The sequence below is a fragment of the Heloderma suspectum genome, chromosome 4 (genome assembly GCF_057233095.1).
Source record: "Heloderma suspectum isolate Gila_16-S chromosome 4, 16-S_ref, whole genome shotgun sequence".
Taxonomy (NCBI): Eukaryota; Metazoa; Chordata; class Lepidosauria; order Squamata; family Helodermatidae; genus Heloderma; species Heloderma suspectum.
The window spans coordinates 238,042,117-238,245,665 of NC_139461.1; the positions used below are offsets into that span (position 1 = coordinate 238,042,117).

Below are 203,549 nucleotides of genomic sequence, written 5' to 3' on the forward strand. Positions count from 1 at the left end.
TCACTTCTTAATTATGAGAGGTTTAAAAACTCAGATGTTAGCTGAACTATTTCAGTACTAATGAAGGTACAGCAGGTTCGTGTGCCATTGAATGGGGGGCTAGTAAAGCTTTTATAAAGGGCCAAATTATCTCCTATGCCTCCTATCAAAAAAAGCTTTGAAAAGACAACAGACACAGTTAAATAAGAAGCTGAAATCTCTCCTTACTCAGTTTGCCATTTCCCCCACAGCACAACTTTATCAAGAGCTACAGAATACTAAGTGTGAGTTGAATAATATCCTTTTACAACAGGTGGAATTTGCTCTGACATGCCTACGACAGAAATATTGGGAAAATGGTGAACATCCTGGTAAGATTCTTGCACATTGTCGTAAACAGCACCAACATCAAAATGTTATTTCAGCTATTAAAGATGAGAGTGCCAAAGTATATACTTCTCCTACAGACATAAACTCACAATTTTTAAAGTTTTATGCTGATCTGTACCAGTAATGAAATATCAGTGCAAGCTATGGATGCTTTTTTTCCCTCAGATTCATCTTCCACGTTTAGATTCTTCACAACAACAGTCCTTTTAGCTCCCCTGTGTTTAGTGGAAATCATGAATGCAATAATGAAAATGAATACTGGGAAATCACCTGGACCGGATGGATGCCCAATTGAATGTTATAAAACATTTTCTAGCTTTTTAGCCCCAAAGTTGTATTGTCTCTATAACCACATTTTCTTCATCGTTATGCTTACATTACTGTGATTCCCAAGCCAGGCAAGGACCATACCTATTGCGCAAACTATTGACCTATATCATTAATTAATGTAGATATCAAAGTATTAACAGCAATCTTGGCCGATTGATTACAACAGGCCATGGCTGTATTGGTTAGACCAGACCAGGTAGGATTTATTAAAAATAGGGGGCTGATAATCTTAGATCAGTTGTTGATCTGGTTGTTTTAAACTCTGAAAGAATTGATCAGGCAGCCATCGTTTCCTTGGATGCAGAAAGGCCTTCGACAAAATTCATTGGAAATTTATTTTCACTACATTGATTAATTTAGGTTTTCCTATAGAATTTCTGAAATGGGTTAAAATTTTATACTTGGCTCCTAGAGCAAGAGTAATGACCAATGGTTTATTCTCAGCTTGTTTTTTTTTACTAGGGCAGGGCACCAGACAAGGTTGCCCACTTTCCCCTTTGATATTCAATTTATGTTTGGAACCCCTGGTATGTGCTATTAGACAAAATAATACTACTCATGGATTTGTCCATTTTGGATTAAAATTTAAAATTAGGCTTTATGCTGATGATCTTTTGTTGTTTATCTCGAGACTTCAGTCATCAGTTCCAGCTTTGATGAAATTGATTAATACCTTTGGTGAATTGTCTGGCTTTGACCAGTTAATTGGTCAAAGTCGGAAATAATGCTGATTGGACATAGGATATAGTGTATTAGCCAATTGGCAATTTCGACGGTGACCAGAGTTTATTACTTATATCTCTAGGAACAGTTATTCCCAAATATGTCAAATGATTAGTTTAAATTTAAACAAGTTGATTAATGGTATTTTGAAATATAGACAGATGGGCATCTTTAAAGTTGAGTTTATGGGGTAAGGTGAATACACTTAAGATGAATTCCATACCCCAAATTATTTATGCTATACAAGGGATCCCTGTACTTACACCTGGCAAATATTTCCAAAAACTCAATGCTTTGTTTTGTAAATTGTTTTGGGGTTCCTCTCCACCAAGAATATCTTTAAAGAGGATGCAACTTCCAAATAATGAAGGCGGTTTCAGTTTTCCGGATCTAGCTATGGACCTGTTTGCTGACCCCTACTAAATTTTGGTCTTTTCCACTCAAATTAGGTTTTTCTTCATGGTCAGTATTGGAATCTTCTTGTCTGGAGCCTCTCCTTAAATGGATGGCATTAGGTTCTCAGCATATTAAGGTAGACAGAGCTCCTCCCACAATTTTGGCAGTTAGGGAAGTCTGGCGTATAATGTCATGTCAATTACAGTTTGATCCATTTTCCCATGCTAAATTTACTTTCTGCGGAAATCCGGATTTAAGAATTGGCAAGAAAATCTTTCTATGGCAGACCTGGACAGATAAGATGATCTTTACTTTAGTTCAGTTAGTGAGGGTTGATGTTGACTTTTTGGTATTTTCAATTTTGCAAGATCAGTTTGATCTGCCGGCTTCAGCAGAATGGCAGTATTTGCAATTGAAACGTTTGTTGGTATCTAGATTTGGTTCTGCTGCTTTTACTGCCTTGGAGTCTCCTTCGCTACTGGAAATACTTGTTGAAGCTGATCAGATATATTGACCTACGATTCATCTTTATAAACATTATTAATGAATAAATATAACACAAGTGGTTTACAGCAGGAAATTGGAACATCCTATTTTGCTTAATCAATGGACTGCCATTTTGCTGTCTGTATCGGACATTTCAATGGATCTTCAGTTACGCCGTATTCAGCAAAAGCTCTTGTTTCAGGTCTATTGGACGCCGCAACATCTTTTTAGTAAAGGCTTGTCAAATTCGGCTAATTGTTGGAGGTGTAATGCACTCAATGCTTCTTTTACTCATATGTTTTGGAAATGCCCAATGGCCACCTGCTTTTGGGAGGAAGTTGTTGTATGGATAAATTTTGTATTGGAAAGCTCTTTAATATTTACTGATGTAAATGTTCTTTTAAATTACTTACTTGTTTCTTGGAACGTAACACACGGTCAGCATAAATGGATTTTTTGCGCCCTTTTGGTTGCTAAAAGACTGATACTATGATATTGGAAGGATAAAAGCTCACTGCCTGCCTATAACGCAATGGACTGAAGACTTAACAACACTAGCAACATTTGAAAGAGTGGCATATAGGCGTAACTTGCAAATGGACTTGTATGTGGATATTAGGTCTGCTTTCACTGAAGTTTATGTGTAACCTCCCCCCCTTTTTTTACTCGAATATTGTAATGTTAGAAACTGAGGATTTTGAACATGTTGTTGTATTTTTATTTTTATTTCATTTTTATTTTTAGGTTTTGTAACGTTTTCTGTTTGTTTTGTTTTGTAAAAATTCACAATAAAAGATTAATTTAAAAAAAGGAAGGCTTACCAGGGAAAGTGAGTAAAATGACAGGGAGGAGGCTAAAGAGATTTGGTACAGCAGCATGAAACTGCATGGGATAATAAGATGAATGCCATGACAAACAGAATGACTGGATAAAAAAGGTGATTGGGAGGAGGGGTAGAAGATCATGGGGAATACTCTCATCATTCAACTCAGTTGCCCTGGATGTCTCTGGTTCAACTTTGTGTTGCCTTCCTATTTTTTATTCCTGCTTCTCTTCTGTGTTTGTTTGTTCATTCTAGCACTGAAGCCAAGGACAGCAGACTTTTCCCCTGCCATATTTTATGAATTTGACATCTACATAAGAGAGCGAAACACTTTTCTTTGTCTGGCTGTAAGCATGCCAAAGCTTGTTCTTGACTTCTTTCCTTTTAGGTACTAGTATTGTGTGCAAGCAGTCAATTGGAGGGCCACTCAGGATGAATAAAGGCTTAGACTTTTGCAAGTCTGAAATGTTGTTTTTAAGTGTCATAGATGTTAAATATTATAAAATAACCCAGTATTTGAAAGGGTTGCTGAATCAGATGGAGGTAATTAGGCACAAAAATTGTGATATTGTTCCTGCATTTGAATTGGAAGATACTGCATTAAATAATGAAATATAATAAGCAGGTGTTTGTAAATTTGAGCTGTATGAATGCCAGTACTTGAGTAACTGAATGAACTCAGGAAAGACCAATTTTCTGCCAGGCATTTGGTGATTGTTAAACAAGTGATAATTTTATACTGGGTGGATATTTTGGCCACTGTTTTTAGAATTATGGCTTACTGCTGGTTTTATTTCTCTGTTTTTCTATTTACTGTTCTACGTTTTATGGGAATTGTGCTTTTTATTTTGAAGGTTGCCTTAAGGTCCCTTTTCTTGGGCCTAGCCCCACTGCCACTAGCCCCTGTGCCACTGTGGGGCCTATAAGTCCAGAGCCCAATTCTGATTCAGACTTAGAACAGGATATTCGGGGACCCAGTCCAATCATGGGAAGCTCAAAGCCTGGGAGCCAGGCTCGGCCTGGCCTCTTATCTAATTACAGGCTGAAGGAGAGCAAGACTCCTTTTCAGCCACAGCTGCAAGATAAGGCTTTGAGTTAAACCTCTGATTTATAGCCTTAGAATGTGGGATCTGAGCAGGAGGAGGAGGACTCTGCAGGGGAGATGGGTTTGGGGGTGTCACTCAGATTATGATGTCAACTGAAATGGGCAGAACAGAGAGGGCCTGTTCGGTGTAGCCCTCAGTTATGGGCTACATTCCTCTGTCAAGATAGAACATCAAAATATAGGCTCTAGCAACCCCTTCGCTATATTTCATAGAATCATAGACTAGTAGCATTGGAAGGGACCTATAACACCATCAAGTACAACCCCCTCATAGAATAGTATTTAAGCTGGTGCACAGGTTGGAAGCCTTTGATAAGAATAATGTTATCTTAATGGCCCCAAAAACTTTCTTACTTGGACTTATTGTGAACTTTGGACTCTTGTCTGTTTTGAATCTTGTACCCTGAGCCAGTGCACAGGTTGGCGAGCCTTTGCTGGGAACGTTGTCCTCCTTTGCCAAAAATGCTTTCTTGTTTGGGCTTCTTGTGAGCCTTGGGCCCTTGTCTGCCTTGAATCCTGTAAACCATGATCTGGACTATCTCGTGGGACTTTGGATTCTAACTTGAAACTGTGGAAACTAGTCTTGGAAGTATTTCTTGAACTAAGTAACATACTGATATGTTTGCTATCTGATTTATGGAGGGTTGTAACTTGTAACCATTACGTTTTTACAGTGGGGGTCTAAGAAGTCATTCTGTGTAACTTGATCTACTACAGTATAAGACCTCACTGTTACTTGTGTTTCTCTATAAGCTTGTCAGCGCATGAGCTGAATGGCAAGGTAGGCATTTCAGATTAAACAAATGCCCTACAATTTTACTTGAGAGTGGAATTAAGACAATACCTTCTCTGATGACATGGCACAATACTCTATGTTGTTTTGTTGATTGCATGGGCATAGGGATAAAGCCAAGATTGGGAACTACCCAGAGTGCCATCCAGCCCAGTTTTCTGTCCTCAACATAGTAAGGACTGATTTTTTAAAAACGTAAACAAGACATAAGCATGATTGTGTCTGCCTGGCATCTTCTCACATCCAGTTGTCAGAGTTTCCAGAGAAAGATGCGTTCCCTGACTACTATGGCTAATAGTCATAGAGGGAAAGTTCCTTTCCTTTAAACATGGCTGCTGCTCACTTTGTTCCCATGTTGAGTTCCTTTCTGGCATTAAATGGCATGGAAATAAGCCAATAGCAATAGTCCAGTCTACATGTTTAGTAACACTCTCAAAGACTTCTAAAAGGTAATGCATGTTTATTATTTTTCAGAAAGATTTGTTATTATATATTTTGGTGGCAATTTACCAGAAAAAACTACTTTGGGAGAAAGTGTTGATGATCAGTGATCATCAGTAGTATTGCCATATGGGGACAGAGTTTACAGTAGGGTCTAATCAACATGAGAAGGAATGGGAATGGAGCAAGGGAAGTGACTTGGAAAGCTGCCTGCTAAGAATAGGAAAACAGAAGGTGGTCTTGGCTGCTGTGTCCTACATTCAGGTTCGTAGTTTGGGGGTGCTCTTGGACCCAGAACTGTCACTTGAGGCACAGGTGGACTTGGTGGCATGGAGCACCTTATATCAGCTTAGGCCAATATACCAACTGCGCCCTTATCTGAACAGAGACGGCCTAGCTACAGTTCTCCATACTCTGATAACATCTCATCTGGATTACTGCAATGCATTAAATGTGGGGCTGCCTTTGAAAACGGTCCGGAAACTTCAGCTGATCCAAAACAGGGCAGCGAGATTGTTAACAGGGACTGGCCAACATGATCATATTAGGCCAGTACTTTTCCAGTGGCACTGGCTGCCAGTCCATGTCTGGGCCCAATTCAAAGTGCTGGTATTAACATTCAAAGTGCTAAACAGCTTGGGGGCAGGTTATCTGAAGGATTGTCTCCTCCTGAGATATATTTGGATATTGGGTGGTATAGAAACGTAATAAATAAACTGATTTGTATTTATTTATTTTCTACCCTTCTTCTCTTCAAAGCTCTTTATGAAAAAGTATCCAGCCCTGTGATTCTATGACTCAAACAGAGAACATATTAAATCCATGAAAATTTACAAAAACAAACAGCATCAAATACAAATAGCAGCATCTGAATAACAACAAAATAGTAGCATTAGGAGATGAATGTATATATGATAGTCATAGAACAAAATCCTGGAGGAATAAATGAGCCTTCGGTGCACTTCAAAAGGCAAGCAAAAACAGCCAGATCTCTCCCAGGAGGCTGTTCCATTATCTAGACTCTGCTCAGAAAAGGATCTGTCTCTTGTGTCCACTGTACATCTTAACAGTGATGGAACACAGCGCAGGGTCTGTGCTGCTGATCTTAAGGCTTGGGCAGGTCCATATGGGAGAAGATATTTTGAGGTATTCTGGGCCTAGAGCATTCATGGCTTTAAAGATCAGAACCATCACTTTTAATTGAGCCCAGAATCAAATTGGCAACTATTTAAGATTGCATAATGTTGGAGCTCTAAGATCCAATCTACACGCCCCACTTCAAGTCTTGGTAGTCACATTTTGCACCAATTGAAGTCTACAAATTTTCTTCAGAGGCAGCTCCATAAATAGTGCATTATAGTAATCTAATGAGACCATTGGTATATTCAGCCCTCTGCTAGCTACACTGGTCACCATTCTGCCATGGGTTGGAGGAGGGCCTTCCCAGCCCTGTTCCTCAGAACATGCTATCAGAGGTTGAATTCTGGACCTCCTGCAACCAGCCTATACATTACTACTGAACCATATCCCTGTATTCAGGTGTAACCATAGTGTGCCTCATAGCCAATAGAACAAGAACTTTTCTATGTGGATGAAGGGGTATATCATAAGCCAGTACCCTTGGTGAATACAAAGATCCTTCTATGAACACGCTAGCTGCCATTCCAGCAGGCTGAGAAGAGGGAGATGAGAGGGAGAACAGGGCCATTCCACCACCCCTGCTGAAGATCTCCCTCAAGAAGGCTCCTCCTCCTCCTCCCTCAATTGTTACCACCACCAGCCATTCCAGCAGGTCAAGAGGAGGGAGATGAGGGGGAGAGCAGGGCTTTTCCATGAGCCATGATAAAAGAATAATTTTTTTAACCTCTTTCTTCCCCATTCCTTTTTCCTTGTGCATCTACCTTGTAAGCCTGCTGGTGGGGACTGTCTAATTTTTTTTATTGTATGTAAGCTGCTCTGAGAGGTTTTTTGGCGGAGGAATGGCATAAAAATACTTCAAATAAATAATACATAAATAGAAGCATAGAAACATAGAATAGTAGGGTTGGAAGGGGCCTATAAGACTATCAAGTCCAACCCCCTGCTCAAAGCAGGAATCCACATCAAAGCATCCCTGACAGATGGCTGTCCGGCCTCACCTAAAGGCCCTTGTCTGTCAAGGGATCCAGAGGAGGTATCTTACAGTCAAGCCTTCCCTTTTAAGCTGATGCAAAGGTGAAGAGCCTTTGCTAGGAACAGCTCCTCTTCATCGCCCAAAGTCTCCTCTATTTGGATCCATTATTGTCTAGGCTTTTGGAGGCACTCTGCACGTGGACTCTCCCTTAGTTGGACCTTGGATTGGTAAAAGCTTGCCATGAAAAGTACTGTGAGGCTTTTCATAGACCTGAACTCTCATTTGTTGTGTACTGTGTGTCTTTGTTTGTCGTCAGCTTGGCATACCAGCAGGCTGGGTTTGATCTACGATTTTTGGACTTTCCTCTGCCTGGACTCATGCAGCATGGAGTTACCATTGCAAAAGTGGTGGCATGGAGCTCCTTTCATGTGTGGGTTTACCTTTCCCTTTTCTTGGTAGGCATGTAGCCTGGAGTTATCAACAAAAGGTTCAAAGTTGTACTAACTCTCTATGGATGTGGTTTTGTTTAGGCCTTTCAAGAATTTACCCCTTGATTGCCTGAGGGATCATTCCAGAAATCATTCCCATTCCTTGTCTGGGGTTTGGAACCCCATGTAGGGATTGCCTGGATTAGATACACCAAGAATTCCAAGTCCTTTCCCTTGTGTTCAGAGCCATGGAGACAGCAATGGGGAAACCACATTGATGAGGATCTCGGTCACGGTGGTAGAGTTTAGCTTTGGACTGTCCTGGAATTACCTAGAGCCTACAGCTACTGACAATCAGCTATATAATTTCAGAAGAGTTTAACTATTAAGCTTTTGCCATGGGATTTCTTGCAATAAAGAAATCTCACTGATTCAGGTGTCCAGCGTCACACACACAGCATGTGTGTGCTGGGGGGATCTGGAAACCTGACAACTGTTGTTATAGGTGTACGGTTAGGGGGCTGTTCTTGGAGTGGAAGATCTAGGTACTGGTCCAGCAGCCTGCTGATTTGGTTGAGTTCTCCTTTTACATTCCAAAACATTCCTTCTGGCACCAAAAGAGATGTTTTGGCTTGCATGGCCTGCATCAACTGGGCATTACTTGGAAATGAGGCACTGGAGAATCAGTATCTCCCAGGAGGCCAGATTCTCACCCACATCTCATGCTTATTGTAGTTCTCTTTCCCACAAAACTCTTGAGCATGATTGACTCCAGTAGTAGCTGTGGCTTTTTCTCTGTTCACATTGCAAAATAGTCCTTTTCATGCTGTGGTTGCCCATCCCTTTTACTTGCGCAAAACAGTAGCAGTGTTGAAATTATTGGTAAGTTTAAAGGCTTTTCAGTCACCCAGTTCTACATGCGTAACCACTGAGATACTGCATCAGGTGAGGGCCAAATTAAATGTTCTGTTGAGCGCACATGCTGGAACCATGTGTGCTAGTTTTCTTTATCTGTGTGTAAGCATGCATGATTCGGATCTGATAGAGCATTTTTTCCTCTTTTTTTAACCCCCTCATGGGAGGGGGTGAATTTTCACACACAAAAAACAGGTGGGGTGGAAAGGGTTTAACCCCCTCCTCCGGTGCCCCACAGTCCTGATCCAAATTGGGACCACGTCTGCTTATTTGGAGGTAAACAAAACTAGCAAGCGTGGCTCCATGATGCATGCTAGATGGAACTGTTAGTTTAGCCCTAAGTGAATGCTTACACTAACCTTGTTATTATAAGTATAAAGCCAAGCGCACGTAAGATTAAGCTGTAATTTCCTAATGGCCTTAATCCTTGGGATAGGATTGTGCTGCTACTCTTCCAAGGTACTTACTGCTGTGTCATAACTTTAGGTGCCCCTTAGCCATTACTTCTCACTATAATAATTTAGTACAACGTAATCACAGGATAATTGTATGATAGTTTCATACCACTGTTAGCCTTTGTAATAGCATCTTCAGTAGCTTTGTAATGATACCTATCACTTTTGCCTTTTTGCGTAGAGCGAGACTTCATATAGGTTTCTGCATTTCACAATGGAGGCTCAATGGGCTATTGATATGAACGAGAGTGACCTCTCTTGTACTACGATGCATGCTAGATGGAACTTTTAGTTTAGCCCTAAGTGAATGCTTACACTAACCTTGTTATTATAAGTATAAAGCCAAGCGCACGTAAGATTGAGCTGTAATTCCCTAATGGCCTTAATCCTTGGGATAGGATTGTGCTGCTACTCTTCCAAGGTACTGACTGCTGTGTCATAACTTTAGGTGCCCCTTAGCCATTACTTCTCACTATAATAATTTAGTACAACGTAATCACAGGATAATTGTATGATAGTTTCATACCACTGTTAGCCTTTGTAATAGCATCTTCGGTAGCTTTGTAATGATACCTATCACTTTTGCCTTTTTGCATAGAGCGAGACTTCATATAGGTTTCTGCATTTCACAATGGAGGCTCAATGGGCTATTGATATGAACGAGAGTGACCTCTCTTGTACTACGGAGCCCGGACTGCTCTCTGATTTGCTAGGGGACTCTGGGCAATGAAACAGGCCAAAAGCTGTCTAGGGCACAAGTGCCATAGGACTCATCATAACGCCACCTGAACATGCATAATAAGAGTGCATAATTGCGCCTACTGCATGGCAATGAAGAAGGTTTACTTTACCACCTCCGTTGAAACTTTAAAAACCTGTCCAACAGAGCTTTTCTGGATGGTCTGGAGTCTGTTGTCATCTAAACTGGTAAATCTTGTGTGAGAACCCTCAGAGATGTGCTATAATAATTTTGCAAGGATAAAAATCACCCAGCTTTATGCTGAGTTCAACATTGCTTTTAATGCAGCAACTGGTAAGGTATGCAATGCACTCAGGTTTTTGAGGCATGAGGATGTGTACAAGATGCTTGTAGCTGTTCAGCTTACAACATGCATACTCGACCTTTGCCATCCTGGCTTCTTCGAACTAGTTGGGGATGGGTTAGCTAGGTGGATCCAGGCAGTGGTGAATGCATCTCTGTGAGATAGAATGGTGTTCTCCACCTTAAAGGAGGTGGTGGTGTGTCTACTCCTGAAAAAGCCCTCCTTCATCTGGAAGTTTATACCAACTACCACCCCATTTGGGGGCAAGGTGCTTGGGAGGGTGGTGGCTGTGTAGCTGCAGATATTCCTGGAAGATACAGATTACCTTGACCCATTTCAGTCTGGGTTCCAGCCTGGTTTTGGGACAGAATTGGCTTTGGTTACACTGATGGATGACTCTATGTGGGAAAGAGACAGGGAGTGCAGTTCTGTTGATCCTGCTTAATCTCTCAGCAATTTAATACTATTGACCATGGTATTCTTCTGGATTGGTGCTGTGAGTTGGGGAACCGCACCAGATTCCTTTCATTCTGAAAGATCAGGCATACCCTACTGTGACTGCTATGAGAGGAATGTTGGCTACAGATCCCGTTCACCAATACGCAACTGGGACAGATATGGTGAATGGTTGTTTCTGCCCAGGATGCACTATCAATACGATGATTGGCGTTATCATTGTGATGCTTTCCATGATCAGACAAGGTATTTAGGAGCAACATCCCCTTGGTACCGTCCAACACCTTCAGCAACAGTTTCAAGGCCACCTCGAGAGGATCCCTTTTTGTCTCTTCCACCAGTCCCAGCATGCTTGACCTCCTTGAGGGGACACACACAGCCTACAGTAAGACCGTTGTCTCCACTAGTTTCCAAGATCTTGGGATCAATTCCATCTCGTCGTTTCCCACCTCCACCTAGTTCGACACCTAAGGAGAAGGAGAAAGATCAGGACCAAGGGGCAGCTTCATCCCTGCAGTCCATTGAGGACTGCCTTTCAGACTTGATGTCAGTATCCTCGGTACTGCCCTCAGTCTCTTCCCCAGACGATGTGGTAGGGGTACATGAAGGAGCCTCGCCTTCCGAAGATCTTTACCATTGCACCAAACAAATACTAAGGATGGCACAGTCATTAGGAATTGAGACCCAACCACTGGCTGAGAAGTTACAAGACCCAGTCTTTGATGTAGGGTACACGGAGGCTTCAGCTCCAGTTTCTATTCCGTTTCTTCCTACACTGGTTCAGACCATTAAGGAAACCTGGAAGGCCCCCTCTTCAATGGCTCCCATGTTGAAACATTTAGAATCTCTCTACAAGGTGGGAGAGAAGGATGCAGGGTTTTTGTTCACACATCCACGCCCAAATTCTATTATAGTAGAATCATCACAAGGCATATCCCAGAAGATACACACCTCACCGGCTGATAAGGAGGGTCGCAGGTTGGATTTGCTGGCAGGATAATTTATTCCTCATCTGCACTTGGCCTCCATGTGGCTAACTACCAGGCCATGATGTCAAGATATCAACTTTTCTTGTGGGAAAAGATTGGATCTTTGTGTGATTATCTCCCAGAGGACCAGAGAGAACTTGCCTGTCTTTTCCAAACAGAAGCAGTAAAGTTATCTCAGTAATAGATTAATAGTACTCATCACCAGGCTGACTGCGATGCAAAGGTGGGTGGGAGCAGTGGCCCGAAGCAGACACACCTGGCTTAGGTCTGCCGGCTTGATATCAGAGGTTCGGTCACATATACAGGATCTTCCATTTGACGGGGAAAGCCTCTTTAATTCCAGAACTGATGAGGTGATGGATGCCATTCAGAAAGCGAAGAACACCGCTAAGAAGATGGGAATTTCGCAGCAGTACCACCAACAATCATATAAACAGAGGAGGTGGTTTAAACAACAGCCATTCCAGCAACTGTGCTTCCAGGATAGGACCACTAAATTCTATCAACAGCCTCAGAGAAAACAACACCCTGCCAATTGTTTTTGTCAATCTCGCTCCAAGGGGGACAATTCCTCTAAATGACAACTTTGACTTAGCCCAGATTTGCGTCAATGCTACACTTCCCATTTTCGGTTCCTTCCTATGCCATTTTCTACCACATTGGATGGCCATAACATCAGGTCCTTGACATCATTCAATCTGGATACTGCTTGGAGTTTGAAGTCCTTCCTCCGCTCAGTACTGTCCGCATTAGACCACCTTCGGATACTCTAACATTGGAGACAGCTACGCTTTTAGCGAAGGGAGCTATCAAGAGAATTAAACCTTACCAGATGAAGGGCAGATCCCCCCCCCCATTATTTTATAGTACCAAAAAGAGATGGAGGACTTGGTCCCATTCTGGATCTCAGGTGCCTCAACGTCTTCATTAGGACAAGAAAATTTCAAATGACTACTTTAGCCACTGTTATCCCTCTTCTTCATCAGGGTGTATGGTTTGCCTCGGTGGACCTCAAAGATGCCTACTTCCACATTGCCATCAGGGAAGATTATCAGAAGTACCTTCGTTTTGTGATCAGAGATCAAATGTTCCAGTTCACAGTTCTCCCTTTCAGTTTGGCGACCACATCACTTCTTCTTATTCAAGCAGTTCTAGTCATCACGAACCTATTGAATTTGTTGGGACTAATAATGAACGAAGAAAAATCCAGATTGGAACCCACTCAAGTGATCCCCTTCATTGGTGCAGCGACTGCGAGGGCTTCCCTCAGGACAGACATCAGGCTTTTATAGAGTTGGCTCGCAAGATTTCTCATTGCCACAGAACAATGGCTTTTGAAATCCAGAGGCTTCTGGGTCTGTAGCTTGGGCAAGATTCTGCATGAGGTGCCTGCAAAACTGGTTTCTCTCTCTCTCTCTCTCTCTCTCTATATATATATATATATATATATATATATATGAAATAAACCATACCAAAATTACCAACAACCTAATCAATACTTCAATTTCCCAACAGTACAATATTCTGATGAGGACACCACAATGACAGAGAAGAAAAAAGAGAGGAAAAAAAGAGAAAAGGGGGGAAAGGGAGGAGGAAAGGAAGTGAAGAAAAAAAAATTCTCTCCCCTTCCCTCCCCCTCTCCCTCCCCCTTAAACAATTAAGTTTAAACTCCAACAGCCACCGGCCTCTGATGCCATTCTATTTTAAAAAGTATGTCTATAACCTTAACAATCTTACAGTTTAATAAACAACCTTACATTTCTATATCATATCATCAATCTTATATCAAGGAAACAGGTCTACAATTAATTCCTAAAAGCCTATATTATTAGTAATAATAATAAAGAAATATATATATATAGTATTATATAATAAAACTTAATATAAACCTTCAACCATCAGTAATACATTTTATACTAGATATATTATCTATTTTAAAATAAAAAATATAAAGAAAAGCAAAAAAAAAAGATAAAAGAGAATAAACCAATATAAATATAATCATTTATCTTCTGAATTAGCCTGAGTCATATAGACTAAACACAAACAGTTAACCAAGCTTGTTTAAAGATTCCAGTTCATGGGGTTGAAACAGAATTCTCATGCATTTTTACATTAAGCCAGGCCTCCGCCATTGCATGATTTAGGAACTTCTTCATCTGACCTTCAGACACAATACAAAGTGTAGCAGGATATTTTAAGTAATATTGTAGTTCATTTGTTTTGCCATATTCTTTGCACTGCTAAATTGCCTTCTTTTATTCACCACCTCTTTGATGTAGTCTGGAAACACCATAACTTTATCTTGTTTCCAGGAAAGGCTTCCAGCCTCCCTTGCCAAGCACAGGATATAAGTCTTTGTGGAGACTTTTGCAAATTGAACTATGATGGTGTAATCAGTCCCTTTAGCATTTAGCATTTGGCACACGAAATGCCTGCTCAATATCAAGTAAATAATCAGGTGAAATAGGGAATATCTCATACAAAAGTTTATCCACAAAAATAGGCAATTTTACATCATTAGGCAGATTTTTAATCCCAATAATCCGTATATTGGATCTTTTCATGAAGGCCTCCAGTTGAGAGATTCTATCAGAGATATTTTTAAAACAAATTTGTGACCTAGTTTCATTTCCTGCCACTCGGGTTGTAAGCTCATTAATTTTCGTCTCCATTTTTTGCCATGACGCATTAATTAAATCTACAGCTCCTTGCAGGGCGGTGATGGAATTTTGGATTAAATCCAGCCTTTTGACTTGCTCCGTAAATTGCAAAGATAAAGTCTTTATCAGCATAAATAATTCCCCTGTATCTTCTGTCTTCAACACTTTTGACACAGAGGGTGCGGGGGGAGTAGATGCCAGCTCCTTTCTTCTCCTCGGTGCAGACATGTTTCTCTCAGACAGATTTTATAGGTCCTCAGATGTTCTCAAATATTGTAAATGTTTCTTAGATCATCCCTCAGAGGTTGTTGATATTTCTGAAAGCATATATTATTATGGGACACGTCAGCCCTGTTTTCTCCTATAAAATAGGAGTCTCAGTACAGCTTTTTGTGTTGGTAAAGCTCTGGGGAGATAATCCAGGAATACAGCCACCCCACTATCACGTGGGAGTTACCTTTCTTCAAGATGTTGTCCAGAGCTGTTGCCTTGCCCCCCCCTTCCATTCCAGGGGGGAGATGAAAAGGTTTTTCAACCTTTTAAAAAGTGTTTGAGAAAGCTCCCATGGAGACCCATGGGAAGCTACCAGAGCAACATCGGTCCCAACCGGAAGTCCCCCCAAAACTGGTTTCTGAACTCTTTTGATCCCGAGACCAATGCCCACAGAGTGCAGTTAGTAGTACCAGACGATGTAGCAAACTGCTTGATTTGGTGGATGCAACCAAGCAATCTTACAGCAAGTATGCCATTCACACCGATGCCACCATCTCGAATTTAGTGACTGATGCATCTCGACTAGGATGGGGAGCTCACTGTGGGCCTCTTCAGGTTCAAGGTCTTTGGCAGAAGCACAACAGGGTGCTGCATAGCAATGCACTGGAACTTCTGACAGTGAGGAAACTGCTCCAAGCTTTCAAAACTCACCTTTCTCACAAGCATGTCCAGGTACTAACAGACAACACCATGGTGTTGTGGTATCTGAACAAGCAGGGAGGAACTCATTCCCCAACGCTAGTGGACATGACTGTCGAACTTCTTGACTGGGCAATCAAAAGGGGAATTACACTCACAGCCCTTCACATATGAGGTAAGGACAACGATCTGGCAGATTCTCTAAGCAGGACCTATCGGATGTCTCACAAGTGGCAGCTGTCTTGTCCCATCCTCAGTTCTCTCTTCCAAAAATGGGGCAAGCCACAGACGGATCTCTTTGCCACCAGTCAGAACACAGTATGTGACAATTTTTGCTCCAGAGGAGGTCTGAGCGAGGGATCGCTAGGCGATGCTTTTCAGGTTCTTTGATCAGAAGGCCTCTTCTACATTTCCCCCCTATTTCCTCTAATTTCCAAGGTGCTGCAAAAGATTTGGATGGACAACACAGACTGTATCCTAATAACGCTGTAGTGGCCAAGGCAACCGTGGTTTGCTCCTCTGCTCAGTCTGGCGAACATGGAATATCTACGGCTGCTGTTGATACCGACATTGCTGACCAAGGATCACAGTCATGTTTGTCACCCAGATCTCAGCATCCTACATCTCATGGCATGGAGACTTCGGTCGAGTTAGCCAGCCTGCCTGTGGAGGTCCAAACGGTGTTGAATGTGGCCCTCAAAGCATCTACACGATGGGCGTATAATAGTAAGTGGAAGAGTTCCTCCGCCTTTGCATCTTCTCACGGCTTCAATCCCTACTTGGAGCCGCTACCGGCTGTACTTCCTTTGCTCCACACTCTCTTCCAAAGAGGACTGAAACTCGCTTCAGTTAGAGTCTACTTGGCTGCTATTTCAGCATTCCATATTCCGACTGATGAGTTTACAATATTTACATATCCAACAACATGGCAGTTTCTGCGAGGTCTGAAGAATTTAGCTCCTCCAACTTGGGTTTTCATTCCGGAATGGAGTTTATCATTGTTTTGAAGATCCTGACTTTGAAACTGCTTGAATCGTTGACTAAGATTCGACTTCTATCTTGGAAGGTGGCATTCCTAAAATCCATAACTACTGCATGAAGGGTGAGTGAGCTATGTGCCCTTCAGATAGACAAGCCATACCTCATTTTTCATAAAAACAAAGTGGTGTTAAGACCTGACCCATCCTTACCTAAGGTTGTGTCTGATTTTCATGTGAATCAGGATATTGTCCTTTCCACTCTTTTCCTGATACTGACCTCTCAGTTGAAAACAGCGCTCCGTACTTTAAATGTACGTCGAGTGCTGGCATTATACAAGTCTAGGACAGAACCGTTTCGTAAATCTCAAAGACTTTTTGTCTTTTATGGAGGCCCTAAGAGGGGATTGCAAGTTTCTGCTCAGAGATTTGCTTCTTGGATCGTGCATACTATAAAGTTAGCCTATGAACTTGCGGGTTTGAGGCTCAAGGGTCCCATAAAGGCTCATTCCGCTAGAAGCATGTCCATCTCCACTGCGTTCAGTAGGGGAGTATCGATACCGGACTTGTGTAGAGCTGCAACATGGTCAAAGCCATGAACGTTCATCTTGCACTATAGGCTGGATGTTCAGGCAAGGGAGGATTACAGTTTTGGCTGTGTAGTCCTGTCACTGATCTTCCAATAGCACACAACAATGTTCCTACTCACCTCCAGCAAGTCAGCTTGTTAATGACCCATGTGTGTGATGCACAGAGACCATGAAGAAGAAATGCAGGTTGGTTCCCTGTAACTGTAGTTCTTCAAGTGGTCATCTCTGCATTCACACAACCCACCCACCATCCCCGCTTTGGTGTCAATGTCACTATTGTGGTTAATGTCGTAGTGAGATAGTTCCCTCCGTAATGAGGCTATTAGTCGGTCTCAAGGAACTGAGGGAATGGGCGGGAACCTGCTGGGCTATGCGCAGTGGATGGTGGGGGAGGGTTCCCGCCAAATATGTTTTCTTTGGCTAGAGAATGTTCCCGAACAAGGCTCCACGCAGGCACAGAGCCCATGTGTGTGAATGCACAGATGACCACTCAAGGAACTACAGTTAAAGGTAAGCAACCTGCATTTACGTGGTGGATAGCCTTCCCCCATATAGATTCATTCAATTGCTAAGATCATTGGAGGAAGTCTTGTTGGTTGTACTACAACCTCCATGTTGCCATGTGGTGGCAACCTGGAAATGGGCCATGGTGGCACCCATTTTGTGGAATATCCTCTCCCTTAGAAACTGTGCCATGTTTTAGGCACCAGTTAAAGACCTATCTTTTCACTGAAGCCTTCCCTGACTGATTGTGCTGCCCAGTTCGTTAATTGTTAGTTCTCTGATTTTAAATGTTTTAACTGAGTAGTTTTTGGTTTGTATTTGTTTTATTTTAAGTGTTTTAACTGAGGTGTGTTTTTAAATATTTTAACTGTGAACATCTGTATTTTATACTTCTGTGCTGGAACCTTTTCAAGATGTCTTTTAAAATGCAGTTGTAGTCTATAAATTGATTAAGGATGTAATCCTATGCATGTTTAGACAGAAGAAGTCCGACAACTCCCAGCATTCCCCAGCCAGCACAGCTTGTAGGACATTTTTCTTATCTAAAAATGCATAGGATCGCACCCTAAATAAACAAATCAGTCAACAAATGTTGACAATCCTTTTGTATCTGATTTAATTACCTTCAAAGCAAGTGTTTTGCTTGGGGTGGGTACTTCTTCCCTTGCCCCCTTATTGTTTTTACACTAAAAATGGGCAGAGCTAGAGGGGAGGCAAGGGACTAGGCCCCCCCCCCCCACATTGCTGGACTCTGCTCATTACTTGAAGGAACGGCACTTTTCACATATACGAGTGCATTCATATATTATCACCTCTGTAGCTCTTCTACAGTTCAGCTGCAGCTCTCGAGCCAACAAAGGCTGCGCATTTTGCTGCTACTGACATACTCTTCAAGATGCCAACAGACCACTGGCCTGACATACTCTTCAAGATGCCAACATACCACGAAGGAGATATATCTGACATGCAGGAGAGAGAAGTAATTGAGGTGTGGACAGCTGCATTACTGTGGGGTGGGGGCAGTAGAGCCCCAGTTGTTTTTTCTTGAGTCCCCTTTGGTGTCAGTCAGGGTGGAAATTGCTTTGTTATGCAATCACAGCCCCTTCTCCAATCACCTGAGAATGGGATAACTCCTTTAATCGCAATTTCTCAATCTCTGTTGCCCTTACAGTGTAATCTTCCTATGTATGTTTATTAGAGTTAGGAAAGTGTGCATGGAATTGCAGCCTTAGATATTACGCTGAATGTTATCTGGAGTGAGACAGCCTAATCATATTCTATCATATATATATATATATATATATATATATATATGCAAGAAACATTGAAGTTGATGTGGGGTTGTACTTGTCTTAGTGGAGTGTGGCTTGGCTTGGGAGATATGAATGTGAGTATGGGAGGGGGGCATAATGAGCTCCTCCTGTGCTTGAAAACTTTCCACTACATCACAAGACTAGGCCCCCATGCATCATAAAGAAAGGAGTATGGAATTCAATGCCTTTTAAAGTTGTGAGACCCTGGAAACCCAATATTGTGTAAGCAGGCATGCCTGCATGACTCTTTTGTCACGTATGTTTGAAACAATCACCAAAATCCCCCTGGCTATCTTGCTTACCTGGGGTCTGTCTTCATGGATTGGGACCATTTGGAGGTCCTTTGTGGCACATGACGTCATGGCCAGCCTGCAGCCACCTCGGAGTTTACCTGTGGAGAAGCCGCATTTTTGCACAGTACTTTTACTCCGTTGTTTTTCTTTAATTTGGCTCCCCTGCTGTTCAGCTGCTGTGTGCCCATCCCTCTGCTTTAAATTTGTTATGATTAGGCATTCCTAGGGGTGTGTCTTTCACCTGTCTGTGACCTCGGTAACCTAGGTAACTAGAGTAACTAGCCTGCCTTTCCAACTCATCAAGGCGCTAGAGCGCTCTTCCATGCCTTCAGAATCGCACTGTAGTCCCTTTTCATGAGTGGGAGTAACTAACCTCCATTTCCCAGCCCGTCCTGCTTGAGAGCCTTCTCTGATGCTTGTGTTACTCCGCTGCATCTCTGCATGGAGGGAAAGGGCTGGCTGGAGTTATCTCCCTCTGCTAGTGCTGTTGCTGCTGCCTCCTCTCCTCCCTCTCCTGCATTCTCTAGTCTTCACTGTACCACCATATCGATACAGCGAAATACTGGGGCTGCAGGCTCTCATTCCTGGCCGCCTCCTCTCACTAGATAGCTAATACTTGAAACAGCACAGCTCCAGTTTTCTCAATGGGAAAAAGACACTACCAATTCTCAACGGGGGGAAAGCAGACAACAGAGGCTGCAGACTGAGAATGAATGAAGCAGCTAGATCACCGTGTTTACTCCTTGGAAGTGCGCAACTGGGGTTTTATGCCTGGGCAACACAGGCTGCAGACTGTCAATGGGTGAAGCGGCTAGATCCCTGTATTTACTTCCTGGAAAAGGGGAAAGGGGGTGGGAGCTCTGACTGTTGGCTGGAATGGGGCAAAATTGCACTGGTGGGGTGCTCTCATGGGGAGCCTTCAGATGCTATTGGGGATAATAACGTGGTAGCTGGGAGAGCCTGGACAGGGGTGGGAAACAAGCTTCTCTCATTGAGCAGCACCTGCCAGCTTGGTGACGTTCAGTTCTATTCCCCCCACCCAACCTGGAAGTACATTGCTTTCAAGCACTATGTGTTTTAATAGTGCTTTCTTAGCCCATGAAAGACAGAGGCCTACATGCTGTGACTAAAGCTTTACCAAGAATGAAACAAGATTTGTAGTGCTTGCTTAGGCTCCTCCCTCTTGACCTCTATACTGGAGTTCAGCTTCTAGTCCCCTTGCAGTCCTTTTGCTGGCTACAACTGCTACCTATTATAACACTCTGTGACCCATGAAAAGCAGATTTTTAAGGTACTGTACACTTTTTCTTGCTTTGTGTGTCCCTGATGGACCAAAGCTGATTCCATGAAAATCCAGATAATACAACGCACTTCTCATTCCGTTGTCATGAAATTGGGGGTCCCCACTGGACCTATGATAGTCAGAGATAAGCATTCATCAACTCCCATAAGCACTCATCAACTCCTATCCTTTCCTCACATCAGGAAAGAAAGAGGAGGCCATTGTCATCTTTCTTCCCTTAATGTCTGCCATCTAAAAATCCATTTTCCAACATCCATGAGCAATCTTAGAAGAAAGAATTATTTTGTTTTATTTTGATTACTAAATCCTGAGAGAAGAGTGATAAAAACAGCAACCCAAATTCATAGCACACAGAGAGGGAGAGAAGGAAAGAGGACTCTTTCCATCCTTTTTGCTCAGAAGAGCAACCCCCCTCCCCTTTCTCCTGTCTCCTTTTCCACAGAAGGAGATCAACAGAGCTTCCCATAACTTCACAAGTCAGTAGATATGAAGAGGTAAATCTTTGCATTATCTTCTATTTTCCTTCGAAGTAGTCCAATTATTCTCTTTTCCTCCCTTCTTCCTAATATTCCCTTGGCTTTGGGAGCTCCCTGTTGCTCTTTTATGTGTCTCCATCTACTTTCTTCCCAAATCCCTGCATTTGCCCCAACCTCCTCCTCCTAACTTTCTCACAGTTCCCCAAAAGAGTCTGTTTCTCCGCCATTCAAATTATCACAAGCTGAAATTATTGTCTTTTCCCTTACTTTCTCCCCTTTCCTCCATGATCAGCTACACAAACATGCACACACTCACACCTTAAAAGAAGTTAAAAACTGTTCTCTTTTGAACACACAGTTTTCTTACATCTCAACGTACCTAGCTTCGCTATTGACATAAAATGCTTGATTATCTTTAACCTTCTTAGTGTTAATGTATGATTCAAATTCCCTTGATGTGTGATTTTAATTCATTTTAAATTCTTCTTCAATAAAACAAAGAATTGCTTTCAAAGACCTTTTTGTGGTCTCTGACTCTCTCAGCGTTTTGGTGTATCAGGTTTTCCGAAGCACTCAGAGTTCAGTGCCAAAAGATTCCTCATGTATGTGTTTGGTTTACATGCATGTGATATGCACGATATGTAAATTAGAGTATAATTTGTAACACTCTCTGGGCACTGAATAGCCACATCCTGAAGGGAGTGCCTAATTTTTAATTTTTCTTGGTGACATTGGGCCTGTTCAGATCTCATGCTAAACCATTATGGTTGTGGAATTTCTGCTAACCATGGTGGCTTAGTGTGTCATGTGGGTGGAGAAAACCACGTTTCCTGTGGTTAGTAAGCCACCCCCGATAGCCACCCCCCCCCCCGCAAAATGGTTAAGGGGCCCCTAGGGTGGCTTACCGTGTTGTCTGGTGGGCTCCGAAGGGCTTCTAGGCTGTGACAATAGAGTCCTCCAGCTAGACCCTCTGCCATTGCAGGCAAAGCTCTAGCTGCTATAGGCTTCTCTATGGTTGCGCAGCCATTCGAAACGCTGGAGCAGTCACCGGGAGCCTGTTAGCGCCACAGAGGATGTCGGGATGCACACGAACCTCTCCAGTAAGATCACCAGGTAACTACGGGGGGTGGGTAGCAGAACCACACAGGCTGCATGGTTCCCAGTGGTGTGATGGGGCCACAAGTCATGGTTCTGCTAACCTCCCCCCTTCGTAGTTACCCTAAGCACCCTACCCCTGTGTGCATGTGAATAGGCCCAGAGTGTTTTGAGGTAGGGTTTAATGTGTATGTTGGATGTAGCTGTAGGTGTTGGGATTCTGCTTCTGGAAGGCTCAGTCAGGGCTGCTGCAGCTTGGAACTTGGTCTCTAAGGTGGTGTTATAATAGGTAGCAGTTATATCCAGCAAAAGGACTGCAAGGAGACTAGAAGATGAACTCTACTATAGAGGTTAAGAGGGAGGAGCCAGTGGGATGTAGGGAACAAAAGGAATGTGTCTGAGAATGTGCAAATCGTTTCTGCCTCATCACTGAGCCACTGTAACCACCGTAAAGGGATGCTCTGCTTTCCTCTGGGAGGATTTATTGAGGTGGTGGTGGTGGTAAAGGACCACATGGCCCAGTCTTGGTGGGAGGGCTGAAGGTGGCTATAGCAGTGTGTGTCTTCAGAATGACACAGGGATGCCACTTGTTTGAAATTGGATAATTAGGCCTGTAACAAAAGAGCTGGGGGTTGATGCGCTTTGACTGAAGCTATTTTTACTGATTCATTGGAGTACGCACCCAAGTCCTAACTGGTTTTTAAGTTTTAGGGGAAATCTTTTTCTCTACTACCTTATGGACTAGAAAGTGTGTTTTCAGTCAAGAATGCCCAAATTGTGATCAAATGTGCTTGGTTCTATTTCTGAAATTATATACACACACACGTGCACGTGCACACACACACACACACACACACTACATGCTCTGTGATCCAACTTTGCTGACCTCTCGACTGTCCGTGCCTTCTCCCTTTGAAACTGAATTTTGCATTCAAAAGAATATGTGAATGATTAAAGCTCAGCACCCTGTATATGTTTAAAGAAACTGTGTCACCAAAAGTAATCCACTTGTGCTTGCTAATGTTGCCGCCTGCCTGCCTGCCTGAACTTAATTTATTATTTATGTATGGCGTGACTCATAGTAAAAAAAAAACAAAACCCTCTATAAATTAATATTTTTCCAAAATTAAAATTAATTTTGCCTTCTGTGGTGTAGGCCTAAAGTAACCTTTTCCCCATTAAAAAAAAATTTATATCCCCTTTGGGAATCTATGGCCACCTTCTAAGACGTAATAGGACCAGCCTATAGGGTATTTTCCTGCTATAGGGTAAGTGACTGCAGGCCTTTCCCCTCTATCCCATGGCAGTTGTAAAGATGTTTGCAGAAGAAAATTCAATCAAAATTAGAAATAAAAGAGAATATGCTATATCCCAAAACAATTTCAAACCTATGTTACTGAATTAAACACAGCAGAAAGTACCCAAAAAGTGACCATGGTTTTAGAATTATGGTGTTCCTTCCTGTTGTTGACCACACCACTTGACTTAAGAGAAGATTTACAGATCGTTGCAGTGTTTTGAATGGGGTTAGTGCTTTCAGTCCCAAGTGTTGTTACTTTCTTGATCCAGAAAAACTCAAGACAATTTGCAAGACATTGTAGCATGGATGGATTTGAAGCAGAACTCAGACTTTTTCCAGATATTCTAGGGAGGTATGAATGAGAAAGACAAATAAGAATTGACACAATGACCCAAATGCTTACTTCAGAAGAACTGGAACTGTCAGTGAACTCCACAGACTGTGAGCCACTGCCATCCTCCATCAAGCGCTGGATGTGAACAAACATTTTCATGTCTGCGCCGGCAGATTAAGACCAACTTGAGGAGCAGTATGGGTGATGAATATCCAAGTAACAGTGCTTTACTGGCAATTCAAAAGGAACTATCGCAAGCCCTCAACCTTGAAACTGTTGTCGGTCATTTTGAGAAGTGCATGAGAATCGATATATTCAACTTCTTTAGGTCTACATACTCCTCCATTCCCTCTCAGCAAATGACAGTCTAATCAGCCAGAGGGGGTTATTTAGATACACAAAAACATGCATTGGGTTGCTTAGGTGTACAGGGCTCAGGTTCTCAGTTTGCTCTTACTTTCCTTACACTGAGAGTCTACATTCCTGGTTCTGCCTACACTGGCTCAAAGTGACTGTTTTCTAAAGGAAATGTTCTGTCTGTCTAATTTACATGACAAGGAAATGTTTGTGTAGCGACTCTACCTTGTTTGAAAGCCCTTTTCCTTACTGTAATTTGAAAAAGACCCTGATGCTGGGAAAGACTGAAGGCAAAAGGAGAAGGGGACGACAGAGGATGAAATGGTTAGATAGCATCACCGATGCTATGAATATGAACTTGAGTACACTCCGGGAGAGAGCGCAGGACAGGAAGGCCTGGTGTGCTATGGTCCATGGGGTCACGAAGAGTCGGACACGACTGAACAACAACAATACTCGCTACGTAAAATAGTTATTACCGAAATTAATCGATATATAACTCATTTCAGAATAAAGATGTTTAGGATGGCAGTTTTAGTGTGAAATATACCATTATTTTTCTTTCAGAGATCTTAATATATGGGACAGAGCTCACCAACCTAGAAATATATGTTGCCCCTTCTGTGGCCCCCCAATTTTTTTTCTGGTGCTGCCACTGATGCTTGCTTCTACCACAAGAGTAGGCAACCAGGCATCTGGAGGTATGGGTGTGCCTGTGGACACTTTTATTTGCATCCACCCAGGTGTCTTACCCCTTCCAATTAAAAAGAAAAAGTTAATAACTTTTCTTACTAGCAGCTGGGATCACTTCAAAGCAAAGTGAGCCTTCAGCGGCTGCCATCTTCATTTCCTGTGAATGCCTCTAGGCCGCACATGGGACTCAGAGACTTCCTTAGGAAATGAATATGGTAGGTGACTGCAGGCCAGTGCTTTCCTCTGCAGTACGCCCAAGAATTTGGATGAGAAAAAGAGAGGGAGAAACAAAGGGTTTAGAGGGTATTTTGGAGGATCCTAAAAATAGTGAGTCTGTTTTTTATGTGTTTGTAGGGAGGAAGAGAATGGAGGGATGTGTATGCATGGATGATAGACACATGGTGTGTGTGTGTCTGTGTGTGTGAGGGAGAGAGAGAGAGAGAGAGAGAGAGAGAGAGATTATGGGTGGTGAATTGGGGTAAGAGAGAGTGTATGGGTGGTGATCCAAAGTGAGAGAGAAAAAGAGATGGGGTGGGGCCAGATGGGGGGAATGAATTGACTAGCAGGGGGTGGAGTGAGAAAAAGAGCTTGCCTTCTGTGAAATAGGTTTGTGTTGGTGCTAAAAACTGTGGGTTCAACGGCATTGTTTCTTGTGTTGGGGCTCAGACTCCACCAGGCTGGTTACTTGTCCTTTGTCAAGCCTCTCATGGCAGCCATTTTGTAGTGGCACCCAAGACATTTTCTTAAATTGCCAAATGTGCCCACAGGCCCCAAAAGGTTGCCTATCCCTGTTCTAGAGGTGTATGAAATAAGTGGGATAAGGTAGGGGCTGAATGTGAGCTGTAAGCTGGGAAGTTTCCAGTTCTTCTCATTTAGAGCAGGATCCAAAAGTGGCCTACAAAAACAAAATTAAAATCAATACCAGTCGACAAGCAGTTCACAAATTAAATGTTCTAAAATCAATGCACATCAAAAGGCAATGAGAGGGATAAATCATGTGCTCCCATAAAACATGTCTAAACATCCATAGTAAAAGTCAGTCTAAATACTACAAGCCTATGTAAAAAGAAATGGCTTAACTTGCTTCTAAAAATGGAAAGTGAGCTAGCTGGATAGGCTTCTCTTAGAAGGGAGTTTCACAGGGAGACTGGCACAGTGGCCTGGTAGCCAGCCACCTGCCAAAGTTCAGAAGGTTGGGCCACCTCCAAGAGCAGGGCCTCTTTAGATGATCTTGAGACCCACATTGGAGGAGGTGTGCCCTTAGGTACCTGGGATCCAGAGTATTTAGGAATTTAAAGGTTAAAATGAGCACTTTGAACTGAGCCTGACAACTAACTAGTAACCAGAGCATTTCCTGGAGAGCCAGTGATATACTCTCTCTCTCTTAGGCCGGTGCCAGTTAGCAGCTTCACCACCACATTCTGGACCAATTGGACTTTCTGATTTCTCTTCAAAGGCAGCCTTATGTAGGGTCCATTGCAGGAGCCGAACTGTGGCTTGCATCACAGTGATCAGGTCCTTGTTTCCAGAACAGAGAACAGCTTGCATACCACCAGGTCAAGTTTGAGAAAGGTATCCCCGGCAAAGATGCCACCTGTGCATCAAGTAGCAAAGCCAGGTTCAGGAGAATGCCCTCTCCCCAACCAACATAGACCTGATTCTTTGAGACAAAGAAGTTGTGACCTTCCATATGTTTTGGATTACAGCTCCCAGCATCCCTCACCATTGGCTATTCTGGCTAAGACTGATGGGAGTTGTAGTCCAAAACATCTGGAGTGCCACAAGTTGTCTACTGCTGCTTTAAGACAGCCTTGTAAATAACCCCACAAAAGTTACAAGCCTGCAAAATAAAAAATACTACCCTGTGAAGAGGATAGTAGCCTGCATTTCCATTCCAGCTGTAGAGGAGACAAAGTTAATCGTCTCAGCAGGGTAGCATAAATAAAATGTTTTCTACCAAGCAGACTGGTAGAAGAGGGATGGAACAATCTGTCTCCCTTCCACCAGCTCGCTGCATTTCCATACTAGTTGTGAAAGAAGAGCATGGCTAGCATGGAAACCAAGCAGGCTAGCAGAGGATAGATAGAGTGATAGGTCCCACCTCCACCAGCCCACTCACTTCCCTATATGGAATTCCTGGCTACCTATGGAAACCAGGTGAGTTGTTACATTCAAGCATTAGTAGTAGTAGTAGTTGTATTAGTATTTCATTCCTATACTGCCCAATAGCCAAAGCTCTCTGGGCAGTTCACAACTATTCACAAAAAATACAAACCACAGCATTATATAATACAACATTATAATAAAATATAGTCTAAATTTTTTTAACATACAAAATTTAAAACAATTTAAGCATCTAAAAACAATTTCAGTAGAGTTGGTTCAGGACAGCGGACGTAAGGAGGAGTGTGAATGCTTTAGGAGGAGTGTGACTGCTAACTCTAAACTCAGCCATTACTTCACTAGGTAAATCACTTCCTCTCAAAGTGAGGGCCAAGAGGCTGTGATATTTCACCTGGGCTCCTGCTGGCTCCCTGAACTGTCCTTCAGCCTTACCTCCATCTGCTGCTCCTCCCCTTGGCAAGTATTTAAGGCGTGGCTGCCAGATTTTTTGTTCTCCCTCGTGAGAGATGAGAGGGGTGTTCCCACTTCACCACCGGTGCACTCCTATTCAGGAATAACTCCTCCTCTGGGCATTTGCTCTACCCCTCAATCCCCCCCAGCCTCTTTAAACTGTTGACTAAGTGGCAGACAGGTTGAAAAAACATACTTAGATTTAAAGATTCTGTCTTGGAATATTTCCGGATGTCATGGCCAAATAGTGGATAAAGAGGTAATTACATACCTACAACAGTTTCAGATCATTTTCTTACAAGAAACTTGGATGGAGGATGTTTCCTGTCTACAATTGCAGGGTTACAGGGCATTCTCTAAAGCTGCTGTCAGATGTCATAAAAGGGGCCGCTGCTGTGGTGGGTTGGCAGTGTTTGTTTCGGTAGAACTAGATGGTAGCTGCCAAATGACAGAATCCCAGTTGCATAATATCCTGATGTTACAGGTTATAACTAATGGTACCTCCCTTTTCTGTATTAATGCTAATGTTCCACTAGAGAACTCATCACCGTCACCCAAAGATGTGTGGTTATCTTTGGAATCTGCTCTGGGAAATTACGAGTGCCATTCTTTTTTATTCTTTTTTTCTACTTTTATCTTTATAAATGAACCAAAGAACACCAACAGCATAATCATCTACAGTTTCCAACATTACAGTATTCTTAAGAGGACCCATCAGTAATGAAATAGAGAAAAAAAGAGAGGAGATAATATAAAAAGGAGAGAGAAGGGCAAAGGAGAAGGAAACAGGAAAAAAAGAAGAAAAACGCAAAAACAGAGGAAAACAAAGCAAAATATAAACAGACGTTTACGTAACAAACTTAAATTTAAACTACATTACACATAAATTCCAAATATCACTCTACTTAAAGATTATACCAATCTTACAGGTCAATACAGCATAAGTAATCAATTTCAGTATTGTATGTTCAGGCTTATAACAAAGAAGCAAGCTTAGAATTCATTTCCATTGGCCATATCATGCCTTTTAGCTACTATACCATGATAAAGCTTAAAAACAACCAGCCAAAAATATTTACTAATCCTAGTATCATAATATTGATAATATTGCTAATATAATTAAAAAGAAAAGAACGATTATAAAGGATAAAAAAAATAGAACAATCACTAATATATTTTATACTATATATATTTTAGATAGTATCATTTCTAAATATATAAATGAATGTGCACATTTCTGTACACCCTCACACAGAAGATTTAAATACAGTCTATCATATCCATTTTAAAAAGAAGAAGAAAAAAAAGGGAAAAGGATGAAAGAATGGATATACATAATCAGCTATCTCTGGCCTAGCCTGAATCTTACCGACTAAACATAGCCAATTGACAAAACATATTTGTAAATTCCAGTTCATGGAGCTGGAGCAGAAGTCTCGCGTGTTTTTCCAATTAGCTATGCCTCCGCCATTTCGTGATTTAAAAACTTCTTCATCTGACCTTTAGAGAAAATGCAAAATGTATTGTAGATTCATTTGTTTTGCCAGATTTCTCGCCTTGGTAAATAGCCTTCTTTTATCAACAACTTCTTTGGTGTAATCCGGAAATAACATAACTCTATCTCATTTTGATCCCCAAAAAAGATTTCCCCCCATCTTGCCAAGCACAGAATATGATTTTTTGTGGAGATTCTTGCAAATTGAACTATAATCGTATAATCAGTCCCTTTAGCATTTGGCACATGGAATGTATGCTCAATGTCAAGTACATAATCAGATGACAAAGGAAGTATCTCATGCAGGAGCTTATCTACAAAAGTAAACAAATTTATATCAGTAGATAGATCTTTGATACCAATAATACACACGTTTGCTCTACGTGTGAAAGCCTCCAATTGTGAGATTGCAGAAAAATTATTATGAAAAGCTTTCGAGATGGTCTCCTGCGCTGCCACTCGATCTTGCAGCTCATTAACCTTCGCCTCCATTTTTTGCCAAGATAATTAAATCCACAGCCCCTTGCAGGGTGGTGATGGAATTTTGGATTGCATCCAGTCTCTTAGCCTGTTCAGCAAACTGCAAAGACAAAGTTTTTATCAAAGCAAGTAACTCCTCTGTATTTTCATCGCTTCTCGAAGCCTTTGCCAAGGGAGGTGTGGGAGGGGTCAACAGCACTTTTATCCTCCTTGGTGTTGTCGTCCTTTTTAAATGAGTCTTGTAGGTCCTCGAATATTGCTGGTATTCCTTAGTCCATAAACACTAAAAACTACATTGGAACACGTCAGCCCTGATTCCTCCTGATTAGATAGGAGTTTTCAAAACAACTTTGAGCGGTGATTAAGCTCTGGCAAATTTGCCTCGGAGGCCAGCCCCTCTGCTGCATCACAGAAAGAGCTACCCTTCCAAGGCTTCATCCAGATGCTGCTCTTGCTTCCCTCTTTCATTCCAGGGGAAGATGAAAAGGTTTTTCAACCTTTTAAAAGCTATTTGAGATAGCATCCTGCAGAAACTCCACAGAACGTCGCCAGGGTGACATTGGCTCCGACTGGAAGTCAGCACGCGTGCCATTCTGACAACTCCCACATTATTTTGGGAGGTGACATAAATGCTCAGATAGGACGAACTAATTCAGAGCTGTTCAAATATTTTGGTCTTTGCCTGGACAACCTATTCTGTCTGGACAGGCTTCTCAAGACAAGAAGTTTAACAGGAATGGTCATAGCCTTATTATGCTGTGTTACAAGTGTTTCCTATTAATTTTGAATGGTAGTTTGAAAGATACATCTTCTGGGCATTACACATTCCTTTCTTCTAGGGGAGCCAGTGTAGTAGATTATTTTTTGATTTCTCCAAATCTAATCCCGGATGTAAAAAAATTCTCAGTTGAAGATTGGCCAGAGAGCGACCATCTTCCTATTAAGCTTGTCATTCAATTGTCAGTTAAACCAACTCAGGAAAAAAGCACATATTCTTTTGAAATGGTCACTGCCAGCCATAGACGGCTCAAATGGTCTGAGTCCATGAGTTCAGTGATAACTGACTTGTTATATAGCCCAACTTTACTGGGACTGAGAAATCAGATTCTAGTGGGTCATTTGGAGGTCTTGGAGGGTTATCAGCAAATTGCCAATTACCTAAAACCTTTTCTGGTACAATCATGCCTGCCCCCTGTCCAGGTAGAACCAGCTGGTATGATAGGAAATGCAGGAACATGAAAAAAGAATTAGCAAGAATTACCCGTAGCTTTAAGCGCTTCAGATCAGAGGAGTGTTTAAAAGACTTTAATTACAACCCATTCATCTTATAAGTTTCTAATGAAAAAGAAGAAGGTGGAGTCTATTAGACAAAGATGGATGGAGCTGGGATCAGTGGCGAGAGAAAAAGATAATGTCAAATTTTGGAATTTGATCAATTCAGAGCTACACTTTTCCATGCTCAAATTAGAATCTCAAATCCCTGGTTCATTATGGCAACAACATTTTGAAAATATTTTCCAGAGACCCACCCCTATAGAGGGTAATCCTGCTTGTATGGATCTCCCTGACTGGCCAGTGGTCTCGGTCTCGGAGATCAAACATTTACTCCATAACCTGGATCTGGCAAAGCACCTGGGGAAAATGTGCTCCCCCCAGAATTATTTAAATACAAACTTGCCTGGTTGACTCCAGTGCTGGCCAAGTTGTTTTCACATATTAATCTAAGTGGAATCTTCCCTGCCGGGTGGGGGTCCAACATTATAGTTCCGCTGTACAAAAAGGGCGAAAGACCAGACCCTAAGAATTACAGGCCAATTAGCCTTTTGGACATACAGTCAGGGCCAGAAATATTGGAACAAGGATAACTGTTTTGGCAGTTGGCCTCTGTACACCACCACATTGAAGTTGAAAGCAAACACACCCAGATGGGAGCAAAGTCAGGACTTTCAGCTGTAATTCAAGGGGCTTGACAAAAGTGGGGCACTAACCATTCAGGAAGTACAGCCAGTGGCATACACACACCCCATCGTTGGTGGCTCATAACCAACATCATTTCAAACTTAAGGATCGCCTTGAGTACCTCGATGAAAATCCTTTGCAATCAATGACTGCCTGAAGTCTGAAACCCATGGACATGACCAAATGCTGAGTTTCCTCCCTCAAGATGCTTTGCCAGGGTCTTTCTGCCTTCAGTCTTGTCTTCTGTAAGTGAAAAGCATGCTCTATTGGGTTGAGATCAGGTGACTGACTTGGCCATTGAAGAACATCCCACTTTGCCTGGAGAAACTCTTGGGTAGCTTTTGCTGTCTGTTTTGGGTCCTTATCCATCTGCAATATGAAGTGGCATCCTATCAGTTTGGCAGCATTCGGCTGAATCTGAGCAGAAAGTATAGCCCTATACACTCGTCAGGTCATCAATAAACACTAGTGACCTGGTTCCATTGGCAGCCATACATGCCCATGCCATAACACTGCCTCCACCATGTTTGACAGATGATGTGGGTGGTATGCTTTGGATCCTTTCCTTCTCCAGACTTTTCTCTTCCCATCATTCTGGTACAAGTTAATCTTGGTCTCATCAGTCCAAAGACTCTTATTCCAGAACTGGGCAGGCTTTTTTAGGTGTATAAACAAGGTTGTATTTGGGGGGGAAAGGAAGTGGGAATCTTTAAGCAGTGCCTTCTTGGGCACATCAGGAAGAGAAAGGGATTTGGTGTTGTTGTTTTTACTGCAGTCAGACCCAGACCTGAAAGGGCTCCTGGTTTTGAGGTTTAAAAGGACAGAGAGAGTATTGTCCCAACAGTGATTTCTCAGGGCCACACAATACAGGAGTACTGTATTATATTTAGCTTTAACCTCATTGCAGGGCTGTTGCAAAGAGTAATACAAGATAATATGGGAAGCAATTAATGTCTCTCTTTTATGTTCCCATATATCATATGGGAACATCACAAGGCTAAAAGATATGACGCCGGAAGATGAGCCCCTCAGGTCGGAAGGTGTCCAATATGCTACTGGGGAAGAGCAAAGGATATTTCCAAGTAGTGCCAGAAAGAGTGAAGCGGCTGGGCCAAACCCGAAAGGACACTCAGCTGTGGATGTGTCTGGTGGTGAAAAGAAAATCCGATGCTGTAAAGAACAATATTGTTTAGGAACCTGGAATGTCAGATCAATGAATCAAGGTAAGCTGGAGGTGGTCAAACATGAGATGGCAAGACTGAACATCGACATCTTGGGAATCAGCGAACTAAAATGGACAGGCATGGGCGAATTTAATTCAGGTGACTATCATATCTACTATTGTGGGCAAGAATCCCTTAGAAGAAATGGAGTAGCACTCATAGTCAACAAAAGGGTGGGAAAAGCAGTACTGGGGTACAATCTTAAAAACGATAGAATGATCTCAGTACGAATCCAAGGCAAACCATTCAACATCACAGTAATTCAAGTCTATGCCCCAACCACTGAGGCCGAAGAAGCTAAGGTTGATCGGTTCTATGGAAACCTACAACACCTTCTAGAACTAACACCAAAAAAAGATGTCCTCTTCATCATAGGGGATTGGAATGCTAAAGTAGGAAGTCAAGAAATCACCGGGATAACAGGCAGGCATGGCCTTGGTGTACAAAATGAAGCAGGACAAAAGCTAACAGAGTTTTGCCAAGAAAACATGCTGATCATAGCAAACACTCTTTTCCAACAGCACAAGAGGCGACTCTACACATGGACGTCACCAGATGGTCAATATCGAAATCAGATTGATTATGTCCTTTGCAGCCAAAGATGGAGAAGCTCCATACAGTCAGTAAAAACAAGACCTGGAGCTGACTGTGGCTCAGATCATGAGCTGCTTCTTGCAAAATTTCGGCTTAAATTGAAGAACGTCGGGAAAACCACTAAACCGTTCAGGTATGACCTAAATCATATCCCTGATGAATATACAGTGGAGGTGAGGAATAGATTTAAGGGATTAGACCTGATAGACAGAGTGCCTGAGGATCTATGGATGGAGGTCCATAACATTGTTCAGGAGGCAGCAACGAAATCCATCCCAAAGAAAAAGAAATGCAAGAAAGCAAAGTGGCTGTCTGATGAGGCTTTACAAGTAGCTCACGAAAGAAGGGAAGCGAAAAGCAAGGGAGAAAGGGGAAGATATACCCAACTGAATGCAGAGTTCCAGAGAATAGCAAGGAGAGACAAGAAGGCCTTCTTAAATGAACAATGCAAAGAAATCGAGGAAAACAACAGAATGGGAAAGACTAGAGATCTCTTCAAGAAAATTGGAGATCTCAGGGGAACGTTTTGTGCAAAGACGGGCATGATCAAGGACAAAGAAGGCAGGGACCTAACAGAAGCAGATGAGATTAAGAAGAGGTGGAAAGAATACACAGAAGAACTATACAGGAAAGATCTGAATGTCCCTGATAGCCATGATAGTGCGGTCACTGAACTTGAGCCGGACATCCTAGAGAGTGAAGTCAAGTGGGCCTTAGGAAGCATTAGTAACAACAAAGCTAGCGGAGATGACAGTATTCCAGCCGAGCTATTTAAAATCCAAAAAGATGATGCTGTTAAAGTGCTGCATTCAATATGCCAACAAATCTGGAACACTCAACAGTGGCCACAAGACTGGAAAAGGTCAGTTTACATTCCAATTCCAAAGAAAGGCAACGCCAAAGAGTGTTCAAACTACCGCACAATTGCACTCATTTCACATGCCAGCAAGGTGATGCTCAAAATCCTACAAGCTAGGCTTCAGCAGTATGCGAACCGAGAACTACCGGAAGTACAAGCTGGGTTTCGAAGAGGCAGAGGAACTAGAGATCAAATCGCCAACATTCGCTGCATCATGGAGAAAGCAAGAGAATTCCAGAAAAACGTCTATTTCTGCTTCATTGACTACGCTAAAGCCTTTGATTGTGTGGATCACAACAAACTGTGGCAAATTCTGAAAGTGATGGGAGTACCAGACCACCTTACCTGTCTCCTGAGAAACCTGTACGAGGGTCAAGAAGCAACAGTCAGAACCAGACATGGAACAACCGATTGGTTCAAAATTGGGAAAGGAGTACGACAAGGCTGCATATTGTCACCCTGCTTATTTAACTTATATGCAGAGTACATCATGAGAAATGCCGGGTTGGATGAATCAGAGGTCGGAATTAAGATTGCTGGGAGAATTATCAACAACCTCCGATATGCAGACGATACCACCCTAATGGCAGAAAGCGAAGAAGATCTCAAGAGCCTCTTGTTGAGGGTGAAAGAGGAGAGTGCAAAAGCTGGTTTGAAACTCAACATTAAAAAAACGAAGATCATGGCATCTGGCCCCATCACTTCCTGGCATATAGAAGGGGAAGAAATGGAAGCAGTGACAGATTTTACTTTCTTGGGCTCCAAGATCACCGCAGACGGTGACTGTAGCCATGAAATTAAAAGACGCTTGCTCCCTGGGAGGAAAGCTATGGCAAACCTAGACAGCATAGTAAGAAGCAGAGACATCAGCTTGCCGACAAAGGTCCGTCTAATCAAAGCTATGGTTTTCCCAGTAGTAATGTATGGCTGTGAGAGCTGGACTATAAGGAAGGCTGAGCGCCGAAGAATTGATGCTTTCGAACTGTGGTGCTGGAGAAGACTCTTACGAGTCCCCTGGACTGCAAGGAGGTCAAATCAGTCCATCCTACAGGAAATCAACCCTGAGTGCTCATTGGAAGGACAGATAATGAAGCTGAAGCTCCAATATTCTGGTCACCTAATGCGAAGAGAAAACTCCCTGGAAAAGACCCTGATGCTGGGAAAGACTGAAGGCAAAAGGAGAAGGGGACGGCAGAGGATGAGATGGCTAGATAGCATCACGGATGCAATGAATATGAACTTGAGCACGCTCCGGGAGAGAGCGCAGGACAGGAAGGCCTGGCGTGCTATGGTCCATGGGGTCACGAAGAGTCGGACACGACTGAACGACTGAACAACATATCATATGGGGCAAGTGGCTTTGCCTTTGCCCGACCCAGTTCCAACAAACGAAGCACTATCCTGTTGTCTTATGCTTTTTAGACTTCGAAGGTCTGTGTACCAGTCACAGTAGTAACAATGTCCTTTACAATGATACCACAGCAATAAACAATAGCAGTCACTTCCCAAACACTTCTGGCCACAGTCAGAGCTACAGGCAGCTCTGTGTGTGCTGGTAAAATGAGGGCGAAGCTTGAACAGGGTGGAGGGTGCTAGAGCTTGATTTCACAGAGAAACAACCAATGTATTGTGTGGCCCTGAGAAATCACTGTTGGGACAATACTCTTTCTGTCCTTTTAAACCTCAAAACCAGGAGCCCTTTCAGGTCTGGGTCTGACTGCAGTAAAAACAACAACACCAAATCCCTTTCTCTTCCTGATGTGCCCAAGAAGGCACTGCTTAAAGATTCCCACTTCCTCTCCCCCCCAGATACAACCTTGTTTATTGCTGTTTCATTGCTGAAGTTGCTACAACTTCATCTGGTATGCCATGATTTATAATATTCAGTACTTCAGGACTCTTACTGCATCGAGACGCTGCAGAATACTGCCTCCATGGGCGGTATTTGAAGAGGGCTCACCTGGGCACAGGCTCCAGATGTTCTGAGCTGTGCCCTATTTAGAGCTGCCTCAGTTGGCATCATCTGCCTTAATACAAGCCTGTTTCTTCCATCTGATCTCATTAGCCTTGCAGTTATTAGGATAAGGGACTCACTCCCTTAGTAGACTGATAAGGAGTGTAGCATGTAGGCACCAACCTTTAAAACTAGAGGGGAGACTGCCATGTTTTCTTCCACAGTCTGCTCATTATTTTCATTAAGTCCAGAGTCCGAAATTGCCCAACAGCACCACTGTCACCCAGCTTTCTCGTAGCGTGCCTGACTCTGCAAAGCCGAGCCAATTGCTGCAAGGCAATTGCACTTTCTACATGAGGCTTTTATTGTGTACTCGCGATTGCTCACTCATGGTAGTTTGTGAGTCCTTTATATGACATTGTCATTCTCCAGAGCCTCTCCCACTCCTTGCAACCATTATCGTGGTTTTTTTTCCTAATGAGGAAAGTCTGCTATTATTTAGAAAATGCATTATAAAGCATTGTGCAATTGTGCTATACCACAGTGCCATCTAGGGGTTGTACAATGAAACATATAGAAAAATAGAGAAAGAAAACCCTCAGAAAAACACATATAAATGAGTGGATCTTAATCCTGCAAAGAATCTGGAGGCAGAAGCCCCAGTAAAGATGCAAGATAAAAGCCTAATATAGAAATGCTGTGGGTGAATAATGGGGAACAAAATGGCAAAAGAGGTTCAAAAGAAGTGAGGGTAAAGTGATTCACACCAGGCAAAAATTCTAACATATATGCACTGACTAAGAGGGTTTAAAGTGATGGCAACTGACTAAAAAAGAGATCTTGAGATTGTGGTAGATAAGTCAATGAAAATATTGTGCATTGGTGGTGAAAAAAGGCAAACTCTGTGTTAGGGATTATTAGAGAAAGGACTGAAAATAAAAACTACCAGTATTGTAATGCCTTTATGTATATCTATGGTCCAGCAGTACAGTTGGTCCAGCTGGAAGACTGTACATTTTTTATTACTCCATCTCAAAATATTCAGAAGTTTAGTTTAAAAAGAAAACAATGGGTTGGGTGATGATAGAGGTTTATATCATTTACATGATGTGGAGGAAGTGGATAGGTATTTTTTTTCTCCCTCTCTCAAAATACTAGAACCCAGTGAAATTGATGGGCAATAAATAGATTAAGGATAGACAAAAGAAAATATGTCTTCATGCAACGGACAATTAATTTATGGAATTCAGAATCACAAGATGTTGTGATCTCCATAAGCCTAATGGCTTTAAGATGATTAGACGAATTAATGGAGGCCAAATCTACCAACTGTTATAAATCATAGCTAAATGGAACTCACATGTTCGGAGGCAGCAATGCTGTTGAATACTAGTTGCTGGCAGGGGCTCAAATAGCAGGGGCATCCTGTTGGAAACAGGATGCTGGCCTAAGTGAAGTTTTGGTCTGATGCAGGAAAGCTCTTATGTTCTCAACAAAACATGTGGTGGCGTGAAGAAATCCCCCGTTGTGTATGGTGAGCTACTCTGCATGGATGGCTTGCTGAATAAAGGCAGTGTCCACTGGGAAGAATTTAAGGCAATCTCAGTATAGTGACCATGAAGTGTCCACTAACCATTACAACAGAAAAATAATCATAATAGAAGTACAAGGAGTCAGACATAAGATGAGAAAATAAGACCTCGAGGCTTCTGTGACTGCAACCGAACATAGAAGCAATGGAATAAAGTGGAATTACAGAAATGGATATGCATACAGAGGCAAGGAGGCTGGAATGTAAGGTTCAACGAAATCAAAGACCAAAGGCAGAAGCAAATGAGGAATAAGAATGCAGAGCAACCAAGACTGCAGCCAACAAGAGAGATGTTTTTGAGATGGCCTGTAGAAGGGGAAGCTCATTCTGTTAAAGGTGGTCAACAGAGTTGATTTCACATTAAAAAGAAGGGTCCAATATATATAATTCTCTTGACAGCTTTTGGACATGTTTTTCACATTAGAATTTAATGCATCTATAAAATATGTGGAAAAAAGCTGATATAGTTGCAAGTAGAGTGCATGTCAAGTTTGAGGAGGTGTGAAGGCCTGGGGGAAAAGGATGGAAAATAAGGTCATACTAAAAATAATTCATGTTTATGATATTATTATGCAAAAAGCTTCTTAACCAAAGGGTTGATAAATTGTTACTTGTAAGTGAAAAACAGAAGACAAGAAAATGCTTTGTGTGAAATTGAAACATAAAACTAGATGACCATGAGGTTCCATGACCTGAGGCAGAGGAGAAAGACACTGGGCTGGTTCAGACAATTGCAGCTGGTGGCTTATTTCCCCTGCCATGCATGTCAGGGGGATTAGCATAATTACTCTTGGCAGTGTGGCTTGACGTGTAGTGCGAACCCAGCCAGGGCGGCTTGTTGCTTTGGTTAACAAGCCACCCCCAAACCCTACAATAGCCCATGGGTTCTGGGTGGCTTGTTAACCATGGCAACAAATCACCCTGGCCGAGTTCACACGACATGAAAAGCCACATTGCTAAGGATTTTTATACTAATCCCCCTGGCATGTGACTGGTGCACTTATTAACCACGCTACGATTGTGCAAACCAGGTCAATGTTTCTCATACTTTAACTTGACTAGAACCCTTGGGGTGCTTCCAGACAGATGACCCCCAGCACTACTCAGTTGTTGTTTTTCTGCTTTAAGTTACAACCAGAATTGTAACTGACTTTCTACACTATAGGGGGGATATTGTGCATTTTCAGTACATGCATCCCACTGTGTTTTGTCCACACTAGTGCCCTCAGCACTACTCTTCCAGCTTTTTAAAAAAGATGTGGGTAGTGACTTCTCAGGCATCTGAACCTATCACAGCTCAGCACACATTCACTATGCCCTTTTTCAGAGGGGGAGCCGTGTTTGTCTGTAGTAGCAAAACAACCAGTCCTGTGGCACCTTAAAGGCTAACACATTTATTCTGGTATAAGCTTTTGTGTACTGTCCACTTCATCAGATGCATGAAATGTCAACCTCAAATTGGCTGATCTACATACACGTGCAAAGGGCAGGGGAGATGTAAACTGTTGTCAGAGGGAATTGAAATACAAAAAGTACAAACAATAATTACCTTAATAGTTGCCATTCACAAGATGTTGTTGGGCAATAACACAATCAATGCAATAGTGAACTTGTATTTGTAGTGGACACAATTTATATTACTCTTTAAAAATTAATCTTAAGTACAGCTGAAACATTTTTCAGACACTATTATATATAATAAAATATATTAAAATAGCAAAAGGCCACATAAACAAAAGTGTTTTAGTGCTCTGCATAATATGATTGGGTGGGTGACCCTTTCGAATCACCACCATTTTAGCAAGGTGGTTAATAGTGAGGTCTGGGAAGAGTTTTTTAAATGATGATTAAAAAAAAAAAAGCATTATCTAGGTATTGTTGGACTTGTTAGGAATCTCCTGATAGTGACAAATTATTTAAAATATGATAAAATAGAAAGGCAACATCAAGGTCAGTCGTACATGGAACAAGGAGGTGTTATTTCGATCCCAGCCTGATACCCTGGGAAAGTACAATATAATTCAACAATTGTTTGAATCCTGACGGATAAGACAGACTTGGGAAAACAACTCTGGGTGTACAAACATATGTACACCTGTTTGGAAGCAAGTGACGCCAAGGGACTCTTCCCTGCTGGGGCGAACAGAAGTTAGGGATGGGAAAGGGCAATTTTCTCCACGACCGCGGCCTGAGAGGGAAGATTAGCCCCCTCCGCGTGGTTCGGTCTTGATAAGCAACCGCAGCTGCTATTTAAATGTTGAATAGCGCGATTAGGCACAAGTCGTGCATACGTCACGTCTAGTTTGGTTCTTGTCCCAATGAAATTAGTAAACTGAGTAAGACACGCGGACGATCGCGCAGCAAAAGTGGCGAGCTCTAGGGCCCGGATTCCAGGAATCTTAGGCGCAGGAGCGGCGGCCGTGTCGCCCATTCGACCACAAGCCTAATCATTGCCCAAAGTCCTCGGGAAGAAGAATAGCGGAGGCGCTCGCAGGCTTGCCCCACGTAAGAGAGAGGGGGCGGCCTCTCCGCTCCCTCCCCCTTCTCTCAGGCTTTCGGCCTCTCGACCCAACGAGCGCGCTTTTCTACGGCCCAAGTAAGACGACTGGCTCCTCCTCAGTGAGGTAACTTGTAGGCAGCGCGGCTCTGCCAATCACCGGCCGGGGAGCGCTTGGGGCGGCCCCCTTTAACTCTGGGGTGACTCCGAAGCGGGTCTACAGAGGAGGAAGTAGCGCTCGAGCAGCTCTCAGGGACGCGCCGATTTCTCCCCTCGTTCGTCCGGCGGGTGAGTCCTGCCGCTTCGAGGAAGGCTGGGGAGGGCTTCTCGGTGGCCTCAGGAAGTGGCGGCGGCGACGGCGGCTCTGGGCCCGCGGAGTGCGATCCGGCCTCACGCCGCCCTGCCTTGCCTGCCTGCCTGCCACGCCCTGTTTGCTTGGGTCCCGTTTAGTTCTACTCGCAGTTGGGACGGGAGCCGCATCCGGCGGCCCGGCTTTCTGTGATTTCGCTAAGCTGGCTGGGACGTGGATCCCCCGTCCGCGGCGCTTGGCACAGGCCTCGCAGGGTGGTTGGTCAACTTGATAGGAGCAGCTCACGGGCCTCGCAGGCGCGACTCCCGCTTGTTTCAGAGCCGGGAGTCGGCCAGGGAGGTGCTGCCTTTGCCCACATATCGCGTCTGCATCGGGGTGTGTAGCAAGGGCTGCCTGGCCGCGTGGGATGGGAGAAGGAGGGGAAATTATATTCCTGTTAGCGCCCGGCACTAGACCGCGGTAGGGGGAGCTGAGAACTTCACTGGGAGATTGTCTAGCGCTACAGGCTAGTCCTTAGGAGGGCCTGCCCTCTATACCGGTTTTTGTGGGGGACAAAACTGGGTAGTGCTGTGGAGGAGGCCAAAAGGGAACTGTTGTGTCGCCTAAAGGGGTAGGTGAGGGCACTTGTCAGTCAAAGTTATCCCTTCTCTCCCTCCCCCAGCCGGCTTCTCTACTATAAATGTAACAGGCAGATATTTAGAAGGTGAGGCTTTGGGCTTCTTTTGAGTTGTCTGGCTTATGCCTTGGTAGGTGCTGGAGTTGACTTCAGTTAATATCTAACATACCACTATTTCCCTCTCTCTCCTCCACCCCCCCTTTTTTTGGTTGCTCTAGCCTTATGTGTATGCCTTTCCTCCTAAGCTAATTTTTACAGATGACAGGATTAGGTGTACCTGCAGGGTGGGTTGAAGGCTTCTTCCACCAGTCAGTCCACAAATCTTTGCCCACTAATGGTAACTGTTGTACAAATCTTTTAATATCTGGCTATGTATGATGGGGATAGGAATGACAGTAAGGTGTAGGTCTAGCAGTTCATAGCCCCCGCTCACTTGGGAGAGGAAGGGAAGAGATGAGTCTTCTGCTCTGCTCCATTCTTTCCTCTTAGTTTCTTTTTTCTAATTACCCTAGAAAACCTTAACCCAAATCTTTCTTCCCAAGGACTAGGTGCAATATGATTAGGAAGACCTTACTTGTGTTTGAGGAGAATTGGACAGTTCTGATACCCTGGAGGTTAACAACTGTTAATAGTAGAACAGATGAGTTGTTCGACCCAATGTGTAATGGCAAAAACCTCAACGTATCATGTGGCACTTTAAAGACTAATACACTTATTATGGCATAAGCTTTTGTGGACCAGAGTCCACATTATCAGTCAATAAAGCTTATACCAAAATAAATTTGTTGGTCTTTAAGGTGCTACTACATGCTCTGTTGTTTTTGCTGCAACACAGGCTAATACAAGTGCACCTTTGGACACAGTTAAAAAGTGTGATGTCATTCAGCAACTTGATGCTTTGGGGCACCATTTTGGGAAGCTGGTCTACAAACGAGATTGGGACTTGCAAACTAATTGAAATCACAGATGCTGTAATACATTTGTTAGTACGTGAAGCCAGAGATGAACAAAGGCAGAATCTGCTCCGAAAGCTCAGATAGATCTTGTATTTTCTGAATAGTGTAAGGTGAGAGCCACAAGACAGAAAAGTCACAAGTGGTTCCACTCCCAACTGTCAGTTCCAACATAAAGTCAAGAACATTCTAAGGATGATGCCATAATATTTTCAGTCTAACTGCACCAGTGCAATTAGGACAATATATTTAAATCCAAAGTCATGGTAATAGAAGCGCTACCATTGACTCTATAAAGGTTTACTGTGTAAATTCAGATGCCATACTACACAAAATAGGTATGTAATCCCTGTTGAATTACTAGACTTCCACCCTTCCTGGGCCCTAATTGAGCACTCTAACAGCCAGCTAGTGTTATACATAGGTAGTTTGGTTTGGTCCTGTATTTGGAGTTGGTCTTAAGACTTCCAGGAAGATACTGGATCATGTTTAAATGTAGCTCTTCTCCTTGCGTGTTCCTAGTAGCTTCCTTCCAAATGTAGAGATTCGCTCCTGATTGGATCGGTTTGGAAACTTTCTGCATGCAGTTACCATTCATGTATGCAGTGTTCTGGACTAGAGCTGAGTGTGTGGAATGTACTTGTGGAGGAGGCTGCTGTTCCTGGCATATTGCCTTGCTGAACCAACACCTCACTCAGGTCAGATAAGCAGATCTGGAATTCTGTGGTGAGAGCAAAGCTTAAATGTCAGGGTGGTTAAAATCATATCTACATTTTAAATCTTAACTATCACTCATGCATCTCTCATTGTTTCAGTTAATTTGCATGACCACCATTCACAAGTTATGCAAGAGGAAAAAAGGCGGGATATAAATGCAATAAATAAATAAATAAATAAATTATGCTTTTTGCACTTCAGACACTACCATCTTTTACAACTTGTGTGGAAGAAGTCACTGTTCATCTGCTTAACCAGGACTCTGGCCCATACTACCCTGTTCTAGCCTTGGATGCAATCCGATATGTATCCTTCTAATCTCCTCCACTGACACTTACTCTTTATCTTCCTCCCCCACTCTTATAATGGGCATGCAGGATGGTGGATTTACATTGATACAGGAGCATTTAAAATAGCATTTCTGTTCTTCACACAAACAGGAAAGAAGTTCAGAAGTGTTTTAATTAGTATATATGAAATCTGTAGAAGATACCTGTTTTAATTGGATAGTGTGCATCAGAGGCCATGCCCTGATGCACACTCTAGGACGGGTGCAAAAAGTGCAGGCTGCCAGTAGCCCCCCAAAGCCCCACCTGGCAGCCCTCCACCTTCTGCTGCAACTGGGGGCAGGGGGGCAGGGAAGAGAAGAAAAATGTTCCAGGAATGGGCTCTATGGTTTCTGCCTAGGAAGCAGTGCCTATTTCCTAGGACACTCCAGGGATGTTCTAAGAATGAGGTTTCTGTGGCTGGAACCATAGAGTCTGTTTCTAGAGCATTTTTTCTTTTTGTTGTTTTTGGCAAAGGGAATGGTTAAACTGAGTGAGCAGGTGTGTGTGTATGTGTCGCTGTGAAGTGACTGTGATTGAGTGAGAGAGGAAAAGTGAGTGGTTGTGAGTGGGGGTAGTTGTATTGGGAGAGATGAGGTTCCCTGGCCCTTGACAAACTAGCCCCAGAGGAATGCAGCACAGGTTGCCCATCTTGTGCATGTGTGCACATATCTGCATGTATGTGCATGTGCATCCCCTGCCACTCCAGCAGACACCCAATTTGGGCCTCAGGGCCAAAAATGTTGTGCACCCCTGTTCTGGAATTTGTAACCTACTAGACTGGGAGGTGAGAAAGGCTGCTGGCCAGGATCAGATTTAGGAATAGGGTGACCCTCTGGGTAGCTGGACTCAGGGAATGCCAGACTTCGAAGATGCCTGTCATGAGCTATTCACTCAACAGCTGAAACAGATAGTATAAGCAGATCATATGGAATGAATAAATATGAATGTACACATCCTAGCACACGTATTTCATCTTGTATGACAAGGATATCGGTTGTGTATCAAAGTCGTGAAATGGGCTACAAATGCAATAAAAAGATACTCAGAAGTTGAACAAATGGAGAAGGGGTGTCAAACATGCTGCTTGCATGGGATGCCAATTGGTCTGGGGCCAGCCCTGCTGCTGTCTCTGTGTTTATTTCTATGTAGAAGAAACATGACATGATTGGACACACCAGCAAGCTGGGCTAGAAAAATATTTCAGATTTCTAGGTGTTAGAATGAAATTTTTAGGTGACTGGAAACTCCCCTTTCTTCTAACAAGAGGATTGTGGGTGTGGTTACCAGGAGCTTGCATTCTTATCAGGCCCACTCATGGATGACTCATGCCATGCCATCCCATCAGAGGCTGCCCTCCTTGAGTCATGGCTCTACTTTATTTGTCCTGGAGCTATGTCATGAGTATGAAACTCTCCCTATGCTGTATATTCATCTGCATATACTATTCTAGCTGGCTGCCTGCATACTTCAGCCTTGGCTCAGTTCTTTAGGAATATGTATGCCTATTTGATACAGCTGTCCAGCTTGTTAAATAGCAATCACTGCCTTTCTACTCCATAACAGAACGTATGTGGGGGTGGTTGGGGGTAGTTTGCCTATTCTGTCCCCAGCATTATCTGGCAAAGAGGCCTACGTGCAGCTTGGTTCCCAGGGCTTCAAGAATTTTGATTGCAGGCTCAGCAGCAATTCAGCAGCAAGTCTTTTACCTTGAGGCAGGCAGGATTCTCATCTAGCCCAAGCCTGGATTATCACTCAGGAAACACATGTGACTTTCCTTATTGACACAGTGTCCATGAGTTAGGTTGGGAGGGCGGGGGGAGGGTGTAGCCACAAGCGACTGCCATACTAGAGTGGAGAGGTATGAGAATCAGCCGCCTAGGACTCTTGAGGTGAAAGCAATCTTGCTTGGCTTCTGCCGGTAAAGCCAATACCACTTATTCCTGTTTGTGCTTGAGAACTTGCCCTGAAAATTACTGCAAAGAATAGCTTGCCTTTAAGTGTGAGCCTGCAATCTTTTATTGACTTAATAAAGAGTAAGTATAGCCTGACCATAAAGGCTATGAATACTACCCAAAACTCTAATGACCAGATTGCAGAGGGAGGGTAAGACCTCATGCCTGAAAGTGGTGAAGAGGATAGGATTTATTTTTATATGACTTGGCTTAGAGGGTGCTGAATGATGGCTGTGTTGGACGTTATAGCTGAGTTGCAGGGTTTGGGGAGGAATTGTATTTGTTTAATAAATGTTTCAGTGCAAAATTCCCATGGGGGTGTCACATATGTTCTGAGGTCAGGTTGACTGTCTGAGCCTTAGAGTGTACAGTTGAATGTTTTTCTTCAGACAGATACAAGGGTAGGGGAAGGTTGAGACAATGGTGCCTCAGAAGGCTTTCTTCAGCTATGTGCAAGGAAAGGCATTTCTGCCTCCTTTGCAAGAAAGTTTGTAGATCTAGTTCCTGAGCCGGTCTATCCAGATGCCACAAATATGAGCCAAACAAGCCCTTTAGGAGATATACTCTTCCAAATCCATAAGGCTTAACTATCCCCTCGATGTGCATAGTGGGGAGCTAAGGCTTGCTAAGAAACAGTGACATCTTAGGTCCCAGAGGACGATGTGACTGGAACAGGGAACTGGACCCCATTTGCTCCTGCCTTGCAAGCTTCAGGGCCTTCCAAGTGGCCTTTCTACATTCATCTCTTTTAACTTGGCACACCAGCAGAATCAGCCCTGTTCCCTACTGCAAGCCTCAGGGATTCGGCAGTCTTCTGTGGTTACCTGGACCATTGTGGGCCCTTTCTGTAACTTCTGTGGATACAGTTCTGTGTTTCCACAGCCTGCAACACATCTATACATTCAAGGAAGTCCTGGGACTTGTTCCTTTGAACTTCCTTGTTCTGGAAGAGATGTTAACAGCCTACTGGGTATATGTTTGGACTAGTTCAGTGAAAGTCTGTATGTATGTATGTGTTGTCACCAGGAAGATGCTTGGGTTTAGCACCTTCCTGCCTGAGTGATGCTTTCCATTTCAAGGCAGCCTGTTCCGAGTTGTTCTGGATGCTTTGTGCATTCCCTCCCTCCCCTGTCTCCAGTAGAACAGCCATAGGAGCATTCCAATCCCCTCCTCCATCTCTATGCATCAATATGCTATTGAGAGATTCCTCCCTTCTCCCATGTGGGTGGCAGTACCAGGCACAACACTTTTATGCAAGCTACTCATGTGGGTGCAGGGCTTTGTGTTGTTGGCTTTGGAACGTCTGTGGGTTGGAGATGCAACAGAGCTAGGTGCCTGATCTGTCCTGTTACAGTGTTTGCAGAAGTGGGTGGACTTGGAATTCAGGGATAAAAAGTCGCAGCAGTAGAAGACACACAACTGGGCTTAATGCCAATATGTATGTCTAGCTAATCTCTCCGTGGGTGCCCACTGGGAAGCACACAGTGGGTGGGTTGCTGTTTACTTTGACCACTTGCACATGTTGGGGGCGGGATGGTTTCTTGATTCCTGGATGCTGTCTTGAGCCTCACTCTTGAATTGCTACAATACCAAGATGCTGGTGTCAGCATCATTTCATCTGCTTTGAGGTTATTGGGACCCTCAGTTTTAGTGAGCAGGAGAGAGAGTGCTCACTTGAAGCACTTCTCTCCCTTGGGCCAAGGTTGGGGTTCAGTTTTCACAGCCTTTCTAGCAACCTGTCAGAATATGGCTGGTGAAGATTCCTACCTAGGCTGCCCTGCCAGTCTGACGTGTCTGATAACTTTGTTATGTATTGCTGTCAGGAAAGGGTGTTATCTGGGTAATACGATGCAGTCCTGTTGTATATGGGAGTGGGCTTCTCAGATAATTGCAAGCCTCCCTTGTGCTTTCCAGTTTATTCAAGGGGTTGAGGAAGATTATATTGTGTTCTTGGTGTGGGTGCTTGTAAGGCATGGTTGTGGCATAGGTTAGAGTGTGGATTGTGTAGCAGAGTGCTGAGATGACTTCCCTCCTGCTCCCAAACAGGCTGAGCAGGTTGGACCCATATAGAATGGGTGCAGGAACAGCCCTGTTTCTCTGAGGAATACTAATTTGGCAAGAAGTGTGTATGTGTATGCTGTGCAAAGGTGCAGTGCTTAGATCCTGGCAGGTTTCAGGTTTATCCTTTCATAAGGCAGGCATAAATGATAATCAAGGACTAGGAAAATCTAGATCCATATGTGGGTCAAAATAGCCGTGCTGGCTGGGGATAATGAGAGTTGTCCACCACATCTGGAAGGCACCACATTGGGCAAGTCCGAATGACACCATATTTTGCCTGTTCCTTTCAGCACTTCACTGTTGGAGCATCTTCTCAACTATCACGTTGAAGGCAGGAGAGAACTACCCACATCAGGCATAGTCTGCTTACCATAATTTTTCTGCCCGTGCTGTAGTTGTAGGCTGTTCCCTTCTCACAGTCTTTCCTGATTGATTTTCTTATCTCAAGAGGAGCCAAGAAAATCGGCAGCTTGTTGCCATCTGACCCTTGACATGCTGTGGTTGTCGCTTCTTTTTTCTTGCTTCTGGACTATCTCTGCTCACTCCCTTGCAGTTTCTGAAAAGAACAAATGAGTCAGCTCCCTCATGCTGTCCTTAATTGACTTGGTATGTCTGTATGGTAGGTTTTGGTGCATGTCAGTGCCATCTCCCCACTTCTTAATAAGCCCTGCCAGCTTTTTTTTCATTAGCCATATTCAACTTAGGATGTGTTAGACCCACTTGACACCTTTCAAACTTGGAGCATTGTGCAAAAAAGAGGGGCAGCCTTTAGGCAATCCTTAGTGACTTCTCTTATCCTGTTAATCTTGTTTCTTAGGTAGGGCACCTCAATACCTTTCTAGGCTTCCTGCAGCACTTGCTGTAATTAATTATTTCTTTCGTGGATGGAGTACTTGTTCAGCACTGGAAAAACGAGATATATAACCATAGCTGCTTGGTTCCTGTGGACGTGGAACTGGGTAAATGGAAAAACATACCCATCAGATGTAGTTTTCTGGAAGTTTAGTCAAGCCGTCCATGCTAAATTATTGTCCTTTCATTTTTGATTAAACAAACACTTCTTCTGTTGTTATCTCCTCTGTTAAATATGCCTGTTATTGGTCTGCCAACTGTTGTGTTTTTGGGGATCACTTTTTCTTTTATTCTGCTTGTAAACCTGACTTCTTTGTAAGTGATATTCCACTGTTGTATATTCACATTTTTATTCCTTTTTAATTTTGGTGTTCAAGTTTTATCTATCTTAGGTTTTAGATAGGACTCTTAAATACCTTTCTAGTCTTCCTGAAGCATTTGCTGCTATTTTTTATAAATAATGTAAGTTTTGAAAGAGCAGGACTGAGCAGGACCCTTCTTTTATGTGTTCTCCTTAATTGTGTGAAGAAAAAAGTAATATTTAAGTAAAATATACAAGTGATTCTGATGGGACAAAGTGAGAGTACAAGAGAGGATGTGAACTTTCTATTGGAAGTCTTTAAATACTGTGTTTGCTTTTTCATAATCCTGGATTGGATTATTTAATAGAAGTGAATGAATTGTTTTGAAGACTTTTATGCTCTCTAGTTTGTAGTCCGTTGTACAGTGTAGGCAATTGATTGTGCCTACTAAAGATGAGCAACCTGTATGAAAAAAATAAGATCTTTGCGAAGCACAAAAACTGGCTATGCTGCTTTCAGCTGTTGAGAGTTTTGGTATTTGGTTTGGCAATCTTTCTTGATGTCTTTGAATCCGCTACAGGCTTTAGGGAAGGCAGGCTTTGCATGCATGTACTTGTGCTGACATAAAATGCTGAAACAGCTGTGGTGTTCTCCAGCTTGACATGTGGGTTTTGCAGGAACTTCCACTTACGAAGGCCACACTGTTAGTGTCTATGACCATGGGATGCAGGGACCAATCATCTCTTATGAGGGGCCAAAAGCAAGAGGCTTGGAAGTTGTTAAAACTTAGGGAGTGTGGCTTCCTTGTCAGAATTGGCCTTTACCTTACCCTGTTCCCCTTCTGAGTATAACTGGCATGCTGTGTTGTCTCCCTCATCTAGAATTTAAGGGAGGGATTGCCCTGCACGCTGGTGAATGAACAGTTTGAGGAGAATGTTTCCCTCCCCTTGGGTTGGTGGTGAGTCATCCAGGGTTGGGCCAGGTGCTAGTTGCTGCTGCCTGACAGTGTCCACAAAGCAGAGGCAAATCCTTTGCAATTCACACAGCACATGCAGATTGTGTCTGCCCGTTCCTCTGTGAGAAAAGTATGTATGTGGCTTATGTAGCCTATGCTGGCAGTGATCCTCTTTTCTTCCCTGTCTTGGATGACAAAGTGCTGACAAAGCTGTTTAGACTGATACATTGATGCCTATGCTTAATTTAAAAAAAAAAATTCCTATTGTGGTCACACATGTCTTGCTATGAGTGTCTTTTACAAGTGGTTCTGATGGGGCAAAGTGGCACAGCATCCCAGGATAGGAGATGTTTTAGGATCACACGATTATTTATTTTTCCACCTCCCTAGCTGGTTATAGCAGGAGCCGTAAGTTTGCAGTTGGGAGATTTCCTGGAACCTTTTGCTATCCTGGTGAAGGGCAAAAAGGTGCCAGCTGAGGGGAAGTGAGGGAATTGCTTACTTCATCAGTATAGTTCACGGTATCATGCAGGGGGATGGGCAGCGCTGCGGAGCATTCTCTGACTGGACCTGTGCTAAACTTCACATGCAGATTGCCCTTGTGGCCTGATTAACTCTGTTGCTTCTTGTACAGAACAGCTGCCCAGTGCTATTGCCATGGACTCACTGGTGAATATGTATCAAGACTTCATGAAGGGAGCAGGTGAGCTTGGCTTACTAAGACTAAAGGACAGAAGCCTTTCCTACTTTTCCTCTTGGCCCCCCAATGGAAGGTCAGTATTGCTACCTTCCCTGTCCCGGGTGTCACAAGGACCAGGCACTTAGTCACTGTCCGGGTTTGGACAATTAGCGGGGGAAACAGCACAGCGTTGATTGTTTCCCCCCTGTGTGCTGGTCGCATGATTGGGATTACACGATCAGGATTACTCTAATTACCCATGCTGCAGGTTCAGACGACCGTGTTGACATGTTGTCTGAACCTGGCACAGCCATGGTGATTTTTCACCCACCCTACAACCCATGACTTGCAGTATGGGTTGTAGGGTGGGTGAAAAAACACCACAACCACACCACGTGCCAAGTTCGAACGACACAGCAACCCACGTCATGTCACGGGTAATTAGGGCAATCCCAGTTGTGTGACTGGTATGTACAGGGGGTGGGAGAAAGAACCAGTGCTGTGTTGTTTCCCCCTCTGATTGTCTGAACACCCTCATAGTCTAATTATTTGTATACCACATTTTCCGCAATACATTGTGCTCAAAGCGGTTCACAAAAAACCCAAATATGTCATAATTATAATACAATATTAAGTCAATTGCATTTAAAACATATCAAAAATTTAAATAAGCATAAGACATACCAATAGGTCAGTTAACAATATCCAGTACCAAGAATACCAACATTATCCTCACATTTTTATTGTTATAATCTGATTTAAAATATTTTAATTCTGTTTTTTAATTCTGTTTTCTTTATTGTTCACTGCTTGGGAATCATGTTGGATGTAGATCGGTATATAAATCTCGTATACAAAGTAAATAAACAATCCACTAAACAGTTCATGTTAAGAGCCCACCCCAGGTGCATTGGGCTGCTCATAACAGAATGGGAGGTGGGTGGGGGAGATATTGGTGGATTTCCTGCATGCCTCTGAATGATCTACTTTTTTCTGCAGATCCCCGGATTGCGTCTTATCCACTTATGGGCTCACCTTGGCTCATGACTGGTATCTTGCTGAGCTATGCCTACTTTGTACTGTCACTGGGGCCACAGCTTATGGCCAACCGGAAGCCTCTGAACCTCAAGACATTCATGGTTATTTATAACCTCGCAATGGTAGCACTGTCAATCTACATAGTCTATGAGGTAAGCATCTCTGTTCTGTGTTAGATATTGCTTGTGGTACCTCCCCACGGTCCATTTCAAGGTCCCGCCTATTCTGACATACGTAAAATTGTGAATGCAGAAAGAACTGTTGGGTTTTTATTTGTCAAGAGGCATTAGACTGCTCAAAAGCCACCTTATCTATAATCTGGCTGCAACAATTTCCAAAAATGAGAGCTTTTATTATGCCCAGTGAAAAAGATAGAAGACCAGTACAGAGAACTGGGATTTGATGCAATTTCTTGCAGTTTTAAAGGGGATTCTTATTTCCATGAATAAACACTTTGAATTTTCTGACCAAGAATTTTACAAATGACATTCTGGAAATATAGTAAGGCAATCTGTAATAGACAACCTACCCTGAAAGTTTTTACAATATTGTAGAAACTTTATTGTACGTCATTATGCCAGTCAATATTGTATGTCGATGCACCAGTTGGTCATAATCATACTAGATCAGATTATGTCTCTATTATGCTGAATGATCTATGCTCTGTCTCTTAATGCTGAATGATCTATGCATGCAATTTATTAATTCTTGTATGGGTGTAAATGCACAACCTTTTCCCAGTACAATAATAAATTTGGTCTATTGTTGAGGCAAGAGTGTGCAACATTTTCACTGGCATTCTATTTTTTAAAGGTTGACATCGAGTAGTGTTTTCCATTGAGGTAAATAGAGTAAGTCAAGAGTGCTGTTTACTAAGAGCTGTCTCTGCTGTAATGTCATGGTGCAAATAAGTCTTTTGGTCCTGCATTGTAGCATCTGGATATATAAGAGCACAACTTGGACAAAAATACATGAACTTGAATCTTAAAGGAGAGAAGACATGTGTGTATATTGGCCAGTGTGCAAATGGTATCACAACTACTTAGCTGAAAATTCCACAGAGTTTTAAGTTTTGTTCTGATCTTGCTTATAGTAGGCATACCTAGAAGAGAGATTTGCATGTTAGAGAGGCTATATGAAACACAACTGGTGAATGTAGTGTCGTTGGGAAGGCATATTTTAATGGGGAAGAAGTGCATGGATGCTATGCTTCAACTGGTTCCTTCTTGCAGTTTCTTATGTCAGGCTGGTTGAATGGTTACACCTGGAGTTGTGACCCTGTGGACAGATCCCAGAATCCCACGGCCCTTCGGGTATGTTCTCTCTTCGCCCTCCCCCAGTATCTTATCTCCCTCATACTTCCCCTCCCCCCACCTTGGTGTGTTGCATTCCTTTGTTTTGTTTTTTAATAGAAGCACTAGCTTAGTATTTATCACTACCCTATGTTGGGGTTGCTCCAAGATAAGAGATGGGCTGTGGGGTACAGGCAGGAGAGAAGTAGAGCAGAAGAGTGGGGTTTGCTGCTTCAGTGGCCACAGTGTCTGACTTCTGGTCTGTCTCTTGATAGATGGTCCATGTGGCCTGGATCTTCATCTTCTCTAAGTTCATTGAACTGATGGACACAGTAAGTGACTCTGCCTTCCTTGCTCCTATCAGGCTTCTAACACTTTAATTGAGGCACATATAGGTATATGTTTGTCCTACGCCTCAGGCAATACTGCTGGTATTAAGAAAAGTGCTAGCTAGGCAGGCAGCCATTCCCATCTTTCTGGCGTAGACCACTCTTATAAATTCATGGTGACTATCCTTTGCACTCTGCACTTGGAGTCCCTTAACACAGCAAGATGTTCTGGAAGAGTAGGATGTGGTTTAGTGTCTGTGCCCCTTGTTGCTGCGTGTCTTTGTTCACATGCAGCTAGTGTGTGTATATGTGCAAACAGTGTGGATCTGGGAAACTTTAATCAAAGGTGTGATGCAGATTTATACACTATGCTGTAAGTCAAATGGAGCATAGCTACTTAGGTTGGGGAAATTAGCTCAAACACACCATAAAATGTAATTCCAATTTAGAGAAATTAGCGTTTATATTAGATTCAAAACAAGATAAGATTTATTTTTATGAGGATTGTTCTCAAACACACATGTGCAAATACTAAAGCAGTGAAAGATGGCTTGGTTAGTATGCAAACACAAAGGAAATATGTATGCCATCTGCTCAAAACACAACAAACAATGAATTGGGATGCACCACAAATTAGTGCAGTTAGATACTTTAAAGAAAAAAAATTGTTGGAATCTTTATACTAAAATTGTTTACTAGAAAAACACAGATTAAAATGATCAATACAACCACAATATGAAATAATATAAAATGACCAAACGCGTTTCGACACAGGTCTTCCTCAGTGGTCAAACTACAAAAACATTTTATGCACACATTAAAGCAAAGAGGTAAGATAAATAAATAAACCTGTGAATATAAATAAAATTGTTGGTTAGGTAGGTAAGGTTACCAAATGGAATGAGTATTTTTATTCAGCAAGAACTTAGCCATTGGTTTATAACTGAAATTCCTATCAGAACCAAAATACTAAAGCAATAATAAAGCTAAAAAACGCCCTCCTACAATGGACCTCTCAAATCTTCAAGGCTAGAAGGGTTCCTAAACAAAAAATATGAGCATATAATTAAAAGATTGCAAGTCCCCAAATCATAGTTTTAAGGAAAACATAAGATAAAAATACTTACATGAATTTTCAGCAGTAAAAATAATATAAATAATATTTATAATTCCTGCTTCCAACGTCAGTGTTTACTGACCGTGGAATTTGGGAAACCTCATTCCCTTTGTTTTGTATATATCTCTAGAATAGCACCAGATGTTTGAAATAAGTTATTTCTCTTAAGTGTTTGCTTGAATGTGTGTGTAAAGTTTGACCACTGTTTTTGTAGTTTGACCACTGAGGAAGCCTGTGTCGAAACGTGTTTGGTCATTTTATATTATTTCCTTATTGTGATTATATTGATCAATTTAATTTGTGTTTTTCTAGTAAACAATTTTAGTAGAAAGATTCCAACAGCAAATTTTATTTAAAGTTTCTAATTGCACTAATTTGTGGTGCATCCCAATTCATTGTTTGTTGGGCTTGGTTAGTATATCCACTTGTAGCACATGGGACAGAATACTGATCTTAACAGACCTAATAGAAAGAAAAGACAGAGATTGGGGAAATTAGCACTACCAAATAAGGAGGTGAAGGTGATGCTAATGAAATGGCATAGAAGGGAATTGGGAGGCTCTACAATGAGAACAGCTCAAGTGCTGATGAGGGTTGGACTGGGGGCAGAAATGAACAGGATTGGGGCAGGAAAAGAAAAGAAATAGAGCAAGGGATGGCTATATGTACTTGATTCAGGGGAACAGACTTCATTTCTGTATTGGTTGTGAAAAGTTATAAAAATGCTGGGGGGTACAGATTATCCTCAGGTTTCTCAGCTCATTCCCAAATTAGAAAAATGGGGCAACAAGCCACTCTGCTTTTGTTGACAGTGGGCTGTACCATGTCCACAGGCATCTAAAAGAAGGTGTCTGGTGACTGGGGATAGGGAGACTGAACAGAAGCTAAGCTGCCATTAGGGACTCTGGAGCCACCACAGTTTTAGTTACAACTAGGTTTAGATGGGAAACTTTGCTGATGGAGCTTCCCTTAGGGTTCCCAATAGAATTCAAAAGACTGCACATCTCCTCAAGTTTTTTAGTAGCTGCTTCCTGATACCTTCCTCCTTGACCACCTCCCATGGATCCAGAGCTGACAACTCACCTGGAAAAGAGGTCACAGCACATGCCGAACTGTGTTCCAGACTGTATGGAACCCAGCTCTGGGACTCAATGAGCATTTTATCAGGGTTGGTAAATGTGTACCATGTCTCTCCAGGCCAAGGCAACAAAATAAGATGATTTGGTAGGAGAACATAAGGAAACCCTGGACCAGGAAGATATGGGCTTGGTGCGAGTCTAGAATAGAGAATCATGCTAGTAAAGAGTCACAAGGAATGATGATAAGTGTCAGACACTGGGTTTATTTTAAGAGCCGAATACACCAGCTCTTACAACAATGATTGCTGAAACTTCAATGCTGTTATCTGGTTTGACACAGAAACTGGGTTTGCATGACATGATAAGCCACAGTGGGTTGTAAGCCGTCTTAGTGTCAGGGTGGCTTGTTATGACGTCTGAACCTGGCAGCATGGCTTGGGCAGAGTGGCTACAGAGCCGCTTGGCAAGAGTGGCCAGAAACCTGTGCTGCTCTTTGCAGTCCAACCAGTGCCACCTCCAGCCTCCTTCACTAGTTTCTGCCCCTCCACTGATGCCAAAACAACACTTTGGAAGGACTGTCACTCATTTGCCACCTTAAAAAGAAAAATTGCAGTGCTTGAGGAGTATGCAGATGTGTTCGTATTATTTTTCCTATTGTTTCTCCCTAGTCATTCGCAAGAGCCCACATTTGGCTGTTCACTATGTGTAGTCTTGCCTTGTCAATTTCCTTGTGTGTTTCAGCTGTCAAAGGACATGCTGAAACAGAGTAGGTAAGGTACTAAGACATTTACAAAGTGAGAGTGCACAGAGGCTAATCTGTGCACATTTGCAAAGGACCATGGAAAAGAATATTAAGAGAAAGTACAATCCCATTTGCGCAATTCAGAAGCACCAAAAATGGCGGGTGGGGGGGAATGCTGGAGAAGTGCTCCAAAAAGGAGCATCATGGCAGGGGTGGGGGGAGACAGTACCTCCCATTTGGCAATGTCATCTTCTTGTTCTTAAGCCCTGAACAGACACTTGCCAGTGTCCTCTCCCCTTTCAACATTTCCCCAAGTCCGGGTGAAGTCGACAGATGGGAGTTATTGGTTCCTCCCCCTTTTCGGAGCAGTTGGATTCTTGAGCTAAGGTGTCAGGGTAATGTCTAATAAATCCATAGCCCATAATACATGTAAACAGAGAGCCAGCAGGTCTGGGACGTCTGTGTAATACCTTCTAATAAATACCACTGAGATTTAAGAGGCTTCCTAGGGATAATTCCACTGTTGCATTTGGGGGCCTCTGCCATGGTGCTTCTTCTCTTCTACTCAACATCTGGGAATGGAGTTTGTCAGGTGAAAGTGGCATTGTAGCCACATCACTAGCCAAAGCCAGAAGCCCATCTCTCACAATGCACTGTTGCTTCCAGGTGATCTTTATCCTAAGAAAGAAGAATGAACAGGTGACCTTCCTGCATGTGTTCCACCATTCAGTGCTACCCTGGAGCTGGTGGTGGGGTGTCAAGTTTGGCCCAGGTGAGAGTTAGGGAAGCGATGCACCCTGGGCTTGGCTCTGAGTTCTGAGAAACCATGATCTGTAACACTATGCCCAAATGTGTGGCTCTCTTATGCAGCCTCTATCATGGACACATGAAGTGTGTGCCTCCACTTATAAGTACATAGACTATAAATATCATAACATGCTGTGTCTGCACACTCCTCGTCTGATGAGCATGCACTCTTTGCTTCTCTTGGCTGTCACATTCTAGTGCTTACTATGGAGGGATATCCTATTCCTAGAATCCCATTTGGTAGAACCCAAACAAACCAGATACCATGCTCTTCATTCATAAACCAGCCTCCGAAAAGCAAGTATATGATTTACAATTCAGTGTGCCACAAGCAGTTAATAGGTACACAGTTGGTACCTATAGAGCAGTAGTTCCAAATGAAGCAAGTGACTAAAGCCATATGTAGACCTTCCCATGGCTTCTGGCTGACTTGATCAGGGTGAGGGGCGTGGGAGTGCTGGGGAAACCTCTACCCTGTGTCCAGTATGGCAGTTGGTCACATCCTAGTTGTGAGTTAATGTCCTTTATGTAGAGATGTGAAGGCCTGGGGGAAAAAACAAGAAAAAAAGCAGGGGGGGGACACCAAAAAAATCAGGGACTTTTGGAACATTTTTTGGGGGGGGGGATTTCTGAAACTTTCTGGTTCTCTTCCCACAGCCGCCACATTTTCCCTGGTTGTTTTTTTTTTCAAGGCCTCACATCTCTACCTGTATGTTATTTCTCTAAAGAAAGTTGGAGACTTCCAGTCCCCAGTATATCCCTGATGGCATTGTGACATATCACAGCCTACGGTCCTCCAAATGCCCCTCCTGACATGAATTGGGCCATCTATGCTGCCCACCCCCTTTGGATAACTCTGTGGGAGAAGTGGGGAGTCCCCAGTACAAACTAGGAAGATTGTGGCAAGCTCAGAGGCCTTGAGCTACCAGCACCCAACTGCTGACATCACTGAGGGAATGCCAGGCTGCTAGGAAGGCCTGAGCACCTTCAGACCTTTGTGACTGTGACTTTGGCTTCAGCGATGCTCTGAAATGGAGCCAACAAAAATGGGCACTCTCTTCCCTTATCTCCCCACCACCACTATCACCACCAAAATCCTGGCAACCAAACTTGCTGTTCAGTGTATTGTTGACTCTGAACTCCACAAACATTTGTCTAGTTATGATGGCCCCTGATGTAAACAAAAGGATATTCCTTTTTTTCTGAATAGCAACTGATGAACAAATTGATTATAAAAAGTCAAGATAACTGTGAAATGCTTTTGATATTAAAGATACAAAAATGTCTTCAGTCCATGGTAATATTACATAATTTTAGAATTTGTGTGCAATTGTCAATAAGAAGTTTGGGAATATATATATGGTGCCTATAGTAAAGCCAACAGAGTGCCCTAAACCATCAAAAGACTTTAATAGTATTTAATTTAGGAAACCTTTATGCCACTTTTCAAAACTAAATGTCCCCACAAAGTTGTTGTTGTTGTTGTTGTTGTTCAGTCGTGTCCGACTCTTCGTGACCCCATGGACCATAGCACGCCAGGCCTTCCTGTCCTGCGCTCTCTCCCGGAGTGTGCTCAAGTTCATATTCATTGCATCGGTGATGCTATCTAGCCATCTCATCCTCTGTCATCCCCTTCTCCTTTTGCCTTCAGTCTTTCCCAGCATCAGGGTCTTTTCCTGAGAGTTTTCTCTTTGCATTAGGTGGCCAAAATATTTGAGCTTCAGCTTCAGTATCTGTCCTTCCAAGGAGCACTCAGGGTTGATTTCCTTTAGGATTGACTGATTTGACCTCCTTGCAGTCCAGGGGACTCGTAAGAGTCTTCTCCAGCACCACAGTTCGAAAGCATCAATTTTTCGGCGCTCAGCCTTCCTTATAGTCCAGCTCTCACAGCCATACATTACTACTGGGAAAACCATAGCTTTGATTAGACGGACCTTTGTCGGCAAGCTGATGTCTCTGCTTCTTACTATGCTGTCTAGGTTTGCCATAGCTTTCCTCCCAGGGAGCAAGCGTCTTTTAATTTCATGGCTACAGTCACCGTCTGCGGTGATCTTGGAGCCCAAGAAAATAAAATCTGTCACTGCTTCCATTTCTTCCCCTTCTATATGCCAGGAAGTGATGGGGCCAGATGCCATGATCTTAGTTTTTTTAATGTTGAGTTTCAAACCAGCTTTTGCACTCTCCTCTTTCACCCTCAGCAAGAGGCTCTTTAAATCCTCTTCGCTTTCTGCCATGAGGGTGGTATCGTCTGCGTATCTGAGGTTGTTGATAATTCTCTCGGCAATTTTAATTCCGACCTGTGATTCATCCAGCCTGGCGTTTCTCATGATGTACTCTGCATATAAGTTAAATAAGCAGGGTGACAATATGCAGCCTTGTCATACTCCTTTCCCAATTTTGAACCACTCAGTTGTTCCATGTCTGGTTCTTACTGTTGCTTCTTGACCCTCGTACAGGTTTCTCAGGAGACAGGTAAGGTGGTCTGGTACTCCCATCTCTTTAAGTATTTGCCGCAGTTTGTTGTGATCCACACAATCAAAGGCTTTAGCATAGTCAGTGAAGCAGAAATAGACATTTTCCTGGAATTCTCTTGCTTTCTCCATGATCCAGCGAACGTTGGCGATTTGATCTCTAGTTCGTCTGCCTCTTCAAAACCCAGCTTGTACTTCTGGTAGTTCTCGGTTCACATACTGCTGAAGCCTAGCTTGTAGGATTTTGAGCATAACCTTGCTGGCATGTGAAATGAGCGCAATTGTGCGGTAGTTTGAACACTCTTTGGCGTTGCCCTTCTTTGGAATTGGAATGTAAACTGACCTTTTCCAGTCTTGTGGCCAATGTTGAGTGTTCCAAATTTGTTAGCATATTGAGTGCAGCACTTTAACAGCATCATCTTTTAGGATTTTAAATAGCTCAGCTGGAATACTGTCATCTCCACCAGCTTTGTTGTTACTAATGCTTCCTAAGGCCCACTTGACTTCACTCTCTAGGATGTCCGGCTCAAGTTCAGTGGCCACACTATCATGGCTATCAGGGGCATTAAGATCTTTCCTGTAGAGTTCTTCTGTGTATTCTTTCCACCTCTTCTTAATCTCATCTGCTTCTGTTAGGTCCCTGCCTTCTTTGTCCTTTATCATACCCGTCTTTGCACAAAATGTTCCCTTGAGATCTCCGATTTTCTTGAAGAGATCTCTAGTCTTTCCCATTCTGTTGTTTTCCTCTATTTCTTTGCATTGTTCATTTAAGAAGGCCTTCTTGTCTCTCCTTGCTATTCTCTGGAACTCTGCATTCAGTTGGATATATCTTCCCCTTTCTCCCTTGCTTTTCACTTCCCTTCTTTCCTCAGCTACTTGTAAAGCCTCCTCAGACAGCCACTTGGCTTTCTTGCATTTCTTTTTCTTTGGGATGGATTTCGTTGCTGCCTCCTGAACAATGTTACGGACCTCCGTCCATAGTTTCTCAGGCACTCTGTCTATCAGGTGTAATCCCTTAAATCTATTCCTCACCTCCACTGTATATTCATAAGGGATATGATTGAGGTCATACCTGAATGGTTTAGTGGTTTTCCCTACATTCTTCAATTTAAGCCGAAATTTTGCAAGAAGCAGCTCATGATCTGAGCCACAGTCAGCTCCAGGTCTTGTTTTTACTGACTGTATAGAGCTTCTCCATCTTTGGCTGCAAAGGACATAATCAATCTGATTTCGATATTGACCATCTGGTAATGTCCATGTGTAGAGTCGCCTCTTGTGCTGTTGGAAAAGAGTGTTTGCTATGATCAGCATGTTCTCTTGGCAAAACTCTATTAACCTTTGTCCTGCTTCATTTTGTACACCAAGGCCATGCTTGCCTATTTTCCCAGTTATTTCTTGACTTCCTACTTTAGCATTCCAATCCCCTATGATGAAGAGGACATCTTTTTTTGGTGTTAGTTCTCGAAGGTGTTGTAGGTCTTCATAGAACCGATCAACCTCAGCTTCTTCGGCCTCAGTGGTTGGGGCATAGACTTGAATTACTGTGATGTTGAATGGTTTGCCTTGGATTCGTACTGAAATCATTCTGTCGTTTTTGAGATTGTACCCCAGTACTGCTTTTCCCACCCTTTTGTTGACTATGAGTGCTACTCCATTTCTTCTAAGGGATTCTTGCCCACAGTAGTAGATATGATGGTCACCTGAATTAAATTTGCCCATGCTTGTCCGTTTTAGTTCACTGATTCCCAAGATGTCGATGTTCAATCTTGCCATCTCATATTTGACTACCTCCAGCTTACCTTGATTCATTGATCTGACATTCCAGGTTCCTAAACAATATTGTTCTTTACAGCATCGGATTTTCTTTTCACCACCAGACACATCCACAGCTGAGTGTCCTTTCGGCTTTGTCCCAGCTGCTTCACTCTTTCTGGCGCTACTTGGAAATTCCCTCTGCTTTTCCCCAGTAGTATATTGGACACCTTCCGACCTGAGGGGCTCATCTTCCAGCGTCATATCTTTTAGCCTTGTGATAACTTTCCATGGGGTTTTCTTGGCAAGAATACTGTAGTGGGTTGCCATTTCCTTCTCCAGTGGACCACATTTTGTCAGAACTCTCTGCCATGACCTGTCGGTCTTGGGTGGCCCTGCACGGCATAGCTTATGGCTTCACTGAGTTACGCAAGCCCCTTCACCACAACAAGGCAGTGATCCATGAAGGGGCCTCACAAAGTGACGTACAATAAAAAATGATAAAGGATACAATAAAACAAAACTTAATCAAAATTCAATAACTAAAACTACAAAGTATGTTAAAAATTAAGATCTTGCAGATTAGAAGAGCACCATATAATATATCATAACCAGTATAACATCACAGAATTCTCTAAAACATAACCAATCCAACTTTCCAAATCAAAGGCAGACTGAAAAATGTGTTTAGGGCCCACATAAAAGAAAAAAAAGAGGGAGCCAAATGTATGTCTCAGGAGAGGGATTCCACAAATGAAGGGAAAAAATACTTTTTTTAATGGAGGAACAGGAGCCGTAAAAGCCTTTGTCCTCCTCCTGCCCAGCCTCGCTCTTCTTGCTAGCAGAGCTTTGGATGGATAGAGGGCTATCAAGCATCATTCCCTTAGGATTGTGCCCTCATGCATAGACCAGTAGTAAGACAGTTCCTGCCCTCAGGTTTACAGTCTAAAGCAGAGGTAGGCAATGTTGGCGTTGTTGTAAATGCTACACATGCATGTCTTAAGATGCTGAGGGGTATATCTGTACACTAATTATAAAAATGACAGCTTTAGATTACTATGGATTGAATTAAACTCTGTAAGTTTCTTACAAACACCTTAATACCACCATGTTCATGGTCCCTGATGTCCCAGAGAAATTCCTTTAAGTTCTCGCTGTATGTGTACAGACCTTAGGGCTTAGATGTGTCCTAGATTGACTTGTTTGTGTTTAATCTTCCTTTCTCTGCATTATCCTGCAGGAGGAATGGGCTCCTTCCATGCTATGGTGAACTCTGTGGTACATGTGGTCATGTACTTTTACTATGCGCTCTCAGCTGCAGGGCCTGCCTTCCAAAAGTATCTGTGGTGGAAGAAGCACATCACCGCCATTCAGCTGGTGAGTAATGAAGGGAAAGGACCAGGCCTTTCATGCCAACATCTCCAACTTTGAATGAATGGCACAAACCAGCTGGGCCACTGGTCTGCCACACTGTCTAACTCCTTCTCTCTTGGCTTGTGAATGACCAAGAACTACGGGTCCTAATTTGATATTTGTTGCCTGTATTAGACTCCTATGTGTTTTCCTAGTCCCCCACACCTTGAATGTGCTCTCCCTAGGCTTGTCTGTGCTTTTCTGTGGGTGGAGAAGGGGATATGGGTCTAGTCTTTATTTCTATAACCTTTCCCTTGTTTCTGCTCCCAGCTGCAGTTCGTGCTCGTCTCCATCCACATCTCACAATACTACTTCATGCCCACCTGCGATTACCAGTTCCCAATCTTCATCCACCTCATCTGGATTTATGGCGTTATCTTCTTTATCCTCTTCTCCAACTTCTGGTACCACTCATACACCAGAGGCAAGCGTCTGCCCAAGGTCATGACACAACCCCAGCAGAACGGCTTCCAGGAGAACGGTGCTATTGCTAATGGCAAAGCCAAGGCCAACTAGGGGGGTGGGATCAAGGTGACTCGGACCATCTGGCCCCACATCTGGGCCTGTTAGCCAGACCAAGTGCCTACAGACTGTTGTCTTGCAATTCCAAGCCACCTTCCCAGCCACCCTGTATCCTTCGTTGCCTGGCCTTCAGCTGTCCCAGGGGAGAGAGGCTGCCTGGGCTGTCGGTGCTGGATCCAGCCCAAGGTCTCCAAAGTGCCTGTGTCTGCCCTGGGCTGGGCTCCCTCCAGAGCTGGACCAAAGCAGAACCCTGCCAGATGGGCACATCTATCCATTTAGTTCTATGTACTCCATGTGATTCAGGTGGGAAGCTTTGTTCCTCTATTCCCCCTGAGTTTGTGTTGCCCTTTGTTCACTCCATCCTCTTTACCCCATTGGTGCCCTGCCATTCATACTTGAATGTGGGTGGTCCCTTGTTGCTCTGGAGTCTGACTCCCCCAGAGATACATTTTCCTGCTCTGTATGCAAGTGGGGTGCTATACAGGCCAAGGGTTTCATTCCTGCTGCCTTGACTGGCCTCAGTGTTCATCCCTCCACATAACTCCAACTTTTCATTGCTCTGATCCCAGGACCTTAGCAATAACTTTGGACTTTGCTCCCCATGGGTTGATGACAACAGGCTCTTGTTCCACTGAGGCCCAGGGAGAAGAAATAGGACCCAGTTGTCCAGCTTGCATGATGTTGCTCTGTGTGCCTTTTTTGTTTTTATTATTATTATTAGTGGATCTGCTCCAAGGAGCAGAGTCTCCCTGTATTCTAAACCTTAGGGAGGACACCTCAGGGGAAGGTGCCTCCCTCCTGAGTTTCCAAATTGTATTCACAGAAATAAATGGACGGAAAGAGAATAGTGGTTCTTGTTCTTGATTTCAAGGCTTTGGACCTATGAAGCAGAGCAAACATTCCCATGGGTCACAAACAGCACTGTTAACTCTCGAACAGATGTTGACTTTCAGTTCCAGTTGTATTGCCCCTGCAGTGACCCAGGGCCTTAGTTGAGGTTGGTTTAAAGAATAGGTATGAAGAGCTCAAAAATTCAGATCAAAACCCTGAAAAATTCAGATCAAATCAACATTGCAATAGTGTGGTGGCCACATCCTGGCTTGCCTACAATGTGTGGTGGAAGGCTTTGGATGACTTCTGCTAGAGAACCCAGGATTTGTGCATTAAATCTTTGCTGATGTCAGTATCTGTGGGGTAGCTTTGCTCAAACGTTCTGTGCAGCATTTGTTTCCTAGTCTCCTGCCTTTCCTCCCTGCTTGTCCAGGCAGCAGAGTGTTTATTCCCCTCTCTGTTTATATGGACGTTCTTTCAGGCCAGCTGCTTTCCTGCCTTGCACTGGCTCCTGTTCTTACCCAAACTCCAACTGCTGAGCAGTATCTTGTTGAGCCTGAAGAGACCCTATTCCTTGGTGCTATCTGTCCATAGCCTGGCTAGGTGCAACTAATGGGACTGCTGCAACTACTGTGCATGATACACAAAATAAGCTTGCAATAGAATGAACTGAGCAAGTCGTTTTAATGGCAGATCCTAGATCTGCCCAGTGTCCTATGCCTAGAGTGCAAAAAGTGGCTATAAGTATACCTTGTTGGGTGTGATAATCCAGGTACTGTAAAATGCCTATGGAACACATGTATTGTTGTAGAGGCTCTCTACCTCAGTGCTAGAAGATGCAACCTGGATTATGTGCCATAAACACTGCTAGGCACACTACTGAAGAGGTTTATCACCCACGATATTTTGATGACACATACATTAGCCTTTTTTTCCCCCAAATATGATAATCCTGTTTTAAAGCCTTTAAGGAAAGTTCATTGTTAGGTTGAAATAGAAGCTTCTGTAACACTACTTAGTATCTTTCTACTGCTGATATCCTGCTGTGTGCTGTCTCCTTCTTCCCAGTCCCCTCAACCCGTTTGAAATACCCTAAACTAATTCTTACGGTAGCCTTCCAAATTTATACAAGTGTTTTGACTTGAGATTTTTTTATGATGCAAGGGATACTTAGGGGTACCATTTGGAAATAATAAAAGATGCTTGTTTGTTCTCCTGTGTATGTCTGTTTTCAGCATCCTTTGCTGTGCATAAATAGATTAACATCTGATCACCAGTCATGCAGGGGTGATGAAAAATTAATGTGACATATTCCAAATGAGATTTTGCCAGTATGGCCTCCTGCTAGAATTGTTTTGCCTTGTCCATTCTAAAATGGTCTCTCAGTTGCGAACCTGGAGTAGTGGTCTTGTGATCAAGAACCATTTGTTCTCATGTATCTCCTGTTGAACAGGCCCCAACAGACAGTGTTTATATTCAACATATAGCCTACCTTACAACAAATGTTTACACAGGGTTAAACTAGGCACAAAATGTAAACAGCTTTGGCTCTATGTCCTTTTGTGGTATTATGTAGAGTAGCTCTGTGTCTCATTAATAGGATATATAGTAGAGTAGCACTGTATATTTTAAATTTGGTTGCTTGCAGCTTTGTGAATGGCTAGGCAACTTCTGGAAGAGCTTTCTGTTTGGACTAGCTGATGGACTATATTGAAGACTTAACTAAGATGCTGTAGGGCTGAGCTATATGTTTGAAACATGAAGAAATCCACAGGAGAAACCTGTTGGACAAGGGGTACAAGCTGCTGTACTCATTACAACTACTATTTCAGGTAACTTCCTCATGACATGTATAACAAGGCTGCATTTGAAAATGACCTAAAACTACTAGCCTGAAGATGTCTGGGCATGGCTTACCCATCCATAGCCATTAATACTAGTTGCTTTATTGACAGCCTGAAGAACAATTCTCCCAGTTTTACAAAAGCTACACTGCTGGTGATTCTTACTACAGGTGACCTGCTATATTTACAGTCTGTTGTAGCCTAAACTACATAAGCTTATCAATATAGTTACACTGAAGTATTTACTTGCTGAGGGGTGGAAAGAAGTGTGTGTACTAAACACTGTGATTTTTCCAGTAGCTTCTGTTGATAAAATTTTTATTTCTTAAAGTTTAGCTTTTATTTTTTTAATACCAGTTTCACGCAGAGGGATGCAACGGCATCAACTTTTTGGGCACTTGTTTTACTAATGTCATTCCTCACTTGACTATTTTACAGGCTTCTTGACTATTAAAAAACACACACACCTAAAGTTTCTCTGAAACTCATGATCAGAACAAAGTGAGCATTATTTAGCCTATTTCCTGTGTTCTGTTATCCTCAGTATTTATTGTTAGACATTACATTGTATTAAAGTAAATGGCTCTAGCTGTATTTGCTTTCTATGCTCTGGTTTGAAATTTGTGTGGTTTTTTTTCCTGAAGAGAACTTAACTGGTGTAGATAGTCTAGATAGAGGTACAGTCCCTAATAGCAATTCAGCACTAAATCCAACTGATTGATGCTCGAATTTCTAATTAAGCTACAGCTGCTTACCAAACTTCTCAATAATAGCAATTCATGTCACAGTTACGTAATATTTTATTTGCATTTGACATCTGTTAACAAGTTAGGAAAAAGACTGTCAGATGGGAGGTGTGCATGCAGCTTCTATAATCTTTTTCTACATCAATAAAAACGTGTTTTGTAAGCTTTATTCCTATTCTGCCACATTACAAGAATACAGTTGAGACAGGAGAGGTATAATTTGTAAGATATAAAAAACAAGTGACATACACCATTCCTAGAGGCTGTGTTTAAATAAGAATGAAGCTGTCAGCTGTACAAAGCAGAGGAGCAGGAATGGGACTAGGGTAGAACAGCCAAAGAAAAAAGTGAGTGGCACACTAGATCCTCTGTACTATAGCTGTTAGAATTCTGCGAGCAGTATGGATTCTAATTTGCACTGAGCAGCATCATTAGTAGTTGTTGTTGCCACCATGCTAAAGCAGTAGTAGCAGCACTCACCAGCAGCTTACTCTTTATTCTATTTCCTTCTCTACTGTAGCAGGAGCTACTACCTTTAGAACAGGAGTAGGCAACCTTTTGGGGCCATGAGCACATTTGGCAATTTAAGAAACTGTCCACAAAATCACTGCCACAGGAATTCAAGGCAGAGGTGGGTCAGCTTCAACACACTGAAGAATCCCTTTGAACCCACAGTTTTCAGCACTAACAGAATCTATTTCACAGTGATTCCAGCTACGAGTAAGAAAATGTGTTATTTGAAAGAAAAAAAAGTGAGAGGGGTAGAGCACCTTTGTGAGTGCCAAGGAAGGTGTCCAGGGGCATAGTGGTGTCAGTGGGCACCACGTTGCCGACCCCTGCTCTAGAATGAGAGAGTCATTCTTCAGCAAATATACTCTATTCTAGTTTTCTATATATAAAAAGTATAAGAAGTAAACATCTGCCTTGAACAGCAAGATATTTTAATGTTTTAATTGCTGGCCCAATTTATCTAGAAGAGTGGAACTGAGAGACAGCAATACAGTGATTTCACAACCATTGAAGACTCATTACTTTACCTACTATTTTATTTACAGCATTTGTATACTGCTCCCCATCTAAAACAGATTCCAGAGCAGTGAACATAAGAGGTACAGTAGTAAAGATAAAAGATTAGAACACCATATTAAAATTATTAAAACAGAATGCCAATAAAAACTGGCTAATCATTTAAGGAATGCTTCCTCGAACAGAACTGTTTTCAGGAGGCACCAGAAGCAACACAGTGTTGGCACCTGCCTGACCTCCAAGGGCAGGGAGTGCCAAAGAAAGGAGGCCACCACACTGAAGACTCTTCTCCAGGTGGGCTCCATTTGGGCCATAGGTCCATGCAGAACCACCAGGAGCATATTTCAATAATGGGACAGGTGTTAAGAGGTCATGCTGCTGGCAGCCTTTCTAGCAAGCCAGAAGGTGGAACACAATTGATTTTAAATTCTATTTTATGCTATGTCAGAGGAAGTCATTATCCCTATATTACTCCTTTGTTACAGTGGAAGCAGGGAAGTTAGCAGCAAAGTACAATTCTCTACCACAAAGCAGCTTGTTTTATGGCACAGTCTTCTGCAACTCTATACAAAATGTAATCTTTTTGATCTGGCTGGAGCAGGGGTGGGCGACATGCTTCCATTAAAGGCCACCTGTGTGGCCCACCACAGATGCCCTAGCCTCCCATTCTTCTCCCCCGCGCCCCACGATGCCAGTACCTGTCACCAATATTACAATCCATACCACTGCTAAAGTAGAGTTAGAGAGACCCACTGTGGATTTTCACAAGATCTCACATAGCTTGATTAGTCAAGCATAGCTACAAGCCATACTTTTCATCTCCAAACAGAATCTTCCCTCTACAGGTTTGAAGGCTATAAAAAAGGAAGGGATTGTTATAGGATCAACTTCCTTGACATACATTATAGCAAACAAAAACAGGCATTAACAGCTATTATATAGCATGAAATCCCTAGTATTCTAAATCCACATTAGTCGGGTGAACAAGATTAGAGGTTGTGTCACTTGTATGAGACCAGTTAATCAGTTTTGATCCATTCTAACTAAGATGTGACCTTTCTTTTATATTTCCAAGTATAAGTGTGGGCACAGAATCCAGTTTCTTGTTGCTGCTGTTATTTATCCACTTCCTCACCTGTACCCTACTTTTGAACTCAAAGACTTAACACTTAATTCAACACAAGTATATTTCAGCAGCATGAAGTTAATGAACAGCTTAAGAACACAAATTCCTTTACATGAATTTGACAAGTTATCAGCTTTAATATAGTTTAAGCAGGTACAACTTTTGACTCTTGCCCTCAGAATGTTAACCGCCATTGAAAAGGAACATGGGACCTGCAGTAAGCTGGTCAATTCTGTGGATATCTTGATCACTTTCATTGCAGCAGAGTGAAGACTTGCGGGTGGGGAACTAAAGGCAGACAGACAACTAAAAATGCAGTCTGGTTCAGCTCTGACAAGAGTGTGTCAGTTTCAGGGCAATTTTGTATACAACTTCCTGCTTCCCAGTCAAGTTCATGTAGAAGCAGTGATCAAACATTTGTGGCAGGATTGAATAGCCAACGGTTATGTTGAACTAGCCAGCTGTAAGGTCCATTCCCAACACAATGTATATGCCAATAAAAAGGCCCAACTGCAGCACAAGTCAGAGCTCTGTTATAAAGAGGAAAGCCATTTTTAATAAATTCACACAAAATGCTAAGCACCTAGGGCAGATGGAGTAACTTTTTAACAGTGCTGGAGATGCACTGGAAGTTTGGAGCCATTGGGAGCTGCTTAGATCCTAAAGAAGTTGAGCCAGAGCGCCACCCAGTATCTCAGAATTAGAAGGAACTATAGAGGTAATCTGCAAGTGATTGGCACTCACTGAATTTAGCTTGTTTATATCCAGATTTGCTCCCTGCTGGCAGCATCATCTCCTGAGCTGAGGTCTACTCAGGGGACTTTGTGGGAGACTTTGGCCCTTTCTCCCTGCAGCCCCTTGTGTGTTCTGAAAACCTGGGTTAGGTGACCTTCTGGAAGAGTATGGGAAGGGGAGCTGGAGAGGGAATTCAGCAAGAGTCCCTCCCTCTTCAGCAGGATTCCTCCACAAGATCAAAATACTTCTGTGGACAGAAGATGCCATCCCTTCTAAGGAAGGCAAAGTCTGGATTCAACCTTATTCCTTCCAAAACAAGATAGTACAGGACATTCTGACTTACAAATTCCCTGAGAGTCATCCACTGCTCCTAAACATTTTTGCTCATGGAAGATTTAGGCTACATCCCAATGTAAATTTACCTGGAAGTTTAACACGTTGAGATTTATGTTGGAGTTGACATGGGTAGGATTACACCATTAGAGAAAAAGGTGACATGAAAGGAAGGCTGTCCCTGCTGCCTCCATGCTTCCTGCTATTCTAGTTAAACAGCACAGGCTTCCTGCTGTCTCACACATGTGCATACATTGCAAAAAGTCTTCGCTGCTTTGCTGTTAATATGGTTTAAGTAATCACCTTTGGCCTGGAAAATGGTATGCAAGAAAACCAAACAGCACTGCCAGCTTGATCCTTTGCAAACCTAGGTGCCCCTAACCCCATTGGCTTTAGTAGACTCGGGGCACATACGTCTGCACAGAGATATCAGACTATAAGCTTAACACGCAGTAAGATGGTCTGCAAATATTGCCATTTAAAAATTATTCTTGTGGACAAGAACATTTGATTATAACTTTGTGGGAACAATGTTATAGCACTAAACATTTAAACAAGAACAGTACCTAGAAAGGGAGTAAACAGGCATACCCACACTCCTTCAGGTAGGACTGAGTAAGACCAGTATTACCTGTCTCTCCACTTCCTCAGAAGAGGGGGCCCTGATCAAGGTATCAGACAGGTAAGGATGAGCTTGAAAGCCTGATATGTTCAATGATGAGCCCCTTAGTCCAGAACTTTCACCCTATGTGGCTAGCCCAAAGGGCAAGACCCAGTTGATACTGCTACCCCTTATAAGTAAATTGTAGGAAATTGTGATGAGCTGATTCAGAAAGGAATGTGCAGGTACAAATTTAGAGGCACAGCTAGAATGGAACCTCCATTTTGAAACCGCAGAATAGAAAATCTGCGGAGTTCTAGAAATACAGGAATGACTTCTCTGTACTACAAGTACCTGAATACAGCAAGGATAGAGACTTTTCCTTTCTGATAGACTTCAAATATCTGCTTCTCCAGAGCTACATGGAGAGAGAGGGGAGACTAGGAAACTGAGTTGAGGCACTGCTAGAGTTTTAGATAGTATTCCAAATAAATAGGCTCCCAGACCCAGAGACTTGAGGTCAAGTCCCAGACTGTGGCAAAGTGATGATACCGGTCTCCTGTTTGGGTAAGGGCACCGCCAGGATGAGACATCACTTGGGGCTTTTCGGAATACCTTAGCCTGGCTGTGCATCCCCCACATGTAGGTGCATTAAGAGGGTGTTAATAATCTTACAGGGCTCAGCACGCAATGTAGAATGATGCAGAGCACCTGAAAATCACAATCTGAAGTACTCCTGTGCCATTCCCAGTAAATAATACAAGCCAATTCCCAAGCCTAGCAATTTATCTGTCTCACAAGGGGGCAGAAAAGGGGGGCATGGAAGACAGAGAATAGCAACTCTTGTAGGAAAAGCACCTCTTTCCCTGTTTAAACTGCCATGTTACTCTTTTTTTCATCTTCCTTCAGATCTGTTCCAAGGGGCAGACCTAGCAAATAAACCCCTTCCAAACCCTGGAGGCAGGAGGCCCTAGGGAGAAAGTGGGTGGCATGTCCTAGCCCAGCCCTTCGACTAAAGGGGCTGGGCTGCATTAAAAAGATCCTGCCTCCTACTGGGTGGAGCACAGCCCAGGGCCTGAGCCACTTGAGCACCGCGAGAATTACACTACACTTCAGATGTAGTTGGAGAGTGCATGTTACTTTATTATATTCACATCTGTGGCACACATCATCAGTTGACTTCCTGTCCAAAGCTCATTTTTTTGCCTTGCTCCTTAATCCCTAGGGGAGTTTCTCTCATGACTGCACCCACAGGCCTTCTTGAAGCCCAACTTCCTTGTGTGTCCTATTAGACTTATTTTTAACAGCATTTCAAATAAGCATAATTTTTAAAGCCGCACAAGACAGAGATGTAGGTACTTGTTCATTTCAGCAGACTACCAGCTGTAGGCTGAGCTACAAGTTTGTCTCAGAGAGCATTTGAAATGCTAAATTCAAGATGGACACTCTGGTCTTAACTTTTCATCAACTGTTGTTGGTTTATTTATGTTTTATTACATTGTATACAGCCCAAGTCCTTGCAGATAACCAGCATAAATTAAATGCACTTTCTCCTATCATGTTGTAAGTCATACCCTAACCTCAACCCATATACCAACACCATTTCTAGATGGAGAGTGAAATATTTATTAATTGGTTAAAATTCTGTACATGAAGCAATAGATTGGGGGAGGGCTAGGCCAGGCTCAGCGGATGCCTTGATGGATAATGCTGCTCTTGCTGCCACTCTCTTTCTCCTTCTTACGAGCTGGGTCAAGCTCAAAGCAGCGCCAAAGTCTTAATGTTTCATCTGCTGCTGCTGATGCCACTGTAGACCCATCTGGACTCATTGTCAGGCTTAGCACTCTAGCAGTATGACCTGGGAGAAGGATATTAAATAAATAAGCACGCACACACACTTTTTCTATAGGATCCCTGCAGACAATTGAAGGAATAATAGATGGCTGTAATCAACAGTGCAAAACCCTTTGTAGTGAGGTTTAATCAGGCACCTTTTTTTGCCCAAGGAAGGCAGCAGCACCACCACCACCAACATGTACATTTGGTGAATCTAGCCCTTGAATTATTTCTACACCTCCTGAACTCACCTTTCAGCTCAGTAACCTTGGACATAGATGGGTATTTCCACACCACAAGCTGGTTCTGGGCAAAGCCATGGCCAGAAACAAGTTCTTTGTAATTTGTGGACCAAAGTACTGCACACACCTGTTAAACACAAGAGACAACTTACATTAAATAGAGCAGCACCCGCCCAGCAACTTTCTACACCTGCTCATGTAGAAACATTGCAGCAGTATGTTAGAGCAGGGATGGGCAGAAGGTAAATCCCAGATATTTCAGAATTCCTCTCCCAGAAACCCCAGTCAGCATGGGTCACAGTCAGGAATGCTAAGTCCCAAACATCTCGAAATCTATTTTCTGCCCACACCTGTCTTAAGAGTATCCAGTGTTGATGTGTTCCTTGCCATCCTTTGACAGCACTGGCTGAACCTACCTGGGACTGTGCATCCACTGCATTAAGGCAAGTACCAGAGCACACATTCCATATCCTGATGTGCCGGTCACTTGTTCCACCTCCTGTTGCCAGCACATTGGACTGCCATGGACTCCAAGCCACTGCCTAGAGGAAAGAGGTGCAATAGTATGTCACCCTTTCTTGTTGTCAGCAACATGGCGTGTGCTGTTTACATACACACCACCCTGCTCACCTTAACAGCTCCCTGATGTTGCGTGAAGGTCTGTACAGGACGAGTTGACCCACTGTCCCCTTGGACAGTTGGCCAGATATTTACCAGGTTGTCATTTCCCCCACTGGCTAGGTAACGGCCATCAGGTGCCCACTTGAGTCCACACACTTCTTGTGTATGGCCAGCAAGTGTTGCCACATGGTGCTCTGCCACACGAACGTCATGGTGATGGATGTGGCCAGTCCGTGACCCACTGTAAGAGAGAGAACATTAGTATGACCCTCCGTAAGCCAAAGGTTCCAGGAGGCCAGGGGTATCCAAACTCCCTTCCCCTGCCAACAGATCTTCTGAGGAAATCCTCCTGCCTCTTCCCAGTACTCCTAGCAAGTAATGCTCAACAGATCCCTCACCTAGGGATCTTACCTGGACAGGATGTAGTTGTTCCAACTCAAGGAGCTCACACGGGATGAATGACTGACCATGTTTCGGAGACGCTTCTTCTGCTGGATGTCCCATAACTAGAACCATCATAAGCAAAGAATAAGTACACCCAACCTTGCTAACCCCTACTGTGTTCTGGGAATATTACCATGGGGATGAAGGGACTATATGAAGACTGTCCCACACATCCCTAACCCAGGCGCATGCAGAAGGTACATCTGGATCTACTGGTAGATCTCTGGCTGATTTGCAGTAGATCAGCAAGAGTTTCCAACTCTCAATTGTTTAACAATTGCAGCAACAAAATGACAATCTTCCCCCCAGATTATATTATTGAAATGAAGAAAGCTGGGGGCGGCAAGATTAGATTTTTGTGTTGAAAGACTGGGAGCTCAGAACTCTTTAATTATACGCCTTTTCCACCAGTTGGTGGATCTCAGGATTCTAGTAAAAACAAAATAGATTCTGCAAGTCCGAAGCCTCCCCACCCCTACTCAAATCCACTTAAAGTCAGTTGGATGTACCAGAAGGAAGAGAGAATCAAGCCACAGCCAGGATGGCTATCAAGGAGACCAGCTGAAACCCTGAACATACTCTTAAAACCTGAACATACCCACACATCACTTGCCTCCATACTCTGCACTGGCTGGAAAGCACTGAGGCACCTACTGGAAGTCCTCACCCAAAAGGAGCCCTTACATAACTTCTGTTAGAGCTCATAAGGATCTATGCTTACATTGCTCCCAATCCCTCCCTGTCTCACTGCCAAGGCATCAGGTCACCAATAAATAATCCCCAGAGCCCATTAAACGTAGCCTCACTCCTCTTACCTGGACCTCTGTGTTACTTGTGCCAATAGCAAGGTAATTTCCCTCTTTGATCCATGACACAGAGGAGATGTAATCATCTGGGTGTTCCATCTGCATGAGCTGGATTATTTCTCGGGAATCATAGTTCCAGAGATACACCGTTTTATCCAGAGCCACAGCCAAGAAGTTGAGGGAGCTCCAGTCAATGAGGTTCAGATCTAAATGATGAGAGATGCAATATCCAGTGCCTTTCCCCCTGCACCCAACCCCTCATAGTTCGGAAACCACAGCCAAGTCATTTAAAGCCTAACAACCTCTCCCTGCCCCTCCGCAATGGCCATGTCTAATGCAGTAAGGAGACACAACTCCTCCAAAGCAAAAACCGACAGGCACCCTAGGAAATACAAGCATCTTTACGTTCTTGCAACAAGGTCGCAGCGGAGCTGGAACCCCATGCCTTTGGTTGCTTACAGTAGTCATTGCGAATGTCTGGGGCATCCAGAATCCGGTCTGGCATGGAGGCTATGTATCTGCCATTCTTCCGAGTGGAGCCTGGTGTACTCTTCTGGCTGTAGAGCACTTTGAGATTGTTCTGGTATCCTGGGGAAGATAGTTACCATGATTACTAGTCCAAGCCAAGGTCAGCCAAGTCAGTGCCTTTCTTTGCTTCCACTCTAGTTGAAATAGATCTAGCTTCTTCACCTCAGTCACCTCAGCTACCCCCCACATTAAGGGCTTCAACCAGATCTGCCAAAACACCAAGCAATTAAGGGCAAGTGGACACCTCACGTTCCTGTTGTAGGCACATCGGGCTTGAATCAAGTTGGGAGAAAAGCTTCCCCCTCACAAGCTGTGCCTTTAAGTCCAGCTATAAACTAAACTGCCATCTCCAATAAGGCTGTAGCCCTATGCACACTTATCCAGGACTCCATTCCATTGAGTTCTATGGGACTTGCTTCCAAGCAAGCTTGTCCAGCATTGCACTACATACAAAGAGGTCAAGCTTGTTTTTTTGTTTGAAAAATAGAATAAAAATTGGTCCAAGGAGACCCTCCCCGAGAAGGGAGGGTGGAACCTTCGGGAAGGTTGTAGAGAAGGGGGGGTTGAGCCTCTTTCAGCCTAAGAGCCAAATTTCATTTCAGATAAGTTCTTGGGGGCCATATTCCAGTGGTTGTTGTTGTTCAGTCATTCAGTCGTGTCCGACTCTTCGTGACCCCATGGACCGTAGCACGCCAGGCCTTCCTGTCCTGCGCTCTCTCCCGGAGCGTGCTCAAGTTCATGTTCATGGCCAAATACCCCAAATACCAGCATATTTTAGCTTAAAGCTCTTGCTTCCAGTAACTTGGCCTTAGGTATTTTAACCTTTCAGAACGAAGAAAAAGCCACACAAATGCCAGGAAACCACCAACTAATCAGTGATCAGAGGCAAGGGGATGGGGCAAGGGGTACAGCCATCCAGATCTGGCACCTGGGCCTGAGATTCTGCACCCCTAGTGTAAAGGCGCAAAAACATTTCACCAAAGAAATGTTTCGCATAACCCTGAACAGCCACTTGAACAAAAAACAAGCTTGTTTTACTGCTTAAGATAGTTACGAGACGCCTACAGGCCGGAGGTATCAAAGATTCACTTGACTACCACCCAAGGCATCATTTCCCTGGATCAAATCCCACTTGACATCGTAGCACAGAAGGCCAGGGATGCCATCCACGTGAGCTAGATCATCATGAACCACTAATGTGACAATACCAGTTTAGACACCTCGCGTCTTCAACAATCTTAAGCCGTACATACCTTTATGGGAGTTTCATCTAAAAGGGATGCATTTTCAAGTATATTGTCTATCTAGCATACACCTCACTTTCCAACTAACCTTGTGTTAAATTAGCACAACACAGACCTACCTTCAGGGGCATTCTGGGGCTTTCCACTCAGCCGCAGGATTTTTGCCTCCTCTACGTCAAAGCCATTAAGATTCATTGCCCAGGCCTTCTGATGTTCCTTGAAGGAAAAAAAGCACCACAAGAGATCAGTGATAGTTTTCCCTATGGGACAGAGAGTTCAGCAGCTGCAAGCCTCTGAGACCAGACAGTGACTGAATCAGAACTGAAGCATCTGCATGGCCATCTAATTCAGCATCACAACTCATCCACACAAGCCAGCGTACCATAAGCAGGGAGCAGGTGTAGATCTAATGTTTGTAGAACAGATGGGTCAAGCCATATACTGTAGGATATTTCTATAATTGCAAACACACAACAAGCTAGGGATATAGACTTCCATAGAATGATAGGGTTGGAAAGGGCCAACCCCCTGCGCAATGCAGGAAGCCTGATTCCCAGGCGGTCTCCCATCCAAGTACTAACCAGGGCTGACCCTGCTTAACTTATGAGATCAGATGAGATCAGGTGCATCCAGCCATTTGCTCGTCTATATGTATTGACCAATTTGATTTTGTAGCCAGCATGGGCAAAGGGCTTGCATATTAGTCACCAATCTTCAGAAGCATATGGTACAAGGATCAAAGTCTCCATTTAAAGCTACAAAGTCTATTGTCAAGAAGTTTGACTTGCTGGTCCTTAGATCTCAAAACCATTTCCTGTGTCACTTCTGTATGGCAGGCGTAAGAGTAATTGGTCTTGAACAAAAGAGCTTGAAGACCACACATACAAGCTCACTCCTCACCTTCTTGGTAGGCGTCTCATCAGAAGAATCATCTTTGGTCAAGAGGAAGTTGGCCACATCCATTTGCATAGCACTACGATTGGGAATGTATCTATCCCCTCCGGTTTTGTTTGGAGTGTTTTGTGCTTTGGAACCCGACTTTCCTGCATAACAGAGGTAGAGCAAAACCCATTGCACCTCCTTAATTTATACCCCCTGGGATAGATCATGCTAGACTCAGAGTAAGGAGTGGGTTCTTTTGTTGCTATTCCATTGTCCCACTGAGTGATGTGGTAGCCCTGCCACTCCTCAAATCTAATTGGAGAAAGACAACAGGACAAGGAAATGGCACTTGCTAGTTTCTGGGTTCAGTCCACAGCCTTAGCCACTCAACTGACGTGTACTTGCCCCCTGAATACAATATGGATCTTACCTGGCGTTTTGGAAGGGGTCTTGCTGGTGCTATGGGGCCTGTTAGCTGGCTTCATAGGTGAAGGAGCTGTTGTGTCCGAGACAGATCCAGTGCTGCCAACAGCAGCCTCCTTGGCTTTGCGCTGCCATCGTGCAGGAGGCACATTGGGTATAGGGGCATCCAGTTTCAACAGCCCATGCAAATCACTCTCAAACAGGAACTGTGCCATAGGGATGGGGTGCTGCATGGATAAAGCCAGGAAAGGGAATTAGAGACATTAGTCCACAGATAAGGAAAAATAGTAAACAGAGGGGATCCAAGATATATCTGCATCCTCAGTAAGACCGTGTATACACAGGTACATGTCTGTTCTCACCTTTCAGAGTCAGTCCTGAGATGGCACAGCTGAGTCTGAGCTGTGCCATTTCAGATTAGATGGGCGCTCATGTGACTGATTGCACTTCCACACAAACACAATTCCCTGCGCACAGGAAGCCATCACACAGAAAGTACTAGACACACACACCCATTTCTTCTCCAACATTTAGGGTGCACTCCTACGCATGTTTAGACAGAGAAAAGTCCTACAACTCCCAGCATTCCCCAGCTGGCTAAACCTGCATAGGATTGCACCCTTAGTTTTCTATGTGTAAGGGACTCCCCCTACCCTTTATGCAACATCCATGGGAGCCCCTACCTGCAGTTTCAAGTCCTACCACCCAAACACAGGTTTGGCACCTCAGTGACTGCTACTTAACAAGAACTGTAGTAATTTCCAAAGAGTAGCCATGTCAAGTCTATTGCAGCAGAAGCAACATCATCTTGTGGCACCTTAAAGACTAGCAACTTTATTCTGAAATAAACTTTTGTGAACTGTAGTCTACTTCATCAGATGCCTGGAGCAATAAGAGTTCTACAACAGTTTAATTCTATTGCTAGAGGCTTGAATTGGGATAATGGATTTTTATTGTACTTCATGTGTTAATTGACTTATATAGTGCCAGGATGTTTGTGTTACCAGCAACAACTGCAGTGTAAGATACCACTATTAATAATGTGATTAAATGCAGAAAGTTAATTACCTTCCAACCTCACTGTTTACAGTTCTTGCCCCACCTGGCTCTATGTACTACATAAAAACCTGAATCTTTCCATAATACTCCATGCATCTGCTGAACTGGACTACAGTCTGCAAAAGCTTAGGCCATGGTGAATGTACCGATCTTTAAGGTGCTTTTAAGAGCCTTGCCATAAGACCTTTAGCAAGAATTAGGTTTCTTTGTACTTGACAGCCTCCCATCCAGTTTTGAGATATCATGCACTACTTTTATTAATTGACCAGTTATTGCAAGGGTGGGTAATTTGTGGCCCTCCAAGTATTTTGGCCTACAACTCCCACTAGCCCTCGCTATAGGTTATGCCAGCTGGAGCTGATGGGAGTCCTGGGCCAAAACATCTGGAGGCCCACAAGTTGCCCACCCTTGTGCTACTACAACTGGATTTTATTTTGCTTCTTAGCAGCTATGCGTTCTCGCTATAGTCTCTGACCTGGCCGGGGGGTGGGGGCGCTACCTCGTGCACCACTCAGCTGGTATCTGACGACGGCCGTGGAGAGCCACACCCCAGGGTACGTTGCAGGGATTGAGAGAAGGCCCCCGAGGACGTGAGATGGGGAAACCCTCGCGGCTTAATGGAGGAGCATCAGGAAGCCCCAAAGCCCAACTCTAGGGAACTCGCTACTCACCGTTCCTCTTGCTCTAGCTGCAACTCTGGCGGCCCCTTCCGCCATTCAGGATTTAAACTCGCCTCTTTGATCAGCTATTGGTCATTTCGAACAAAACGGCCGCTCGGTGCCGGGGCGGTCCGCCCGCCCTCTTCCCGCTCATTGGCTCTCGTACGATAAGCGGCGTGGCTTTACTCTCGGGAAGTTCCGGAGGAGCCGTGGGTAAAACCGGGCTGGTCCCCTGTGATTGACGCTGCTGTGACTGAGGGCGAGGCAGAGGAGAAAGGACGCTTGCCCGGGGGCGTTTCCATGGCGCCTGGCCCCGCGGTTAAGACAGTTCCCGAGCGAGGCTTGGAAGCGCGGATTAGATGGCTCAGCGTGCGGAGGATTACTGAGGAGTCAGACTGGGCGGCGTGTGAAACTCGCCTCGTGCTCCACCCGCGCTTGGGCGGCTGCGCAATGCACCTCTAGAGAGGTGTGGGCCGCGCCACCCTCCAAAAATAGTGCTTGCCCAAGCCACTGTTTATGGAACCCGTCCAGGGGCTGGGGCTCTAGGCAGCCTTCCCTAAACTGGTGCCCTCTAGTGCAGCCTTCCCCAAAGTGGTGCCTTCCAGAAGGTGTTGGACTACAATTCCCAGCATCCCCCACCCAGGGAATGAAGAATGGTATTATGGCACCATGGTTTGCATTTATTTCCTATGTTGAAGCTCTTAAAATTTACGAGAAAATTCCAACCAACTACAGTTGGTTATATTTTCTTCTGATTAATACACACGCACAAAATGACATACACTTGCACATGCTCTTTTTATATGTTGCATAACTTGTATTCTTTACTTTAGTTGGGTATTGTGCTCCTACTTAGGATGTTTTACTATAGATGTTCCTTAAGCATTTCAGTTGTAGACTAAGATTTGTAAAACTGAATTCCTTTATTTCTTCAGTGATTTATTTATTATATACTTTTTGTTGCCTTTATTTTGTTAACTTCATTTTCAAATAAAATTTCATGGGAAAAAGGAAGGCTGCCATAATGGGATGTGTTTTGGATGGAGCCTCCCCCCTTCTCATACATACAGGGACATTTTGAAACGATCGCTTTTTCCCATTGTTGTTGTCGTTCAGTCGTGTCCGACTCTTCGTGACCCCATGGATCATAGCACGCCAGGCCTTCCTGCCCTGCACTCTCTCCCGGAGCGTGCTCAAGTCCATATTCATTGCATCAGTGATGCTGTCTAGCCATCTCATCCTCTGCCGTCCCTGTCTCCTTTTGCCTTCAGTCTTTCCCAGCATCAGGGTCTTTTCCAGAGAGTTTTCGCATTGGGTGGCCAAAATATTTGAGCTTCAGCTTCAGTATCTCTCCTTCCAATGAGCACTCAGGGTTGATTTCCTTTAGGACTGACTGATTTGACCTCCTTGCAGTGCAGGGGACTCGTAAGAGTCTTCTCCAGCACCACAGTTCGAAAGCATCAATATTATTAATTAATTAATATCTCACCTTTTTTCCTCCTACAAGGAACCCAAGGTGGCTTACATGATGCTCCTCTCCATTTTATCCTCACAACAACCCTGTGAGCTAGGTTAGACTGAGAGTTAGTGACAGACCCAAAGTTACCTGGTGAGCTTCATAGCCAAATGGGGACTAGAACCCAGATCTCCCAGGTCTCAGTTCAACAGACACTGCACCACACTGGCTGTCATGTCTCTCTCCCCACCCGCCATTTTAACCCCCCAGGAGCCTAATAGAGATCAAGGACAGGCTGCAACTCTCAAGAAGAACTAACAGACCATTTTCCCATGGTGGGAGTTGGGGAAAAGAGTTACAGCCTCAGTTAGTACACCCCTAACCCAGGCGTGTGCTACTTGTAGCCCTCCAGATGTTTTGGCCTACAATTCCCATCAGCCATAGCCAACATAGCTATAGTGAAGGGCCACAAGTTGCTCACCCCAGCAAATGCAAGACAGGGAGCTGCAAGCAGGCTATTAACCATACCTATCCAAGTTTTCCTTCAGCGAAGGAGATCGTTACCATGTCGTGGTGCTGGACCTTGAGCACCTCAATGACATCATGAGCTAAACCGTGAAGGGACACCCAAGACGGGAAGGTCATGGCAGAGAGGTCAGACTAAATACGATCCCTGGGGAAGGAAATGGCAACCCACCCCAGTATTCTTGCCATGAAAACTAAATGGATCAGTACAACCAGAGATATGTCGGTATACCATCAGAAGATGGGACTCCCAGGTCGGAAGATGGTCAAAATGCTACTGGGGAGGAACAGAGGATAAGTTCAACTAGCCCCAGATGTGATGACGCAGCTAGCTCAAAGCCGAAAGGACGGCTAGCAGCCGATGGTGCTGGTGGTGAACGATGAAGCCAATGTTCTGAAGATCAACACGCCATAGGAACCTGGAATGTAAGATCTATGAGCCAGGGCAAATTGGATGTGGTTATTGGGGAGATGTCAAGATTAAATATAGACATTTGGGGTGTCAGTGAACTGAAATGGACTGGAATGGGCCACTTCACATCAAATGACCACCAGATCTACTACTGTGGACAAGAGGACCACAGAAGAAATGGAGTAGCCTTCATAATTAATAATAAAGTGGCTAAAGCAGAGCTTGGATACAATCCAAAAAATGACAGAATGATCTCAATTCGAATTCAGGGTAAGCCATTTAACATCACAGTGATCCAAACATACGCCCCAACCACAGATGCTGAAGAAGCAGAAGTAGATCAGTTCTATGAGGACCTGCAGCACCTACTGGATAGCACGCCAAACAAAGATGTTATTTTCATTACAGGAGACTGGAATGCTAAAGTGGGTAGTCAAACGACACCTGGAATTACAGGCAAGCATGGTCTGGGAGAACAAAATGAAGCAGGACATAGGCTGATAGAATTTTGTCGAGACAACTCACTCTGCATAACAAACACTCTCTTCCAACAACCTAAGAGATGACTTTATACATGGACTTCACCAGACGGTCGACACCGAAATCAGATTTACTACATCCTTTGTAGCCAAAGGTGGCGGACATCTATGCAGTCGGTAAAAACAAGACCTGGGATTGTAGTTCAGATCACGAACTTCTTATTGCACAATTTAGAATCAGACTAAAGAGAATAGGGAAGACCCACAGATCAGTTAGATATGAGCTCACTAATATTCCTCATGAATATGCAGTGGAGGTGAAGAATAGATTTAAGGGACTAGATTTAGTAGATAGGGTCCCGGAAGAACAATGGACAGAAGTTCGCAACATTGTTCAGGAGGCAGCAACAAAAAACGTCCTAAAGAAAAAGAAAACCAAGAAGGCAAGATGGCTGTCTGCTGAGACACTGGAAGCAGCCCAAGAAAGAAGGAAAGCAAAAGGCAACAGTGATAGGGGGAGATATGCCCAATTAAATGCAAAATTCCAGAGGTTAGCCAGAAGAGATCAGGAATTATTTTTAAACAAGCAATGCGAAGAAGCAGAAGAAGATAATAGAATAGGAAGGACAAGAGACCTCTTCCAGAAAATTAGAAACATCGGAGGTAAATTCCAGGCAAAAATGGGTATGATCAAAAACAAAGATGGCAAGGACCTCACAGAAGCAGAAGAGATCAAGAAAAGGTGGCAAGAATATACGGAAGATCTGTATAGGAAGGATAATAATATCGCGGATAGATTTGACGGTGTGGTCAGTGAGCTAGAGCCAGACATCCTGAAGAGTGAGGTTGAGTGGGCCTTAAGAAGCATTGCTAATAACAAGTAGGAGATGACGGTATCCCAGCGGAACTGTTTAAAATCTTGCCAGATGATGCTGTCAAGGTGATGCATGCCATATGCCAGCAAATTTGGAAAACACAAGAATGGCCAACAGATTGGAAAAAATCAACTTATATCACCATACCAAAAAAGGGAAGCAGCAAAGAACGTTCAAACTATCGAACAGTGGCACTGATTTCACATGCCAGTAATGTAATGCTCAAGATCTTGCAAGGTAGACTCCAGCAATTCATGGAATGAGAATTGCCATATGTACAAGCTGGATTTAGAAAAGGCAGAGGAACTAGAGACCAAATTGCCAATATCCGCTGGATAATGGAGAAAGCCAGGGAGTTTCAGAAAAACATCTATTTGTGTTTTATTGACTATTCTAAAGCCTTTGACTGTGTGGATCATAACAAATTGTGGCAAGTTATTGGTGGTATGGGGATACCAAGTTATCTTGTCTGCCTCCTGAGGAATCTGTATAACGACCAAGTAGCAACAGTAAGAACAGACCACGGAACAACGGACTGGTTTAAGATTGGAAAAGGAGTATGGCAGGGTTGTATACTCTCACCCTACCTATTCAACCTGTACGCAGAACACATCATGCAACGTGCTGGGCTTGATGAAGCTGAGGCTGGAGTTAAAATCGCTGGAAGAAACATTAACAATCTCTGATATGCAGATGATACCACTTTGATGGCTGAAAGTGAGGAGGAGCTGAGGAACCTCATGATGAAGGTGAAAGAAGAAAGTGCAAAAGCTGGGTTGCAGTTAAACCTAAAAAAAACCCAAAGATTATGGCAACCAGCTTGATTGATAACTGGCAAATAGAGGGAGAAAATGTGGAGGCAGTGACAGACTTTGTCTTTCTAGGTGCAAAGATTACTGCAGATGCTGACTGCAGCCAGGAAATCAGAAGGCGCTTGCTTCTTGGGAAGACAGCAATGACAGATCTTGATAAAATAGTTAAGAGCAGAGACATCACACTGACAACAAAGGTCCGCATAGTTAAAGCAGTGGTATTCCCTGTAGTAACCGATGGCTGTGAGAGTTGGACCATAAGGAGGCTGAGCAAAGGAAGATCGATGCTTTTGAACTGTGGTGCTGGAGGAAAATTCTGAGAGTGCCTTGGACTGCAAGAAGATCAAACCAGTCCATACTCCAGGAAATAAAGCCAGACTGCTCACTTGAGTGAGTGATCTTAAAGGCAAAACTGAAGTACTTTGGCCACATCATGAGAAGACAGGGTACCCTGGAGAAGATGTTGATGCTAGGGAAAGTGGAAGGCAAAAGAAAGAGGGGCCGACCAAGGGCAAGATGGATGGATGATATTCTGGAGGTGACAGACTTGACCTTGGGGAGCTGGGGGTGGTGACGGCCAACAGGAAGCTCTGGCATGGGCTGGTCCATGAAGTCACAAAGAGTCGGAAGTGACTGACCGAATAAACAACAAAATCCAAGTTTTCAGCAGCTCCATTACTCATGAATCTGCTTATTATTCATTCCCTCTGTGGAAGTGAGGGCTAAATGTAATGCTTCGCCTCAGGGCTTCTAAAATGCAATTGCATTCAAAGGTGAAAAGATGGTCCCATTCCTGGAAGACTGCTACCTTACATATCCTTTCAGCCACAGCCTGGAAACACAACTCTTGCAACATCAAGGGCCTCTCTACACCAGCCTGAAATCCTGCATTTAAAATGGGCCTTTCTGCTTCTGTTTTAAATGCAGGATCACGATGACTCCCTTTTACACGTGCTTCCTTTCCCCCCTCCCCTTTCCCCCTCCTTTCCCCCACATTTGAGTCTTCCATTATCTTTCATTGATTTCGCTCCTCTTCTTGCCGCTTTTCCTCTTTTCACAATGGGAACTCAAGCAGAACACAAGGCGGCAATTTGATAGCTCATTATCTGTGATCTATTTTAAAATGGAACAAAGGGCATTTAGTGCAGGAGATGCCTTGGATAATCACAGTGTCATGTAAAGAGCCCACAAACTTCCATGAAGGAGCAATCTCAATTGCAGGATAAAATCTCTGTGTGAAGAAAGCCCAGGCCTCACCCTTGGGATCTCATGCCCTACCTTGTAAGTGCTGCAACTTGTTTGGAAACCCAGGGAATGATGGCATGCTGCCTTCTTGGGCTCAATAAACTGTTTGTCTAAGCCATCAGGACAGTTGATTTTAACAGCACTAATCCCAGAAGTGCAATAAAGTCATTTTGAGCATTAGCGCTACAGTTAATTGCTGGGGATGGATTAAGTTCTTCAGCTTTGCACTAAACTACTCTTGACAGTGAGTTTGGAGGTAGGAAAATATTGGCCTGGATAGATTATTTCCAGAATATTGGGCCAAAGATGACTTGCAGGTTTGAGACAGAGAAGCCAACAGTTTTTGTAACTAGATTTTTAGACCTCAACTCCCATCAGCCCCAGCCAGCCCAGGCAATGGTAAGAGACTGTGGGAGTTGTGGTCCAAAAGATCTGGATGGCATTAGGTTGCTTACCCCTGTCTTAAGGCATTGTGTGCTGCAATCCTATACATGCCTACTCAGAAGGCAACTCCACTGAGTTCAATGGGACTTACTCCAACTTAGGTGTATATATGACTGCAACTTCACAACTGGTTTTATGGAATCATAGAATAGTCGGGTTGGAAGGGGCCTACAAGACCATCGAGTCCAACCCACTGCTCAGTGCAGGAATCCAAGCCTTTATTCAGCTTCCAAGCTCCAGTTCCCTGAATTTTCCCAGGACTAGGGAATGGCTAGGATATAGGACAGACTGGATTATTTTTGGCGCACACATGTATGTAATAAGTTTGCAGTCCCATAAAGTCAGCCTACTCCAGCCCATGGATCTTTATTGTGATCACGAGTGTGACCACCAACATAAGTTGTACAAGGCTACGTACAGGGAAGAGCTATGAACAAATACTATATAGAGCAGAAGTTTTGACGGCAGAACCGTAAAGCCAATCTCATTTTAACAAGCATTTGAGAAATAGATCCCTATGAAAGGCCCTTTTCCCCTATCCCAGCCTGAATGCTTGTGCAAAACTCTCTATTTCCTGCTTCTGGGTTTTTTCTCTTTCTATTCCTGCTCCCTCCCAGAGGGAGCAATCCTATCAGGATCAGTGGTTGCCCCCGAATCCGGGACAACTGCCTATCCAGTGCAGGGCGGGAGGAGTGGTGAGGAGCAGATGTCCTCCGTGCTCCCACTGCCCTGCTTTCGCAGCTAGACAGCAGATTTCGGCTGTCTAGCCGTGGGACCTTGGAGTGTGGGAAGGAGCAGCCGGACAACACATAGGAAGTGTCATACCAGCATTTCCGACCTCGCCCCGGGGGATGCCCTGTTTTCCCCACTCTGTGCTGCTCTTCCAAGCATGGGGCGTGGGGCCGATCCGAGCTGCCTACGAGGCGGCACAGGAGGGGGTGGAGGTCTTTTCTCTGGGAACTGATCAATCCAATGGCTGTCCAGCCGCTGGCTAGCAGCCATAGGATTCCCCCCTTAGTATTTTTAATAGTACATGTAATCCTGTAAACATTTTGCAAAAAATTAATTCCAAGTATTTCTGGGATAAGTCCAATAGGGTGATTCGCAATGCTTACCCTGTGTTTGTTATTTGATTATACCGAATGTACCATGCATTCTTCTAACTAATATCTGGCATCACAGAATTCCATTTACCTCTAAAATAAGGACCACACAGGCAAAAATCTTGGAAGCCATTGGTTTACTACAATTGCCTCAAATTCGACTCCTTATCTTCCTGGACTCCAAGCAGTTCTAACTGTAGGCAGAGAGTGCATTACACTCTGCACAGCATCATCTCCACTATCCAAGCTGGCATCTGGATCAGAAGCTATTGAAATAAAGCCTGCAGGCAAGAGTACTATTAAAACAGCAGTTGTCATGCCGTTTTTTCCCCACGGGGTGAGCCTGGCTTCCTCCCACTATGTAAAAGAAACACCAGCAATTCCAGCACTGATTCACCTTTAAGGTTTGCCCCCTCTTGTTTTAGGGAGGCTGCTCACATGTACATTGGCAAAGCAATCCTAACCCTCTTGGACAGCCTTCCAAGGGGGGTTAGGGTGTAGTGGAAGTACCCATCTTCTGGTGGGGCCTCTGGTACGGCCACAGAAATCTTTGCAGGTGTAGGAGTACTGCTGGTGATGTTTCCACCAGCAATAGGCCTGTAAATGACATGTCATACACCACCCCCTTAGGATTACTGTTATTCATTTAAACTATCTTGATGTTTTCAAACAAAATCAGTTTCAAAAGACTTGCAAAACCACTCTGGGGACAGAAGGAGCTGTCTTTGTGACAGGACAAGTTCCAGCCAATCAGTGCTGTAAAGCTGGCTTGTACTGCACAACCAGTTTTCTTTTGAATTTGATCTTGGAGAGAGATTAACAGACCACCATGAGTGAACTTCCACAGAAGCTGCACTACTGAAGTAACATCACAGTTGTATGCACTAGCAGTGGTGTTGATGCAAGTAATTATAGTGATTCCTCAGCTGGAGGTAATAGTCATGGTTAGTGAGATTTAAAATGAGGTTAAGGTGGAACAGAGAGGTATGTGTGATCTGCAAAGGAGTGATGAGTCTTTTGTTAAGCATTGGCAGTCACGCTCACAAGCTGCTATTTGCAATCTTGTCTCACTCACATATGTTTATTGCATGCTTATCTGCCTGTAGATATGCCCTAATGATAAAATAATTTACTGCTGCAATTTATTTGCTTATCATGCCTCTCCCAAAACATCCCATGCAGCTAGATAGTTTGGCCTATTCCATGCTGGGGAAAGCTTCAATGGGTTTGTTACATGTGTCTCTGGCTGTCAAGATATAACGCCAATGGAAATAGAGAAATCAGTAGGGTAGATAGCTTCTCACGAAGTGCACTGCATTTGGAGATTTATGATAGACTTTGGTTACCAAGTGCCACGTGGGCATACCTGTGGGTAGAGAGCCCTATTCAGTTTGCACTTCATCCCTTAGTCTAATGTGATCAGCTATTAAGGACAGTGAGTGCACAGGAAAGGCAAAACAGCTGCTCTGGCTCTGCAACTCAGAATTGCCATAATGCAGACATCCGCAGAACCTAACCATCTCCCTTGCTGCTAGTCAGTAGTGAGCACGCACAGTCAGCCCATCAGCAGGTAAGACTGGTTTGATATGTGTGTGGCAGGTGTGGGCTGATCCCTAGAAGCTTCCCATCTTTCCTCTTTTGTCTCAGGGGCTGAGAATGGTGTGACAAACAAAGTGAAAGAACTTAGTTGGACCTTAGGGTGTGAAATTATTTGTGGATCATATTCCAAAGAGAGTGGGAGGGGGTCACACCCATCATCTGTGCCATCAAAATACTCATTTTCATGATGGCTCCTTTGGGGTCTGCTAGGACACAGCACCATGTAGTGCTGGTGGGAAGAAGGCTGGCTATCCCATTCCACCTGCTCCACTGAAACAGTATCTAGGAGAGGGCCATAGCCTGGGCTTTCCAGTGGCATCTCAGGCAGCACTTCCAGCAGGCAAGTCAAAGGCGTGTCTTCCAAAGTCTTGTTGCAGAAGAAAGCATTCGTCTAGAAAATGGGGGGAAAGCAGCATCAGATACACAGAAGGGCCACTCCCACCTACACTGTGTGTGTGCATGCATGTGTGCACATCCTCTCTGTGTGCATGTTACACTCAGATAACAAACTTAATCTCTGGAGACAGGAGACGGATTGGATTTCCTGGAGTTGGTAGTCAGAAGCAACAGTAGAATGGGGCTTTTTTTAAAATAACAAGAAGGCAGCATGGTGAGCGCTCTGCTGAAAGCTGTAAGAGAAATAACATACATGTCCATCTAACTGAAGGCTCCTGTTTGGTGCTTCCAGACAGAAGGCTCATAGCACTACCAAGAAGTAGGCACTGTGGAGCACTCCCGTCTTTTTTTTCCTTAATGGTTTTTCCGTGTCTGGAAGCACCCTTCGTCACTGTCAAAGATGGCATCCTGGCTGGCTGTACTCTGACTGGGTATGATATTAATAACCATTCTTAAACCTGTTTAGGATCATTACAGTAAAATAATACTGCCTCCCAATCTTCCACCATGACAACGTACACACATCACAGTACGGAATAAGAATGGCCACTGGAAAGCTACGTAAGAATGGCTCTGCTTATATCACTCTTGAACCCTTGCAAATTTGAAGCAGACTCATATAACGAGGCAGCACTCCCATCAAAACTATGCTGGAGGGAGAAAAACTGTTGGAAATATTGCAACCTTGTCTGCAAGTTACTTGAAGGGGGCAGTGTTACGGTTAGTTCATGGGAATTTTGACCACAACTAGCCTTAGGATTTCTATAGCCTACAGTTTCCTGTGATCTCTTCCTTTTGCTTCTCCTCTTCCGCCCCTGCCCCCCCCCCCTGGCTGGGTGCACGTGTGTTTGCTCTCTTGCTCCTACCTGTGTAATGGAACACAAAATGGACTGAACAAACTTTTAAAAAGTTCTATGCTGTACCTGCATTGTATATGCAAGAATATATGTAAGTAAAGCTGTTTGTTTTCTTCCACTGAAGAAGGGTGTAGCCTCTCCTTTATTGTGTGAAGTTACCCTGTGTGCATGTGGGACTGGTAAACGCTCATTCTGTTTTGCCTTTTTGTTTTTTTCTCTGCTAATTGCCTTTGTAACAGGAGGCATCATTACCAAGTAATCCTATCAAAAATGAGTGAGGAACATCAAGCCCAAAGGCCAAATTTGGCCCATCTGGGATCCCAGTCCAGCCCTCCAGAGTTTCCCAGATGGCCATGCCCTTTCCCCTAATCACCAATCATTTGGTGGTTTACTAGCTTTTGTACAGTTTTTTTTCACCATTCTAAAATGCTGAGATGCATTTCCTAAGGCTTAATTGCTAGCAGTAAGAGAATTAAGATTAAATATGGTGGATTTTCTGTATTTTTGGCCCTCCCCCCTTTGCCTTTGGCACTGCCCACAACTGGAATGTGGCCCCCAAGAGCTTCTCCAAAATTTAATTCAGCACTCAAGCTGAAAAAGGATATCCATTCCTGGAGGAACCCCCCCCCCCCCTTGATCTCATGCTTTAAAAAGAAAATATCTGTCCTCTTACCCATGAACTGTACCAATAGTAGTGTTGGTATGGAAGAGGGAAGACTCACCTGCTGCTGCTGGTGCTTGCCATTGTCTTCAAGGAATCCATCCAGGACATGGTGAAGATCTGGAATGGGCGGCCAGAGCTTTTGTTTCACACTGCTTAACAATGAAATGTGGATTGTGACACCAGGGAACCCAAATGATCTCAAAACATAGGTGTGGCTCTCTGTGATATGAGCTTTGCTCCATAAGAGGAACAAATCAGCCTCTATCACAGAACAGCACACTGTGTGTGGCTTTTTGCTGAATGCTAAAGGTAGGCTTTGCATTAGTTGCACTGGGGTTCAGTTACCTGTAAATGGAAAGGCAGGTGCAGCCCAGCCCCAGCACAAGTCCTGCACAGAGCAGCAGTGCAACTGCCACGTTCAAGATGGTTGAACCTAGGGCAGAAACACAAGGCCAGGTTGCTATGCCAGCTCTTCTCTGAACAAATGTCCATCTAGAACTCGGCACTAGTTATCACATCATTTGTCAGCTGCCTCCTCCCCACACCTGGCCACACCATCCCTTCTTTAATCCAGTCTAACATTTCTGTTCCTGTATGGAGGGTCTCTCTTACCTGCACCAAGTGGGATTTCAATGCACACACGTTCCGACCAGGCACTCCACCCCCCTCGGAACTTCTGTCCATCTGGCTGAGTACGCAGCTGAAGGCAGTAGTGACCCCCAGTGGCTAGGTGGATGTCACTGTTGTTTGAATACTGCACCTGCAGAGTCTGCCCAGAGAATTGCCCTATCAGGTGCAGTCTGCTGGATAGATTCCTGTGATTCACATCCTGAAACTAGGACAGAGTCCTGGGTATCACTGTGCTGTCTAGCTCAGAGACTGGAGGCTGCTTTCGTTCTGTATGAGGCAGGGCCCAAGCTTAATTTCTCTGGGCCTTGTACAAACTTAAGAACAAAATAAGAGCTATCGCGACTTCTTGAGGTAGCGAATGCTTCATTTAACTATGTACTGCGTGAAGAAGTGCTTCCTTTTATCTGTCCTGAATCTCCCACCATTTAGCTTCATGGGATGACCCTGGGTTCTAGTATTATGAGAGAGTGAGAAAAGTGTTTCCCTAATGATGTTCTCCACACCATGCATAATTTTGTACACCTCTATCATGCCTTCCCATACTCCCCCACGGGGGTACATTTGGAGCACAGAAACAATGGGTGAAGCAAGAGTTAAACACTCACTCCCCTCACTGCATTTCCACTCTAAATTCCCTTATTGCTGGATCAGACCAAGGGGACATCTAGTCCAGCATTCTGTTCACACAGTGGCCAGCCAGCTGCCTGTGAGAAGCCCACAAGCAGGACATGAGGGCAACATTACATGGGTGGGAGGGTGCTTGTGATGATGATGATGATGATGATGATGATGATAATGATAATGATGCCTCCCTCCGTGTAAAAACCCTGGTCTGTTTTGAAACACTGGAGGATTGACTGAGGTCCTTTAGCTTCTTTAAGTCCCTTCGTTTAAGCTCTTTACATTTCTAGCTGCCTGACTTGTACTTATAACCAGATAAGGCATTATACTGTGTATCTTAATTAAGAATATACTAGTGAAAGATGCCCTTCAGACATTGTTCACTATCCCTGGGATGTAATGTCAGTTCTGTGCACTCTGGATATCAGAAGCCTAATACTTTTGCTCATACATGTTCCCTGATTATTATGGTGCTTGTCCCTCTCTCCTGCTGCCACACTATTGGTATGAAGTGGGCCTTGTATGCAATTCAGTCCACCCCCCTGTTCAGTTCAGGAAATCCAGAGCAAGAACATCCCCAACAGATGGCTATCCGGCCCCTGCTTGAAGACCTGCAGCAAGGGACAGCCCCACCTCATATCCTAGGTAATTGGTTCCATTGTTGAACTGGTCTTACCGCCAATATGTTTCTCTTAATCTTCAACCAAAATCTGCCCTCCTGCAACTTAAACTCATTAAATCTAGTCCTGTCCTCTAGGGCAGCAAAGCCCATGTCTTTCCCCTCCTGTTTTTATTTTTAAAAAATTATTATTGCCTTTATATCCCAACTTTTTTCCTCAGAGGAACCCAAGGTGGCTTACATGGTCCTCCTCATCTCCCTTTTACCTCACAACAACCCTGTGAGTTAGGTTAGGTTGAGAGCCAGTGACTGGTCCAAAATCCCCGTGTGAGCTTCATGGCCGAGTGGGGACTAGAATCCAGATCTCCCAAGTCCCAGTCCAATATTTCGAGCACTACACCACACTGGCTGTCTTCTATGTGGCAGTTCCCCAGGTATTTGAGGAACACTATCATGGCCCGCCGATTCGTATAATCAAAGCTATGGTTTTCCCAGTAGCAACGTATGGCTGTGAAAGCTGGACTATAAGGAAGGCTGAGTGCCGAAGAATCGATGCTTTCGAACTGTAGTGCTGGAGAAGACTCTTATGAGTCCCCTGGACTGCAAGGAGGTCAAATCAGTCCATCCTACAGGAAATCAACCCTGACTGCTCATTGGAAGGACATATACTGAAGCTGAAGCTGAAATATTTTGGCCACCTAATGTGAAGAGAAAACTCCCTGGAAAAGACCCTGATGCTGGGAAAGACTGAAGGCAAAAGGAGAAGGGGACGGCAGAGGATGAGATGGTTAGAGAGCATCACCGATGCAATGAATATGAACTTGAGCATGCTCCGGGAGAGAGAGGAGGACAGGAAGGCCTGGCGTGCTATGGTCCATGGGGTCACGAAGAGTCGGACATGACTTAATGATTGAACAACAAGAACAACAAATCATGGCCCGCCGCTCAGTCTTCTCCTCTCTAAGTTAAACATTGCCAATTCCTTCAATCTTTCCTCATACCACTGACCATCTTTGTTGCCGTCCTCTGAACCTGCTCCAGTTTATCTACATCCTTCTTAAAGTGTGGCATCCTGAACTGGACATTCTACACCAGACGACTAGTGCAAAATAAAGCAGGCCTATTACTTTTTGTGTCTTGGAAACTATGGTCCTACTAATACAGCCTAAAATCACATTCACCCTTTTTACAGCTGCATGACACTGCTGATTCATGACATGGGGGTGCCCCCTGGGAAAAGGTATATGTTTTTATCAGGGACGTTTCTTTGATGCTTCCGTTCTAGAGTACTGAGTGTATCCCTCCTGCACCTATATATTACCTTCCATTTCAAGGTGTCTTGCGCTGCGTACTGTATCTGATACACCATGTGCTCAGCTAACTCTTCCAGAGGTGGAGCCCACTCCAGCTTTAGCATACCTCTGACTACAGTGGTTTGCAGGATCCTTGGTGGAGCAGTGAGCACTATAATTGGGGAGAGAGACAGAGACAGAGAGATGGCTGGTCAGCTCAGCTCACCTTGCTGAGGTAGCAGGGGCCCAGTGCAGTGCAAACAACATTACCCACCCCATAATGCCTCTATCAGTCTGGTGCCAGGGGCTCCCCAAGAGAGTTTGCTACTCCAGAAATGCAGACGACAGCAGCCCTGGTGAGGTGGCCTTGACATGCCGGAAGATTCTTACCCACGTGGTGCAGTTCAAATGGCTCTTCAAAGTAGTTAACCTCTTGCTGACTCTCGGTAACAATCACCAGGACGGAGATGTAAGTAGTGTTGCTAGGCTGGAAGGTGCAGACATGGGAATGGGGGTAAATGTGGGGCTTGGTTCTCTCTTCCTCCTCCTCACACTTACGCCATTCTTGTGTTCTGGGAATTAAAAGTGAGGATGGAGTCAGTTATGTCAACAGTTTCTCAATCTGCCGTGATTAGCCCTAGATCTGCTTGAAGTTGCTGTCTTCTGCAGTCAGGGTTTGCTTTATTATTATTGCCCACCAAGGCTATCCAGTCTCATCCTCCAGCCTAGGTGATCCCCCCAATCCTAAAAAATGACAGAAAGCCTACTCCTCTGTTGCATGACCATTTTCAACACCAGTCATCATGAGGCAAGGAAGTGAATCATGCCACTAGGGATATATAGACACTATGAAGAAGACCTATTGCTATTGACAAGACACAGAAATCATTGATGGAACTCATGTAATAGAGCCTCCTAAGCAGTAGCAGTTTGAGGCAGCTTCTGCCAACCTAGCAGTTCGAAAGCAAGAAATTGCAAGTAGATAAATAGGTACCGCCTCGGCGGGAAAGGTAACAGCGTTCCATGCACCTCGGTGTTCAGTCATGCTGGCCACATGACCACGGAAGCGTCTTCGGACAGCGCTGGCTCTTCGGCTTAGAAACAGGGATGAGCACCGCACCCTAGAGTCGGACACGACTGTTTGGGGACACCTTTACCTTTTTATTTAGAGGCTAGCCTAAGCATTTAGAAGACAGGTAGGCAACCTGCAGCTCTTGGCCTAATTTCATGCAGCTGGACTTACACTGGACAGCCCTTCAAATAGAGGACTGTCCTCTGTAAGGTAGGTTACACGGCCACTCTATCCAGCCACATGTCAGGCCTTCTAGAAGCAGGAAAGAAAGGAGCGAATGAGCTGGGAAGAGAGCAAGACAAGCTTGCTTTAGTAAGTGGATTTTCCAAAGCTTACTAAGGAATATCAATGAGAGAGGCTACCCCAAGGAGACTAGAAGCCTCCATGACATGGGCTAGAAAAGAACCAGTGTGGTAGAGTGGTTAGAGCAGCCTTTCCCCAACCTGGTGCCATGACAGCTGGGAATGATGGGAGTTGCAGTCCAACACATCTAGAAGGCACCAGGTTAGGGAAGCAAGGGTTAGTGTCAAACTAGGACTGGGGAGGCCCAGGTTCAAATCCCCACTCAGCTATGAAGCTCATTGGGTAACCTTTGGCCAGTCACTATCTCTCAGCCTAACCTACTTCACAGGGTTATGGCAGTGAGGATTAAAGTGGAGGGTGGGAATGGGGAAAACATATATGCTACCTTGAGCTCCTTAGAGGAAAGTTGGAATAGAAATACAATAAATAAATATTTGTAGACAGTTTCGTTTGAACCTAGCGAGATTCACAACTAAGGAGAGTTCCTCAGTGATTCAGAGACTTGCCTACTGTAGGCAGGTGAGGAGGAGGCAGTGTACTTAAGGAATCTGATGCTGAAGTAAAGAACTGAATTACAGCAGCAGGACAAACCAGGATTATGTGTATTGTTAACCCGCCATCAGCCCTTCTGTCACCTTGCACTGCTGCTGTTGTCTTCTGCCCAGTACAGGAGGCTGTGAGAGGGGCCAGGCTTCATGGGGTTCCTGTCCCACCAGCAGTGCAGTTGGCACAAGTCTGGAGTAAAACAGCGCAGGCCAATTTCCCCTGGCCAGAAGAGAGAGTGAAAGACAGCAGCTTCTGAAATACCACATTATATCCTACAGGCTAAGCCTGTGTTCTGGGGTTTATTTCCTCACCCTGTCTTCCCAGACAAGGCCCCAACCCAGAATGGACGTACTCTGATCCTCATATTAAAGACAGTTCTACTGTGATCCCATTCAGGTCAGTCCATGTTATACCCCAAATCCTTGCCCAAGACAGGCCTCGGCCTTTTCCTCCTTCTCAGCCCAAAGCCTGCTCCTCCTTTCTCAGGCCTCTGTTCCTACCAGGCCTCAGGCTCCAGCTCCTCTTGTCTGGGTCAAGATCAGCTGCCACCACCCACAGACACAAGAGGTGGTGTTTGCTTATTTGCAAGTGTTAATTTATGTCAGCACACATAAAACAGCCGTATCCTTTTAAAGTTAAATATATGTATTGTCCTGAAGGCAGTACCAGTATGGGAGGAACCACAGCTTAAGAGCAAATGCTTTCCATGCAGGAGGTTACAGGTTCAATCCCTGTCATCTCCAGGTAGGGCTGGAAAATCTCCTGCCTGAAACCCTGGAGAGCTGCTGCCAGTCCGTGCAACAATATTGTGCTAGATGGTCCAATGCTCTGACTCAGTATAAGACAGCTACCTATGTTCCAACTGCTTCCCAACCAGCAGGATACTAACCAGGGAGATGGGGTGTCTCTGCTAACACTGCTGGAGACCAGGGTCCCCAGAGCCCATCAAAAGAGAAGCCATCAGGCTTAGTGCGGACTTGGATATGGTACCGCTGCCCAGGGAGTAGATCCCTGAGGTGGCATGCAAGATTGTTCTTCACTTCAATCTATAAGAGAGACACAAAGAGAAAGAGAGAGTCAGGCAAAAGTAAGGATGAATAGAAGCAGTTTTCCCCATTAGAACAGCTGCTACTTAGGAGTAACAGTCTCCTGCCTGGGTTTCTAGGCACAGATACCCTGCAGGCTTTGTGCACAAGACACCCTTCTCTCTGTAAGTCATACCCTGGATGGTGGCTCCCTGGCGCCTTCAACACCATAAAGAACCTCATAGGCCAAGAACTCCACATAGCTGATGGGTGGGGGAACCCAGATCGCATTCAACTGTCGTGCCACCCCAGGCCACAAAGCCGTTACATTCATTGGTGGAGCAATGAGACCTGAAAAGGAAAATAAGGTTCTTGTTCATTTCTCTTTGCAAGCAAATGGCGAGGAGACTGAACAGGGAGGTGTCCTTCTGAATTGGGTGGGGAGAGAGAGAACTCTGATGGACATGGTTGGCATCCAGTCTGCTGAAGGGGAAATCTGAAAGATCTGTAAGATGCAGATATGCCTCCCCTTTTTAAGAGATGGTAGGACACCATTATCAGAAGTATTCTGGATGGGTTGATGAGTGAGATGTCTTCTGGTAAAAACCACACTGATGAAACTGAGAACGTGCTACCATGACAAAAAGCAATAGTATCTGACATTCCTGGGTTGAATAAGGAATATAGTAACTGTGGTTTGTTTTTCTTCACATGTAAATATAAATATCTGAACATATCCCCACATCTTGCAAAGCACAGCAATGCACAATGAGGTCAGCTGATGTGACTTACTTTTGAGCTGCTATACAAATCAGGATAGATACCATATCACCCCGAATCACTATTGGAAACTCCCCTAGAGCTTCCCTACAGCCTGCCTGCTGCCTGCAGTACACATTTTAGCTCCTCTTGAAGTGTGCATGTGTGGTTGCGGTCCAGGAGTAAACAGGCCTTGTGACCTTACCTATATGGGATTGCAACTTGGCAAGTGGCCCTAACTCCAATTAAGCTCAGAGTATGGAGTCCCTCAACAATCCACTCTACAAAACAATAGATCACATGCAATTACTCAAATTATATAACCACTTATAGTGTGCACACAGCCCAAACCAGGCTGCCAATCCCAAAACGACTTTAGAATTATGCTGCCATCACCAAAGCATTTTTACAGCCAAGTGGCCCTGTAAACCTGGGAGATGGGGCTTTCCAAAGATTAGGGCCCAAACTAGTGGAAGTTTTCCTCCCAATGTAAATAGCATTTTCAGGATTGTGGCGAAGGGGAAAGGGTTAACCCCATCCCTGCCCACAATGGTTCCAATCCTGTTTGGGGTCCTCTTGCAGCAGAATCATAGAATGGTAAGGTTGGAAGGGTCCTATAAGGCCATCAAGTCCAACCCCGTGCTCAATGCAGGAATCCAAGTCAAAGCATCCCTGACAGATGGCTGTCCAGCCTCGTCTTGAACGCCTCCAGTGTGGGAGAGCCCACTACCTCCCTAGGTAATTGGTTCCATTGTCATATTGCTCTAACAGTCAGGAGGTTTTTCCTGATGTTCAGCCGGAATCTGGCTTCCTGTAACTTGAGCCCAGTATTCCGTGTCCTGCACTCTGGGATGACCGAGAAGAGGTCCTGGCCTTCCTCTCTGTGACAACCTTTCAAGTACTTGAAGAGTGCTATCATATCTCCCCTCAGTCTTCTCTTCTCAAGGCTAGACATGCCCAGTTCTTTCAGTCTCCCTTCATAGGGCTTTGTTTCCAGTCCCCTGATCATCTTCGTTGCCCTCCTCTGAACCCTCTCCAGTTTGTCTGCATCTTTCTTAAAGTGCAGTGCCCAGAACTGGACACAGTACTCCATATGAGGCCTAACCAGTGCTGACTAGAGGGAAACTAGTACTTCCCGTGATTTGGAAGCTATGCTTCTATTAATGCAGCCCAAAGCCACGTCACATTGTTGGCTCATATTCAGCTTGTGATCTACAACAATTCCAAGGCCCTTCTCACTTATAGTATTGTTGAGCCAAGTATCCCCCATCTTGTAACTGTGCATTTGGTTTCTTTTTCCTAGGCATTTGGCATTTATCATAACTTGGCATTTATCCCTATTAAATTTCTTTCCGTGGTTTTCAGCCCAGCACTCCAGCCTATCAAGATTGCTTTGAATTTTGTTTCTGTCTTCCAGGGTATTAGCTATCCCACCCAATTTTGTGTCATCTGCAAATCTGATCAGCATTCCCTGCACCTCCTCATCCAAGTCATTAATAAAAATGTTGAAGAGCACTGGGCCCAGGACTGAGCCCTGCGGTGCCCCGCTCGTTACCTCTCCCTAGTTGGAGAAGATCTGATTGATAAGCACTCTTCGAGTCTGATTCTGTAGCCAACTGTGGATCTACCTGACAGTTGTTTCATCTAGTCCACTTTTAGCTCGTTTGCTGATCAGGATATAATGGGGCACTTTGTCGACAGCTTTGCTGAAGTTGAGATATATTATGTCCACAGCATTCCTACAGTCCATGAGGGAGGTTACTTGATCAAAAAATGAGATCAGGTTAGTCTGGAAGGATTTGTTTTGACAAATCCATGTTGGCTTCGAGTAATCACTGCATTGTTTTCAAGGTGCTTACAGACTGATTGCTTTATAATCTGTTCCAGAATTTTCCCAGGGATTGATGTTAGACTGACTGGTCTGTAGTTCCCAGGTGTCAGGGTGGAAACTGAGCCCAGAGAGCCTCAGAGCGGTTCGGATTCTGAGGAGGAACAGCTATCCGTGGGAGAGGGGCCAGCTCATCCCTCCCAGGCTCAGCACCTGGCAGAGATTCCTCCTGCCAGCATTCCTAAGATAGATAGCGACCCTGGCAGTGAGGGAATGCAGGAGGGGGGCTTCTTAGATGCTCGATGCAGACGCAAAGAGCGACAAGCGATGGAGGGCGCGGAAAGGAGGCCTAGTGCCCATTTGGCGCGCAAGCAACGGCCGCCTCCCATGGACCAAAGGGAAAGAGGGAGGATCTCTCCCTAGCCCATAAGTTCTGGGTCTTTAAGTGACTCTCTTTCAAACTGGGATCAACTGACTACTCGAAGCTTAGGCCACCGTGCTGTTCCTTGCTTTAGTCGCTGGTGATTAGCATCTGAAAGAGTCATTAGGTTGTAAAAGGATTAAAGCTTTGAAAAGAAATCCTTGCCATGGGACCTTACTTATAATTGTTCTGAGTTTATTAAAATTGGCTTTCCTAAAATCCAGGGTATATATTTGGCTACACTTAGCTTCTCCTTCCTTTAGAAGCAAGTACTCAAGTATAACATGCTCCCTTTCCCCCAGAGTTCCTGTAAGTGCTACTTTATCCACCAAATCATCTCTGTTGGTTAGGATCAAGTCAAAAATAGCCGATCCTCTAGTTCCTTCCTTTACTTTCTGTAAGAGGAAGTTATCAGCAACACAAGTCAGGGATTTCTTGGAGGGGCCATGTTTTGCAGAATTTGTCTCCCAACAGATATTCGGGAAATTGAAGTCCCCCATTACTACTACATCATGCTTCCTTGAAACATTGGCAATTTGCTTTTCAAAAGTTTCATCCTCGTCTTCTCCTTGACTGAGTGGTCGATAGTAGACTCTGGCCACCATGTTCCTTTTATCCTTTGCTCCATTTATTTTAACCCAGATGCTCTCAATGGGACTACCAAGCCCATCCTCCTGTATTTCTGTGCAGAAATATGTATCTTTAACATATAGTGCAACTCCATCTCCCTTTGTATTCGTTCTGTTCTTTTTGACCAAGCTGTATCCTTCAATTGCTGTATTCCAGTCATGGGACTCATCCCACCAAGTTTTAGTTACACCTATCAAATTGTAATTTCTCTCCTCTATTAAGAGTTCAAGTTTGTTCTGTTTGTTTCCCATACTCTGGGCATTAGTATATAGAGATCGAAGACCATGTGCTTCATAGTCTAGCTTTCTTCCTACATGTTTTTGAAGACTATTATTGGGCGCTATTAGAGCTGTTCTCTCCGTTGTGGTGCATAAGCCTTCACCCATTGTTACCCCCAACTTTATATCTCCCTCCCCTGTATGATTCAGTTTAAAGCTCTCCTGATGAATTTCTTCATGCTGTGGCCAAACACATTCTTCCCAGCCTTTGTGAGGTACAACCCATCCCTTGCCAGCAGTCCATCTTCCAGGAAGTATAGCCTGTGGTCCCAGAATCCAAATCTCTCGCGTCAGCACCACCTTCGTAGCCAGTCATTCACCCAGAGTATTTTTCTTTCCTTTTCTATCCCTGTTCTAACTGCTGGAAGGATGGAGGAGAAAACTATCTGGGCCCCAAAGTTCTTGAGTTTCCTTTCCAAAGCTTCAAAGTCTGATGTGATTTCTTCGTAGCTCCACTTGGTGGTATCATTTGTTCCCGCATGGATGAGAAGAAAGGGATACCTGTCAGTGGGCTTTATGAGTGCAGGCAACACTTCAGTCACATCTCTAATCCATCCCCCTGGGAGACAGAATACCTGGCGAGTCCATGGATCTTCACAACTTCCTTGAGTTTCAATCCCATGCAGCAAGGAAGGAGTCTCCCACTACTACTACTACTACTACTCTTTTCTTCTTGTTGTAGGCCTTGGTTTCATTGCCTCTGTCTGCTTGACTGAATTTCAGCCTCTTGCTTGCTCTTATGCGGGGTCCCCTGTAATTCTTCCTCTACAGGCTATCCTCCAGCCTCATCCTCAAGTACCTGAAAACAGTTCTATAGTTCCACTGCTTCCACTGCAGAGTGGCTTCTAGTTCTTCTGCTCCTAACTACTGTCACCCTTTTCCAAGGAGTATCCTCTACTTCATTTTTCCTTGCCTTCGCATTTTCCTCTTCTGCCTCAGCTTGCTGTTGCTCTCCTAGCTCCTGTATTTCACTTTGCTGCTGTAATTCCACCATTCTGTCTAAGAATTCTTCATCTTCTCTTATTCCCTTCAGAGTCGACACTCACTGCTCCAGTCCTCTTACTTTTTTGTCCAATAGTGTGATCAACTTGCAGTTGTTGCACATGTAGGCCATGTTGATCTCAGGCAAGAAAACAAACACTGCACGCACCTTGCAGGTCACCACCACTGGAGAGTCTTTTCCTTCCATAGTCTCTATTCCCTTTTTGTTTCTAGCTTTCTGATTGTACTGGAATAGACTGTGCTTTGTCCTCTATTAACTGGAGGTTAACAACAGAGTCCCACTGGTATAGAAGTGTGTATTACAAGAAAAAGAAACTGAAAAATAAAGAAAAATTGTTAGGGACCTCCCCCTTGACCTCCCCTGCCAAACTCCTGTTTGCTCTCCCTGTTCGCTCGCTCTGATTGCTCGCTCTCTGGGAGCTTGCTTGCTTGTATAGCCCCTAGACCAGCTGGGGCAGCTTCCTCTGCTCTGCTCAGTTAGAAGTCAGGAAACAGAATGAAACTCCCTGCCCACACAGTTACTGAGAGTAATCATGCCCCACCCCTTCAGTCCCAGCTCTCAGGACACATCCCTTCAATTTCAGCTCTCAGGAGCACATGGTGAGCACATAGCAACTCAGAATGGAAAGTCCCTGGGCTTACTCCAGCTCTCTTACTGCTTTGCCTTTGTCTCCTCTTCCACTGCAACTTCCCTGCCAAACTCCTGTTTGCTCTCCCTGTTTGCTCACTCTGATTGCTCACTCTCTGGGAGCTTGCTTGCTTGTATAGCCCCTAGACCAGCTGGGGCAGCTTCCTCTGCTCTGCTCAGTTAGGAGTCAGGAAATATATAGCACATTAAAAGCACTGATGCATTTAACATAATGTTTAGTTTGCCGTTAAGAACAGCACCATTTCCATTAGGTTATTTTCCCCCTAGCCTAGAGCTCTTTAGCTCTGCCATTGCTCTTTAACATCAGTGGTATATTTGCAGGTCAAAACGTTTCTTAAGTTTAAATTTCCATCAAGAGCGCAAACATCAAGGAAGCATGCCAGACTATGTTTACCCATTAAGTCTGGACTGCCACCGTCTGGTGCTTCCTTTGAATCTTCCTCTCAGTATCAATTAACCTGAGTAAATGTCAGAAGCATTATTCATTAAATATACTGAGTTCAGGATAGAAAATTTATATTATTTATTTATTTATTTATTCATTTCATTTCTATACCGCCCAATAGCCGAAGCTCTCTGGGCGGTTCACAAAAATTAAAACCAAACAACACACAATAAAACAATTTAAAATATATAGAACATTAAAACCACAATATAACAATACAACCACAATAAAACCTAGCAGCAGTACAGGAGTTTAAAATACAGATTTAAAACAGCAAAGATAAAAATTTAGAAAGCTAAAATGCCTGGGAAAATAAAAAGGTCTTCACCTGGCGCCGAAAGGAGTACAATGTAGGCGCCAGGCGAACCTCACTAGGGAGCTCATTCCAGAGCCGGGGTGCCACAACAGAAAAAGCCCTCCTCCTAGTAGCCACCCGCCTCACTTCCTTTGGCAGGGGCTCACGGAGAAGGGCCGCTGATGATGATCTTAAGGTCCGGGCAGGCACATATGGGAGGAGGCGATCCTTCAGGTAACCTGGCCCCAAGCCATTAAGGGCTTTGAATGTTAAGACCAGCACTTTGAATCGGGCCCGGAAATGGACTGGCAGCCAGTGCAGCTGGAAAAGTATTATTTTACACATGACATCAGTAATAAGAACATGGAATTATTGCCCTCTGTTTACATTTTTACATTTTCACATGTAACTCAATCTCCCACTTAGACTCACATTCTCCTGTCCAGTGCCCTCATCTGCCACACATCCACTCCAGGCTAATTGGGGTGTGCATTAAATTATGCACTCCACTGCGGATGGCTAATATACACTACCCTGCTTTCAACAGAATGCATACTCAGATGTACATTCAAATATATAACCAGGTGCAAATTTAACTGAAACGCTGTATGATATCCACAATAAGATGAACATGCAGATGCACATTGGAGTGCAGATTCTTTGTATTTGTATTGCACCATGTTTTCTGTTGCTGCAAAATTGGGCCCTTTGGTGGCTCAACGGAGTCCTGCTGAGCACCCAGCTTGGCTTGCATTTGCGGGCGGAGCCATGCAGCTTTTCCTGAAATCCCAGAGCTTTCCCATTTTAAAAAAAATTGCATAAAAAGAAATTGCAGCTGCAATTTGCACACATTTATTTTTTCACAAATAAAAAGGAACATCCCCGTACTGGCAAGACTCGATGCAGATCAAGTCAGGCCAGCCTGCAGGGAAGTGAGCCAAAGTCCAGGGGGATGAGGTAAGGCAAGCTTGGCAAGCTTCAGCCCCCAGATGGATTCCTCCGATATCCCTAGCATTGCATGGCTTGTAATGGAAGGTGCACTTGGTCATGCATACGGATGTGCATGTGAGTGCACACCCCACTGAAAGCAATGCAGTGCAGATGGAGAGGCCACCCAGACTGGGATGTGATTTGGGAGCACATCCCTACACAAAGCATGTTTCGTGGGTCTACATTTGCTTAACATAAGCCAGTTGAGAGCCAGTCTGGTATAGTGGTTAGAGTGGTTGGACTGGGACTGGGGAGATCCAGATGCTAGTCCCCACTCAGCCATGAAGCTTACTGGGTGACTGTGGGCCAGTTACTGACTCTCAGCCTAGCCTACCCCACAGGGTTGTTATAAGGATAACATGGAGAGGAGGGCAATCATGTGAGCCACCTTGGATTCCTTGCAAGAGGGAAAACAGTGGGATATAAATGTAATAATAAGATAAATAAAAAACAACACAGACCATTATGGGATTTATAAACAAATGGGAGAAGGTAACTTAAGTGATGCAGTAGATATCACAATTGTTTCAAAAGCTGAAACAACAGGAAATGTGGAGTAGCATACTAGGAAGTACCTAATATGTGGATTTGTTAGATTTCCCCTGTACATGCAGTACTTCTACAATGCAATGCTTCCCTGTGTGGTAGACACAATTGGGAGTGCAGGAATCTGCAGGGACAAGCAGAAATGCTGGGGACTTGGCCGTGTCAGCAGCAAGGCTCCCTCGCACTCTCAGTGCCCCTCTATGGACAGGCTGACAGGTAGGGAAAGGTGGCTAGCAGTTCTCCAGCGAGCCTGTGCAAACTGGTGGGATGGGAATCTCAGTCCAGGAAGACCTTCTCAAGCTTCAGGCAAGGAGCAGTATTCTGGACTATAGGAAAAGGGAAGCCATATGGACAGAGCCAGATGCTGAAATGAAAGTTCCTAAGACTGTGTTGATGTCACACTGAGCTCAAGCATAAAGCCTAAGTAGGCATAATTGCATTTGCTCACATATATGTGATCCTTCTTCCATCCCTCCCTTTGCCCTTCCTCTCTCCTCACTGTCAAAATTTAGACTGTGAGCTCCTGCTCTCTGGCCTGTGCACAACCCATATGCAGAAAAAGTGGGTTACAAGCACTTTAAAAGACTCGACTAGAAAACCTGTTAGGCTTTAAAAGACTCGACTAGAAAACCTGTTAGAAAACCTGGTATGAGGGTCAGGGCTTTCTCAGTGATTGTCCCACACCTTTGTAACTCCCTCCTCAGGGAGATACATATGTCCTCATCACTGCTGGTTCAAAAACCCAGGTCTCAATTTGTTTTTATTGTGCTGTACCTGAGGGTGCTGGCATGGAAACATTTTTTAGCTGCTGGTGGCCTTTTTTAATTTATAGTTTAAATGTTAAAATTGTGATTATTGCAGTTTGATGTGTTTTAGAGTCTTGTAAACTGCCTTGTGAGGCCAGTATGCCCTGAAAGGTGGGTTAAGGGTCTTTTAAACAAATGGAAGAATAAAGAAGTTTTCTTTATGCTGCAAAATGTTATGTACATTGATAGCACTGAATGAATAAATTAATAAAATAAGTACGGAAGCACACATTATTAACTGTGGAGAAAAGCCACACACCACCACATCAAAACTGGCCAAAGAGTAAATGAAATGCAAATGCTCTGTCTGTTAAGCATCTGTGAGATCTAGAAATTGCTGCATTCCAGCCTGAGAAACACCAGAATTATTGCACAGACTATTTGTAGCGTGTTTGACACCGGAAGAATGGCGAGGCATCTAGTGAGCTCCCACAGCCACATGCTATACAGTGTGTCAAGTGCATAGAGACAGCCAGGTATAGCCTAGCATAATGGGCAGCTTTTACTTAACCAAGTAAGCCTCTCACATGAAATAATTGGTATCAAGCAAATACAGCTCCTTATGTCAACAACCTTACAGCTGCTTGGCCTCTGCCAAGTTACTGCATCCCTCCAAGATAAGGGTGTTGTGCTTTGTCTCATGGAACACCTGAGAAACTTCCCCTCCCATGCTGGAATGTTGGGGCCCTGCTTTCCCACAGAAAGGTGATTTATTCCCCAGCCTGTGATGTTTTGGGCAGATAGATATATAAGCTGGTGCTAGGAGCAAACCAATTTGGTCTTGCTCCAGGAGAAAAATGTGCACTGCCAGCCTGGAGGAATTTGTTGGACTGTGGGGCAACACCCTCTATGCTATGGGAACCAAGCACATAGCTGTGACAGAGGCCTGCTTCAATCAGCTGAAGGGATGTGCGAGCTATCTGTGCATGTCTTTCTGCATCCATTTATCACCTGTGTATAATCAATAAACTGCCAGTTTAATGTATCTGTGACTTTGTTTTACTTTGGTAATCCTCGAATCTGGTTTGACTCGGACCTGATAGATCAGGACCTCAGAATGAATTCAACATTGTATGTTAACACAGAACCTGGCTAAAACCATAGCATTCACCAGGTGTCAGGCACTGGTCATGGCATCAGTGTATTTCAAGACACTGCACAACCCCCAGTATGACTGAGATAGGCCTTGGCCCACTCCGCATTTCCCTGCTTCCCAAATTTGGAAGAAGGCTTACCAACAGTGTCAACTGAGAGTTTCTGGGAGAGTATAGTGCGATTGCTAATGATGTCCAACACCTCAACACAGAGTTCTTTGAAGAGCTGGATGCCACGATGGTCACTGGGGAAGATGCAGATGTGGCGCCAGCCTCCACCACTGTGTTTCACTGGGATCAGAATGCATTCTTGGCTTCTGTCTCTGTGGGGATCAATAGAGAAGGCAATGGAAAATCACACAGGACTGGGCATTTCTCCACTGCAATCGTCCCTAGTTCTGACCTGAAGAAGGGCAAGGGGAAGGTAGATTTCCACCCCTTCCCCCTCCTGAACCTCTACAAACAGTTCCCATCTGCTCAGAAACAGCATCCAGGTTGATACATGCTTTGTCAGGCCCTTCCAACCAGCCTGGGCTATGGATCCCAGCCAGTCCATATCAAACATGACCTCCTACCCTTTGTATGTATAGAAAAAGCGATATTCCCTTTCCACATCTGCTGGCTCATCCCAGAAACAGGTGAGATCCTCAAAGGTTCGGGAAAAGCAGGCTATGTCTTGAGCTGTTTTGGCCAGTAGAGCAGCCTCTGTGTGGGGAGATAAAGGAAGAAAGAAGAAGAAGAAAAAAAAGGAAGATGCTCCCAGCAGTCTTCTGGTTGAGGAGGACAGCTGCTTGTTGTAACTACAAATACCCAAACACACCAAGTCTGGAAGCACCCAGAGTAAATAATACGAGGATAGTTCTAGATGACTCATGTTTGGCCTACCACACACAGAACCTGAGCATTTCTAGAGCTGTTTATAATGGGTGGGTACTTCTGGGAAGGGGACAATTATCCTTTTTCTTTTCCTTCCTCCTGAAACATACCTGTACAGTACAGGGAGGGGATTTTTTTTTAATGTCACAACACATATTTCCCCTAATTCCCACCACCCCTTCCAGGATACTTTCAATTAACCTTTAGGGGTCTGAGTAGGCGAATTCTCTTTTTTCATTCCCGCCCCTCCATTTGCCATTTTTTCCTCCTAAGTTGACATTTCAATGTTCTGCACATCTTGGAAGCTTGCAGGTCCTTGTCAGGTCCTTTTCGGGTTCTTTAGAAGAACTATTTTTTCTTTTAATTTACAAGCTTATACACTCCTGAATAGCTAGGATGACCCGGAGTATGTAAAAGCCACTGCTAATTTTTTGGGTGGCCCCTTTCACTTCCAAACTGATACACATTCAGTCACCCATGTTTGCTATTAGAGGGAATGATAAAATTGTAAGGGCTGTATAAGTTCAGCAAAGCTTTCGACAAAGTGCCCCGTGATATCCTGATGAGCAAACTAGCTCAAAGTGGGCTAGATGAAACAATGATCCGGTGGATCCACAGTTGGCTACAGAATCGGACTCAAAGAGTGCTTATCAATGGGACCTTCTCAAACTGGGGAGAGGTAACGAGTGGGGTACTGCAGGGCTCAGTCCTGGGCCCAGTGCTCTTCCACATTTTTATTAATGACTTGTAGGAGGAGGTGCAGGGAGTGCTGATCAAATTTGCAGATGACACAAAATTGGGCGGGATAGCTAATACTTTGGAAGACAGAAACAAAATTCAAAGTGATGTGGATAGACCGGAGCACTGGGCAGAAAACAACAGAATGACATTTAATAGGGATAAATGCCAAGTTCTGCACCTAGGAAAAAGAAACCCAATGCACAGTTACAAGATGGGGGATACGTGGCTCAACCACGCTACAAGCGAGAAGGATCTTGGAATTGTTGTCGATCACAAGCTGAATATGAGCCAACAATGTGATGTGGCTGCAAAAAAGGCCAATGCTATTTTGGGCTGCATTCATAGAAGCATAGCTTCCAAATCACGGGAAGTACTAGTTCCCCTCTACTCAGCACTGGTTAGGCCTCATCTGGAGTACTGTGTCCAATTTTGGGCACCACACTTTAAGAAGGATGCAGACAAACTGGAGAGGGTTCAGAGGAGGGCAACAAAGATGATCCGGGGACGGGAAACAAAGCCCTATGAAGAGAGACTGAAAGAACTGGGCATGTTTAGCCTTGAGAAGAGAAGACTGAGGGGAGATATGAGAGCACTCTTCAAGTACTTGAAAGGTTGTCACAGAGAAGGAGGCCAGGATCTCTTCTTGATCATCCCAGAGTGCAGGACACAGAATAATGGGCTCAAGTTACAGGAAGCCAGATTCCGGCTGAACATCAGGAAAAACTTCCTGACTGTAAGAGCAATACAACAATGGAACCAATTACCTGGGGAGGTGGTGGGCTCTCCCACACTGGAGGCCTTCAAGACGAGGCTGGACAGCCATTTGTCAGGGATGCTCTGACTTGGATTCCTGCATTGAGCAGGGGGTTGGACTTGATGGCCTTGTAGGCCCCTTCCAACCCTACTATTCTGTGATTCTATGATTCTATGATAAGTGTAATCTAATAAAGGAAATATATCACTCTGCTATAATACAAGGCTATTTATGAATTGTCTATGATAGAGGGCTTCTCCACACGGGGCATATATCGTGCAATCAAGATTCGTTACTCAGGGAAGTTTGTGCGTCCTTTACACAACAACCTCCAGGGGCCCTCCTGTGGTTTATGACTTTTATCCTGCCATTATAAAATGCAGGGAAAGTCAAATTTTTATCTAGGAAGGGCTTATGAAGCGCTTTACTTGTGGTGTACTTCTGTAATGGTGCTATAACAGCAGCACCATCTAGTGGCTGTACAATGAAACATATAGAACTTGCCAAGAAAGACAAACAGCCCATGTAAGGAGCCAATCTTAATCTCACAAAGAATCCGGAAGCAGAAGCCCCAGTAAGCTGTGGGATAAAAGGCCTGGTGCGTTGAAGCCCTGTGGCTTAAAGTTACATATGAGGAACTGGGGAGAAAATGGCTGAAGTAAGAAGGTGCAAGCCTTTGTCATATCAGAATAATCAGATGGAAGTCTGACACATTCAGCTGAAGGACCAGCTTCAAGCACCTTTGCCAGTTGTGCCCATGTCCAACTTGGCATCTGACCATCAGAATATTATATCTTACATCTTCAGCTCTTTCTTCCCCTTGCTTGCTAACTGTACATATTGTTGTTCCTTATCTGAACAACAATAACTTTGGAACTAGGCCTGTACTGAATTGTTAGGAACCATTGCTCAGCCGTTTCATCCACCTCAGAATTGGCTGTTTTGTTTCGACTCTGTTCCAGGGTGCAGGCAAAATTCTTTTGTGGGGGAGAGATTTAGAGTGGTTGCCATTCCCCCCGCCCCAAAGCCCTATTCTGAGGAATTTTGAGGGAAATTCAAAATGGCTGCCACCATAAAAAATGGCCACCTCTTTTGCCTCTCACTGGGGCATGCCATTATAGTGGACAGCACTTGAATCTATATAGAAAAACAAATACCTTTACAAAGGCTCTCAAGAGGGGAGAACCAGAGGTAAGGGTGTAATCCTATGCATGTCTAATCGGAAGTAAGCCCCATTGAGTTCAATGGAGCTTACTCCTAAGTAAACATGCTAAAGGATCAGCAAAATAATTTGGAGAAGCAAAAGTGGGGGAGGAGTTATTTCACAAAACCATTTTCCCTCAAATTATAGGGTCGATTTCATGAATTTTTGGTTGAATCCTCACCCTTAATTGGAACCATCCTAAAATGGCATGATGATGTAGCTTAACCTCATCAAATTCAGAAGGAATATTTAACAAAACAAAACAATAATTGGGAGGGGCTGGCAGAGAGTTTTTGAAGTCTATTAAAGGCCAAATTAGATGAAACGTTTGTCCCATGGTTTGCTTTTGCATAGCTGATTTTTATGTTAAAAAATAACTGGTGTGGTGGTGGTGGTGTCTGTGGCATGGGGGGGCAGGATGAGTGCTTTAGCCCCTGCTATGGTCTCGACTGGCATGGGAATTTAGGGCTGATTTATATGATAATGTTTATCACCAGGTAACTGCACCTGGCATGAGACAATTAGCTTGTGTGAATGAAATAGTCATGGCTGGCATAAGAGCAGGCAAGGTCAAGTTCCTGCTGCGGGCCCACACTCCAGCAGGTGCCCACTGATAAGAGCCCCCCAGGAGTCCTCCTCTTCACCATTACAACCTGCTTGTTCACCTTCCTTTTGCTCTGGCCCAGACAACGGTGGTGGTGGTAAGGAGAAGCAGCAGATGCCACTGCTAACTTGCTCACTGGATCTCTGTCAAGCACACCAGTGGTGGTATCGATGAGAAAGAAGATGAAAAGTAAGAGCAGCTGGGGAAAGTGGTGATGAGAAGATAGACTCACTGAGGAAGGAGGCCCTTTGAGGGTGTCTTGACCAAGGGCCTTCAAAAACCTGGAGCCAGCACAGATAATAGCTGTCCATTGATAATTACCTGTTCAAGAGATTGTGTGAATTGGTTCTTTGGTTCTAGAAGATGACCAGGTGATCCATGATTCATGTACTGACAGTGAACCATTCCTCTGTTGTAATCTACTGATGTAGTGTGTATTGAAAGGCTATAAGAAAGTGATAGGTGGACAAGAAGTGATTGAGGCTTTACATGATTATGCTGTCATATGATAACTGCAATTGTATGAATGAGTTATAGGTTATTCTGATGGTTATAACTACTTGTTTTAATGGGACAAATCTGGCTTGCATTAATGTGCCTGGTAGAAACACAAAATGCTCTTAAGTAAAATCATGGTGGACCAGATAGTAGGGGCATAATTTCAAATATCCTTATCAATACATAATAGGATTCCTGGCAGGTCTACTTTGGGTGAGAGGAAGGTGTGTTATAAACTAGTTTTTCTGGGGTGGATGACTCCAGATAACAAGTAACTTCATGAAGAGAGCAAAGAAAGCTGGTTAATTTATAAGAAGAGAAGTGATGAGGTTTCAAACTTTGCTCCCTAATCCCCAAAATTATATCATAATTTTAATGTAATTTATAATTACATAAAATTTCTCTTTCTCACCCGTATTCAGTGTGTGTGAACTCTTAAATTTAGATTGTAAGCCTGAGGGCAGGGACTGTCATGCTACTTATTTTTATAAGCCATTCTGGGAGCCTTTCTGGCTAAAGGGCAGGGCATAAATGCTGTTAATAAGTAAATACATACACAAATAAACAAACAAATTATGGGAGCTGACTGTGGTTATTCAAAGTGTGCCCTCATGTGAATTCCTCCTAGTCTCATGCTTTAGAGCCAAATTGGATGTTTGGGGTACCATAACTAAAGATTATGGGACTTTATTCACAAAGCTTTTATTGTGTGTTTGAGATTGCTCACTCACAGTAGTTTGCAGGTCTTTTATAGGACATTATCATTCTCCAGTGCCTTTCCCAGGTTTGTGACCATTATTGTGTTTTTTTGCCTTAATGGAGAAAGTCTGGTATATCCTGAATGGTGCCATTAAACTGTCTGTGTAATTGTGCAATTCCGCTATACCACAGCACCATCTAGTGGCTGTATAATGAAACACAGAGAAAGGCAGAGAAAGAAACCCCCAGAAAAAAGCATGTGTAAAGGAGCCAAGCTTAATCCCGCAAAAATTCGGAAGCAGAAGCCCAGGTAGAGGTGAGAAATAAAAGCCTCATGTAGAAATGCCCAATGACTGGCTTGGAGCCACCCTGCAAACATGTGGCTGGGGCTTCCAGCATCCATGCCTAGGCTCAATATTCTGGCCATTTTGACCATTAACATTCAACATCTTTCTATAGAGATGTTATTCTCTTAGAGATGATGTTCTCTTTTAAAGAGAATTGGAAGTGTTGTGATAGAACCATGAGTATGGGTGGTAGTGCACATTGTACAGTATATACAGCCATTTCTTTTCTGCTATTTGCTTTGGTCTGTGACAGCAGTGAGATGGTCTGTGCTTTCTTTCAAGTTGTGTTTGAAAAAAATTAGTTTTTCCAGCAGTACCTTCTTGCTCTACAATGTATTTTAATTTCTGTATGCCACATGTGCATCTATGTATCTCAGGGGTAGGTAACACGTGGCCCGTGGGCTACATGCACCCCTCATCCTTTTTGCGGTCACTGCTCTTCGCAAATTGTTATTCCTGCATGACAAGGGAGTGGCAAGAAAAAAAAATTAGTTTAAATGCAGGCTTCAAGAGCAGCTTTTTTCTCGCCACTGAATTGCTGCTGAAATTTGGCAGCAATTTGGCAGCTGTGATTTCAACAATGGGGTGCTGATGTGGAAATTGGCTTCCAAACCCTCCAAAGATGCCCACCTTTGATGTATACTGATGTTCATAAACCATATATGCAAACAGAATTGCCCCTAAAGTGTCATTGCTCTCTTTACTTCTGGTGTGAGCAACCATATTGACAGTGAATCCATTCTGGGTTTCGTTCAGCAGCAGCCAGAACTCTAAAGCAGGTGCCGAACCTATTTTGGGGATAGGGCTCAGCATTTTAGATAGATCCGTTAGAGTTCTGGCTGGTGCTGACTGAAACCCAGAATGGATTCATAGACCCACCAAAATCAGAGCCACCAGCCCCCACTGCATATTGGGTAAGCAATTATGTGGATGGGTTGGGAGACAATTAGGTAAGGGGGGAGCCAGTTATTAGCCCCTCCTCCATTGTCTCTGTCCCTAGGAAGTAGGAGGGTATTTTTTCACAAATAAGCACCCCAAAATACCCATGTGGTTTTGTGGCAAGCTTCTGTAGCAGGGAGGGAAAACTTCTTGTCCCAGGGAGATAGAGCTCCTAATGAGAATGGGAGGAAGTAAGATAAAGGGTAGGGGAATGCTGCCCATTACATGCCAACAAAACCATCACTTCACTTTCTTTTTTAATAAAAAGCCTCAGGAGTCTGTGATTGTGACAGGCAAGGTAGTTGCTTAATTATTTTCCCACACTGGCCCATTTTCTTATTCAGAATCCTTCCCTGGTGCTTTCCATTTCCAAGGTTCCAGATGTCTCTTATAAGGGTAAATAGTGCATCTGGAAACCCACTGAAAAAGGGAAGAAGGTGCAGAGTGATTCTGAATGGAGAAACAGCTGGTAGGAAAAGAGTTAAGGACCCAACTGCCACCACTTCTCTGCTCAAAATTGTAGCCTCTCAAACCTGTTTGTCTTTCTTTCTTTTTAAAGTCAGGGCTTCATTACATTCTTATTCTGATCTCAGACAGAACATTATGGGTTGGGAAGACTAAGCAAAGTTATCATAATCCCCACCCAGATACTGAAATGAAGGGCACTTCCAGACAGAGGGCTCCTAGTACTACCAACCAAAAGGCACTGTACTCTGACTTTTCCTCCTTAACAGTTCTTTTGTGGAAATAAAAAAGGTTGGAAGAAGCAGTGGGAAAACACAGGCAGTTTACTAGAAGAAGATGTCATCATCTGGACCTGCCATGACATTCTGAGAACGAGATATGTCGATGGCATAATAAAAGCCTAATCTGGAAGCACCCAAGTCTAAATAGTATAACGACATTAGCACTCATTTTTCATGTTACTCTTGCTTCTGTGTAGCTTCCATCCCTCGACTGTCTTTAAATCTGTTGAAATTTAGACTGCAAGGTTCTTAAGACAGGACCCTGTTGTTGTCGTCATTGTTGTTGTTCCCGTGGTTGTTTTTGCTTATCTTATTATACAAAGCTTCAAGTACATTGCCTGGGCTATATTAGGGGTGGGCAACTTGTGCCTCTCCGGATGCTGCTGGACTATAACTGCCATCAACCCTAGCCATCATAGCCAGTGGCGAGGGATTATGGGAGTTGTAGTCCAAGAACATTTGGAGGGACACAGGTTGCCCACCCCTGAGCTATATAAATAATAAAAATAATAACCAGTAGGAAAATGTGGCAGAGGAGACAGCATTACAAGGGGAGTGGATGGAATGGGCCACGCAGCATCTGTTTTTCTGCCTCCCCCTGCTCAAGAAACCACAGCTGGGCAAGGGGACAGCATTACACCTACTGGCACAAGTGAGGGTATTCTAACACAACAGTGCACATTTCCAAGAGGAGCCTGCAATGCCTGTAAGCTGATGACGCCCTACGTACAGTCAGGGCCAGAAATATTGGAACAAGGATAACTGTTTTGGCAGTTGGCCTCTGTACACCACCACATTGAAGTTGAAAGGAAACACACCCAGATGGGAGCGAAGTCAGGACTTTCAGCTGTAATTCAAGGGGTTTGACAAAAGTGGGGCACTAACAATTCAGGAAGGACAGCCAGTGGCATACACACACCCCCATCGTTGCTGGCTCATAAGTAATGGAACAAACCAACATCATTTCAGACTTAAGGATCACCTTTAATACCTGGATGAAAATCCTTTGCAGTCAATGACTGCCTGAAGTCTGGAACCCATGGACATGACCAAATGCTGAGTTTCCTCCCTCGAGATGCTTTGCCAGGCCTTTACTGCAGCTGCCTTCAGCTGCTGCTTGTTTGTGGGTCTTTCTGCCTTCAGTCTTGTCTTCAGTAAGTGAAAAGCATGCTCTGTTGGGTTGAGATCGGGTGACTGACATGGCCATTGAAGAACATCCCACTTCTCTGCCTGGAGAAACTCTTGGGTAGCTTTTGCTGTATGTTTTGGGTCATTATCCATCTGCAATATGAAGTGGCGTCCTATCAGTTTGGCAGCATTTGGCTGAATCTGAGCAGAAAGTATAGCCCTATACACTTCAGAATTAATCCTGCTGCTTTGATCAGCAGTCAGGTCATCAGTAAACACCAGTGACCCAGTTCCATTGGCAGCCATACATGCCCATGCCATAACACTGCCTCCACCATGTTTGACAGATGATGTGGTCTGCTTTGGATCATGAGCTGTTCCTTTCCTTCTCCAGACTTTTCTCTTCCCATCATTCTGGTACAAATTAATCTTGGTTTCATCAGTCCAAAGACTCTTATTCCAGAACTGGGCAGGCTCTTTTAGGTGTTTGCTGGCAAAGGCTGATCTGGCCTTTCGGTTCTTGAGCGTTACCAGTGGTTTGCACCTTGTTGTGAAGCCTCTGTATTTACATTCATAAAGCCATCTTTTGACTGTAGATGTTGACAATGACATGCCTACCTCCGCAAGAGTGTTCTTGAGCTAGCTAGATGTTGTGAAATGGTTCCTCTTCACCATGAGCAGAATTCTGCAGTCATCCACTTTAGTTGTCTTCCGTGGTCTTCCAGGCCTTTTGCTGTTGCTGAGCTTGCCAATTAATTCCTTCTTTTTCAGGATGTTCCAAACTGTTGTATTGGCCACTCCCACTGTTTTTGCTACCTCTCTTATGGGTTTATTTTGTTTCCTCAGCCTAATGATGGCCTCCTTCACTCGCATGGACACCTCTTTGGACCTCATGTTGGGAGTTTAAGTGAACAGCTACCAAATGCAACTGTAACACTCAGAACCACCTCCAGGCCTTTTATCTGCTTGATTGATCATGGGATACCCAGGAAACAGGCCACACCTGGCCATGCAGCTGAGCCACCAACGATGGGGTGTGTGTATGCCACTGGCTGTCCTTCCTGAATGGTTAGTGCCCCACTTATGTCAATCCCCTTGAATTACAGCTGAAAGTCCTGACTTTGCTCCCATCTGGGTGTGTTTCCTTTCAACTCCAATATGGTGGTGTACAGAGGCCAACTGCCAAAACTGTTATCCTTGTTCCAATATTTCTGGCACTGACTGTAGATGGACAGTGGTCATCCATTTAACAGTAGGGGTTGCTTCCTATTTTGCAACTTTTATTCATAGGAGCGTACTGCCCTCCTCGATCACTTTCATGACATGTATCTCACAAAGTGCAAGACAGACATGGATATACTAAGTTGCACACAGGCCTCTCTACAAACCTATATCCAGTTTGCAAGTAGATAGATACATATGTAAATCTTCCCTTTGTTATAGCACTAGTCATGGGAGGGACTTGCAGGGGACTTTCTGGTAATAAATTGGCTTAGGAGGTACTAAACTAAAATCCTTAGTTAAATTGCTCTGTGTGTGTGTGTGTGTGTGTGTGTGTGTGAGAGAGAGAGAGAGAGAGAGAGAGAGTTATATCCTAAGCTGTATCTGCTTTTGATGGCAACAGTAAATAATGTGATCCTGAGACACACATGCAGATGTGTGTGCACACTCACACACACACCATGTTTCATAACCCAGACAGTCTCAAAGTACTCTGGGGATGGACCCTTGTCAAACAGAATAATCCGCTAGCCATGAGCTTCCAATTTCATGGCCCTATCCCACATTTTTACAGCAACAGTTGCTCAGATTTTTCTTTGGGATGAAGATCACAGTTTCCCTGTGGTATTGCTAAGGAGGTGCTACTGAAGACGATCTCTCACAGTCATGATCTCTCACTTCCACATTCATCATGACAGTCCCCATAGCCCTAGGAGAGTCCACAAACTCAGGCTGCTGTGTTGGTCCATAACAAAAAAAATGCAAGGTACCATTGTAGTTCCAATGGAAGTACCACTGCAAAACTCAGGGGATCTGTGGAATCTGGATGTTAAATGCAATGAGACAATAATGTCACATCTTATCTATGACCATTCTTCCTCATGGTAAATGTCATATGGTCATTTAAGATTGAGTTTCACAATAAGCCAAGGGGGTGGGGTGGGGGGTGGAATCTAGTTCTGATCTCTGCCCTTGCAATATTCCCAACTTAATAATACCTATTAGGAAAAATGGAATAGTCCACTGATCAATGGTTTATTGTGGAGTTGAGCTTTTTAGAAATAGAAGTCTTAATCAGTCTTCTAATTATGCTCAAGTCACATGGCTGGAAGCCAGAGAATGTTTCTAAAGGAACCTGAATTAATTTACTACAGTTCTGGGAGCATGGACCAGCTGCACTCCTTGGCTGTGGTATTTCTGGACCAGGTCTTCATAAATCACTTATCTGTGTGACTTTTCCCTGAGCTGTTCCATGGATTTAACAGGAGGAAAGGGAGGCTATGGGATAGCCTCTGGGATAGGGGAGGATTCGCCACTATGCTATGGAAGGAAAGAACAGTGGATGAAGACAATCAAACCACAACTCTGGACAGGTCCTGTTTGTCCCTCTTTGGGGAAAATGCTCATAGTATGGAAGCTCACCAATCCAAATGAGGGCAATACACTTATTAGGCCAGCCCAAGGTTACAAAATAGCATGCAAGCTTTTGACTTTTTCAGAACTCTTAATCAGGATAGAGGGTAAACAACAAAGCAAAGGGAGGGGGGAGAAAAACAGCTGTCTGATGTTGAAGCAATGGAGTTTGCAGTTTTAAGCCATGCAATCTTAAAATGAAATTTCAGAGACATTTGAAGACATTCAAATTAGGCTCTGCATGGTGGTGTGATGGTTTCTAAGCCTACAGCTGTTCCTAGGGCTGCTGGGATGGAGAAACAAACAATGTTGACCCCCCCCCTTTTAAAATATAACATCTGACTGTTGCCTAGATCTGTTGCAATCCTTAGGTGAAATACACAGGTTCCTTCGTAGGTGGGAAACAGAAGCAGAGAAAAGTGAGACAGTTACCATCTAGTATGATTAAGAATTCTAGAGAATTCAAAAACTTGTACACTATTTTGCAACTTTTGGGTTGGCCTAATAAAGGTATTGCCCTAATATGGATTTTGTTGAGTCTTCATAACCCAGCCTTCTCCAACTTGGTGCCCTCCAGATGTGTCAAACTACAATCTCCATAGTTGATGAGCACTGTAATCTAACACATCTGGAGCACCCAGGTGGGGGGAGGCTTTTGTAATCTATGCCCAGCCATACTGACTTTCTACATATCGGAACTCCTTGCTCTCCTGTCAGTTGGCACCTGAATTATGCACAAAGCACAGAGAACTTTTGCTACAAGTGAGGCATGGAACTCTGAGCCATAAGAACATAAAAAAAGCCATGCTGGATCAGACCAAGCTTCATCTAGTCCAGCATTCTGTTCACACAGTGGCCAACAAGCTGCCTGTGGAAAATCCACAAGCAGGACATGACTGCAACATCACTCTCCTGTCCATGTACCTCAGCAACTGGTGTACAGAGGCATACTGCCCCTGATAAAGGAGGTAATATACAGCCATAATGACTATATAGCCACTGATCGCTTTCTCCACCGAGAATTTGTCTAATCCGCTTTTAAAGCTATCCAAATTTGTGGTCATAACTACATCTTCTGGTCTTGGGTAATTGTCTAGGCTCCATCCTGGCACAGGACATGGAAGAGTTTTCTCTGAGCCTTACTTCCACAGCCAAGGTGGAGCTTGATCCATGAGGAATGTAGTACACCTTTGTTTATAACCAGCTTTCCTGACCACTACCACAGCCCTCCATAATTCACTTACAAATGTCAAGCCTTGAAGAGTTCTCATGTATTTTTAATAATGGCAGGGCAGTGAGAAGTTTGGTAGGTGCAGCTTCTTCCACCACTGTAACTCCATAAGAAGTCATGCCTGCTGAACAACTGCATGCCACAGCAGATCAGTTAAATGCTCAAGGGGCACTTTAGATCAGGACTTGGCAACTCCAAGTAAGCTGGTTGTGAAGGGAAGTCTCTAGTCCCATCCCAGTCTCCCTCTGGCCAGACACTCTTGTTTCACAAGGGTGTTCATCCACCTGGCTGTGCTACATTCACAAGTGCAGATTTGCAGAGCCACAAGAAGGCAGCAAAAGCCAGGCTTCATCCATGCTATCCCCCCCGGACCAAGGGCAATGTGGCAGTTTGTAACCTTACCTTCATCTGTGACAAGGACAGAGCTGAGCATAGGTAAGAGGGTGAGCAGGAGCAGGTCTAGCAAGGCACATGGCCTCACCAAGCACCGATGGACTGCCATCCTCCTGCAGGGTGCCTCCAGGATCAGGCCCAGGTCAGAGTCTTGTGCATCTGGACAGCTGGTGCTGACAGCATTGGCTGACAGAATGACAGGCAGTGGGTGCCCCGTGGAGTGGACTCGGGCTGCAGGCGCTGATAGTGAATGCTCAGCTTTAGGCACTGCCAGTGAAGGCAGCAGCCAACCCCAGCGCTCTGAGCCTTTGTTGCTGGACCTCTGCAAGGGAAACTTATCTGGGAAGTGTCAGCCCAGCTGCTCAGGAAGCCTGGGTAAAAGCCCCCTACCACACCACTTCCCCAGCCCCAAACCACCACGCCATGCTCTGTGAGAGTGGCAGCCCTGCCTGGAGGCTGCTTCTATCAGATAGGCAGCATGTCCTGCCCTTGTGGTGGTGCCTTGGAGGGCAAGGCCTTGAGCAGGAAGCAAACATCCCCTGCCCTTGCCCATGGTGGTGTGGAGGGCTGACAGGAGCTGCTCTCAAAATAGGAACAGGCCATCAACATTATGAATGGCTGGGAACCCTACTTGGGGGTGGGAGAAGGGGGATGCGCTGTCTTAACTCCCTAACATGTGGATCTCTTTGTCCAGGCAGATAGGATGCTCATGCCTGAGAATTCAAGTGTGGCGGCATAGGTGTGTGCAGCACATTTCATTAGTATGTGCACCCAGGGATTTTTTTTTTAAAGGCAAACATTTATTGAATACTCAGTTGTAAAGGACATAATTTTTATTCATCAAACAAACTAAAGAAACTAAAACTTAACTAAACTTTTTTTTTAAATATAACAACTAAACTTCACTTTAAAAATACAAACTTAAAAAAGGGACACAAAATACCAAAAATTGTTTGCACCCACTTATATAGGAAAAAGAATTGTCTAGAATAGTAGTCGGGGAGGGGAGGACCAATGGTAATGCGGTGCCATAGTAGTGGGGACACATGCTGCGAGGGAATGTGAGGTTCCTACACATTTCAACACTTATTGCATAGTACAACAATCCATGCTGTAAAACTAAAAGAGCATATAATGCGATTAAATTAAAGCACAATGCTACTTTTATGCGTGTGGAGACATTAGGCTGCGCCTGGGCATACCCGGCCTACCCTGTATGCACGCCTATGTGTGGGAGTGAGGTGGAGACAGTTATGTTTTTGCACTTGCCACATGGACAAGCTGGAACCAGAGTCCCTTGAGACTGGCCAGGCAACTGTTCTAGGAGCTAACTGGCACTCACATCCACAAACTGTGGGGATCAGGGCTGGCATCAAGGGTAGGCATGGTTGGGCACAGCCCAGCATGGCCCCACTGACAAGAGCCCCCTGGACTTGCTTCTCCACTTCACCATTGCAACCTGCTTGTTCACCTGCCTCTCACTCTGGCCCAGTCAATGGTGGTGGTGAGAAAGAGAAGCAATAGATGCCACTGCCTCCTTGCTCACTGGCTCTCTGCCTGTCAAGCAAGCAAGTGGCAGCGATGAAAAAAAGGATGAGGAGCAATAGCAGCTGGTGGCAATGGCAGTGAAAGGGTAGATTCACTGAGGGAGGGGATGCATTGATCCCATGGGCCCTCAAAAACCAGGAGTCAGTACTGGAGCATCTGGAGAGGATGAGATCCCAGGCAAATCTACAGGAGGTGGATGGGGGCTGAGGAGGATCATCCTTTATTCATCCCACTGCAACAGATAACCCAAGGAACGGGTTGCTAAGGCTGCTTCAGAGGCTTTTTGGCAGAGGGCCAGGCTAGGGGAGCTGTTTGCTCTTCCTGGCTAAAGTAAAATGTATAAGGTACACACTCGATGAGAGGGTCACACCGCATGTCCTCAGCTCCGAGTAAAGTCCACCTGTTGCTATAGGGAAGGCTGCCAGGACAACTAGTGCTAAGGTGGAGACCAAAGAAAGGCAAACAGACTCTCACCGAGTTCAGAGTGAAAGATAACCAACTAGAAGTCAAACTTAGGAGGGCCAACTCTGTAAATAGTGCGGAGGCAGAGGAAAAGAGACGCAGAGGCACTTTTTACTCCAGTTTCCCAGGTATGAGGAAGTGTGTGGCAATTCTTTTGTAACAACGAAGAGCGCCCAAGGGGAAAATGTGCCTGCACCATAGAGACGCTCAGTGGTGTTTTCATCACTCCTGCCACTGGATCAGGAAGGGACAGTGAATCCAAGGGAGCAAACTGCAGAGCAGAGATGGGCCACTTGAGACTCCACGTGCTGGATCAGGTCTGGTTTGCAGAGGGCAGCTATCTGGGCCCCAGTGGCCCTGCCAAATGGTAAACATTTTGACCATAGTTTCATTTGAAGTGAAGAAAGCATCTTTTCAAAAGCTCTCTGTGTGTGCGTGTACATGAGAGAAATATATTCAATAAATTAAAAGGGATTCTTAAAGCGATACACAAGGGACTACTATTTGTTATATGCAAACACATATTATGGAGTCCCAAAATATATACATTTAAAGAAAACAAGCTTTGGGAGGGAACATTTTTGAGGAAAGGAGCAGGAAAGAAGGTGCTTAGACCTCCAACAGCTGCCATTTTTCTACTTCAACCCCTCTTTTCTTGTGGCTTCCCCACCCGCAGGTTGAAACCTTGGGTAAACACATGGATGTTCCCTCAGGGGAGCAGTCAGGGAGTGTTTGTAGCAGTTTATCCCCAGGATATGACTGGGGAAAGCTGTTGCCATGTGTACCACATCCTAGTGTCATGGCATGCGCTGTTGAAAAGATTTTAATTTCTTGTCAAAGAGACTCTCACTTCCCTGCAATATATGCAGGATTCCTGATTTGTGCAGCCCTACCATTAGTCAAAGTGAGGCAGTTGCCTCAGGTGGCAAATGCTGAGAGGTGGCAGCAAGGTGTTTGAGGAGAGAAGTGTGTTCCACGTGGCCTTCCCTATGCCCCCTAAGCTAGTCTGTTGCCTTCAGGTGTGGTGTCCCATTGTTGGTGTTGAAGAAAGATATTCAGTCTTGAAGAAAGGCTTTTGAATATGGAATGGGAGGGGGTGCCATCTTGTTCTTCGCCTCAGGCAGGAAAATGTCTTGGGCCAGCCCTGATCCCTGCAAGGAATATTGGTTCTGCTGCCTCAGTTCTCACTGGTTCAGTAGACCTCCCTCCCTCACTTTATAACTGGATGCCATGAGCAGAAAGCTCTTGCCAGCACTAGTCCCCTGGGGACGAATTTGATAACTATGGCTGTGCGTTCGCCAGGCCAGAAATGGCCTAATCAGGAAGACACAATCTTTGTCAGTCTGAATTGGAAAGAAACAAGCCATGCACAGGGCAGCCAGCCTAAGATACGTTGCAAAGAAAGAGTAACGACCTTACCTTAGAGGCTGGAGTGAAATGGTGGCATGGCTTTACTCACTCTGTGTGCCAGCTGCAGATGGATAGTGGCCCTCATGGGGCCTCTCAGGAAACTGGAGCCAGAACCTGGGGCTGCAGGGTTGTGGCAGAGGCAAGGCTTTTACTAAGTGGGAAAGGTCCAGGGATCTATACTTTTGCCAGTTAGATTGGCAACACTTAGGAGACCATGTGTCCTACTTTACAGAGGACAGTCCTCTGTCTGAAGGACTCTCTTGACCAAGTTCAGCTTAAAGATTACCATAATAAGAAGGGAGAGCTGGGGCCTTGAAATTGCCCATCAGTACTTAGCACCTGGGCAGCAGACTGAGTGAGCACACAAGTCATTTGGTCACAGTCTTCCCAGCTATGGTGAGATTGTTGTATTTTTATTTTTATTTATTTATTTATATTTATTTATATATATATATATATATATATATATATACACACACACACACACACATACACACACACACATACATACATATATATATACATACACACACACACACACACACACAGAGAGTTATTTCTAAATGTGCATGTATATATTGATTAGCATGTGGAAATTTTATGCAAATCCATTTCCTTTTTTGTGGGGGGCGATACATTTTCTCCTTTTTGGCTATACATATGTAGCCACCCTAGCAATACTTGTAGATTATAGATGCAGAGTATGTAGATGGTATGGGGAGAGAATAGCCCTACGTCTGTTTCCTTGTACCACCCTGTCAAATTGTTTGAGCTAAATACATATTAAATAATAATAAGATGGATCCTCTCTTCTCCCTTCCTATTCCCACTAAAACAACCAGCAATGCCCAGGGTTCCCTACAGGGCAAAGACCCACACAAAATTCTCTGTCTCATAGAGCCAGCCTATCTAGGCTGTGGGAAAGAATATTTGGAGGAAGGGGCCATCTGCCTCCTAGGGCAGTGTGGGGAGAAGCAGCCCCTTAGGGTTGTTAAGATGTGTGTTGGAGTTGTGGTTAGCAGCTCTGGGCCTCAGTTGTGTTACATCCAAAAATAAACACTTTGGGTTTCCTTCAGAAGAGGATGGACACTACAGAATACCTCTGAAACTCTATTACAACACAGAGAATAGCTGAAAGAATAGCTCTATTCAGAAGATATAGCTCCCACTTGGAGCAACACATGAGTAGGGAATGGGGCTGTGCTCAGAAGCCGTGCTCCTCACACCGTATGTGCCAACTAGGCCTCCCCCTTGGCATCTGTGCATACCTCATGAACACCGGCAGGGACAGAGCCTGTGTGTGTAGAGCTCCATTCCCTCAGACATTTGTGCTGTATGCATGGGTGCCACAGGGCAGGACTGGGCAGCATATGTGATGTTGGGAGCATGGCACAGCCCTGCCAAGGCCAATGCGAGGCATCCTGCTCCGTGAGGCAGGATGTGCTGCCATTACCCGCTCTCCCCATGCCCCACTGTCTCTCTCCCCCTACACTGACATCATGCATCACAGCTCCCTCTCTGCTGGCCACTCCCACCTCTCAATGCCTCGCTCTGAGGGTTCCTTCCTTGGAGTGAGACATTGTGGTGACTCTGGTGACTGCTTGTACTATGGTGTCATAGGCAGTCTCCAGGACCACCTTGCCCATAATGCCTTGTTCTGAGGATAGAGCCCTCAGAGAGAAGCGTTTAGGCTTGGCAGGCTCTCTGAAGAGCCATGCTGGTCACTCTTCCATTTGCTGCAGCAGAAAAGTGGCTGGTGGGGCACCACAAGGAGTCCACTCATCTGCCTGATGCCTCCCTCTGAAGGGTCCTCAGAATGAGGCATCAGGCTGGAGGCCAGGCAGCTCCTCCTAAGAGCTGCATCAGCTGCAATCCAGCTGTGGACTCCTCAGAACAAGGCATTGGCCTGCTGCTCCAGAGAGCACTGACCAGTTTTCTGCTGTGGCATTTGGTGGTGGCAGCGGTGGAGGGTGGATGGATGGCCTTCTCAGTGGTGGTGGAGTGTGCAAGCCACTGCCCTTCCAGATCCATTGCCTGAGGTGGAGGATTCATCCTGCCTCATGGGAGGGCTGGCCCTGAGCCCTGTTCATGCATTGCTATAACTTCTGAATAGTTTTGCTGTCTTACCCCATTTCACAACTACAGTTTTTACACAAAAACCTTTATACACAAAAAATGTATACCTTTATTAGGTATAAATTTGACGCAGAGGCAGCATAAAATTGCCAGAAGCATATACAGACATATACTGTCCATTTTGCATCTCTCTGTAGTAGCCTTTGTGTTCCATGGGGTGTGTCCTATGGGGTGGTCTCACCTCCTAGCGAAATCATGCTGCAACAGAGCAAGAACTCACAAGGGAGAAATTGTGACAGCGTCTTTGCATCACTTCCTTCCTTGGCCTTCCCACTTCCACACATTTCCCTCCCCAGCTTTCCAGGTGGTGTCCAAAGCATCCCTTTTCATTTCTGCCTTTCTGTTTCATCAGCCATTCTCACCCTGGAATGATCAGAGGCTTGCTATCCACAGGCAACCACTGGTCTCACAATGACACGTGGACTGTACCAGACCATTTGTGGGCATGTTTGGGTCTGCCTTCAAGGGCAATCCCTACCCACACTGTTCTGCCTGGTGAAAAAAAACCTCATGATATTTGTGCAAAAGCACCTGCTTGGTAAAGCATTCCTATATAAGCAGGAAATGGAGGTTTACTAAGATTATTTGTCCATCTGGCCCAGTCCTGCCTGCAGTGGCTGGCAGCAGCTCTTCAGGGGTCAGAAGCCTTTCCCATCACCTGATACCTGTTTTCGTTTAGCCAGAGATGTCAGGGATTGAACCTGGGATGTTCTGCATGCAAAGCAGGTGCTCTACCACCGAGCTATGGTCCCTCCTGTCATGTATCATGCAGTTTGAATGTTCTAGTGCACATAAGAGCATAAGAAGCACACTGCTGGATTAGGCCAAACATCTATCTACTCCAGTGTAATGCTTTTTGGTGTCAATATCCTCCCCCAGTTTTTTAAACAGGCTTCAGCACACATAATAGCTGGCTGGATAAGCAGCAGGACAGGAGAAAGCTGCGGAGAAAGGGAAGACAGGGAAATGGAGGAGAATTCACTCCTCAGTCAGAACATTCAACAGGGAGTTACAGCTCAGACTGTTATGGGGTCTCACTTGACAAGTTTGTGCAGTCCTGCCCTTTAAAGAGAAACAACAGGTTGTGAAAAAGAACCTGGAAGGGGGGGTATAGTTGAGAAAGGACATGAGATGCAGTGTAAACAGCATAGGTCTGTCCTGCTAACAGCAGCAGATCCCATGACAAGGGTCAGTGTGGACACATACTACCCTCTGCCCAGCAAGTGGGCTCTGTGAATTGCTACCCTCTCCACATTCCTTCCTTCTCCCACAGAAATGAACCATGGAGGAGGGAGTGAAAGGGAGCCTGTAGCCCTTTTTCCCTTGCTTTCTACAGGCTGCCACTATGGGAACAGCAGGTCACCTCAGGCTAAGATCTGCCCTGAGCCTTCCTGTGGGGCAGGGGGGCAGGGCTACATCATAAGCATGCATGTGTAGGATGAGATTCTCCTGTTCCCTTGATTTCATCATGCATTGCTTCTCTCTTCATGCCAAGACCATTAGGCACTTTGCTGTACTCTAAGTGCTTAAGGGCTGTTCCACCTGCAATTTCTTCCATTCATGTACCTGTCCCATGTTGTCCATCTTGGAGGCAGACTGGAAGGCAGCTTCAAGCTGTCCCTGCACTGTGTAGTCAGTGTGTGGAAGTGGCAGGATGGGCTCTACAGTGCTACTGAGCAGGAGTACATGACACAGGTGAGCCTGTGGCACAGTTTATAGCTGAGCGCCACTTCTGTGAACTCTGTGTCTCCTTTTAGTAATGACAGAGCCTTGGATTATTCATGAAGTGTGCTGTCCATGTGGTCAGGGAAGAAGAAGTTGGCATGAGGGCTGGGTTCATGCAGAGCCCAGCACAGTCTGAGTGACAACATGGAGGCATGGCCATGAGGCATATGTACAGGAAGCTCCTAATCCACAGCTGTCCTATTTGTGCCCAGATGTGGAAGGGGTCTGTGCTCAGGTCCTTCATGCTTCCTCAGCCGTGGCATCAATCCCTGCATAGGTGAAATTCTCAAACAAAGCCATGTTCACATAGGCCTGTCAAGGGAGAAAAAGAGTAGGGATGTATGAGAGCTTTGTTTTTGTTCATAAAACATGTGAGCATGCCCTGTTCAAAGCCCTCAACACAATTGCAAGCATGTGTCTGCCAAAAATATTTGCAAATTGCTGGACATGTGCTCATGGTCAATTTGCTCAACTTTCCCAGTTCAGTTTTGTGCAAATTTCCTAATTTGCATACATTTCCCCTGTAGACTGAATCAGCTCCACTTTAGTCTATGGAGAAAAGTTGCGCAAATTAGAAAATTTATGCAACTTTGGGGCAATTCACACACATTTCATGTTTGACCCGTGCTTGATTTGCACAATTTTCCCATTCGTGCAGAGTGAGCAGCAATCGCAAACATGAAGAGGAATCAGGCACAAGACAACTGGTGAGACTATGTTCAGAGAATCCTGGCAAACTCAGACACCACTCGTTCGCCCATCCCTAAAGAAGAGTCAAGCTGGAGGCCTACTCAACAGTCAGCTCCCTTCCTCCCCCACTCTTTTGTGAGTACATTACCCTCCACATTCTGACAAGAAAAGACAAGGTAACAGCACATGTTTTAACTTTATGCTGAGATCACTCTTAGAGCAAGCTCCATTCCAGTGTCTGGGGAGAACTGCCTGATATCGAGCCCAGCTCCTTGTAATCTCTAAGGACCACTGGCATCCTGCCTTCCTGAGGGAAGCTGAGACCCTCCAACCAGCATTGTGTCCTTCTCAGCTGAATGGCATGATAAGACTGCGTGGGTATCCTAGTGGTGACACTGGGCTGTTTCATCTGGCTATAAGCTGGGGGTGTCAAAGCTCTTTCAGCCCAAGAGCTACATTTAACTTTGGAGAAGCTCTCGGGGGCTGCATTCCAGTGGTGGGCAGGTCTCAAGGCAAAAGTGGATAAGGCCAAAAGCAAAAGGAGAGGGGCCAAAAATACCAGCATATTTTGGCTTAGATCTCTTACTGCCAGTAACTGCCAGAGAGGCATTTCAATAACCTTTTTGAATGAGAGAAAACCTCGCAAAAGCAAGGAAACCACCAAACAGTCAGCAGCCAGGGAAAGGGGGTGGGGCCTGGGGACATGGCCATCCAGGAAACCTGAGAGGGCCAGACTGGGACACCAAGCAGACCACATCTGGCCCACCAACCTGAGGTTCAACACCCCTGCTGCAAACCCTCTAAAGCCCATAGGTTCCAAGTGAAGTGGCTGCATATGTGTGTTCATAGCACAGTAGGGACTTCCCCCGATAGCGATACCTTCCTAGCTTCCAGCATTCGGATGAGCTGCACTGAGATCTGAGCAAAGGGTGGACGTTCATATGGCCGGTCCCGCCAGCACTGCCGCATTAGCTCATACCTGCAGGAGGAAGTCAGGACTCAGAGCAAAACAAGACAGGAGGGAAGGGGGGACGCTGGAGATCCTGGGAGGCTGGTCTACTGTGCATCTCTCTTCTGCTCTTCTAGCAGTGTGAGGAGCCAGGAATGTGGAGGAAAGCTGAGGCTCAGTCTGCCAGTTACCAGCAATGGGAGACAACTGGATCTTCAAGATGTACATGTGTGTGTGTGTTATGGGGGAGGATAGGGCTTCCACTTACACTTCATCATCGCAGTTGAGGGGCTTCTCCATGCGGTATCCTTGGGGCAGCTTTTCATAGAGCTCGGCACATGTCATGCCACAGTATGGCGTCCCTCCTAGGAAGTTGGGAACCACAGGAGACAAGACATCTAATTCACTAGCATCTTGTTACAAGGCACACTTAACATGGATTATCTAGACCCATTTCAGTCGGGCTTCAGGCTTGGGCATGGGGCAGAAACGGCCTTGGTCGCCTTGGTAGATGATATGAGGAGGGCTCTGGATAGGGGTGAATGCTCCTTCCTTGTTCTCCTTGACCTCTCAGCGGCTTTTGATACCGTTCACCACGGTATCCTCCTGGACCGCCTGGAGGGGTTGGGCATTGGAGACACCATATTGCGGTGGTTCCGGTCCTTCCTCTCTGGCACGTACCAGAGGGCAGCACTGGGAGAGGAGGTTTTGGACCCATGGCCATTCACTTGTGGGGTGCCACAGGGTTCCATCCTCTCCCCGATGCTATTTAACATCTATGTGAAGCCGCTGGGGGCTATCATCAGGAGGTTTGGGGTGCGGTGTCATCAGTATGCGGATGACACGCAGCTCTACCTCTCATTCAAATCTTCACCAAGGTTGGCCATAGAATCCCTGTCGAAATGTCTGGAGACGGTGAGTGGCTGGATGGGGAGGAATAAGCTGAAGCTGAACCCTGACAAGACCGAGGTACTTTTGGTGGGAGACAAGAGGAGGCTGGGGGATGTTGACCTGGTGTTGAATGGGGTACGGCTACCCTTGAAAGACCAGGTCCGCAGCCTGGGGGTCATTTTGGACTCCCAGCTGTCCATGGAGGCTCAGGTGTCAGCTGTGAGCCGGACAGCGCTGTATCAACTCCATCTGATACGGCGGCTGCGCCCCTTCCTTCCTGACCATCTGCTCCCATCGGTAGTACATGCCCTGGTCTCCTCTCGTTTAGACTACTGTAATGCACTCTACGTGGGGTTACCCTTGAAGATGGTTTGGAAGCTGCAGCTGGTACAGAAAGCGGCGGCTCGCCTGATTAAAGGCAGCCGCCAGTGAGATCACATCACTCCAGTGCTGAAGGAGTTGCACTGGTTACCAGTTGTTTTCCGGGCCAAATTCAAGGTCATAGAATCATAGAATCATAGAATAGTAGGGTTGGAAGGGGCCTACAAGGCCATCAAGTCCAACCCCCTGCTCAATGCAGGAATCCAAGTCAGAGCATCCCTGACAGATGGCTGTCCAGCCTCATCTTGAAGGCCTCCAGTGTGGGAGAGCCCACCACCTCCCTAGGGAATTGGTTCCATTGTCGTATTGCTCTAACAGTCAGGAAGTTTTTCCTGATGTTCAGCCGGAATCTGGCTTCCTGTAACTTGAGCCCATTATTCTGTGTCCTGCACTCTGGGATGATCAAGAAGAGATCCTGGCCTTCTTCTCTGTGACAACCTTTCAAGTACTTGAAGAGTGCTATCATATCTCCCCTCAGTCTTCTCTTCTCAAGGAGAAACATGCCCAGTTCTTTCAGTCTCTCTTCATAGGGCTTTGTTTCCAGTCCCCTGATCATGTTTGTTGCCCTCCTCTGAACCCTGAATTCTGAACTCTGAATGCAACTCTGAAGGTATTGGTTTTGACCTTTAAAACCTTATATGGTTCCGGCCCAGCCTATCTTAAGGAGCGCCTCCAGCAACACCAGACAGGCCGCTTAACGTGATCAGCCTTGGATGGCCTTCTCTCTGTCCCATCAGCCAGGACAAGCTAGATTGGTGGGGACGAGGGAGAGAGCCTTTTCTGTGGTGGCCCCCACTCTGTGGAACTCCCTCCCTAGGGAACTCCGCCATGCCCCCTCTTTAATGAGCTTCCGCCGTGCATTAAAAACGTGGTTGGTCAGGCAGGCATTTGGGGTGGGTTAGGGTATTTTAGAAAACGTTTTTATTGTAGAATTTTATTGTTTTAAACTGTTTTATTATACACTGTACATCGCCCAGAGTGGCTGGGTGACCAGCCAGATGGGCGATTAATAAATTTAATAATAATAATAATAATTAATAAATAAATAACACAGCCCTCTGGGTGTTGCTGGAACAAAGCCAGATTGGAGCAGCAGTTCTCTTTCAAAATTGCCCATCTCTGTCAGTGTAATATGTACCTCCCATCCCCAGATGAGATGAAAACTGAAGTTCAATCAGAAGGGGGCTCGTAGCAAGACTAAGGTGGGGTGAAGCAGTTGTGCTTTGTAAGAGTTTCCATCTCTCATGGCATTTTTCATATTAGCAACTCCACTGGGGGAATGATCTGCTCCACAACTTGTGCTCCCCCCACTGCAAAGTGAAACTTTTTATCCTTGGTGTCCTGTGATGGGGTGGGCAGACTCAAGGTTGTTTCCACCACCCTGAGCCAAACTGAGTGTAAGACACTCCAGTGCCACAGGCAGAGGACAGAGCAGGTGGAACAAAGGGTAAGAACAAGTTGGACAGAGCAGCATGGGGCCCAAATGGGATGCAGGGTCACAAAGGCCAGTAGAGTCCACACTATTCCCACTAGATAGGAACTTACCCAGGCTGACAATTTCCCACAAGAGGACCCCAAATGACCACCTGCAAGAGAAAGATAAGTTAGGATGTGGGCTGAGGTTCTTCAACACATGGAAGATGTTGATTTGTTGAGGTTATTTTGGTACTGGCCTGTTACTGTAATACAGAATGAAAAAGACAACATATTAAAGTCAGTAGCTTCTGTTTATTGATTCTTGATATCTCCAAGAGCACCAATAGGTTAGTGCAATATTCAAATTTACTTCAATGTAATGGATTGATTCATCAGGCAAAAGGCAGAGGGTTAATCAGGTAAACATTCTTCTCCTCGGTGGATATTCCTTGTTATGATCATTTGTATTAGTTTCTTGCCCCAGGAATAGGGGCAAGGGGCTGTGTGGAGGCTTGGAGCCCCGCCCCTCCACGACCAGACCAATGGAAGCCCTGCAAAACATGTTCCTCAGACTACTGGGACCCCTGTCACCCACCCGCCATACATAAATCACTCACACGTCACTCTTGGTTGTGTAGACACTATAATTCAAGGACTCGATGGCCATCCAGCGAACTGGCAATCGGCCCTGCAAAAAAAGGCATTGTTGGGGGAAGAGAAGCCCACTGTGGGGATGGTGAAGAGATAGGGATGGAGCAGAGAAGACACCTGAGCAATGTAGGATTTTCTAACCACCCTAACCCTACACTGCTGTGATCCTCCATCTAGACTCACCATTGTCTTCTTCACATAGACTTCCTCTCCCCGGGACAAGCCAAAGTCAGCAATCTTGGAAGTTAGGTTTTCCCCCACCAGGATGTTCCTGGCAGCCAGGTCTCTGTGGATGAACTAGAGTGGAAAGACAGCAGTAACACAGCTAGTGGCAGATACTTCAGGCACTCAACCGATTCAGTGGCTGATATAGCAACTTTTGCTACTGTGCACAAATTGCAGTGCCTTGGTGCCTCTTGGACCTGAAACGTCTCTTGAGCTCTCTTACAAAACCAAGACCATCGGTGACTCAAAATCCCACCTTCTATTCCATCCCCATATCGCTTCAGTGTTCTCTGGTTCTCCTGTCAGAGTCATACTGGTATCCAGTTTCCCCCAGCTCTACCCAAACCCTTCAGTCCAAACACACTTCTGCAGCTCAGGGAAATCAGTCCCTAGAACAGGGGTGCAGTATATGTGGCCCTCCAGATGCTAAGAACATAAAAAGAGCCCTGCTGGATCAAAGAAAAGGTCCATCTAGTTCAGCATTAGTAGCCAACCAGCTGTTTGTGGGAAATCCATAAGTAGGACATGAGTGCAACAGCACCCTCCCACCCATGTTCCCCAGCAACTGGTGTACATAGGCATACTGCCTCCGATACTGGAGGTAGCATATAGCCACCAGGTCTAGTAGCCATTGATAGCCTTATCCTCCATGAACTTGTTTAATCCTCTTTTAAAACCATCCAGGTTGGTGGCTATCACTACACCTTGTGGTAGTGAATTCCATAGTTTTAACTATGTGGTGTGTGACGAAGTACGTCCTTTTGTCTGTCCTGAATCTTCCACCAATCAGCTTCATGGGATGTCCCCAAATGTTAGTATTATGAGAGAGGAAGAAAAATACTTGCCTATCTACATTCTCCGCACCATGCATAATTTTGTACACCTCTATCACGTCTCCCCTCGCTGCCTTTTTTCTAGGCTGAACAGTCCCAAATGTTGTAACCTTTCCTCATAGGGCTCCAGCCCCCTGATAATTTTAGTTGCCCTTTTCTTCACCTTCCAACTCTGCAATATCCCTTTTTTAGGTGTGGTGACCAGAACTGTACACAGTATTCCAAGTGTACAAGCTGCACCATAGATTTATATAAGGGCAGTATGATATTAGCAGTTTTATTTTCGATACCTTTCCTAATTATGCTTAACATGGCATTTGCCTTTTTCACTGTAGCCACACGCTGTATCACACTTTAATCGAGCTATCCACCCCAGCCCCAAAATCTCTTTCTTAGTCAATCACTGCTAGCTCATCCGTGTATACAGAAGTTGGGATTTATTGCCCCAATGTGCATCACTTTACACTTGGTTACACTGAACTGCATTTGCCATCTTGATGCCCATTATCCCAGTTTGGAGAGATCCTTTTTGCTTTAACCGCTCTAAATAATTTGGTGTCATCAGCAAACTTGGCCACCTCACTCCTCACTCCTAATTCCAGGTCATTTATGAACAAGTTGAAAAGCATAGGTCCCAATACAAATCCTGGTAGGACCCCACTGTTTACATCCCTCTGTTGTGAGAATTTACCATTTTATACCGACTCACTGCTTTCTGTTCTTTAATCAGTTATTGGTCCATAAGAGGACCTCTCCTCTTATTCCATGACTGCTAAGTTTGCTCAGGAGTCTTTGGTGAAGGACCCTGTCAAAAAACTTTTGGAAGCCTAAGTAAACCATGTCTACTGGATCATGCCTGTCCACATGTTTATTGACACTCTCAAAGAACTCTAAAAGGTTAGTGAGTTAGGACTTACCTTTGCGGAAGCTGTGTTGATTCTTTTTCAGCAGGGCTTGTCCTTCTGTATACTTACAAATTTTATCTTTAATAATGCTTTCAACCAATTTACCAGGAACAGATATTAAGCTAACTGGTCTGTAATATCCTGGATCCCCCCTGGAGCCCTTTTAAAAAATTGGTGTTACACTGGCCATTCTCCAGTACTCTGCTAAAGAGGCTGACCTTAGGGACATATTTTTGTTAGAAGAGTAGCAATTTCACATCTGAAATTGTTGTTGGACTCCAACTCCCATCAGCCCCATCTAGCTAGACCAATAGTCAGGTATCCTGGGAAGTGGAGTCCAACAGCATCTGGAGGGCCACAGGTGCCCCACCCCTGCCCCAGAATGATGGGGGATCTGCTATTTTGTGTATATGAAACACACTACAGATGGAAGCCAGATACACAGTTCTGCTCCCTGTCCCTCCCAGTCCTTCCTTGCTGATTCCTCCTGAAGAGCTGGTGCAGGGTGACCCAGGCAGTGGGAAAGCATGGCTGGATGGACACACAGACCTGTTTTTCACTCAAATACTGCATGCCTTTGGCCACATCAGATGCAAACTGCAGGAGCTGCTGGGATGTGAGGGTTGAGGCTGTTCCATGCTCTCTGGCAAAGGCAGGGTCTGTCTCCAGGACTCGGCTCTTGCGCAGAAAATCTAGCAAGTTTCCATATGGTGCATATTCAATAGCAATGTACAGGTAACCTAGAAGGTTAGGGCAGAGACTGTCAGGCTGTGCCCAGTCACAAATATCCGTGAACTGCCTACGTAGTAAGCTGCTGGGTTGAGAAAGGAAATGGGATCATGGAAATGATCAGGTATGAAATGGTGATAACACACACGACACTCCTCTGCATGTACTTTCATGATACAGAGAATGAAAGTAGAAACGTGCATTGCCACGTAAGAGGGGTGACAGAAAAAGTGGACTGCTTTATGTCACTTAGCCATTAGGTGGTGCCAGCACGTGGCAGCTCTGGAGCAGCAAACAAGCAAGACGTGGTTGGAGGGAAAGGAAGGTGGAGGAGCAGGCAGGGGAAGTAGGAAGCTTTGAAGAGAGAGAGGCAGCCGCAGAGCACCGATGGATGAGTTGTCAATCATGCATCGTTGGCATGGGGGCTCACCCTTGTTCTCACAGGCTCCCAGCAAGTTGATGATATTGGGATGGTGGCCCAGCTTGCAAAGAACTTCCAGCTCTCCAGCAAAGTCCCGGTGGTCATTCTCAGAGGCAAATTCTGAAACACAGATGGGGATGCCGAGTTAGGGAGAGCGACCAAGGGGGTGTTTCCATGAGTGATTTGCTCTGAGGTCATTAGGAATACATGACGGCGTGGCCATCCAGCAGCCACCCCAGAGCTTATCAGGGAAAACCCGGATTTCCTGAGGCTGCTTAAAGTCCGATTCTTTTCCTTAAGACGGGTTCTCCTCGGTATAGTTGCTGTGTGCCCCAGCCCCCGCATTTACCTCGGGTATGCTAGCCCTGCCCAGGGGTGTGCCTTTCACCATGACCCCGGTCAAGGGGGTTTCCTGTGTGTTTCCTGTCCCTGCACAAACCCATTAGTGTCTCCTCAGAAGTAACTCCCATTGTGCTGAATGAGGCTTGCCCTCTGAATGCCCACATCAGAATTTACAGAGATCCCCCTCAATTGACATGGCACAGTTTAAAGCCCAATTCCCTAAGTGCGGTAAAGCCTGATCTCGAGGCTCCAATTCTCCTTTGTTTGGTTTATTGCCTTAGGAAGTAACTACTTCATAGCTTCATTATAGAGATCCTGCAGGTTAAAATGGGGGCTGGTTTCCCGTCTTTGTGTTCTCCCCCCTCTTTCCCAGCACAAGCACTTGTCTGTGTCTACTTGGAAGTAACTTCCATTGTGCTCAATTAGGCTTGCTCCTGAAATGCAAGTGCGTCTGGACTTTCAGGGGGAAGGAGAAAGGGGGGAGGGGGGGGAAGCCTCCCTTATTGGTTGAGCAGCCCCTGCCAGTCAGATGACGTTCACTCCAACTGCCACCGCCAACAGGAAGTACGTTCCGTGAAGCAATTTTTACTGCTGCAGAGAACCTGCTTGTGGAGCCTTGCATGGACCAAAGTGCAGCAAAGCTGATTCCTTTTAAAAAATCTGGTACTCCTCCATTCGCTTCTCCTTCCATTGTCATGGAAACACGGCCCAGGGTGAGGGGCCCAGGAGGGAACCTTCTCTGAACAGAGACATGGGAAATGGGCTGCCTGCACATGGTAGGGGGTGGCATACCCATGCTGGCCACTGCTGTACATGTGCCCGAGAGATGATCAGTCCCACCTTTCTAGTGTGTAGCTTCATGTATGCTACATGTTTATATTGCTACATGCACATGCTACAGTTTTACAGGTACACATAAAATGTGTTGCATTCATGTATGTATCCATAACAAAAATAATGCGTGAAGCAACCATGAGTTGTTTTGAGAAGGGTGGCAGTTTAGGGGTAGAACATAGACTTTGCATGTAAAAGATCTTAGGTTCAATTCCTGGCATATTCAGCTAGGGCTAGGGGAAAACTCTGTCTGAAAGCCACCGTCAGCCAGAATAGACCAGGGGTGGGCCATTTGTCGCCCTCTGGATGATTGTCTGACAGCCCCCATCATCCATCACCAGTGGCTATGCTGGCTAGGGCTGATGGGAGCTGTAGGCCCAAGCATCTGGAGGGCCACAAGTTGCCCATTCCTGGAGTAGGCAGTACTGAGCTAAACTGAGATTATCTGATGTCTGAGTCTTCAGATAAGGCAGCTTCCTATGTTATCTTGGGTATAGCATATCCTACTTCAGCCCTGGAGATTGGAGTAGATGATTCCCTGGGCTGTTTCAAACATAGAAAGGTTCTGGGGTGTTAGCTGCAATCAGGCAGTGCTTCCAAGATTAGCCAGTTACACACAGCATCTATGCACAGCGCTCACATGGTAAGCCATGTGGGAATCAATCCTCTGAAAGGGCTTGCTAAGCTTGTCATTGTATGGGAGCAAAGGAGACCCGCTCTGAGGGCATGTCTACATTACAAACATACTGGGTTTATACCAACTATGTCATGACTCCCCCCTGCCCCCGCCAAGAATCCTAGGAAATGTAGTTTCACTACTGACAATTCTGTGAAAGCATGGAGTTACCTGGAAAGAGGGAACTGCTCTAAAACTAGTTTAATCCGTTTAAGCCTGCTGTGTCGAAACACTCTCTTGGTATCTATGCTTTTGTGCCATGAGGTTGCTCTTTGTTCTGCCCTGTGAGCAGGAATGCAAGGAGAAACTGGTGCATACATGATCTGCCTGGAGAAAGTAGGGGTGTCTGTGTGTGCGCGCGTGTGTGTGCACACCTGCACACACACACACATGCACTCCCCACCACTATCAAAAGGGCAGGGAACAGAATTGGTTTGCCCATAATGTACACCAGGGATGTAGAACCTCTGGCCCAGGGGCCAAATCCAGCCCTCTGGGGCTCCCCAGATGGCCCCGCCCCCTTTCCCCAACCTGCTGATCATGCAGTAATTTCCTGGCTTTGTGTGAAGTTTTTTCCCCATTCTAAAAGGTTGAAATGCCTCTCCTACTGGCAATATGAACGTCAAGCTAAAATATGCTGGTATTTTTTTGCTATTTTGGCCCTGCCCCTTTGCTTTTGGCCCCACCTACCACTGGAATGCAGCCCCTGAGGGCTTCTCCAAAATGGAATTTGGCCCTTGGAATGAAAGGGGTTCAACACCCCTGATTTGCACCCTAAGCTGGACCAGAGAGAGAGAGAGGGGAGATGGTCTGCCTTTGCCCACCATTGGAGCCTCTTTGGTCCAGTACTTATGTGGAACATCTCACCTTTCAGCATCTTGATGGCTGCATTCATTCTCAAGCCATCTTTCTTGATCATGGCCCGGATGACTTGCCCGAAGTTTCCTTCCCCTATCATGTCTTCAAACTTGATGTCTTCCCACTCCAGGATAGGATAGCTGAGTGGCTCAGGCTGAGGTTTGGGCCGGCGTGTCAGGGTCAGTGTGCCTGAATTGAACTGCAGGATGGTCTCTTCTCCCTGGAAGAGCATTTGTGGAGAGGGCAGTTGGCAGCAGCCCCAACAGGTAAACAGCCTGGTGGCACAAGCATGCTGAAGGGTGGGGATCTGGAGGGTAGGGAGCCAAGATCAGAGGAGACTTGGAGGTTGGTGGGTGGGTGGGCGGGTCAGGGGACAACATCACTCACGGAGCCTGACTGGTAGGTGAATGTGCGGCGCCGGTGAAAGAAGTTCTTCTTGATGAGGAAGAGGGCCAGGAGGGCAAACAAGATGGTCAGGCAGGTGACAGAGACAGAACCCACGATGGCCAACAGCAGCTGCTGGTCCATGTTGGACGGAGGCAAGTTCTTGCTCTTCAGGGTGGGCACTTGGCTTGGGGCTCCTGCAGGAAAGAGGGAAAGAGTGTATTTTGTCATAGTGGCTGGCTCTGTGATGACGAAGGAGCCAACAAATGCACAGCACAATGTAGACATTATCAAGAAATCCTGTCAAGAAAACCATTTTCCTTTTGAGATTTGGCTGCTTGTAAAAACTCCAATTTGTGAAGAAGGGCCTGCACACACTCGTTAAACCACCTGCGTGCGCTATCTCATGCTGTTCTAGCCTTCAGGCCCTTCCAGGCCAGAGCAGAACTCTTGCCAAATGAGAGTGATGGGCTGCTGAGAACTTTCCACATACACACCCTCCCACAACCTGAGGAAACTATTCAGCCAACTAGTGATTGCCTAAGGAGGCTCTCCTCTGAAGAAATTATTCAGCCAGCTGGGGACTGGCTAAGGAGGCTTACCTCAAATTTGTCAAAGGCTTGTGGTATAAAGCAAGAGGGACTAACTGCAGGTCATTGCCTTTGTTTTGGTTTCAAATGTTTTCATCTTTTGGCTTGTGACTCCCAGGATTACAATTTGGGCCCTGTCCTGTTTGAAGACCTGTGCTTAGGTAACATAAAGGGCAGGTCTAGGTATCTTTTGTTATTTTTTGCCTGAAATATTGTTTCCAAATGTACTCTGGTTGTTGTATGCCCTTCATTCCAATTTTCCCCTTCCCCATGTAAATAAACTTAACATGTATTTCAAATGTTGTGTGTGCTTCCTTCCAGTTAAGCAACAGTACTAAATCCAGAACCTTCTGCTTGGTTTTGCTACTTTAAAGTTTCAGGCCTAGGGCTTGAAATAGACGGTGCCAGTTTGGACCTTTATTTCTGAAGCCCTAGGAGTGTCCTGTAAGGTCTGAGAGCCCCCTGGCTGACGCTGAGGTGGACGTAAGGGGGGTGGCAGCTTAATTTGGTAATTGTTTGTCCCTGCCTGCACTGCTGGGAGTGAGGGCAACCCCCTTCTTCCCTTCACAGATATGGAACCCCTGCCACTGGTGGGCTCTTTGGTTGTCCTGCTTCCTGGATGGATTGGGTGCTCCAGGTTGCCAAGAGCCAGTTTTTCCTGCAACCTGGCCAGCTGGTGTGTTGGGTGCACCTGGGATGTGCAGTAGGAGTTATAATGGCTTATTTGTGCCAGCATTCCCTCCACCTTCTGTCCCACTTGGACTTCACCCACTGGACCTTCAACCAAGCAAATGTGGGCCTTGTCCACCACTCACCATCACCAAGGATCTCAGCTCTGACAGGCATGCTCCACTCGCCTGGAACGTAAGAGTTGGCTCGCACCCGGAATTGGTAGGATGTGCTGGCGTTGAGCCCCGTGATGATCTTGGTGGTATCCCAACCACTGTCCGTGTCCACCCACTGTGGCCCACTGGTACCCCCCAGTGGTTGCACCTCCACAGTATACTTCTTGATGCCACCATTGGGGTATTCGGGGGCCTGCCAGGTGAGCCTGATGGTGCTGTCAGCGAGAGGCTTCACGGAAAGAGACCGTGGGGAAGAGGGGCCTGTAGGGCAAGGGGTACAGCTGTTAGCTCTGCAGCTCCTACCCATGTGCCCCAACTGCCAGGGATGAATGCCATGCCAAAGTGGACAGGGCACTTGGGGACATCTGAGGCATGGGACATCCCATTTAAGAGGTAGTGGGTTAGCATAGTATGTTACCATGGTGCTGGAAAGCCACGACTTGCTGTAGGTGTCCCCAAGGCACCCCTCAACTCCCCATGGCAGCACATAGTGCTAATGCTTGCTCAGGAGCTTATAGAAGTCCAATGGCCTTTTGGAAAGGAAGTAGAAATCACTGCAAAACAGGGGGCCATTTAGAACAAGTAATGCAAGGGTGTTGAACCTCTTTCAGACTGAGGTCTGAATTCCATTTCGAAAAAGTTCTTGAGGGCCACATTCCTATGGTGGGCAGGGCTAAAAGCAAAAGGGGGTGAGGCAAAAATACTAGGATGCTTTAGCTTAAAGCTTTCACTGCTGATGACTAAGACTTATGAGAGACATTTCAACCTTTTAGAATGGGGAAAGAACTGCGCAAAGCTGGGAAACCACCAAACGATTGGGGAACAGGGGTGTATAGCTGGATTGGGACCCCAGGAAGGCTGGATTGGGACCCCAGGGGGGCCATATTTGGCTCTCAAGCCTGAGGTTCTGCACCACTTCAGTAATGTATAACACTGTTCCAAGGGACCATAGCTCAGTGGTACAGCACCAGTGTTGCATGCAGAAGGTCCAAGTTCAATCCCTGGCTTCTCCAGACAGGACTAAGAAACATTTTTTTCTGAAACCCTGGACAGCTGCTGCCAGTCAGTGTCCATAATACTGGGCTAGATGGACTAATGATCTGACTCAGTATAAGACAGTAGCAGCTCAGGGCAGGGTCACTGGATGAGCGGAGTAATGTAATGGGGTCAATTCTGTAAAGTCCACTCCATGAGTTGCCAGTCTTTCGAACATATCCGGATGTGTATGTTCAACAAGGGTGGACGATTTTTGGTAGGTAGGTAAATAGATGTAATAGTTCTAGATGTACTCAAATGGGAGGCTTCCGTACACCAGGCGTTCAGGGGAGTGAGGCTGGTGTGCTCCCCAATTTGAGTTCCATGGCTCCAAGCCTCCAGGGCTGCATGGCAGTGAGGCCAGCTGAGAATGGCTGCAGTCCTCCTTGTCACCAGGGTGGTAAGGCTGCTGGGGAATGCTTCCATGTGTCCTATGCACTTCAGTGGTTGTCCATGGGGAAAATGCTCAACCCTGCCCCCCTGCTTCGAAGTGTTTATAGGAGGCCTGGTCTACTTCCCATGCACTGGAACAGGGAGACGGGCTGTCCACAGAAGTCTTCAGGGGACGAATTTGCTGAGCTTTTCTGATTGGAGTTCCAAGAGGGCAGACACATTTTCAAATCCATTCCAATCAACTCATGGTCCCGTCCACTGCTCCCCACCCCAGTCAGGTGGGGAGCAGAGGCTTCTGCAGAGATTTCTGGTGCCAGAAACCTAAGAACCGTGAGCAAGCCAACTATGCTCCCAGCGTGACTCAGCGGCAGGGACAGGTATGGCGGATGAGAGTGGTCCCCTTGGCAAAGCAGTGAGGAGCCTTGCCTTTGCTCAGTGCTGCGCCCACATGGCTGGGGAAGGAAGGGGGGGATGCCCCTGACAAGCACCCCTGGCTCCAGGAACTAAGAACCTCGAGTGACCCCTCCACCTACAGCTCTGGATGCCTTTCTTTGCAGGAGATGGGTGGGGATGGCCCTGCGGTGGGGCTGCCCCTGCACTCACTTGGTCGCTGATTGCTTTGTGCTCCTGTGCTTGTGTTGTGTCCTCCGGGTTGGTGTTCAGGTGGAGTGGATGCCTTGCTGCTCCTGTGAGCACCCACGCTAGTGTTCCTCCCCCGAAATGGGGCTCTGCTGCCCACCCCCCTGAGCTGTGGTGGTCTGCCTGCCTTGGCTCTGCTTGCCTGAACTGTGTTGGGTGGCCTTGCAGAGAGGGCCCAGGGACTATGTATCCAGAGGTGGCTGTGTGGGTCTGAGACTCTTCCTATTTCCCTCCCTTTGGGGTGCTTCCTTCTCTAGCTGCCAAGATTCTTCCATTAGCTGTGTCCCACGTGGGGCAGTGGCAGGTGCATAACCCCTGAGCAAGTGTCGTGCTCTGGGGCTCCCTCTCCCAATGTTAGGAGGTGAGGAGGCTCCTGCTTGCTGTTGACCCCAGGCTGGGCTCCTGAGCACAGCAGGGCTGGTCTGTCTGCCAGCAGCAGCCTCAGAGCTGTGCAGCTATCTGGTTGATCTTGCCAATAGCATATGCTTATCTCAAAGAATAAGCCATGCATGTCTAGGTATACATGGGTGTTACAGTGAAATTGTGAATGGCTCATTAAATCAGTTATGGTTCTTTTGCTCACTTCAACTGTTACTTAGATAAGTGTGGAAATTCTAGAGCTAATACATGCCAATGAGTGCTGACCTCGTGCATGCATTTATCAGACCAAAACCAAGCCAGGCTTGCCCAGCCCAGCCACACTGGTGATTCAGGGTGATTGCACACCCCTGTGGCAGTGATGACGCATTTGCACATCTGCCCTATCCACTTTTGATGGGACTTCCTGTGCTAACCATGCTGACCATGGGCAACAGGGAATCAGGATCTGATTCTGGAGAGGGAGCCTGAGAAATGGCTACCACATCCAAGGAAGGCAGCAGCTGCACAAATTGCTCACTCCCAAACTGGGAAGGAAAGGAAAGGTTCCTCCTGTGCAAGCAACGGGTCATTACTGACCCCTAGAGGGACGCCTGCTTACACTGGCATTTTCATGGCAGACTATAGCGGGGTGGTTTGCCATTGCCTTCCCCAGTCGTGACTACCTTTCCCCCAGCAAGCTGGGTACTCATTTTACCGACCTCGGAAGGATGGAAGGCTGAGTCGACCTGAGCCGGCTACCTGGGACCCAGCTTCCGCTGGGATCGAACTCAGGTCATGGGGAGAGTTTCAGTTGCAATACTGCCGCCTACAAAAAATAACAATGCAGGATACTTTCAAGGTCCTGTAATTGGAACAAGCACACTTTAAACCCTTTAATGAGGATCTATTGGAGGGCAAGTCTGGTGCTGGCAGCCACAGTAATTCCAGCTCCAATAACATATATTAAATTTGTTGCAGTTAAAAAGCTCATCATTGGATCTTGGGATCGAACCAGCAGTCTGCTGGAAGGTGAGCTTCCGCCTGTCCCAGCCCCTGCCTCTCGACATCCCCTCAATACTCTTAACTGAGCGTCCCAAGAGTCCAAAGCATTTACTTTGAAAAAATTAGAGTGTTCAAAGCAGGCCAGTCACTGGAATACTCCGGCGAGGAATAATAGAATAGAACTCCAGTGCTATTTTGTTGGTTTTTGGAACTGGAGCCATGATTAAGAAGGATGGCCGGGGGCATTCATATGGTGTCATTAGAGGTGAAATTCTTCAGCCAGTGCAAGATGAACCGGAGCAAAAGCATTTGCCATGTTTTCATTAATTAAGAAAGAAAGTTGGATGTACGAAGACAATCAGGTACCATTGTAGTTCCAACCATAAATGACATTGATTAGTGAGCCAGAGGCATTATTCCCATGACCTGCCAGGCAGCTTCCGGGAAACCAAAGTCTCTGGGTTCCAGAGGAGTATGGTTGCAAAGCTGAAACATAAAGAGATTGATGGAAGAGCAACACCAGGAGTGGAGCCTGCAGCTTAATTTGACTCAGCACAGGAAACCTCACCCAGCCCAGACATGGAAAGGATAGACAGATTGCTAGCTCTTCCTTGATTCAGTGGGTGGTGGTGCATGGGCATTCTTAGATGGTGGAGTGAATTGTCTAGTTAATTCCAGTAATGAATGAGACTGTGGCACACTAGCTAGCTATGTGACCCCTGAGCAGTCAGTGTCCAACTTCTTAGAGGGACAAATGCCGTTCAGCCACATGAGACTGAGCAATAACAGGTCGGTCAATGCTTAGCTATCCAGGGCTGTATGCACCTTGTAGTGAGTGGCTCAGCATGTGTCTACCCTACACTGACGGGTGCGGGTAACCTGTTGAACCCATTCGTGATGGGCATTGGGGATTGCATTTATTCCCCATGAATGAGGAATTCCCAGTAAGTGCGGGCCATAAGCTCACACTGATTCAGTCCCTGCCCTTTGTACACACTGCCTGTCGCTACTACCAATTGGATGGTTTAATGAGACCCTTGGATTGGCCCCGCTGGGGTCAGCCATGGCCCTGGTGGAACATTGAGAAGACAGTTGAACTTGACTGTCTAGAGGAAGTAAATGTTGTAATGAGGTTTCAGTAGACGAACCTGGGGAAGAATAATTAATGTGACTGTGACGCAGAGATGAGAGTGCAAGGCACCCCCTTTGGCAGGCCTGACAGCCCACACCTGACCCAGTCCTTTGTGCCACTGCTGCCGCTGCTGCTCCCCCTTGTGAGGACGGCAGGATGGTACAGGATGAGGACTGGGTGGGTGGCTTGGAAATGCAGGATGGAGGCATGTGAGGGTCCGGGCAGAGGTGCCAGGGTGAGGCTCCCCGCTGCTCTTACGATGCCTGAGTATGACACCCCTGGGGTGGCCTCCCAGTGCTGCTGTGGCAGTCATTCACTCCATAGCTCCACCGGCTGCCCAGCCTTGCCTGCCTTTACCCTTCTGGGGCATGGGGTGGGGGGAGACAGCCACTGGGATGTGGATGAGTGGGCATCATGTCATCCTTGTGAGGTTCCCCCGTGGACAGGCCCAGCCTCTTCTCATGTCCCCATGGGTGTGCTGGACCAAACGGAGGGAAACTCCAGTGGCTGAATGGTGGGATGGTGGAAGCAATGGGCCCCTTCTGCAGGACATCCTCTCCAGTGTGGGAGCCTTGTGGAGGGCTGAGGTGGTGGCTGCCTCAACCTTCTCTGCACTGGAGGGTAGAATGCAAAACTGTTTCCCTCCACCCAGGGCCAGGTACTTGTTGCCCTCTGGGACAGTGGTTCAAAGACTCACGTGGCCTCACCTAACTGTGCACTGCTATGGTCTGTTCTTGAATTTGGTGCCCATGCTCTGCACAGTGTTCCAGGTTGGCCATGGCCTTGGGTGAGGGTGTGTGCTGCTGTGGTCTGTTCCTGAGTTTCGTGCCCATGCCCCTTTGCTGGGCAGGGCTGTATGCCAGGGTGGCCATGGCCTTGGGTGAGGATGGGGATGGTGGGATCTGCCTCAGCCCCATGTGCCCTGCAGTTGTGAGGCCCCTTGCTGATGAGGCCTCTGTCAGGGTGGACACTGAGCCCATAAAATCCCAGAGAAGTTCTGATGCTGAGGAAGAGCAGTCGCTCCTGGGAGAGGAGCGCGCTCCTCTTTCCCAGGACCAACAGCTGACGGACCTCCCACCCACATTCCTAGTTTAGTTAGCAGTCCAGGGAGTGACCCAGCACAGATAGCAGACTGGGTGGATGCGCGGCGCAGACGCAGAAAGCGGCGCCAAATGGAGGGCGTGGAAAAGAGGCATAGCGCCCGGTTGGCGCTCAAAGAACGGTTGCGCCCAGAGGATCGAAGGGAAAAGGGGAGGGATTCTCCCTAGTCCTTATATTCAGGGGTCTGCCAGTAATTGCCTTTCAAACGGGGACCAACTGTTCCAACTTAGGGCATAGGGATGCTGCTGCTACCTGTAGAGTTGTTAAGTTGTAAAAAAAGAATAAAGCTTTAAAAAGAATCCCTTTGTCTGTGTCTGGACTTGGCTACTGGATTAGACTGAGAGAGCCCTCCAAGGAGCCCTTGACAGCCTCAGAGCGGGCCAAGCATAGGAGAGATTCCCACCAACCTCTGATTTGTTAGAGAGTTGAGAGGTGCCCCCTGTGCTGGGCATTGCATGGATGGGAGGAAGATCCTGCTCCCTCCCCCTGCCCCAAGAAAGAAAACCCACAAACTCGTACAACTCTTAGTGGTGGATGACTTGGCTTGTGCATCAACAAAGAATGCAGCTAGCTGTAAGAATTAATGTGATTTGCAGGACACATTGATCACTGACATCTCAAACGCACTTGCAGCCCTGGGTTCCTCCTGGGGGTATGCCTGTCTGAGCATCGCTTGGAGGTCAATTGCCCACAGGTCTCACCACGTCTCACACAGGGTGCATGGTGACAACAGGCTGGTGCACGGATGGGGGTTCGCTTGCAGGCATCCTCTCTCTTCCTTGGGCACCCCTGCATCCATCCGTGGCATGGTGCAAGCTATCCTCTGTGCCTGCCTCCATTTCGGGCTAGTGGTGGCAAGGTGCACTAAGCGCTCTCCCTCCCTCCCAGGCGATGGTGTTTGCGTACCACCCGAACACTGAGGGTCAGATCAGATATGGTGATCTGCTGAATTTAAGTATATTAGTCATCATATTTAATCATATTAGAAGAGAAACTAACCGGGATTCCAGTAACAGCGACTGAACAGGGAAGAGCGCAGCACCGAATCCCCATCCCATTGTGGGGCCCTTGCCGACCAAAAGGGAGCCAGGTTCAGATCCCCAAATCTGGAGTGGTGGAGATGGATGCTGTGAGGCATCCAGAGCAGTAATGCAACCAATTCTGGAGAAGTCATTGGGAGCCCCAGGAAGTTTCCCTTTTCTTTGTGAAGGGCAGGGAGCCCCAGAATGGGTTTGCTCTGAGAAAGGGGCCCAAGCCTTGGAAAGAGTTGCAGTTCCAGTCGTGTCCTGTGAGCTCTCACTAGCCCTTGAAAATCCAGGGAAGAGGGTGTAAATCTCGCACTGTGCTGCACCCATATCTGCAGCAGGTTTCCCGAGGAAACTGTTTGCCACGGATAGCCAAGCTGCCCAGCCCAGAGGGTTGTCCGCCTCGGGAGTGGAGCACAGCTGGAAGGTTCATGGGGAACCTGGTGCTAAATCATTCCTAGATGACTTTATTCTGGGTCACGGTTTCGTGTGTAGCACAGCAGCTTCCTTGCTGTGAGTCAGCCCTTGACAGGACCTTTGTCTGTGCTCTGGAGGCACTCCTCGTGGGAAGGGTATCAGCTCCCACCACACATCCAGGTAGACCAGGCCTCTGGGCAAGCTGGCAGCCCAGTGGGAAAGACCAGATTTCCACAGCCTCATGTCATCTTCTCTATAGGCAGATCTCGCCTCCAAGCACTTGTCAGTATAGGTGAGTAGAGTTGGCCTTCCAGCGGCTGTTGAGTAGATCTTGCCTACACCCGTGCTGGTAGACCTGGCCTCCAGAAACCTTGCTGCTCAGGCTAGAACCTATATTTCCCCCCTTGCTGCCTGGCTTCACCTTAACCACAACACATATACCTTACAACCATTAAACTGCTGCACTGCACCCAGGGAAGCCAGGTTTAATTCTGACCCAGGAACAGAGAACAGCCAGCCTGCTACACCTGGAGAGGCATGGTTACATTCTCACATTATGAGAGAGAGAGAGAGAGAGAGAGAGAGAGAGAAGGAAAACCTTCTCCTGATCTCCCATCCATCAGCCCCCTTCCTGGCTCCCCACCTCGGGTATGGTCCCTACTGACTTGATCTCTCATTCCTGCCCTAGTGGGTTGGCTGGCCTCTGAGAGAGACTTGGCTGGCCTCTGAGAGAGACTGGTAAAACACAGACTGGACTTTTGGGAACTGCCTCCATTCCATCACTCCCCGCCCTCTCAGTGATGTCAGTGCTCCACGTGACCCTGCCATGAGTCGCCAGTGGTATAAGGCAGCTTCCTATATTCCTAGGTTACCATGCAGTGGGAAGTGAATTAGATTTTTTCAGAGCCATCAATCACACAGCAATAGGCCAATCAGAGCCTGGCCCAGCTCTGCAGAGCACTGATCTAGCTGGGACATCTCTACCATAGTAGTTACTCTGCAAGAAAACACCTGGGAACAAAACTGTGCTTGAGTGAATCCCCACTCCCAGAGTCACGACTCCTCCAGTTCCCTCCCAACAGTAACAAATCCTGTGGCCAGACGGCTCACCTTTGCTGTTGATCTTGAACTTGTAGAGGTCAGATGGCGGTCCCAGGCTGGTGCAGTGGTAGACCAGCACATCCAGGCTGTAGTCAATTTTGAACATAAGGTTTGGAATATAGGCAGACTGTACAGTCATGGAAGTGATGTTCTCCTGATACACAAGCTCTTTGGCTGCGTCGTAGAGCCGGACAAGGAACCCAGAGCCCACAGTGTCACTACTGGACAACTTCCAGGTCACGTGGAGATTGTTGCTGTCTTCAATAAATGAGCCTTCAATCACAGGCTTGGCTGTGGGCTCTGTGTGAAGTAGAGAAATAGGAATCTATGAGCCAGATTCTGGTGCCAACAGTACTCAGGAGCAAGACATTCTGAGACTGTCTCTATTCAGCGTGGGCCACAAGCTTAGCACAGGCTTCTCTGTTGTCAGCTTTTAATGCAACATACAAGTGCAATTACTACTGTTTCAGCTTAGCAGTTAGGGTGCTTCCTCCTAGTGCTGCCAGTCAAACAGCATTGCTCAGCTATTCCGTCTTTCCCTCCTTAACAGATTTTCTGTTTTAATGGAAAGAAGGCTTAAAAAGCTCTTGGAAAGCACAGGAGGATTACAGATGGCAGACGAGAACATCTGGAAAGCACCCCCCCTCCATAAAATTCTGTGAATGAGGCAGGTCGATGGAGGTTGCTTCCAGATGAGGCTTTTATTGTGCCATCACCCTGCCTCATTCACAGAATTCTATGTGGGATCCAGATGGTGGTGTCTTCCACTTGGAACACTCCCATGTTTCCCCACTGCTTCTTCCATCTTCTTTCTTACCACAGAAAACCTGTTAAGAAAGAAAAGATGAAATTATAGGCATTTAGCATTTTAGCTTTCTAGACTTCTAGCTTTGCTGTTTTAAATCTGTATTTTAAATTCCTGCACTGCAGCTAGGTTTTATTGTGGTTGTATTGTTATATTGTGGTTTTAATGTTCTATATATTTTAAATTGTTTTATTGTGTGCCGTTTGGTTTGAATTTTTGTGAACCGCCCAGAGAGCTTCGGCTATTGGGCAGTATAGAAATGAAATGAATGAATGAATGAATGAATGAATAAATAAATAAATAAATAACTGCACAATGCCTTGTGATTGCTAGCACTAGACGCTATCCATCTGGAAGCAGACTGAGTTGCTCTTTCTAACTTGATTATTGTACTATATTGTTTGAGGTGCATTATTATTAGTAGTAGTAGAAGCAGTAGCAGTATATGTATTTATTTAAAGTCTGGGATTGGCATATGAGTCTCTTTCCATGACTAGCAGAAGCCAAATAATTCTGCAGAATAAAAAACATATATGCAAAGATGCTTAATGTGCATAATTTATAGAGGCCTTGATTTCTTGGTGCTGAATTGAGCTCATCTAGGTTAGAATGTTTATATTTTCTCATACACACACACACACACACACACACACACGGAGAGAAAGAGAGGGGGGAGGGGAGGGAGAGGGAGAGGTGGAAGGGAGAGAGAAGCACAAAGTAAACAGCTTTTGGGTATGTTTTCTCAGACTGAAAGGATGGCTGGACAAGGCCCATATCCTGGTTGGGTCCAGGCCATAATAAACAGGCCCATTTCCTTTTCCACATCCTGGAAGCAGCTGTTCCTAAGAACAAACTGTAGGATACCCCAAATAGTACCCACACCGATTCTCTCTCTGTTTCTGGGCTTTCCTCATCCCCTACCCCAAACCTTAGAACCTTGGCTGACTGAGCATCAGCTACTGACCTTGGCACTCTGTTACCATGACAGCCTGGGGGCCAGGGGCACCTTCCCCTCCGTGTCCAGGACGTGTTAGCTGCACCTTAACAAGGTAGGCTGTGACAGGTCGCAAGTTCATCAGGGTGATGTTCTGGGCATTGTCAACTGTTGATCAGATTAGCATCTGTTAGTACAAGAATCTCCACATGTTCTTGCTGTAGGGAGTCCTCTGTGCAAAACTTTTAACTGGGATCTACAAGTCTGTGACCTTCCCATCCTGCCCAATATCCTTCCATCTTCTATTATCTATTGTAATGCAGAAATAGTATTAGTCTTTCTCAGTGCCATGCTTAACCTTTGGGCCTAGGACATGACAGCCAGATCTCCCAGGCCTGTTGCAACTGAAGAATATGCCCGAAGAGGCCTTGTGTTGCTCCCCACCCCCAGTGGAATATATTGGGCCCCTCTCTCTATGGCTGAGAAGAACTAAAGCTACAGCAGATACAGATTGGAGAAAGCCCTGCAGTGAGCACAGAGGGCAGAAATAACAAATCCCTTACCTACAATGGATGACCAGCGAGAAGTGCCTGCTTGGGGTTTGTACAGAACCTTGATGGAGACGATGGGTCCATCACCTGAGAAATCCCCCATAGGGGATATCACAAGCTGTTGACTCTGCTTGGCCAGAAATCTGGGCGGGCTTAGTGGCACAGGAGGCACTAGGGAAGGGAATAGCGTCAATGTTGGAGAATCCATCCCAAACAAGACAAAGGATGTGCAGATTTCACCTCTATCCTTGGGAGAAAGGTGACTTGAACACTCAGAACAGATCTGCAGCAGTTATTTCTCATGGGCTATTTCCCTGAACAGAACTTGACACAATCTTCATCCTGTGTTCTGTTCCTAATTAATGCTCCACTTCTGGCTTCTTTACTTAAAAATGAGTACCACATGACAACCATGATACCTTCATATTGCCTGGACAAGTATTGCAGAATGTCTATGGGGAGGTGCTAGGGAGCTTGGGCCAGAATTTCCTCTTTGAAAAAAAACTCAGCAAAATGAAACTTTGCAAACTTTGTGCAGCAACATTTCAGTACCCAAGTCCCATGAAACAAAAGATGCCCCCCCTCCTATGACTTGGCACTTCCCAGAGGCAGAGTATGAATAGCTTGTGCCCTGAAATCTCACAATCTGCTCTGCTTCTCACCTTTCACATTGACCTTGAATTTGCCACTATCCTGCCCCCCCGTAGTCGAGACACGACATTCCCAGAGGCTAGTGTCAGAGAGGACCAGTGGTGGCACTTGAAACTCACAGGTAGTCATGTCCTTTTCCATGATGGCTTTCCTAGACTGGACAGGAGAAAAGAGCACAGTCATATCCTGCCAAGTCTCCTGCTTATGAACATCTGTGGAGAAACACAGTCCCATTGGGAAACAAGGCAGGGTTGGCCTTAGCTCCATCCTTACCAACACCAATTCAGAAAAACAAATACTACGATAGGCCACCAGCAGCATTTCCCAACTTGGTGCTCTCCACATGTTTTGGCCTACAACTCCCAGGATTTCTGACTACTGGCCATGCTGGCTGGGGCTGATGGGAGTTGAAGTCCAAAGACCTGGAAGGCACAAAGTTGGGGAAGGGTGTCCTAGAGGCTCCTAGAGGTTGCCTTCCCCAGATTTCACCCTGACATCTCATGAAATCCTTAGCAATGATATGGGGGACTGTAGCAGCAGAAACCGCTTGTATATGTTCTTTGATGACAATGGCCAGAGTCACAGATGTAAAATCTGCTCTGACTGCTCTGATGAACAGGGCTTGCTACAGGGCAGCTGTTAGGGGCTTGTCCTCTTCCATCTCCCCTCACCCTCTGGTTTATAACATTCCATGTGGGTTTAACATTATCTCTCCACTGTCTGCTTGGGACTGGACAGGGTCTGACTCAGGTTATGATGGTACTTTACCACGATCACTGTTCCATCAGCCTTGCGCAGTTCAATGCTGTCACGCACAGGGGGTGGGTTGCCTGTTGCTATGCAGGTAAGTACAGGCTGGGAGCCGAGGTTGAACTCCAAGTGAGAGACCAAGTTGATGATCTGGGGTATCCGGTCTTGGCAAAGGACATCATAATAAGAGGAAAAGTGATTACAGTGGTAGTAACAAAGCTTTTTAAAACGTGCAGCAGATGTGATGATCTTTGTCCCCTGCTTCCCTCCACCTCTAGGAGGTGATCAAATGATCCAGTAAGCGGGGCCTCTACCCCTTGTCTACCCCTTGTCTAGCCCTTGTCTAGCCCGTGTCTGGAAGTTCTCCTGCACTGAGCCAGTCTCCTGCTGTTCGTTCCACATATAATTTACATTCCAAGGTGCTTTTACCTGACTTTTCACAGTGCTGTCCATGCCAACCAGATGGGCAAATACAGCCACTAAACCGGTTGCAGGTGCCCCCATTCTGGCAGTGACACTCCAGGGCACAGTCAGGGCCATACCTCTCAGGGGAACAAGCTGTGGGAAGAGCACAGGGAAGGCAAGTCAGCCTCTTCTGGCCATGACTCAGAGACTGAAGTTATATAGGTCAAGGTTATGTGGCAGACTTCACATGTGTTACTTAAAGCTCTTTTGAACCTTTCTCCCAAGGCTGGTGTGCAAGCATGGAAGACAGAGAAGCAGGTAGTCTTACACCTGCATTTCAACTTATCTGCATTTTTTGTGTCACCTGTAAACAGATACAGTTTATTTGAAGCAAATTCTTAGACTCCTGCTCAACATTTTTCCATAGTGCTGTACACATTTAGGTATACCTTTTTCTCATTTTCATCTCACTATATAGAATTCTGTGTGTGTGTGTGTGTGTGTGTGTATAACCCTATCCATTTCACCATTGCAGATTTCCTTCATCATCCTGTCTCTGCTGATAAATTCAGAGGGAATCCTTGTCAGTTCTATCAGTTCTGCTTTCTGTTGAAACTGACAGGATTAGGGGAAATGTCAGTTTCACTAACGCTGTGGAAATGTCACCTGTTCACTCCTTTTTCTTGTTTTTGCTACTCAAAAGTGGGGAGGGGGATTTTTGTTTTCCCTTCAAATACATGCATGCATGGTAGTGCAGAACATTTTAAATTAAATACAGAATAAAACCCTGACAATGCATTAATGAAGCTTACTGCATTTCCCCAACCTTGCTAGTCTCACCAGAGAGCAGAGTCAGGCAACACTGAAGAAAATGGTAGTGGGCCTGTCCTGACAAATACCTGTGGAATCTGAGTCTAGTCACAGGATGGTATGGGTCAGCATCCAGGATAGGCACATCCAGGAGTGTTTTCTTCTGCATGAGGTGGAGGGGTGTGTGGCAGGAAAGTCATGATTTGTGAACAGTAATACATGTACAGGAACAAAGGGGAAGATTTTCATAGGATAATTAAAACACTTTAAAATGCATGTGTGAATTTGATCTTACAGGTCAAGGATGATAAGCTCTGTGAACCACAGGGTGTGTCACGTATAATGTGTGCAAGGCTTTGGGTAATTTGGTTCCCCTGAAAGCATCCTTCCCATTTTAAGGGGAATTCCTTTTAAAAGGGGTTCCTTTTATGATTCTCTTTACTATAGAGCTTCCTGCTCACAAGGATGCTTCTTTTGTTGGCGTGTTAGGGCCAAGCAGGCGGGAAACTATTCTAAAGAAACAAAGGGAGGAAGCTACTCTCTCCTGGATGTCAGCCAGGCAGAATCCCAACAGAGAAAGCAACCAAAGCTGGACAAAAGTACTAAGCACAGTTGTGTGTCAATGGAGGAGGGGTTCTTGACTTCTTTTCTACATACAGATTTTCCATGTGACTACTCTGTTGGTAGTAACAATGAAACTGGAAGTTTACCTGAAAACTTTAATGACACACCTTAGTGAAATTTGCCTTCCTCAATACTATTCTGATATCCATGGGTCCTGACCACCCCTGCTGGAGCCTTTCTTTCCCATGGAATCATTAAAGCTCACTTGTCTTTGGAAGTTGATATGGCCTAATTTTCATGTTCCCCTTCTGATTTGGTAAAGTCACAATGAGTTATCATAGAACCATAGAACAGTAGGGCTGGAAGGGGCCTACAAGGCCATCGAGTCCAACCCCCTGCTCAGTGCAGGAATCCAAGTCAGAGCATCCCTGACAGATGGCTGTCCAGCCTCATCTTGAAGGCCTCCAGTGTGGGAGAGCCCACCACCTCCCTAGGGAATTGGTTCCATTGTCGTATTGCTCTAACAGTCAGGAAGTTTTTCCTGATGTTCAGCCGGAATCTGGCTTCTTGGAACTTGAGCCCATGATTCCGTGTCCTGCACTCTGGGATGATCAAGAAGAGATCCTGGCCTTCCTTTCTGTGACAACCTTTCAAGTACTTGAAGAGTGCTATCGTATCGTCTTCTCTTCTCAAGGCTAAACATGCCCAGTTCTTTCAGTCTCCCTTCATAGGGCTTTGTTTCCATTCCCCTGATCATCTTTGTTGCCCTCCTCTGAACCCTCTCCAGTTTGTCTGCATCCTTCTTAAAGTGTGCTGCCCAGAACTGGACACAGTGTTCCAGATGAGGCCTAACCAGTGCTGAGTAAAGGGGAACTAGTACTTCCCGGGATTTGGAAGCTATGCTTCTATTAATGCAGCCCAAAAGAGCATTTGCCTTTTTTGCAGCCACATCACATTGTTGGCTCATATTCAGCTTGTGATGGACAACAATTCCAAGATCCTTCTTGCTTGTAGTGTTGTTGAGCCACGTATCCCCCATCTTGTAATTGTGCATTTGGTTTCTTTTTCCTAGGTGCAGAACTTGGCATTTATCCGTATTAAATGTCATTCTGTTGTTTTCTGCCCAGCGCTCCAGTCTATCCGGATCACTTTGAATTTTGTTTCTGTCTTCCAAAGTATTAGCTATCCCGCCCAACATGAGTTCATGTTACAATGTTGATTTCCATAAGGGATGGGGAACATGTGACCCTCCAGATGCTGTTGGACTGTAGTTCCCATCAGCCCTCACCATTGACTATGCTGGCTAGGGCTGATGGGAGTTGTAGTCCAACATCATCTGCAGGGCCACATGTTCCCCATCACTGTCATAAGGAATGTTTTGTCTGAATCCTCCCTTGTGTGCTGAGAACTGGAATTTATCATTTCAAGGCAGATTTTAGTCTTCGAACATTTGCCCCAATATGGTAAACATTAGCTTTCTCCATCCCCAGACAAGGGCATTTTCAAACAAAAACTTTACAACATGACATTGACAGGGTAAAAAATAGCATTTCATGGTAACTTTGCCATATCGAAAAGTAACATGAGAATCAGATCCCAACTGCTGTCATATTACCTTTTATATCTCAGTTGCTGCTTTGCACCCATTCAAGTACCAAAAGCTTCAGGAAATTGCATGATGACCATGTGGGGTATGGAACCACAGAGACTTTATAAAACAAGGCATGGTTATTACTTAAGAATATGACATGGACATTTGATGATGTGGTTACACCCTTCAAGCATTGAAGGTTTGTTTTTTAAGGGATGTACACATTTTGTTAAATCCATCCTGTCTGTGTTTCACAGATCGTCAGGCATCTTTCGTTCCATCATCCACTCCTTGATAGAATCAGATTTTTCTCAATTTCCTGAACTTGCATTCATGTTGGAAATGTGCACTGTGCACATTTTCATTTCTGAAAATGTGCCAATGTACAAATCCCCCACAAATCCGCTTTAGCCTGTGGGGGGGAAATGCACATTTTCAGTAGGGCTTTTTCTTTGTATTTTTCAAATTTTTGTATGACTAAATTTGCGTACAATTCTGGAAAGTAAAAAAACCCTGTCCTCAAGTCTGCATAAGTCAGACATAGCCGGTCTGCTGCGGGATCCAAGGATCAGATTCATAGAAATCCAAACTCATCGGAATCCATTCTGGATTTCGCCATCCCTGGTTTTTGTGCTGCCAAATGCTACACAGAGAGGAGGGGGAAAGGAAGGAGGCATCTGCTTTAGTCCTATGGTCCAGAGAACACAGGCTTCCATATTGATCCTTTCTAAGTAAGTCAGCTTCTGCCCTCTCCACTCCCACCCCTTGATCTCATTTAGTACCTCTGTGTACAAAAGTGCTCGGACAAATAAACTGCAGTTGGACATACCTGAGCTACATTGCAGATCACTCCATCCAGCAGCACAGGAACAGCCATATGGGTCAGGCAGGCAGAAGGCCAACCCCCTGCAGCCCTGCTCACTAGGGCACTTCTCCTGGCAGTCTCGCCCAAATCCACCTTCCCGACAAGCTGCAAAGCAAGATGGTTCTCATTAGGGATCAGCTCCCACCACAGCCATCAGTGGCTCACTCATTGCTCCTTCATGACCCTTCCGTCCCCATAAGGTTGTGTGAGAACCAATCCTACAATGCATTATTCCCCTTTGCTTTGTTCCCCACGTTTCTCCACCATGACCTCTTCGTTGAAGCCCAAGTCCATGTCCCTTTTTCTCAGAGAGCACCAGCTGATTCCTCTGCAGAGCTGCAAGCCATGGGATCTTCCACCCACACCTCATGTAGCCTTTGGAGGCCATCCGTGTGGCATGTGCAACTGCCCAAGCTGCTGCCACATCTCCTCCCTGATACCACCAATGCCAAATTCTCCTGCAAATCCTGCTCCACCAGGCCTGCTGCTCACCTGTTCACTGGGCAGTGTGTGTGTGCATGATCCTCGTGGGGAGAGCGGCACATGAGAATGACGCTTCTCATGTGCTGCCATCCTCTTGCAAATCAATCCCCCCACCCGAAATTGAGCAGCAGACTTAGGGGTGTGTGATTGTGATGGGGAGGATGGCATGTTGGGAGGGCTGTTCCCACATGCCATCCCCCCCATTAAGATCATGCTTCCCACAGTCTACTGTAGAGCTTTGGCAGGGGAGTATGATTTACATGAGCAGAATGAAGTGCAGGAACAATTAAACCTCCCACCCCTGTGCCCAGTCTTTGCTATTAATGTGTGTATATGACTCCTGTGTCTGTAAATGGGGGCAGGGAAGGGAGGCTGTGTGTACAAGAGGGGCAAGGGGGACACCAGCCAAAGCCCTGCCCATCAAGGCCCTACCCACCACCAGCTTTGGCCACCACCATGCAACCTCTGGCCCATCACCCGTTGCTACCCCTGGCCCACAGGGGTAAAAAGGTTGCTCACCCCCACCATAGATCATGGATTCTTATGTCTTCCCATCCCAGCCAGAGGTAAGTGTGGAGGAAGCGTGCGCTGTCCCCATCAACTAGGAAGCTTTTACAAAGAAGCACACACTGGCGCCAAGAGTGCTAGAATAGAGCAGACTGGACATTGGCACTTCTCCCATCCCTAATGACACATTCACACGAACATTTTGAACACTGTGATGCACAGCCAGAGCAGTGCTTGTATTCTGCTGGCCCCCCTTCTCTTCCTGCACAGACCCCACAACAAAAGGGGTCCAGCTGCCATCAGCACTGGCCATGTAGCTTGCACAACTAGATTTCCAGTTTCAAAGCAATGACCTTGCTTTATTTAGGAACCCTTTCACATGTACCCTACATGTGCAACCATGTTGAGAGGATAGCCTGAAAAGTGGTTGTGAAGGCATGCCCTAAGAATGAGCTGTCCCTGGGACTTTAGGGAGGGGAAGTACAAGCCAGACACATCAGGGGCTGGCCCTGAGTGGGATTTAAAAAAAGACCCAGATAGGGCAGTACCAAGGGATGATGTGGCCCTCACATGATACACACAGGTAAGCAGAGCCTTGGTTCAGCATCCAGTTAGGTTCCATTCATGCGGCACCAAGTGGCAATCCCAGCTATGCTTTGTGCACATTTACAACTTCAGTCTGTGGAACAGAGATGTCCCTGTCCACCAAATCCAGCCCTGTGGTACGTCTAACCTTTTTCACAGCGGGTGCCCATGAACCCTGGTGGACAGATGCATTCGCCCACAATATGGTGGCAGACGCCTCCATTCAGACAGTCAGGACAGTCCTTGTCACAAAAGGAGCCCCATTTCTTGTCTGCACAACCTGTGGAGAGAAAGGGGGGTGGAGAGGGGGTGAGAGATGTAGATGTGCCCAGGAAGCAAGGATCACAGCAGAGTCACCAGCAGCCTCCCACTCAGGCCATATTCACAGGTGTGTTCATCCCTCTCTGGCAGCAACCTCCTCAAGTGACAGCTTGCAGATATTAAAACAAGGACCACAGAAAAAGCTTTCATATCTCCTCAAACCATAGTCCTCAATGGAAGCTGCTTACATGTCCAATGGAGAATCATCAGATGCTGAGACACTGAGCGATGCGCACTCATGTATGAAACAGCAACAGAGGGTCTTAAAGACTAACAGATGAGGCCTTTATGGTGCCATCGCCCTGCCTCATTCACTGCAGATGTCACCCACTCATAACCTTCCCATGTTTTCTTACAGCTTCTTCATTCATTCAGAAAATTAGTTAAGGAGAAAAAGACGGAACAGCTGCACAAGGCCCTCTGGTTGTCAGCATGAGGTCTAGGGATGGCCGAATCTGTCCATTTCCATTTCTCTCCATTTCTCATTTTTCCTGCCTTAAGATCAGTTTGTCCTGAACCTTGAGAATTGTTCCAATCTTAAGTCTGGTTCATCCTGATCTTTGAGTATGTCTTTTTTGAAAGTTCACACAAAAATCTTTGTGTATGTATCTCCTAGTACACATACTTTTGTATACAATTTTGCCCAATATACACATTCCTTTGCAAGTAGTTTTCCTCATATAATGTATTTTTCTGTTATTTTCACTAACACGTGCATTTTTGTGCGCGATTTCCTGTAATGTACACATGTTTGTATATTACATTTTTGTTTTTTATTGGTGAATTCCACTGCAAAATTCGGAGAAGGGTGAATTTGGAAGGATAACCGAGTTTTGGTTCACTTATTGGTTCAAAAGTGAGAAATTAGGTAAGTTTGCATAAAAATGCAAATGCATAAAAATGCAATTTCTCCCCCATCTATAGCTAGGAGCCCTCAGTCTGGGAGCACCCCTTACAATGCAATCCTATGCACATCTACTCAGACGTAAATCACATTGTGCAGAATGGGACTTACTCCCAGGTACGTGTGTATAGGGATCACACTCTGAGTCTTTAAGGTGCCACAAGACTCTTTGTTGTTTCCACGGCAATAAACTAACAGAGCTACCCCTCCCAGTGGAGGCTGGTGGCTCCGATGCCAGTGCAGCAATGAATTCACTCCAGGTTTCAGTCAGAACCAGTCAGAACTCTAACAGAGCTATCCAGCGTGCTTCGCACCTTGGTTCTGACTGAAACCCAGAGCAGATTTACTGCCCCAATGACATCAGAGCCACCAGCCTCCACTAACCCCTCGGGAAATGGTTACTAATGTATGAAGCATACATATACCACAGCCAACGACTTGACTAAACATTAGTGGGGAGTCTGTGGCTGCCACCCCCCACGCATCTGCCTGATAAGTCTAATCACAGAAACACATGAGCATGATGTCATCACGTCCAACATTTCTTTGCTCCTGCTTACTGGCAGCCAGTTGAGGGGGCTGGGGAAAGGCTGACGGCAATGAGGTCACTTCCTGCATTTCTTTGGCTAGACTTTCCTGCAGAAATGTGTGCGGTAGTTGTGGACCAGCAATGAGTTCAGTCCCGAGAGGCAGTTGCGGGAGGAGTAAGACCCAGCCAAGGGCTCCCATAACTTTGTTAGTTGTGTAGAACAGGCCACTCCAGCAGGTGCAGACTGACATTTATTATCTAGTTGATTTATATCCTGCTCTTCAACTACAATCCTCAAAGTGGCTTGCAATATTTATAAAATACAAGGGATGCAACAAGAGCCACGTGTTCAAAGCACTAAACTGAAGAACACAACCGGCTCCGCTTGAGCCGAAGCCAGAATCTGATGTTCCTCCCCACAGGACAGGTGATATCAGTTAGCCAGGGGGCGGGGGAGTCCAACTGCAGCCCTGATGTTCGCTTCGCCTGCTCCTGCTTCCCTTGCTTTTCCTTCCTTCCCACGGGGCAGTTGATGTTATGCCAATGTAGTAAAGGCGGCAGCTGCTGAAATTCCCTCCTCCACACAGTTCCTAAGGGTACAGGTCAGAAGCCTTGTCTTCCTTTGCGCCTAATGTTCTAAGAAAAGGTGTCCAAACCAACAGTGCAAGTGTGCCAGAGGGCACGAAGCTATTGCCTCAGCGCTGCACAATCTCACCTCGCACGATCAACCTGAAGAAGGCACTTGACAAGGGGCTGTCCCCCATGAACGTGGCACTATAGATCCCATGATCTGCCATGCTAACGGATGACAGGTTCAGAGTGGACTGACTCTCCTTCACCTCACCCTGGTCCATGGTGCCACAGTAGGTCCCTGCATGGGAGACGGGAACAGGCAAGAAAAGCATGAGACCTGAAGTGTGAAAAAGCCCTGTTGATTTGGGGATTTTCTACAAGAGGCTTTTAACCCACCACTTTATCGGGATTTCTGCTTCTGGATTCTTTGCAGGATTAAGGTCGGCTACTTTACATGTGTTTTTTTTCCGGGCGGTTTCTTTTTCTACCTTTCTATACGTTCCATTACACAACCACTAGGTGGTGCTGTGGAATAGCAGAATTGCAGAAATACATGAGGGTTCTATGCCACCATTCATGATATACCGGACTTTCCTAGTTAGAAAAGAAAAACACTAAAATGGTTGCAAAGCACAGGAGAGGCCCTGGAGGATGACAGCATCGTGTAAAGCACCTGCAAAGTACTGTGGGTGAGGAATCACGAGTGCACAACAAATGCCTCATGTAGAAAGGGTCTTGGTGGGCTCGCAACACACTCCAGCCTCCAATACAGAGGCCCATGCAGCCTAGAGTGTACCACTGGGGAAAGTAATTAGTGCAGAAGAAGAACTGAGGAAGCAGTACAAGGCAACTCCTTCTAAGCCCATGGGCAGGGCTGCCTAGAGATGACTATTGCTGATGGACCAACAGCTCCCACAGAGGATGTCTGGCTGGATGCACCCCTGCAGGGAGTGTCAGGCTTTGAGAATTGTTCTGGGATAGAGGGGCTTCTGGAGAAGGGGGCAGATCTCACAAGAGCCATGCAGTTAGGGGAGGGAAGCACTTGCCATTCATTTTCCACAAGATGTCTGCATTCTTCCTGTGCTTTATCTTGGCTACAAGTGTGGAAGGCTGGGAGAGACTGACTGTATGTGTCACCTTCTCTGGGATCAGGTGGGCTGCAAAATTGGACAGAAATAGAGGCCGGGTGAGACAGCAGGGCCTGCAACATTCTCTCTTCCTTGGTCATCACAGGGTCATGCTCTGCCTGATTGGCCTTGTCTTGGGTGCCATTGCATTCATGTCTGGGCTTTCCAGCACTTGCCTGAGCATCTCATCCTGCTTGACGATCCATGCATCGGCGTCCACATCTTTTGCAAGAAGGATAGGAGAACATGTAGGGTGAACTCATATATGTGAGATTAAAGTAGCTGTGTCCGTTTTACATAATGTGAGAAAATACCCCCTTTTGAAGGGTTTTTTTGGCATGTGAGGTAAGATTATTTTGCATCTTACTGCTACCTTATTCTTCTCTCAAAACCCGCCTTATGAATGTATCTCCCCAAGCCATACTTTAAACCAAGGGCAGGAAACCTGGTGCCCTCAAGATGTTTTTGATGACAACTTCCATAATCCCTGACCATTGGCCGTGCTGATGGGGCTTGTGAAAGTTATATTCCAAAGTATCTGTAGGGTTCCATGTTGGGGAAGAGAGTATCTAGAACTTTTACAGTGTATTTACAGTCTTGATTTTCAGCGGGGGCATTGTTCTGCCTCACCCAAATCAATGTCCCATGTACTTCAAAGGCCTTCTAAGAAAAGAAATGATCTTATCTAAAATACCTTATTCTTCCTGAGTTCTTTGTTTAAATTACCTGATTGATGGCTCTCTTCCTCGCTAGAAGAATTGCCCCCATATGGCTAATTGAATTCATGGTGCCATAGAATCCAGAGACTCTCCTTTGGGAGTCCCAGTAATGTCCATGGGAAATGTGTATGTTAAGCTCTCCCATTTGCTACCTGGTTGGATCTGTTTATCTACGCCATTAAGTGAGTTCTAATAGGAAATTAGGTATGAGTCCTATGTATCTAGTTACTGATCCTGAAAACCCGGGGAAAGAAGGATTGGGATTGGCTAGAAGTGGAAATGTTATGATGCTACAGTTCCTTCACATGTGGTGTTTTGTTGCTTTTTCAAAAGAGATATTTGGAATAAATCAAGGCTGCAGTCCAACACAGGTATGCTTAGCCACATTGGAGTCACACATATTTAAGCACATCTAACTGTGATGAACTCTTCATTCATTGCCAGTTGATGCTGCATTGTTGCAACTGAGTTCAGACTGCAGGATCTACTTGGAACAGATCAGGTTTTGTGGATCTTGACTGAATATGACCTCATAACTCCTGTTCCAATTTTATCCCTGACTTAGTACCTCCATTAGTGTCCTTTTTCTTTGTTCTCTGTGCTTAATTCTGTGATTCTTTTTTCTTTGTAACTGGTTCTGAGGCCACTGACTATTCCGAGAGCATCTCTACATCAGCCTAAACTCCCGCATTTAAAACGGGCTTTCTGCTTCTGTTGTAAATGCAGAATCACAATGGACTCCCTTTACACATGCTTCCTTCCCCTCCCCCTTTCCCCCTCCTTCTCCCCCTTATCTGAGTCTTCCATATTTCATCGGTCTAGCTCCTCTTCTTTCGGCTTTTCCTTTTTCACTGAGGGAACTCAAGCGGAACACAAGTGGGGTAATTTAATATATAATATATCCAATCTATTTAAAAATGGAATAAAGGTCATTTAGTGCAGGAGACGCCCTGGAGGTTGACGACGTCATCTAAAGGGCCCACAAACTTCTGTGAGTGAGCAATCTCCATAGCAGGATAAAAGCCCTATGTGAAGAAGCCCTGAGACTACAAAGTAGTAACTGGGGGGATGGTCTGGGAGACGCTGGATGGAGTTCAGACTCAAGGAGCAAGGGAAGCATTGTCTCTAGCCAGAATCGTTACCCTGGGGTCAAGGGTTGGCACTGTCAGTCACCTGCTGAGGCTCACTGACAAATCCCTGGAGCCCCTTGGACCTGCTGATGTTCCTCCTCCTCCTCCTCCTCCTCCTCCTCCTCCTCACTGTGGGCTCATCTGCCCTTTCCAAGTTAATAAACTGTGAGAAGAACAAGGAGAATGGGGAGTAACTTCAGCACATCTTTTCATCTCCTCTGGAAGAGAGTACAGATTAGGCCCAGAGGAAGAGGCAAGTGAATGAGCAGCAGCAACACTGTTGAGGAGGAAGTGTGTGTGTGTGTGTGTGTGTGTGTGAACACACACCATGTCCAAGGTCCCCCAAAACCTGGAACCAACACAGCCTGGTGTAGCTCCAGATTTTGCCTACCACAGATATTAATCAATATCCAGGCAGGCCTGGGGTTAAGAGACTAGCCCAGGATTAAAGACAAACTGACTGACCGATACTTGTTTTTCTTTGTCCTGCTGTGTAAACAGAGTGACTCCAGGCTCTAGGTTTGTGGAGAAACAGAATGAGAGAGAGAGAGAGAGAGAGAGAGAGAGAGAGAGAGAGAACACCCCATTACATCAGCTTTGGTGTATCACAGTGAGATAGGGGGCAAGCATTGAGAGAAATAGTAACTTCACAAGGGGCATCTCCCCTTACTCAGAAAGCATCAATTTTGGCCTTTCAATACCACAAAGATATACAGTCTCCTCAACGGGCCACGTGACTCTTTCTCAAGACTCACCATCCACGTTGTTGTGCACATACACTACCCTGGTTTGCTCTGACTGGGTCTTCCCCAAGCAGTACGTGATCCCCACCAGCTCTGCCCGGGAGAAGCCTCGCATCTGCACCTCATTGCTGCTGTTCTTGTACATCCGTAACTTGGATTTGGGATGGGTCATGATAATCTTATTGTCTCTGTCAATCTGGAGGCTGGCATTCCGCTCGCCAGTCACACAGGAGAGGTAGAAGCTGGTGTGGGAGGGACTCAGAACATTGGCCATCAGGGTGATATCCAGGATTGCTCCTGCATTGGAAGAACCAAAGAAGGGGTCATTTTATGGACATGGAGAGCAAAGGACACCAGCATAATTCACACAATCCCCTCAGCCAAGTCCTGTCTTGGCTCTAGAATAGGGGTGGACAACTTGTGGCCACCCAGATGTTTTCGCCTACAGTTCCTATCAACCCTAGCCAGCATAGCCAATGGTGAGGAATGATGGGTGTTGTAGGCCAAAACATCTGGAAAGCCACAAGTTGCCCATCCCTGCTCTAGAATCTAGCAGGATCCCAGCCTCACTCCTAGAAAAGAGAACTTTTTTTGGCATTCAATGGAGGCAGACCCCCATTATGGACCTAGAACTCAGGCAGGATAGTCTACCTGAGGCTTAGAACTGAGTAAGACCTCCCTCTTTCTTTACAGCATAGTCCCTAGCAAAGTACCTTCCTTGGGCCTACTTCCCACAAATGTGGGGAAAGAAAGGGGAGGTTGCTGGGAAGAGAGCCATCAAACCCTTTCCCCACAAAGCTCTTGCAAGTATGGCCCCTCCCAATCCCCTGGCAAATTGGTCTCAGCATCACAGGATGTGCTACTTTCTCCTGTTTGAGGTTGGCAAGGACAGACAAAACATCTACTTTCTTTCAACTGGATATAAACTTCAATGGTCCCTATTTACTAGAGACACAATACCTATTTTTGGGTACCCATCCCTACAAAATCACTGTCTGTATTTCCCTTATGGCGAGAACTTGGAGAGGGGAAAAGGCAGAAAGACACCAAATACAGGGCTTCCAGAAGGTTCATAGCACTACCAATCAAAAGACATGGTGTAGCTCAGGGGGTGGGCAAGCTGATGCCCTCCAGATGTTATGGCCTACAACTCCCATAATCTCAGATGATTTGCCATGCTGGCTGGGCTGATGAGAGTTGTAGTCCGAGTCATTTGTAGGGCACCAGGTTGCCTACCTCATGATGTAGCTTTTCCATCTTTTCTTCTTTAGTGGATTATTTATGGTAAGAAAAAATACAGAAGAAGCAGTGAGAAAGTGTTTCTGTTAAAGGAAAAATCGTGGGGGGACACTTTACAGCAGCCTCCTGTCATGGAAACTTCCCCTACTAAACATTAATAGACGTTCACCCACCCCTAGAACATCATTCCCTCCCCACAATTTAAAATGCATTGACATTGTGCCATCACCATCCCTGTTGATGTATGGACACAACTTTCCACTAATGGCCACTCAAGCCAAGCTGTCCCCTGACACAGCTGACTATGTGGCACATGAGCCTTCAGCTCTTGCAAGGCACAGGGAGCGTCTGCCAAGTGTCTGCTGATTTGGTTACTGACATGTGGCAGACAAAGCCCCAAGAAAGGAGTTGAAATGGCTGTAGGAAACTTGGGATCGTATCTCTATAACATAAAGTCATGCAATAAAATGTTATCAGGTTTGGAAGAACTCTGTGGAGCCTGACATCATGGTATGAGGGGAATATTCAGGAAAATGGCTGCAGTGACAGGATTTAGAGGGCCACATACAAGATCCTTTGTAGACCTTCCTACATCCCATATTCAATATTTGATATTTAATGTGGATTTGTAGCAAGAGATGGGTTGATACTTATAATTCATACATTACAAGTGCTCCTGTATAGAGTTCCTACTAGCTCTCCTTCAGGATACTATAAGAGTGATGAGCTCAAGCAGGGCTTTCTACTCCTTCCTGTACACTTTACCAGGAAATCCATTCCCCAGCTCAGTCAGCAATCCCATTACCATAAGGGGGGAAATTGAGGGTAAACTGTAGGTCAGGGGGAGGCAACCTAGTTCCCTCCGGATGTTTTAGACTATAATCCCCATAATACCAGGCCATTGGCCATGCTGGCTGAAGTTTATAGGATTAGTAGTCCAGGACATCTGGAGAACTACAGGTTGCCTACCACTGTTGCAGATCGTGCTTAAGGATATTTATGAAGACGTATTTTCCTCTGACTTTGGGTTGGATCTAGACTAAGGGCACAATCCTTATGCATGTTTCGACAGAGAAAAGGCCTACAACTCTCAGCATGCCCCAGCCAGCTATGCTGAGAGTTGTAGGCCTTTTCTCTGTCGAAACATGCATAGGATTGTGCCCTTAGTCTAGATCCAACCCAAAGTCAGAGGAAAATACGTCTTCATAAATATTGAAGCAGGCCCACTGAAATCAGTTAGATGTAACTTAATCATGACTAACTTAAGTCTCGTTGGTTTTAATGAGTCTGCTCTAGGCCTGACTATTTCTGGATCCAGTCCTTGTGAGATTTGCTGGAGCCAATCGGAAGCAGTGTTAGAGCACTGCCATGTTAATTGTGCCAGAACATGGTCCTTATTCCCAGGAGTAGGGTCACAATCACTGGGATCCACTGCAGGCCCACTGCATTAGCCTCATTAAGCTCTGGAATCAGGCTTTACTGATACAATAAGTACTCAAGAAATACTGCACAGTCGCATTGCTTTGTATGAAACCAATTTGGGGTTACAAGCTACCTGAGGGTTCTATAGTGATTTTGTTGAACAATTTACATGGTGTGAATGTAATGGCTGATCTAGAAGTTGTTTCTAACTTATTTACTCAGAGTCCAAAGTATTTAAATTACTCAGACTCTAAAGGATTTACATCATCATCATCATCGCCTTCAGTGTGCTTTACATACAAGAGGCCCAGTCCCTGCCCCAAGGAGTTTACAATCTAAAATCTATGGCAATTTATTGGAAGTAAGACTATTGTTCTTCCTGTGTTGCATTGGTTTCGTATTATTTGGGATATTGCAGTTTCATCTAAACTAAATCTAAGAAAGAAGGGCAAATCAGAATAAATGTATTCAAAGATGGTCATTTTTGCGATTTTCGGGATAAGTAAATTCCAGGACAATATTTGACCTTATCCCTTGTTTTCTCTAGTCTGCATTAGAGATGTAAAGGCCGGGGGGGGGGGGGGCACAGAAAGTTGGGACATAACATTTTTCCTGTTTTTTTCTTGAGCCTTCACATCTCTGGTCTGTATTATCAAGCCACTGAATGTAGAATGATTGTTAATAAACTTAGAACTGTCTTTGCATATATCTGACCTCAGAATGTGTAGAACGATGTTTTGTATTTTGTACTCTGTATATATTTTATTATTATTAAAGTGTTGTCATTGTTTTTAAAAAATCTCTTAGCACACATAAATCTGTGCTGAATGGTGCTCAGCCTGTTGGTGTTTTCCTAGCACGGTAGGAAGCCCTTATCTAATACACAAAAACAATATTATTATTCTGTCTCAGGATACAGACAGTGTAATTTGGAAAACAAATAACTAATCTACCAGCTAAAATATTTATCTTTGCATTTGTTTGAGTCTGGAAAAAACCCTGGATAGTTTTAATGACCATACAGTATATTAATAGCCTTTACACTCTTCAAATGTGACAGAATTCCTTTATGATATACATGCCTGCTTCTGAGTACATGTACATACATCAAAGTACACATGTAATTAACATGTGACAATCTTCTATAAGTAAGTTGCACATTATTTCCTTTCAGGAGTTGGAATTATATTATTACCAGAAGACAAGACTTTTTACACACAAGGTAGGTTCTGGAATGTCATCTCTTGTGTTTGAAATGATTGAATTGTGTCTCTGTGATGCTTGTGTGGCCCTCAAGGCTTACAACGTTTTATTCACTGTTCTTAGCTATGATGCTTTGATACCACTTTTTGGAAATATGTTACATACATTGTGATGCTTCACAGAAGGGGCTGCCCTTCTGCAGTTTCATTTGAGTTCACATTCTCCTTACTGGTGGGTAACTATGCGTTACGATGGAGATATGTGAATCCATCTCTGCCCCTTTACGTCAGGGTTGGGGAACTTCCTTCAGCCTGAGATCTGAATTCAATTTCAGAGAAGCTTTTGGGGGCCGCATTCCAGTGGTAGGTGGGGCTTATAGCAAAGAGGGTGGGAAAATACCAGCCTATTTTGGCTTAAAGCCCTTACTGCCAGTAACTAAGCTTTAGGAGAGGCATTTTGACCTTTTTACAATGGGGAAAAATTGCACAAAGGCTGTGAAACCACCAAACGATCAGTGGTCAGGGGGAAAGGGGTGGGACCATCTGGGGAACCACAGAGGGCTGGACTTGGCCCCTCAGAGGGCCAGATTTGGCCTCTGGGCCTGGAGTTCCACACCCCTGCTTTACATTTTATTCAAACAGCAGCTGCAAGGGGGGATATCTGGACTATGACCACAGCAAGGGTTAACCCTTTCCCCTGTGCTACTTTGTCACTAAAAATTTGCTCTGTTAGAATGATCTCAGAAAGCCTGTTGCTCATGGATCGTCACTGAGTAGCGTGACTTAGATGGCTTTTCTCCTATTCTTTATTCATTGGGCTCCATGCCTGGTTGGCCATGGATAGGGATGCTTACGAAATTCAGTCTTTGTGAAATCCAGTATGAACTGACCAGATGTGCACCTTCTGCACTAATGGGCCAATTGGACTTCATTATCCACTGGTTTTTGCACTTCTCAAATGTTTCAATGCAGTCCTTAGCTTTAAAATGGAGTTCAAAATACGGTTAGAGATATGCATTTTGAGATACAATACTTTTAGGTACACACCTGAATGTGAATTTCTATGCCTTTTTTAAAAAAATTGCAGGTTAATGTGGAAATGGGATAGACTATGAGTGAGCGAACACATTCAAAAGCGAGAGAGACCAGTGGAAACAGACTGATTTGCCCATCCATAGCCATGGCTTTGCACGAGCTCATTATTAGCTGGGAAAGACAAAGAGGATGTGGCAGAAACAGCACATGGGGCTGTACATCACAGCCTCTCCGAGATCCTTTCAAATCCCAAAACCATCTTCCAGGTGGCCTCGGGGATTCCCCCATCCAGAGCCTAGTCAAACAGGGCTGAGCACTTTTGAGTTTGGTGGGCAAAACTAAAAAAACAGCCCAGTTGGTAGTTAACGCAGAAAGTGCCTTATAAAGGCAACGCAACAAAGGGGATATCCAGAGAGCTTTAAACAGGTTCTGAGCCCTGCTACGATTCTTGCCCTGCCTCCTGTACTTGTTGTGGATTTTCAACAACAGATCTCCCAGCTTGCCATGTAGAAGCAGGCAGATGCTATTGGACTAGCTACTCTGAATTAGAGACAAGATAATGCATACAAGGATAGTTCTAGCTAGAGGGACCTTATGCCTTCTTGCCCAGAAATCCTCAGATGGAATGTCAGCCCTTTCTGTGGGCACTGTGACCCAGCTTGTAGGAATCCAGTAAGGATAGGTGCGACCTTGCCACACCTCGGTAGCTGCCCTGGAGCCCCATTCAGGCTGCATCCTCTCTGCCACCGGAACCGATCTCAGCCCCCCTCCCTTTGGAACCCTGAGACCATCTTCTGAAGCCCTTCTCTGGGTGCCTCTGCCAGATGAGGTGAGGCAGTCAGCTACTAGAGAGAGGGCCTTTTCAGTGGCCAGCAGGAAGAGGGCCCCAGTTATGGAATACACTCTCCAGAGAGGTGTGCCTGGAGCTTATGTTGCCATCTTTCTCTTTGGCACAAGGTCAGGTCAAAGACGGTTTTATTCTCCCAGGTTTTTAGTCTTCTGCTATTTCTTTTTAAAGGTGTTTTTAGGCCCTTGCACTGCTGTTGCCTTCCACTTTTGGTTTTATTCTGTGGCTGTTTTAGTTTTGTTACATTATATTTCATTATTTTTGTGTATTTCATGGTCTTAACCTTATTTTGCGAACCGCCCAGAGAGCTTTGGCTGTTGGGTGGTATAGAAATGCAGTCAGGCAGTACATAAATACATAAAAATAAGAAAGGTTTTTACCTGCCAGGTGCAAGGAGAGGCTTAGAAGACAAATCTTGTCCAGATCCATGTTCCTGAATATGCCCATTGTCATGAGAACTCAGACATCACTGGTCCAGAAGAGGAAAAGGTGACAGGGAGGATTTATGCCATTTTTCATTTGCAGTGTGTCTCCTCTACGCTTGGCACTCCTGGGTCCTCCATTGCTTCACGAGGGCAGCAAGTTCACCCCAGACCAAGGGGGAAAAATGTTTCAGTTCTTTGATTTTGGAGGAAATATTCCCTGCCTTCCTGGCCCAACTTAGCAGAAGGTGGTATCTGGGCTTCCTGTAGGGAATCTCAAGAAAAGGAAAAGTAGCTCCAGTCTGGCCAGGCAAAAGAGCTGGGGTTTTGTCCTGGAATGTCCAGCTTCCACCAAAGCCCTTCCCTGCTTTCCAGCTCTTCATTCACTGCCACGTGCAGCTGCAGAGGGGATATGGCTTGGCTGCTTCTTCCATGCTCCTGACTTGGAAGCCTGAGTGACTCAGCATGGGCACAAAAGAAAACCTCTGCCCAGTCCAAGAACTGATTAAGAGTGGGAATGGATCAGGCACAGCATGAACTGGGACTCAGTGGGAAGAGCCTTCTTGGCTGGGGTTCAGCCAGGGCAGGAATGGAGTCTGCTGGGGGAGGAAGGCCGAGAGGCCCTCACAGACAGCACAGCCATGACACGAAATCCTGTTTCCCATACAGCGTTTCCTGCTCTCCACCCATTGTTCCTTGCCTATCTCTGGCTCCTGCAGGCAGAACAGCATAAAGGGAGGTAGCTGGAATGAGATACAACTAAGGGAGGGCTGGAATGAAGAGACACTGCCGGGTTCAAGGGGCTCCCTTTATCCATGCTTTCCAAATGGAAGGCGGAGAGACATGTTCCCTGGCAGGGAGAGAAGTGATTCATTGTGTGGCACCTCTGCCGCTTTAGCAGCTAGGGGGAAGCCAGGGTTCAGCGCTGATGGAGAAAGAAGATGTCAATAGAGTCCTGAACAGTGGAGGCTGGTGGCTCTGATTTCGGTGGGGTTGTGAATCCATTCTGGGTTTCAGTCAGAACCAGCCAGAACTCTGAAGGAGCTATCCAAGGTGCTGAATCCAGTTTGGTGGTGGTCCTGGACTCCACTGGTCCTGAAGTTGATTAACGTATAGCCCAAGGAACTGGCGGCCTTGAAGTCTGTGATTACAGCGGTGCTATGGGACCTTTCACATCCCAAATAAAACCAGTTCCCTTCCCTGAGGGATCTGTTGGGAGTCTGTCGTTGAGACAAACAGGTCACATTGGTTGGGCGACCACTGCCTTGGTCTGTTAGGCAGGAGAGTCAGCCGTAGCTTCCACTTGTGGAGCAGTCAGGCACACTCACATGCCACAGCCTTACCAGTGGGAGGGATTCATGCACCTTCATCTGTGTTGAGTCCAACGGAGCCTGTCAAAGCTGCCTGTGCCCATTCACATGTTCAGCCACGCTTGCTGTCAATATAGTCTGAGCGAAGGGGTCAGCACATCTTGAAGTTGTCATAGGATAGATTCAGCACACACACACGCACCCTCCCTACATGCTAATCATTCCATACCACAGTTTAGCAGGTAAACAACTACCCAGCATTTCTACATGAGGCTTTTACCCTACACTTTTACCAAGGCTTCTGCTTCCAGATGCTTTGCAGCATTAAGACTGGCTCCTTTACACATGCTTTTTTCCAGGAGTTTCCTTTCTCTGCCTTTCTGTATGTTTCATTACACAACCACTAGATGGCATGGTGGTATAGTAGAATTGCACAATTGCACAAGACTCTTATTCTGCCATTTCTAAATAATACCACACTTTCCTCATTAGGAAAAAAACCATGACAATGATTGCAAAGCACGGAAGAGGCCTTGGAGGATGACGATGTCATGTAAAGGACCCGCAAACTACGATGAATGAGGAATTGTGAGTTAACAATAAAAGCCTAATGTAGAAAGGCTCACTGTTGTGGTGTCACAGTACATGCAGTGATGCAGCCCAATAAGTTTAGACCCTGGATTTAATGGTCTTACACCCAATGCACACTTTAGATGGCCATGTGTATTGCTTCAATTGTGATGCACACATCTAACATTTCTCTTTTCCGCTGCCACTGCCATTCCATGCTTTGCAACTGTTTCTACATTCCTGATAGGTCAGACTGCCCCAACCTGGTGCCCTACAGATGTGTTGGGCTACAACTCCCATAATACCCAGACAGCATGGCCATTGGCTGGGAGTTATGGAAGTTGTAGTTCAACAGATCTGGAGGGCACCAGACTGGGGAAGGTTGTGTTAGAGAAAACAAAACTGTTTGCAAATACTCTGAGCATGTGCAGTTTCACATTTTATTGAAATCATAGCAACAGCATGACTACAGGAATAAAATGGAGTTTGCTTCTGCTGCTCTAATGCTAAACTCATTTTCTTGGGCATAAGTACCATTTTGTTGCACAAATGGATAACATATATATATTAAAGTAAAAAATAATAAAATCAGCATAATAAAATGTCCAGTTGACTGCCCCCTGACTATAAAAAGTTTCTAGCACATAAGAAGAACAAAGAAAAGATACTGTGGCAAGCAGTATTAGCTCCAGTGCGCCCTGGCATGCCCACGCTAGTCCAGGTGGTGATGCCAGGCCTGTCAATGCCTCCATCACCCACTGCTCTGAGTGGTGATTTGAGGGCCCCTGTGCTGTAAGACCCTGGGCTTTACCCCTGATGACCAGCCCTGGTTGCGTTACTGGGTATATGTGCTTTGAATAATGCAAGCTAGATGCGTGTGAAGTAGTCATGTGCCTGCTTGAGTCTGTTCTCAAAGCTGCACAGATACACAGATCACAATATGCCAAATGGTGTACAAATGAAGTTGGATCCAGGATCCAGCCATGTGTCAGTGTGGACTTGTATGAAGCTTATTTTGCAGATGTGTCTTGGACTGGGTGAAATGTTGCATGGAGCCTATATGTGGCTGTTGGCACTTACAGGGTTGCGAAAGGGCTTTCGCCTTGTGTTCACCCTCCTGGTGCATAACGTTGCTCCGTGAGACCTGGGTTTTTACTAGACATACACGAGAATACGCTCTGGGAGGGGCTAGACAGGGAACAATAGCAGTTGCCTGTTTGGGTAAACATGTTTGGGAGGAAGTCTACTGCAGTTGCCAAACCATCTTTCCTTAGCCAATTTCCACCCACCTTCTACTTACACAAAATGGCCATGCATCAGCACTACAGTCAGGGCATCAGTTATCAAAAACGTTACACAGAAGGTGTCCCAGGCTGGGTTAGACAATACGCATATGCCTGGGCATAGCGTAGTAAACACACAATTATCACATGCACAATTCAGTTCTGAAAAGCTCTGGAACCAAGCGCCACTTCACTTATTCCTACAGTGAAGTCAGAAATTGCATGAATTCCACAGGCACAACACACGATGAACTTTCATGGCAGGATTTATGTGCCTCAGAATTTTGTAAAGGAGTGAAGGTCCTACACTGCCCTATGTTGACTGCATAGTCACTTAGAGTGACATCAACAATGCTTCTTGGCAGTGAGACCCTGCACTTGAGTCTAGCCTGAGAAATGCAGCCATAACTTGGGACAGTTCCCACGCGAGCTTTCAGGCCACTTGGAAGAAAGCCAGATAGGGCTGGGTGGCCTGGCACAGTCTGAGACCACACACTATCCCCCTGAAAATCTAAAGCAAGCATGGGCAGGAAGAGGAAATCCATTCATGGTTTCCGAATATTGACGCAGAGCTCAGGAAACCAGGTGCCCTGGCAGAGGACATAGTGGGTGAAAGATAGCAGACCCAGGCTCCATCTCACCAGTGGCAGTGATGCCAGCCAGCTGCCTGGCAAGGCACCCCTACAACAACTCTACAGCACTTGTTGCGTGGTGGCACATTCTGCGGCACAGTGCGCTCTTTGCAAAGATTGCTTCAGAGTCCATTGCATCAGGTGTATGCCAGGAGAAAGAAAAAACGGAGATCAAGGGAGGAAGGACCCATTATAGAACACGCAGCATGATCCAGTGCACGATTACCTGGGAGTAAGTGCAATTGAATTCAGCGTGGCTTACTCCCCAGGTAAGTCTGCATAGGAATATAGCCAGGAAGAAATGTTTGCAGAACTGGAAATGAGCTTTTGAGTTAAATACAGAACCCCTTACGTGGAGGTGTTCAAAGTGGAGGTGAAGTGGAAGGGGGGGGGGGAGAGAAGAGAATTTATGTCATGAACCCAGGAAAGCAGATTTGCCTTAAAACAAAAAACAAAACAACAACAAAACAGGAATGTTTAAACAGGAAGTATGATAACTGGATTATAAACTGCCTAACCTTGCAGGGGTGATCAGACTATATCTTCCTTCCCCAAAACAATGTCAACAAGATGTAGGGGAAAAAACATTGTCAGCAACATGTGTGTGTGGGGGGAAACATTGTCCCAGAAGCTGGATTGCAAAGCATCTTATTTTATTATTTGTTTAGTTGAAGTATTTCTATGCCCTCCTCAGCCAAAAGGGCACCCAGAGTGGCTTGCATATAATCAGTTAAACAAGACAGCCCCTGCCCATGGGCTTACAATCTAAAAAGAGACAAGGAAAGATTAGTCGGTCGCCTTAATTAATAATAAAGATTAGCATATTTGCAGAGCTGGAAATAAATATGGGAAGTACTCTAGGTAAGGTGTTGGTTCAGATAACATTTTATGGTATTTGATGGAATCCCTGATGGTAAAAGGCGAGATACATGGGTTGAGACAGAGAAAGAGAAAGAGAGAGGAGCGAATTACTGAAAACATTTAAACAAGGCTGCAATCCCATGCACACATACCTGGGAGTAAACCCCATTGAACATAGCTGGACTTACTTCAGAGTAAACATGCATAGGGCTGCACTGTGCATTTCTTTAAATGCATCAAAACCGGGAAACCAGCCAGGGATGCAGTTGGACAATGAAAGAATATGAAAGAATGAAAAGACTATTGAAGAAAGATACAAAGATTGGAGAGAAGCAGGACTGGCATGAGTGGTCAGCCTCATGGGGCACCTGGCGAGCGGGGGCACACTGGCTGTTCCTGGGGACGCCCAGCTCTGCTGCTGCTGCTCCTTTCTTCCTGTTGCTGCCTTTTCACCTGACTTCACCCAATGAGGGAGCAGGGAGAGGAGCCCTGAGAAGGAGCAGCAGCCTTGCCTTGCCTTCTCCCTCTGGGTGGCCATGTGGATTGGGCCCAATGGGAAAGGGCACGCAAATGGGCAGTTGACAATGGCATCAAGGAGGACATGGGCCTACCCATGGAAGGGGCCCGTTGAAGGCATCTTGCCCAAGGGCCCCTCAGAAGCCCTTGGGCAAGAGCCGGCCCTGCGGAGCCGGCCCTGCGGAGAAGCTCACCGAAGCCATTGCATTGTCGGTTGCTGCAGAAGGTGGACAGGTGCTACCTCAACCAGTGAAGTTAAATAACGGGGACAAGAAATGAAACTCTAGGGCTGACAGATCAATTACAAATTAACCAAGAGGGGCTGTAGCTCAGTGGTGGCGCATCTGCTTTGTATGCAGAAGGTCTCACGTTCAATCCCTGTTATCTCCAGGTAGGGCTAAAAAAAAACACTGCCCGAATCCCCAGAGAGCTGCAGCCAGTCAGTGTTGATGGTACTGGGCTAGATGGACCAATGGTCTGACTCTATATAAGGCAGCTTCCTATGTCTCTAGGTCACCAGGTCCAAATGACATACACCCAAGTTCCTAAATAACTCAGATGTGAAAGTCTTCATCTTCCAACAAAAAATAGGGAACTGGTGGCTGAAATAAGAAAATAGGACATGAGAGCAAGATACAGCTATTTGAAATTTTTCTGCATATCCTCAGTAGGCCATTTCCCTAGCAGGCAGAAACCCACCTCCACCACCCTGCCCTTTCTCTTTCTCACACACACTGACATGTTCTTTGATATTGAACTCAACAGTGTTTTTTCCATAGGTCGCTTTGTAAATTATCGTTTAGCTCACATAATAATAATTTCATTTTGCCTCATTCATTACTTGTTTTATGGAACTAGATACAAAGTTAACTCAGAATTTGAATAATCTGATGGTGCCTATGGGAGTTTCCCCCCAGGGCTAAGAGCACTGGGGAGAGGGAGATATTTTCGTCACAACTGTGAGGGGAGAAGGGTTAAAACATGTCAGCCAGTGGAGGCTGGCAGCTCCGAGGTCAGTGGGGCGGTGCACCTGCTCCAGGTTTCAGACAGAACCAGTCAGAACTCTAAAGGAGCTATTCAATGTGCATAGCCCCTTGGATAGCTCCTTTAGAGTTCTGACTGAAATCCCTGGAGTGGATTTATAACCCCACTGAATTTGGAGCCACCAGCCTCCACTGGAAACCAGCATTCCTGATCATTGGCTATGCTGGCTGGGACTGATAGGAGTTGAGGTCCACAACATCTGTAGGGCACCCAGTTGGGCAAGACTAGGTTAAAACATCTTTTCTTGTGCTCCCACCCTTCTCGGGCAGACGCAACAGGTGTGTGTGTGTGTGTACGCACGGGCGTGTGAAGCAATGCCTGTTAATGGCTGACACGAAATTAATGTAATGTATAGTTTGGCCCTAAGTTGTCCTGAAATAGACATGGGTACCAGAAGTGCTGGTTTTAGGCAGATAACACACTGAGGACTGGAGTGAACTCACTGTGACTCACAGCTCTATTTGACTGAATAGGCCATTGCTACCTGCACCTTGGACACAGGAAGAGATCACTGGCGCCAGCTTTGCCCCACTGTTCTGGCTTTAGGTACACACAGCCCTGGGTCTGAAGAGATTCCCAGTACTGGAGTTGCTCCGTCTGGCACAAGACCTTGCAAGGGCCAAAACAGGGATTACTTTAAATGTGTGTATAGCAGCTATGTCTTTTTTCATTTTTTCCTCAGTCAAGAAATTTTTTTCATTTTTTTTTCCTCAGTCAAGTTCTTAAAAGCCTCTCTAACCCCATAAGGTAGGGCCCCAATCTGAATCAGGGACTCTGTGCCAATTTTAGAGTAAAAATGAAGAAAAGCTGTAGAGAGATGTCTGTTTTGGCCCTCAGGCAGCAGCTGCCCTTCAGCAAGAGGCTCCCCTCCATCCTTTGCAGGCCCTGATATTTATTTATTTATTATCTGATCACTCAGTGGGGAGAGAGGAGGGCATTTGCACACATGAGGCTTACACTGGGTTGTGTGTTTTTTCAGTAAAAATAAAACCTAGACTGTCTGAATTGGTCTGTGCATTTGATTTCTCTTCCATATTTTTATCCCATGATAAAAACACTGACACCCATCACAAATAGTGCACAAGAGCCTCAGGGTTTGGCTCCTCAGAGCCATTTTTGAAAATGCTCCAACAAGTCGGCAGTCCTGGCATTTTCCGCCTTACTCCCACAAGCGCCACGCCTTTCTTTTCCTCTGGAGAACACTTCTGTGTAAACATTGGGCCAGCTGCCTTGAAAACGGGGCCTTGCAAAACCTGATTGCAGCCTGACAATAGCAGCGGCAAAGGCAGGAACTGGCCTCTCCTTGACCTCACTCCCCATTCAGACACAGGAGGAATCTCGGAGGCCTCACTAACATTCTCCTACCTCAGCCTTCTACAAGCTGGCGCCCTCCAGATGCCATCCAAATCCCATCACCCCCTACTAGCCTGGCCACTGGCTGGGGACTATGGAAGTTGCAATCCAATGTGTCTGGTGGGCACCAGGTTGGGGAATGCTGGCCTACATATTTGAAGACCAAACCCCAGGGAATCAATGCACAGGAATCGCTTTGGAGCGTCAGGAAGGCCCCTGCTAAAATAACAAGGCAGGAACTGAAAGATGTTGCTCGACTTGTTATGAGCCTGGTGTAATTAAAAAGGCACCTAACAATGAGCAGGAACTACACATGAGGCAGGGGAGAGGCAGGTTTGCTGTGACTGGCAGTTGTGCATCTCTCCAGAGGCTGCTTCTAGACAGAGGGCTCCCAGGGCTATCAAAGAGGCGGTGGGGAAATGAGAGGAAGAAGAATGGTTCTGGAATCTACTGTAACGTTCTGTGAATGTGTTAGGGCAATGGTGTGATAAAAGTCTCATCAGCAGTGGCAGCACCAGAAAAGAAATTTGGGGGCGGGAGGGGAGGCACAGAAGGGACAAAGTCTATTTCTAAGTGAGCAAGCTGTCTTCCACATGTTCAGATCTCTGAAAAACAGTATATTTCACACTAAAACTCTGTCCTAAACATATTTTTTCTGAACTAAGTCATATATTGGTTAATTTAGGTTGCAATCTTATGTTGATAGTAGGAGGCTGCCGAGTACCCTAATGCAGGGCAACCGGAGTACGGAGGCAATCCCCGCCTCCATGCTCCAGCTGCCCTGCATTTCTGCTAGATGGGCAATTTCGCCCATCTAGCCACAGCGCTTCAGAGCAGGAGGGAACGACAGTGGGTTGAGCATAGGAAGCCATGTAAGGCAGCTTCCCTGTTCTCCTCCCCTCCTTGCCCCCAGGCATGCCCCCCCCCCCCCGTCTCCGTGTTCAGGTTTCCAAGTGTGGAGAGGTAGCCAGCGTGGTTCTCTCTACACCGGCTATGAGGGAGCGGGGCAGGGAGCATGGTTTACTGGCTCCGAGCTCGGAGCCCTGTCTCCAGCTTCAGAGCCAGTAAACCAAACAATCCTATGGCCCTGACACTGTTTAGGGGGTGCAAGATTGTTCTCTGGTAATAATTTTTTTAATATAGCATGTATTAACCACATTCAAATTACAGTAAGGAAAAGGGCTTTCAAACAAGGTAGAGTCGCTACACAGACATTTCCTTGTCATGTAAATTAGACAGACAGAACATTTCCTTTAGAAAACAGTCACTTTGAGCCAGTGTAGGCAGAACCAGGAATGTAGACTCTCAGTGTAAGGAAAGTAAGAGCAAACTGAGAACCTGAGCCCTGTACACCTAAGCAACCCAATGCATGTTTTTGTGTATCTAAATAACCCCCTCTGGCTGATTAGACTGTCAGTTGCTGAGAGGGAATGGAGGAGTATGTAGACCTAAAGAAGTTGAATACATCGATTCTCATGCACTTCTCAAAATGACCGACAACAGTTTCAAGGTTGTGGGCTTGCGATAGTTCCTTTTGAATTTCCAGTAAAGCACTGTTACTTGGGCATTCATCACCCATACTGCTCCTCAAGTTGGTCTTAATCTGCCGCAGACATGAAAATGTTTGTTCACATCCAGCGCTTGATGGAGGATGGCAGTGGCTCACAGTCTGTGGAGTTCACTGACAGTTCCAGTTCTTCTGAAGTAAGCATTTGGGTCATTGTGTCAATTCTTATTTGTCTTTCTCATTCATACCTCTCTAGAATATTTGGGAAAAGTCCGAGTTCTGCTTCAAATCCATCCCTGGTACAATGTCTTGCAAACTGTCTGAGTTTTTCTGGATCAAGAAAGTAACAGCACTTGGGACTGAAAGCACTAATGCCATTCAAAACACTGCAATGGTCTGTAAATCGTCTCTTAAGTTCACTAATAGTACGATCAACAACAGGAAGAACATCTTAATTCTAAAACCATGGTCACTTTTTGGATAAATATTTTCTGCTGTGTTTAATTCAGTAACATAGCTTTGAAATTGTTTTGGGATTCTCTTTTCTTTATTTTGCATTTTCATTGAATTTTCTTCTGCAGACATATTTACATCTGCCATAATTTTAGTGAAATTTTACTCCTGATCCCTGAGATCTTGCACTTTTATTAATCAGAGAAAATTAACAAGGGCACAAGCCTGAGTCACGTCATAATCTGATTTTTGCAAGTAATGTGATACCACTTTTAGTTCAAGAAGCACTTCACTAAAAAGATTCAGGCAAAGCACAAAGTCAAAAGCTATTGGCCACAAGCCTCCACACTTCTTTCAAAATTTGATTAATTACTGATTATATTCAGAAGCTATTTATTTATTTATTTATTTATTTATTTATTTATTTATTTCATTTCTATACCGCCCAATAGCTGAAGCTCTCTGGGCGGTTCACAAAAACTAAAACCAAACAACACACAATAAAACAATTTAAAATATATAGAACATTAAAACCACTTTTATTTTAAGCAATAAAATTACAGAAAGTGTTGATTTAACAGCAAAACACAATGCAATCTGACACACCCAGCGACTGTCTGACAATCTTTTTAATTCAACAATTCTATTCCCTGTTCGTCTTTGTAATTCAGTGAAACATGGATGCACTAAGAACAAGGTACAAATACGTACAGTTGTTGAAGAAGACTAAAGAAGTTTGCAACGACACCTATATTCTTCTACAGAGAGCCAGTGTGGTGTAGTGGCAAGAGTGTTGGACTGGGAGTCAGGAGATCCAGATTCTAGTCCCCACTTGGCCATGGAAGCTCACTGGGTGACTTTGGGCCAGTCACAGACTCTCAGCCCAACCCACCTCACAGGGTTGTTGTTGTGAGGATAAAATGAAGAGGAGGAGGAGAATGTAAGCTGCCTTGGGTTCCTTAAAAGAGGAAAAAAGGCGGGATATAAATGCAATAAATAATAATAATAATAATAATACACATCAACAGTAATCAAGTTCAGCCTGTGGTTGAAACAATGAAAGATGGCTTGTGGCACCTCTTTCAGGAACAGTGCCTGCACCCCATTTAGTTTTCCACTCATTACACTGGCACCATCATAGGTCTGTGCTATGCACTGCTTGATATCTATGCCACAACATGCTAAGATGTTTTTATGTAACTCACTAGTGAAGGAGCATCCAGTGAATGACATGGATGGAAACCAACAAAACATTCATATATATTGCCGTCGTAGCAATAATGGAGAACTACTGACATTTGCTCCTACTTACGTATGTCCTTGGTTTCCTCAGCAATTAATGTGAAGAAGCCAGCTTCCTTCACTTCATGAGAAATTGACTTCAGAACCATTCTGCTCATAATGCTTAACCATTCATCTTGAATGGAATGATGTGTGTACTTGCATTGAGAGGCAGAGTATCTATTTTAGACTGGATTCTGGAACTGTGTTTGGCAACTAGATGCAACAGTTTAAGAAAATTTCCCGTTATCACTTGTCCCTCTTTCCTGATGTCCATACTGAGCAATTTTTTGTATAGTAGCGAACAAAATAATTTCTGCAAGCGTGGCTGTAACGCCTATTTTCTTTGATATGTTTTTATGAGCATCACTTAGACCAGGTAACTTTTTTTTTTTTAAACAAAGGAAGGCATTAACTCAACCACTAAACCAATGCCTGGCAGCTCTTAATTTTATTTAATTAGTTTTTATACCATCCAATAGCCAAAGCCCTCTGGGTGGTTCACAAAAATTAAAACCAAAGAGCACACAATAAAACAATATAAAGTAGATAAAATATTACACACTTTCATCTTCAGAATTATCTGTTCACAAGAATCAGATTCACTACTGCCAGATAATGCCTCCTCCCAGTCAAATACCAGTTTACTTAGGGCACAATCCTATGCATGTTTAGACAGTTACAGGACTTTTTTCTGTCTAAACATGCACAGGACTTTGTTCTTTCTAAACATGCATAAGATTGTGCCCTTAGTCTTTCTGAGGAACCCTGTATTCCTGTGACACCAGACCTTTTCCTTCCTCTTGCTGGGTTTGTGAAGTAGTAGTCTAAAGATTCAGAAGATGAAGCTCTGGAAGATGAAGCCCCTGAAGATGAGGCTGGATGTTTTTTTATTGCAATCCAGTGCCTTTGTAATATGGAATCAAAGGAATAAGAGGCATTGAATACGGTGGGATTAATTGATGAGTAAACATTCATAGGCTTGCATGTATGTAAATTCTCCCCACCCGCCTTTTCCTACTATCCTAATGCTCTGAGGAGAATCTATCTATCTATCTATCTATCTATCTATCTATCTATCTATCTATCTATCTATCTATCTATATCTATATCTATATCTATATCTATATCTATATCTATATATGAATGATTAGGCTATGTCTCACTCGCTCCAGATAATATTCAGCATGATATCTAAAGCTGCAGTTCTATGCACACTTTCCTAACTCTTGAGTAATAAACATTCATAGGAGGATTATACTGTAACTGCAACAGAGATTGAGCAATTGTGATTAAAGGGGTTATCCCACTCTCAGGTTATTGGAGAAGGGGCTGTGATTGCATACAAAGCAGCAAGTCATTCCCATCCTGGCTGACACCAAGGGGGGGCTCAAGAAAAAACCACTGGGGCTGTAGCATCCCCCCCCCCGCAATGCAGCTGTCCACACCTCCTCAACTGGATTGCCACCAGTCTGTTGGCATCTTGAAGAGTATGTCAGTAGCAGCAAAATGTGCAGCCTTTGTTGGCTCAAGAGCTGCAGCTGAACTGTAGAGGAGCTACAGAGGCGATAATATATGAATGCACTCGTATGTGTGAAAAGTGCAGTTCCTTCAAATAATGAGTGGAGTCCAGCAATGGGGGGGGGAGTGGGGGGTGAGCTTCTTGTTTAGAGTGGGCATTTGCCCCCCCCCCCTCACAGCACCCCTGCTCATCAGGAAGCACATCAGTTTTTATCATTGTTAGCCATGCTCAACAAAGCCAGGTTGCTTCTATATGAGGCTTTTATTGTGTAACTGTACTTCCTCATTCATGGAATGTTACTAGGGTGTGTGTGTGTGTGTGTGTCCATCCCAACATCGCTGTCTTCTGTTTGCAGTGCTCCCATGTTTTTCCATCACTTCTTGTCTCCTGTTTCCTATCAAAAATAGATCCATTTATTCATTCATTCCATTTCTATACTGCCCAATAGCCGAAGCTCTCTGCTCTTCCATTAAGGAGGAACAGCTGCACAATGCCTTTGAACTGGAGGTGCTAGGAACCCTTTGTCTGGAAGCCCCCTCCTAGACCAGAGCAATCAGTGCTGCACTCTTTTGTAGACTACCATCTGTAGTTCAGTGTGGTTATGGAACCCTCCAGTGGTGGGAACTAGAATTGTTGAGCGTAAGACAGTATTTGCATTTCAAATATTATGTATGTACAGATTTAGCCATTATTCTCTTTCCCCAGGAAACCCTGGGAAGTATTTGTGATTCATGGAGAAAGCAAGGTTAGAGAAATCCCCTTTCTCAGCACCTTTGTCATCACACTCCAGTTCCCTGATTGTGAGTGCTTCCAGATGGAGGGCTCCTAGTGCTAACAATCAGAAGGTTTTGTGCAGTAATTCTGTCTTTTTTTCCTCTTAACAGGTTTTCTGCAGTAAGAAAAAAGATGGTAGAAGTCTTTTCAAAAGATGCTTGTTGAATTTCTCCTTGTCATGCAACTGTTAAAGGCACAGGGGACCTGCCAGCAACAAAACTGGCAACTGTAATCTGGAAAGGCTGCATCTGAGAACCTTTGCTGGCATGATGCAAAAGGGTGTGTGTGTTTATACAGAGAGGGAGCCGCAACAGATCCTGGTACAGGGAAAGGTGGTTTGCATTTGGGAGGAAGCAGCAGGATAGGGGCAGGGAGAGTTTTCAGCAATCTTCCCTTTTCTAGGCAAGAGAAGGATGGATCACAACCTCAAAGGTCCCACAATAGCTGCTGCAGAGGAAGCAGGGCTCTCTTGACTACAGGTGGCTGCTGGAATGCAAAAGGCACTGACAGAAGGCCTTTGCCCTGGTCTCTTCTCTTCTTCCTGTTTCTGTTAGAGGGAGGAGCAATCTGACATTCTCTCTGTATCTTTTGCAAAGCAGTGGCCACTTTCACCAGTTCTGGTTCTTGGCAAACTGATTATGTTCCCTGGTTTCAGGGACATTTCAAGAATGTATTTATGATTTGTTGACCCACCTTATCAACTCCAAGCTAGCAATTTTAAAACTTAAAAAAAAAAATCAGATAGAAATGGATAAGTAAAACATCCTATAAAAGTCCTTCCAAACAGAGATGCCAAATGGAAACAGCTTCTTTAACAAAAATCAAGATTGTTTTCCTGGCTTTGGTCTTAGCCGTGCTTGGGGTTGGGGGTGGTTCTGCACTCGTCTGTTTCCCAGAGCTGCCCTTCGCACTTTTGGACCCAGCAACACCATACCCACATTGCATTACCCTGTGCCAGCCATCCTGATCACTCCTGCTGCTGCTGTTTCTCCCAGCAGTGTTGCTAAGTGACACTAGGAGAAGGGGTGGAGAACTTTTTTTGGCCTAAGGCAGCAGAGGCTGGTGGTAGTAATATCAGTGGGGCAGTAAATCAGTTCCAGGTTTCAGTCCAAACCAGTCAGAACTTTAAAGGAGCTATCGAAGCCGCTTTAGAGTTCTGACTGGTTCAGACTGAAATCTGGAGCGGATGCATCACCCCACTGACCTCAGAGCCACCAGCCTCCACTGCTCGGAGGCCCAAATTGGCTCTGGCCAAACACATCAGGGGCCACATGCCAGCAGTAGGTGGATCTACAGGCCAAAGTGGGAGGGGCCACCCCCATGGTTGGCATACACCCTGACATGTGACATTCCCACACACACATATTCACACACAAATACCCCATTCACACATGCACCCCACCCCCATTCACGGAGCCTATTCACACACAGACACAGTGCTCTACGCTGGGAAAGTCAAGGGGGTGGGTGGAGCCTTTGAGAGCTGCCACTTCAAGATGCTATGAGCACCTTGAAGAGCGGCTCCTGGCTGAGCTGACTTCGTTCACCCCTCACCAGGGGTGAGTCAAAAGCCACTCCCCATCCCCCCTCCCTTCTCCAAGTGGGCATGTGAGGGCTTGGGGGAGGGGGTTCCCCCTGCTGCATCTGTCTTTTTTCTAAGGGACAGCTCTTAGTGCCACCGAGCTTTTCTACATGAGGCTGTTAATTGGCTGTTGATCCGCTGTATCTACTTTCGTCGCAGAATCCAGGCACTAAGAACATAAAAAAATATATGTATGTATGTATGTATTACATTTCTATACTGCCCCATAGCTGAAGCTCTCTGGTGGTTTACAAAAGTTAAAACATTACGATATACAAAGTTTAAAAACTATTTACATAAAAACATACAGACAATATATACAAACAACATATAACTAAAAGCAACTTTGAGCTAAAAACAATTTTTAAAAATCCAAAAATAAAACACAGCTTTAAACAACACTGCTTAAAAATAGTGTACAAAAGTCAGCAAAAGGAATAAGAATTATAAAAAGGGAAAGCCTGCTGGAATAATAAAGTCTTTAATACCTGCTGACCTTCAATGAGGTCAGCAGGTGCATTTCAACCGGCAGGTCATTCCACAACTGAAGGGCAGCAAAGGAAAAGGTCCTCTTGTGTGTGGCTGCCAGTCTCACATTAGGCAGCCACAGCAGATATTTCCTGTCCTGCTTTTCACTTAACCAGTAGGTGGCACTGTAGTATAGCACAATAGTACAAATACACAAGCAGAAATAGCATTTTCTTTTGCTTTTATAATTAAATACTTCATTTTCCCTACTTGAAAAAAATTCCCCCAAAGTTCTCTTTAGACACAGAAGCAAAACTGGAGGGTCATAATGTCATCTAAAGAACCCATGAGTAGGGAATGATGAGTGCATGACAAATGCCTTATGTAGAAAAGCTCCCAGTCAACAGATATTGTGAAGCTATTCTGTCTTTTCCTCCTTAACCTTAACAGATTTTTCTTGAAAAGACAAAGAAAAAACATGGAAGAAGTATTGTGAAAACACAGGAGGGGTGCAAATGGAAGATGTTTCGAGCACTGTATAAAATTCCATAAATGGGCAGGGTGATTACATAATAATAAAAGTCTAGCCTGGAGTGCTTCCAGATGGAGGTCTCCTAAAACCGATCAAAGGCTTTCTGCAGCTGTTCCATCTGTTTTTCCTTAATGGATTTTTTGTGGTAAGAGAAAAGACAGAAGAAGCAGTGAGAAAACACAGGGTGCTTACAAGTGGAAGATGATGACATCTGGAACCCCTGTAAAATTCTGTGAATGAGGCCAGGTGATGGTGCAGTAAGTTTCGTCTGGAAGCACCCAGAAAATCTGGGAAGGAGGGAGAGATGGAATAGCTGTGCAATTTTTCAGCAAATGAGGATAGGAAAATGTGTTACTGAGGCACAGCAGGATGAGCTGTCCCTGGCAGGAGGTGGATGCCAGGTTGGGAATGCTCCTTCTCCTCCTCTCTATCACTTGCCAGGCATTTCCAGTTGCAGAGCTATTTTGTGTCCTGCAAAGGAAGTCCCTCTCCCCTCTCCCAAAGCTTCTATAAGCTTTCAAAGAAGGGAGAGATGAGATCCCATTGAAGACAGTAGTACTTACTTCTGAGTAAACATGTGTAAGATCTGACTGTACTGGTGCAATTTTCTTATGAATAGATTTTTCTTTTCTTTTTCTTTTTAAAAGCGTCGCTATGCTGAAATTGATGCACTCTGAATTGCACAAGGGCTGCTTAGTTTTTTTTTGTTTTTGTTTTAAAGGAGACAGAGCCAATACACCTTGCTAATTTCAACTTTTGCTTTCCTTTTGAAGAAACAGCATTTGGAAACAATGAATCAAAGGACCCCCCCCCCCATGTCAGAGAAATGTGGGGTGGCGGTGTTTGAGGATGTAACAACATTCTGCAGTTTTCTAGCCTGATTGTGAAACTAACTAGAAAAACCAAAGGGCGTTTTTTTTGTTTATTGCTATGTTTTTTAATTGACAAGAAAGATCAAGTAGGCCATTTTCCTAGCTGAGTTGTGAAACTGACCAGAAAAATCCAGGGGTGGCAACTAGATAAAGCTAGCAGGCAAGTTTTCTAGTGGGGTTGTGAAACTCACCAGAAAAAGTCTGGATTTACAGCTCCATCATAATCATGTTTACTTGGAAGTAAGGCTGCAATACACTTGTCCTGCGCTGCGGGCACTCTTTAAAGAATAATAATTTTAAACACATTCACACACACACACACACACACACACACACAATGCTGAAATGGTGCTAAGAAGTCCCCTCTTCAAAATGCAGGCAAAGGGATGCGTAGCAAACATGAGCAGTGGGGAAAGGGGAGCGGACAACACTATCCACTCTGCTATGTTGCACACTCACTGTGTGGATGGAACTTACTGAGCAGCACACACCCAAGAAGCGCTAGACGACCTGAGGTGTGGAAGATCAAAGACTGGGAGTGCTAGGAACCCTCCATCAGGATGCACCCTTAATCAGTGGAGTGCTCATGATGATCAAGATTTAAGTGATTTCAGTATATGGACTGAAAAAACTGAGCTCTGGTGGGGTTTTTAAAATATACTTACACAGAACCCTCAGTTTATTAACAAACTGCATAGAAGTCTGTTTCCTTAGAGACTGATAATAGGCAATATCTGCCACTGCCTGGCAAACTACAAAAAGTGAAAAATCCACAAAGCTGTGCTCGGACCCACCTGGCTAGCTTTAACGGTAGCAGAAGAGCAGCCACGGCCTGCCAAATGATGGCAGGAAATGGCTGTATTGTTAAGGGAGGCCCATGTTTCCCCTCAGACAGCTGGAGAAGCCACAACCCTAAGTCAGGGAATTCAACCACAGAGCATTAAGACCGTTCTCCACCCAGTCGCAATGAGGCCACAGTGTCAGCTATTTTACCAGTGTCCTGTAAAAAGAGATCACTCCACCCTTTGAGACCCCAGAGGGCACGGCCAAACTTGTGAGAGGCAACTAAGGGAATCTCTTTCTTGTGATTGGCTGGGATGACTCATTTGTTCTCAAATCCCTGCAGCGTAAGAGAAAGGGTGGGGAGTTGTTTATGTGCTCCCTCCTTCAGAGAAGCTGGCTCTCCATAGCATGCCTCCTGCTCTCTGCCAGACAGCAGCTCCCCCTACAGCCAGTTTAACGTTGTAGTACTAAACCAGAAAGTGGGAGTGGAAAGAGCTGATGGGGTGGGAAGGTTCAGCAAGAAAGAAAAACCAAGGAGTGAAACATTTCAGTTCACCACCCATGCTGGTCAAGCTAGACCTTGGCCTGCTGTTTAGACTAGTAATATCAACACAAGGATTGGTGCAGCCTCCATGTTGCTGGTGGGTATCCACACAACACACGCCATTCAGAACATTTCTATTAGGAAGCCCTCTCTCATCATGTTTGTCAGGGTAGGACAGGAGGTTCCCCTAAAGTTCCCCAAACCAGGCTTTAAAAGGCAAACAGTGAGGTAATTTGCGGATGAACATGTTGTATTCTTTCACTTTAAGAGGCAAGCCAGAACACCCAGTACGAACCGCCTGAGTGAGCTGGAAGAAATGGCTTCACTTTTCCAGCAGAAATCCATATAAGTGGTTGGGCCTGCACTCCTCAGGTGGCAGAATAATCCTGGGCCAAGATGGACTAATAACCAGGGACAATCCTCAGTTAAACTGTACTTGTTTCTTTCCTCCTCCAATCCAAGTTTTCCTGCTCTGGGTTTTTCCAGTGAATTGTTATGATAAATAGTTACGTTTTTTGAAGATGTCTGGTCTGTACTACTGTTCTAACATATACAATAGGCCAAAGCTCTCACGAGGTGTCCAATCTTAAGGGATGGCATGTTTCCACACTAGCCGTTTAAATATGCAATAGCCATATTTCATTCATTCACTTTGTATGGGGCATCTACATGATGTCATCATCAAATTGTTGTTCTCCTTTGGTTCCCCAGTTCCCTGCCTTTTCTCAGACCACAGAAAATCTGCCTTTTGTGTGTGTGGAAAGAATGGAACAGTAGTGCAGTATCTCCCAAGCTTGGATAATTCATAATGCTACTCTTCCATCTTTGCCAGTAGTCATAATTTTGATGTGTGCAGTGATATATTGGGCAGATGAACTTATCACCACACAGCACACCTTCACTATTACCTTTCCAGCCAGAGCCATTTTATCATCTTGTAGTTTATTAATTTTTTATTCAGGGTGCTTCCAGACAAATCACTCCTAATGCTACCAGTCAAAAAGCATTGCACAGCTATTCAATCTTTCCTTCCTTAACAGATTTTCTGGGGTAACAAAAAATAATGAAAGAAACAATGGGAAAACACAAGAGGGTTACACATGAAAGACGATGACAGCTGGACCTCTCCTTAAAATTCTCTGTTTGAGGCAGAATGATTGCACAATAAAAGCCTCATCTGGAAGCACCCTCAATTTTTAACATTAGCACTACAACACTTTTCTGGCTATATATTTTTAAAATTTATTTTAATATATGTCTGGCTATATATTTTTTTAAAAAATTCAAATATTCATGCAGTAGCGCTTAATTGAACAAGTGTTATAGCATTAATTGAAAAAATTATTTAACCAGGTATATCTAGCTGCCATTTTAGCAATGTGTTTGTTTTTCTTCTGATTTAGCCTAACACACTTTCTAACTTGTAATTATTATTATTATTTTTACAAGTCTTCAAAGTAATCAGGCAATCATGCTTAAATAAATAAGTGCTTTAGTACCAATTAAAGACAATTAAAATAAAATTTTAAAATGATTGGAGGGGGGAGAAATTATTTTTAAAACAGTACTTGGATGAATTCCCCTTTCCCACCCACATGGCTATGTCAACAACTGCTGTGGACGAAACACAGCAGGATGTGCACACAGAAAAAAGCACAGTGCCCTTGGTAGAATGGAGAAGAAATTGTAGCTTTCATTGGAAGAGCAATGATTGAGTAGTGCAGTGCTAGATGCTAGAAGCATTCATGGTCTCTGGTAGACAGGGCTTCTAGATGCATCCATATTCATGAAAGGAGGTACATTCTCACAAGACATGCAATCGGCATCACACAAGCAAAAACACAGGGAGCTGCCTTTCACCAAGTGAGAGCATTAATCCATCTAGCTTACTGTATTCTACACCAGCCATCCCCATCCTGGTGCCCTCCAAATGCTTTGGACTACAGCTCCCAGCATTCCTGATCATTGGCCATGCTGGCTGGGGCTAGTGGGATTTGAAGTCTAAAACATCTGGAGAGCACCAGGTTGGTCTACACTGATCAGCAGTGGCTCTCCAAGGCTCTGAGCAGAGGTCTTTCCCAGCTCTACCTGGAGATGCTGGGGATGGAACCTGGGATTTTCGGGCTGCAAAGCGTAAGCTCTACTACTGAGCTATTGTCATTCCAGGCACACTGACATCCTCCACACACAAGTGCCTTTGGCTTAGGCTGTCAGTCAGCATGCACCCAGGTAAACAGACACAGAGGTTTGCACGTGACCCACGTGACCGTTCCGCAACAGCTTCTCAGACTGTATTACTTAAGCTGCCCATACCTGTGGGCATACGGTGCTTACTGGGCACCCCACTGGCCCCTTCTGCTCTGTCAAGAGGCCAGGGCCTTATTTTGGATCGTACTGTGCCAAAAAGAAAAGAGAGGCTGATTCCAGTTAATGTGTAACTGGCTTCTTCACCTTTCACCTTTTTCACATTCATCCTCCATTTTCTTGGCACCTGCCACTCCCACAGCAAACAGACCCAGGAAGAGAGAGAGAGAGAGAACACACAGCCTGGTGTGATTCCTGAGGTAAATGTTTTTCCTCCTGCAGGGAGTCTTTGGGGACGAGTGGAAAACAGGTAAAGGGGATAAAGATTTCAGACTGAAACAGCTTTGCCTCATGGCAGGATTCTTCACAAAGCAGTGTGTGTCTCTGTCTCCTGATCTGGAGACGCCAAGTTTGCGGCATGAAGTGGGTGGGGGTGGGGTGGGGGATACGGTGGCCTTGGGGGTGGTTCAGAATCAGGAAGCCATTGTCTGGGTTTTAGCCTAAGGTGAGCAGTAAGGTACTTCTGCATTTTTGTGTATGTTGCATGCAGCGATGTGAGCAAATGAGGGTTTTCGTGTATGAACAGGGCCTGCTGGCTCTGTGCCAGGGACTGGGGATCAGTACAGAAGCAAGTCCTGAAGGCTTGGCTCTCTTGTGAAGGTCAGGGCTAACTTATGAGAGTCAGCAGTGCCTCCTCAAAAGCCAGCTTGCTATAATCTGCTCACCAGTGCTAGGCCAAATACAGCTCAGCTTTGGGGAGACCTCCTTGTTTCAGCCATGGTGTCGTGGAGCCCCGGCTTGGAGGAGTGCAGCTCCGACACCTTTGGATCAGCAGGGATGGTAACATCATTTGCCACCCACCGCAGGATTTCCTTTTCCCTCTGAGCTTAGCTCACGGTAGCTGCAGGGTGGGGAATGGATTACCCCAGCAACAACACAGGGGTGTGAGCTACCCCTCTTGTAAAGTATTTTGGGGTGCCTTGGTTTTGAATGGGCAATTTAGACCCACTAGCTTTGCAAACAACCTGCTCCTGGTAGAGATGAAAATGGCCAGAAGTGGTTTGTTGATACCGATCAACCCAGCTGCCTGAATTTTTGTACTCTCCTTGGGGGCAATGGCTATGGAGACTGCCCATGGGGACATGTCACGATGAGCACTTGCATTTCAAAATGTTTCGCTACATCAGGGCGGGATGGACAAATGACTGGAACCAAGAGAGCTATGAAGGGATCTTGTCAGTTCATGATAAACCAGGGTGATGGTGACAGGCTGAAGCAGAAGGCCGGGAATAAGTAGCCACATGAGGTGTGAGTCTTAAAGCTCACAGAAGATTGACAGGTGTGCCTGTTATAACCCGCTGCATCAGGCTCAGTGGAAGATCAATCAAACCACACGGGCTAGAAGAGGGCATTGGCTGCTGGCCTGCCATGGCTGAGCCCAGGGGCTTCCAAGGGGCTCTCAACAGACCATGTCGGATCTACACCCTGATTGGCATGGGGCCAGTCTTGCCATGAGGCAGCGTGTGGTGCAGCAGATGCTGGTGGGCAGGGAGCAAAGTGTGGGAGGACAGAGCTCTGTGTGCCCTGCAGCTGCCCTGCATCTCCTCAGCAAGTCAGCTGTCCTCAGGCGCACTGTCCTGTTGCCAGTGCTGAAATAAACTTTGACTGTCAGTCCAGTCAGCTCCCATACATGGAGTGGGGCAGGGGGCACTGCGCCCACTTCAGGCAGCAAATGTCTTAGGCTGGCCCTGATTGGCTACTCTTTCAAATTCTGACACGTCCCTAGACTTTGCATGTGAAACAAGCCACCAGGTACTGTTTCAGTTTAGGCCATTCTCTCCACTCATCATATTTTGCTTTGCTGGTGCCTCTTCAAATTCAGATGCTTTTCATCAGTCTCTTGCCCATTTCCCCATTGTTGCACCCTGCCTGTTCCCCCTTCTTTTAACCCTCTGTGGTCTGAATTCTGAGACACGGGCTCCATCTACGTGGAAACGGAATGAGAAGCGCTTTCTGGTTATATCTGGATTTTCATGAAATTGCTTTGGCCCATCAGGGGCACAAGAAGCAAGAAAAGTGAAGTATACAAAACCCCGCTTTCACGAGTCACACAGCACTTGAAACTCTTATACTTTGGGGTTGGGTGGGGGGAGCAGAACTGAATGTCATCAGCCCCATAGGTGTTGCTCAGCGAATGAGACAGGCTTGTTCCCCACCCCTTCCCCACTCCCCTGCTCAGAGGAGTTTACTTAAAGCACTGATTAAGTCCCTGTAGTTTATCCCACATCTCTCCCCTCTCATCCATGGGATATTGTGAAAGCTTAAAAGATACTGTGCTATTCTGAATGGGAAAAATGGGCTACAAACTGTGAATGGATAAAGCAGCTACTTCACTGCTGTGAATGCCTGAAACAGTGCTACTTGCGCTATTCTGAACGGGCTGCATATGAAAAACAACGGGCTGCATATGAAAAACAGGCTGCATACTGTGAATGGCTAAAGCAGCTACTGTGCTAGGCTACATATTGTGAATGGGAAAACTGCACTACTGTGACATAGTGAAAGGATGAAAGAGCACAAAGTGGTGGTAAATGGGAACAAAAGCCTGTGTCCAAAAGCCCCTACTGCAAATGGGGAAAAAGAGGGAATGGAGGGGAGGAAGGGGCAGCCCCACCCCTTGACCACGTCACTGCCAGGCCACAGAGGTACACCCAGGATTTAATGTGGGGGGACAGGGCACACTGCACCAGAACCACACGAGAGCCACGTTTAAGGGGAAAAGCGCACTAAAAGGACTTTCCGAAAATGCACCTTTTCCAAAGGGAAGTTGCGGGGTTGCTGTGGATAGGCGACAACGTCATCTGTCGCAAATGACCCTGATGTGCTCGCTCTACCTTAAATCGGCTATGTAGATTGGGCCATGGTTTTCTGTTTCACTTTTTTTCACCACAAGCCTGGATGTGTCTGATCTTGTCTGATCTCGGAAGCTAAGCAGGGTCAGCCCTGGTTAGTACTTGGATGGGACACCACCTGGGAATCAGGCTTCCTGAATTGAGCAGGGGCTTGGACTTGATGGTTTTGTAGGCCCCTTCCAACCCTGTGATTCTATGAACTATGAATCCTGTATTGCTTCCTTCAGCTTGTCTCGCCAGATTGATGCCTTGGCTTGAACTACAATTCTGGTCTGCTAGGAATGAATCCTGATATTGCAAGCATTTCTACACGTGGCTTTTTATTGCATGCTTGTGATTGGCCACTCCTGGAAGTTTGCAGGTCCTTTACATGATGCCATCAACCTCCAGAGTGTCTCCCACGCTTTTTTGAGCTTTATCCCTCTTTTAAAAAGATCACAGATAAGCCAAAATAAAATTTAATCTGAAATATTGGCAGCCACTAGATGGCGCTGTTCATTGAACACCATAGAGCATTGCCAAGGAGGGAAGTTTTCAATTCCCAAACGTAGTCGCTGTCTAATGAGCTCATCCTGATCCTGTGAAGAAAATGGAACTGAAAGCTGGGGTAAGGCTGTGGGATTTTTCCTTAACGTAGATATGCCCTGTTAGGTGTCCAGGTCCCAGTCCTGCATTCTTGTCTGAAGCCCTCGTACTGCAAAGACTGCCCATACCGTGTGTGTGTGTGTGTATGCACACGCACACATACATAGGAGCGCGCACACACACATTATTTGCATTACAAGGGCAGCTGCATTCATTGTCACTGAGTGCAAAGCACCAGCCTGTCTTAAAGATAGGGGGCTGAAAATAGCCGTACCACACCCTTCCTGTCTCCATCACCCCCTTGTGTTACCATGGGGCAGGTCTCCAGGATTCTCATGTAACGAATTTATGTCTTGCACTTTTTCTCTGTCTCTTACAGCTACCTGAAACACCATGAAAGATGTTGGGCACATCTGGGTCATCAGCATGCTTTGGGCCTGGTCTGTGGTCTTGGGACATCCCTGTAATATTGACAGACAGGTGAGCAAGGAGTTCATTTGGGTCAGGTGTAGGAAAACCTGAACCTTCAGCAAGGGAAGGACTTTGTTCCTGGAAAATCCTGACTAGTTTATTTGATTGAATCTTGGCTTTCCGGGCAATCTGTGAACATGTACTTATCATGAAACTTAAGACTTGTTCACACACTAGCTCTCTGAACAAGGTACAGTTGGTCCTGGATGTCACTTTTGGCAACTACTATTTGTTTAAACAGACTTGCATCCCACTTTCCACTTTTAAAAAGTATCCAAGGCACCTGCAGGGCCAGCCCTCCCATGAGGCAGAGTGAGACAGCAACAAGCCCCCAGCTGTTCCCCTCTGTTAGAGGACAGAACTATGGGTTGGATCCAGATTTAATCATACTTAGAGTAACCCTATTGAAATGAACAAGACAAGTTAGTCATGGCTAACTTAAGCCCCATTGATTTCAGTGGGTCTACTCAATGCATGACTAAGTTTGGATCCAACCTGTGTGTGCCTCGAGGCCTGTCCAGTGCCCCTAAACTATTCTGCTGCTGTCAGGTGTGTTGGAGGATGTGGTTCCATTTCAGCTGCCAGTCCAGTTGGCTTCTCTATGTGAAATGCGGAGCAGGGGGCAGAACCATCTTGTCCTTCATGGCAGGCAGAAAAACATCCCCAGTGAAGAACAACTAGAAACATACAGTATTGTACAGTGGCCAGCATATTTAAGGGCTGTCATTTACACCATATAAAGAACACTGTCATCGAGCTAGGTGTTCTGTGATGAATCCTGTGCACATTTTCTCAGAAATCAGTACTACCGCATTCAGTGGAACTTGCTCTTAAGTATGTTTGCATGGGATTGCAGCCCTAGTGAAGTAACTATACCATTTTACTCAGAGACGGTTTGACTATAACTTTTCAAACTGGATCAATAAAGGATTTAAATATTCAGCTTTAGCACTGCTAAGCACCATGCTGAGTTCTGCTACTCTAAAAGGCTTTAGATTGGGGAGGACCCTCACAGAGCCCGGCATTCAGGCCTGACTGTCTCTCTGAAGAGATGCATGGGTCACTTTTCAGGTGTCGATGTGGGTCTTCAGAGAGCAGCAGCAGCAGCAACAGGAGGGGTGGGTAGGTGGGTGACGCTGTGGAGGGAGACGCGACGGAGGCTGGGGTGGGGGAGAGGCAGCAGGGGTGGGAGATGTGGCAGGGGGTGGGCTGTGAGACACAGTTGGGGGGGTGGCAGCGGGAGAGCTTGTGCCACCCCTGAGTTCATCACTACTTCCTTGCTCACTCTCTGAGGTGTTGCCACTTGTAAAATATGGCTGTTTGCAAGCAGTGACATGCAAAAGCTTCCTAACATTTGGGGCACCCATTTACTTGGCAAGCAATCCCAATTTTCATCTTAAACCATTTTATTTTTTTGTTAGGTAAAAGGAAGTTGCAGAATGTAGCTTTCTGTCACTCAGTGCCCTATGATTCCATTGGGGGGGGGGAAGTCCCCAAACCAAACTGAAAAATGAATTCAACTAATGATGCTTGGATTTCTTGACATTCCATGTGTGCATATATTTTCCCAGGGATGGGCTGTCTGCAGTGGAAAGAGCCTTCTCTATGCACCAGATTCCCTTCCCAGACACATCACCAACCTGGACCTGTCTTTCAACTCCTTGACGATACCCAGACATGGACCATTTCTGAAAAGCTTCCCATCTCTGCGCTCCTTAAATCTCTCCAGCAACACCATTCCTGTCCTTTATCCTTCGCTCTTTCATAACCTCGGTGCTCTCCACCTGTTGGATTTAAGCAACTGTAGCATTTCCCACATGCACCCAGACAGCTTCCTGGGCTTGAAAAACCTTCACATACTACTCCTGAAAAACAATAAACTTCAGTCCCTGGATCCCTCCATGTTCCTCATCCCTGGGGCCCTTGTTCACCTGGACTTGCGAAACAATGAGCTGCCATATACAGACAAACTTGCTCAGTTAGTTGTGCAAAGAATCCACCATGTCAAACTGCAAGGGAACCCAGGGGTGTACACTCATGGCACCATAACTCCTTTCCAGCAAGCGCTACAACAAAGAGGTGAGGCAATGAACAGGAAATGGGATGTCAAGTGAAGGGCACACAGAAACATGGGGCACTCTTTAATCAGTGCAAAACAGAAAGGAAAAAAAGCAACATATGTTTTTTGAACAAGCATCTGGTAGGAAATGAATATAAATGCTACGTGGGTGATTTTCTTGCAGGAACACATAGTACAGGGGTGGATAACATATGGCCCTCCAGATGTTTTGGCCTTCAACTCCCATCAGCCTAGCTAGCATAGCCAATGGTGAGGGATTATGGGAGTTGTAGGCCAAAACATCTAGAGGGTGACAAGTTGCACGCCTCTGGCATAGAATGATTTGTCCCCTGTAGGTGCTTCCAGATGGAGAGCTCCTAGCACAACCAAACAACATTGTGCAGTTATTCCATTTTTCCTCCTTAATAGATTTTTTTGTTGAAACAAAATACAAAGAAACAGTGGGAAAACACAGGAGGGAAGATGATGTCATTGTTCAAAATTCTGTGAATGAGGCAAGGTGATTGCACAAGAAAAGTCTGGAAGCACCCACAGTCTTATTTTTGAGTCCTGAAAGCACGATTCTGTGGTTATTACAGACAATTCAGACCATTAGCATGTAAGTGATCCTTCAGCCTGCATGTATCTTCTCACTGTGGCAGTTGCATGACTACCTTGGTGGGTATTTTCAGTTTCAAAGCATTAAATGAGATACCTGAAAAAAGGACAATACTAGTCTGATAAGTTGCAGGGCCTTTCCAGATGCAGAAGAAATCTACTAGCTTCACTTAGTATGAAAGCCACACTAGATCTGATCTGGTGACTACTGCCATATCTTATCCTTAGGTAACTGATGGAAGATAGCCTTGCTTCAAGGGAGTATAGACTTTCTGCATCACATAGCCATATATATTCTCCTCCCTTAAAAAAAACCAGCCAGATCTGTGCAGCAGTGCTGTGTGTGTGTGTGTGTGTCTGTACACACCTGGTAGAAAAGGAAAAATGGGAGAAAAATAGAAAAAAAAAGTCTGTTACATTGTTGGAGCATTACTTTGAGGGGAGGAGATAGCCTTATTGGGGTTCCCCAATGTTTTAAAAGTAAATGGCAGTAGTACACCCCTGTTTGAGGAGTACAGTGAGGAAGCATCTACATAGCCTCTGATGATGATGATTAATAATAATATACTCCTTTAAAAAGATACCTATTATTATTATTATTTCCCCATTTTTTAAAAGATACAAAATAGAACTAATACAGACAGCACACAAGATGGCACCATGTTGGAGACCACAATGTTAGGACAACTCAAATAGGGAGTTGGATGAAAAGTTTTGTACCTCTTGTATTACCTTGTAAACCCTTGTAAGCGGGTGGCGATCTGTTGTTATACCAATGGAATGGAGCTAGGATGGAGCCAAAGTGAATCTGGAGATAGGCAAGTGGTAATAACAGACACTAACAGCTTTTGTGGCTTCTTGCTAAGCAACTCTTCTATGATTTATGCCTAGAGCTCCAGACTCAAGAGATTATAACATTGCACTATCAGGACCTGGGCCACAGAATAAAACTTCGGATTCCTCGGGCTGAGGCTCCAGTCAGTCCAGCACCAGTAGAGAATGACAGTAAGTGAAGCAAGGCCTGGGGCTTTTCAGTCCTGCCCATGAATGATAACACCCAGCCCTACAATTCCTCCATTTGTTTCTTCACCCACTCACCCACCCACCCTGAGTCTCAAGCACTCACTACTTGGTGCTTCTTCTCTAGCCGAGTTTTCTGTGAGGATGAATTAGAGTCCCCATCACCACAAACCACACAAGTTTAGGTGGCTAGTTCCTGTTCCACCTGTTGCTGAGCCAGACAGGCTAGGGGTGCTTCCAGATGAAGGGCTCACAGTGCTACCAATCAAAAGCCATCGTGCAACAATTCTGTCTTTGACTCTTTAATGAATTTTCTGCAGTAAGAAAAAAGACAGAAGAAGAGCTTGGAAAATACGTGAGGGGGGCGAGTTGACGATGACAACATCTGGACTCCTCCATAGAATTCTGTGAATGAGGCAGGGGAATGGTGCCATGAAAGCCTCATCTGGAAGCACCTCAAGGAGAATTTTAGGCTTTGTTTTGCTCTAGGTGAGACTTCCCCATCCTGTGCTGGACTAAAATCCACACCATCCCCGTACTGGCTGGGGGTGGTGGGAGTTCTAGTCCAACACAGCTGAAAGGCCCTAAGCTGGGGGAAGCTGCTCTAGATTACTTTAGCTGGGTTGGATCTGGAGATGACCCTCAGCAAATGTTCTTCCAAACACTTTGTGCTATGTGTTATGCTACAGATTAGATAACCTTGTAAAACAGAAGGAGACATCAGGTAGGGTAGGTCAGTGTCAGGCCCCACGGAGTCCATGACTCTGTAAATGAAGTGGCTCCTGTACTTAGCGTTCACATTTAAAACTTCCATTTTCAGTTTGATACAACTTGTCACCTCTTCTCCTGTTTCTCGCATGGAACAGTTTGTGCACCTCAGTTTACTGGCTAGCCCATGTTAGACTGAAGATTTAAAGGAGTCACTGGCCAAAATACCCATATTGGGTCAGTTTTCATTGCTCAGCCCACTCCACAGGAATGGGCAACAATTGCGTGGGAGAGTTGTCCATTGCTACAATGATGACCTCTGAAACTTTACTGTTTTCCTGGAAGACAGAACCAGCTCTATAGTGGGACTATTTTTGTTTTCCTGTTTACACCTAGTAAGGGGGGGGGGAGAGGCATCCTCTGCATGTTTGCTCAGACGTCACTCCCACTGAGTTCAGTGGGATTTACTCCCAAGTAAATGTTTTGTGTAGGATTGCAGTCTTAGGATCTTTCCTGAGATGAGGGCACAATGACAACCCTTGAATAATACACCAGCCGTTTTTCCTTTGCAGCACTAACTACCACACCCCCCCTTGGAAAGGTTGGAAGGAGCTGGCCATACTTAGCTGGTTTTGTGCTTTTGGCTGTTGGCCTCTCCATTGTGATTGCATTGGTTGCCAAATGCAAATTGCTCCAGCGGAACCGGGCCAGCTACGACCATCAACGGCTGCCTGATTCCCACTCTGTCGGAAGCAGCCGTGCTGAGGAAGCTGACGTGGATGTGGTCTATGGGAGGAACCAGCTGGTTGCTGGAGCAGCTGGATGCCCTGCTGAGGATGATGATGGTTTCATTGAGGATAACTATATTGAGCCCAATCGAGACTTGAAGGAAGAGGAAGAAGAGGGCGAGGGGGAACTGGAGCCCCATTTTAAACTCTGAGAGACTGTTAGGAACCAACGCCCAATTTTTCACATCCGCCAGTTATGTGTGCTGCTGAGCCTTTCCACTCCATTTCCTAGGAACTTCCAGCAATTGCTTTGCTGCCAGGGTGAGGAACCTGTGGCCCTCTAGTTGTTGGACTCCAACTCCCATCAGCCCCAGCCAGTATGATGGGAGTTATAGTCCAACAACATCTGAAGGCCACAGGTTCCCCACCCATGCATTACAGCTTTTTCTTCCAATTCCTTGGCAAGGCCAATATCTGATCTCCCACCCTTGATCAAGAGGATCATCCTGCGAGCCATGATCTTTTCCCAAGCTTCTCTGTTCTCTGAACTGAAGTACTTTCTCAATACCTTTCACTTGTGCAGCTCAAGGCTATCTGTGTATTAACTCCCATGTAATTATGCAGAAGATCGCAGGCTTAGGCTCTTGACAGGCTGATGTAATTTTAGCTGTGAGCCCAGTCCACTGTGGAAGTGCAGTTTTGAAGTGTAAAAACCTAATTGGTTAAAAATGATCATAAAGTACCAACAGACATTTGATCAGATAAACATGCAAGGCATTTGGTAGAAAAAAACCTGGATTGCCTGTCTCCGTTCAGAGGCTGTACATGTATTGTTTGAGGAGTGAAGTAGAAAAACTTGCACCCGTCTGTAAGCAGCCTTAGACGTGGGGTGCTTCCAGGCAAAGCTTTTAATGTGCAGTCACCCTGCCTCATTCACAGAATTGTGTGGGTTTCCAGCTGATGTTCTCATCTACTTGTAATCCTTCCATGTTTTCCCATTGCTTGTTCCATCCTTTTTCTTACTGTGGAAAATCCACTAAGGAAGAAAGGACAGAACAGCTGCACAATGCTTTATTGTTAGCATTTAGAATCATCCATCTGGAAGCATCCCTAGACTTCTGTTTACCATATCCCCTTCGTCCTATGTGGCTCATGTTTCTGCATGGCCTCTTAGTTTCACTGCAGTTCCAACATGTCTAGAGATAGATTGGGGCCTGTTGGCATGGTGATTACTTAGAAAGGATGCTGCAACATGCCCAGAAAACATGTTGATGCCCACATGTGGGAGGGAGGTATGTACTAACAAAGACACTGTTCTAAGGATATAGGGGTATCCTAGGGAGAATCTCTTAGTTTATCCATGTCTTGTTTGTGTGGCCAAAGCTGATGAATGCTGTCTGTAGCATGTGGGAGGGCAATGTGCAGTGCTGCAGGCAAACTGCCCTAGTTGCAACTCCTGGCCACTTTGCTGGAATGCTTCCAAAACAGTGGAGGCTAAAGGGCACAGAAGTTCTACTCACTGATTGCACCACCTCTTTCCTCTTTGCATGAAATATTTATGCCTCCAAGTGACCCCTCCGGTCAGTGCTTAGTAGAATCTAGTTTAGCCTTGTTGATTTCACTGTCGTGACGAATCTTCTATTGCAATGGCTGTGTGCAGAGAACTGTAGCAACCTCGGTTCTTGCTAGCTTCTCTGTATTCTTCTCAATGGTTGTACCATTTTGTTTGACTAGCAGTTGGCCATTTTCATGGTTGGATCAAACACTTAGCTCTAAGAGAATAATCCCTACCATGTGTTTGGTGCAACGTGGTCAGATGCCCTTGCGGCATGGGGCCTTTTCAGATGATTTGTGTCTGAGTATGTGCGGGTATGCATACATCTTCTCTCAAGCTGAACTTCTATTATGCTGATACAGTTTTTTCCACCACTGAAATCATATTTATTACTTGGGGGTGTGTGTGGGGGGGAGATTTCCTTTTTCCATTCTCTTTTTCTAGTGGGGTGTGGGGGAATGATGACAGTGCTTCTCTTTCTTATGGTGCAATCCTATACATACTCAGATGTATACCCCACTGTGTTACAGGGAGCTTACTCTCTAGTAGGTGCATTTAGGGATGCATCTTTAGCACTGAAATAACATGAGCCTGGAGAACTCTGTTGGAATCATAGAATAGTGGGGTTGGAAGGGGCCTATAAGACCATCGAGTCCAACCCCCTGCTCAGTGCAGGAATCCAAGTCAAAGCATCCCTGACAGATGGCTGTCCAGCTTCATCCTGAATGCCTCCAGTGTGGGAGAGCCCACCACCTCCCTAGGTAATTGGTTCCATTGTCGTATTGCTCTAACAGTCAGGAAGTTTTTCCTGATGTTCAGCTGGAATCTGGCTTCCTTGATCCCATTATTCCGAGTCCGAGTAACTTGATCCCATTATTCCGAGTCCTGCACTCTGGGATGATCGAGAAGAGGTCCTGGCCTTCCCCTCTGTGACAACCTTTCAAGTACTTGAAGAGTGCTATCATATCTCCCCCCAGTCTTCTCTTCTCAAGGCTAAACTTGCCCAGTTCTTTCAGTCTTCCTCATAGAGCTTTGTTTCCAGTCCCCTGATCATCTGAAACTTTTCCAGTTTGTCTGCATCCTTCTTAAAGTGTGGTGCCCAGAACTGGAAAGTTGAAAAAGTTGCCTCCTCTGCAGCAATACATTTCCCCTCCCTACTATGAAAGAGAGGGATCTGCGGGGCGATCATGCAAAGGAAATAATGGTGCAGAATCCAAATCCTACCTAAGTGCAAAACAAATAGTGCAACCTCATTTGCTGCTTGGCTTCATGGTGTGACAATTACAACCCAGTGTTTTCTGGGTGAACTGGATGGGACTTTGGGATCAGAGGTAGTAATACACACTTCCTAGGATGCACAAATTAGTGCTGCTAAACTGAAGCAAGAGGGAATCTCTCATTTAAGTGGTATGAACCTACCTCTAGGCTGAGATATAGGAGATATGGGAACGATCTTCATCCAAATCTGTGTAGAGGTGTGGCAGTTCCATAAATAAATACACTCCCACACTCTTGAACAGATGTGACTATTGTGGTAATAAATATCCCTTCCTCTTCCATTTAACACTGAAAATCAGAGAATGTTTGTGTTCGTTTCCTAGGGTTGTAAAGCTGGGCTCTGTATTTCCTCCTTATCCAAAGATGACTTCAGACTAACCCTTTTCTTTACCCACAACATGGGTACTCGATGCAAACAACTGGGGAAAAGGACAGTCTGGGAGGACTATCAGTGGAGGAAAGATGCTGCTATAGACCCAGACCCTCATTTTTTCAAGTGACATTCAAACCTAATTTTTTCATTACTCTTCATGTTGTGCGTTCTTGCTCTTACAGGTGTATTTACTTTATTTAAAGTATTTGTATGCCAACATTCATAAAATCTTATCCTAGTAACCTGGTGTGTGAAGCAGTAATTCTAAATATATGTACTAGGAAATAACTCCCATTGGTCTCAGTGGCATTTAAGTATGTATGTAGAGGACTGGGCTGTAGGAGCATTCTCCCACAAAACACTAATGGCTCAAGCCCCACCACATTTACTTGGAAACACAGAGCACAGAAGTCACTGAGTCTCACAGTCCTAAGCATATATATTTGGAAATAAATCCACTTAAATGGAATGTCCTTCTGAGTCATTGTAGGATCTTACCTCTGTCTTATCAGTGTTTGTGTGAATGTGGTTAATGCAAGCTAGAACTACATGTCAACATGAGTATTTCCCAGGAGTGTTAACTGTGAACCTCAAAATGTGGCATCCCTTCAAAACCTATGCCAAACTTTTGTACTGTTTTGTGCCACAATGGTATAGTTTTGTGCTGCCCAACCACAAGGGTGCAGTGACATATCCAATTGCGTTCCCAGTTAGCCAAGAAACCAACATTGTGGTAGGTTTGTAGGGGATAAGACAACGTTTTCTACCGCAACCCGAAGAGTGTAACTGACACACCCAGAGGAAGAGGGAACCTAGTAAACACCCAAAGCCCAACATGGTCATATCCCCTCCAAACCTATGCCAAACCTATTTTTTCATGACTTTTGGATGACACAAAATTATTTCAGTTAAGTCATAGATTACCGAAGATGCTTTATAAGGATCCCCCTTGCTCAATTTATGTCAAGAAATTGAATATTTTATCACTGACTAAATTCTACCAATAAATTATTAAATGTAACTGACAAAGTAGATATGTCCATAAACATTAGAGGCACTAAACTAGCACAACATCTTGGCATACGTTTTGAGGGGATACCAGATTTTGGAGCTTGTAGTTAACGCTCCTACATTTCCCTACAACTGGGTCAAACTAGATGTGATGATGGGAGATCTAGGTGCTTAACACCACAACCCTAAGCAACTTTACTCAGAAATTAGTCCCACCCAGTTCAATAAGATTTACTTCCTTTTGAGCATGTTTACAATGTTGGTCTAAATCTCTTGCTCCATGATCATACAGAAACTGAAAGAGTGCAGTGATGATACAATCAGAATTTAACAGCAAAAGGGGCGCACAGGTATGGAGATAAGAACTCTTCCATGCTTGCCACTTAGCTCCCTGCAGCCCCTCCCTTTAGGATGCAATCCGATGCATGTTTAGAGAAAAAAGAGTCCTACAGCTCCCAGCATTCCCCAGCCAGCCATGCTGGCTGGGGAATACTGGGAGTTGTAGGATTTTTTTTTTCTGTCTAAACATGCACAGGATTGCGCTCCTAATCACATTTCTCCCACCTGAGCTCATTTCAAGTATCAGAGCTCAATGGAGGAGGAACGTACATGGGAGAAGGGGAAGATTGCAGTGAGTTAAACTGCTGGTGTGGGAAGGTTTAGCACCCTCTGCCCACAGCCTCATTTGCTCGTTAACCCACCCACGCACCCACCATTTCTATTGGAGAAGATCTGAGTTTAAGCATGTTGATCTGCTTGACATCACATCTAGCAGAGAACATAAGTTTAAATTTAGATATTGCAAACTTGGATACTTTACAGTGTGGTGTATATATGTAGTTACCAAATTATGTAACTGAATTTCAGAAGTATAACCTAGCAAAACTATCTGCTGTAGTGCCAAAGCAAAAAGACAAGTGTGGTATGAGCACAGTTAGGTGCTTCTGAAAAATACAATCCAGCCTCAAGTTCAAATTCGGTATAGATCAGCAACTGGCACATGAGAAAATAGAAAATAGTTCCCATTTAGATCCTACAAACGTCTACTTCTTCCAAAGATCCCTGGCCACCTCTACCCTGCTTCTTGTTCAGATTTAGTATTCATGTACCATTGCTAGATCAATTTATAAGAAGTTTGGACATCCCTCATTTCAAGCTGTTTTCTCCCAGTTTGTCAGGACCTGTGTCCCTTGGTTTAGATATATGGTTCTATTTTGCAGCTATACACCAGAGGAGGGGGAAAGGGAGAAGACAGATTAGCTTGTCTTCAGCACAAAAGCTGGAAGAACAAACATGGCCCTACAGAGGGCTTTTATAGTAAAACATACAAGCTTCACCCAAAGGAGCCTGCACTGCAGCCATTTCCGTTCCCTGTCAGTGTATGGAGAAGGAAATCTGAAGTAACAATCTTGATGGTTTTCCTGTGAGACTTCCAGTTCCTGACTACAGTTGGTACAATCTTCCAAGAGCAGTGGAAATACACCAAAATCCATTTTAAAATGCAAATAAAGCAGACAGGGCTAGAGGCTTCCTTTTGCTGCAGGAGGAAAAAATGGAGTGATTACTGCACAATGCCTTCTAAGCGTTACTGCTAGAAGCTGTCTGTCTGGAAGTACCCCTCAGTGGTGGGGCACATGCTTTCCATGGAAAAGATCCCAGCTTCAATCCCAGGCACCTCCAAGTAGGGATGGGGAAAAATCCTACCTGGAAACTTGAAGAGTCATTGCAGGTCAGGTGTGGGCATCTTGTGACCCTCCAGATGTTGTTGCTCAGCAACCCCCACCAGCTCTAGCATAGGCAATTTTGAGGGATGCTGGGAGTTGTAGTCCACCAACATATGGAGGCCACAATTTGCCCACTCCTGGTGTAGTGCTGGCTAGCTGGGGGATGCTGGGAGTTGTTGTTCAACACACTTGGAGGGTACCAGGTTGAAGAAGGCTGATGGAGCTAGATGATCCAATATTCTGATTTGGTCTAAGGCAGCTTCCTGTGTTCATACCTATCATCTAGGTTTGAAGGTGCAAAAATGCCTTCCCTGGTTCTAGATTAATTTTTCACTGGTTTCACTCCTCCTTGCCTAAATAGATATACAGAGGGTGGCCATTTGGAATGCTACCTCAGCTTCATAGGGGTTGATCTGTTGAGTTCTACAAGGCCTGGTGTTAGTGTCCATCCCATTGAACATAGAATCATAGAATAGTAGGGTTGGAAAGGGCCTACAAGGCCATCGAGTCCAACCCGCTGCTCAATGCAGGAATCCAAGTCAGAGCATCCCTGACAGATGGCTGTCCAGCCTCATCTTGAACGCCCCCAGTGTGGGAGAGCCCACCACCTCCCTAGGGAATTGGTTCCATTGTCGTATCGCTCTAACAGTCAGGAAGTTTTTCCTGATGTTCATCTGGAATCTGGCTTCCTGTAACTTGAGCTCATTATTCCATGTCCTGCACTCTGGGATGATCGAGAAGAGATCCTGGCCTTCCTCTCTGTGACAACCTTTCAAGTACTTGAAGAGCGCTATCCTATCTCCCCT

General features: G+C 45.2%; 5 protein-coding genes and 2 pseudogenes across 15 annotated transcripts; 4 read left to right on the top strand and 3 right to left on the bottom strand.

Annotated features, from left to right (window-relative positions):
• The first annotated feature begins 39,712 nt into the window (after positions 1–39,712).
• ELOVL1 (ELOVL fatty acid elongase 1) lies at positions 39,713–63,037 on the top strand. 4 transcript variants are annotated; one of them, XM_084852808.1, is made up of 8 exons: positions 39,713–40,031; positions 49,586–49,654; positions 50,630–50,820; positions 51,901–51,981; positions 52,236–52,292; positions 55,894–55,999; positions 61,498–61,634; positions 61,941–63,037. In XM_084852808.1, the coding sequence occupies exons 2-8, from the start codon at positions 49,609–49,611 to the stop codon at positions 62,184–62,186; spliced, it is 864 nt and encodes a 287-aa protein (XP_084708934.1). In that variant the 5' UTR covers positions 39,713–40,031; positions 49,586–49,608; the 3' UTR covers positions 62,187–63,037. The 4 variants fall into 4 exon arrangements, with proteins under 4 accessions (XP_084708934.1, XP_084708935.1, XP_084708932.1 ...); XM_084852809.1 differs by having other exon boundaries at positions 40,009–40,031; positions 49,591–49,654; XM_084852806.1 differs by lacking the exon at positions 39,713–40,031 and adding an exon at positions 40,107–40,192.
• A 4,022-nt stretch (positions 63,038–67,059) lies between these two features.
• Positions 67,060–78,258, bottom strand: CDC20 (cell division cycle 20). 2 transcript variants are annotated; one of them, XM_084852803.1, is made up of 11 exons: positions 78,191–78,258; positions 76,468–76,687; positions 76,056–76,198; positions 75,275–75,371; positions 73,843–73,971; positions 73,393–73,589; positions 72,545–72,639; positions 72,143–72,374; positions 71,929–72,054; positions 71,522–71,639; positions 67,060–71,292 (listed from the first exon to the last, which is right to left on the bottom strand). In XM_084852803.1, the coding sequence occupies exons 1-11, from the start codon at positions 78,233–78,235 to the stop codon at positions 71,120–71,122; spliced, it is 1,575 nt and encodes a 524-aa protein (XP_084708929.1). In that variant the 5' UTR covers positions 78,236–78,258; the 3' UTR covers positions 67,060–71,119. The 2 variants fall into 2 exon arrangements, with proteins under 2 accessions (XP_084708929.1, XP_084708931.1); XM_084852805.1 differs by having other exon boundaries at positions 70,553–71,292; positions 77,995–78,217.
• A 7,393-nt stretch (positions 78,259–85,651) lies between these two features.
• MPL (MPL proto-oncogene, thrombopoietin receptor) lies at positions 85,652–118,030 on the bottom strand. Of its 4 annotated transcripts, none has more exons than XM_084852802.1 (12): positions 117,700–118,030; positions 105,472–105,601; positions 105,038–105,219; positions 95,350–95,504; positions 95,018–95,174; positions 94,218–94,347; positions 92,598–92,779; positions 92,237–92,379; positions 89,658–89,814; positions 89,391–89,478; positions 89,104–89,197; positions 85,652–87,519 (listed from the first exon to the last, which is right to left on the bottom strand). In XM_084852802.1, the coding sequence occupies exons 1-12, from the start codon at positions 117,797–117,799 to the stop codon at positions 87,085–87,087; spliced, it is 1,953 nt and encodes a 650-aa protein (XP_084708928.1). In that variant the 5' UTR covers positions 117,800–118,030; the 3' UTR covers positions 85,652–87,084. The 4 variants fall into 4 exon arrangements, with proteins under 4 accessions (XP_084708928.1, XP_084708925.1, XP_084708926.1 ...); XM_084852799.1 differs by having other exon boundaries at positions 89,104–89,194; positions 117,700–117,986; XM_084852800.1 differs by having other exon boundaries at positions 85,652–87,757; positions 117,700–117,986.
• A 5,231-nt stretch (positions 118,031–123,261) lies between these two features.
• Positions 123,262–168,217, bottom strand: TIE1 (tyrosine kinase with immunoglobulin like and EGF like domains 1). The gene is made up of 23 exons (XM_084848290.1): positions 167,469–168,217; positions 161,356–161,640; positions 158,671–158,781; positions 157,767–157,922; positions 155,446–155,577; positions 153,687–153,827; positions 149,917–150,045; positions 149,506–149,651; positions 148,749–148,893; positions 148,099–148,257; positions 147,566–147,703; positions 145,806–146,096; positions 137,562–137,852; positions 136,160–136,353; positions 135,782–135,992; positions 133,072–133,182; positions 132,462–132,652; positions 130,133–130,246; positions 129,916–129,986; positions 129,428–129,468; positions 126,879–126,975; positions 126,541–126,640; positions 123,262–125,283 (listed from the first exon to the last, which is right to left on the bottom strand). Exons 1-23 carry the CDS (start codon positions 167,539–167,541, stop codon positions 125,212–125,214), a joined length of 3,399 nt encoding a protein of 1,132 aa, XP_084704416.1. The 5' UTR covers positions 167,542–168,217; the 3' UTR covers positions 123,262–125,211.
• On the top strand, positions 140,115–142,185 carry LOC146348296 (18S ribosomal RNA; annotated as a pseudogene).
• LOC146348297 (5.8S ribosomal RNA) lies at positions 143,773–143,925 on the top strand (annotated as a pseudogene).
• Positions 168,218–187,653: 19,436 nt separating the features above from the next.
• C4H1orf210 (chromosome 4 C1orf210 homolog) lies at positions 187,654–200,475 on the top strand. 4 transcript variants are annotated; one of them, XR_014789921.1, is made up of 6 exons: positions 187,654–187,961; positions 191,578–191,678; positions 193,241–193,748; positions 195,238–195,351; positions 196,647–197,123; positions 197,222–200,248. XR_014789921.1 is itself a non-coding variant. In XM_084848291.1 (5 exons), the coding sequence occupies exons 2-5, from the start codon at positions 191,592–191,594 to the stop codon at positions 197,012–197,014; spliced, it is 1,077 nt and encodes a 358-aa protein (XP_084704417.1). In that variant the 5' UTR covers positions 187,654–187,961; positions 191,578–191,591; the 3' UTR covers positions 197,015–200,290. The 4 variants fall into 4 exon arrangements, 2 of the variants coding, with proteins under 2 accessions (XP_084704417.1, XP_084704419.1); XR_014789922.1 differs by having other exon boundaries at positions 187,936–188,011; positions 197,222–200,247; XM_084848291.1 differs by having other exon boundaries at positions 196,647–200,290.
• Positions 200,476–203,549: the final 3,074 nt, after the last annotated feature.

Excerpts from the sequence above, each read along its gene's own strand:
- CDC20 (XM_084852803.1), bottom strand. The coding sequence starts at position 78,235 with ATGGCGGAAGGGGCCGCCAGAGTTGCAGCTAGAGCAAGAGGAACG. Across the intron at positions 73,972-75,274 it reads GCCCCAGAATGCCCCTGAAG|GATACCAGAACAATCTCAAA; the intron begins GTAGGTCTGTGT and ends TATCTTCCCCAG. Across the intron at positions 72,055-72,142 it reads AACATCAGGGAGCTGTTAAG|GCAGTGGCTTGGAGTCCATG; the intron begins GTGAGCAGGGTG and ends TCTTTCCTCTAG.
- MPL (XM_084852802.1), bottom strand. The coding sequence starts at position 117,799 with ATGGCAGTCCATCGGTGCTTGGTGAGGCCATGTGCCTTGCTAGACCTG. Across the intron at positions 94,348-95,017 it reads AGAGACACCCCATCTCCCTG|GGGAAATTGGCCTGCGCTGT; the intron begins GTTAGTATCCTG and ends TCTTCTGGCCAG. Across the intron at positions 92,780-94,217 it reads GACAACAGCAGCAGTGCAAG|AACACAAGAATGGCGTAAGT; the intron begins GTGACAGAAGGG and ends TTTAATTCCCAG.
- C4H1orf210 (XM_084848291.1), top strand. The coding sequence starts at position 191,592 with ATGAAAGATGTTGGGCACATCTGGGTCATCAGCATGCTTTGGGCCTGG. Across the intron at positions 193,749-195,237 it reads GCAAGCGCTACAACAAAGAG|AGCTCCAGACTCAAGAGATT; the intron begins GTGAGGCAATGA and ends ATTTATGCCTAG. Across the intron at positions 195,352-196,646 it reads AGCACCAGTAGAGAATGACA|CACTAACTACCACACCCCCC; the intron begins GTAAGTGAAGCA and ends TTTCCTTTGCAG.
- TIE1 (XM_084848290.1), bottom strand. The coding sequence starts at position 167,541 with ATGACAATGGGCATATTCAGGAACATGGATCTGGACAAGATTTGTCTT. Across the intron at positions 153,828-155,445 it reads GGGCACCCGCTGTGAAAAAG|CTTGTCGGGAAGGTGGATTT; the intron begins GTTAGACGTACC and ends CTTGCTTTGCAG. Across the intron at positions 133,183-135,781 it reads AGCCATCAAGATGCTGAAAG|AATTTGCCTCTGAGAATGAC; the intron begins GTGAGATGTTCC and ends TCTGTGTTTCAG.
- ELOVL1 (XM_084852808.1), top strand. The coding sequence starts at position 49,609 with ATGGACTCACTGGTGAATATGTATCAAGACTTCATGAAGGGAGCAG. Across the intron at positions 51,982-52,235 it reads AGAATCCCACGGCCCTTCGG|ATGGTCCATGTGGCCTGGAT; the intron begins GTATGTTCTCTC and ends GTCTCTTGATAG. Across the intron at positions 52,293-55,893 it reads TCATTGAACTGATGGACACA|GTGATCTTTATCCTAAGAAA; the intron begins GTAAGTGACTCT and ends TGTTGCTTCCAG.